This window comes from Linepithema humile, chromosome 3 (assembly GCF_040581485.1).
Source record: "Linepithema humile isolate Giens D197 chromosome 3, Lhum_UNIL_v1.0, whole genome shotgun sequence".
NCBI classification, from domain to species: domain Eukaryota; kingdom Metazoa; phylum Arthropoda; class Insecta; order Hymenoptera; family Formicidae; genus Linepithema; species Linepithema humile.
In genome coordinates, this window is record NC_090130.1 from 12,060,459 (window position 1) to 12,348,816 (window position 288,358).

The window sequence follows — 288,358 nt, forward strand, 5'->3', positions numbered from 1 at the left end:
ATAAATTCCAACCAGCAACAGAACGTGCTTTACTGCCGTTACTGTAAAGAAAAAGGGCACTTACTCGAAAATTGTCAATTACGGATTGCCAGTAATAATCGCAGGCGAGATAATAATAACTCGGGAAACGGGAACGACCCTTCGAAGTCGGGCATACCACAGGGGTCCGGCCAAACTTTACGCCCGCAAACGTCATAAAAACTAAAGCAAAAACATCCTCGTTTGCTTCGCCGGAAATTATTATAATACCACCCAGATCATCATCATTGTTTTACTTAAGAGTAAAAAATCCGGAAATAGATATAGGATACGTACCAAGAATTAAATTAATGCAGGGAGTTTATTCGGAAAACGCGATCGTAGAAAACTTGTCGGGAAAAGCGTTTTTAAAAGTAACAAGTAATCTAGACGAGAAAGTAGAAGTACGAGTACCGACTCTACGCCTCCGACGAAACCGTTAGACGAAATGTTTAATGATAAAAGAATCGAATCAATCGATATAATACAGGAATCTACGGATCTTAAATCCAATGCACTAAATAAATTAAAAAACCTAGAAACCAAAAACGAGAATAATAATTATGATAAGAAAATGGAAATGTTAGAAGAAGGAATAAAAAATAAAATCAAAAAGGAAAGTAAGAATAAAAATAAATTAAATAGTGTTAAAATTAAAAATAAAAATATTTTTGAAATTAAAGAGGGAAGAATTAAAACCCCTCCAAATAATTCAAAAATCTTAGGAAAATCTCCAAACCTCTTCTCTAAATAATCTTTTGAGCAATTCTAAGACCTTTGACCAGGGAAGTTACCGTACTTCTCCACCTAATCCAAAAATCCCTGGAGGGAGAAGTTACCAAACCTCTCCAGAAAATTCAAATCCCGTCGTTTGCGAGGAGGGAAGTAACCAAACCTCACTACGTAACTCGACACAAAATTCAATAGAGAGAAGAAGCATATCCTCCCTAGAAGATATTAAATTTCCAAAGGTCGGAGCACTCATAAAAGATACTGAAGATAAAAAAATAGAAAATTCGTACGTAACGATCAGAGAACTCCTTAACAAGATTCAACATTATAATCCTAATATCATGAATGATAATAAAATTAAAAATAAAAATAAACCATCTTTAAAGGTTATCGCGTTGTCGCAAATAAAAACTCAAGAAACCATTGATAAATTTATGCGTAAACAAAAATCTAAACACAAAGATAAAATTATAGAAAACTTCCAAAATAACGACAAGCCCGAATCAGAAAAACAGGGTAAAAAAATAAAAAACAACCAACTTGAATCCTCAAAGTCACACGAATGTTTAGTGATATCTGAAAAACCCGAAGAAAACCGACTGAGTGAGATTATAGAATTATTACGCTTAGAGCATCTAAACGAAAAGGTAAGGAAGAGTGTCATAAAACTTATAACTGACAGCCAGGATCAGTTTCATATACCTGGAGAGCAATTAACTGTTACCAATGTATTGCAAAATCAGATTATAACAACAGATGATCGTTCGATAAATACGAGGCAATATAGATTTCCACAACTGCATAAAAAAGAAATAAACAAACAAGTTGAAGAATTATTAGAAGGAGGCATAGTCAAACCTTCACAATCACCTTATAATACACCTATATGGATCGTGCCTAAGAAGGAAGATTCTAGGGGCAATAAACGTTGGAGAATGGTTTTGGATTTTCGTGCTTTAAACGAAAAAACGATTGGAGACGCATATCCATTACCTAATATCATCGACATATTGGATCAATTAGGAGGAGCACAGTACTTTTCTGTATGTGACTTAGCCTCCGGATTCCATCAAATAAAAATGAACCCAGCTGACAGTCATAAAACAGCATTCACTACACCCTTCGGACATTATAAATTCGACAGAATGCCTTTTGGACTAAAAAACGCATCTGCCACATTTCAACGATTAATGGATTTAGTATTATCTGGACTACAAGGACAGGAATTATTTGTTTATATGGACGATATTGTTATTTACGCCACCTCCCTGGAGGAACATGAAAGAAAGTATAAATTATTAATAGACAGATTGCAAAAAGCTAACTTAAAACTGCAACCAGACAAATGTGAATTTTTAAAAACAGAAGTTACATATTTAGGACACGTAATTAATAAAAACGGAGTTAAACTTGACCCTAAAAAGCTAGAAGCAGTAAAATTGTTTCCCAGACCAAAAACACCAAAAAACATTAAACAATTTTTAGGACTTGCAGGATATTATAAGAGATTTATACCTAACTTTTCGAAATTAGCAAAACCATTAACAAATCTATTGAAAAACGATACTCGATTCGAATGGACATCCACTCAAGAAGAATCGTTCAAAACGCTGAAACAATTATTGTGCAAAGAACCTGTGTTACAATATCCTGATTTTACAAAATCATTTATTTTAACAACAGACGCTTCTGGAATAGCAGTTAGGCGGAATATTATCACAAGGAGAAATAAATAAGGACCGTCCAATAGCCTACGCATCTCGAACTTTAACAGATAACGAATTGAAATACGATACATACGAAAAGGAAGCATTAGCGATAGTTTACTGCGTTAAACAGTTCCGACCATACTTATACGGACGAAAATTCACGCTAGTAACCGATCACAAGCCTTTAATGTGGTTTAAGAATGCTCAAGATGCAAATATGAGAATATTACGCTGGAGACTAAAATTAGCGGAATACGATTATGAAGTGGAATATAAAGCAGGTAAAATGAATGTAAACGCAGATGCATTATCACGAAATCCTATAAACCTTGAAGAAGTCGATTGTAAACCAGTTAGAAAAGGCAGACGGAAACGAAAAATTTCTAAAGATGCTAAAACAACCTTAAAAACGCAAAGAGAATTTGACGAAGAAAAAGATAATTATAAATTGTATCTCTCCGATTCTTCAGAGGAAGATGATAATTACGAACTACGCCTTTCTGACATTGAAGAAAATGATAATTACAAATCACACCTTCCTGATAGCGAGGAAAAAAATTACGAATTACATTTTTCCGACACTGAAGAAAATGAAAATGTAATTAAAAATAATACAGACTCGATACCGTTTACCCAAGAAGAATTGGATGAACCAAACCAACAAATAATAGAGAGAGCATTAATTTACAATCCACCTACACATGATAGAATACTAACAAGAAGTCGGACAGCACGACGTCAAATTACCGATCAAGACGATTTATTAAAAGAGCAAATAGACGATAACATTATATTGTTAGACGATAGAAATGATCCGCCTGATAAAGAAAACAGTGATGAAGACGAAGAACAAGAAGGTATAGACAATAACTAAGATATCAATATCAAAAACTATAATAAACCCACTATTAATAATCAGCAAATAATGAAAAATAATATAATTAAATCTCGCGATCTATTATTCTTACGTAAAGACAATATAGCATATTTTGTTGATACAAACGGTAGACCTTTAGATTCCGGTTCGCAAAAGTTATTCGAACGAAACAAACTTCCGAATTTAAATAATCTTACGTTAAACCAGCCTAAAACCATTAAAGTAAAAAATTATTATTATCATATAGCACTACCAATAAGCGAAGAACAACAAGAAGGACCGACGTTAACATTAACTCGAATTACAACGGCATTAAATAACCTAAAAGAAATTATTAAAGATTTAAAACTTGTGACCCTCAGTATCGCTAAAACAGATTTTGTTAATGTACCGTGGCACAACATCAAAACTCAGTTGCGACTAATGTTCGATACACCAACTAAATTAATTATTTGTAATGGATCAATAATATCCACCTAGAGATCTTCGACCTATTATAATAGGAGAAAGGCATTGTTTACCTACAGGAGGACATCGCGGAGTAACAAAAACTTACAACAGAATAAAACATAATTATTACTGGGAAAATTTAAGAGTCGATGTCCAACGTTACATTCAACAATGTTTACAATGTCAATTAAAGAAATTAGTTCGTGTTAAAACTAAACAACCTATGTTAATAACCGATACACCCGGATCTTCCTTCGATAAAGTAGCTATGGACATTGTAGGTCCTTTACCTAAAACCGAGCGCGTAAACGAATATATTTTAACATTACAGGATCAACTAACTAAATTTTGCATGGGAATACCGCTGCACAATCAAACCGCTAAGACCATAGCAGAAGCTTTCGTAGATAGATTTATTTGTGTATTAGGAGCACCGAAAGCGATACTAACAGATCAAGGTAAAAATTTCATTAGCGATTTAATGAGAAAAATAGCCAAATTGTTCAGGATTCGTAAATTTCGTACAACCGCGTTTCATCCGCAATTTAATGGTTCGTTAGAAAGATCTCATCACGCGCTAAGTGAATATCTAAAACAATACGCAAATGAACAAAAACAGTGGGATAGATAGATAAGTCTCGCGATGTTTAATTATAACACGAATGTACACGAAGCTACTAAACACACACCTTATGAATTAGTTTTCGGAAAAATAGCACGAATCCCGTCAAACAAACCTCTAGCACTAGACGATAAATTAGCAAGTTATGACGAATATCTTATAAATTTAGTAACCCAATTACATGCAATTCAGAAAAATGCCCGCCACAATGTTGTCGACGCCAAAATCAAATCGAAAAAATACTACGACAAAAAGATTAATCCGCAAACATTCAAACCTGGCGATCATGTATTTTTATTAAAAGGCCCTAAGCCTGGCAAATTCGGAAATCAGTACACAGGCCCTCATGAAATATTAGAGATATTGAATAAAAACAATGTAAGAATAAAGAAAAACAGTCGGGTAGTGCATACTAATAGATTACGAATCTCACACATCCAACCGACTACAAACAAATAAGTAATAAACAAAGATACATGCTGATAAAGAACATGAAATATATTGAGCCGACACAAGCAGTAGAAAAATTCTATACATATTGTATACTAATATCAATCCTAAGTATGAATTTCCAGATGGACGCCAATGCCAGAAGAATAATAATTATAGCCTTGTTAATTTCCTGGCTAAATGACGCAGATGGACTAATAGGGTACAATTGTGGATCGGCCTCAACAAATATAACTACTTTATCACTATTGGACATAGAAGAATGTGACATACCAAAGCCGAAAATAGACTCTCAAAAAACGTATATACAATTACTCCAAATTAACGAATTCTCATCCGCAAGGGTTATCCAGTGCATGGTGGAAATTGACAGGTTAATTAGAAGATGCGGAATGTTCTCGCACTCCATAGATGTTCATAACGGAAAACACGTTTATATAGAAGAAGTGTCGCGAAGCGTGTCAAAAAATGCATAACTATGGAACCTACCAAATAGGCAACACTCACATAGTCGGATTAAAATCCAATCAAACTGCAACACGGCCAGTGACCTTAGCTGGACAAGTAAATCTTGATGGAAGCTGTTCAGGAACCACGTATAGCGATCCATATGGCACGTGGGAAGAGGCCGTAGTTTTGGCTACTATAAGAATCACATTACAAGACTACATAGCTGACGTAAAAATAAACACGAATAAAGTTCTATTAAGATCTGGAGTAGCATGCGCACTAAGCGTAACACATTGCACTGATATCGAAGGAGGAAATACTTATTGGGAATCAGTGCCCGCAGATACTTGCCAATTTGGCACTTACGGAGTATTATACCAAGGATACGCGGATAAATTAACCGACATCACCGGAAAAGAAGCCCAAACCGTTTACTCTATCACCACTGAAGATACAGTATTTGCACTAGCAAAAAGAAAAATTTATACTGTTTGTGGGTATACCGTTGCTTGCACAGAACACCCAAAATTAATAATTTTCAAGACCGAACCAGGCATCGCAATCTTTCGAAAAAAATCCCATGTTTCTAATTTAGACATTTTTACGTACATGAATTCGAAATTTGTATATGTAGAAAAGCATATTCGCACTCAAATGAGCAGTTTATATAGAAATCTCTTACTCCAACAATGCCGACTAGAACAACAAATACTACATAATTCATTGGCCATAGCTACCCAATCACCAGATATTTTTGCTTACCATTTCATGAAAGGACCTGGGTACACGGCTCTACTATTCGGAGAAGTGATTCACATAATAAGATGTGTACCTGTTGAAGTAAAAGTAGCGCAAACCGAAGAGTGTTATGATCAATTGCCTGTAGTACGAAATAACGAAACACAATTTCTAACTCCGCAAATACTATTCCTCCTCACATACTATTAAGACAAGGAACTCAAATTACATGCAATCTATTTGCTCTACCCATGTATCTCTTAGGAGATGCCTGGTACAGACTCACTCCAAAACCAATGCATACCATGCCTCCAATCACCATAAAACCAATGACAAAAATTAACTGGAATTATATTAGTCCTGGGTCGCTTGCCACAAGTGGCATATACAACGAAAACGATTTAAAAGAACTCAGAGACCACATTATGTTCCCCGCAGAGAGACCGGCAGTGTTAAACACACTAGCTAGAGGAATGATGGGGCAATCCACTACAATGCACGGCGGAGGATCTTTCGCCAATTTCCTAGACGAAGCATCTATTGAGAAAATAACCATCTCAGCATGGAAAAAATTCTGGAACAAATTTCTTATATTTGGTAATATAAGCGCAGGTTTCATAGGAATATATCTGGCGGCCAGAACTATAAAATTAATATTGGATACGATCGTGCATGGCTACGCGCTGCACACTGTATACGGATGGTCCGTATACCTACTCGGAGCAATCTGGGATTCCATGACTCAACTTTTACTACACGTGGGGCTCAGAAAACGAGAAGATAAAAATAACAACGCAACCGCACCATTAACTGAAGAAGGAGAAATAAAAGAAGACACTGATCTTCAGGGGATTTACCTCTCGCTCCCACTAAAGGAAACGACCGCATATAAATTTTCTTTAAAATAATTGATTATTTTACATCTCTCTTCTTATAAAATTAAAGGAAGACAAGCCTTTGTTCTACACCAATTTTCCTCTCCTTCTGCCTCATTCTCGTCCTCCAAGCGACCGCCTTCGGTAATTTCAATAAAAGCCACACGCCAGAAGCCCTCAATTTAAAACCTTTTTTTTTTTAGAAAAAATGAGTATCCAATTCATCAACACCAAAAACCTATCCCGCTCCACCATGGGAGTTAGAGTAGTAAAAGCAATATCACATTATTCTGGGTCCACCTCACCCACTGCGATAAGCAGTTTGATGAATTTATGGAAGACCTGAACGAATATATGGACCGAAGAAAAGATAAATTCCTAATCATGCCGAAATATCTAAATGAAGGTGACGTAGTAGCGACCCGCACGAACAAAGGATGGCAAAGAGCCATCCTCATAAAATTTAACAAAGACAACACCGTGCAGTTGATGCTGCAAGACTGGGAAGCGTTTATACGCCACCCAAAATACGACCTATATCGATTGCCGGACCATTTCTTCATCGAAAACTGGCACCCCATACCGTGTGGCCTTGCTTACGCCAAGCCCGCCACCCAAGGATTACTATGGCTCCACAGGGTCAGAACGCTGTTGAAGGACCTAACCAAAAACCGGGAAGGAAGCTTCCAGATTGAAACCGTATGAGCTTTTTTGGACGCGGTATAGCTCGCCGGAATCCGGGTTCGTTCGGGTGGGGGTACGTCAGAAAGAATGCACGTGAAAGTTAAATAATAAATAAGAAAATGTGTTTATTTAAATATTGAGTCTGACTGTGTGTACATTCGATGTATGATTGCGATAAATGTATGTAGCGAGATTTGTATAAATGAGATGTATGATTGCGATGTGAGAAGAATATAAAAGCAACGGCGAAATAAGTACAAAAGTATCGGCGAAATAAGTATAAAAGCAACGGTGAAATAATTATAAAAGCAACGGCGAAATAATTATTAAAGCAGCGTAAAATAAGTATAAAAGCAACAGTGAAATAATTATAAAAGCAACGGCAAAATAATTATAAAAGCAACGGCGAAATGATTATAAAAGCAACGGCGAAATATGATAAAGTTTGACATGAGGCGTTTTAGTGCGATCGGCGGGACGATCGGCGCAAGCGCTATGTAATCGAGTCGTAACAGTTGGCACACGACGGAGCGCCTGTCGGTGAGTGCGTTCGTAGAGTGTCGCGAGTCCGTTCGATAATAGATCGATGCGGACTGCTCGACGGCGCGGATTGGTCGACGCGGTTTTGCCTGCCGGACGGATTATGATTCGAAATCCCGGCGAAGAAACGCGATATATGGATCAGGAAGCCGATTACGCTCGGCGGGAGTACGAGAACGCTCGTACGAAGGCGGAAATAGAACGGCAATCCGGCTTGGTGCACGGGAATGCCCGTTGCACAAAGATCGGTGCCTAGAGAGGCCGAGTGCGCTCGGCGGGAGTACGAGGACGCTCGTACGAAGGTGGAATTAGAACAGCGATCCGGCTAGGTACGCGGGAATGCCCGCTGTACGAAGATCGGTGCCTAGAGGAGCCAAGTACGCTCGGCGGGTATACGAGTACACTCGTATGCTGAGGCAAGAATACCGAGGACGCTCGGCGGTACACGAGAACACTCGTGTGCTGGAAAAGGCATAGAAGCCGAGTACGCTCGGTCGGACTACGAGAACGCTCGTAGAGTGATGTTCGCTGTCTAGCAGCGAACAGGATCTGGTGAAAAGGCATACAGCCGGGCTTCTTTTATACCCGGCTGGCGGTCGACTGACTTCGGATCGGCAAGCATCGGCGGTTTCGGCGGCGGGCCCCCACTAACGGAATTTCGGAACGGTCGGATGTGGAGGTCCGTTTCGGCGATTGACCGCCGTTGTTTTTGATGAAGCTTTATCGGCGCTCGATACGCCCTTGGTGGGCTACGGACGATGAACGGTCCGTAGCCGTAACGATGCAGCTTGTGGGCTGCACCGTTACAACATATTCTTTTACGCTGTGAGATTGCCACTCAATATACATTTTCTTTCTTTCTATAAGTATATAGAAAATTCTTGCAGGAACCTCGAGGACCCAATTAGATAATGTTGGGTTTTTGTTTCTTAGTTTTACCCTAAAATTGATTTTACTATCATATACTTCCTGACTTAGGCCGGTCCTTTTTAAGTTTTTATTCCAAATTTCTTTTCTTATTTCATCTAATGTCATGTCTTTGTTCACATCATAAATTATTATAGATGGACCCACCTTTCTGGGTGTTTCCGTTTTTAGCTCTGCTTTGTCAAGATCCATTTTTTTTATTACTGTAATGTCCTCTCTATCTTTTGTTTCGATTAGTATGCCGTTATCCTGTGTTTTCCTTATATTATTTATTCTAATATCATCTTTTCTGCCTTTTATTATCTCAAAAAATTTACTTTTTATTTCTTTTATTATAACGTTTTCTTTATTTTCTTTAGGTTTTATTATTATTATTCTATCGGCTTTATTTTTATATTTGTTTACGTCCTTATCTTTCTTAGTAAAACTGTTTTTATTTTGAGTTACTTCCGCATACGTTTCCTTATCTCTCTTTGACATTTTTTCTTTATTTAGAACTTCTATTTTTTCGTTCATTTGGTTTTGCTTAGCAATTAAATCGATCATTCTAAATTTCCATTAGCCTCCATTTTTCTAAACCATATTTTATTGCTGGCCGTGTGATCTTGTTAGATTCTAAAAACAGAAACTTTTCTAATTCTTCTCTTTGCTTACTTACATATTCTATTGTTTCCTTTCTCTCATTTTCTTGTGCTATTTCGCGTTCCTCTATATCTCTTATGTCTTCTTCCAATTTTCTTCTTTTTTGACCTTTCTTCCTTCCGTCAAGTTCCGGCTACGTGTTACCTGTACCCGATGAAACCGAGCTTTACCTACTAGTACTTTCAGCTAATTTGTATCTATCTGTGTCATTTTCCATTTCCTGATCTACGATTTCCGACGTTTGACTGTTTTCGTCCTCGTCTCCTCTTGTTTTTTCTTGTGTTTTTAATGCTTGTAATGTTTGTTTTTTGTATAAATTTGGATCATTCATTTTTTTCCCACGAGCATGGTGAGTTCATTATGTCCGTCCAGGCAGAGCCCCCTTACCTAAATAAGGCGACTTAGATACACCTGGAGTTGCGCCAGGTGCCCCAGGGGAACCGTTTGAGACCGTGCATTTTTACGTCCTTACGGCCACGCATCCATCGGCACGGTATCTAACACTTTAAATTAGGACGAGCTCAGGTACCCCGGGTGCGCTAGGCCCGTACTGCAGCTGCCAAGGCAATTGCAGCCCCTGGGGGAAGTAGATAGGGACATACAATGTCAGGGCGCCCCACACGAAGTGTCCCATGCTGCCTGTGCGTGAAAACGCTATACGCAACAAAGATGAACTAAATACGTCCAGTCAAAGGTCCACTACCCGAGAATAGCAAGCAAAAAACCCAGCAACTTTCTGTGGGCCGTATGCACAGGCTGAGTGATTTCGTCGTGACCGGCGCACTACCAACTCTATCAAAGTAATTTGCTGCACCGGCCGCGTCCACGGGGAACCACGGGGAGGCTCACTCAGTGTGTTCCGCCCGAATACAAGTCCTGCCCTTTTGGGAGGAGTGACAAGATCGTGGATTTGTGTACCATAGGAATAAAAAATGAAAGAAAATGCCAGGAGGGATGGGAGAAGGAAGGCTAAGGTAGCCCCCTCGCTCGCCATTACCCTTATAATCATACAAGCATCATATTTGCTTGAGTGGATCATTGCCTTAGGCAAGCTTTCTCTCAATCTAGGATCACCAGCTCACGTTTCTAATCATTAGCCCGTAGGCTTCATTGTTGAGCCCACCTCTCAACATGTTATCTGCTTCAACATTTTGTTTGTTCGCTTATCATCATTATCAGAGGATCGTTTCAGTCATTAGCCATAGGCTTGACTTGGTGTGCTTTTGTCCTTGCGAACGTAACTCTGTTTATGTCTGTGTTATACAGAACATTTAACAACTTCGATTGCCTTAGATCTTTCGACCGAGTGCCCACTTGCCCAATAGGCTTACCACTCAAGCAATAGGTAAATATGGTTCAAATTGGCCCCGCATGCGGGACCTCACCGGCTCGCGAGGGAGCGGGTGCGTTCGCTTCGCCGTTGATTTACCCACCGACTACTGAGCCCCCCCACCTCGCCAAGGTGCACCATTTGGGGGGAAATAGATAGGGACATTCATTGTGAGAGTGTTGAACCGCGAGAGGAACAAAATCCCTGCTGCCTGAGCGTAGAAACGCTAAACACCACAATACTCTCCACTATCCAGCGAAACCCCAAAAGCCGGGCGATAGAAAAATCCAGCAGCGCCTGCGGGTTCACACGCAGGATGAGCAGTTTAGCCGTGACCGGTGCAACCACCCCTTTGCACACCCGGAGAAGCGAACAGGACACGCTACCCACCTGATTTTGATGGACGCGCTCAGCCGCCGCCCGCTGCACCCTAGCCACGCCCACGGGGACCACGGGGAGGCCTACTTATTCGTGTCTCGTACCTGGACACGCGCTCTGACCCTGTTGGGAAAGAATATAATGATGAGGATCATGAAGTTGGGTGGGAAGGACATGACAAACACGTCATTGGATATTAAGGTTGGAAAACCTACCTAACAGAAAACTAATTCCTATACCTAACCATCCGGTAACGCAGTTGACCCAAGATGTTTACGAGGCTGCGTTCCCACGCCCGAGGGCTCCGACGCACCCCGAGTAAATGGCCCAGAATCTATTTACAATTTGCGCGCTACGCTTATTACTATTTTCCGCCTACCTATTGATCGGATTGCTTGATCCACAACGACTCCCTGCAGAAATCGCTGAACAGGAAAAAAGCCTCTGGAGTCTCCACCAAATAAGGTGCTACCTCCGGCCATCTCCAACTGTCAGCCCCTACCATATCGCGCAGAGCGACTCTGCGACTCGAATCTTTCACACTCCAGAAGAAAGTGCGGTGCAGTGTTTTCACCGCCGCCACAGTCACAGGCGCCGCTGTCGGCGAGTCCGAGCGACGCTAGGCGTGCTTGGAAATCGCCATGACCCGTAAGTACCTGCGCGCTCCAACGCTCATGTTAAATCCACAGCGCGCCCATCCTCCCAGAAATGTACCTGAAAAACGAATAAGTGGTACGGCCTTTTGTCGAAGAGCTCCACCTGGCCTGCCACATCCTCCTACTCTCTGCCTTGATGCGTTTCACCGCATTCTCATCCGTCGCTGCGACTCTAGTTTCTCCTATCTCGGTGTTCCTAACTCTTCTAATTTCGTATTTTGCCCTGCCTTCCTGGAGGAGGATTTCGACAGGGGTCGCACCCGCGACGACGTTCTATTCGCGCCTACCACCGGAATAAGCGCTTTGCGCTGTATACTTTGTAATTTCTTAATATTGCGCTCCGTACAGAGGTCTGCCCATCCCGCTGCGGCATACGCCACAGTCGGGGCGAACACTCCCCTGTAAATAGTCGAGAGCGCCCTATACTTCAGACCCCATGTTGATCTAGCTAGCTTACCCAATCTCGCGAATAGTGACTCTACTTTACTTTTCAAATACTCACAATGAGACCCTACTCCCATACCTTTATCAAAATGGACACTGAGATATCTAATGGAATTCTTGAATTTTATACTTTTATTTCCTATCTTTATCGTTGGGGGTCTTCCTGCTAAATCTGCTTTCTTTGTGTTCGTTTTTCGTTTCCTATCCGAGCGGTCTCCTCCCCTCCTACCAATAGGTGCTCTATGTATGTTTTCACTTTTAAAAACTATCGCTTCTGTCTTCTTTTCGGAAATTTCTAACTTCGCGGACTTGCACCAATTTACGATCTTACCGACAATTCTTTGATCTCTCAGTTCTAACTCTCTCCGCAAATTTCCTCTTATGACCGTTATCAAATCCGCGTAAGCTGCGTATTGTCCCGGAATTATTTCTTCTAATTCTCTAAGTAGACCGTCGAACATAACGTTCCAGCAGGTGGGACCGAGAACGGAGCCCTGCGGGCACCCCCTCGTTACCTGCTTGGAAACTTTCCCGTGCCCTAATTCTATCTGCACCCTTCAATCGCTGAAGTAGCTCCGGAGCACTCCGAAAACGTTCTTGGGGCAATTCCTATCTTTAAAGCTATCTAATACTAGGGACCACCAGGCATTGTCGAAAGCACCCAAAATATCAAAGAGCAGGGCGATGGCTTACCTCTCTTCAGAGGCAGAGACCATCCTCCGCAACTCCACAATAGCATCTTCCGTCGACTTTCCGAGCGTGAACCCGATCTGCCGGTCGGAGACCTTATCAGGCGCCATCGACGTGTCCTCTAGGCGAAGCTTAATGAGCTTTTCGAAAAGTTTTCCTACCACAGAAAGGAGACATATGGGCCTATAGGATTTCGGGTCCTTTTCGTCTCTGTCCTCACTCTTTAGAAGAACTCGTAATGAGCCCTCCTTCCAAGTCGAGGGAAAGACGCCCCACTAAAGGCATCCGTTAAATAAACTTTTTTTTTTTTTTAGTTGATTCGAGGGCCAGAAGGGTCCCCCGGAGCGAGGAAATCTTCGACAAGACACCTCCCGTCGTGCAAGGACTGAGGATTGCAAGCCCTCAGCCTGACGGGAGGTAGTGTCGGATTCACAGCCTAACCCAACCTGAGTCAGAAACAGACTGTGCCTACCGACTAAAACCTCGCCCCAGACAAATCCATCGTACGCCGCCATGTCAGACGAGGGCTGGGGATTACGTACGAGCGCATTACTCCCAACCCTAGCCTAAGCGGGTCCTTATTTGGGATCCTAACCCCATCAGCCCGGTGTTCGTCCGAGCTTCCGTACCCCCGCTACCTCCTCAGGGACCTGATGAAGGGCTCGGTTGTGGTGACCTTGGACGGTCGGTCTCAGGGCTTCGCGCCTTTTTGGGTTCCGCCTGGGGTGGACTGGTGGAGTCTTCCCTCGGCCTCTTCGCATCCGCGGTGTTTGGTCCCCCCACCGATTCCGTCTCCATGTCCGGGGACGAGAGGAGCAGTTGTTGGGACCGCGCATCCCCACCACCTTTACTACGCGCGAGCGTGCCACGCACAATTTCCTTCGTGGAAGGGCTAGGGGGGCAAGCCGTGCTACCCGCCCTATGACCCAAAAGTCGCCCATTAAGGGCGCAAATAGGACAGTGCGACCTCTCCCCGCAGCTCCCTGCTGTGTGGCCCTCGCCACCACACCGATAGCAGCAGTGGGCCCGATCCACATTGGAGGGGCACCGCTGCTGCACATGACCTCGACCCAAGCATCGATAGCATTGGGCCGGCCTGCTCGAAAGGAGCTCTACGCGCACCAGGGTCCATCCGATTTCCATCGACCCGGCTTCGACGAGCTTAAGCGCCGCGTCCGCCGGGCATTGGGCCCAGGCCAGGTTAAGACCCCTACGACCCGTGACCCTCCCCAGCCTGATCTCATCCGCTTGACAGCCTCCCTCCCGGGAGATTGCGGCGATGATCTCCCCCCGAGTGTGCGAGTCATCCAGGCCAACGAGTCGGAAATCAATCCTTCTCGAGGGCCTGGAGATCCTAACTTCACCCGGCAGGTCCCGCGTTGCCTCTCTCATCCTGGAGGTCAGGGCGTCTGCCTTCATCCTCGACTTTTCGCCGGGGATCTCCAGGACTCCTCCATTCCTTGCCTTCCTAATCGTCAGGGACTTGATGTCCAGATCCTGCAGACGGATCTTTTCCCTCGCCGTCCTCAAGACGTCCGCATAAGTGCAGGTGGCAGTGTTGATGGAAATCGCCACTGCTGCAGTTCGCGGAAGCCTCTTCCTCATCCTCTTTACGCCAAAGAAACCGCCCCTCGAGGGCTGCGTCCCCTGCGTCCTCCCGTCCTGACTGGTAAGGGGTGGGGGGAGAGAAGGAGGCCCACGAGGCCCATCTCTCCTCCCTCTCCTACCTTCCTTCCCCACTGTGGTCCAATCCGAGGGTGTTCCGCCTCCAAAGAAGGGTGGTCGGGCCACCCACCCGTTGGATCGGCCGTCGGTCTGTCCTTCCTTAAGACAAGCCCCGGAATGGTGGGTTTCCCCTTCTTCTTCTTCCTACCTTTCTTCTTTCCCTCCTGACAAATCGGGGCAGGAGCGGTTTGGCCGCCCACCTCGAGATTCGCGATCCTTTCCTCCATTCTGGCGATGGAGTTCCCCATGGAGGTCAAAGACCTGTTTACCTCCCGGATGAGACTGAATCTCTCCCTTCCAGCACCCAGCTATTGGGAGGTTTCCTCATCTTCTTCCTCCTCCAATTGGATGTGGTCGACCAGAGGAATACTCGTGACCGCAATGCCGCACCCATCCGATCTCCCCATCGAGTCTCTACCGAGGGTAGGAGACCTTAGGTCCCTAATAAGGGGGCCCTCCGGATTAGGAGGGTTGGCCTTGAGAAAACGGACTGCGTTTTCCGCTTTGGCCAGCTTCCTAATAAAGAACTTGTTCTGAGCCCTATAAGCCGTGTTATCCCCCTCGAGGGTATTAACACGTGCACGCCAGTATCCTGGGTCCCCAACCTTATTGGCCCTGTTGGCCAGAGACCTAAGGACCTCTCTGATAAGGTACACGTTTACCTTTATAGCTCCACTCAGAGATCCCTTCATGTTTGAGGATTTAGCACGTGCATCCTCGATTTCATCCAAGCATTTGTCAGCGTGGAGCACCATTTCACTAGACGAGCCACGCTCCATTTGCTTGAGGCGGTGTTCCACCACTCCCCTCTGTCCTCCTGTGAGAGGCGGAGGACGCACCAATAATCTGGAGGTCCCCGCCATCTCCTCATTCTCTTCACCGGGAAGAATGGACTTACCCCTCTTCCGGGACTTCCCCTTCCCCTTATCCTCGGAATCCGCTGAGGTGGACGGGGCCTTAAATGGACCCGAGCCATCTTTACGTGGACGTCCCTGAGCCCTATGCAGCATAGGGAGCCGATAAGGCCCCTCAGGCTGTTCCCCTCCTCCACTGGTTCGGGAGATGGGCCTGGAAGGGCCCGCCTCTTCGGCCGAATCCAAATCCAAATCCCAATCCGGGTCCCCGACTTTGTTTGGTGAACGTGGAGTAGCGTCCTCCTCGGAGGAGGAGTCGACCATCTCCACCACCTCCATGGCGGATTCCGCATCCCCCTCCTCCTTCTTCCCTTTTTCAGGAACCGGCATCCTCATCACACGGACGGTGCAGGGAGCCAGCCTTTCGAGGGACGTCACTCTGGGCCTAGAACCCGAATCCGATAAGTCCGTGTCTTCAACCATTGCCCTAATAGAGGGCACTTTACTACGTCGACTCCCCTCTGAACCAGAGGAGCCAACACCACCCCTAAGACGGATAGGGGTGTGGTCCGCCTTAATCGGAGAATCCCGCACCAATTGTCCGAACACATACGGTCTACCCGCAAGTCGAAGGGAATCAATCGCCCTTCTCACACATTCTTTTTCTTTCAGGTCCCCGCCAAGCAGATCAACGCTCGCCGCCAGGACAACGCACATATTAAGGTAAGTATTCTTAACCTTCTTTTCAGGAGTCAAACTTAGAAGCATATCATCATACTTGGACTATATCCTAATGATGGTATCCGCCATCTCCCTCCTCGTAAAGTGGAGCGTGCTCTTTCCAAACAGCAATTTCTCCACCCATAAAAGGTACCAGGCCTTATCAGGATCACACTTACAGTTCATCCTAGCACACTTAAGTCTATCTGCAAAAAAGCAGAAGATCTTACACAGATCAAACACAAACTCCCGGCGCTTCCCCGGAAACTTTTGTGTCAAGCCAAGAGCCTGTCTATACAGCGCATACACTGAACCGATCACAGTGTTAGCTACCGGGCTCGGTGAACACTTGGCAGTTAGCCCGACGCTGGATGACGACGCAGCAGAGGCCGGGACAGGGCCTCCACTACGCCGGTCCCTGGGGGTCCGAATCCTCTGAGACGGTAAACGCTGTCCATTATTATTCGCCATGTCCATAGATAATAAATTGGTTTGTTGACAGTGTGTCCTTCACCGGATTTATTCTCAGAGTTTTTCCTCTCTTAGGCCGACTGCCTACCCAAGGCTTACGAGCTCGGCCTGCCCGAATCTTTTTACAGAGGTTTTTCCTCCTTCGCAGCCCGTGATAGTGCCACCATACTATCACCGGCCCCCGACCCCACAAAATGGGGTTACGGTATGAGACGCTACGCTCTCCCTTGTGCAATGGGGAGCACGACCGTTATGCCGGAACACCGGCGTGCTAACGAGGCTGATCAGGCCCCGGGTTTATTATCGAGGTTTGCTCCTCTATCCTGAGGGTGTGTTTTCCAAAAACACACCTATCGAGTCCAGGCACCCGGGCGATTAAAGTCAGGGCCGCCAACCCCTACCGGTTAATCGGGACGCATCCCTTGAAGAGTAGCTGGACCCTCGTTTCCTCCTAAGAAGGAACTGTACGCTCTTAGCACCGTAGAAAGACCTTTTCAGGCCATCCCACGGTGAGCCCTCACCACGACAAGGTGACGCACAACGAGAGAGATCCGTTAAATAACCTAACCTAACCTAACCTTGCAGCCGGCATCAACACTGCCCGAGAATCGGACGACCGGGTAACGGGCGCAGACGACCCGGACCCAAGAAAGTAGACATAAGGATATATATATATTGCGACGACTTTTCCGTCGGGCAGAAGTAGACCCGCCGGTAAGCGTATCAAACCTCGTTGCTCTATGCAATGGATGTTAGTGATTACTTCAATATTTAAAGTTGGGCGCCAGGCGCGGATTAACGCGCCGCACGAACAAATTACGTTAAAAACAATGATTTTCTTTAACGAGCAACGGCGATAAGCGCGACTAGCCCACTCTACAAATGGCAGAGGGGCGAGGTTTTTTCGAGACGCGAAATACTGATTTGGAGAGAGAGGTTTGAAATCGGACGGTTATTGAGAACACATAAATTTCATAACAAATAACATTTAATTATATAGATTAGGTTGAATGATATTAAATGAGATTGACGCCGGGTGATAGGCGCCTTAACAATCCTGCGAAGGGGAGACATTCTTTTATCTTCGTGAGAGGCTTTATGATTTGGCTGTTCGACTCGCGGAAATCCGCGTACTCTCGTCTCACACGGTATAATATTCGGCGTGCAAGTTCGATCACTCTCATTAAATACAGCTGTTACTATTAACTCGACTTTAACCTTTCTCCTTAACGGTTAGCCTACAATACGAGTTCTGTCTTAATATTATTCTCACGGTTCGGATAGTAAACGCTCGACAGAAGGCCGAGGCGAGAAATACGCGATAGGCTAACTTTAAGACTTTAACGCTCGGTACAGCAACACATAAACCGACGCGAAATTGTTACTCACAAAAGGACATTATTCCGTATAAAGCGACTGTCGGCTCGGCAGCCCCGAGGGGAAAGAAGGCATGGCGAAATCTTAATTTACAGAAACGGTAGTCAGCGGGGCCCGGCCAAAATCTAACCTCACATGATAGCGCGAGGCATCTCGAGATAAGCTATATTCGTTACGCAAAATATGCGGGTTCTTAATTCCGCGAGGCTCGGGCCGCCTGCTGATACCGCTCTTACCGCGAAGTCGAAGTGGTGGCCTTACAAATCGCTGGTACGCCCGTTGTGGTCCTCGAGGTTCCGCCTAGGTTGCCGACTCGCCGAACAGTGACGACAGCGAGGCTCGCCGGACAGCGGTGACATTCCGCGCATCGTCCTGCGCATGTAGATCCGCGCTATCGATTAGCGCTACTTGATCCTTCGATATATCTAGCGATCTCGATCCTCGCGTCGCTCCTCGATATTTCGGCCCTCGGTGACGCTTTTCCGAGGTGACCCCGGTCCCTCTCTTTTGGCAGCTGCCGTTAACGCCCTTCGTGGCCTTCCCCGTTTCCGGATCCGAACCTTCTTTGAATCGGTCGGGAACTGGCCAGGTTCCGACCGGATTCTTCTTTCCTGGCTCGTTACAACAGCTCCTTGTTCGGGTACTCCACCCCGGGTCTTCGGCGTGTGAGAGCGCGCTTCCCTCTCGGGCGTCATCTCTCTCGGTGCGTTCACCGGTCTCGATATGCTCCGTATCTGAAATCGTAACTGCGGTAGCGACTGTGTCTGGAATCGAATGATATTTGCAAGGGTGTTTTTACTTGCCCTTATCCTGGATCCGTCTGCACGCCGTCCGGGCCTCCATCGTCCTGCCTGCTGAGTCCCTCGCAGGTCCCACGAAGGCTGCTCCACGATAATTCACAATATGGGAGTTTGGTCACTCACCACGACTCGCTTAATTCGCTACAACGCAAAATCTAAAATCTCCAAAAGAGAATTAAGAGGGAGAGGTCGTCGCCCCCCCGCGGTGGGGTCTCCGACCTCAAATTTCCCTCCTCGATTGGGCTTTCTCGCCCTTGTGACGGACGTCAAAAATGTCACGTCACAATATAATGCTTTTATTGTATTATTTGTCTATTGAATTTATTTTTTACACTTTATGATTAACATGTTGACGTACCTTCGGATATCAAATATTTCTTTTGGTTTCATCAACATTTTTCAACACAATCGCAACATTTGCTTCATTTCTATTCGTTACTGTATACTGTTTCATCTTCCGGATGATTTTAAAATATATGTTCCTACTGAATTTCGCACCAATATCGCGTAGCATTTCAAACTTTGTCGTGATGAACACCCAAATTTTAAAATTTTTTTATATTGCTTGTCCATGTTAAGGTCTTTCTATATTAGTCGCAAATCGCAAGTCGCAAACGTTGCGATCCAATCAGCGTTAAGCTAGCTCGACGCTGATTGGATCACACGGTGTTTACGATGTTTGCGACGCTGTGATGCGACCATTGAAATATATACCATACTGGAACGAGCACGCCTTTGTTCTCGACCGGTCAGATGGAGATAGCTGTTCGGACCCGGATCTCTCTATCTAACCAACAGTCTCGGTCACGTGTTCATAGCTACTATTAGTCGAGAGTAGACGAGATAGAAAGAGAAATCTGGTACCGAGTCACTGCCTTGTCTGACCGTTTTGTCGAATGGAGGGGGGTAGCCTGTGCGCCAGTATGGTATATATTTCAATGGATGCAACTAATGTAGAATACATAACTTTTAAATACATAAAATACATAAAATCATGTACAATAATGGCTTCTGCACAGAGGAGGCGATAACGCTTGCCGCGCGACAAGACGCGACGCGGTAACCAATCAATTTTTCGCTCTTATGAAAAAGTTACAAGTTGATTGGTTGCCGCGTCGTCTTTTGCTGCGCGGCAAGCGTCCTGTATGCAGGAGCCAATGTACAGTCGTGCCGACATATTTCCCCGATAACTCTTCCATAATTACACAGTTACACACAATAAATATGCAATAAATTAAACAATATCTATTGAATATTTCTTATCGCGTGGTATCTATCGCAATCGTTTCTTTTTTGTTACATTGTTACATAATGACGCCAGCTTGTAGACGTGGCTCATGTAAATGATTAAGATGAGTAACGTAATTGTCCATTGTGTGCATAGTAAATCTCTCTCTCTCTCTCTCTCTCTCTCTCTCTCTCTCTATATATATATATATATATTCATAGGGCGGTAATGTAAATAAGCATGTAAATACGAATCATTTATCAATTAATTATTTATAAAATACTGCAATATATTAACGCATACATGTGGAATTATAATTGTTAAATATTTATTGCATATATTGTATTATGTATAAAATCTCAGAATCGCAAAATAAAGATAGAAAGTAAATATTTATATAATAACCATGCAAAAACACGATTTGGCTCAGAATACACCATTAGAATTTTAAAAAGGTCCTTATATATCATGTTATATCATACATTTATATCATACATTAGAATAAGTTAGAGAAACTCTCTTAAACTTAAAGGCCTGTGGCTCTCAAAGTTACAGTAGTTACACACAACGGAGTTGAAACAGTTAGGGCCTATCCAAACAAACTTGCATAGTCGCATAAACTTATGCATGAGGAAATTCATTGGTTTATAAGCAAATGCATAAGGAAATAGATCAATCAATTATTTTATGCATATGTTTATGCGATTATGCAAGTTTGTCTGGATAGGCCCTAAGTTTGAGCAATAAAAAATTGCAAAATAAAAACTTTCTACAAAATTAATTGTCTATATAGATATGTACCAAAAACAAAGACTTTATCTTTTAATGAAAGCCAAGTAAGTTTCAAATAAACAATAAAATGCAATACAGTGGGATATTCTGCCGATATCATATCGGTTTCTTTTTTAATCATTTACAATCCTTGCTTGAACGCATTCATTCGAAGATATTCATTGAAGGAATTTCTTTTGGAGCTAAAAATTATTTATCGTTTCTCTTTCATCTATAAGATGCAAATTATTTGAACAAATATTTTTTATAAGACATATTATTTATTAAACGTTTGACATTAGTTTTATGTGATTATGCAACAATAAATAAAAAGTTTTATCAATTTCAATTAAATTTTATTTAAAGAATACAAGTTGGTTTTTACATAACTTTGATAATATTATTCTAATCAATATTACTATCTTGTATTTTTGAAACTTTTTTATGTTTAAAACATATAAATGATTCTTATGTTTAACATTTAATTTGATACTGTTTTTTTTTTTGTTATAGCAACGTACTTTATATAATATAGTCGAAATTTTCTGACATACTTGAAATATATAATAAGACGCGCGCGCGCGCGCGCGCGCGTGTGTGTGTGTGTGTGTGTGTGTGTGTGTGTGTGTGTGTGTGTGATTAATATAAAAATATATAAATATAATATAATAATAATGAATATAATAAAAAATCGCAAGTCCATCATCTGAAACAGAAAAATTCTATTAATAATCTGAAAACATTAAGTATAATACTTATCGAATGTAATACTTACGGTTGCACATTGTCCGTAGAAAGCGTTTCCTGCACCGCCTGCAATACTACCGCGGTGCGCGCCACATCGCTTTCCATCTGCTGGAATTGTGTTGTCAAAATGTCCAACGAGCGGTACACCGATAACAAGTGTCTCCGTATATTCTGCCTACAAGCAAAAATAAAAACAAAATAGTATAGGATGAAGATTAAATCTGTCATACGTATTATCAAATAGCAATACTTACAGCGATGTCAGTATCACCCCGTTTTCACGCCCATGCACATCGTATTCAACTCGAAAATTGTGCAGCACGTGTTGTTGCTGCACAATCCTTGTCACCTCTTCAAAATGATACACCGCACCGTGCAGGACGGCGATCCGGTTCATCACAGCCCTCATCAACTGCTCGATCTCGTTGATTTCAATAGTGTATAACTGAGCCATTTTTTTTTCTAACTCTCGCGAACTGTAGGAGACTTGTGACGGTCCTAGCCTCCGACACATTTTTATAGTACGTCCCTTAGATGTGGTGCAAATCTATGTGACCGCTCTACGGGGGTTATCTTTTCAAACATACTCCAAATTTATAATTTTGAAACATAATTCTTCTCCCGAGTAACCGAATATCAGTCGATAGGTGTTTGATAGATGTAGTTTAAACTACCGCGGCATAAACAAATCGTACAAGAGATATCATAGCGACTTCATATAATGAGTTTGACACCCGTGAATATTTCTCTCACGAGGATGTATTACTATTATTTACAAACTACTGCAGCATAAACAAATCGTACAAGAGATATCATAGCGACTCCATATAATGAGTTTGACACCCGTGAATATTTCTCTCACGAGGTTGTATTACTATTATTTACAAACTACCGCGGCATAAACAAATCGTACAAGAGATATCATAGCGACTGCATATAATGAGTTTGACACCCGTGAATATTTCTCTCACGAGGTTGTTTTACTCTTATTTACAAACTACTGCTGTAAAAACAAAAGATACGTATGACACACGTGAATACTTATCTCACAAGGCTGTTTTACACTCATGAAAAGTAAAAGTTAAAAGATGTATGATAAAGACGTTAAAAGACGTTGCATAGATGTTAAATTAATGTATGATATATGTTTAAAAAATTGTTTCAACTGAGCCTCTAACGCCTTTCACCATTACGAGGGGGGACGGGAGGTGCTTGAGTCCCCCTTGGACGAGGCTCGACCACAGCTATCGGCTTGTGGTACACTCCGCAATCCTTACACTTCTCGTATTCGGAATTTTTTCTATTCTAATCACGCTCCATTTTCTATACTTTTTTTCTCTACCGCGTGCACACTTTGAACTGATAAATTACTCTCTTCCACACACCTTATATACAGCTCGACGCAAAAACGTCAATTTCGCTGTAGTAATAAACGTTAAAATACGTTCGATAGATGTTAAAAGTGGTTTAAGTAATGTTGAAAAGATGTACAAAAGATGTACGTAAGATGTTCAACAATACGTTCAAAGACGTACAATAGACGTACGAGAGACGTTCGATAGACGTTCAAAGACGTATAATAGATGTTCGAAGACGTACAATAGACGTTCAAAGACGTACAATAGACGTACGAGAGACGTTCGATAGACGTTCGATTGACGTTCAAGGACGTACGATAGATGTTTGATAGATGTTGAAAGACGTTCGATATACGTTCAATAAATGTCTGAAAGATGTACGAGATAAGCGATAGGTCATATTACATGGTGGATTATGTGATGGGTAAAAGGTGGAATAAAAGTCATACGAGTGTGATATACATCATTTTATTAGCATAAATCATAGTTGTTTTACACGTTTATTACGCTCAAACCACCACTTGTACAATTTGCAAACATTCCGCATAGCGCAATGTCTCGTGTGATACCCACAACGCAAGGTTCCGATTACATCCAAGTTCGTCAGGCGTGCGATATCTTCGTAATCCACATCGATCGTTTCAATCTCTACATCATCTTCCAAAATCTCGCACAGCCACTTTTTCTTCTCGAGTCCTTTCACGTATATCAGAGGCGGTTCCTTACCAATGGCATTGTTGATAAGACTTTTCATCTGACTGTACGAGACGTGTCCATCTTCCCATCGGAAGCCGTGGTGGTGTAACCGTAACCAACACACCAACGATTTTTCCGATTTTGTTAACAAATACCACGGTACGTGTTCACGAAATACGTAATGAGATAACGTTTCGCCATCGCGAAGTACCGCTACCTCTCTCACAATAAAAATGTTGTTGAACGTGTAACCTTGCAGATCGACGAAAATTGGTACGTCAGACATCATCGTCGACCGTCGGAAAACTGACATGTCCGCGTACGTATCTCCAATTTATAAAAAAAAAAAATCATACGAGTCTGCGCACAATGTTGTTCAGTGGATTATATTCAACCATTCGATCGTGTATAATGAGACAATAGGCGGTGGTGTTGGCCGGTATATTTTCCTTACAATCAAATTCTATTCGCACGTCAACGGTGGCGCTCTTGACAGAGTCGTTTTGTCGCGAACAATCTATGACTACGAACGGACCGGCTTTCGAGAATTCATCGATGTCCAAATACGTATTATCGAATCCGTAATAAGCTTTGCGGAAACGCGCATACATGTTGTACAGTATAGCGTATCGATTTCTGTCGAAATCCAAGTTCATGTCGTCGTACGGATAAAAATCTGAATTCAGATGCAGTCTCACATTGGTGAGTTTACAAGCGTCAAATTGCGTAGCGTTTTCAGACAGTACGTTTTTTCGACCGGTTTGGAGAGCAAAGATTACGTATCGCGGTTTTTCCAATTGCGTCGCGGCTTTGACCGCCAAGAAATACTTCATTGTATTCTGCAGCAGAGGAAATTCGTACAGATCCCACGAACGGAAGCACACGCTCAGATATCTTCCGCTTTCCAAAGTTCGAAGAAGAGACAGCTTGTTGACTTCGCTCAGAGATACGTGCGGCATTCGCCACTGTATCTTGAGTAGTTCGATCGTTGGATTTGTACCGACTCGTCCAACGAGACAATTGTTATCGTTGCGCGATCGTATCAATACAAGTTCGTGACGAGCGTTGATTACAATCCGTTTGTAGTCCTCGCAGAATCCTAAAAGAGTATTGAGCGGAACGCAAAAATTAAAGTTTCCATCGAGCAACGGATTTCCATCCGGATTCCACGATGCGTATTTCAGCGTCTTGCTCTTCTCCGTCGTCAGCGATACATAGTTTTTGATCGTGCTCGTTATTCCAACGTTTCTGTTACGATCGATTTCAACTCCGTCGAGCTCGTATCGCATTTCATCAAACATGAACGCGACACAATTATTTCCCATTATACACACGTTATCTCTATTCTCATCAGCAGGAGTAACGAGTTTTCCTTCAATGTAGAGAAAACTCTCACACGGCAAATCCTGTTGCTGTATAGGTATTCGTATCTCGTCGCTGTGTCCCAACGTCGTGTTAGCGTACAGATTGTACGTGTGCATCTCATATTTCACGATACGCTCAGCGATGTCGAGTATATCCATCTTTTTAATCGTTTCTCACAACGAATCCCAATGATTTTAAAAAGTTTACGTTCGTCGTACTGAGCTTCTTGAATGGCGATGTTTTCTCAATTTTCGTTGTTCTCTCAATCACTCGCTGTTCGTTCAACACGAGCATTTCCTCGCACCACGTCGCCGCAAGTGCAGTCTGATGGTAATCTCCTCTCCGCGAAAATCAATCAATCGTCCGTCTTGATCCACCACACGCAAGGTGATATCGGTAACGCTCCTCGCGATGACCGGAAGGTAAATGATTTGCGCCGGATGATTTCCGAGACTTTATATCCTGGAGGCACGTTCGGTGAAAATTCGTGTATCGTGTGCACCGACCTGTCGTTGGCGTACGCACCCGCGGTAATGCTGCATTCCACTCGAATAATGTTTACGTTGACGATGTTTACCGAGGAGTCTGATTCGTGCAACTTTCTCGGTTCCAGTATACGACCCGTCAAAAATCCAAACAGCGGTCCGATGGTACTCGGTTTGGCGAAATTTATTCGAAAAGCGCACATGATTTCACTCTTCATGGTATTAAGGTTGGGACGAAGTGACAATGGATAATCTTGCTCTTCACTTTTTCCTCGTTTTTGCAGTATCGCGCGTTTCAGATAAGAAGCAATGGCGTCCAATTCGTACGATCCTTCAGGAATTGTAATTTCTTCGTCATTGTCATCGAAATAAAATTTATTGTTTGCTACTGTCACGTTCGGAATCGTGTTGTAAGTCTCCATCGTGGTTAGGCCGAGCTCGTAGTCCCCATCGCTCAAGTCTATCGATGGAAAATAATCCACCGTGAGAACGCTGCTTTTACCGCTTAGAGTGAGCGTCAGCGACATTGCCGAGATTCTATCGACGACTGATGTCGATCGATGGCTGATCGATTTTTATATCTATTTTCTGGAGGAACAGGAGGCACAATTGTCCGCAGATCGTTTGATCGTACGTCTGGTAGGCTGTGCGATTGTACGTTATCGTTGTATCGGTGCCTCTGAGGTAGCGTGTAATCTCCTTCGGCGGTTGCAAATTGCCAAAGCTGTCAAAGTATACGGCGCGATCGCCTCTCTTGGCGTACGCCACCCAATGCGTGCCCGGTTCATCGACATCGTCCAAATTCACGATACCGCTCTCATTTTTATGTATCTTGTCGGGTAAAGCGTTACGCATGTAGACACCTCGGAAATACGGTATTCGCATACGTCTCGCTATTTGTAACAACTGTAGATTGGTGGTGACACCCGCGGGCATCTCTATCGTTTTTTCGACGTTTTTTTTTTTTTTTTTTTTCAATTCTTTGCCCCGCTTGTACGGAGCGAGATAAATCCTCCGTCCTTCCATAGCTTTATTGTGAAGTTTCGTCTCTTCGAGTTGTCGTCGCGCAGCCTTAGAGTCATTCACCGCCTTTGCAACACCCGCCGCTCCATCGGCAAGCGAACCGATGACTCCCAAGAGCGGTAACAACGGTAACATACCACCGCGTTTCGCCGCCGGAAGCGTTCTCCTCTTGGTCTTCTTCTTCTTTCTCTTTGTCGACCCATCCCCAATTTCGTCTTTGCTTTCATAGCAGCCCATACGGCGGTAGCAGCGGCCCTCTCACCGAGAGTCGCGTCCGCAGCGGTGATCCGTACCCGCGCTTTATCGGCGAGAACGCGATCGGCTGCGTGGCGGTCCGCTGATTCGCGGTTTTGCGAGTACGCGATGTCGTGATCTCGGCACGCCGCGTCCAACGGATTGATACCTCAATCCCCTCGCGCGAGTCGTTTCCGCAGACGAGTCCCCGGCCCGCAAAATTAGTAGCCGGGTATATGCAGCTCCAACGGTAGTCGATTTATCACACTGTTTAGTAAACCGGCACCCTTGTATCGTTTCATAGAGCGCGAATTCTAACATATCGCGTGTAAATCATATTTCCAACTGAGGTGTGTTTCGACAGCGCTCACCTATAAATAGGAGGCGCGTATCGATCATTAACTAGTAGAATATCAAAGTTTGTCGGACGACGAAGTACAATGAATAACCGGGATAATAAGAAGGAACGGAAGGAGGTGAATGTCGCAAACGTGTATTGCTAATCGTGTGTTTGAAACAATATTTTTTTTTCAGGATAATGTCCGAATTATGTATGGAAATAGAGATATTTTAGATCTAGCAACAAATATCCGAGCACCGCTCTTTCCAACATCCGATGCTGCGCACTCGTCGCGTAATAACAAGGATGAGAAAGAGTCTGGTAAAAAATGAAATTTGTACAACAACCGTACACGATCCGTGTGAAAAACATGGATGATAAGACGCAAGGGGTTTGTGAGAAGGCGTGCAGACATGGTAAAATGCTGCCAAACACGATACGCGGTATCATTTGCGATCCTTCGAATTGCGGTAAAACCAATGTAATGATTAGTCTGCTGGAAAGTCCGAACGGTGTACGTTTCAAAAACGTGTACGTGTACTCGAAATCGTTGGATCAACCAAAGTATCGATATCTCGAAAGATTGCTCGGATCGATCGATGAAATCGGCTACTTTACATTCTCGGACAACAACATAATTGTACCGCACAGCGAGGCGTTACCGAATTCCGTATTCGTCTTTGACGATATAGCGTGCGACAAGCAGAATGCGATACGCGAGTACTTTGCTATGGGTCGACATTCGAAAGTCGATTGTTTCTTCTATCTGTGTCAAACATATGCAAAAATACCGAAACATCTCGTGCGCGACAACGCGAATTTACTCGTAATATTTAAGCAGGATGGAACAAACCTTAAGCATGTCTACAACGATCATGTGAATACGGACATGACGTACGAAGATTTCAGTACATTGTGTCACGCATGTTGGCAGCACAAGTACGGGTTTTTAGTGATAGACAAGGATAGTACGATTAACGATGGACGATACAGACGTGGTTTTAACGAGTTTGCGGTACCGCGGAATGGTTAGTTGTTCTCGAGACGTTGACGATGACGCTCGACACGAAAGATATCGATGAGAGGGAGAAGATCGCGAAGGAAATCGCTCGTACGAGCGAGTCGATTCGCAAAAAGCATCGGACGTTGAAGACGGGTAGAGTGGAGCAAGAGGTGCAATTGGAGAAACGGTTGAAACTGATCGTAGAGCCGTTGAAACAAATCGTCGAGAACATTAAGGGTGACGATAATCCTATCAAAGAGCCGTCTACACCGGAGTTGAAAAAGAAGAAGAATCGAAAGCGATGGAGCACAGTGCAGCACAGCACCGTGCCAGTGGGTAAACGAATAAAGCCGAATATCACGCTCCAACCGCAAAAATTAGCGTTTGAAAGCCCGATGAGGTCGAATGAAACCGACAGCGCGATCCGTCTCTCGTGCCATCCTTGCGAGAGACGATGCAAACGTTCGAAAACCAGGAAGCTCTGTATGGTCAAATGGGTCCGCTGGGGCAAGAGTACATCGGGGAGCTCTTGAGCGGTGACAAGAAGAGAGGGATCGACAACGTGTACGGCGTATACTTCAACGATGCGGGAACGTTTCTCGGGGACAAGGCCTTTGACATTGATAGAGACAACAATTTGATTGTGGACGGTGTGAAATACGCGGGCACGCCCGGTGTGTTTGAATTAATATTCAAAAGACTTCTCGACCAAACGCTGTATACGGAAGATAACAAACAAAAGTACAAGAGCATACTACTCGCTACTAACGCTCACAGACGCGGTCATAACGCGCATTTACCTATTTTGGGAAACAAAGGATACAAATACAAACATATCATCACACCTCTGATATCTAAGAAAGGTGGAGGTGTTGCACATCTCGACAAGAGAGGTGCGGGTCACACGTTACCCAAGTGTAACATACCACAGACCATGACTGTGACCGACAACGCGGTCGATTACGTGCACTGGGATGATCCGAACGAATTGGTGGATCGCCTTCGATTGCTGGACGCCTCCCGTCAGGCGGGAAACAACGCGCACGACAACGAGTTTCTCTCGATTATCGAGGAACTGCGCGAAGCTGGTCTGATTATAAATTGATCACAGCTTTTCAACTATCGCCAGTATTGCTCGTGCGATGCTACAGGAATGTCTATCAACAAATTCGGATTACAGCTAGGAGGAGGAAGCGACAGGGTGACGAGACAGAGCGGCGGAGTCTCGAAGAATTACGTGCGCGAGAATTGTCTCTGCAAGGATGGTGAGGTTTTCAACGCCAAGTCACGTGTAATCAGACATCTCGCCGACCCTGAAGCGGACACCGACTCCGTCAACAAACTGCATCTGGATCATCACCTCAGCTTATGAGCGATCGTGAAAATCGAGATCGTATGCTCTATGAAAATTTTAAGCGAGAAGTACTTTCGAGACTCAAAGATTCGGAGAATACCGAGCGAACCTGGAAGAGAGACCACGACGATTACATCGAGACCAGATACGTGGCGTTGGAACGACAGATTCACGATCTGAGAGGTCTCCTCGACGAGAGTGTAGCGCGACTCGATGGAAAACTCGTCGATCACGAGCGAGAGACGAAGAGTCTTGTCGAGCGAGAGATTCACAATCTTCGTAGAGCTGTGAAAAAAAATTTCATCGAATATTACGATGAGGCGATGAAGAAGAAGAAGAAGCAAAACGAATCGCAATGAGCAAGAAGGAAGCGGTGAGCCTGGAGAGGAGATCGCTTGTGGACGAGCTCCACGCACCGGCGGGAAGAAACTTTACGCGTAGGCCAGTCGTCGTGAAAGGATACGACGATTTGTGGCAGGCTGACATTGTCGAGATGAGACCGTACTCGCGATCCAACGGCGGCTGCAACTACATTCTAACCGTTATCGATGTGTTGAACAAGTACGCGTGGGCCATGCCCTTAAAGACCAAAGGTGGAATTGAAACGTCCAAAGCATTTTCCACGATATTTAGGGAGAGAATTCCGAAAAATTTGCAGACCGACCATGGAAAAGAATTTTACAACAGAGATTTCCAAAATCTTGTCAAGAAACACGGCATCAATCATTATTCGACATACTCGGTCATGAAGGCTTCGGTGGTGGAACGATTCAATCGCACGTTAAAGAACGAAATGTGGAAGTTTTTTACGCTCACGGGATCGTACAGGTGGATCAACGATTTACCGCGATTGGTCTCGGAATACAACGGTCGTAAACATCGTACGATCGGTATGCGCCCGATCGATGTCACTCCCGAGATCGCAAAGGGACTCTTGAGCACCGTGTACAGTAATATAAAAATTGCCGCGCCTGCGAAATTCAGGGTGGGTGATTCGGTGCGCGTGAGCAAATTCAAAACTGTATTCGAGAAAGGATACACGCCGAATTGGTCGACAAAGGTGTTTAAGATCGCCACGATGCAACGTACCAATCCTGTGACGTATCTGATTAAAGATTATCGCGGAGATCCAGTCGCGGGAGGCTTTTACGAGTACGAACTGCTCAAGACCGCACAACCCGACGTTTATCTCGTGGAGAAGGTGTTGCGCCGAAAGGACGATAAGGTGTTTGTAAAGTTGTTGGGATTCGACAATTCGCATAATTCTTGGATAAATAAAGACGATGTATTGTAATAAACTATGTATATTTTATATTGTATTATAATAAACTATTATACATATATACAATAATGTTCTTTATTACTACAACATGTTACAATATATACATTTAAAACTAACAACGATAATAATACATAAAATATTAAACTATATAAATTACTACACATTATTTACAATTGTATCTTGTGATGTCCCCATGGTAGAGTGTCGGTGGAACCGGATACAACGTGCCGCTTATCGTCGTACGGACTGAGCGCGAGCTTCGACTCCGACACGGTGTACACCTCGTGCATCTTTGAGCGGATGCACGATTGACACCGCGTCAGCTCGATTTCGTCGTTGAGACACCGAGTGTAATCGACGAACGTTATCGTTCTAGCGACTACATTTTTCTTTACGCCTTTCACCTTTTTTGTATCTTTTTGTCTGGTGACTCTCAACGCGTACATCTTCGCTCTCAGTCCGACAAATTCCGATCGCGCCGTTATTCTCATCTTTCATCAGACCGGGTACTTTCTTGTTGGCGCGCGGTATACCGTAAACGTTGTCCTCGGAGTAGTCGCTCGTGTCGAATTTGGATATATCGCGTTTCATATCGTGATATACGTCCTCGCAATGTAGAAAGTATATCAGACTGTCGGTATCGGTATACATAATTTTACACTTGTCGCGGTAGAGACGCCATGTACTCGTAGTGAAACTCGTACAAGCAGGTCTTGGATATGTCGAGGATACACATACCCACGTAGATCGGCTTGTTAAATTTCACTTCAAGTTTTCGCAACTCTACGGCGACTAGATTCTCCGAGAACACGCTTCGACTGTGGAAATTTGGTCTGGCGATCATAGCCTCCGCTCCGTACCGACCCTCCCACTGTGTAACGAGCCGTACATCCGTGTGATTTCGCACATTCTCCATGGTTTTGCCAAAAACCGCGTTGTTCATCAATTTGTATAAATTTTTCTCGAAATCGTTTGTCGCCCGTGTCCAAAACTGCGTATTTAATTTTATGTATCTGCGGAGCCATGGAGATTGCACGAATTGCAGTACGCGGTGAATCTTTGCAATTCGCAGACCATGTAGCACGCATTGCTGTAGATTACGGTAGTGGATGACATAACGCTGCTTATCGTACAGCGTTGCGAGTAACTTGACCTCCCGCTTGCCAGGCGGCTTATCGCGCGTCGGGCAGAACGGTAGGTCAGAGTGCGCGTCGTGAAGATTCACCGGATACTCGAGATCGACTTCCAGCACGTAACCGGTAGCCGAATCGGATGCAACAGACATTACGTCAAAGTATTCGACATTTTCGACCCATCGAAATTTGGCGTAGGGCAACGGTTGACACATTGCCCAGCCGCACAAGTTGTTTACATCAAAGTACATTAAGTACGATGACGGTTCCGATGGATCGTACGATGGCATGTATTTGTTGTTGGCGGCGGCGTATCGGTTGGAGCATTGGCTGAGACCGCCGCGTATACCACGCTCGACAAACAGCACCATATCGATGTCCGTGAGCAACTCGAATTTTACGCGCGTGTACTTCAACATAGCGTCCCACGTGTACCCCGGTAATGTGTAATACTGAGCGGGATCTAAACCGTAACTCTTTATACACGTGTTTCGGAAATTTTCGAAAATATCCGCCAACAAAAGAACGTCTGTTTTCAAATACAAATCGCTGTACTGTCCAAGAGTTTCGATCGAAAAGGTTTGCCAGACGTTTGTCGCATGCGCGTAATCGCTCTCGGATACCGTTTCTCCGGTGAGCAAACTGTAAAACGATTCGCGCGATGGTAGGCTTGTGTCTCGGAGCTTGTCGACGCTGTCGATGTACTCGTAGGGAAACACGTCTTTCCGAGTAAGCAAATTGAAATGTTCCGCGGATAAATGATTGAATTCCGATCGTGAAATTTTTAATTCATCTATAGTTAAATATGATGCCAATTTGTCGAAACTTGTACTGAGAAATCTGAATGAATCGATGAATCGTAATTTTATACACAATTTTGATTTTTTATCCTCGGTTTCTTTAACATTTTTAGTGAATGAAATGTAACGTTCTTTCGTCAGCGGCAGTAAATCAATGTTGCCTTCAAAGGCATTGGCAACGTCTTTAATAATGAAATGCGCGTCGTAACCGGATAAATTGTGAAATATCACCGGGATAACGTGGGAGTCTTTGTAATTTAAATTGCACGACGAGTGCGCGGCACCGCGGTAACGCCCGGTAAGATGACAATGATCGCGCACCCGCGTATCATCCGGTGTAAACGGTTTCTCGCACACGTGGCACGTCGCGGTGCTACGGAATTTTTCCGATTCCTCCCGTGTAAGATTCGCCATGGGGACGACGGTGATGAGGATCGTTTTCACACGGCGCGCCAAATCGTGGAGTTCATTGACGAACTACGCCACGCAATCCTCACCGCGATAAGACTTAAAACTAGATAAAGAATTATCGTACGTACAACTTACATAATATCCTACACTAAACGCCTTGTGATGCTGATAGGCGTATGTGGTGCCGTCTTGTCCATCCTTCTTCTCGAGCGTACATTCGAGATCGGCGTACACTACAAACGGGAGCCGCTCCTTCCGGTTGTAGTTGCTGAATGTCAGCCACTTGTTATCCTCGCTGGGGAGAACGACGGCGCAATCGTTCATTTTGCCGCAATCGACGCTGTGCGCCGATAATTTCTCCTGTGTATAAAAGTAATGTAGACACCTGTAATAATTTGTGTGTATGATTAATAAAGTTTCGAATTATTTTATACGTATATTTTTACTTACCGATCGCAAATGTACTTTTTGCCATTTTGCTTGCTCAATTGCGAGCTCACCAACCGCGACAGATCCTTAATGCACACAAAATGTGCATCGTTGTTTCCGTGCACGTACAACAAATTGACGTGCTTCTCCATCTTGTCGTTGGCGAGGCGCAAAGGGATGATTTTGGAGTCTTCCATAGTGAAAACGTTGACGGAGATGGTGTTCAGTTTCTCAAACTTTGAAATTTGCGGAAGCGTCATGGGGAACTCTATGCCGCACAAGTTGAGCACCGTCGAGTAATGTGGATATTCGATTGTTCTTTCCGGATTTTTTTTTGCAGGATACAAGGCTGCTACCACTGCCCATGCAAAGCACGCATTATCGTTTGATTTCACGTTGACCACCGCCTTTTTTAACATAATTTTCCGCGATAACTCGATGTGGCATCCCGCGCGTAGAGGATTCAACTTGTTAACATTGATTGTTAGGTTCAGGATACGTGACAACGCCCATCCGCTGTTGCGTTCCTGAAACTCCTCCAGAGATGTCTGTATGACGTCAACCACATGCTTCGTGTACCACTCTTGTAAATCAAATGTTGGATGTATCTCTTGATTCTTCGTGATGATGGTCTTCACGGCTGTCTTGTCACCCGCGATAAATTCCCCGTTGAACGCGGTGTTGATTTTAACGTTCCCATGCTCCGCCATGACGCTCTGGATCCGCTCAATAACCGTATTTCTTATATTTTCCAAAAATTCACGAGGATCGATGAAGTCGGAATTGACAACCGCACCCGTCAGCACACGGTTCCTAAACGCCGTCTCGATCTCCTTCCACGTGTAGCCCTTCTTCTCGTATCCGCCGTATCCAGCACCGATGGGCACAAAACGCTCATGCAGGGTGTTCCTCACACCCTCCAGACGCACAATTTGCGCCACCAGAGAGTTGACTATTCCGGTTCGTTGCTTCTTGCAACATTTTTCCCTCAGAGAATCGAGGTACTCGTCGCACTCGTAGTCCCATGGTAAGAACTCTCCCAACGTTTTAATGTTTGCAGCTCGAACGGTGAGATCGCGCTCCATTTTGAACAACTGTGACAATTTGTATTTTCCGCGAGCTTTTTATACCCGCTCGTTGCACATGACACTAATTAAAAATATCGATGATGTCACGCAAATTGAAATCTGGCAACATGGCGCCTAAAAGTGGCTGCCTAAGAGCCTATGATCTAAAAATATCGATGATGTCACACAAATTGAAATCTGGCAACATGGCGCCGCCTAAAACTTGTGTAAACAATCCTTATCACCCCCTCCATTGTATTTTCTAAAAATAGCGATGATGTAATTTCTATAGGCGCTCTACTTTGATGCGTAGATAAAACCTGCACGAACCTGCAAAGGATATAAACAATTCTCGGAACTATGAATCATTTTTGTATAAACAATCCTTATCTCTCTATGACTCATGCTTATATAAACAATCCTTATCTTATCTTTTCCAGGAATTGATGTAATCCGATACCTTCCCCTCTCCCCCTCACCTCCCTCGTCACCCCCTCTACTCCAAAAGTGCTGACGCAGTGTAATCCGATACCCTTTGTATAAACAATCCTTATCTCTATATGACTCATGTTTATATAAACAATCCTTATCTTATCTCTTCCAGGAATTTATGTAATCCGATACTTTCCCCTCTCCCCCGCATCTCCCTCGTCACCCCCTCCACTCCAAAATTATCCCCTCTCCTCCAAAACGGTGACGTCATTACCCCCTCTCCTCCAGAATTACCCCCTCCACCTCAACCTCTTCTCCCTTCACCCGCGCACCCCCTCAGATGCCTGAGTCAGAACTCTCATAGCTATCAAGAGACACGGCAATGTCTCGCGCCAAGTTCACGCGCAGCGCAAGACCGACCGTGTATCTTTACGCGAGACCGAAAGTTGAGACGAGCCGAGATTATCGGATCTCAGTAATGCCTGAGCCGATCGATTTAAAAATAGGCTCAATCGATAGCGCTTACCCAAAATATATAATAAAAGTATGCTTGTTTTTGCTCTATATGCTGTATAAATAAAGATATTAAAGTCTAAAGTCGAAATGTCATGAAAACTATGAAAATTATTTCAGTCGTCTGGGATGTACTTTATAAATTCTTGCCGATAGATGGCTAGTATCTCAGATGTACACATATCGGCATGTATCGCCGGCAACGCATGCGCAAGCCATGTACATGCGAAGCGCGGAGCTCACATGTACAATGTGACTTGCGCATATATGCGGTAATCCTTTCATTCCTGCTGCTGCTGCTGCTGTTTGTGTCTCAAATCTGGCCACACAGCGGTATACGTGTGTGAAATAAAATATGTGTAATACTCCTACATTGCTGATTGTGCTTGAGAGTTTCGAAAAATATTACGGTGCGAATGATATTTGTTTCTCACTTTAGAGCAGACTCTGTGCGTTGTGCGCAAGCGTTGTACCTATACATATATCCCGTACGCAGGCTACAGACGTCGCGCACGTGCAGAACGGCCAAATCGTGGTAATATAATGTAATATCTGCTAGTTTCTATTTTTTATTGTCAGTATAAATTGTGAACATGTTAAAAATAATTATATGTAGTATATTGTTTTTAAATAACTAATCAAATGAATAATACGTACTAACATATTTAATTAATTATCTAACTCATGTACTCAATGTATTTGAATATCGTTTTTGAATGCCACTTATAAATTGCAAATTTAATTTAACTATGTAATACGAGTTTGTAATTCTATTTATACCAACTATAATTAAATTATTTATTAAACTGAAAGAGATGATAATAGGTCAGGGCCTAATAGAGACTAAATGAAATAGATAATTATAAACGTTGTAATATATACAGGGTGTCCCATTTAACTTGAGACAACTAAATATTTCGAAAAATAAGCATTGTACGAAAAAATGTCCCAAATAAACTTTTAATATTATCAAGTGGGACGTCTGCCTGTGTAAAAATTAACCTGCCGCCACCGTTCCTTGGGGGTGGGGCGGGTGGCAACTTTTAAATTTTAAATAGGAACCCCTATTTTTTATTGCAGATTCAAATTTCTTGGAAAAAAATACGTAAGTTTTGTCCGAGACATTTTTTTGAATTGTGATAGATGGCGCTGTAATCAGTGAAAATTAGTTTTTGCCATTTTCTCTCACCATCGGGGTGCTTTATTTCGGTGAGTCCCTTCGCCTCTCACTATTCAATTACAATAAATGCTCGAAATGATGACTTTCCATTTCGATGCATTTATTAACTCGAGCTTGGAATGCTTGTACACATGTAGAAAGTGTATCTGGCGTTATTTGTGCGCAAGCATATCTAATACGTTCCACCATGTTTTCTCGAGTATTTGGTACTTTTGTATACACTTTCTCTTTAAAGTAACATAAAATTATTTCAACTTTCAAAATTATTTTAAAATTATTTCAACTTTCTTCTCTAAAGATAAATAATCCATTATTTATTTGCTGACATAAAGAACGCGTCCGTAAAAAAACAAGTAGCTAGCGTACGTATTACTGAAATTTACTTGACTTGAAATTTAAAGAATCCAGTTATTGAAGAATTGTTCTGACTTAATTTCTTTCATTTATTTTGTTTCTCCTTTTCAGTATTTTCAGTATTTCAGAAATTTACTACATTTGTAGATGCCTCATAGTTTTGGTACGCTAGCTACTTGTTTTTTTACGGACGCGTTCTTTATTTCAGCCATTATTAAATAAATAATGGATTATTTATCTTTAGAGAAGAAAGTTGAAATAATTTTGAAAGTTGAAATAATTTTATGTTACCTTAAAGAAAAAGAGTATACAAAAATACCAAATACTCGAGAAAACATGGTGGAACGTATTAGATATGCTTGCGCACAAATAACGCCAGATACACTTTCTACATGTGTACAAGCATTCCAAGCTCGAGTTAATAAATGCATCAAAATGGAAAGTCATCATTTCGAGCATTTATTGTAATTGAATAGTGAGAGGCGAGGGGACTCACCGAAATAAAGCACCCCGATGGTGAGAGAAAATGGCAAAAACTAATTTTCATTGATTACAGCGCCATCTATCACGATTCGAAAAAATGTCTCGGACAAAACTTACGTATTTTTTTCCAAGGAATCCGAATCTGTAATAAAAAAATGGAGGTTCCTATTTGAAATTTCAAAGTTGCCACCCGCCCCACCCCCAAGGGGCGGTGGGGGCGGGTTAATTTTTATACAGCGAGACGTCCCCCTTGATAATATTAAAAATTTATTTGGGACATTTTTTCGTACAATGCTTATTTTTCGAAATATTTAGTTGTCTCAAGTTAAATGGGACACCCTGCATAGAGAAGAAAATGATTGGATTGAAGCTGATGATGCTTCAATTAGAAAAACACAATGGCCTAGAAACAATATGATACTTACAGAATTTTGTATTTTTGTAACTTATAGGCGTAATGCCTAAGGATTGTGTTCGACTTGGTTGAAAGATTGAGACCAATTTCTTAGAAAAATATAATTTATTTTTCTTCGTCAGAGAAGTAGAGTAAAGTACAAGTTTTGTGTTTGATTTGATTAAGTGCGCCAGAGGCGCTTTCTCGGCAAGAGTGTAAGGCCGAGAATCAAAAGAAAAATTGACGGGCGCGGTAAGGAATTACCGGCCGCGTCTTAGTGTGTTGAACGGGTCCTAAAAAGGACGGTTCAACTGAGTTAGCTCGTTGCAGCCCCTTTCCCGGCGTCGGTGGAACTCCGTTCGGGAAGTGGTCTTCCGTCTGACAACTGCTCTCTGAGCAGGCTCTGAGCGGTGAAGTCTGTACTGCGATGGATCGAGTCTCTGGTGTGCTGGTGGTGGCAACCGTCTCGGCTCTCGGAATTACGGATTGCTCCGTGTACCGAGGAGAGAGAGGTCTCCGAATTCGTATGTCGCCTTGTGTGAGCGTGTCCCTTGGTGGTCGAGTCAACCGGACGCAGAACTCTAGTGGGATTAATTTCCACACTAGAGACTGAGGAGGTGACGGCGAAAGTGGAGTATCCGCGGGCCGCTTGGTTGAAATGTGCGGCCGATGCTGGGACTCTGTTTTCTTTTTACGCGCCTTGCGAGGCAGCGTGAGAAAAACTGCGAGACTATGTGTCTCTGGTTAGCTCCTGCCGAGGCAGAGTACGACTCAGTTCAAGGGCCCTTGAAAGAGCTCGCCTTGAAGCGAGTGAGTGAGTAAAGATCTGCGGAGCAGCTCTTTTATATCTCGTCGATCGAAGCTTGATCGCGAGAAGGCTCTTCACCGCCTGCGCAACCTGGCGGTGGGTCCGCAAGCTTGTAACTGGTAGAAGGCCTGCGGCGCGTAGCGGCGCCGCGATGTATTATACCGCGTCAGTGCAGCGGTGTGGCGGTGAGCCGCCACAGAACCCCCTTGGCAGTTTTTAAGCCTGGAAACGCACGGTTGGTTTACAAGTTCTGCCGCTCCTCGTCTTGTTGGTTGCGGAGGGCTTTGGTTGGTCGGCTGGTGTTGGTTCGATTGGTTGCTCATCGTCGTCCAACGTGTAAGCCGGTTTCAATCGGTCAATCGAGACGTTGATTGGCTTGCCGTTGACCAATAGCCTGTAGACTTTGTCGTTTCTGCTTAAAACGTTAAATGGTCCGTCGTATGGTTGCTGTAACGCTCTGGTCGGGCAATCGTGTCTGACGAAAACTTTTTCCGATGTGGCCAGGTCCTTGTGTACGAAGGTGCTGCGGTGGCCATGGCGTCGCAGGTGTGGACGGAGTTTGTTCATTTTTTCTTGTAAATGACGGACAAACTCGTCCGTTGGCTGCTCGTTACTGGTTTGGTCCAAGAATTGTCCGGGAATCCGAATAGTCTCTCCGAAAACTAATTCTGCTGGTGTGGCTCCGATGTCCTCTTTTACTGCGGCGCGGATGCCTAATAAAATGATTGGAAGAATTTGCGTCCATGCCTCTGTTTCGTGGCTTTTGATAGCCGCTTTGAGTTGCCGGTGTAGTCTCTCTACCATGCCATTGGCTGCCGGGTGATACGCGGTAGTTCGGATGTGTTGCGATCCGGTCAGTCTGGCCAACTGCTTAAATAGTTCCGACTCAAACTGCCGTCCCTGGTCCGTGGTGATTCGTGCCGGCGCTCCGAAACGCGCAATCCAGTTTTCGAATAAGAGGCGAGCCATCGTTTCTGCGGTGATGTCGGACATCGGGTATGCCTCTGGCCATCGTGTGAATCTGTCAATGATTGTGAGGCAGTATTTCTTCCCTCGAGATGGAGGTAAAGGTCCGACGATGTCCATATGTATATGCTGGAACCTGCTGGTAGGCCCCAAGTAATTTCCTGTTGGTGAAACGGTGTGTCGGTGGACCTTTGATTTCTGGCAGGGAACGCAAGCCTGCGCCCATCTGCGGCAATCCTTTTTTATTCCGGTCCACACGAAGCGCTGCGTGATTAATTTGACGGTGGTTTTTATCCCGGTGTGCGCGAGTCCGTGCAAATGCTTAAAGATTTGCTTTCGGAATTGTTGCGTGACGTATGGTCGTGGGATGCCCGTCGATGTATCACAAATCAGTTTGATATCTGTGCCGGGAATTACGGTTTCTTTAAGCTGCAACTTCGTATTCCCTTTGAGTAATGCTTGTATTTCGGCGTCGTCTTTTTGAGATTTTGCGAGCTCTGCAAAGTTTACTGCTTGCTGGACAGCCTGCGTCCTCGATAGTGTGTCTGCTACGATGTTATCCTTTCCCGCTACGTGTCTGATGTCGGTTGAATACTGCCCGATCAGCTCCAAGTGCCGTGTCTGCCGTGGTGAGCTCTGCAAAGGATCTTTTCGAAATGCATACACGAGCGGTTTGTGATCCGTGTAAATGATGAACTCCCTTCCTTCTAACCAGTGCCGGAAATGTTTAATTGCTGCGTATATCGCCAAGAGCTCTCGGTCGTACGGACTGTACTTTTGCTGCGCGGTGGTCAGCTTTTTGCTGAGGAACGCCACCGGTTGCTGTCCGAGTTTTCCATGTTGGTGGATTACTGCTCCGATTGCGAAATCTGAGGCGTCGGTTGTTAAGGAGAGTTCTGCTTTCGGGTCCGGATGTGCCAAGAGCGTTGCCCGTGCAAGGCTTTCTCTGCACGTTTCAAACGCTGCCTCTCGTTCTGCGCTCCATTCGATTGGTGTTTTCCCGAGTCTGTTCCCTTTTAGCGCGTCATTCAAAATTGCCTGGTCTATGGCCGCTCCCGGAATGAATCTCCTGTAAAAATTTAAGGTTCCGAGAAACTGCCGCAGCTGCTTGACGGTGATCGGTTTTGGAAATTTCCGAATGGCCTCGACTTTTTCCGGTAGTGGTTGCGTCCCTTCTGCTGATACTTGGTAGCCCAAAAATGCTACGGTTTCTTTTCCGAACACGCATTTTGCTGGGTTTAGTTGAATTCCGTATTTGCTGAGTCTCTGGAACAAAGCTGTTAAATGTGCTTTATGTTCGTCAACGTTGTGAGATGCTACCAGGATGTCGTCAATGTAGGCGTAGCAGAAATCGAGTCCGCGTATCACCTCATTTATGAATCTCTGGAACGTTTGCGCTGCGTTTCTCAAACCGAAAGGCATTTTGAGAAATTCGAACAGACCGAACGGTGTGGTGATTGCCGTTTTTGGCACGTCTTCAGCGTTTACTGGAATCTGGTTGTAAGCTCTAACCAGATCCAGTGTAGAGAAAATTGTTTTCCCGTGAAGAGCCTGTGTAAAGTCCTCGATATGCGGAATCGGGTATCTGTCCGGCACCGTTCGGTTGTTGAGCTTCCTGTAATCGCCGCATGGTCGCCACGTGCCACCTTTCTTCGGTGCCATATGCAATGGTGAAGCCCATGCGCTCTTGGACGGCGCGATTACTCCTTCTTGCAGTAAAAGATCGAACTGTTGTTTTGCTTCTTTTAGTTTCTCCGGCACCAGTCTCCTCGGCCTGCATGCTTCCGGTGGTCCCGGTGTTGTTTCGATGTAATGCATCGTTGAGTGCGGCGCGGATTCCGTCTTTCCGGTTGGTCTAGTGAGCTGTGGAAATTCAGCCAATAAGGCGTGAAAAGCTGTTTCCTGTAGTAATGTCTTAATTGATGTTTGTCCGGTTCTGCTCTGCAGGCTGTTTGTGGCCAATCCCGTCGTAGCGTCCAAAAGTTTGCCTCTCCTTACATCCGGCAGGAGATGGAAATGCCCGAGGAAATCGGAGCCGATGATTGGCTGTGTGACGTCAGCTACGATGAATTTCCATTGGAAGGCGCGCCTCAATCCGATGTTGAGCTGAAGCGCGATCCGCCCGTAGGTGTGAATGACAGTTCCATTGGCTGCAAACAGGGCTTGCGTTGCTCCGGACATCCGTCCGCGTACCATCGAGCGCGGGTAGACACTTATGTCTGATCCCGTGTCGATGAGGTACCGAACTTTTGTTTGTCGCTCGGTTATTACAACGCGGCAAGGTTTCGGGTCCTGGCCGTCTGCCGCCATTGATTCCGGACCGTCTAGTTTTCCGTTTTGTCCTTCTTCTTCTCCTTGTATGTACATGGCTCTGTACACTTTCTTGCCTTGCTACCGAATCGCCGATGGAAAAAGCAAAACTCGCTGTCTTCTTCCGAATTTGATTTGGTCCGGCTGCGGCTGCGCGATCTGTGGCGCTGTTGTTTGTGGCGGTGCTCCTGCCGGCCCAATCGCGTGTTGAGTGCGGCGACTTGCTTGACCAATGCCTGTATCTGGTCCTCGAGCGAGCCGGTAGGTTTTGATTTCGTCTCCTTAGGCTTGTCCAATACTGCGACTGTTCGGCATGTGACTTCGTAGACGCGGTCGGCCTGTTCCGCCACGTCCTCGAGAAGATCGTCAGCTCGCGTCGCTAGTATAATCTGCATTTGGGCCGGTAAGCGCCCCAACCATAGCGTGCGCAGGAGTTGATCAGGCACGGCATTGCCCGCGAGCGTCCTTAGATGGCGCAGGAACTGCGATGGCTTTCGGTCGCCTAGTTCCTCTCGCTCTAATAATTGGCGGATGCGGTGTTCCTGTGAGTCGCTCAGCCTTTGGATGAGTGCCCTTTTTACGGCTTCGTATTTCCCGCATGTCGGAGGATTCGTTATCACGTCTTTGATTTCCTTGATGTATTTGGTTTCGATTTGCGAGATTGCGTATGCGTATTTGGTTGAATCCGACGTGACGGCGCTCAGCAGGAACTGGCTCTCTAATTGGGCGAACCATAATTCTGGTTCCTCCGGCCAAAAAGGTGGTACTCGCACCGATACTCTGCCGATTTGTGCTGCGTCGGCGCCTGGCATATCGCCGGCCTTCTCTGATTGGCTCATTTGCTTTAACCAGTCGTCGGGGTCACCAGTTTATAGGCGTAATGCCTAAGGATTGTGTTCGACTTGGTTGAAAGATTGAGACCAATTTCTTAGAAAAATATAATTTATTTTTCTTCGTCAGAGAAGTAGAGTAAAGTACAAGTTTTGTGTTTGATTTGATTAAGTGCGCCAGAGGCGCTTTCTCGGCAAGAGTGTAAGGCCGAGAATCAAAAGAAAAATTGACGGGCGCGGTAAGGAATTACCGGCCGCGTCTTAGTGTGTTGAACGGGTCCTAAAAAGGACGGTTCAACTGAGTTAGCTCGTTGCAGCCCCTTTCCCGGCGTCGGTGGAACTCCGTTCGGGAAGTGGTCTTCCGTCTGACAACTGCTCTCTGAGCAGGCTCTGAGCGGTGAAGTCTGTACTGCGATGGATCGAGTCTCTGGTGTGCTGGTGGTGGCAACCGTCTCGGCTCTCGGAATTACGGATTGCTCCGTGTACCGAGGAGAGAGAGGTCTCCGAATTCGTATGTCGCCTTGTGTGAGCGTGTCCCTTGGTGGTCGAGTCAACCGGACGCAGAACTCTAGTGGGATTAATTTCCACACTAGAGACTGAGGAGGTGACGGCGAAAGTGGAGTATCCGCGGGCCGCTTGGTTGAAATGTGCGGCCGATGCTGGGACTCTGTTTTCTTTTTACGCGCCTTGCGAGGCAGCGTGAGAAAAACTGCGAGACTATGTGTCTCTGGTTAGCTCCTGCCGAGGCAGAGTACGACTCAGTTCAAGGGCCCTTGAGAGAGCTCGCCTTGAAGCGAGTGAGTGAGTAAAGATCTGCGGAGCAGCTCTTTTATATCTCGTCGATCGAAGCTTGATAGCGAGAAGGCTCTTCACCGCCTGCGCAACCTGGCGGTGGGTCCGCAAGCTTGTAACTGGTAGAAGGCCTGCGGCGCGTAGCGGCGCCGCGATGTATTATACCGCGTCAGTGCAGCGGTGTGGCGGTGAGCCGCCACAAACTTAATTAATTAAAGAGGACCGTCGTATGCTGTATACTGAAAGTACGACTGGGGTGATAATGGGCCGTCTTTAGCAAAATCTAACTGATATTTCATTATTTTAGCTTTAAAAAACACTGTCGTATATATATCATTAAAAAAAAAATATCTATCAATTACCTTTTTTAAAAAAAAAGGTAAAATAAAGGTGCCAAGTACACGCTCTTGTCACAATCAAAACAAATTACTAAAAAAAAAGAAATAATATCTCAAAAAATAACCTTTTCAAAAAAAAAAGGTAAAGAAAAAGGCGCCAAGTACACGCTCTTGTCACAACCAAAACAAAACAGTATTGTTTTACATTTAAAAAAAATTGCCGTATATATTAAACCTATCAAAAAACCAGTCGTATATATTACCCTTTCAAAAAAAGCTGTCGTACATATTAAAACCTTTCAACAAGTAATGCTGTTGTGTATATTAAAACTATAAAAAAATATATCAGGAAATGACGCCAAGTGGGATTAAAGAACTATGAAAAAAGTTGTACACTATTTCTATAAAACTCTTCTATAAAACTTTTGTGCATAAAGCTGTCGTATATATTAAAAAAAAAATCTAAAAAAATGCTGTCGTACATATATTATTATATTGCATACTATATTTCACCATATTTTACATATACTATACTATATATATTATATATATTATTACATATACTATACGATATATATTATTTATAATATTACATATACTATATATATTAAAACAAATTAAACTCATAAATAAAAAAAATAAAAAAAATATTAAAAAAATAAAAATATTTTAGCAAAAAAAATTTTTAAATATTAAAACAATTTAATTAAAATAAAAAAATATTTATTAAAAAACGCAAAAAAACTTGGCGTTGCTACAGTAAACTACATGTTAACTTACATGATGTCAACTTATTACATTATGTCAATTAATCGTCAATTGTTATATTATTACGAATTTTTTTGCTTTATAATATTTTGAGGTGTAGCACCGCCAAGTTTTTTTGCGTTTTTTAATAAATATTTTTTTATTTTAATTAAATTTTTTTAATATTTAAAAATTTTTTTTGCTAAAATATTTTTATTTTTTTAATATTTTTTTTATTTTTTTTATTTATGAGTTTAATTTGTTATAATATATATAGTATATGTAATATTATAAATAATATATATCGTATAGTATATGTAATAATATATATAATATATATAGTATAGTATATGTAAAATATGGTGAAATATAGTATGCAATATAATAATATATGTACGACAGCATTTTTTTAGATTTTTTTTTTTAATATATACGACAGCTTTATGTACAAAAGTTTTATAGAAGAGTTTTATAGAAATAGTGTACAACTTTTTTCATAGTTCTTTAATCCCACTTGGCGTCATTTCCTGATATCATATTTTTTTATAGTTTTAATATACACAACAGCATTACTTGTTGAAAGGTTTTAATATGTACGACAGCTTTTTTTAAAAGGGTAATATATACAACTGGTTTTTTGATAGGTTTAATATATACGGTAATTTTTTTTAAATGTAAAACAATACTGTTTTGTTTTGGTTGTGACAAGAGCGTGTACTTGGCGCCTTTTTCTTTACCTTTTTTTTTTGAAAAGGTTATTTTTTGAGATACTACTTACCTACAAATAAAAGTACAATTTTCTTTCAAATTATAATAAAATTTATATATATATTATCTTTCTGCCACATCTTTTTTTTTTATACTATACATCATTCATGTTAAATCTGAAATATTACTCACCGAAAACGTACCATCTATATAAATTTCAGTTGCTGTTACTAAGATATTTAGTAGAACGTCACTTGTAAATATAACTGCTTTATAACCCTCATCTGATGTCACCGTGCCCTTAAAGATATGTTGAACTAGTTGATAATTTGATAATATTAAATCAAATTCCGTAATGGTTTGCGGCAATTCCGGCCTTTGACGTAGTTGTTCTCTACTGAGAAGGCTTCTCACAATGGGATAAGATATCTTTGCAGCCGCTACTGAATTTCTATGAAAATAAAAGCAAATGTTAATCATATTATATACACATGTGCCAAAAATTTAATTGTAATATATTGCAAGATTAATATGTTATATAGTTCCTAATATTAATCTATTTCATAAATTTTATTTATTATGTTTTTATTATTATGCACTAAAAAAAAAATACTATTGAATCAATAGCATCAGTGCACTATTATAATCGGAGATCTTATTAATTCAATAATAATATTAACGAATCTTAAATATTCTCATTAAATTAATAAGATTTCCGATTGAATAGTGCCAATTACACACTGATCCTATTAATTCAATAGTATTTTTTTCAGTGTAATAAAATAACAAGGTAACAATGCTAAATTATAAATTGTTCATTCTATGTTTATACATATTCTAAATAATTGTATATGCGTTTAGAAAATGCGTTTATGAAACAAATATATGATATCAGTATTGAGTATCATTTTTTTCCATCGTCACAAAAATAGCTATAAGTACAAAAGATAATTCAAAAGATAACTGAGCAAGCTATATATGTTGTGATTACCTATTATGCTTTATGATTAAAATGTTATATTACCTTCGGCATACAGTATCAAATATTTCTTTTGGCTTCATCAATGTTTTTCGACACATTCGGAACATCTCCTGCTTCATTTCGATTTGCTGCTGTATTGTTTTATTTGCCGGATGATTGTGTGGTGACTTTAAAATATATCTTCCTACTGCATTTAACATCAATATCGCGTAGCATTCCAATCTTTGCCTCGATGAGCACCGATAAATTCTTTTGCTTTGCTTGTCCATGTGATACACATAACCGTCGTGTACAAATACAGTCGTGCCAACACGTTCCCCCGGTAATTCTTTCATAATCATACATTTAACACACTCAATAAATATCCAATAAATTACACAGTGTCTATTGAACACACTTTCTTACCGCACACAATGAACAAGCGCGTTGCTCATCTTTATCATTTGCATTTTGCATGATCCGCGTCTACAAGCTGGCATCATTACATAACAATATAACAAAAAACGATTGCGATGTCTTTCATACCACGCGGTAAGAAAAGTATGTAGGCGCTGAATAGGTATTTTATTATTTATAACCTATTTATTGCATGTATTAATTACGTGATTATGGAAGAGTTACCGGGAAAATATGTCGGCACGACTATATTTGTACACAATGGTTATGTATATCATATTGAAAGGAACTCTTACGAATATCTTTCGATTATCGACTTTTACTAGGAATATTCTTATTTCAAAGAATATTCAAACTATTGCAACGGTTACGTCCTAGACGCGACCCCAGTTATTTTGTTTAATTTATTAGCGATTGTACTTTGATGGAAATGGTAAAACGGCAGGATGGTACTCAAATGATTTAAATAAGATCGACACTGATTTTATGTGATATTTAACAAATAGTCTTTATGTAGAAAATACAACTGTGCGAAAACGACTAAGTTTCGATTTAATAAATTCGGCCCGACTGTCTCTCTATTAATTTCGACTGTTTCGACTGGTTCGGCGATAGAGAGTGAGAACTCGATCTCCGTTCTCTCGCAGGTCGACTTCGTCGAATATTCTCGATCCTTAGATCAGTTATAATTTAACATGAACAAATTATGAGGAGCGGGAATGCGTGCGCGCAGGATCTATTTTATCGAGGCGCTGCTCTCGATCAACCGGCTGCCGTCCGCTGGCGCCGTCTATCGGATGCTATTGCTTGCATCTTACAATATGGATAAGCGATGTAAAGGAATTTATCGGTGTTCATCGCGACGAAGTTTAGAATGCTACGCGACATTGATGCGAGATTCAATAGGAACGTATATTTTAAAATCACCACACAATCATCCAGCAGATGAGACAATACAATAGCAAATCGAAATAAAGCAAGAAATATTGCAGATGTTTCGAGAAACGTCTATGAAGCCAAAAGAAATATTTGATACTGTGTGCCGAAGGTAACACAACATTTTAATCATAAAACATAAAGAATAATTTCAAACAATACAATACAAGCAGTTACAATACAACAGTTTGTATAGTCCTCTTTTGAATTGTACTTATAACTACTTTTATGACAACAGAAAAAGAATGATACTTAACATACTAATAGCATATGTTTGTTTCATATATGTAAAACCATTTGATGGATTCGAAAACGTTTATGAAACAAATATATGTTATTTGGAATATAAATAAACATTGAATGAACAATTTATAATTTAGCATTACTTTGTTATTTTATTATAATAATAAAAACATAATAAAATTTATTTACCTTAGGAAATAGATAAATATTAGAAATTATAACACATTAATCTTGTAATATATTACAATTAAATTTTTGGCACATGTGTATATAATATGATTAACATTTGCTTTTATTTTCACAGAAATCCAGTAGCGGCTGCAAAGATATCTTATCTCGTTGTGAGAAGCCTTCTCAATAGGGAGCAAAAACGTCGAAAGCCGGAATTGCCGTAAATCATTACCGAATTTGATTTAATATTATCAAATTATCAACCAGTTCAACATATCTTTAAGGGCACGGTGACATCAGATGAGGGTTATAAAGCAGTTATATTTACAAGTGACGTTCTACTAAATACCTTAGTAACAGCAACAGAAATTTATATAGATGGTACATTTTCGGTGAGTAATATTTCAGATTTAACATGAATAATGTATAGTATAAAAAGATGTGTCATAAAGATGTTAAATTTTGTTATAATTAACAAAAAATTGTATTTTTATTTGTAGGTAATTTCCAGAGAGCCATCCTTTGCGCAATTATACACCATTCACGCACGCTATATGGACATGGTAAGTTATAAGTGAGAGTATACATATTTTTAAAAATACGAATTTACAGTAACATTTATATATATATAACGTCATTTAATCACTAATTACTATATAACTACTGCAGTAGTACAAAATTATTAAATATATTTTTAAAATTTAAATTCAAAAATAATTAAATAAAAAATATTAAAGAAAAAGATTTTTCTTGATTTATCATTGAAAATTGAATTAGAACATATTAGCCAAAGTTATTCTGTTCTAATCCGTAATTTATAACTCTAACGCATTCATAAGAAATTAATATTGAAATTGAAGATACTAACTTAATATTTCTTCTTTAAATAAAAATTGTGAAGGTTTTGAATTGATTCATGATTGCATAAATTACTGTTTCCCATATTTTTATCTCATGAAATAAAATTGTTAATAACAACTGTCAATTTCTTTACACATAAATAAAATGTTCGCGTGTTATTCTTGACGAAAATGAGATGTGCAAGTATATTTATAGCATTTCACACTTTAAATGTTCTAATGTATTTTTCTTTAATATTTCATAAACTATTTATGAATCCTCATAACTGGCACATTTCAGGTGAAATATGAATTATCAAATATCTCATTTTTATTAGGGATTTCATTTGGTATATCTGTTTATTTCAGGGTATAGCAGTCCTCTTTGTATTGTGCGAAAAACGTACAATGGGTTTGTATAACGCAATTTGGCAAAAAGTGAAGGAGCTGTGTCCAAATGCGTTACAACAAGTAGAATTAGTCATGAGCGATTATGAACGCGCGGCAATGACGATCGCAAAACAGATTTTTCCGGAATCGCGAATAATCGGCTGCTGGTTTCATTTTAATCAGGTAGAATTTTTAACGAAAACGAAATCTTGTAGATTTTTTGCAACTTTTGCTAATTTATATTCAATATTTTTCGTGTAGGCTGTATTAAGGCGTTGGAAAGCTTTAGAATTAACAGCAGCTCCAAGGAAGGTTCTCGGTCTCACTATGGCTTTACCATTATCTCCGATTGATGCATTCGAGGAAGGATTACAAATAATCCAAGAAGAAGCTGATACGTTGTCCACGGAATATCCCGCTGGGTTTGCAATTTACTGAGTATTTAAGACGTACCTGGCTTTCATTAAAAAATAATATTTCTGTGTCTATACAGACAAATAATTTTATGGAAAATTTTCATTTTGAAATCTTTCGCAAATTTGATAAAACTCATACCAATGTTTGGAATTTTCTTCGTAAGTATTACTTATTATTGCTACTCTTTTGTGCATTATTACATAAAATATATTTTTACAATACAACTTTTGCAGACAATTTAAAAGGTTTCATCGCTGTTCAGGAAAAAAAAATTGCAATACTGACAGAAGGCCGTACTGTAAAGAGAACACGGGTTCGGTATGACATGAATCGCGATAAACGCATTACAGAGGCGCAATCTTTATTATCTTCGGGAAGGTAATTTATATTTTGTTTTAGACAATCTTGCTATAAAAATATGACAGTCATATATTTACGATCCACATTCCTTGAGTCATGTGTAACTATGTTAATATTACTGCATGACTATTAAATTATTGCATAAACTTTTATTTTATAAATTTATATATATTTATATTCTATATTGTTATAGATATTCGTTGAAGGAGTTTCTTTTGGCGCTGAGCAATATAGTACAGTTACTTGAAGAGAATATTGGTTTGTTTCGAAATATACACATATTACGTATTTTAACTCTAGTCATAATAATTTATTGATATAATAATATTGATAATTTAATGACATGTCAATAAACATATTGTAAATTTTTTGAATTTAACAAATAGAAAAAATATTCTTTATATATTGCAGATTTACAAAACGATGTGGATAATGATATAGACCAAGAAATAATAGACGGAAATTTTATAAACCACTTTGCGCGCGATGCGGTTATAGGTACATTCCACATTCTTCTATTAATTTAGTGACGTATCAATATATATATATTTTAATTTAACAGAAAAAAAAGATATTTTTTATACGTTGCAGATTCGCAAAACAATATAGATAATGATATAGATCGAGAAATAATAGAAGACAATTTTTTAAATGACTTTGCGGGCGGTTCGATCACAGGTAAATTCTATATTCTTCTAATAATTTAGTGATGTATCAATATATACTGTATATTTTTTGAATTTAACAAAAAAAAAAGATATTTGTTATACATTGCAGATTCACAAAACGATATAGAACGAGAAATAGTAAACGATAATTCTTTAAACGACTTCACGAGCGTTACGGCCACAGGTAAATTCCATTCTTCTAACTAGAAACTCTCCTGATACTTTGTGAGAGAGCGAGAGAGAGAGCGAGAGAGAGAGAAAGAGAGGGGGAGGGGGAGAGAGAATCTTACCTCAAAATTTATGTGCTATGTAATGTGTTTTGTTTTGTAATGTATTCTGTAATGTATTCTTGATTTTATTACATACTTTTTATTTTCAATTTATCTCTCAATTGACAGCATTATTAGAAACGACGGCTGCCGATTCAGTCTTAGTAACGGATAATATTGAAAGAACACCTCTACGTCGTGGAAGACCTCCTCGCATACGTGGTCGCAATCTGAGTAGAGGTAGATGATTTTTTTTCCAATATTCACTTAAAAGTAACTTGTTTTGCGAAAAAATAACTGGTTTCATAGTTCGCATTTGCTTTATGAAAAATATTTGTACGAAATATGAAAATATGAAAAATATTTGAATAATTTGCATCTCAGGTGAAAAAGAAATGATTATAGATAACTTTTGTATTCTAGCTGCTGAAATAACTGCAACGTCGCAGACCCAAGTAACCGATGAAGGTATGTACTTCATATAATTATGAATAAAAAAATATATACGTACATTTGTATTTATTGATCTTTTTGTTATATTTAAGAATTAGGATTTAATATGTTTTGTGACGTGACAATTTTGAGGTCCGTCACAAGGGCGAGAATGCCCGATCGAGGAGGGAAATTTGAGGTCGGAAACCCCACCGCGGGGGGCGACGACCTCTCCCTCCTAATTTTCTTTTTGAGCGTTGTAGCGAATTGCGCGAGTCGTTGTGAGTGGCCAAATTCCCGTTTTGTGATTGAGGTGGAGCAGCCTCCGTGGGACCTGCGAGGGACTCAGCAGACAGGACGACGGAGGCCCGGACGGCGTGTAGACAGATCCGGAACAAGGTCAAGTAAAATATCTTTGAATAAACAACTAGATTCCAGACAAAGTCGCTACCGTAGATACAATTTCAGATTTGGAGCATATCGAGGCCGGTGGACGCACCGAGAGAGATGACGCCCGAGAGGGAAGCGCGCTCTCACACGCCGAAGACCCGGAGTGGAGTACCCGAAAAAGGAGCTGTCGTAACGAGCCAAAGCAGAATCAGGTCGAAACCTGATCAGTTCCCGGCCGATTCAGAGAAGGTTCGGATCCGTAAACGGAAAAGGCCGCGAGGGGCGTTAACGGCAGCTGCCCTAAGAGAGAGACCGGAGTCACCTCGGAAAAGCGTCACCGAGGGCCGATGTATCGAAGAGCGAAGCGAGCATCGAGAGATCTAGGAAACATCGAAAGATCAAGAATCGCTAATCGATAGCGAGGATCTACATGCGCAGGACGATGCGCGAAATGTCACCGCTGTCCGGCGAGCCTCACTGTCGTCACTGTTCGGCGAGTCGGCAACCTGAGCGGAACCTTGAGGCCCACAACAGGCGTACCGACGATTTGTAAGGCCGCCACTTCGACTTCGCGGTAAGAGCGGTATCAGTAGGCGTCTCGAGCCTCGCGGAAATAAGAATCCGCATATTTTGCGTAAAGGGTAAACCTTTCAAAAAAACTTGTATGTATATATTTTAAAAAAAGTTGTATATACCAAATAAAAATTCGCTATATATTCTGCCCATAAAAGAGGTGATATCAGAAAATGACGCCAAGTTTGAATAAAAAACCTTTCAAAAAAACTTGTATGTATATATTTTAAAAAAAGTTGTATATACCAAATAAAAATTCGCTATATATTCTGCCTATAAAAGAGGTGATATCAGAAAATGACGCCAAGTTTGAATAAAAAACCTTTCAAAAAAACTTGTATGTATATATTTTAAAAAAAGTTGTATATACCAAATAAAAATTCGCTATATATTCTGCCTATAAAAGAGGTGATATCATCAGAAAATGACGCCAAGTTTAAATAAAAAAACCTTTCAGAAAAACTTGTATATGTATATATATTACGAAAAAGGATTAATTTATTGCGCTTATTGCGCTTACAGCTTTTTAACCAATAAGCATCGATAAGATTGTATTTAGTTATTTTTGCATCTTTATCTAGTTATTTATTTAAAAATTATATTTATATCTACAATTAGTTAATTTTTTTTTAAGTATACATTTTAAAATAATTGCATCTGTATCTAGTTACTTTTGCTTCTATATCTAGTTATTTAAATTAAAAAATGATATTTGTGTTTATATCTATCTAGTTAATTTTTCTTAAGTATACTTTTTAAAATAATTGCATCTGTATCTAGTTATTTTTTTTATATCTGTATCTAGTTAAATAAAATTTTTATATCTGTATCTAGTTAAATAAAAAAATAATTTTTTAAATAAAAGTATTTAATTCAAAAATAAAAAAATTTTTCAAATTTAATCAAAATAAAAAGATATTACAAAATTTCGCAAAAAACTTGGCGCTGCTGTACTGAACTATTAACTTACATAAGATTCGCATCGCAATACTTTAACATGCTCCTAATCATTCCAACATACTTTAATCTATAGTATATGTGACGTAATACTATAGTTTAGTTTGGAGTATTAGAGCGAGTAGGAGCATGTTAGAGCAAGCGATGCAAACAAATTTCGGCTCAAACAGACTAGAGCGACGAAGCGGCAAGTGGCGATGCTATAGCCAATCAACTTACAATTTTACCGTAAGAACAAGAGTTTAATTGGCTATCGCGTCGCCGTTTGCCGCTCTGGTCAGTTTGAGTCATTGGGCTTGTTCGTTTTAGCTACACTGGGGCTGCTCTGGGTCTGCTCTACACAGGATAATACAGGACAGATAAATAGTTTGTCCTGTATTATCTTGTTTAGAGCAGACCCAGAGCTGCCCCAGTGCAGCTAAAACGAACAAGCCCATTATAACACTTAATCATGTAAATTGTAAAATTATTGCTCATTTTCATTCTCTATAATATTTTAAGATGTATTTAACATGTAGTTCAGTACAGCAGCGCCAAGTTTTTTGCGAAATTTTGTAATATTTTTTTATTTTAATTAAATTTGAAAAATTTTTTTATTTTTGAATTAAATACTTTTATTTAAAAAATTATTTTTTTATTTAACTAGATACAGATATAAAAATTTTATTTAACTAGATACAGATATAAAAAAAATAACTAGATACAAATGCAATTATTTTAAAAAGTATACTTAAGAAAAATTAACTAGATAGATATAAACACAAATATCATTTTTTAATTTAAATAACTAGATATAGAAGCAAAAGTAACTAGATACAGATGCAATTATTTTAAAATGTATACTTAAAAAAAAATTAACTAATTGTAGATATGAATATAATTTTTAAATAAATAACTAGATAAAGATGCAAAACTAACTAAATACAATCTTATCGATGCTTATTGGTTAAAAAGCTGTAAGCGCAATAAGCGCAATAAATTAATCCTTTTTCGTAATATATATACATACAAGTTTTTCTGAAAGGTTTTTTTATTTAAACTTGGCGTCATTTTCTGATGATATCACCTCTTTTATAGGCAGAATATATAGCAAATTTTTATTTGGTATATACAACTTTTTTTAAAATATATACATACAAGTTTTTTTGAAAGGTTTTTTATTTAAACTTGGCGTCATTTTCTGATATCACCTCTTTTATAGGCAGAATATATAGAGAATTTTTATTTGGTATATACAACTTTTTTTAAAATATATACATACAAGTTTTTTTGAAAGGTTTTTTATTTAAACTTGGCGTCATTTTCTGATATCACCTCTTTTATAGGCAGAATATATAGCGAATTTTTATTTGGTATATACAACTTTTTTTTAAATATATACATACAAGTTTTTTTGAAAGGTTTTTTATTTAAACTTGGCGTCATTTTCTGATATCATCTCTTTTATAGGCAGAATATATAGCGAATTTTTATTTGGTATATACAACTTTTTTTAAAATATATACATACAAGTTTTTTTAGAAGGTTTTTTATTTAAACTTGGCGTCATTTTCTGATATCATCTCTTTTATAGGCAGAATATATAGCAAATTTTTATTTGATTATATATACAACAACTTTTTTTGATTTGGTTATATATACAACTTTTTTTGAAAGGTTTGGTATTTGTTAATATATATACATTTTTTTGTGGAAGATAAATTTTTTGGAAGGTTTATATATACAACTTTTTTTGGGAGGTTTGCGTGTATACAACAACTTTTTTTTGGTATACAATAACTTTTTTTGGAAGGTTTGCGTGTGTTACGTCCTGATCAGACTACACGATTCTTTTCTTTTCATTAAATACCAGACCTAGTAAACGCGGAACCAACAAAACTCTTAAGAAATATTATAACGCCAGAGCTGTTTTTCTCATGAGACACCAGGAGCTCGAATCTTCTCACGGAGAAAAATAGCATGGATATTTCAAAATACCTTGGCCGCTCAGCGTGCCTATCGTCGCCAGAAAAACCGTAAAAGTCAAAACTTCGCGGTAGCTGGAGTCCTTAACCGACTCCAGACGGTTAGAGTAAGAGATAAAAAGAAAAAACTGGCACCAACTAGTCATACTCTTGGATTCCACCTACGGGAACTCTAGCTAGTAGATAGGGTTTTACCGAGTAACGATCGGGGAATGACCGCAGTCGCATGCCGAGAAGGCGCGACACCTGATACGGCGCACGTGTTTAGTAGGTCTGGGAAACCGAGATGCATTAGTCGCACTCTCCACGCGACACCAAGGGCACGCGACAGTCGTAAACTGTCAAATTTATTAGATCAGTGACCCAAGGCTTTGCGAACTTATATACCGATTCTTAACGACCCAATCCGAAAGCCGAGAATCGGGGCAAGCACTTCTATAGACCACCCATCATTCCATCGTATGGTCTAAAGACTACGCCCACCCAGATCTTAAGACACTGAGATGCACCCCACCTATACTAATTAACACCAACCGGGTTACGCCACCTCAAAAACCTACCCCCATCATATATGGACCCGAAACGACGCTATTCCTTATTCGTTAGGGCCTCTTTCTTCCTATCTCATTTCAAGTAACCTAATCATCTAAACCCAATCCTATTAGCTAAAAATGACGCCATCCTCCCCCACATTAAAAATTTTCTCGCAAGACTAATTCCTATTCGATCCCCGCTCCAAAAACCTAAGATTTTCCAAAGGAATCTACCCCAAAGAAAAAGTATAAAAACCCGTGTTCTGGTGGCTCCGGACACAATCACACACAGTTTTTCAAGCAGTTTGCGCAGTTATTCCGTTTAGCTCAGTTTCTCGAAACAGTTTTTCGAGTAGTTCGGGGGCGCGAATCAAAGAGTAAAATCAGTTGATACTTTGTCGCGACCATCTCGTGGTGCATCTCAAGTAGAGGGTCCATTACCTTGACGACACCATCCCGCAGTAGGGTGCCCACTCGTTTACAAAAGGGTCCGACGCCTATACAACACCTTCCCTCAACGGGGCGCCTGCTCAGAACCACCGAATATATTCAACGCGATCCGAAACTACTCTGCAACGAGTAAGTCAGTTCATTTCTCTTTATTTTATTATTTCTTCTGTCCTCCCTCCGGAAAAATAAAACACTCACACACACACACACACACACACACACACACTTGTGAAAAATACACTAATAGAAATATAAAACACGTGTGAATAAGAGTTGAGTTTTGTATCGTAATTATAAATTTAATCAAATTAAAATGTTGTCTTTAGTAAATTAAACTTTGTTCTTTTTTTTATTTAACCACACCCTCCTCGTTCGTCACCCCCTCACACCTTCCCTCTCAAATTGCGCACAAAGGTTCCGCCCCGGGTAATAGGGATTCAATTCCTTGACCCAAAAAGGGAACCACGAGCGGTTGACTTGTTGACGGAGTAAAAACGACTCTTCCAGTCGCTGACCCGTCGCAAGTCCTAAACGTGCCGCTCGGCTCGTGCGGTCAGGTCCGTTTACGTCGATCGCCGAGCCCAACGAAAAAAATTCTACATCTATCAGGACGTAACACGTGTATACAACAACTTTTTTTTGGAAGATTTGCGTGCACTTGGCGCCTTTTCTTTACCTTTTTTTAAAAAGGTAATTTGTTGAAACTTTTTTGTAAGGTAAAAAATACACAACAACTTTTTTGTAAGGTTTGCGTGTTTATATATACAACAACTTTTTTTGGGAGGTTTGCGTGTATACAACAACTTTTTTTTGGTATACAATAACTTTTTTTGGAAGGTTTGCGTGTATACAACAATTTTTTTTTGGAAGATTTGCGTGCACTTGGCGCCTTTTCTTTACCTTTTTTTAAAAAGGTATATACAACAACTTTTTTTGGGAGGTTTGCGTGTATACAACAACTTTTTTTTGGTATACAATAACTTTTTTTGGAAGGTTTGCGTGTATACAACAACTTTTTTTTGGAAGATTTGCGTGCACTTGGCGCCTTTTCTTGACCTTTTTTTAAAAAGGTATATACAACAACTTTTTTAGGGAGGTTTGTGTGTATACAACAACTTTTTTTTGGTATACAATAACTTTTTTTGGAGGGTTTGCGTGTATACAACAACTTTTTTTTGGAAGATTTGCGTGCACTTGGCGCCTTCTCTTTACCTTTTTTTAAAAAGGTAATTTGTTGATATAAAATATACAACTTTTTTGTAAGGTTTACGTGTTTTTATATATACAACTTTTTTGGAAGGTTTGTGTGTATACAACAATTGGAAGGTTTGCGTGTACTTGGCGCCTTTTTTTTACCTTTTTTTAAAAAGGTAATTTGTTGATTAATGGATATCATTTCTTTTTTTCAGTAAAAATATTACTAAATATATAAACTTTATATTGATATTTCAAAGTAAAATAACAAAACAATTGTGAAATAATTAATTAGATTTTACTAAAGAGTCCCACCACCACCCCCGTCATATAAAACGGTCCTCTTTGATTAATGTTGTAATAATACAAAGTTATATATAATTATGTAAATATCAAACAAATCGTTTCTAGGCCATTGTATTTGTCTAATTTAAGCGTCATTGGCTTAACTTTCTTTATTTTCTTTTTTTTACATATATTTGATTATCCATAAAGATTTTCGTCATCAGTGAACATATTTTAATAAAATATTTGATTATATATAACAATTCTTTTTACCATTTATTATCAAAAGATATGATCAAATAATACCACCAATTACTTATCAATTTTCTGTAAGAAAATGATACAGATATCTTTAGCGCCTCTAGGTCATTGTCTTTTTCTAATTTGCGCATCGTCAGCTTCAATCCAAGTATTAGACATTTCTTCTCTACATATACTTGTGTAATGACCATTTTCGATACATGATCCATGATGGAATATAGCACTCATAACTTTGTAGAATTGTCCAGCAATATTTATTTTAGTTGTTGGGATAGCACGTAAAGTAAACTTATCTGTTTTTGTTGATATACCGTCTTGAATTGTTATTAAATGCATGACAATTATATCTCCGGTTAATATTAATTCACTTTTACATAATATGTCATTTCCTGTACAATTTTCACATGATTCGTTGTGTAATTGACACCAATGAGAAAATGTTACATTTAATAATTCATTAAGATCAAAACTTTTTTTCTTCCGTTTATTAACAGGAGTTGAAAGAAGGATATTTTTATTAACAATAGTTGTCGTATTATGACAATTTTTACATCGTTTAATGGAAGTGACTTGATGCTCAACTAAATTTTTTATATAATCGTATTTCGTGCAAAGAGCTATAAGAAATTCACATGCATCTCGTTTAACATTTTTGGAGAAAAATTCTCCTAAACTTTGTCGTATTACATATGTATTCAAGTTAGGCAGTTTGTTTTCATATTGATTTATTAAAATACCTAAAATACTTAATTTATCATACTCAAATATTAGTTTTCTAATAACATTTAAATGTAAAAAGCATTGCAATACTGCATTTGCATAACACGAACCCTTATCTATATTTTGAAAACCATGCGTGACCCAAGTAATATTTTTTCGAACTTTTTTATGTGATTCTTGAACAGAACTAATTATTTTGGGTTGTACCCATAAAATATCTTTTATTTTACGATACTTTTCTTTTGAAACAGAAATTATATCTGTTTTGGATTTGTGTATTCGTTTTAATCGATTATATTCAACAATAGCTTCTTCACTAGCTTCTATAGATGAAGGGTCAAAATTGATCAAATCAATCCATCTGAAGATGTTACTCGTGACAATGCAACATAAACTTGGCCGTGACTAAATACAGAATTACCTATGTCCATAATAGCATTCTGCAAACTCAGGCCTTGGCTTTTATGAACAGTAATTCCGTAACTTAGACACAATGGAAATTGTTTTCGAATAACATATGCTTTCTCCATCACCGCAAATTTGACATTTACTCTTTCAATTAAATATTCTAAACCTGATGGTAAAAGAAGCTTAATTTTTTCTATATAACCGTTAGAAATATCTTGTACAACTGAAATGACTTTAGCAATTGTACCATTAACAAGACCCAAACTAGCATCAATATTACGCCTTATCATAACTTTTGCCCCAATTTTTATAACAATTTGTTTCGAAAGCCCAGCTGTTTTAGAATTATCATCATCATTATTTTCCAACACTTTTAATATTTTCTTTTTTATATATGGAATACATTCGATTGTATCTTCAGCAATTAATAATATTTCTTTCGAAGCAATACGACTTAACATTGCAGCATTCAAAACGTCACACATGTGACAAGTGGGCAATAAACAAACGGTATCTGATGGCAAATTGTTAATAAAATCACATAATTCATTTAATCTAGATTCGAAGGAATCTTCTGTAAAAGATATTTTCCTATTTTCCAAAATTTCATAATCAGACTTTGTTAATAAACCAATACGAATTCTTGACAATAATTCACGATAAGACTCATCTTCTTGCTGGCGCATATTAATTGTCAACTCATCGTAATCAAATAATGTAGTCCACAAATTTACAGTCTGTAGGCAACCGATATATTTGTTAACTTTTTCATTTGACAAATCTTTAAAGACAGAATCTTCATGTACAGGAGGCAATTGAAGCAAATCTCCAAACAAAAGAATATGCCTTTTACCAAACCAGCCATCATCACAATCACTTGAATCAAATATTTCAGACAATCGAAGATGTATGTACATTAAAGTCAAATTAGATATCATCGATACTTCATCGATTATAAAAGAATAACATCTTTAAGTTCCGCTCGTAAAAGTTTTAACACATGATCAGACAATCGTCTATATTTAGGAGTATTACCATGTTCAACAGGTAATTGAAGCAATCTATGAACTGTTAAACCATCTATATTAAACGCTGCTATGCCAGTAGGTGCTGCTACAGCAGTATCTTTTTTGAGATTTTGTTTTATCCAGCACTTAACAGTTTTAATTAAATAACTTTTTCCAGTACCACCTTCTCCACTAACATATAATCGCAATATTGATTTATTTGACCCTATAATAGTAATAACTCTATCGAATACTCTTTTTTGATCTATATTTAATTTCGCAATCATTTCTGATACATCAATATCTTTAATATTTTTATCACCGAGATCCTTAAAATCTTGCATCGCTTCACCAGCTTCTATATTTTGAACACCTATTGGATTGTCAGGATCATCTTGCGACTCATGTTTTTGTACTTCATCTAAATGTTGCTGCACTAACTCTTTAGCATTTTCAAATGCTTTTTGCAATTCTTCTAGTTTTTCGTGATATTGTAATGCTTCTGTTAAATGTAGTTTTACCTTGTGAAATGATTCTGCATAAGTATCACATCCATTTCTAAGCTCTTCTAATTCTCTCCACGGTTCAAACAGAAGTAATAACGCAAAGAAATACTTTTCCGGTTGTGTATTAACATTATATCTATAATGATTAATAAGATATCCACGCTGTCGTCGTCTAAGATATCCATTTTTAAATTTATAGAATTCAACAAACTCATTTTGTGGTTTGATTTGTGTAATATCATACCATTTTGCAAACTCATAAAGAGACATACATTCTAATTCTTTTGGTCTCTGTGGATAGTGGTTTCCTATCAAAGATTCACAAAATATATCTGTCGATTGATCAAGTACTTCAATCTCTTTACGAGTTTTCAATTTTCTACATCTTATTCGATTAACATCTAACCAACTTATAGTTGTATTTCGATCAGTTCCACATAAAGCAATCCCCAGTAATGTATCAGTAGCTTCAAGAGCTCCACATTCTCTATTACTCGTGAATCGCAAGGCAATGCTCCAAAGATAACTCGCCAATGACTTATTCGTATTATTTTTAGTATTAATAATAGTATCAGACAACTCACACTTTCCCGCTTTATTCATATATTTAGTAATGTACCAGGTAAGTAATGACTTTTCGCCAATAAATTGTATATCCATATTTCCTTCCTATGCAGTAATATAATAATAATAATATTATAACGGGGGGGCGTTCCTCTTTCGAAGCACCGCCCGCGGCACCCAAACATTGTCCATTGTGCCTCCCCTCATAAGCTTACTCATGAGAGACCTGTTTTTCTCTAAAAGAGAATCAGATCCCTCACCGGCAGCTTCCTGATCTGCTCGGGCCCAAGTAGTGCTGAGCCCAGCATCTTGTGTCTCAACCCTGCCTGTGCAGGACAGTCGCTGAGCACATGAAGGCTCTTGTTTCTTAAAACACTTGTTTCCTCGTCGTCTCCACATGCCCTGCACTTGGATGTATCGCTACGCCCAAGCTTGTACATGTGGTAGTTTAAGGTGCCATGACCCATCACTATGTGTATCGCTGTCCTGGCATCTCTCCTACTCAGAGCCCTTATGCTCCAAGTCAGTTCCCTATTAGGAGTATCTCCCATCAGAGCTCTAGCCTGTCTGCATTTGGACTCAGATTCCACTCTCCAGTGTTTTAGATGTTCTCTGCGGAGCTATTCTTTGATCCTCCCCTTTCCTAAACAAAAGGGGATTCCCAGAGCCGGCCCCGGTCCTACTATCGTTAATTCTGAACCCGCTTTTGCCAGCTGGTCCGCACATTCATTACCCTGGATGCCCGAGTGACCCGGCACCCAAGTAACGGTGACTTCTCTCTCTCTCGCCAGTTCGTTCAGAACGCACCTGCACTCTCGAACCAACCGCGACGTTATTGTCGGAGCCCCCAGCGCCTTGATGGCTGCCTGGCTGTCCGTACAAATCCTGATGTGCCCCCCCGCCTCTACTCTACTCCGCACGGTCTGAGCACAGCTTAGGATAGCCACAATCTCCGCTTGGAATACCGTGGCATAACTGTCGAGAGAAATGCACTCCTTCCATCCCTCTCGACTGCCAAAGAAGCCGGCCCCGGAGCCCGTGTCCGTCTTGGAGCCGTCCGTATACCAGACATCTCCTCCACGCACTCGAGCCCCTAAGTTTCCATCTTCCTTTTCCCACTCCTCCGGCCTCGGTATATGCACTTTAAAGCGCCTATCAGAAGCCCGAAAAATAGGTATTCTGTCCTGTCGCATCTCGAATATCGGATCTAGCAGAACGTCTTCCGGCAGCCTCGTATGCCGGGCTCCTTTCTTCCATTTTAGTTCGCATCTTAGACGGTATGTCGCCACTGCTGCAGCAGCCACCACCACCTGATAAAATGGTTCGATGCCGAACATTACGCCCATCGCCGCCACTGGTGTCGTAACCATAGCACCCAGGGCCCCTCTCAAAATCAGAGCCCTGACATGCTTCAACGCAACTTTGCTGGCCAGGTCTTCCCTATAGGAGTCCCACTTGGTTTTTCTCGGGTTCCTGAATTTGACCTCCTTCCCCCTAGCCTTAGCTATCCTGAAGGTGATCTGCCTATGGTCTGAGAGCGAGGACTCCGTCGAGACCCTCCACTCCACTACCTCCTGTATCAACTGCCTGGAACTGACAGTGATATCGAGCACTTCTCTTCTCGCTATAGTGCAGAAGGTGGGCTCGTCTCCTGTGTTGAGAATCTCCAGATCCGTAGATGCTAGGAACTCCAACACTTTTCTTCTTCTTTCGTTGGTGTCCGAGCTTCCCCACACAGTGGGATGCGCGTTAGCGTCACATCCCATGATAAGGGGAAGCCGTTTCTCCTGGCAGTATTCTGCCAGTTTTATCACCGGTGCAGGCGGCACCGCCTCCCCCCCGTCGTGAGAGAAGTAGGCCGAGCAAATAACCATTTTTCTCCTGTCACCGGAGTCATCAGTGAAATCCACTTCTACAGCCGCAACGTCCCTGGAACACAGGTGAGGTATTAGCTGGGCCTCCATACCCTTGACGGCCACGCAGGCTCTGGGCCGATCCACTGATGGGACTCTAAAGAGCCTACCGCAGGCCGCCAAGCCCCTGATGCAACCCCGGATTACCCAGGGTTCTTGCATCAGTGATATGCATGTTTGCCTCCCAGCTTGTTGCCTGGCCAAAACAGCCGAGGCCCCTTTGCTGTGATGCAGATTAATCTGGGTAAAGGCCACCCCTCTCGATCCCGCCATTTAACTACAAGATCGTTTTAGGGGGCTCCTCCTTATCCCCTCCTTACTCCCCCCCCTGGGCCCCACTTACCCGAAAGGCAATCCTGTCGAGCCCAAAGAAAGGTTTGAAGTCCAGTGTTCTCAATTTGAGGACACTGGACTCCGGGACACCGAGGACCAGGTTCCCATCTTCCCTGGTGGCCCCTACCCCCTCCGCGAACACTTTCCAGCTCCCGGTGACAAGACCTGGGTTCTGCTTCTCCAGTTGCTTCAGGACCGTGGCCGCGCCCTCGGGAGGTCCCGGGACCCAAACCACCGCCCTGTGCTGCTTTTGAAGCGCGTCCATGCCCATCACCTTGAGCTTGGCGCCCTCCCACGGAATGATGCCGCCGATCCGCCCCACGAGCCAACCCAGCGACGCCTCATCCGCGCATCTAACCACCGCCGCACCACTCCTTAGAGAGGTGCTGTGGAATCTGGGCACCGGACCCTCTTGGATCCCGTCGATCTCCTTCGAGACCGCACCCCTCAACAGAATCAACTGCTCTGCAGTAATTTCTGCCTCGGGGTAGCCCTCCGCCACAATCACCCTCGCCAGAGGGTCAGCAGCGTCCGAATAGGCATGGTGCCCATCGTGAGCCCTTTGCCTCTTTAGCGGACGGCCGCCCGATGGAGGGGTTTCATTAGAGCCCTTCCGACGTTTACCATCGGTGTGCCCCTTCACCACCTCCACCGGCGTACAAGGGGGAGCCACGGGAAGAGAGCGAGTCCTTTCCAGAGCCCCTGCTCTTATCCGCTTCGCCCTCCTTCTTTCGGCCCCGCACCGATTTTTCTTTACTGGAGGTGAAGCCTCCTGCCGCGCAGCCGGGCCGGCTTCACTTCCGGAGCCCTTAAGGGTCCCGTCCGTCACCCCCGTTCCAGCTCCTTCCCTCGGAGACCCGTCACGCGAGCCCTCCCGATTTTCCACTTCGTTCTCTAAGTTAATGTTATTTGTCAAATCCATAGTGGTCCCACGAGTAGCTAGGGAATTACACGGTCCGCCTACGCAGAGCCCCGCATGCGTGGGTAAGGCTGGATACTCTGGGGTTTCGCCCGGTTCTCCAGAGGCATCGTTCGCGACACTGCTCCCCCAGTGACATGCAGCCATCGCCACGATGGCTTACAACTTGGCTTGGGGAGTTGGTCCGCGGCAACGGTCTTCCCTTACCCTCCACAGGGTTTTATTTCCGTGGGGCCAGGTTATAACCGCCACTACCCAGCAGCACTGAATCCCCTCAGAGAACTCACACCTACTGGGCGTTCTCCTATCCGCCACCTTGGAGACGCGCCCGGTGGGTAGCTCAACCCCCGGGTTTTTCTAACTAATTATCTAAGTTTTTTTTACATTTATTATAAAACTGCTATATTTGTTTTCGAAAATATATTTTTTCTAAAATAATACTTCTTATGATTATGTAGAGAGCTCTCCAGCACATTTGCGCGTCTTTGTCATTTAGTGGATGAAGCAACATCTGAAATGGACACTGAACTTAAAACTAACAAATACTTTAGGAATATTGGAAAAAGGAGCGACTAAAGTAAAACATGTACGAAATCAAGCCAATTTTTTTAATAAACGAAGTTGACACATTCGACGCAGCTTATCTGAAACCTCTAAATTAAGTAAACAATGTATTTTGTTATCATTAATTAAAAGTGAAAGTGGATATGTCCGCGACTTCCACCGCGACTTCCTCGACGACCGCAACCTCCTCCTCTTCCTCTGTTCCATCGTGGTGCTGTAATAGAACAAAACAAATTTAATAATTTATTTTTGAGGATAAAATATTTAATAAAATATATATAAAATACAATAAAATAACTTACGTAGCACTGGTATGTACTCCTGTCCCCCCTGCTGCCACTGCCATTGTTGTTGTTGCTGTTGCTGCCAATTTTTTATCTCTAAAAAGAAAATTAAAATATTAAATTTATACTTATTTTAAGAGCGGATAATTTTTACCTTTTATAATATGTGGCGGAAGATATGAACAATCAAGAGTCGTGTCTCTTGATTGTTCATATAATGAAGATGATGATGCTGGTGGCGGCGGCGGCTGCGACTGTAGCTGCAACGCTGACAGCGGTGGCTCCGATGGCAACGGTGGCAGTGGCGGTGGCCCCGGTAACGTATCACAGGATGAGTTTAGTGTTAATTTTAATGCTCGCAATTCTTCTTTCAATGCAGCGATTTCAGCAGTAGTCGCTGCATTGAAGGAAGAATTTTCTTTCTCTGCTTCATTCATTTCTGTAAAAAAAAAATATTTTATACTTTCTATCTATCTTTTACAACATTTTACATTTTATGTACTATATATTATTATTATTTTATTACATTTAATTTTATTACATTACATAATATAATAATTTTGTCTTGTACTTACTTTTTTTTGCTCCCTGCAACTGTGGTGTCTTTGCGGCGCCATTTTAGACACGCCTCTTATAGTTTCCATTATTATCCATTTCCATTATAGTGACAAGATGCAAATTTTAGGCCGCTAGTGCTATTGGTGGTGGGGTTAATGTCCATGTTTTTTGTCGCTGCTCGGAAGTTCCAAGGAGACAATTGGTGTATTCAAGGGGTCGATTGTGTAGCATGAAATAAAATAAAAATTACAAAAGTAAACAAATTTACTAAAATATCCATGATTTTATTGGTCAATAACTAGTAAATTTGTTCACTTTTTTATGATACACAATCGACCCCTTGAATACACCATTTGTCTCTTTGGAACTTCCGAGCAGCGACAAAAAACTTGGACATTAACCCCACCACCAATAGCACTAGCGGCGTGACTAAAATTTGCATCTTGTCACTACTATGGCTTAGTTTACATCGATTGTTTAGTACGCGTACCAAGTACTAAATCTGCTTCTCCGATAGATATAAATCGTTTAGGCCCGGTTGCACCAATCTCATTTTGGTTTTAAGCGTAACTTAAAATTTTAAGCTTGTTGCATCAAAGTATAAGTGACACCTAAAGTGTTTTAATTTACGCTTATCTTAAGCCATGATTTCAGTACCGCTTAAGAAACTTTAAGGAACCGAAAGCGTTATAAGTTATAGCAAATTATTAATTATGCTATCATATAATTTACATAAAATATTGGAATTTAACCATAAAAATGGATTTAATAAATGTTGATGTACTAGAAGATGATGAATTAGACGCATTCAATTTAGTTGTTTACGGAATACCACGAAATGTTCATGTGCGTGCTAATTATTTTGAAGAATACGATAAATTAAATTTTTTTAGAAGATTTCGATTGCAGAAATTGTTGTTGTTAACAAGTCAGTGTAGTCGAATGAGGAGATTAAAAGAAGTAATACGTTAATTTGAGAATACTTTTAATTGTATGAGAACGAGTACAAGTATTATGCTGCGCGCACGTTGCTTCTAGCTCTGCTTAGAAGAAAGAAGAAAAAAGGGGGGCGACCTGTTTTTGTTACAGCATAGATAAAATCGATACAACATAGAAGCGAACTGATTATACCAAGATCGATTTACAACACTTTCCCTTGGTCAGGGTATCGATTGTGTAACTAAACTGAAGTGAAAATGTGAAAAGTGAGCAGTTTGCGTGATTTCGTAACTTTTATCGTAGTGAAAATATGAACCATTCCACGTGAGTTTCCTCGACAAGAAATGTCTTGTCGAAAGATGAGTTTAAAGCGTTTCAAGAGATGAGCACATGAGAAGGACAACCTCCAAATGCTCTAAATCCATTACACGAAGCATTAAACGCCAGATGGCAGGAATCGTGATCGCTCTAATATTTCCCGAAGAAAATGAAGAAGAAAATGAAGAGGAAAATGGAGTTATGAGAATTATAAGAAGAAGATTGAGAGATAAATTTGATCCGTTTGCTCTATCTGAATCTCAGTTTCGTTCGCTATATAGGTAAGGTTATACATTAATGAATTATGAAAGAGGTTATGTCGCAACTGTGTACTCCTTTAAATAATTAATTAATTGCAGATTATCCAGAGAAGCATGTCAAGAATTGATTGCTGAATTAACTCCCTTTATGCCTGAAAGAAGAAGAAATACGGGTATAGCTCGTGAATTGCAGGTAAATATTTTGTTAATCATACTCTACACCACTCCAGTTTAAATAAATAGTACACACCATGATGTTTAACAATGAAATTACAGAGAGCTAAAGCTTTTTCTTAATTTAACAAAATTAATCTACTCTGCTAATGCACAATTATCTACGATCGCATAACTGCATTATGTTCAAGATTTTTATTATTTCTAGGTGTTTGCTTCAATCAATTTCCTTGCATCGGGATCATATCAAAGGAGAGTTGGCCAAAACTTCATGATGTGTATGTCACAAACAACGATCAGCAAATATCTTCACGTCACTGTAAATGCCTTAAATCATGTGATGAAAAATTGGATTCGTTTTCCAATTTCCCCTGAAAGAATTGAAAAAATCAAGAATGAGTAAGTATATTTTTTATTGTTTGCTTATGTCATTATGATTACTTGTAATTGGTTTCCATATATATTTGATATTGATCAATTTTTTAAATTGTTGCTGAAAGATTTTTCGAGAGATCTGGTTTTCCTGCAGTAATTGGTGCTATTGACGGCACACATATTGCTATGTTCCCACCTGAAAGGGAAAGGGAGCATTTATTTATAAACCGAAAACATTATCATTCATTAAATGTCTTGGTTGTGAGTATAGATAGAGTATACATATACTTCTTCATAGAGACTGTAAAATGCTGTAAATTTACATCGCCATTACTAATAGATATGATTTCCAGATTTGTGATTATAACGGTGAAATTCTTGCTGTAAATGGCGCACATGGTGGAAGAACACACAATTTGCGTGTATTCCGATCTTCCAGAGTTTTATCTCATTTAGTAGAGAAATATAGAGAGCGTAGGAGGAACTGTTGGCTTCTAGGTGTGTTTATTTATCAATATTAATAAAATAGATGACAGATGAAGGATTTTTTAAACTATTAACATTTCGTGAACATTTTAGGTGATTCCGCATATCCTCTTTCACCTTTCTTATTGACACCATTGTTACACCAACCAGAAGGAACTCCAGGTGCAAGATATACAGAGCATTACATTCAAGCTCGGGTAGCTGTAGAGCGATGCTTTGGTGTTCTAAAAGATCGTTGGCGTTGCCTACGAAAAGAACGAGCACTGCATTATGCACCGGAATTTGCTGGTAATTCTTATTTTTTTTACTTTGATATAAAAGTTGTGTTGATTGCAGAATTTTCAAAAATAAATTTTGTGGCACTTACATATGGATAAATAATATTCGATTATATTTCTTTTACAGCTCTGATCGTCAATGCGTGCTGTGTCCTGCATAATATAGCAATTAAATGGAGATTGCCCGTAGATGACATACATTTTGACGACATAGATATTGCACCACCACTGGAGTACAATGGAGAGCAGATTGAAAATAGACGACAAACGCAGAATCAGATTGTTCAATGGTATTTTCAAAATTAAAAGTGTAAAGACATTTTTTTTATTATGCGGTGTAGCGTTTTAATTCAGTGCTATTCGTACAAATAAATAATGTACCAGAATGTAATTTGTATATTATATCAATTATTACCAAAAACATTGTGTATATAAATTTATATATAGTAGTAGTAGTAGTATTTTATTTCTTCTTGGGGTTCACTCTCATACATTTGCTTACATATAACTTAATTCTATTCTTAAACTTATCCTTAACACTAAATAACTTAAAAATTATCCTTATATTATCTTATATCTACGCTTAACCTAAAATATCCTATCCGAGGGATTTGGGTCCAGGCGGCCAGTCGTCCAACAGGCTATCATCCGGTCTGCGCCCTTCCCCTTCTCCCTTTAGCCCCTACACACACACACCCGCTCTCGCCAAAGGTGATTTCCGTTTCCTCGCGCCTTCAATATTTCCATCTTTCAACCTACTCCCATTCCCACCGTGACTCTCTCTCTCTCTCTTTCTCTCTCTCTTTCTCTCTCTCTCTCTCTCTCTCTCTCTCTCTCTCTCTCTCTCTCTCTCTCTCTCTCTCTCTCTCTCTCTCTCTCTCTCTCTCTCTCTCTCTCTCTCTCTCTCTCTCTCTCTCTCTCTCTCTCTCTCTCTCTCTCTCTCTCTCTCTCTCTCTCTCTCTCTCTCTCTCTCTCTCTCTCTCTCTCTCTCTCTCTCTCTCTCTCTCTCTCACCCCTCTCTCTCCCCCTCCCTCTTCCTCTCTCCCCTCTTTTTCCCTCCTTTCCTTCCCTTCCCACTCTCTTCTCCCCTGTCTTTCCTCCTCTATCTCTCTCATCCACCATTTCCTCTCCCCCTCTTCCCCCAATATTTTTTCCACTTGCTCCTGCCAACTCCCTCCTCCTTCCGTCCATTCTCTACAAATCCCCCACGTATGTTCCCATGTCTCCTCCTCCAATCCGCATAGCCTGCATCTCCTACTCTTTTCCGTCTCCCAATACCTTCCCTTCCTCATTTCACTTCCTAACCTAAATCTCGCCACTCTCCTCCATCTACTTTCCCCCCAACCCTTTTTCAGTATCCCGGAATTCCCTCCTTTTTCACTCTCCCATACCATTTATTATACCTTGACCCCCCTATTTTCTCCTCCCTCTCTTTTTCCTGTATCTTCCTGTCCTTTTTTTCTATCTCTCTATATCCTAGTTCCCCTTTTTCTCTCCTCTCCTCTCCTCTCCTCTATCCCTTCCAAATCCAATCCTTTCCATTCAAAGAACTTCTTCTTCTCTCCCTCCCATTCCGAATTTGCCTTCCCTTTCCCTATTCTTTCCAGCATTTTCCACCTGCATTTCTTCGCCAAATCACTCTTCCCTTCCCTTCCTCCAATCTTCTCTCAAATTTCCACGCCCTTTTCCCTGCCCTTCCCCTCAAGTTTTCCCTCTTCAACTCCTCCTTTACCATATATCCCGATGTCCTTCCGTCCACTCTCAACACCCACTTCAAATACCTCTCCTCCAGCTTCTCCATCATCTCCCTTTCCTTCCATCCCCATATCTCCGCTCCGTACCCCATCACCGTCCATACCAACCTGTCGAAGAGCCATAGCCTTTTTCCCCAGTCCCTCCCGAACCTTCTCTTCCCTATTCCCCATACCTGTCCCATTATAGCCGCTGCTCTTTTCACCCTCTCTCTTACGTGTGCCTCTTGATTCCCGTTCCTTTTTAGCGTATACCCTAGATATTTGTATTCCTTTACTTCCTCTATCACCTTCCCTCTCCACCTCTATACCTTCTTCCCCATCCTTCCCCCCCTTCCTAAACCTTAATATCTTTGTCTTTTTCACATTTAGCTTTAATCTCTTTCTCCCCAAATATCCCTCCAGCCTCTCCAACATACTCCCCATCTCTTTTTCCTTTTCCGCCAACATAACGATATCATCTGCGTAAGCCAGCGTGTACACTCTCCCTTCTCCCAATCTAACTTCTTCCCATTTCACCTTTCCCATCTCCTCCTCCAAATCCGCCGTCACTACGTTGAACAGCAGCGGACTTAGTGGGCACCCCTGTCTTACCCCCCTTGCCGTCCAAAAAGCATTCCCGGTTTCCCCTCCTACCCTCACCCTGCTCCTCGTTTCCCTCAATATCTCCTCCACCCTCACTACTAGTCCTTCCCTTATCCCCCGCTCCCTCATAGCCTCCACCAGAACCCCCCTCTCTACCGAGTCAAAAGCCACCTTCAAATCTACAAAAACCGCCACCATCTTTCACTTTTTCCTTCCTAGTTGTTTATTTACCAAATAATTTAATACATAAATGTTGTCAATCGTCCCCATTCCCTTCCTGAAACCCGTCTAATTATGAGGCATCAATCCTTTTTCCTCTATCTCCTCTCTTAACCTCTCCGCCAGTACTGTTGCATAAATCTTATACAACGTGGGCATCAGCGTGATCCCCCTATACTCCTCCACTTTTTTCCCCTCCCCTTTTTTGACTATCGGCACTACCACCCCCTCCTTCCAATTCTCCGGCCAACCCTCTCCTTTCCACACCCTGTTGCAGAATCCCCATACCCACTCCTCCAAATCCTCTTCCCCATACTTCCCGACTTCCGCTGGTACCTCGTCTATCCCCGCCGTCTTTCCGTCTCTTAGCGCTCTCACCGCTTTCTTAACCTCCTCCTTGTCTGACTCGTCCTCCTCCTCCTCTCCCTCTCCTTGCCCCCTCCTCTCTCCCCCTCTGACCACCCTCCCTTCTACACCCCCTAGTGTCCCCATAAAATGCTCCTTCCATTCCCCCATCTCTATCCTCTCATTCACTCTCCTCTTCCTCCTCCTTTCCCTATTTACAATCTCCCATACTTCCTTTTCTCTTCTCGCTTCTTCCGCTTATTTTTCCCATTTTTGTTTCTCTTCCTCCTTTTTCCTCTCACACATTCTCCCGTATTCCCTCTTCTCTCTTTTGTACTTCTCTCCATCCCCCCCTCTCCTCCTCCACTTCCTTAGTTCCTTCCTTACCCTTTTCTTTTCCTGGACACATTCCTCATCCAACCACTCTCTTCTCCTCTCTTCCGCTCTCCCCAGCTCTTCCTCCGTCTCCTTCAGCGCCTCTTTTATCCTGCTCTCCAGATTATCCCATTCCTCTCCTATCTTTTTCTCTCCTATTTGTATCCGTCCCATTTTTTCCGTAAACCTCTTCCTCCCTTCTCCGTCCCAAATTCCTCTTCTACCCCTGCCCCTTTCCCTCCTCGTCGCTCTCCTCTCCTCTCCTCTTCTCATCCATAACTCCACCGGATGGTGATCCGAGTCCACCCTGTCTCCTATTCTCATCTTCTCTATCTGTCCCTTATCTCCCCCTCCCCTATTACATAATCTATTACTGTGTTTCCCCTCCCCCCTGTGAACGTATACTCTCCCTCTTCGTCTCCTCTTATGCTCCTGTTAAAAATTTCCCACCCTTTTCCTTTTATATACTCCGCTAACTTCTTCCCCTCCCCATTTATCTTCTTGTCCTTTGATCGCCTTTTTCCCATCTCTTCCTTCTCCTCTTTTTTCTCCCTTACCCCTCCCCCTTCCCTTCCTGTTCTAGCATTAAAATCTTCCCCTATTATCTTCCTTATTCCTCTCTCTCCCCAATCCATTCCTCTATTCCCTGCAACGTCCTCTCTACTCCTCCTTCCCCCACGTATACCCCTATTATTTTCCATTTTTCCCGCCCAGTATTTACTCTTCCTACTATCATCCCTTCCCTCTCTACCTCTATCCTGGACCCCTTTTCCCACAGCTCTTTTTTTATCCCCATCACCATTCCCCCTATTCCTCTCCCTTTTTTGCATTTCCTTTTCGCCAACTGCACCCCTCATTCATATCCCTGTGAGAGCCTTTCCCTTATCCTTTTCCACCCCTTCTCATCCATCCACGTCTATAAAAGTATCATTACGTCCCTCCTTTAGGCTCTTCCAAAAGTCTTTATCTTTCTTTCCTATCCCCGCTACATTCCAAAATGCGAACTTCCACCTGTTCCCCTCTCTCCTCCTCTCCTTCTCCCCTTTCCTGCCTTTTCTTCCCCCTCCCTTTCCTACCTCCTTTCCTCCTTCTTTCCTTCTCTATAAATTTATATATATATTTGTATAAAATGTAATGAAACTGGAAAGTAAGTATAAAAAATTTGTGAAATGTAACACAATTTTATTATCAGTCTCTCTTTATTTGTACTTTATTTAAATTACAGTAGTATCACATCTTTGGTTTTAGCTTAGGTTTAGGTTTAGGTTAAACAATATAAAAAAATATATATATAAGTATATAAAGAATTATATAAATATGTAAGAATATATAAGATATATAGATATGTAATATATAAGAATATATAAGTATAATTTATTCGAAATTACTCTAGATATTGAATACCGAAGGTGTCGTTTATCTTATTTTTAAATTCGTCAATGGAAGATTTCAATTCGCCCAAGAATTTCATAAGTTCTTGATGATGTTGTTTTCTCAGAGCTATTTCCTCTTTACATAATTCTAATTTTTTTTCTTTTATTGTCAGAGCTCTAGTTTTGAAATCTTTGGACGTGGAAGTTTTCTTTTCCAATAGCGAAATCATAGTCTGATTTGTTGCTCTTTTTCCTAAAACGGATTTTTTTCTTGGAAGACTTTCCTAACATAATAAAAAGATATATGTATAGATCGCAACTACTTATTCAACATGATGTAACAAAGTTTCTTTGTAATTTTTCTAAAACAAGCAACAAACATTACGCACTTGTGATTGTGCTGGTGTAGCGCTTTGTTGAACTTGCCTCTGTATATGACTAGTTGCAGCCTCAACAATCACTTTCTTTGGTGCAGGATATCCCTGAAGCTTCTGTATATGACTTGTCGCAGCCTCAACAATCACTTTTTTTGGTGCAGGATATCCCAGAAACTTCTGTATATGACTTGTCGCAGCCTCAACAATCACTTTCTTTGGTGCAGGATATCCCTGAATAAACAAAATGTTAAATTATATACGGTTTGCTGCACTCGGAAGTCCAAGAGTGCTGCTACTCATAATTAAAAGAATATAAAATATTTGACTTACGCTCACTTCTAATCCTTTAGTTGAAACATCGCAATAAGATCTTGTCATTGTTTCTTCATTAGCATTATCGGATTCCTATGCATTAGAATATTGTGTGATTAATGCAATTAGTCGATATAATATAAATAATGATTAATCTTTTTAGTAGTACGCATACTTGGGATAGTGAATTGCTCATCCAGTCAATTTCTTCGACTTCATGCCTTGAGCTTATAGCTGGCTGAGTATTTAGACAGGACAATGATGCATTTTCCAATGGCTCGAAGTTATCTCCGAAGCCTCCCTCGGGTATTCCACTTAACCTACTGGCATCTGGAGACATAAATTCTAACAAGTCATCTTCTAGGCGACTAGTTTGCAATTTTTTTGGAGGTCCTCCTCCAGTGCAAGTTGCGTAACTTTTGTAGGTTGCTACTTTTTTTAAAACATTACTCTTCCAATCCCGCCATGTCTAGAACAATAAGTATACAAGTTTAACGTTAAGAAATTTGATCTGAACAATTCTATATTCAATAAACATGATAAAAATTAAGATAGTCAATTTTGTGAAATATTTACTTTTGCCCACTCCTTTGATGTCTTCTGCGGTCCGCAACCTGAAGAATTCACTTTTTCAGCTAACTGTGCCCATAATTGGTCCTTAAAAATAATAAAGTAATATTTAAATCAAATTATGGCGAATTAATGATTTTACTCTATTATTGTACATTCCAAGTAACGTATGTTAAAATAAATTTTATAGGACTTACTAGTTGTTTTTTACTTTCTCCTTTCGATCGTATTCGTCCTCGGCCAAAATCTGGATGTATTTTCATAAATTCTAATAGAGTTTCTTTTTGCTTGTCTGTTACGTTCATAATTTTTATTTATATATGTTACACAGCACCAGAATAACAATCACCCATGTGTTGTACAACTCACCGGTCTAAATAAAAGAATTTGAGTAATACAGACTCAGACAAAACTATATTCCTCACATTTTCATCTATGTGATGTCGTATTTTCACTTAACAGTTACAAAATCGGGCGAATATTGTGAGATGAAAGTGTGAGAAGTGAACCATCTCACCTAAGTTAGACAATCGATGCCCTGGGCGCTTTATTAATAATAGTTTAAATGAAATCAATGTTTGATAAACTAAAGAGTAAGCTAAATGAAATCAATGCTTAATAAATATAAACAAGTTTCGTGTTTAATCCGCGATAATCCTTTTGTGAGTAGATTAGCGGGCATTTCTTCCGTCGCCAGGTATTTAAGTTTGACGTGTTTATTTTTTACAGCCCCGCGAACGAAGTGGTGTCGTATGTCGATGTGTTTAGTCCGTGAGTGGAATATCGGATTTTTAGCCAACAATTGAGCGCCTTGGTTGTCATTGAAGATTAGCACTGGTTCCTTCCCTCGAACTCCGATTTCAGTCAGGAATCTTGAAAGGTAAATAGCCTCCTTCGTCGCCTCCGTCAAAGCCATGTACTCGGATTCGGTAGTTGATAGAGCTACGGTTCGTTGTTTTTTGGATTCTCAAGAAATTGGCCTATTTGCTAACGTAAAGATAAAGCCAGAATATGAACGTCGATCTTCTATACATGATCCCCAGTCGGCATCGACAAAACCTTGCAAGTCAAGATTTTCCTTTTTGAATCGGATGCCTACGTTAATTTCCCTTTAGATAACGCAATATCCTTTTTGCAGCAGTTCTTCGGCGTAGCAATTATTGAATTGACTTAACGAGCTAACAGCAAATGATATATCCGGCCTCGTACAGACTGATAAATACATTAATGATCCAATAAGCTCTTGATATTGATAGCGTTTCGATATTGATACTGATCTCCGTTGCGTTGATCGGTTTGAATAACTTTGTTGACGGATCAAAAGGAGTCGCGACTGGTTTTGCGTTCTCCATTCCAAATCGTTTTAATACTTCTTGAGTATAGCGACTCTGTGACATCGTGATTTCTCCATTACCTTCGATAAACTCAATACCTAGACATTGATTGATTCTTCCCAAGTCTTTCATCTCAAATGTGGACATAAGGTTTCTTTTGAGTTCGAAGATATGATCTTGATTCCTTAAAGCGATGATGATGTCATCAACATATATGGCTACTACGGTCAAGTAGCCGCCTTTCTTGTCAAAGTAAATGCAGGGATCTGCATTCAAACGAATCAACCCTAATTTGCGGATTTCTTTGTCGAACCGCAAATTCCATTGCCTGATTGTCGTAATCCATATAGGGCTTTCTTGAGAAGACAAATCTTGTCTCCTTCTAGAATTTCGCGTAACATTTCTTGAGCTTTTGCTCGTAATTGACTTTCTTCGGGCGTTGCACTCTCAGAGATAATCTGCTTTAGGACTTCTTTTGAAAATTCTGGTAATTCCATGTAAATTTTGTCTTCGATGTCACCATTTAAGTAAGCAGTAGATATATTCAATTGATGCATTTCTAGACCCAGGGATGCGGAAAGTGCAGTTATGATTTTAATCGAACTCTCGAGCTACAGATGCAAAAGTATCAGTAAACTCAATTCCATAATGCTGAGCAAATCCTCGTGCAATTAAACGCGATTTTCGTCTTTTCAGGGTGCCATTCTTATTCATTTTGTTTCGCAAAACGAATCTGCATCCAATAATATTTCCTCCAGAGGGGCGATCTACTATTTTCCAAGTTTTATTTTTAATTAAGGCTTTGAATTCTTCCTTGATGGCTTGCATCCATTTCGTAGCTTCGGATTCTGATAATGCTTCTTTGAGAGAAATGTCGGCTAAATTTGCCTCGTTTTCTGCATCATAGAATTCTTCAACGTCCTCGTGACCATTTTCAACGTCTCTAGTATCCTCTTCAAGATCTTCGCCGTTTGATTCCATATTCATTAGATGATGAACCTTTCGTGGTCTTCCTCTTTGTCCGGTACGAACGATACGGGGCCTGCCAGGGCCTCTTCGTTGTTCAGGAATTTGGGCTTGATTTCTATCTTCATGTTGATCATTCCTATCCTGTCTCATCTCTATGACATTTGGATCTTCTTCAGGGTTTCTATTGTGTCCTTGAGCTACTTCTTCAATGACTTCGAAATTAACTTCTCGAGGTTGAGGTATTTCTGGTACATTTAGGTTTACATTAGTATTTTGCTTAAAAAACTCCTCAAATTTTGTGTTCTCAGAAAATTCCGACAGAAATCTTATGTCTCGCGATATTTCCACCTTTTTCTTCTCAGGTACCCAAATTCGATATGCTTTGGATTCTTGTGAGTATCTTATGAATATGCCTTCCCTTGAACGAGGCTCGAATTTGCCCTTTCCAGGTGTTTTATCGAGAATGTATACTTTACTTCCAAATATCCTGAGATGACAAACGTTTGGACGCTTCTCAATCTTTCAAATGCTGTTTTTCCGTTTAGTGGTCTTGATGGACATCGATTTCGTAGATAGTTTGCGGTAGAAACAGCTTCTGCCCAAAATGAGGGTGGCAGTCCTGATTGTATCAACAAGCATCGGGCCATTTCAATCAATGTGCGATTCCGTCTTTCTGCGACGCCATTTTGCTCAGGAATGTGTGGAACGGTAAGCCTTCTGTTGATTCCGCATTTTTTTAAATATTTGTCGAAGTCTTTATTAATGTATTCTTTATCATTGTCGGATTATACGCACTTAATCCTTTTTCCGATTTGATTTTCCATTAAGTGCTTAATTTCTTGAAAAGCTTTTAGAACTTCGGATTTCTTTTTTAGAAATCTGACCTCGTACCAGCGCGTGTTATCGTCAATAAAGACAGCAAAGTAACGAGATCCTCCTATTGAATCGACGCGCATCGGGTCACATACATCTGTATGTATAATTTCCAATGTTTCAGTGTTTCTTGTAGATTCTTTGTTGAACGGCGTTTGTGTGAGTTTTCCTTTTAAACAAGTTTCACATGATTGCAATTTTTCGTCATTTGCTATTTGGACTCCGATTGCGGCCTCTTTTCGTGTTAGTTCGTGAAGACTTCCGTCGTTGAGATGTCCGAATCTTAGATGCCATTTCATGATATTCGACATCGACTTCAGCCTTTGCGGTGAATTGGTCTTGCTCGCTTACGTAGTACAATCCATTTCGTCGTTCAGCTATCAACTTAGTTTTTCCACTTTTGTCTACTATACATGCTGAATTCTGATCAAATATTACTTGATATCCTTTTGAAATGATTCTTGTTACTGATATCAAATTTGTTCTCAAATCGGGTACATTTAAAACATCCTCTAAACTTACCACCTTGTCGTTGATTCCATTTGACGTAATTAATTTTACAGTACCTTCTCTCTCGACTTTTGTCGATACGTGGCTTGCTAAGTTTACTGATCGGTGTCCCGTTTCTTTTAAATCTTGGAATTTGCGTTGATCATTGCACATGTGCGACGTGCAACCGCTATCAAGGCACCACTTAGCCGTGCGTTCAATTTCCTCGACTTGAAATGCTGAATTCGATCCGTCCAATCTCTCAGTAACGAGAAGGCTGACTTCTTCCTTTTCCTCGACCTTCTTAGCTTTCTCTGGAGATTTTTTCTTGCAGTCCACCGCTTTATGGCCGGTCCTATGACAAAAACATTTAAATTTAAAATTCGTTTTTGTGTTACCTGTTTTCTCATTTTTTGAATTTGGCTTCCTTGAAGTGTTTTTTGAGTTTCTTCGATATTTTCCGCTGGCGATCATTGCATTTTTCGAATGCCCGATTATCTCCTCGTGTGCTTCGCTTTCTTCTAAAATCTTGATTTTAAGAGTGTCGAGATCAGGCAGCTTGTCGCGAGTTTCTATCGCACACCTGAAAACTTCGAACTTGTCGGGCAAGCTATACAGAAGCATGATACTTAACTGTTCCGGATCAAATGTTACGTCCATTTCTTGAAGTTTTTCGACAGTTTCGACGAATGTACTGATATGATCACGGATATTGTCCGTTTTGCGCATTTTTAACAGCGTCAACTTCTTGAATAAGTGAGCTTTCTTAGCAGGACCTTTAGACTGATAAGTTCCTTCTAATTTTTGCCATAATTCGCGCGAAGTAGTACATGTTTTAACTTGTCTTACCTCTGATGGACTTATCGCCAAAATCAACTTTGATATGGCCTTTTGATCCGCCTTATCCCACGTCGCGGCATTCTCGTTTGGTCGCGTTACCGTACCGTTCACGTATTCCCATAAATCGCTTTCTATGAGCAAAGCTTTCGCTTGAATTTTCGAACTATCGTAATTGTCCTTTCCAAGCAGTTCGATTCTGAATGTAGAATTCATAGTGAATATTCTCGCGCGAATGTAGTGAATCCGCCGAGCGCTTTAACCCTCGCTTTTTGCTTTGATTATTTCTCGCTTAATCGTTCGACAATGCGAGCTCTGGGCCCATAACCTGTTGTTGTTAACAAGTCAGTGTAGTCGAATGAGGAGATTAAAAGAAGTAATACGTTAATTTGAGAATACTTTTTAATTGTATGAGAACGAGTACAAGTATTATGCTGCGCGCACGTTGCTTCTAGCTCTGCTTAGAAGAAAGAAGAAAAAAGGGGGGCGACCTGTTTTTGTTACAGCATAGATAAAATCGATACAACATAAAAGCGAACTGATTATACCAAGATCGATTTACAACAGAAACAATCTGTTTTAAATATATTTGAACAGATTAAAGATCATCTACAATATACACATAACAGGTAAGTATCATATTCTTATTAATCCGAAATATATTATTTTTTAATGTTTTTATATTCCATGCACATATTATAATTGTATTATAAGTTACAATATGTAATCCTTACAAATATGTCACACTATGTTATGATCATAGTAAGAAATAAATAATTTTGCAATCTTTTAGAAATAATTCAGTAACAGCAATGCAACAATTGCTTATTACTTTACGTTTCTACGCAACTAATGGAGTTATGATAACAATGGGTGATTATGGTGGAATGGATAAATCTACAGTTTTAAGAATAATCGTTAAAGTATCTGAAGCTCTAGCTTCCTAGGCACACATTTACATAAAATTACCGCAAACACAAGAAGAAATCTTACAAGCTCAAACATTTTTTTTTAAATTGCTGCATTTCCAAGAGTAATTGGTGCTATTGATTATACACACATAAGAATACAATCTCCAGGTATGTTAGGATATTCAGTACGTTTTATCAATATAGAATTTTTTGACACATTTTTAAATATTAATGTATATATGATGTATATATAATGTACAAAATTACAAATAGGTGGTGATGATGCAGAAGTATTTAGAAATAGAAAATCATATTTTTCTTTAAATGTACAAGTTGTAGCAAGTGCAGACAAAAAAATAATTGACATTGTAGCCCGATGGCCTGGCTCAGTTCATGATTCAACAATATTTCAGAACAGTAATTTAAGAATGTTGTTTGAAACACATCATTTCCACAATTGCTTATTATTAGGTATGTAAAGAGAAATATATCAACTATAAAATAATGTATATTTCATTCTATGTTATAACAATTATAACTGTTTCAATTTAAATAATTATCTTCTCGATTCCATTATAGTTAAACTTTCTGTTTTAGGTGATAGTGGATATCCTGCAAAACCTTATTTATTCACACCATTATTAAATCCTCAAAGCCGTGCTCAACATATATATAACAAATCACATTTTAGAACAAGAACTATAGTAGAACACACATTTGGTATCTGGAAACGTAGATTTCCAATATTAGCCTATGAAAGTCGTTTAAAAATCAGAACAGTAATGACAATAATAGTAGCAACAGCAGTATTACATAATATTGCACGAAGTCGAGGAGAAGATATTCCTCCTGTTGATGATGAAGATCGGCTTTTCTTACAAAATATTATCGCTGATTATCATGTAAATCAAAATTATTTTCAAAATAAAGCAAGTAATGCAGGTTTACTAGCACGTAATATATTAATCAATGAATATTTTAACAATTTACATAATTAAGATATTTCCATTAATAAGATATAAGAAAAAGTGCATTTATTATATATATATATATAATTTGTAAATGTATTTTAAAAAATGTTTTACGAAAGTGTTACAACTCAAATTATCAATTTGAGTGTCCTTCCAGCATCAATTTATATAAACCATTGTAAAGCAATTTGTTTCGATTATACAGAGTTTACTCTACTTTGCAGTATTGAACATCTATAACATATAAAAACAATAATTAATATATTATGTTTTGCTAATAAAATTTCAGTAATAAAATGTTTCTTTAATTCTTAATTTGCCTTTTTGTTGATTCTTACCAGGTGTTACGGACATTATCCAATTAATAAATGCTCCTGTACGTGTATGGATAGCAGGTTCTTTTGAAGCACAACCAATACCGGAGGATATAATACCGACTAGTACAAGATTATGTGTGATAGGGTTTGACCATAAAATAGGTCCGCCACTGTCCATCTGTGGTTCCAAAAAGAAGAAAATGCTATAACTATAGAATATTTTATGTACGGTTTTTAAATAATATTATAAAATTTATTTAAATATCAGATAATAAAAAATATACACATTTATTGATACAATAATAAAATAATACTGTTTTCTTACTTGACAAGAATCCTTTTCCGGAGTGTAAGTACATATATTATTATCTATTACATTAGGATAATAATTTTTGCATTTTATAAGAGATATTATATCTAAATTCACTTTTTGCAACGTATTTGATTTCACTCCGCCAAATTCTAATAAACCCCAACCTAATGATTAAATAAACTATAATCAAATAATTGCAGCAATATAATTAACAATATTAATGATGAAAATAATGAAGAAATATAATATATAAACATATACTAACCTAATGCAGTTACAACAGAACCATCAAACGAGTTTTGTTTATGTTGAAATGGTAAACAGACCGGACCAACTTCGGCACTATAGTCTATGATACCCATAATCTTACAAACAGCTATATCATTATGAAAAACATAGTAATTCGGATGCATTTTGCACCAGTTCATACGGTACAACCTTGTTGCTTTGGTCTCCTTACCTATTCGTAAAATAATATATCTTTCAAAAAAATTGTCGTATATATTAAACCTTTCAAAAAAACCTGTTATATATATTAAAACTTAAAAAAAAAACTTGTATATATTAAAATTTTCAAAAAAGCTATTATTTATACTTTCTACAAAAAAATATGATATCAGGAAATGGCACCAAGTGGGACTAAAGAACTATGAAAAAAGTTGTACACTATTTCTATAAAACTCTTCTATAAAACTCTTGTACATAAAGCTGTCGTATATATAATTAACTATATTATATACTATCTTTTATCATATTTTACATATACTATACTATATATACTATATATATTATAAAAAAATAAATACATAAATAAGAAAACAAAAAATTAAAATTAAAAAATTTTTTTAAATATTTAAAAAATAAAAATATTTAATTAAAAAATGAAAAAATATAAAAAATTTAATCAAAATAAAAAGATATTTATTAAAAAACGCAAAAAAACTTGGCGCTGCTACACCACAAAGTATTATAAAGCAATGAAATTAACATGTAGTTTACTGTAGCAGCGCCAAGTTTTTTTGCGTTTTTTAATAAATATCTTTTTATTTTGATTAAATTTTTTATATTTTTTAATTTTTTAATTAAATATTTTTATTTTATAAATATTAAAAAAAATTTTTTAATTTTAATTTTTTGTTTTCTTATTTATGTATTTATTTTTTTATAATATATATAGTATATTATATATAGTATTGTAAGAATTGTAGGATTCGTTCGTTTTCTCGACTCGACGATTGTCTTTTCTATTCCGACGCGATGTATTCTGATGAATAAAGTCTTAAATGATACGTAAACGGCTTATTAATTTGAACGGATTCAATCGTTAAACGACACGATCTTGTTTTTAGCCGTGTGTAAATAGTGTTTTCTTGACTCGGCCCGCAATGACAAAAGGCTCGACAGGATGGAACAAAAAGAAAGTTCAACACTGAATTTAAATCAAAAGTACTTAACAATATAATTTCAACTTGACAATGCTTAATACAAGAAATTCGACTATGTTTTAATACGCTAGTCTTCCGACTCGACTGTCTCTTTATTAATTTCGGCTATTTCGGCTATTTCGGCTGTTCTAAGTGGTTCGGCGATAGAGAGTGATTTTTGCAATCACTCTTCCAATAAAGAAAGCTAGATCGAACTTTCTCGCATTTTCGCGAAAGCTCGATCTTTTCTCGATTATTGCGCAGGATCGCGCTCGCGCAGTGATCGCCTATCGCTCCTGATCGCTGTCCGCCGAATTTGGCAGCCACGAGCTGGCGCCGTCTATCGGACGATCTCAGCGCAATCTTACAATATATAGTATATTATATGTAAAATGTGGTAAAATATAGTATATAATATAGTTAATTATATATACGACAGCTTTATGTACAAGAGTTTTATAGAAGAGTTTTATAGAAATAGTGTACAACTTTTTTTATAGTTCTTTAGTCCCACTTAGTGCCATTTCCTGATATCATATTTTTTGTAGAAAGTATATATAATAGCTTTTTTGAAAATTTTAATATATACAAGTTTTTTTTGAAAGGTTTTAATATATATGACAGGTTTTTTTGAAAGGTTTAATATATACGACAATTTTTTTGAAAAATAAAACAATACGGTTTTGTTTTAGTTGTGACAAGAGCGTGTACTTAGCGCCTTTTTTAAATCTTTTTTTAAAAAAAGTAATTGTTTGATAGATATCATTTCTTTTTTTTGTAATATATATACGATAGCTTTTTTTGATTTAATATATACGACAATTTTTTGAAAGGTAAAACAATACTGTTTTGTTTTGATTCTGATAAAATTGACTGGAAATTATAAATGTTGAAACTAATTTAGGATCTGTCAAAAAAGCACACGTTTCAGAAATTTTGTATAATTTGTCTAAAATAAATAAAATTAAATACCAAAGTTTAATATTTCTGTTCTATGTATCCTAAATTAATTCCAACAATATTTATAATTTCCAGTCAATTTTAATCAGTCAAAAATGCACACGTTTCAAGACTTTAGTATGATTTGCCTAAAATAAATAAAATTAAATGTCAAAGTTTAATATTTCTGTTCTATGTATCCTAAATTAGTTTCACAATATTTATAATTTCCAGTCATTTTTATTTCTGTTCTATGTATCCTAAATTAGTTCCAACAATATTTATAATTTCCAGTCAATTTTATTTTGTGTATTACAAGATTTCTTGTCGAGTTTGTTTATAATTTTTGTTTTTTATTTTCTATGTATATAAAATTGACTGGAAATCATAAATATTAGAACTAATTTAGGATAACTATAAAAAATATCTTATGCTATATTTTTTTTATATATGAAATAAATTTTATATATAAAATATAAAATTGACTGGAAATTATAAATATTGTTGGAACTAATTTAAAATACATAGAACAGAAATATTAAACTTTGAGATATTTAATTTTATTTATTTTGGACAAATCATACACTAAAGTTTCAAATGATGTGCTTTTTTGAATACAGAATGTATTGTAAAATTAATTTATACAATCATACCAATCATCACTATGTCTTATAAGACCATTGTTTAGAAACTTTAGTGTATGATTTGTCTAAAATAAATAAAATTAAATATCAAAGCTTAATATTTCTGTTCTATGTATGTTCAGGATTACTAGTAAGAAAACGAGAATTCGTTCGAAGCTTCGAGAATCGTTGGCCTTTATTTCGCCGCTGTTTGTTTATTCCAAGCGAAGCGGCCTTCAAGCGGTTAGTTTGCGTCCGTATAAGAAATCGCCGAAAAACGAGTAGTTGTATTTTTTCTAACGCCTAATGCGATTGGCAGCTTGTTACCAAGCTCGCGGTGTCGATTGCTGATAGGCAGCTTTTCGGCAACTAGCGTCGACTACGTGCCGGTTGCTGCATGCCCAGCCAGAGTCCGAGACGAGAGAGCGGCGAGCACGGACGTGCAACGCGAATGTAACGCGACAAAATACTTGTAACGCGAGCGCGAATGAATTCGATGTAAAGACTGATCGCCAAGAGTGAATTTTAATAAAGAATTGTAAAACCCACGAGGCGTATCAATCATTTCAAGCGCGAACCGCGTAGCCGCGAATAAGAAATAAGAACAAATAAATATTTTTTTTTTGCTATGGGAGAACGAAGGCTCTCGTACAACTACTATGGCATCTTTAAGATGTTAGGGAACTATTTTATAATTGGGGGTGACCTTAATGCAAAACATATGTATTGGGGTTCAAGATTGACAACAAGCAAAGGTAAAAAACTCTATTTAGCAGGGAAAAAACATAAATATGAATTTTTATCATCTGGTTCACCTACATACTGGCCCTCAGACCCAAGAAAAACTCTAGACCTAATCGATTTCTATATCGTAAAAGGGATTTCGAGAAATCATATGTCAATAGAGAGTAAAGTGGATTTATCCTCGGACCATACCCCTGTCCTCTTATCTATTTTAGAGGAAATGATATCAAGGGAAAGTACACAAAAATTTTACAGTAAGAAAACGGATTGAGATAAGTTCAGTGAAACTCTGGAACAAATGACCAACCTAGAAATCTCAATAGAATCCAAAAATCAGATAAATGCAGAGGTTAGCCAAATCACAGCTAAAGTGCAGCTAGCAGCTAAGATAAGTACATCCCACATCCCAAGTAAAGTTCTTTCTGAAGTAAAATATCCAGCTGAAATAAGGAGACTAATACTGGTAAAAAGGAAAGCTCGCAAGAAGTGGCAGACAACCAGATACAAGGGCGATAAAGTAACATTTAATAAACTAAATAATCTACTCAAAAGAATCAGAGAAAAACGACTTCTTTAAAGAATTTATTAGCAACCTACAGCAGATGAAAGCTACTACTTGTGGAAAGTTACCAAAAGACTAAAGAGGCCCCAGGTACTACATTCTTCCTTGAGATCCCAAGACGGCAAATGGATTAATGATCCCAAGCAGAACTTTTCGCAAAACATTTAGCTGAGGTTTTTAAACCTTTCCCACAAAGTACAATCAAAGAGAACGTTACGCATTATGGGCGTAATGCCTTTAGGATGTGTTCGAACTGGTGAGAAGTGAGATAGAGTCAATTGTGTAGAAATGTGTTTATTTCTTTGTCAGAGAAGTATGTACAGTTGTGTTTGGAGCTTGAGTGCGCCAGTAGCGCATCCGTGGCAAAGTGTAAGGCTGCGAGTTTTAGAACAAAAATTGACGGGCGCGGTAAGATATTACCGGCCACGTCTGCGTGATTTGAATTGGGTCCTAAAAAGGACGATTCTTGCGAGGGTGCATGTTGCATCCCTTTCAGAAGTGTCGGAAATATTCCGTGCGGGAGGTGATTCTCTGCATGGTAGTTGCTCTATGAGCAAGCCCTAGGCGGCAAGGTTTGCGTTGCGATGAAGCGTGTCTCCGTTGTGCCATGCGCTGCGACCGTCCGGCTCTCGGTGGCGCAAGTGGGTCTGCGAGCCGAGGAGAGAGGCCTTCGCATTCGGTTGTCCCCTGATACATGAGTGTCCCGTGGGGGCCGAGTCAACTGTGCACAGAACTCTAAGGGAATTCATTTCCACTGTAGAGTCTGTGGTGGCGACGGCGATGCTGGTGCGTCAGCTGACCGAGATGCACATCCCTCCGTGAGGTGTGCGGTCGGAGCTGGGACTGAGTCTTTCGCTTCCGTGCCTTCCCAGGCACTTTGAAAAGTCGAGAAGACTTGCTGGTTGCGCTCTTTGAAGCAGAGCTGTGACTCCGTTCAAGGGCCCTTTGTAAGAGCTCGCCTTGAAGCAAGTGAGTGAAGAAAAGCTTGTGTCGACGCTCTTTTATACTGCGTTGATCGATTCTCAATCGCAAGAGAGCCTTACACCGCCTGCGCAACCTGGTGGTGTATCTGTAGGCTCAAAACTCGGCTGAGGCCCCCCGCGTAGCGGCGCCGCAGCGTACTAGGTCGCTTCAATGCAGCGGTGTGGCGGTATGCCACGCATATTATAAAGGATGACGAAGAGAATATACCTTTTGTAATTTTAAGAGAACTTAAAAAGTTATGCAGGTACAACCTTAGCAGCAAAAAATTGCCAGGAAATGACCTTATTACGGGACAAATTATAAAACAACTATCGGATCTAGTTCTGCAAAAGTTACAACATATAATAATTGCCTGTTTTAAATTAAGATATGTTCCAAAACCCTGGAAAACTGCAGAAGTAATCGTCATACCAAAACCAGGAAAACCGCCTGCTGAAGTGACATCGTATCGGCCAATATCCTTACTCCCTATTATGTCAAAGATCTTTGAGAAAGTATTATTGAAAAGATTAAATAGCATAATTAAAGAAAGACAATTGCTCCCGAATCACCAATTTGGTTTTAGGACTAACCATTCTACAATTGATCAAGTACATCGCATCACAAATAAGATCGAAAAGGCTTTTGAGGAGAAAAAAGTCTGCACAGTAGTATTCTTAGATGTAGCCCAGGCATTCGATAAAGTCTGGTTAAAGTCTGGTAAAATGAAGGCTTAGAAACTACATAGAGATCTGCCAAGACAAAATTATGAGATCCTTAAGTCTTATCTATCGAATAGGAACTTTAAAGTACGCTATGGCAATCAATACTCAGAATCAAAGCAGATTCTAGTGGGAGTACCGCAGGGCAGCGTACTCGGTCCGGTATTGTACCTCCTCTACACAAGAGACCTGATAATCAACGAACAAGTAATGACAGTGACATTCGCTGATGATACAGCTATTATCACAGTGGACAAACACTTAACGGAAGCTACTAAGAAACTTCAAAACGTAATAAATAAAATAAGTCAATGGACACAAAAATGGCGGATTAAATTAAATGAAACTAAATCTACTCGTATCATCTTTACATACAATAAAGTAAAACCACATTTTTATATTTATTAACAATAGAGTTATCCCCTATGCTAATACAGCAAAATATCTAGAAATGAATCTAGATGTTAAATTAAAATGGAAAGAGCATATAAAAAAGAAAAAAGAAAAATTAAACATAAAATACAGACAACTTTACTGACTGATAGGACGAAACTCAGAACTTTCGATTGAGAATAAAATAAGAATCTATAATCATATCTTAAAACCAATCTGGACCTATGGGATTCAAATTTGGGGATGTAGCAAGAAAATAAATGTCCAACAGATACAAACATTCCAAAATAAAGTACTACGAGGCATTGTCAATGTCCCATGGTACGTTCGAAATAGTGACTTACACTGCGATCTACGCATTGAACCAGTTGCTGAAGCGATTAAAAAATATGCAACTAACCACAATTTGCGGTTGCAAAAACATGAAAACTCCGAGATGAATGCAGTCCTCAACGCAGCAAACATACCCCAACGACTCAAGAGAATTAAACCATACGAACTAATGGTCTAAAATCCAAGAAGAGGCTTATCCTATGTTAAGTGCTTCACCCATGTAAATATTACAAAAATAAAGCATAAGTCGCTAGTCGGTCTACTTTAGGCTGGTCATGATTAAGGTGGTGGTATTTTTTTAATGGGTAAAAATCCCACATTACTTGCTGCTCCAACGTGGGTGTCTTTAGAAGATTTTTTCACCTCCTACTAAAATTAAAAAAAAAAAAAAAAAAAATTATGTACACTACGCGTCAAAATTAAGAGATAGAAAATTTCGGGTCGATTTTTGGGTGTTTTTTGAGCGGTTGTATCTCCGTAAAAAATGGACGAAAAAAATATTTAAAAAAGCGTTTTGAAGTTTGAAACTTCTAGTTTCTGAATTTCGCAGAAAACTCCCGTATCATCATTTTTAACTGAGTTATCCTTTATTGAACGAACCAATCCGGAAATGAAAAAAATTTCCCCAAATTGGGCAACGTGCATGGACTAGAAAAATTTTTTTTTGTCAAAAACCGATTCCACGACGTTAAAGCTCATACAGTTCTCAACAATTTGCTTTTTTAGTGAATTCTGTGCGATTTTTTTTGACCAAGTTATTGGCGGTTAAAGCAAAATTGGAAGAAAGAGATGAAGTGTACATCAACCATCGCAGGAGTCTAGCACGTCTATTCCGAAGATCTGCACGCGCGCGTGCGAAGCGTAAATCCGATCAGCAACCTCCTTGTGGTACGCTTTAAGTAACGCTAATGCCGACGGTAATTTGTCGTGTTATTGTATTGAACATCATATCAGAAATTTGACTTCTTATCGTGGAAATAACCAAGCAAGGATCAATGATCAGATGGAAAATGTTTCGAATTTTTGCGTTATTGGCATTTTTGGGGCGTAATATAGAATTTTTAGTCATTTTCGTACGTTAACGTAATTTACGAGCTTCAGAACACTAGGAAAAAAAAATCCAGCGCTCTCGGGATTTTGCGTGGTTACTGGGCATACCTTTAACTAAAAAAAAACGTGGACACTAAGGGGTTTCAATCATTTTTCACGAATTGCCGCCCAGATGAATGAAAAAAGAGAAAAACGCGATTTTTAACACGTTTTTACAATCAATATATCGAAATTAAAAAATTGTCAGATCGAAATTCTGAAGAGAGCGTCTTATAGGGCAGACTTTGAACTTTCCAAAAAGCTTATGGTGAATGTCGACAATTTGTTCCGGAGTTACGGATGTTTAAAGTTGAAGGTACCAATTTTGCTTTAACCGCCAATAACACGGTAAAAAAAATCGCACAGAATTCACTAAAAAAGCAAATTGTTGAGAATTGTGTGAGCTTTAACGTCGTGGAATCAATTTTTGACCAAAAAAATTTTTCTGGTCCATGCACGTTGCCCAATTTGAGGAAATTTTTTTCTCCGGATTGGTCCGTTCAATGGAGGATAACTCAGTTAAAAATTATGATACGGGAGTTTTCTTAAAAAATTCAGAAACTAGAAGATTCAAGCTTTAAAACGCTTTTTTAAAATATTTTTTTTGTCCATTTTTCGCGGAGATACAGTCAATCAAAAAACATCCAAAAATTGACCCAAAAATTTTCTATCCCTTAATTTTGACGCGTAGTGTATCATTGCCCAAAATATATTATAATATATATAATATGTATACAGGGTGTTCTATTTTGACCATATCTGTTAATTTTATAAGAAATGGTCAGATAAAAAACTATTCTCTACAAAAGTTGTTGGGTTAGAGGGGAACATCCGATGGTGATATTGAACTTTACATAGATGTCCTTGTTCAAGGTCAAATAAAAGTCAACTTCAATTTTTTAAATGGAATGCCCTACTTTTGACGCCGGAAATCGATAGAGGAGGAAATTTTACGTTAAAAACATCAGGTAACATGTGGGGTCCGATTGATCCCAAAGGGTCATATGAAGGTCACGAATGCTTCGTCGAGGCCCAACGCCACGAAGAAACACACGTGTGAGTCATCATTGCATCATCCGTCCAGCCAAAGATCGTCTTATTCGAGGATACCAAAAAGCATCTTCCTATCGCTGGCTAACGGGAGATGCAGCTGCGACAGTCCAGCGCCTCGCTATCTCTCCATCTTCGCCTCGTCTTCCTAGAACTGTCTACTATGTGCGCGACACACGGCTGAAGAAGATTTGGAATCGCGCAGGACCCGTGCATTCCGTTATCTCATTTGTCGGGGCCTGACTTCACGAAGAAGCACATGTGCGAAATCTCATTAATAAATTTCTTTAGTAATTATAACTTGTGTCATTCACTTGCTACGCGTCACCTGCCCGCATCGTTGTCAATCCTATCGCAGGGAGGAGACTCGCGGCGAATTCAATACATACAGAGTTTTTACTAAGTTTTTCTATTGTCCCGTAATTATGGCTAATTACCCGCCAAATGAAATCGTGGATATGATCAGAATTTTAAATAAGGCCAGAATCAAATCGGGGGGGAGGAGAGGGGGACACTTGTGACGGTTTCCTTGTCAGACGAATACGCCGAAAATCGAGCCCTGATGAAGTCACATCATTGACTGCTCTCGGTACCGTTTTTTTAAATCCACAGATATCAACGTGACAAACAGAGAAGGAACGAGGCATACCTAAATCAACAGCCAATCGTGTGCTCAAGACTTACAGTTTCATCCATACCACATCCATCTAACCCAGCAATTGGAAGAGGGAGATTTCCAAGGTCGTTTATTGCCTTTATTAACAAAGCCACATCTTGCCTTTATTGACTGGATAGTGCCCAAACCTTGCCTTTATTGGTTGAGTCATTTCCTAGTCTTGCCTTAGGTGGCTGGATCAGAAACGATCTTGCCTTAAGTGGCTGGATCAGAAATGATCTTGTCTTAAGTGGCTGGATCACCAACGACCTTGCTTTAGATTACTGGATCACCAACGATCTTACCTGTAGTTAACGAGTTATTATTTCGACACAAAGAACATTGTGACCTTCATATGATCATTTGGGATCAATCGGACCCCACATGTTACCTGATGTTTTTAACGTAAAATTTCCTCCTCTATCGATTTCCGGCGTCAAAAGTAAGTCATTCTATTTAAAAAATTAAAGTTGACCTTTATTTGACCTTAAACAATGACATTTACGTGAAGTTCAATGTCATCATCAGATGTCCCCCTCCAAATCCAACAACTTTTGTAGAAAATATTTTTTTATCTGACTATTTCCTGTGAAGTTAACAGGGGTGGTCAATTAAAATGGGACACCCTGTATAAAATATCTTGTAAAACATTCAGTTTTTGAGAATGTTACCTTTATACTTTTATGCACAAAATAATGAGACAAATGAATTGGTACAAAGAAAACACATTAGTTTAAAAAAAAAATATGCAGTTGCATGTTGCAAATTACATATTTTTTCTTAAAAGCAACTGTTTTCTTTATACACCAATTGATTCGTCTTATTATTTTGTGCATAAAACTATTAAGATAAGATTCCCGAAAATTGAATGTTTTACAAGATATTTTGTATTTTAAGTCAAAATGCTGTAACTTTCAAGCCTCATAACTCAAAAAGTACTTTATAAAAAATAACTTCATTATAGTGTTTTGAAAAGCACTTGACACCAGCTATTAGATTCTGGAATCAAAAATAGGATGTTTTATTTAAAACAACAAAGTTGACCTCCATATGACCTTGGCATGTACACCCTAGGTTAAACCAATGTCATCGGATGTCCCCCTCCAAACCCAACAACTTTTGTAGAGAATATTTTTTTATCTGACTATTTCTTGCGAAGTTAACAGAAATGCCCACTTAAAATGGGACACCCTTTATAAGAAATTAGGTATGAAGAACTGACCGCGGTTGTTAACACAAAAGAAATAAATTTCTTAAAATTAATTTTAAATTATTGATGACATAGTATCAACAATGATCTTCTAATGGAGATTATATATATACAATGTGTCCCATTTTATTTGCCCATCTCGAGTATCTTATAAATGACGAATTTTCGTGAAAAATGTTTCAGATAAAAGTTGCAGGGTTCAAAAAGGGTTAATAGATGATCTTATTAGATTTTGGGTCTAGGGTTCATGTTGAGCCTAGTAGGGCCCAAGTCAATTTTGTTAAACGAAAATCTCTATTTTTTTTACTAAAGATTTGAATTCTATGCCTCAAAATAAAACAATTTTATTTTTGGTTATTTTTTGCTAAATCCTCTCCAACAAGCTCAAAACATTGTTCGAAGTTATTATTATTTAATTTATTACAAAATGTCGATTTTTGGGCATACAATCTTAAAAAAGGCATGTTCTAGAAAAAATTATGTACTTTAAGGTTTGGAGGTGGCGTTCTGATGGTTAGATTGAATGTTGAGTCCAAGTCCCAAGTTAAATCCAATAAGGCCCAGATCGATTTTTTAAATAAAACCCACCAATTTCTTATTGCTGATCCAGCTTTCACGTCTTCAATTCAAACAGTTTTGTGTTTTTAAAAGATTGATTAGATTTTGGTTCCTAATTATTAGCGGAATCTTAACGCGAGTCGATCCTTATTAGACCTAACTTTGACTTGGACTCTATTCAATCTAACCATCAGATCGCCACTTCCAAACCTTAAAGTATATAATTTTTTCTAGAACATGTTATTTTTAAGATTGTATGCCCAAAAATCGACGTTTTGTAATGAATTAAATAATAATAACTTTGAATAATATTTTGAGCCTGTTAGAGAGGCAAAAATGATCAAGAACAAAATTATTTTATTTTTAAGCTGTTGCGCGTCTTTCCGATAGCAACCGTAAGTTCGAGATCCGCTTGGGGAACGGGACGTAATGCTTAGAGGTGTGGAATAACTGAACGCAAACCTTGACTCGAACAATTTATTTTATCACTCACAAACTGCCAGGTCGGTGTTAGAGTTTCGTGAGCCGTGTACGGACACGGGGAAACGAGACGGTGTATTCGCGTATCGTAAACTGAATCCGTCGCGGCTTGCGCGCGACTGTATTTATACGAATCGGCAATCAAGAGTTTTGTAATATTACTGATATGTTATTTTTGATATTTCTCGTATTGCTGATTCGTGTCACCTTGGATCCGAGGTTGGTTCTCTGCAGCCTCATCGTTATTCTTTATTTGTTAAATAATTCTTTCTTAGTATTTTATTCTGGTATTTAACTTAATTAATCTTATAGCGACACGTTGTGTGTTACGACACACAACAAAGCATAGAATTCAAATCTGTAGTAAAAATATTTCCATTTTAAAAAATTGACTTGAATCCTACTGGACCAAACACGGACTCCGGATCCAAAATTTAATAAAATCATCAATTGGTTCCCACTAAACCCTCCAACTTTTATATGAAACATTTTTCTTTAAAATGCATTGTTCAAGAGATATTTAAGGTCGTCATTTAAAATTGGACATTTTGTATATATGTATTGTATATACAATACATACGAGGTCTGTCCGGAAAGTATCTGACCTGTGTTTGTAACTTCGCGCAAAGGCGCCCGAGCGCCATCTGCGAGGTATCAGTGTAACGAGTGAAGCCTCACGAGCGTCCTTAGCCAGTTCTGAGGCCATGCGCTCTTTAGTATACAAGCAGCGTGCCTTTATTTGTATACCCCATTATCGTGTTCGTTGCATTTTTCAATCGCTGAAAATGACGGAGCGCGTTAAGCAACAAATTTGCATTAATTTTTGCTTTAAACTAGGACATTCATGTGCGGAAACGATTAATATGATGCATTAAGGCATGTGGAGATGAGTGTATGGGTACCACGACCGAAAAAAGCTCGTCAAAGTCGAAGCAATGTCAAGTCAATGTTGATTGTTTTTTTCGATTATGACGGTGTTGTGCACCATGAATATGCTCCACAAGGTCACTATCAATAATGAATACTAACTTGAAGTTATAAAAAGATTACGTGACGCAGTGAGAAGAAAACGGCCGCATTTTTGGGAGAGCGGTGATTGACTGCTTCATCACGACAATGCCCCTGCACATTTATCGCATTTAGTTCAACAATATTTAACAAAACACCACATTGTACAGGTTCGTCAATCTCCATACAGCCCAGATATAGCTCCATGTGACTTTTGGCTCTTCCCAAAGTTGAAAATACCATTAAAAGGTAAGCGGTTTGATGATGTTGACACCATACAAAAAAATGCGACGAATGTGCTTAAGGATATTCCGAAAGCTGATCTTCAAGGCTGTTTTGAAAAGTGGAAACATCGTTGGAACAGGCTTGTTGAGTCAAATGGGGACTACTTTGAAGGATGTCACTCATCAGAACTGTCAGAATAGCTGCAACGTCTGTACGAGCCAAGGTTGGATACTTTCCGGACAGATCTCGTATGTATATATTATATATTTTATTTTTTATTTATTTCTTTAAAATTCAGCAAAAAATCTTTCCAATTTATGTTATACTTTGATTGTTCTTTATATATTATATATTTATACAGGGTGTCCGGTAATTGCTGAATTACCTTTCGGATGCAGGTAAAGCGGATTAGACCAAATAGAAAAATCCTCTACCGTTTTGCGATTTTCGCAATAATTAATGAGAAATTAATTATTGCGAATTAATTAATAATTGCAGATTTAATTAAAGAAGATCAACCAATTTGCGCGAATGTAAGCGCGCGGCGAGAAGAGACAGTTCACTGTTACGTGGTCGCTAGGATGCAAGGATCTAGCGTTACGCACCGTTTGTATGTTGCCGTTGTCATTTGTAGTGTTCCTTCCAACGCTTCGTCGCACGCCTAGTAACCAAATAACAGTGGACTGTACCGCCATGGTCTTTGTTTTCCTTTCCCATATCATCGTCTATGTCCTGAATCACCTCTAACTTTTCTTGGTTCTTGTAAGAATTTTCGAAACTATCTTTCCCCGCTCCACTGCTACAATCGAAGAAATCTCTCATTAAAATAACCCATTTTTTTTCTTTCTTTTTTCTTACATACACACACACACACACACACACACACACACACATACCCACACGCATGCACGCACGCACGCACAAGGAAATAAATTATAATACTAATGCTACTTATTAAGACAAAACAATTTTCTTTATATTTTAATCCAGCTTTCACGCATTTGTAAAGCGTAAAAACCTAATCAAGACAGTTTTACCTTGTATTTTTATTACTTTTGAAACCGTGTGAGCTTTTTCGGGCGCGGTATAGCTCGCCGGAATCCGGGTTCGTTCGGTTGGGGGTACGTCAAGAAGAACTCACGTTTGAGATAGATGATATTTAATTAATGTGTTTATTGAAATAATAAGCTTAATGACTGTGTGTACATGCGATGTATGATTTGTATAAATGTAGTGTGCGAAGTGCGTAATTGCGATGTGAAATTTGTATAAATGTAGTGTGCAAAGTGTGTAACTGCGATGTGAAATTTATATAAATGTACTCGGTGTGATTTAGACAAATGCGTGAGTGAATAAAGGCGACGTATGATTCGTATAACTGCTTGAATAGATCACGGCGATGTGTGATGCGTATAATTGCTTGAATATATAACGGCGAGATACGATTCGTATACGTGTGACGTGAAGCGTCTTGGTGCGATCGGCGGAACGATTAGCGCAAGCGCGTACGATCGAGTCGTAGCGGTTGGCACGACGGAGCGCCTGTCGGTGGGTGCATTCGTAAAAGTGTCGCGAGTCCGTTCGATAGTTGATTGATACGGGTCGCTCGGCGGCGCGGATTAGTCGACGCGGTTTTGCCTGCCGGATGGATTTTAGCTTCAAATCCCGGTGCACGGAAACGCGATATTTGGATCGGGAAGCCGAGTACGCTCGGCGGGAGTACGAGAACGCTCGTATGCAGAAAAAAGAATACCGAGAACGCTCGGCGGTACACGAGAACGCTCGTGTGTCTGGAAAAAGGCATAGAAGCCGAGTACGCTCGACGGACTACAAGAACGCTCGTAGAGAGATGTTCGCTGTCTAGCAGCGAACAGGATCTGGTGGAATAGACGTACAGCCAGACCTCTTTTATACCCGGCTGGCGGCCGACTGACTTCGGATCGGCAAGCATCGGCGGCAGTGATGCGATCTTTCCCACAACGGTCCCGGCTCGGCTGCCTCACACAACCTTACAGAAGCGCTACGTCACGTATCCGTGTGAGCTCGACTGTTCAACCAATGGAAGAGAGCGAACGTCTCCCTTCCACCGAGCCGACACACAGACGATAAATGCATGCTACTTGCATGTTAAAAGCAAGCGTTTCTGATTCAGAAAAGAAATTCTGAGGCGAGTGGCTGAAATATTAGAGATCACCTGTTCGAGACCTGCTTCGTGCAACTTTCTTTTCTTTTTCCCGCATTTGTTTCTAACATAGTAAATCATTAGATAATATTTTTTTTTGCCCAAAAAAATATTTTTTATTTATTATTAACATTCGTATATGTTAAACTAACAATTTTAGAAATAATACAGATCTGCTATTGTCAATAGAAAAATGAAAAGTTATTTTACAATGTTGCAACAAAGTGCTAATTTAACATATGCAAATATTTTTAATAAAGATAAAATAATTTCTTTTAGTCAAAAACATTATCTAATAATTTACTTAAAATAAATATCGAAAAAGGAAAAAAAGTTACAAAATCACAGTTTTCAAATACGAGATTTTTAATATTCTTGCCATTCGCCTTACTCGTTTAGTCATGCTTGCTATTTTACATTTATCAACATGAAAGATTACACACCTGCAAAGCTTTTAATTATTTATTTTAAACTACTGCATATTAGCAAGAGTTACTGCAGTAACTACATATACATGTACCGTGGAGGAACAGATTAGTGGAGGAACACAGTAACATATTAAAAATGCAGTCAAATAGTTGTAAGATTAGTAATTTTATTAGTACTATTAATAAGTAGTGGTCTTCCGCACCACTTTTGAAGTTCCACTTATGGCGCGTTCGATTTTTTTTTAAGTGGATCGTCGCCTGGAGCCCTATTGTACCACTTTTTTACACCTGTTATTTACAGGTTAAAATAATTTACAGTAGTTGACTGTATTTTTGTATCTATATTATACTTACTGTACTTGTACTTTTGCGCGTTGCGCGTATATTGGCGAGTTGGGAAAATTACTTACTTTATAATTTTCTATAAATACAAAATATATTTTGTATTTATTATGCCTGTAATGCTATCAAGAGTAATGAGAAATACAAGGTGTCCCATTTTAAACGATCGACTTAAATATCTCAGAAACACCGAGTTAAATAAAAAAATTTTTCAAATAAAAGTTGTAGAGTTCGGAGAGGAAAAAAATATAGGGATATTAGTTTGACCTTGGATGGAGGTGCTTCTGAGATTTAAAGGTCATCTTTATTTTTTCAAATGGAAGGACATTAATTTTTTTATATAAATCGATTTCTTGTAATATTTGTCGTAAAAAGTTATAAGACTAGGATGGCCAAAAATTGAATGGTTTACACGATATTTAGCGAATATTTTACGAAGCATATTTAGCAGATATGATATATACTTTCTTCTTAAATATATATACTTTTTTCTTAAAGTCAACTATGTATTTTTTTTACACCAATTGATTCCTTTCATTATTTTGTGCATAAAAGTGTTGAAGTAAAATAATTGAAAAATGAATATTTAACGAGATATTTCATAGTTTATGTAAAATTATGTCAAATTAAAATATAAAATATCTTGTAAACCATTCAATTTTTGGCCATCCTAGTCTTATAACTTTTTACGAAAAATATTACAAAAAATTGATTTATATAAAAAAATTAATGTCTTATTTGAAAAAATAAAGATGACCTTTAAATCTCAGAAGCACCTCCATCCAAGGTCAAACTAATATCCCTATATTTTTTTCCGCTCCAAACCCTACAACTTTTATTTGAAAAATTTTTTTATTTAACTCGGTGTTTCTGAGATATTTAAGTGGATCGTTTAAAATGGGACACCTTGTATTTCTCATTACTCTTGATAGCATTACAGGCATAATAAATACAAAATATATTTTGTATTTATAGAAAATTATAAAGTAATTTTCCCAACTCGCCAATATACGCGCAACGCGCAAAAGTACAAGTACAGTGAGTATACATAGTACAGTAAGTATAATATAGATACAAAAATACAGTGTCAACTACTGTAAATTATTTTAACCTGTAAATAACAGGTGTAAAAAAGTGGTACAATAGGGCTCCAGGCAACGATCCACTTAAAAAAAAATCGAACGCGCCATAAGTGGAACCTCAAAAGTGGTGCGAAAGACCACTACTTATTAATAATACTAATAAAATTACTAATCTTACATCTATTTGACTGCATTTTTAATATGTTACTGTGTTCCTCCACTAATCTTCACAGTACATGTATATGTAGTTACTGCAGTAACTCTTGCTAATATGCAGTAGTTTAAAATAAATAATTAAAAGCTTTGCAGGTGTGTAATCTTTCATGTTGATAAATGTAAAATAGCAAGCATGGCTAAACGAGTAAGGCGAATGGCAAGAATATTAAAAATCTCGTATTTGAAAACTGTGATTTTGTAACTTTTTTTCCTTTTTCGATATTTATTTTAAGTAAATTATTAGATAATGTTTTTGGCTAAAATAAATTATTTTATCTTTATTAAAAATATTTGCATATGTTAAATTAGCACTTTGTTGCAACATTGTAAAATAACTTTTCATTTTTCTATTGACAATAGCAGATCTGTGTTATTTCTAAAATTGTTAGTTTAACATATGCGAATGTTAATAATAAATAAAAAATATTTTTTTGGGCAAAAAAAAGTATTATCTAATGATTTACTATGTTAGAAACAAATGCGGAAAAAAGAAAAGAAAGTTGCACGAAGCAGGTCTCGAACAGGTAATCTCTAATATTTCAGCCACTCGCCTCAGAATTTCTTTTCTGAATCAGAAACGCTTGCTTTTAACATGCAAGTAGCATGCATTTATCGTCTGTATATCGGCTCGGTGGAAGGGAGACGTTCGCTCTCTTCCATTGGTTGAACAGCCGAGCTCACACGGATACGTGACGTAGCGCTTCTGTAAGGTTGTGTGAGGCAGCCGAGCCGGGACCACTGTGGGAAAGATCGCATCACTGATCGGCGGTTTCGGCGGCGGGCCCCCACTAAACGGAATTTCGGAACGGTCGGATGTGGGGGTCCGTTCGGCGATTGACCGCCGTTGTTTATTACAAAGTCTTATCGGCGCTCGATGCGCCCTTGGTGGGCTACGGACGATGCGTCCGTACGGTCCGTAGCCGTAACGATGCAGCTTGCGGGCTACACTGTTACACTTTTACTGTATTTCATACAGCTGCAAACAATTTTATAAAGACGGAATTATGTATCTTAGTTTCTCCAATTTAGAATTAAATAGTTATTATATTTAAATGCCCTCTAATCATTTAATTCAACAAGACCTCGCCTATTCGACTCCTATTCCTTAAAGATCGCACACGGTTCCGTCCGAGGTAAGTGAGATCGCTATCTCAGACCTAAAAGGAAACCAACGAACGGTATTTCCGCAAACTGGAGTAAAATCGACTTTCCAGTTGTTCCCGTTTTGTAGAAACAAATAAACCGTTCGGTTCACAGAGTCAGAGCTTTAAATTCTGATCTGTGAGTTATTCACCTTGCAGTTACGGTCCGACCGCCTTTCTCCAGGTAAAACATAACAAAACCAATTTTTAATTTTGTAAAATAAACTTACAATATTTTTTATTTGTTACAAGTCATTTTGCATTTAATATAATAGTGTACGTGTAAACGTACATATATTGTCATTTACGTGTGGAAAGTACAGTCAAGTGAAACAAAAATTGTTTTATCTGCTATTCTTTTACAATATTTTGTTTATACATTCAATCCAATTTACTCTCTATATTTTTGGTAGCGATGGTATTGTTGGAACCACATTAATATGAATTAAATTATACTATATCATTACAAATGATGCGATTATCTTATTGAGGATTCCATTTTTATCTTATTCATGCCCGCCAGAGTGTAGTGCTTTCAGTTGATATTGCAACATTCTATTAACCTACAGAGATTAGCTATTATTTTATATTGATACTCATGTTATTTATATTGTTACGTCCCGATCAGACTCCACCATTCTTTTTTTTTTTGAATAAAATATAACGTTAAATATCAGACCTAGTAAACGCGGGACCAACAAAAACTTTTAAAGAATATTATAACGCCAGAGCTGTTTTTCTCAAGAGACACCACGAGCTCGAGCCTTCTCACAAAAAAAAAATAGCAAGGGGGATAGATATTTCAAAATACCTTGGCCGCTCAGCGTGCCTATCGTCGCCAAAAAAATTGTAAAAATCTAAACTTTGCGGTAGCTGGAGTCTTTAGTTGACTCTAGACGTTTAGAGTAAGAGATAAAAAGAAAAACTGGCACCAGCTAGCCATATTCTTGAATTCCACCTACGAGAACCCTAGCTAATAGATAGGGTTTTACCGAGTAACGATCGGGCAATGACCGCAGTCGCACGCCGAGAAGGCGCGACACCTGATACGGCGCACGTATTCAGTAGGTCTGGGAAACCAAGATGCATTAGTCGCACTCTCCACGCGACTCCAAGGGCACGCGACAGTCGTAAACTGTCAAATTTATTAGATCAGTGACCCAAGGCCTTGGAAACTTATATACCGATTCTCAACTCTCCAATCCGAAAGCCGGGAATCGGGGCAAGCACCTCTATAGACCATCCATCGTATGGTCTAAAGACTACGCCCACCCAGATCTTAAGACACTGAGATGCATCCCACCTATGCTAATTAACACCAACTGGGTTATGCCATCTCAAAAACCTACCCCCATTGTATATAAACCCGAAACGACGCTACTCCTTATTCATTAGGGCCCCTTTCTTCCTACCCCCATTTCAAGTAACCTAATTTCCTAAACCTAATCCTATTAGCTAAAAATGACGCCATCCTCCCCCGCATTAAAAATCTTCTTGCAAGACTAATTCCTATTCGATCCCCGCCTCAAAAACCTAAGATTTTCCAAATGGATCCACCCCAAGAAAAGGGTAAAAACCCATATTCTGGTGGCTCCAGACACAGTTTTTCACACAGTTTTTTTGCTCAGTTTCTTGAACAGTTTTTCGAGTAGTTTGGGCCGCGAATTAAAAAGGTAAAACTAGTCGCGAGTAGTGTCACCAATCGATACTTTGCCGTGACCAAGTGGTGTATCTCAAAAGGAGGGTCCATCGCCTGTACAACACTATCTCGCAGCAGGGTGCCCACACATTTACCAAAAAGGGGTCCGACGCCTATACAGCACCATCCCTCAGCAGGGCGCCCACTTAGAATGATCCGAAATCCGAACCTACTCAGCACTAATCCGAGGCTACTCTGCAACGAGTAAGTCAGTTCATTCCTCTTTATTTTATTATTTCCTCTGTCCTCTCTCTGGAAAAATGAAACACACACACACACACACACACACACACACACACACACACACACACACACACACACACACACACACACACACTATTGTAGGAAAAACACAGAAATTATAAATACACACATGCGATTAAGAGTTAAGTTTTTGGTATCAAAATTAAATATCCAATTAAATTAAAATGTTAAGCCATTAGCAAATTAAAATTTCGTTCTTATTCATTTAATCACACCTCCTCGTTCGTCACCCCCTCACCCCTCCCCTCTCAAATTGTGCACGAAGGTTCCGTCCCGGGTAAAAGGGATTCAGTTCCCAAAAGGGAACCAGCGAGCGGTTGACCTGTCGACAAAGTAAAAACGACTCTTCCAGTCGCTGACCTGTCGCTAGTCCTAAACGCTACCGCTCGGCTCGTGCGGTCAGGCCCGCTTATATTGATCGCCGAGTCCAACAAAAAATAAACTTCTATCAGGACGTAACAATAATATTCAAAATTTTTATTTAATGGTGTTTGTTTGTAGCAATTATTCTAAACAATTTGATAACCACCAGTTGACCACCATGATTCATCTCCTATTCCTTAAAGATCGCACACGGTTCCGTCCCAGGTAAGTGAGATCGCTATCTCAGACCTAAAAGGGAACCAACGAACGGAACAACCACCATGAATCATCAGTGACCATCATGATAATCATCAGTTCACCACATTCACATCAATCACCACTAGGGTACAACTGAAAAGACAAACATTGGTCATAGATGACCACCATACAATCAATGTATTAATTAAAAATTAAAAAATTAAAAAAAAGATGAACAAGAAAAAACATCCGGGCGCAAATGATTAAACCATGAGTCAAACCCAGGTCTTCCGTATTTATCGAATGAATATTCTTACCTACTCAGGTCCAACATTCCGATATCTTTATTTGCTAAAATGAACGCTATATAAACAGCGAAATTTTAAAATCGAAGTAAATAATGATTTTCTAAGATTCTCAATGTTTACTGATCCTATATATCAGCGCTCGGAATTAGTTGCACATTTCGGGCCGATTCCCGAGACGACGCCTCCTGTTACCCCACTATCGCCCGGCCGCTGGCGGCCGAGCCGCCGATAGCTCTGGCGCAGGAGCGTTTTATATAAGAAATAGGCTGGGTTTTGTTGAGGCATCTCTCAGAAAATAGTAATATTTTCTTTGCTATATAAATAATGTTTATTTTTATTAATAATTAAATATATATATATTATGTATTAATAAAAAGAAACATTATTTATGTAGTAAAGAAAATATTACGATTTCCTGAAAGATGCCTAAACAATCCAGCCTATTTCTAATATAAAACGCTCCTGAGCCAGAACTATCGGCGGCTCGGCCGCCAGCGGCCGGGCGGTAGTGAGGGAACAGGAGGTGTCGTCTCGGCCCGAAATGTGCAACTAATTCCGAGCGCTGCTATATATAGACTATAACAATTCATAATTGTTCGCGAAAGAGCTTGTACGTGCGCTGCGATTTTGAAAAAAAAGGGAAGGGCTGATATCACTCAGAGAGAGCGTAGGAGATTTTGTGGAGAACGAAGCGTGACAAAGAGCGACGAGGAATAGCGAGAAGAAATGAGAAATATTGCCGTCGTCTACGAAGCGAGACTGACTTCGATAAGAGCGAGTGAGAGGAGCGAATGAAAAAGAGCAAGAGAGATTGAGCGTGTGCGAAAGGAAAGACCATGTATCATACAATTAAATAATCATTCACTTTTAATTCACCAGATCCGATTTATTTTCTTCGTTAAAATTAAATTAAGAGTTCGAATGACAATTAAATTTTGAAGAATATACAGATAGAAACGAAATAATAATGTGTCTCGAAATTATAATAGTTAACGCAGAGAAATACCAAGCAAATTTTAGACCACACACTAATTTTAGACCACCACATAACTAAAGCGGCTTGCCGAGCAAGGACGATCTTGTTTTTCTCATTTTTAGCTTCGTGTATCGGTGATTCACAACGATAACACTCGGTACGATACTTGTATTTAATATGTCTCTAACAAAGTTTATGAACTCACACTTTTTGCGATGCACGAGCGTATGTCCCAGAAATATTATAAATCTCAAGACTCTCGTTGAATTGATTCGCACGATAGTTCTCAGAAGAGAGGATAACGATCAAAAAATCGAGTCACTTTCCGAAAACCTGGTATCGAGGAAGGGGGAAAGGAGGGGGGTTCTTGAACTGCGCGAAAATTTATTTTACAATTTTTCGGTATACTGGCCGTGCTTAGAGTGGGGCATAGAACGTTGACACAACGCTTCAAGAATATTCAAAGTCGGGTATGGACAGAACTTGAAGTTATTTGCCTTATCAACTAAAGAAAGTAAACTTAATGAATTAACTAAATTAAACAGAGAAAAGTAAAATAAAAAAAATAAAGAAAAATAAAGAACACTTTCAGATGATCTTTAACAATGATTGATTTTAAGAAATTTATTTCTTCCGCATTAACAACCGCAATTAATTCTTTACGTCTAATTTTTCCTATATACATATTTAATTTTGGAATCTTAGAAAACCATTATTTATTTCAATTTTAAAATTACACAGCATTGTATGGCGTTTATGTTCTACTCTACAAGAGGGAATACTAGAGTGTAGGACCTGAATAGTTTAATATAGTGAAAACATTTACTCTGTAAATGGAAAACACTTCGAGGTTTTGACTTCTAGCTTATTGTTAGTCACTCTCACCCTGATATTTTTTCTTGTTTATTATTTTTTTATTTTTTATTAATATAAAATCTCTCATTGAGAGATTATTGTTTGTTGGTACTATGTAGATCAATAATTTATAATTAATTTTTAAAAATTTATTTCTTAAGCATTAACAATCGGAGTCGATTCTTTATGCTTAAAAATTCTTAATTTTAGATAAATATATATTTTAACAACATTACCTGTGAGTACATCATGTTCACCAATGATAACGCCAATTTGATTAATATTTTTACCCTCCACGCAATGAGCTGCCGTCACTATGTATTGTCCAGATATTATAGTACAACCACAATATAAAATTTTGTTAATGCTATCGACGAGTCCGCACATCATAGGATATTCATTTATTGCAGTTTCCTTTCCACCTACTATATATTTATTAGGCTAAATAAACAATTCAAGTAATGTAAAGATATTTCATATTTTTAACATTTAAAATAATATTATATAATTGGATATTTTTAATTATATTTTTTAAATTAGATTTTTAAATAAATTGTTTGTATAAAATTTTTTGCAAATTTAACTTTTTTATAAAAGCTGATCTTTGTTTGTAAATAAACTGTTGAAATTAAGGTTAAAAACTGCTAGCCTTTTTGTTACATGCTTGTCATATTTTAAGTTTACTCTAAAAAAATAAACCATTTTTTAAAAAACGGACATAATTTTCAATTTATTTCAATTATTCTAAAAGATTCTGTTCAATTTATTCAAATTTTTTATTCTCCAAATAAGTATGCTAAAAACGGATTATCTGTTAAAATTAATAAAAACTTTTTAATCGATAAAAACAACTCAAGACTTTAATTGAAGCAATTTGCTTCAAACCTTTGTTTCTCTAAAAAGTGATAAGTTTAACACATTAAGAGGCACATTGTGCTTCGCGTCAAGTTTACATATCATGTCTAGTGCAGTCGATCACCCAAACTGCCAAAATTATAAAAAACAGATTTGTAAAGTGTCTATCACAAATCTTGTCACTAAAAAAAGAAACAGATTTAATATAGAATTTGAAATATCCGATAAAATAAACAAAATATTGGCAAAATTATAACTGGGTCTGCTATTATAAATTGACAGCAGTTTGACAATAGAAACTACGCAATCTGCTAACATAACCTTTTAGCAGACTAGCAGACATCGAGCAACGCAGTATAATCTTATGACAAAGTAAGACAGGAAGTTAAGTTACTGAAAAAATAACTGCAACTGTAATGCCATTACAAATAACGAGTTACTTTCCTATTCTAATTAAATCAATTTTGTGGTGATCAAGTACGCCTTATGAGTAAACTGTTACTCCTGTAACACACACAGTTTCTATACTCATTGTCAGTTCAATGAGAGAAGGATCCGCGGTTTACGCATAGGAGAAGTATAGCGGCCAAAGTGGGGAGAGCGTTGATATTGGCAACGCAGCATTGTACTGCACAAGCAGTTACAGTTCTGTGGAATGGGGGAGTGGTGGCTTTCTAAGTGTCCCGTGAGGGGAGACCTGCGTGAAACGGACGAGTTTTCACCCTATCCGTGGATCCTTTTCTCATTGAATTGATTGTGGGTATATATTGTACATTAGACCGATAACTTGTTCTTTTAACGTGTACTCGAAATGTATGCATTAAAATCTCGCGCATGCGTATTGCGAGGTCCCAAAAGGAATACAGCATATAAAGAAATATAATCGTCTGATACTAAAATTTACAATAACTAAAGAAATATTTTATTACTTATATCATTTTTTATGCAAAAAAGTTTTGTATATAAAAGAAAAAGGATAAAGTTCCGATTAGCGGAACCCTCCGATTTTTTTGAAACTACACTATTTTTTGTATTTTTGCACGTTGATTACAAATATGACAATGAAAATCGCCGACAAGGTCATTTTCAAGGTCAAAACATTAAAAAACTGAAAAAATATCACTTTTTTAACATTATTTTAATAAATATTGACGTAACAAACAAATGTTTAAAATAAAAGTTGTAGTTCTTGTAAAAATACATTATTTATGTTCTATACATTTTTTGCGTAGGACTAAGAGTTTTCGAAAAAAATAAAATAAGAGGAATGACCTTCCCCTGCACCCATATGTAAAGCAGTGTACAGTAGAATCCCGATATAGCAAACCTATCCCTTACACGCGCACGAAGTTCGTTGGCCTTAGCTTGCATGCGCATGCCGTTCAAGAATGTAGCGGCGTGTGCGTATACAATTTATGTATATTTATGCGTAAACAATTTATGTATATTTATTAAATCTGCCTTGCTAAAAATCTAATGAGTCTACAATATACTAAAAATACTAGATACTGAAAAGATTAGCAAGACCCCAACGCAAGGTGTGTGCGCGCAGAAAGTTTATATGAATTAAATCTTCGCCTTACTAAAAGTATGATGAGTCTACAATATACTAAAAATATTAAATACAGGAAAGATTAGCAAGACCCCAACGCAAGGTGTGTGCGCGCAGAAAGTTTATATGAATAGAATCGTCGCCTTACTAAAAATATGAGTCTACAATATACTAAAAATATTATATACTGAAAAGATTAGCAAGACCCCTACGCAAGGTGAAGAGCATATTGTGTTTGAAAGTTATTTTAAACTTCTATAATAGTGACTAGCCATGTAATAGGCGGGGAGAGGGGCTCTGCCCCTCCTCCTTGCACTCCCCTCCCCGCCTGCGCCCTCTACCCCCTCGGGGGGGGGGCTTCGCCCCCCCGAACCCCCCTTTTTTTGTCCCCCTGAACCCCCCCGTTTTTCGTCCTACCTGTTTACCAAAGTTGAAACCGTGTGAGCTTCGGCGGACGCGGAGTAGCTCGCCGGAATCCAGGTTCGGTCGGTTGGGGGTATGTCAATAAAATAAATGCTCGTTTATAACAAAGTAAAGAAACACAACGTTTATTAATTAAGATGTTGAAATGACTTGCTTCAAATGATCTGCTTCAATGTTCGTGTGTACATGCGAAGCGTGTGCGAAGCGAATTCGAAAGAATATACAAGTAGCGTAAAATAGAAAAGTATCGGTGCGATCGATATAATAACAACGGTGAAATAATTAGTTAAAGTGGCGTGGAATAATCGTAAAAGTATCGGTGAGATTAATATAAGCGACGGTGAAACAATTATTAAGCAATAGCGAAATAGTTATTAAAGCGGCGTGAAATAAATACAAAGCAGCGTGAAATAAATCCGAAGTATCGGCAACGGTGAGACAATTATTTAGGCGAACGGTGAAATAATTATTTAAAGCGACGTGAAATAAATACAAAAACGACGGTGAAATAAATATGAAGGCGACGGTGAAATAATTATTTAGGCAAACGGCGAAATAATTATTTAAAGCAACGGTGACTGAATTATTAAAGTTCGATGTGAGGCGTCTTGGTGCGAGCAGCGAGAGCGCAAGCGCGGATGATCGTGTCGTGGCGGTTGGTACAACGCAACGCTCGTCGGTGAGTACGTTCGTGACGGTACCGCGAGTCCGTTCGATCGTAGATCGTGACGGGTTGCTCGACGGCGCGGATTGGTCGACGTAGTTTGCCCGCCGGATAAATTCTGCGGATGAATCCCGGTGCGCGGTAACGCGAGATTAGGAACAGGTCGTCGAGTACGCTCGACGGGAGTACGAGGACGCTCGCACTAGAGGCTTTGAGGCCGAATCTGGTCGGCGGACGTACGAGAACGCTCATACGAAGGCGGATTTAGAGCGGCGACTCGACTAAGTATAAGGGAATGCCCTGTATACGAAGATCGATGCCCGGAGGAGCCGAGTACGCTCGACGGGTATACGAGAACGCTCGTATCGGAGATAGAAACGGTATCGAGGACGCTCGTGTACCTGAAATAAGGCATAGAATCCGAGTACTCTCGGCGGACTACGAGAACGCTCGCAGCAGGATTGTTCGCTGTCTAGCAGCGAACAGGATCTGATGAGAAGACGTACAGCCGGGCCTCTTTTATACCCGGCTGGCAGCCGACTGGCTTCGAATCGGCAAGCATCGGCGGTTTCGGCGGCGAGCCCCCCACAAAACGGAAATTCGGAACGGTCGGGTGTGGGGGGTTTTTTGGCGATTGACCGCCGTTGTTATGATAAGAAGTTTATCGGCACTCGATGCGCCCTTGGTGGGCTACGGACGATGGTCGGTCCGTAGCCGTAACGATGCAGCTTGCGGGCAGCACCGTTACAAAGTTTTTAATCTTTAACGTCAATTTTCTCGAAAATTATCAGTTTTACACAAAAAATGCATAAAACATAAATAATGTATTTTTACAAAAACTACAACTTTTCTTTGAAATATTTTTTTGTTACATCAATATTTCTCGAAATAATCTCAAAAAAGTGATATCTTTTCACTTTTTCTGACCTTGTTTTGACCTTGAAAATGACCTAGTCGGCGATTTTCATTATCATATTTGTAATCAGCGCGCCAAACTACATAAAATAGTGGAGTTTCAAAAAAATCGGAGGGTTCCGCTAATCGGAACTCCACCCAAAAAAAATAATAAATAATTGCAGTGTATATATAATAAGTAACAAATAAAATAAATAAAATAAAATATAAAATAATGACTATATGTATAAAATATATAATTTTATTATACATAATTAAAATTTAACATTAATATGTAACATTATAATATTTTTAAATTACATATTGTCTATTTATTTATTCAAATAATATTGATTTGTGTTCAAAAGTATTGAGCCACATTCTTGTTGCGATCTTACAAGTGCGGTTTATAAGAAACATAAACATACTACATTTGCTTTACCTATATTTCAGTCTATTGCCTACCGTGATGCCGAAACACAAACCTTCAGTTACGCGAAGTCGTAATTAATCTTTCTCAACAAGGAAAGGTTTCTCGCGAAATTGCTAATTCCTTATTGATAGATAAAAGTACAGTGAATAGAATTATTACTAAATATAAGTTGACGAACTCTCTAGCTGATAAATCACGAAGCGGTAGACCTCGTAAAACTACAAAGCGCGTCGATAAAATGATGAAAAGAAAGTCGATAGCAGATATTAGAAAAACTGCTATGGATATTTCTCAAGAACTACGAGAAGAAAATCTTGCTGATGTTAGTCGGAGTACAGTATCTCAACGTCTGAAGGAAGTGGGACTTATAGGATGAGCTGGTGTTAAAAAACCATTAATTAGTACAAAAAATAAAAAGGCTCGATTAGATTTTGCAAGAAAATATGAACATTGGACTGAAGTTAATTGGCGAAAAGTACTTTTTTCTGACGAGTCAAAGTTTCAGTTATTCGGAAGTGACGGTAGAAAGTATGTACGACGTCCGACAAGCACAAGATACAACTCAAGATATCAAATTCCTACCGTAAAATATGGTGGAGGTAACGTGATGGTTTGGGGAACATGTTCTTATGATGGAGTTGGTCCATTGGTCAAGATCAAGGGTACTATGGACGCTATAATGTATCGAGATATATTGACACAACATATGCTGTCATATGCAACTCAAAAAATGTCACGTGGTTGGATTTTCCAACAAGATAATGACCCCAAACACTCTTCAAAACTAATAAAAGAATTTCTTATCGCTAAGAAAGTCCGAGTTCTTGACTGGCCATCACAATCACCGGACTTGAATCCTATCGAGCATTTATGGCAAGAACTCAAATTACGCACAGGAAATAAAAAACACTCAAATAAGACAAAATTGTGGCAAGATTTGCAAAATGAATGGCAAAATTTATCACAAGATCGCATTTCTAACTTAATTGCATCGATGCTTCGCCGTTGTGCTGCAGTGATTGCTTCTAAAGGCATGGCAACAAAGTATTAATTAAATAAAAGTTTACAACATTTTCTGTTACTTTTCTAAAGTATATTTTCTTCATTACGCATAATAAAAGTATTTGGTGCGATACTTTTGCACTGTTTGTGATACAACATTATGCAAAAGTAACTAAAATTGTTAAAGTTTGTAAAGTTTATATATGTAATTAAAGTACAAATAAGTACATTTTATATATATGTGTATATGTGAATTTTTTTTAGCGATTATCACTTAATAAATATGTAATATAAATTGTTTGGCTCAAAACTTTTACACGCCACTGTATATATATATACACATACATGCATACATACATACATACACGCATACACGCATACATACATACATACATGCATACATACAGGATGAGTCATTTTAATGTCCTATTCCAAATATCTCTTTCTCTACGCCTTTTACAAAAAAATGTTTTGTACAAAAGTTGTTTGAAATCATAGGGGAAACAAAATAGTGATATCAATTCGTTTGCAGATGGCGCCACTTTCGAGAAATTCACTAATTATTACTTTTCTCAAATAAAAATCGATTTTTTTCTCCTAATAAAAATTGTAGTTTTCGTCGAGACAAATCCAATCGTATGTATTTGTTTAGGGTTTTCTTGATTTTTCCATGGCTTACACAACTTTTTAATTTTGAAAATAAGTGTTTCACAAACATGTGGAGAGGTGCTTATAAAACAGATGTGAGGTCTTCCTAGATGCATTTTAATAGGTTGTTTTCTACCCTCGCGCAAATTTATATTTATATTTATATTTATATTATTATTTATATTTATATTATTTATATTATTATTTATATTTATATTTGTCTTTGTAAAATTTAATCAGTTAACTACAAAACTAATGTCAAATATGACATTTTCCTAATTTCTCTGAAGTTGGTGTTTTAGATTTATGAATTCTAATTGTTTTTTTGGTAATTATCCAGAATAGCTGCCTCACCTCCGATTTTGATAAAAATAGACTCATTCGACGCGTTTTGGTCTAAAACGAAAGAGTCTGGCAAAAAAAACGTCGCTCTTCCCTGCGAAGCGAGATATTAATTGTTAAAGTTGACGACTTTTCAGGTTACGAAACCTGTCATTCCGACTGAGCGTAGCGACATGGGCATGCAATTAATATCTCGCTTCGCAGGGTAGAGCGACGTTTTTTTCTGCCAGACTCTTTCGTTTTAGACCAAAACACGTCGAATAAGTCTATTTTTATCAAAATCGGAGGTGAGGCAGCTATTCTGGATAATTACCGTTTTTTTTTTTTTTTACTATCCACGTGGAGTTGAGATGTTTTTTTAAAGGGAACTTTGAAAAAGTTACACGCGTCTAGCCTGACATGTCAGGCATATCGGACATGCGTGTTCCACTTCTCAGTATTCGTGCATTATGACTGTAGATATTCGAAAAACGGCAACGTCGTCTCAGAGTGGGAAAATGTAATTAACAGTTCATAGTTTGACGTATCCGTGTTCGACACATGTAAAAGTGCACAATAACTGTAGTATCACTAGTATCACAGAATTAAAACGTATAGGTAAGTGAAAATTAATTACATTTTAACATATGGCAATATAAAACTAAAATAAATTTAATCACACAAAACTGTTATTATTTAGAAAAACTGCTCCATGCTAAAAAAGCTACTGCATATTAATTTTCAATAATCTTACCGTCATACTTTTATGCACAGAATAATGAGGCAAATCAATTGGTGAAAAGAAAACGTATAGTTGACTTTAAGAAAAAGTACGCAGCTGCACATTGCAAATTGCATACTTTTTCTTAAAGACAACTATGCGTTTTCCTTGCACCAATTGATTTGTTAATTACTTTTATTAATTAATTGATTTAATTAATGTAATTTATTCATAATTTTTTATTAACTATGAATTTCTATGGACACAGATTTATCTAATTCAGAAAAATGTGAACAAATAGGAAAATGTATAATTATTTAATGATTAAACGAACTTACCTGTAAGTGAAGTTCTATCATAATTGTATGAAGCGCCTCTTCCGAAAAGATCATATTGTAGTGCCTCTACGATGCACCGATGTCGCCACAATATTTACAGTTGAAAACTTTTACTTCCGTTCCTGTTCCATCCGTTCCGGTGAGTTTCTCATGTTTTCAAAGTGCCGCCGTAAAACTTATAGGGGTTTATTTTTTTTTTTTTTGTAAAAAAAAAGAGGAAAAAAGGGTTGTTAACCGGGTGGGACTGATCTTTTCGGAAGAGGCGCTTCATACAATTATGATAGAACTTCACTTACAAGTAAGTTCGTTTAATCATTAAATTGTATTGCGCGCCTCTTCCTCAAGATCATATTGTAGATGTTTAAAGCTTTTTACGGCGGAAAATTAGTGTTTCAGAAATTCTATGAACTAGTTTATTATTATTTTAATTAAGTTTATTATTATATTATTATATTAGTTTATTATTATATTAATTAAACTTGACATGTAACAACATATATATATAGATATATATAGATTTACTTAAGTGTTTTACTTAGTATAGTTTTCGCGAATGTCGCTTTTTCTTTGGCAATATTGCGATCATAGAATCTCGCGAAGGTGTCTGACTTTTTTGACCAACCTGCTGCTCTCATAATTGCATCAATATTGACACCTCCTCTTTTTGCCGCTGACACCGAAGCATGACGAGTACTATACGCATCAAATATATTTGTGTTAATACCACTATCGTGGAGCGTAGATTTAATCCAGCGACTTAGAGTCTGACTAGATACACCTTTATGGGGTTTTTTGAGGGCTATGAATAGCCGGTTCTCTGACCCACGTAACTCCTTGGTCCTATTTATGTATGTTTCCAGAGTTAGAGCCGCGCAGACAGCTGGGTTTTTTGTATAATAAGGAATTATTAATGTTGGCTGTGTCTTATTTATCCTGGAGGTTTTGATTCTGTCTGGTATCTTGATTTCGATGAGTTCCGTTGTCCTTTCTACATTTCTAACATCAATTAGAGCCAGAGTTTGCATACGCTGTGCTGTGATTAAAGCCAAAAGCGTGACCAATTTGAAGGTGAGGTGTTCTAAAGAAATTATATCATTTGAACCCCACTGAACAATGTGTTCCAAAACGGGATGTGGATCCCATGTTGAATCATATTTTGGTTTTCCTGGGCGTAGTTTATAAATACCTTTAAATAGGCGTTTGATCCTAGGATCTTCACCCACTTCTGTCCCATGTAAAAGAGCAATTGCTGACCGACAACTGTTGAGAGTACCATGAGATGCTCCTTTACCATATTCCTCCGTAAGAAATCGTATTACTTGCGAGATGTCCATTTTTTGGGGATCGATATTCTTTTGTTGACCAAAACTCCACCATTTCTTTAAACAAGTGTCATATTGTTTAATAGATGATTCCGATAAGGAAGATAACATGATGTCAATTGCTTCTTCCGGTACACTTCTTCTTGTCAACGCCTCCCGGACAGCATTCCTGCAACCAGGGTAATCCTCTTCCAAAGTGGGTGTGGCTGTCTATTCAGAGAACGTAATAATTTAATATTAGGCTTGAAATAAATTGGTTCGGCCTCCATCATAGCAGTGAAGACCGGAAACCAAGCCTGAGCTGGCCAATGTGGCACCACGACTATACCTCTCGCGCTATCATGTTTAATCTTTTGTAATACACGTAAAATAGTCGCGAAAGGTGGAAAAGCATAAAAGAAATATTGATTCCAGTTTATAGTAAATGCATCAACTGCTATTGAACCCGGATCACGTCCCCAGGAAACATAGCGCTGACATTTCGTATTTGTTCGTGTTGCGAATAGATCTATTTCAGGTTCCCCAAACCGTTCCACTAAAACTCCGAAGGCAGACTGTGATAGGGAGTATTCTGTCTCTGGTTCTAGACGACGTGATTCGAAATCGGCTTCAAAATTATCTTTAGAGCTCACATAAGATGCAAAAATCCAAATATTTCTTTGTTCACACCATGTCCAAATTTGCTTTGTTAGAGAATTCAATTTTGGGAATTGTATACTGCCCATCTTATTAATATACGCGATCGCAGTTGTATTGTCCACTCTCATTAGTATGTCACAATCTTGGAGGCCTTCAGCAAAACATTTCAGGCTAAAAAAGGCTGATAACAGCTCTAAGTAGTTGATGTGATGCGCCTGTTCCTCCTCATTCCAATGACCATGCGATCTACGGTCCTCACAATACGCACCCCAGCCTGAACAAGACGCGTCTGAAAAAATCTCGGTAACTGGCCTGAATTGTCTAATCGAACATACTGTCTGGCTAATGTGAGATTTCCACCACTCAAAATCATCTTGCAATTGTTTGGACAGTACCATATGCGCTTCATAATCTCCACGATTGGCTTTGAGCGCCAGGAATTTTTCCCTCTCAAAATCTTTCATATGGGCCCAGCCATATTTTAAGGTTACACAACATGATCCTAGCGTACCTATTAATGCGGCGAAATCTCTAATTACGCATCTATTCATTCTACTAAATTTTCGAATTTGTTGTTCAGTTCTTTGCCTTTTATCCTCCGGAAGTTCAATCGTCATTTTTTCAGAATCATAAATAAACCCTAGGAATTTACATCTTGTCGAGGGAACTAATTCACTCTTTTGTCTGTTAATAATAAACCCTAAGCTTTCTAATAATTGGCAGGTCGCTTGGACATTCTCTTAAAACATTCGTTATATGATTTTCCTAATAGCAAAATGTCATCTAAATAGATTACCGACAAATATCCACGTTCCCTTAGATATGTAACTACTGGTTTCATTAACTTAGTGAACGTATATGGAGCTTGATTGAGCCCAAAAGGCAAGCAGGTAAATTGATATAATTTATCTTGGAAAAGAAACCGCAGGAATACTCTATCCGATTTTTTGACATTAATCAAATAATATGCATCTTTTAAATCGATAGATGTCATAAAGTAACCACGGGCTAACAACCGTCTTACTGTTTTTCCATCTTCTAGTTTGAAATGATTTGTTTCCACGAACTCATTTAGTTGTTTTAAGTTTAATATGACTCTATGCGTCCCGTCCGGCTTTGGCACGAGAAATATTTTAGAAACAAATTGATCTGACTTAGGTTGACACGTTTCTATTGCCCTTTTATCTAATAAAATGTTAATTTGATTCTGAATTAACCGTCTTTCGCGTGCGGACCAACTAGATTCACCAGGTGGTAGCGATTGTATTACCTTATACGTGAAAGGTATAGTGTATCCCGAAATCCAGCTCAGAATTGTCGTATCCGAAGTTAGCTTTTTCCAGTTGTTCTTAAAATGAACCAACCTTCCTGCAAGGTTACTTACGTTTATTTGCTCTTTTTCAAGCCTGTCTGGCTTGGGATCTCTTTCTTGGGATAATGACTTCTGCTGCGATAGGCTGGTTTCTGAGTCCGCGAGTAAGTCGTCCTGTGCCCACCCCCCCTTGAATTGTAATTCGTCCTGAACTGATTTCGACGAGGCGGGCCTCTGGAGTTTTTTGAGCCTTTATCTTGTTCCATCTGTGATTTTGTCACTGGCTTCAAATCCTTTGATGACTGTTGCAATGTCTTGGCATCCTTAATTTGGTCAATTAAGTTCTTTCCAAATAACCACTCGTCCGATGGCAAGTCCTTTAGAGTATCTCTAAATTCTTGTTTGATATTCATCAAGATTAAGTTTCTGCGAATATATGTTTCATCATGCTGCAAATCGGCGAGTATTCTTGCAACTCTATTCAGCAATTCTAAATGTTGCTTCTTTTCTGGAGGATCTAATTTCAAGATCAACTCAATGATTTCTGCTACCCCGGCGAGTGACGCTGCCACCTTTTCTTGTTTCTCAATGATTCTGTCATCTCTTTTTATTATATTATTATCTAAGACCTTTTTAACTGCCGGATTCAGCTTTGGTGGGTCCATAAATATACAATTCTCTGGCGGGGGCAATTTCTTTAGAAGATTTTTTCTCTCTTCCGTTGGCAAACCTTTTTTAATAATATCACCCCAAATGACGGCGAAATGTTTATGCACCGCCGGTGCTAGAACTCGATCAGGCAAGAGACGGTCTCCAAAGATCTCCAAGATTTCTGTCTCTAATACGGATTCTGGTTTTGCTATATCCTGATCCTGTTCTGGTACCGCTGGGCTGTCTGTCAACTCCTTAGCTGTATTCAGCTGAATTTCTGTCAAAACTTGCAAAGCGTGAGCATCTTCGCCCTTGTCATTCTCCTGTAACGACTCCCTTGAATGAGAGCGTGTAATATTTTGTTCAGGAGAATTACTAAGGGAAGAATGACTATTTCTCCGTATAGAGACATTGTTATGCATAGAACGTCTGTTCCTGTCACGGGAATATTGAGATCCATCGTTCCTCACCTCTTTATAGTATCTGGTAGGATAATAGTCGTCTTGATCGTAGTCATATCTTCTAAAATCTCTACTACGAGAACGACTCCTGGTTTCGCAAGATGATGATCTTCCCGAACAATGTCTGCTCTTACCTGTGATAAGAATGAAGTTTATACTTCTTGGTTCGTTGGTAGCCTCTTTTGATTGTATTATCATAATTCGGTTGGACCGAATTAAGAAGCGATTATTGTTGTCTAGCCGGGTATCTTATGACTCACGCCCGTTGGACGGTTGTGAGTTACGAGGCTGACATGTTGGTAATTAATTGGTTGGACCATTTTACCCTTTTTGTCAGGATTCTGAGCTCTCATAAATCGGTTGGACCGAAATATGAGGCGTCCATTTTTGTCTGCTTGACATCTTAAACTCACGCCCGTTGGACGGTTGCGAGTTGCGAGGCTGACAGCGAAAGAGGTTATGTACACAGACGATGTTGAACATCGCTGAGACATATCAGTGATTAATTGGTTGGACCAATTAATCCCGTATCTTTCACCTAATAATATATATCCATCTAACCGCTGTTACGAATAGATACTTACTACGTCTGTACTTGTCGCATTCTTTCTGTCTTAGAAGTTGAGATTCCAACCACTCAACTCTCTTCTTAAGATCATTTTCTTTATCCTCGCTGCTGTGTGATCGATCTTTTTTGCTTCTTTTTCCCATTTTTGGAATTTCTGAAAACCGCGTGTGACTATATCGGCACAAAGAAGAAGAATGAGAAACTCACCGGAACGGATGGAACAGGAACGGAAGTAAAAGTTTTCAACTGTAAATATTGTGGCGACATCGGTGCATCGTAGAGGCACTACAATATGATCTTGAGGAAGAGGCGCGCAATACAATTATATTATATTATATATATAATTATTTATATATAATTATTTATATATAATTATTATTTATATATAATTATTTATTATATTAAATTTAATAAAACAATATTATATATAATAAAACATTTATTAACACAATTTTAATACAAATAAAACATTTTAAGTACAACAATATTTTATCTTTTGAACAACTTATTTACATTATATATACATTATATATACATATCTTTATATTTTTTTATTAGGTAGGCAGGCAGGATAATTGGATTACATCATATCAGTATAATAGAAGAGAAATTACGCGCAATACACACATTATAGGAGCCATTAGTTGCATTATGGATATGAAAATATGAAGAAGGAGAGGTAAATAATTTAGAAAATCATCGAAAGAACAACACGAGTCCGCATAGAACAACACCGGAACAAGATCAAGAAATTGTTAGAAGAATAGATGAAAATCCGTTTGATGCAGCAGCTACAGTGCTACGCAATGGAGGTATAAATATTTCTGCGAGAACAGTAAGACACCGTTAAAACGCTGCACATATTCGCTCACATCCTGCAGCAAAAAAAATTGAATTAAAACCAGAACATAGAATGCGTAGGATGCAATTTGCCAGAGAATATATGGTCACAACTCAAGAAGAATGGAATGCTGTCGTATGGATGGATGAGAAAGTTTTTTCATCTGCAGAAGATGGGCGATATCGCGTCTGGCGTCCAGATGGAGAACGTTTGAATCCTAAATACGTTCTTACATCAGGATATAGCGGAAGAAGATCAATAGGGTTTTGGGGAAGTATGACGTCTACTGGATTACTGGATCTTTTAGAAATAACACCAAGAATGAATGCCGAAGAATATGTAGAAATATTAGAAGAAATATTAAAATCCGGTATCAGACGCGTCTACCCAGAAAAACAGTACCCGATAATAAAAATAGTACAAGACAATACCCTAACAGCACATGACATCCTGCGTATCATCCCATTTTCATACTTTTCTACTGTGATCATCCAGTAAAAATTGAGATCATCTCTGTAAGATCTCTGTAGTATGATTCGGTTTTTTTTTCGCACGCGTTAATTCTCAGAATTTACTCAACGTACGCAAATAATACATATACGCTTTTCTATCGCATGCATATATTATCGGAATTTACTCAACTTACGCAAATGATATGTACGCACCTTTATCGTGCGAGTATAATCTCAGGTTTGACCGCTATGATACCAGCGCCAACTACGTCATTTCCATACGTACTACTTCCGGTCTTTTCCCGCTTGCCCGATCACCGAGAATTGTGTGCGTGAACGAGGAAAATTGAATTCCATCGATATCGAAGGTAATCCTATTTATTTCCTTACATTTATTTGACAAAAGTAGTAAATATAAAGTCAGAGATAGTTGTATTACATTTTTGTAACATTTCTAATTAATTTTTATATATTTGTCTGATCATTGTGTTTTTAGGTTAAGAAATACTTTAAGATTATATTGTTAGCTTTTATTATTAATTGTCTAATCTCTCTGATTTTTTAATCTGTTTTCAGCTTGCAATTGCAGGATTGAAGTCTTTTGTGCATTAAATTTTATTGGCATTCTTCTATTTGGCTGTATTCTCTGCATTCCACATTGTACGTAAGTCCTTTTCTATACTTTATATTTCACATTTTAAATGTTGGTTAACATTACAATTTTTCACTTATATTTACTTGCATAATAATTGTTTCTTATCTTTTTGATCTGTTTCAGCTTGCAGTTGAAAGCTTCGAGTCTTGCGTGAACAATTCTATTGGCATTCTTCTTTTTGACTGCTCTTTCTGCATTCCAATTTCTACAAAACGTAAGTATTTTTCTATACTTTATATTTCACATTTTAAATGCTTGTTAATATTAAAATTTCTCACTTATATCTACTTGCATAATAATTGTTTCTTAGCTTTCTGCTTTTTGGTCTGTTTCAGCTTGCAGTTGAAGGTTTAGAGTTTTGTACGCTCAATTCAATTGGCATTCTTCTTTTTGACTGCTCTTTCTGCATTCCAATTTCTACGAAACGTAAGTATTTTTCTATACTTTATATTTCACATTTTAAATGCTTGTTAATATTAAAATTTCTCACTTATATCTACTTGCATAATAATTGTTTCTTAGCTTTCTGCTTTTTGGTCTGTTTCAGCTTGCAGTTGAAGGTTTCGAGTCTTGTGCGTACAATTCTATTGGCATTTTTCTTTTTGGATACTTTGTTATTGAATATCAAGAATATTAATTAATTGTTATTATTTAGATATGCTATCGCAATGAGTGACAGAGTACATAATGAAAACGACTCTTCATGCTGAAACAAAAGTTATTACTTTTCTACCAGGAACAAAGGTATGCATTTGTATTTATTTTATGTTATAAACTCATGTATAATTCTACACAAAGTTTTATTAATTTCTTATAATGTTATATTTCTAGGTCAAATATTGGTGTGTGGGACGAAAGGAATGCCATCAAAGATTTAAGGAGAGCTGCTGAGATTGATCTTTCTTTACACAATTCCGTTGAGAAGAAATTGCAGATATTTGTAGCAGCCATTAAAGAAAAAAAGACTGTAAAAATTTTATTACTTTAATCTATTTTTTCCATATTTTTTAGTAACAAAAAATGAAAGAGATTAGTTTTTTATAGGTCGTTTTTTTTAACATCTTATTGATAATTTTTTTTTAAATATAAGGAATTAAATTTGGAAGAAAAATCTTGCTTTAGTATTTATGTAATTTGTACTATGCTAATGTTGAAAGGTCAAAAATGATATGTATCGATATTTATATATGACTTAAAAGAATAATTTATTAGTCTGTTTATAAATGGACTCTAAAAATAATTGTTACGCGATGGTGATTTAATATTAAATTAATAATATATTTGCATTTAAAGGACAAGTGTCATGTTTGATATATGGCATAATTTATTGTGCAATACTTTGAGTAAAAGTAAAACATAAAATGGATAATGTTTTTAAAAATATAATTGTGCAATAAAATAAAATGTAGATAGATATATATTTATATTAAATTTAATCTACAAAAATTTTATTTTATAACAATAAATTTATATTATGCTTTATCAGAATATAATTTGGAAATAAAAATAACATTTAATAAAAATTATATTTCATTACTTAATAACCTAACCTAACCTAAGCGTAAAATGAAGCGCGCGCTTGAGCGCTTGGTTGTGTAAATGTGTGCGTGTATGTATGTCCTACTATACAATTCCCATTTTCATCCCATCTTCACACTATTCTTCTACTATAGACATAAATGCGACTAACTGTAGACGTTAGTGCGACATTCTATGGGACGTTTTACCCCGGACATACGATGATTTCTAGAACGTACTACGTAGTATTGCAGTATCTGTGAGACTGTTCTGAGAATATCACAATTATACTGTTGCGATATTCTCATGATGGTCTCAGTATCTCCGTGTGCTGTTAGGGTAGTGCCGTCCATACCTCCAGATTAGTCCAAGCATGGTTTGATGCAAATCCGGATATCCAGCAGATTCCATGGCCAGCAAAATCTCCGGATTTAAATCCGATAGAAAATGTTTGGGCCCAAATGAAGAAAAAGTGGATAGCTGGCCAATTACAAAATAGAGAAGCGTTAAGGAATCATGTGCAGCAAGTGTGGAACGAACTATCTTTGCAGCCGGACTATGCGCAAAATTTAATAAGCTCAATGCGAAGACGATTAGAATTAGTCATCACAAGTGATGGATACTGGATACCATATCAGTAAGTATATCAGTATAAAATTAATCAAAGAGAAATGTAAATAAATACATGTTTTAATAATTTTAATTCTTATTTTGTATTTCAGAAACACTATTTGCTGATTAAAATAGGTTCTAAGGTCTTGATCAGTGAACGTGTATCAACATGTTGATGAAATATTGAATATAGTAAGTGTTAGTATATAAATGAAAATAAGAGAAAAAGAAAGTGTAAATATTAAGTACATTTTAATAATATTGATTATTCTGTTTCAGGAAAGTCTGGCTACGAAGATAATTGGTTCCTTTGTGCACATTTCTTAAGACTTCTCTAGTTATTAACCAGCTATCTACGAGACTTTATCTGGCCCCAAACATTTTCTATCGAGTTTAAATTCGAAGATTTTGCTGGACATCGAATCTTCTGTATTGTCTTGTACTATTTTTATTATCAGGTACTGTTCTTTTGGGGAGACGCGTCTGACGCCGGATTTTAATACTTGAAACGGTACGTTTGTATACGCGGAATAACTCGCCGGAGTCAGGAGTTTGGTCGGTTGGGGGCACGTAAAAAGAATGCTCGGTGTTGTAATAATAAAATAAAATAATGTTTATTTCGTAAGTGCTAAGATTAAATATCTACAGCCGTGTGGATACGGAACGTTTTAGTATGTTGGTTCGTACGCGTATTATAAAGTATAGCGGCGAATTAATTATTAATTAATTTAACGCAAATAAATTTCTTTATATTAACAGATTAATACAACATATATATATATGTATTTTTATTATTATAGATACTTATAAAAATTTTATTATTATACTTATATACTTATTATATTTATTATACTTAATTTTTATTATAGATACTTATAAAATTTTATAATCACAATGTTGCCACATATTTAATGATCCCTAATATATATCCCATCATATTTGTTTTAAAGAATTATTTTAAGATTTCAACAGAAACATTTCAATAATATTTTATTAGCAAATATTTGAAAATTGTTAACACTTTGTAAATTTTATCATATAAATATTCAGATTTGCAATGTTGAAACATATATTACAATTTCATTATTTAAGTTTGTATCATAATAAATTTGTGTATGATGCTTTTTATATTATCCTAGAATTGTACTTACATTTATGAATTTCAGTTACAATTTTTTGACAATTTTTGAGGTTTTCACAATTAAATATAAAAAATAAATTTCTTTATAGTATTTCTTTTGTAAATAATGCATATAAACAGTAAATATTATTTTAAAAATAATTTTTAAATATGTACTATTTTTTCTTTTATTTTACTACTTTACAAATGATGTTTTTTGTGTATATCCCCAAATTATATTTTATTTTCATTGATATTACAGTCTAAATACGAGTACAAAGCAATTTGTATTACAAATGCATCTATTGCAGCGATTTTTAACATTATAAACGTTAAATATCTAGCACTATAATTTGCAATATATGTAATTTATAGCGCCTTTCTAATTTACTTTTCAATTTTTATTACGCAATTTCCAGTGCTATCAATATTTTACAAAATAAAAGTATTTTTTCGATAAAAACTCAAAGCATTTCTATATTAAAGGAGCGAGAGAGAAAACACTAAAGCGTGCGAGAGAGACAACTACTGTTTGACGATGAGATCATTATTGCCCCTCTTGCCGCTCGCCCCACTCAGCATTTGCCCCTCTTGCCGCTCGCCCCGCACAGCATTAGCCCCTCTTGCCCCTCGTCCCTCTTTGCGCATGAGGTAACCTTCTCTCTATAGATCTTGATCTCGGACCGAGTTCTAGTATCGTGGACACAAGGCTTAACGGCGGTCGTACAGTGACGTGAACGCGTCAGCGCAAGCGCGGGCGCCGCAGTTGTCTCTAGACGACTGCGAGCGCGTGGATCGATACGTGCGAGCGGTGTCGATGATCGATCGACTGATCGATAGCTCGGGCGCGTGCGCGGTGACTTGATGATCGCTGTCGATTCGATTGTTCGCGATTGCCTGCCGGATATAAGGACCCGATTTGAAGGGATGAAGACGGGAGCAAGGACGCGCGTATTGCCCGCACCCTGCAATGACCTGCGGACGTGGAGCCGAGTATTCCCGGCGGTATACGGGTATGTCCGTATATAAGAACAAAGCCGAGTGCGCTCGGTAATATACGAGTATGCTCGTATTTAGGAAACAAAACCGAGTATGCTCGGTAATATACAAGTACGCTCGTATGCGAGGATCGAGGCCGAGTACTCTCGGTAACGTGCGAGTATGCTCGCACGGAGGAACGGAGGACGGTTCCTGGTGGTCGAGTATGCTCGGCAGGAATACGAGTATTCTCATATCGAGATCTAGATCCGAGTATGCTCGGCGGGAATACGGGTGTTCCCGTAACGTGTGGAAGCGGTTCCTGGAGCCGAGTATGCTCGGTCGGTGCACGAGTATGCTCGTGCTCGTGGGGCTACTGGTCATAGACTTCGAGTATTCTCGAAGGATTACGAGTGCTCTCGCAATAGGATGTTCACTGGCGAGCAGTGAACAGGATCTGGTAAGAAGCAGTGATGCGCTGTCGTGGGATTTTTTCCCGTATGGAACCTCCGTGCGCATGCGTAAGCTGACGTCACAGCTAGACGTCGGCTGCTACCACAGATGTATCTAGGTGTACTATAGGGGATATGATAGTTTTCCCGCGTTTTTAGTGACACACGACATATTATAGTGCATTATAATCAATTACAATTGAAATCAGCTGATATTGTGAAAGAAGAGGGTGAATTACTGAGGGTTCAAAGCGTTTGCTTAGTGCGCAGACGCAACTTTATTCCCACGACAGCGCATCACTGGTAAGAAGGCGTACAGCCGGGCCTCTTTTATACCCGGCTGTCGCCCGACTGGCGAAGGATCGGCAAGCATCGGCGGTTTAGCCAGCGGACCCCCACCTGGTAAGTTTCGAAACGGTCGGGTGTGGGGGACCGTCCGGCGATTGACCGTCGGTGTTTACATGATTAATTTATCGGCGCTCGATGCGCCCTTTTTGGCTACAGACAATATTCGGTCCGTAGCCGTGACGATGCATGCTGCATCGTTACATACTTCTTCTAATATTTCTACGTATTCTTTGGCATTCATTCTTATTTCTGCAAGATGTAGTTATCCAGTAGAAGTCATACTTTCCCAAAATCCTATTGATATTCTTCCGCTATATCCTGATGGAAGAACGTATTTAGGATTCAAACGTTCTCCATCTGGACGCGAGACGCGATATCGCCCATCTTCTGTAGATGAAAAAACTTTCTCATCCATCCATACGACAGCATTCCATGCTTCTTGAGTTGTGTTTAAATATTCTCTGGCAAATTGTGTCCTTTGTATTCTATTGTATGTTCCGGTTTTAATTCAATTTTTTTTTGCTGCAGGATGTGAGTAAATATGTGCAGCGTTTTAACGGCGTCTTACTGTTCTCGCAGAAATATTTATACCTCCATTGCGTAGCACTGTAGCTGCTGCATCAAACGGATTTTCATCTATTCTTCTAACAATTTCTTGATCTTGTTCCGGTGTTGTTCTATGCGGACTCGTGTTGTTCTTTCGATGATTTTCTAAATTATTTACCTCTCCTTCTTCATATTTTCATATCCATAATGCAACTAATGGCTCCTATAATGTGTGTATTGCGCGTAATTTCTCTTCTATTATACTGATATGATGTAATCCAATTATCCTGCCTGCCTACCTAATAAAAAAATATAAAGACATGTATATATAATGTATATATAATGTAAATAAGTTGTTCAAAAGATAAAATATTGTTGTACTTAAAATGTTTTATTTGTATTAAAATTGTGTTAATAAATGTTTTATTATATATAATATTGTTTTATTAAATTTAATATAATAAATAATTATATATAAATAATAATTATATATAAATAATTATATATAAATAATTATATATATAATATAATATAATAATTATACATTTTCCTATTTGTCCACATTTTTCTGAATTAGATAAATCTGTGTCCATAGAAATTCATAGTTAATAAAAAATTATGAATAAATTACATTAATTAAATCAATTAATTAATAAAAGTAATTAACAAATCAATTGGTGCAAGGAAAACGCATAGTTGTCTTTAAGAAAAAGTATGCAATTTGCAATGTGCAGCTGCGTACTTTTTCTTAAAGTCAACTATACGTTTTCTTTTCACCAATTGATTTGTCTCATTATTCTGTGCATAAAAGTATGACGGTAAGATTATTGAAAATTAATATGCAGTAGCTTTTTTAGCATGGAGCAGTTTTTCTAAATAATAACAGTTTTGTGTGATTAAATTTATTTTAGTTTTATATTGCCATATGTTAAAATGTAATTAATTTTCACTTACCTATACGTTTTAATTCTGTGATACTAGTGATACTACAGTTATTGTGCACTTTAACATGTGTCGAACACGGATACGTCAAACTATGAACTGTCAATTACATTTTCCCGCTCTGAGACGACGTTACCGTTTTTCGAATATCTACAGTCATAATGCATGAATATTGAGAGGTGAAGCACGCATGTCCGGTATGCCTGACATGTCAGGCTAGACGCGTGTAACTTCATGTGAGAAGGCATTCCTGTCCACGTGTGTACATACAGGGTGTTTTGGGTTTAAGTGTTCTAACTTAAAATATAAATTTAAGACTTCAAAACAAGAAAAAATTTTCCTCTTGTGGTATGCCCATAAATGTTTTGTTTAAGAGATATTGACATCTAAATATTTTCAATATGAAACCGTGTGAGCTTTCGTTGCGCGGTATAGCTCGCCGGGATCCGGGTTCGGTCGGTTGGGGGCACGTCAATAAAACTCGCGTGTTGGTGGTAGTTAAAGATAATTTGTTTATTCAAATAAATAAAGAGTGTTAAATGACATCGTGTATGTTCAGTTTGTATGTTTCGAGATGTGATGTACGATTGGTATAAATGTGGTGTACGACTTGTATAAATGTGATGTATGATCGGTATAAATGTTGTATACGATTTGTATAAATGCAATGTATGGTTCGTATAAATGTGACGAGCGTGTAAGAGTGACGTGAAGCGTCTTGTGCGAGCGGTGAAGTGTTAGCGCAAACGCGGAAGAACGAATCGTAGTTATCGGTACGATGGAGCGCCTGTCAGCGGGTGCGTTCGTAGATGCGTCGCGAGTCAGTTCGATAATCGATCGATATTGGTAACGCTCGGTGGCGCAGATTGGTCAACGCGATTTTGCCTGCCGGGTGGTGTTTAATTCGAATGACGGTGTGCGGAGATAAAAGAATACGCGGGTTTTTATGATATTGAAATCGGTGGCCGAGTACGCTCGGTGGGTACACGAGAACGCTCGTGATAACAAGATCTGGAGCCGAAGACGCTCGGCGAGAATACGAGAACTCTCGTATTGGACGGGTGTGTTCGTCGGGTGCGCGGGAATGCCTGTGCACGGAGATTCGGTATCTGGGGCCGAGTACGCTCGGCGGGTATACGAGAACGCTCGTATAAGAAGGCTCGGAGCCGAGTACTCTCGGCGGACTACGAGAACGCTCGTAGAAAATCGGATGTTTGCTGTCTAGCAGCAAACAGGATCTGGTCGCTAAGGCGTACAGCTGGGTACATCAGTGCTGCCAGAAACGAGCGGCAGCATCACACAAATACAACCGAGAACCGATGACGTCACCCTATTCGTGTGAGCTCGACCCGGTCGACCAATGGAAGAGAACGCACGTCTCCCTTCCACCGAGCCGACGAAACAGACGATAAATGCTAAGAAGTAAGTGTTTCTAAGGCAAGTGGCTGGAATATGAAAAATCCCGTGTTCGAGATTTGCTTTTCGTAACTTTCTTTTCTTTTTTCCGCATTTGTTTCTAACAGTGTAAATTATCAAATAATCTTTTTTTTTTGCTTAAAAAATAATAGTTTATATTTATTAATAATATTCGCATATGTTAAAATTAACAATTTTTGAAATAATTCAGATTTGCTATTGTCAATAGAAAAATGAAGTTATTTTTATTTAATATTGTAACAAAGTGTAAATTTAACATATGCTATGTTCTTGCCACTCGCCTTATCCGTTTAGTCATGTTTGCTTTGACATTTATGTCTATCGACTCGAAAGATTTTACATACCTGTAAAACTTTTAATTATTTCCCAACTTACAATTACTCACTCGCGTTCTGATATTTTTTCTCCCGTTCAATAATTTTCTATTCGTACATTCGGAGAATCCGAATAGTGAGATCAATAATGTACTTAATTTTCGTACACTCTAGTATCTCAATCTGAGATCGGTGTACATTTTAACGTCTCAAATGTAGACAAATTATTTCTATATGAAAAATAATTAAAATTTTCACACCAACAATCTATGATATATCCTCCATATGCCATATTATATTTTATTCCATTTTTAATCATTTATTTTAAACTACTGCATATTAGCAAGAGTTACTGTACTATGGAGATTAGTGGAGGAAACGGTAACATATATTATAAATGCAGTCAGATTTATTGTACTCTTGTTAGTATTGTTAAAATATTGTAAAAATAATGTATTATTAGTTTATTAGTAATTATAATAGTATTATTAATAGTGGTCTTCCGCACCACCTTCGAGGTTCCACTAACGGCGCATTTAGGTTTTTTTAGTGGACCTTCGCCAGGAGCCCTATTATCCCACATTTCATTATTCTTTCTATATTTTTTTTATACATATGTGATGTCATTTGCAGACAAAATACTCTTTTTATTCTTGTCATTTACAAGTGTGGTGTCATTTGCAGACAAGATACTCTTTTTACTCTTGTCATTTACAAGTGTGGTGTCATTTGCAGACAAGATATTCTTTTTACGCTTGTCATTTACAAGTGATGTCATTTGCAGACAAATAACTTATTACACCTCTGTAATAAAATTAGCAGTTACTTTTTTGTGTTATATAAAAAATACTATTTATTTGTAACATTATTATTGCGTATCATTAGATGTTGAGGGACCAGCTATATCATCAACGTCTGCAGCATGTAGATTAAGACAACTTTTATGTTTTTTAGGACATGTAGAATATAATTTGTTCGATGACATGAGAGACAAATGTTTTTCATTAATCTCCATCTTTAAAATAGATTTCTTTAAAATAGATTTAAAATAGATTCTTTTCTTGCGTTCAAAGCTGATTTTAAAACGCAAATGGCATTTACAGAGACGGATGAAAGACTATTTTGTTTTTTCGTTTTTATGTATGATAAAATTGAAAATATTCTTTCTGGATCGGCATTAGAATTTGGAAGTAATCTAATAGAATTTATGAGGGATTTAAGAGATTTGGATATTTCACAAGATCTCTGGAGCTTTTACTTTGTAAAATCTGTTTCCACATTATTAGAGTTACGCAGGTAACGGGGCGGATGGATTGATTAACGCTAGGCGAACCGATAGTGCGGTGATCAAACGTATTGTTCCTTGACGGGCTACGGGTGCGAAGACTTCGCCAAAATGTAATCCAGGTTGCTGGCTGAATCCCTGCGCAACTAGGCGGGCCTTGCGTCTGTAAAGAGAACCGTCTGAATTAAATTTGTTTGTTAGAACGATGCGACTTCCAACGGTAGTGGAGTTTCTTGGACGGTCCACAAGTCGCCATGTTCCGTTTTGGATTATAGATTTAATTTCGGACATCATGGCGTTGTGCCATTCCTCAGCTTCCGGGCTCGTCAGAGCCTGTTTCATTGGTATCTCGGATACTAAAGCGATTTCTTCTTCAGCGTATCGGACATGGTTATTGGCGGATGAATAGACTTTGCGAGGTCTTCCTCTTTGTCCTGTTCTCAAGACTTTTGGTCTTCCTCTCCCGCGATGAAGACTGCGGTAATTCGGGTGCGATTTCATCAACGTGGCCGTCTTCATCGGATTGTTCTTCGACGGGTTGTTCCTCAGCGGGTTCCTCGATGTGGGGGAACAATTCTACGTCGATGGATTTAGACTCCGTGTTTGTTGTTGGTCTCTCTTCGGGATCGCCTTCTGGCGAGAGGTCGAGATCCTGAGGGAGTGATTTATCATCCTCAATGAATTTGACGTCACGTGATATGGTAACCTTGTTTTCATCAGGCAGCCATATTCTGAATCCTTTGGACTCAGTGGGATAACCTAGGAAGATGCCTTCTTTGCAGCGTCGGTCCAGCTTTCCTCGGCCTGGTTCTGTGTTCAAACAGTGGACTCGACATCCGAATTCCCTGAAGTACTTGACGTTGGGAAAGTTTCCGGTCCACAGCTGGTATGGCGTTAAGCCATCAAGACTTTTAGACGGGCATCGATTCCGGATATAGTTGGCGGTGTTGACCGCTTCGGCCCAAAATTTGGATGGCAGGCCCGACTGTGCGAGCAAGCATCTGGCCATATCCAGAAGAGTGCGGTTTCGTCGTTTCGCGATCCCGTTCTGCTCAGGGTTGTACGGAACGGTAAGTCGTCTGGTAATGCCGTTGTTTTTTAGTAGCTTGTCGAAATCTTTACCTGTAAATTCCAAGCCATTATCGGACTGAAATGATTTTATCTTTTTACCTGTTTGTCTCTCAGCGAGTGCGATGAAATCTCTGGTCGCCTGAAGGGCCTCATTCTTGTGACGCAAAAAACGAACTTCGCTCTATCTTGAATGGTCGTCAATGAACTCGATGAAGTATTTTGCTTTCCCTATTGATTCGACCCGCATGGGGCCGCAAACATCCGAGTGAATTAGGTCGAGAAGCTTCGAAACTCTACTGGATTTCTTGGGGAATGGTGTGCGAGTCATCTTTCCTTCAAGGCAGATTTTGCATATGAAATCCTTGGCGATAGTTTTGAACTTTACACCGTTGATGGTTCCTTGTTGCTGTGCCTTGACGAGGTCTCTGACGTTCAAGTGGCCAAGTCTGCGATGCCACAGCTCGACGGTTGAAGGTTTTTCTGACGACGATAACGCGCAGCTAGGTTTAGAATTATTCTGGCCTGATTCGCGCACGAAATATAAGCCGCCGACTCTGTCCGCGGTCAACTTGATATTTCCGTCTCTGTCGATTATTGTTGCGTTTTCCTTCGTAAAATTTACATTGAAACCGTTGTCCGTTATTTTGCTTACCGACATCAAGTTGGTGCGTAAATCCGGAACGTGCAACGTCTTGCTCAGAGATACGACTTTGCTGTCGCCGTCTACGTCGGCTGTGAACTTCACTTTGCCTTCGGCAGTCGTTTCGGTCGAAGCGCTGTTCGTCAGATTTAGTTTTCCGGATCGAGAAAGATTAACTTCGTGGAAAGTGTCTAAATCGCTGCACAGATGAGCGGTCGCGCCGCTGTCCAGACACCAGGCTCGGCGCGATTTGATTTCGTCGGACTGTAACGCAACGTCAACGCGTAATGACACTTCTTCTTCTGCACTTTTGGCTGATTGACTTTTGATGGTCTTCGAACGACACTCCTCGGCTCTGTGACCTATTTTATTGCACTTGTTACAGCGAGGCTTACTTGTCTTTCGATCGTCACCTTGTGTATTGTCTCTAGGTTCGGACGCTTTGTTTCTGCGTGTTCGGTTTCTATTTTTATTTACGTACATTGCCTTAGCGCCAGAGCTGTGAGTCTCGCTCTTTCGCGCCTCGTTCTCTTCCACGATTTTTATACGTAAAGTGTCCGGTGTAGGCAATTCGTCGCGAGATTCGATTGCGCATCGAAAATTGTCAAAACTCGACGGTAGACTGTATAAAAGCATCGTTGCTAAGACGTCGGGATGTATATCTACCTGCATGTCCTGCAATTTGTCGACTGCGTCGTAGAATTTGTTTATATGCTCGCGAACGTCGCTACCTTCCTCCATGCGATGGAGCATTAATTGCTTAAGTAGCGTTGCTTTCCTGGCGGGTCCTCGTGATTGGTATGTCGTCTCTAATTTTAGCCAAACATCACGTGCGGTGGTACAGCCTTTGACTTGTTTCAATTCAGAACTGCCGATCGCCAGGATGATATCGGACTTTGCCTTTGCGTCGCCTCTTTCCCACGCTTTCCGCGCGGCTTCCGATACGGGATCGCCGGCCACGACTTCGGGCTTGGCGGACTCGCCGTTTACATACGACCACGCGTCGTTCTTGATGAGGAGAGCTTCCATGTGAAGCTTCCACGTATCATAATTGTCCTTTCCTAGGCTCTCAATTCGCGTCACGCCACCGATATTCATGGTCGAAGAGGTTATGCTTCGCTGAATCCGATAATTTTATTGTTTTAATCACGGTGCACCTGGGCCCATAACCTATTAGAGTTACGCAGGTAACGGGGCGGATGGATTGATTAACGCTAGGCGATTATGAGTAGCAACACGTTTTAATTATGTACTCAATACATGTGCAAGCACGTTAGGCGGGAACCGACTAGAACTGGGAGGGAACCGCGCGACAGAAGAAGTAAGTAAAGAAAAGGAAGGTGCGCAGCCGTGCTCGTCAAGGAACAATACGTTTGATCACCGCACTATCGGTTCGCCTAGGCATGAAAATGCATCACTTTGACATAACGACCGCCTATTTAAAAGGCGAGTTGGATGAACAGATTTTCATGGAACCTCCTAAGCAACTAGCCGGAATTCTAAGGACTATTTTGAAGGAGGAAGATGACCGTAATCTGGCAAACAAAGCCAACAAAATGCTCCAAGACCTACAAAACGGAGACAAGGTATGCCTCTTAAAAAAATCGCTGTATGGTCTCCGCCAGGCCGGAAGAAATTGGCACACCAAGTTGGACAGCACACTCAAGAAGTTCGGCGCCATTCCCTCCGACGCTGATCCCTGCCTCTACACACGTGGAAAAGGAGAAGACTTCATCGCCATCGTGGTTTACGTCGACGATATCTTAGTCGCTTCTCGTAACCCCAAGATTATCGCGAAATTTCGCGACATGATCACCGAACACTTCGATGTAAGGGATCTCGGCGAAGTGGGCTACTGTCTCAACATAGAATTCAACGTTACTCAAAACGAGGCTACCATGCATCAACGAGGTTACATCGACGACATACTCAAACGATTTGGAATGACCGACTGTAACCCTATCAGCACACCGATGGACACTAATGTTAAACTCACCAAAAAGAAGAAATTGGATGCTGACGAAGAAGAAACGAATCTTCCTTATCGGGAGCTCGTAGGCGCTCTAACCTACCTGGCAGTAACCACACGTCCCGATATAAGCTACGCTGTTAGCTATCTAGGACAGTTTAATAATTGCTATGGCAACGAGCACTGGACTGCTGCGAAACGGGTCCTCCGATACCTCAAAGGATCCAGGGACATTGGACTAGTCTACCGAAGAGACTCTAAGCCCATCGAAGGATTTGTGGACGCCGACTGGGGTAGCTGCTCCGAAGATCGACGATCTTATAACGGCTATTTGTTCAAGCTGTCTGGCAGCCCAATATCCTGGGATTCCAGGAAACAACCCACGGTCGCCCTCTCATCCACCGAAGCGGAGTACATGGGTCTAACCGAATGCGCCAAAAAGGCCATTTACTTACGAAAATTTCTAGGACGACTCGGATTCTCTGAAATTGGCAATATCACCGTGTTCAACGACAATATGGGGGCATTGAAACTGGCTCAAAACCCTGTCTTTTACTCACGGAGCAAGCATATTGATATGCGCCACCATTTTATCCGCGAGACCCTGAACCAAGGACTATTGAAGGTGGCCCACGTTTCTACCAGCGACATGCCAGCCGACATGTTGACCAAGGGTCTTCCTAGACCCAAACATATGAGGTGTACGGAGATTTCCGGACTTCAGCGAGTTCCCACGGAGCATCACTGATCGTGGATCGAGCGGAGGTGTTAGCGCAATTCTGTTCGTTGATCGTACAGAATTGCGCTAACACCTCCGCTCGATCCACGATCAGTGATGCTCCGTGGGAACTCGCTGAAGTCCGAAAATCTCCGTACACCTCATATGTTTGGGTCTAGGAAGACCCTTGGTCAACATGTCGGCTGGCATGTCGCTGGTAGAAACGTGGGCCACCTTCAAAAGTCCTTGGTTCAGGGTCTCGCGGAGCATCACTGATCGTGGATCGAGCAGAGGTGTTAGCGCAATTCTGTACGATCAACGAACAGAATTGCGCTAACACACATGTTATCAAAACTTAATTTTTTAAGATTTGTTTTTTCTGTTTCTGTAAAATTGAGATGTACAATAAACTATTCTTTTTTTAAACCATTTTCGTCAAAACCACCGAGAGTTTGAACGATAAAAGAAACGTCATTGAATGATGTTTCTCTGTGAAAATCAAATAAAACAACGTCTGAATCAAAAACTTTATATTTTGACAAAAATTTGTCATTAATTGGTAATCTTTTACTAATTTCCTCGGCAGCTGTCACATAAAATTGTAAACAATTTTCTCGAACATTCGCAACTATGTCTAAGTATCCGTTCTTTGTCAGTTCGTCGAGGTATCCTTCGCATTCTAATCCTAAATTTATTTCATTTAAAGATTTTTGATTATTTTTGTCAGAAAATTGAATATTATTGCATACGTTTTTTAAAAACTTAGGTTTTAGAAAGTGTTTACAAACTGTGGTTAGAAACTCTACTGATTTATAAATACAAATAGCAAAATACAAATAAAAACATAGAAAGCATCCAACAAGAGCAGCAGCAGCCGGAGGAACAAACAAGTGGTAAATTATTTTTTCTTTTATTTTTTGTAACTAAATGATTAATTTATATGCATGATTGTTTTATTTAATATAGTACTTATCTGTAAATGTGCTTATTTTTTAGAAAAAAGAAGAGGAGGCGGAAAGTCTCGCGCTCGCTGGTATCACCAGCGAGGTGGAAGAAATGAATGGGGAGGCAGAGGTGGATGGAAAGGCAGAGGTGGATGGGGTGGCAGAGGTGGATGGGGACAGAGAGGTGGCCAGGGTGGAAGAGGCCCTATTATAATAAAAAAATATTATATAAATAAATAAGATATTAAATAGATATACAAATAATTTTATATATTAATTTAATATTAATATTAATTTTATTTTTTTAACAATGAAACTTATTTTTTAATATCTTTTTTCTATTTTTTATTTATATTTTTATTATTTTTTAACTATATTTTTATTATTTTTTAATTTTTTATTTATATTTTTATTTTAAATTTTTTATTATTGATTTATTATTATTATTAATAATAATTTTTTTAATCTAATTTATGTGATAACATTGTAATAATATATTGACTAGTTATATTGTGATAATTTTATATTAAGATTTATTCTACATATATATTAAATAAAATTTAAAATAAAATCAATTATCTCGTGCTAACTCTCTATCCCGTCACATATTTATAGATAAATAAAATGTTACTAACATGTCTGCAAATGACATCACATATGTATAAAAGAAATATAGAAAGAATAATGAAATGTGGTATAATAGGGCTCCTGACGAAGGTTCACTAAAAAAACCTGACGCGCCGTTAGTGGAACCTCGAAGGTGGTGCGGAAGACCACTATTAATAATACTATTATAATTACTAATAAACTAATAATACATTATTTTTACAATATTTTAACAATACTAACAAGAGTACAATAAATCTGACTGCATTTATAATATATGTTACCGTCTCCTCCACTAATCTCCATAGTACAGTAACTCTTGCTAATATGCAGTAGTTTAAAATAAATGATTAAAAATGGAATAAAATATAATATGGCATATGGAGAATATATCATAGATTGTTGGTGTGAAAATTTTAATTATTTTTTATATAGAAATAATTCGTCTACATTTGAGACGTTAAAATGTACACCGATCTCAGATTGAGATACTAGAGTGTACGAAAATTAAGTACATTATTGATCTCACTATTCGGATTCTCTGAATGTACGAATAGAAAATTATTGAACGGGAGAAAAAATATCAGGACGCGAGTGAGTAATTGTAAGTTGGGAAATAATTAAAAGTTTTACGGATATATAAAATCTTTCGAGTCGATAGACATAAATGTCAAAGCAAACATGGCTAAACGAATAAGGCGAGTGGCAAGAACATAGCATATGTTAAATTTACACTTTGTTACAATATTGCAAAATAACTTCATTTTTCTATTGACAATAGCAAATCTGAATTATTTCAAAAATTGTTAATTTTAACATATGCGAATATTATTAATAAATATAAACTATTATTTTTTAAGCAAAAAAAAGATTATTTGATAATTTACACTGTTAGAAACAAATGCGGAAAAAAGAAAAGAAAGTTACGAGAAGCAAATCTCGAACACGGGATTTTTCATATTCCAGCCACTTACCTTAGAAACACTTACTTCTTAGCATTTATCGTCTGTTTCGTCGGCTCGGTGGAAGGGAGACGTGCGTTCTCTTCCATTGGTCGACCGGGTCGAGCTCACACGGATAGGGTGATGTCATCGGTTCTCGGTTGTATTTGTGTGATGCTGCCGCTCGTTTCTGGCAGCACTGATCGGCGGTTTAGCCGGCGGGTCCCCCACTTGGCGAAATTTGGAACGGTCGGATGTGGGGGACCGTTCGGCGATTGACCGCCGGTGTTTATGAGAGAAGTTTATCGGCGCTCGATGCGCTCTTGGCTACGGACGATGGACGGTCCTTAGCCGTAACGATGCATGCTGCATCGTTACAAATATAAAATTTTATGAAATTATTATCAGGTTATAATAAATAAATTAATAGAGTGTGTTTCAACTACTTTATTACTAGAAAATTTAAAAATTTTAACATAATTATAAATTTTGTTCAAAGTGGTCTTGAACATTGAGACGGGCTTGGCATCTTTTTGTTACGATAGCAGTGGCAGAGCGGCACTAGACAGCTGTAATTGTTTCACACGCTTGAATAATTTTTGTGTGTAAAAAATTAATGTCATTAATCGGACTTTTGTAAACTTTTTGTTTTTAGTAGCACCTGAAGCAAAAAAATGTAATGGCGTCAAATCTGGAGAGCGTGCAGGCTAAGTCACAGGTTCTGCACGACCAATCTATCGATCGGAATAATGAATATTTAGCCATTGTCTTGGACTTCTGGCGTAATGTGCAGGACAACCATCTAATTGAAATCATAATCATAATTCTTATGTCTAGCGAAACATCTTCAAAAAGATTATGAAAATCATTATTTAGAAATTGCAGAAATGTTTGCAATTCACATTGAGCCGAGGTGGTAAGAAGTGGAGACCTATTACAATATCTATTATTCCTAATCACACATTGCATTGAAAGTCATGTTGAAAATGCTGCTCATGATTTGCATGAGGATTTTCGAGCAACCAGAGATGACTATTTCTCTGATTCAAGATATTTTTTTTTTTGTAAAAATAGCTTTATCCGTCTACAGAATTTTTCGTAAAAATTGTTACGATCAACTTGATTTAAATACTAATAAAAAAAAGTCTTCTTTACCGAAAATTTTGAAGTAATAAATATTGTACTCGTTGAAAATGATATAAATAACGTTCATCTGCTGTGAGAGTTCTTCATACTGTCGGCGTAATATTGTATTTAATTCTACTGCAGCTTTACGTACACTGCAAGACGGATTACGATCAAAATGCTCTAATATGGCCGTACTCCTTCGTTTACTTCGTAAAGGGTTAAGAACTCTACAAGTACGTGGCAATAAAGTTGATGAGCCTGTTTCTCTAAGTCGTTGAAATGTGGACCTGAAGACAGTTTTGTGTGGTAATCTTCGATTTGGAAATCGCACGGAATATTAAAGAGAAATCGGAGCAACGGTTGTCAGAGCAAAAAAAATTGTTTTACATCTGAAGGAGATGTTTGCAGATCTTTTGTGATTTCTCCGCCCTGACTTTTTGTTTATGCTCGACCGCACATTGCGAGAAGAGTGCTTGATTTCTGCGGTAAAGTTGGCATAAATCGACTCGAATGGCCAGCAATGAGTCCAGATTTAAATCCCATTAAACACCTATGGGACAATCTTGGCAGGAAAGTACGAGATCATGTACCTGCTCCTCAGTCATTGCCAGAACTTCGAAGAGTTCTTGAAATGGAGTGGAATAACATTAGCAGTCTGAAATTAAAACATTAATAAGGAGTATGCCTCGTCGCATGAATGAGGTAATACGCGCACGAGGAGGTCATACTTATTATTAATATACGCGCACGCACACGCAATTGTACACGCACCACCGGGAGGGTTTGGAGTCGTTAAATATCGTGGACCTGACGAGCCATAAGGTCCTTATCCCAGTGGTGCACGCACACACACACACACACGCACACACACACACACACGCACGCGGGATCAGATTTCTGCCACGTCCACGCCGTTGATCCTGGGTAACGCTAAGAGCAGAATTGACACTTACAACCGTAAGAAGAGTTTGGAATTTTAAAATACCGCGGAGCTGATGACCACGGAATTCTTATTCTTGCAATTCGGTCTGGTTCAAAATTGAATATCTCGGCACGTAATACAGCTAGCAGGATTTTTTAAAAACCATTTTAAAAGTTTGGATGTCTAGTGTTCGAAAATTCATAACGCAATAATGTGCGACAATTTTCTCCAAAATGGCGGATGACAAAGCAAAAGCATGCAAAATTAAAAAATAATGGTTTGAGTTTGCGACGATGCACGACGTAAACGAAAAAATTGTAGCTTATTGGGATCAAAAGCGTATGAAAGTACAGAGTCTCCTCTTTAAAATGCTTTTTTATGCATCTCGATACGATAATTTTTCGCTGAGAGATTCGCATTTGAAGTAAGAACCTGCCTTTTTCTTCAAATGCGAATCTCTCGGTGAAAAATCATCGTATCGAGATGCATAAAAAAGCATTTTAAAGAGGAGATTCTGTACTTTCATACGCTTTTGATCCCAATAAGCTACAATTTTTTGTTTATACCGTGCACCGTCGCAAACTCAAACCATTATTTTTCAATTTTGCATGCTCTCGCTTTGTCATCCGCCATTTTCAATAAATTTATCTTGCAACATTGAAATAAATCGATTCTTAAAGTAGAGATTCTAAGCTTTATTTTCATATTTTATAGAACTTTCTATCTTTATTATTTACGAAGTTATCGTCAGTTGAAATTTGATGAATTTTTCCCACATTTTTAGTGTACCGCTTTTTTTCGGGTGAGTGTATACAGGATGTCCGGTAATTGCTGAATCACCTTTCGGGGGCAGGTAGAGCGGGTTAAACCGAGTAGAAAAGTCCTCTACCTTTTGCGATTTTCGCAATAATTAATGAGAAATTAATTAAAGAAGATCGGCTAATTTGCGCGAATCTAAGCGCGCGGCGAGAAGAGAGAGCCCACTGTTACGTGGTCGTTAGGACGCAAGGATCTAGCCTTTTGCACCGCTCGTATGTTGCCGTAGACATTTGTGGAAATCTCCTCCCAACGCTTTATCGCGCGCCTAGTAACAAAATAACAGTGGACTGTATCGCCACGGGTCTCTTCTCGCCGCGCGCCTTAACTCGCGCAAATTGGTAGATATTTTTTAACTAATTCCTTATTAATTATTGTGAAAATTGCAAAATGGTAGAGAACTCTTCTACTCGGTTTAACCCGCTCTACCTACCTACACCCGAGAGGTGATTCAGCAATTACCGGACACCCTGTATATACAGGGTGAGGCAAAAGTATGGAAACCCCCGAATAAGTTTTGAGGAAGGCATTTTACGAAAAAATGTTAAATACAAAAGTTTTAGGAAATTTCTCTGGCTTTTCAATGGTGACCTTGGATTTGACCTTGACCGTGACCTTGAAGGTCATTTGAAGGTTAGAGTAATTTTTTTAAATGGAAACCCCTATTTTTTATTCTAAAATCTAATAGCTGGTGTCAAGAGCTTTTCAAAACACTATAATGAAGTTATTTTTTATTAAGTACTTTTCGAGTTATGAGGCTTATAAATTACAGTATTTTGACATAAAATACAAAATATCTTGTAAAACATTCAATTTTTGGGAATTTTACCTTAATACTTTTATGCATAAAATAATGAGACGAATCAATTGGTATAAAGAAAACACATTGGTTTTAAAAAAAAGTATGCAGTTGCATGTTGCAAACTACATATTTTTTCTTGAAAGCAACTATGTGTTTTCTTTATACCAATTGATTCGTCTCATTATTTTATGCATAAAAGTATTAAGGTAAGATTCCCAAAAATTGAATGTTTTACAAGATATTTTGTATTTTATGTCAAAATACTGTAATTTACAAGCCTCATAACTCGAAAAGTACTTAATGAAAAATAACTTCATTATAGTGTTTTGAAAAGCTCTTGACACCAGCTATTAGATTTTGGAATAAAAAATAGGGGTTTCCATTTAAAAAGATTACTCTGACCTTCAAATAACCTTCAAGGTCACGGTCAAGGTCAAATCCGAGGTCACCATTAAAAAGCCAGAAAAATTTCCTAAAACTTTTGTATTTAACATTTTTTCGTAAAATGCCTTCCTCAAAACTTATTCGGGGGTTTCCATACTTTTGCCTCACCCTGTATATACATAGTATATACAGTACATTTTTTTCACATTATGGATATTTCATGTATATACATAAGATATCGAATGTTTACTGGGTTTCTAAAATCAAATTTTGATCAGTTTTATTTATACATTTTATGTATATTTTATGTATGTTTATTTTGAATTTGCACCTTGAATAATATATCAGTTACTTTTCATGTTGGTAATATATTAAAAATTCAGATAATTATTAAAATATAAACATATTGGAGTGTCTTTTTTGGAACTTGGCCAGACCTTATCATTTATGAATTTTTGCTATACAGTTTATTCAGTGAAGTCATCAAAAGTTATTTAACGTCTTTAAGGTTAGGAAAACTGTTATGGAGTATGTATCCGATTGCAATCACCGTATGTTTGTTTCCGAGTGAGTTCCGATTGCGCACACTGCCTCGGACACGAGGAATTTTTCCGATCGGACACAGCCCAATCGAACACAGTAGAAAATGGATACACGGTAATTGCAATCAGACACAAATGCAAACCCATGTGGAATCGAAAAATTATAAACCTTGTTTCGCATCTTAAGCGCCGGATGATGTAAAGTTACGTTTTTAAAAGGATGCTGGAGTGCCTGACGAACTCCGACGCGAAAGCGCCATCATTTCGATGGAACTAAAAATGAGAGTGATATTAACGGCATAAGTCATAATCTAAGTATGAATGTATTGTGTATGCGTTGTGTGGTGCGTGTATATATTTGCATATTATTGTATAGCGCCTCTCTGATATTATCCTGGAACTAATCTTTTGTTATTTTTTCATCTGTTTTACCGATATTGGACGCACACGTATGTAAAAATAGTCGGACAAGAATATTTTTTACATTAGACTTTTCAGCCCAATTTTAATGGTTCCATAACATTTTATTCTGCAGTCCGCAATTCGGGCTGCTCTTATTCAGCGTCTTAAAACTGTTAAACTTTTATAAAAACGAAAATAAATAGCTCTATACAATATGTTATCCTAAGAGCAGAATAGAAATTAATGAATAGAAACAAATTTTGTTATTAATTCTTTTTTTTCCAAATAAAGTCGAGCAGCCCGAATTCCGTTTTTGTGTACACTTTACTCCTGCAAAAGGATTTACAATTCTATGCAATTAATAAAAAGATATTCTTGTTCGAAAAAATATAATGTCCGGCCGGTAACTCCAGCACCCCCTTAAGAGGATGCTGAATTTACACTTTCTTACCGATCGAGTTTCAATTTTGTAATTAACACGGCATTTTTTATTGCTTCAATAGAATTACAAATTCTTTTATGTGGTTAAAGTACACACTCTAATACATCGGCAAGCACTAGTTTTAAAACGAAAAAAAGAAAAAAATTTGGAAATTTTACCGACAAGCTGTCGATGCATATAAATATTTATTTTTTATAAAAATTATAGTTTGTACATGCAAAACGAGTGTGCTAACCGAAAAAGAGTATATCAAAGATTAACAGGAAACCTTTCAAATTGAGTTCAGAGATGTAATTTTAAAATGCGTCGCTAATTACAATTATGCAAAGGATGCGAGCAATATAGACGATAATAAGGTTAAAAAGAGCAGCAGATTAGTTCCCGGATTTTGGCATAGAGGCGCTATACAGTTCTCAGTGCTATCTGTCATATACATCAGAATCTTTAAGATTAGTTATGTGTGTGTTAGTTATGTGTGTGTTAGTCGTGTGTGTGCGTTATGTGCTAGGAAACCCGGCTGAAGAAAATGGGTTGAAGGCACTTTGAAGGATAAAAAAAGTGTATGTATTATACATAAATTTTGCAACATTTTTGCAAACATTTACATTATTTAGTTACATACATTCATATTCTAATTTCTGTAAAATACTTCTATTCATCTGCTTCATGTGTATATATTATGTATATTATATGCTCCATATTATATATATATTTACATCAAAGTATCTATGTAAAAAGTTAATATCGTTTTGTATATTGTATATATTTTTATAATAAATGTATATGTCATATAACTTATTTATAAAGCATAAAATATAAAGGTATTTTTAGTTTCTTGTATGTATCATTTGTAAAAAAATCTTTATAAAGAAAAACATTAATTTTTTGACTTGCAATAATTTATTTCAATATATACTTTTTTTAAATACTTACAATTAGCCTTATTTTATGCGTTTACCTTGGTATCTAAAATACGCATCAAAATATAAAATTAATTTCTAATTCAGTAAAAAAAAACATTGTAGTCTTACACCATAGAAGAATGGTAAAATATCATGTATATGCAATAACAAATAAATCACTTTTCCATTGACATTATGCACAACTTTGCAGAAATAAAATTATTCTCTGATTTTTGAATGTGTAGTGCAGTTTAAAACACACAGTCAAAATATGTCTATATTTTTAAAATAATAGTTCTGATTTTTCATAAATTACAGTGGTTTTATAAAATGTTCAATTTTAACAGTTTTTATTGGACTGTACTTTAGACAATATTATATTTTGCCATTTCTCTGTGTTGTAAGACAAGAATGTTTCTTTTCTACTGTAATAGAAATACATTTTCGATTTTGATACGTATTTTAAATACCAAGTTAATCACGTAAAATAAGGCTAATTGTAAGTATTTAAAAGAAGCATTGTGACGTGACATTTTTTACGTCCGTCACAAGGGCGAGAAAGCCCGATCGAGGAGGGAAATTTGAGGTCGGAGACCCCACCGCGGGGGGCGACGACCTCTCCCTCTTAATTCTCTTTTGGAGATTTTAGATTTTGCGTTGTAGCGAATTAAGCGAGTCGTGGTGAGTGGCCAAACTCCCATATTGTGAATTACCGTGGAGCAGCCTTCGTGGGACCTGCGAGGGACTCAGCAGGCAGGACGACGGAGGCCCGGACGGCGTGCAGACGGATCCAGGATAAGGGCAAGTAAAAACACCCTTGCAAATATCATTCGATTCCAGACACAGTCGCTACCGCAGTTACGATTTCAGATACGGAGCATATCGAGGCCGGTGAACGCACCGAGAGAGATGACGCCCGAGAGGGAAGCGCGCTCTCACACGCCGAAGACCCGGGGTGGAGTACCCGAACAAGGAGCTGTTGTAACGAGCCGGGAAAGAAGAATCCGGTCGGAACCTGGCCAGTTCCCGACCGATTCAAAGAAGGTTCGGATCCGGAAACGGAGAAGGCCACGAAGGGCGTTAACGGCAGCTGCCAAAAGAGAGAGACCGGGGTCACCTCGGAAAAGCGTCACCGAGGGCCGAAATATCGAGGAGCGACGCGAGGATCGAGATCGCTAGATATATCGAAGGATCAAGTAGCGCTAATCGATAGCGCGGATCTACATGCGCAGGACGATGCGCGGAATGTCACCGCTGTCCGGCGAGCCTCGCTGTCGTCACTGTTCGGCGAGTCGGCAACCTGAGAGGAACCTCAAGGACCACAACGGGCGTACCGACGTTTTGTAAGGCCACCACTTCGACTTCGCGGTAAGAGCGGTATCAGTAGGCGGCCCGAGCCTCGCGGAAATAAGAACCCGCCTGGTTTACGTGAAAGAGTATCGAAATGTCTCGCGATATGGTGCGAGGTTAGATTTAGGCCGGGCCCCGCTGACTACCGCTTCTATAGAATAAGATTCCACCATGCTATTCCCCTCGGGGCTGCCGAGCCGACGGTCGTTTTGTATAGTATAATGTCGTTTGTATAAGTAATAATTTCGCGTCAATTCTCGTAATGGTGTACCGAGCGTAAGGACTTATTGAAGTTAGCCTGTCGTGTATTTCTCATCTCGACCTTCTGTTGAGCGTTAATACTAAGAACAATTAAGAATCGCGTAAGGAAAGAATTGCGTTGTACGCTGACTATTATCAAGAGAGATTAACGTAGAGTGAATAGCAACAACCGTACCCAATGAGAAGTATAGAACTGGTACGTCGAAAATATTATACCGCGTGAGACGGAAGTACACGGATCTCCGCGAGTCGAATATCCAAAATCATAGAGCCTCTCTCCGAGGTAATTTATGTCTCCGCTCCACGGAATTGTTAAGGCGCCGATCACCCGGCGTCAAACTCACTTGATTACCCAATGATCTATATCAAATCATTACTGGAAATACATGTTATTTGTTACTGATTAGTGTGTTCTTAATAACCGTCTATTTCAGACTCCTCTCTCCAAACCGGGTTAGCATCTCTAAAGAACCTCGCCCCTCTGCCATTTGTAGAGTGGGCTAGTCGCGCTTATTGCCGTTGCTCTTGGAAGAAAAATATTGACTCTAACGTAATTTGTTCGTGTGGCGCGTTAATCCGCGCCTGGCGCCCAACTATAAGTTTTGCAATAATTATTAAGATCTATAAAATAGAGCAACGAGGTTTGACACGCTTACCGGCGGGTGTACTTCTGCCCGACGGAAAAGTCGTCGCAGCATATATTGAAACAGATTATTGCAAGTCGCAAAATTAATGTTGTTTCTTTTATCAAGATTTTTTTACAAATGATAGGCACAAGAAATTAAAAATATCTTTATATTTCATGCTTTAGAAGTAAAAAATATGGCATATATCATATACATTTATTGTAAAAAGAGTATACAAAATAATGTCATTTTAAAAAGATATTTTGATATGAATATAGATAATATAGCACATAATATACATTATATATATAAAGCATATGACGTAATAAAAATATCTTACAATAAAGAATAAGACAAGCCAGAGGCGGTTTTCTCGTGGACTGACAATATAGAATAAGACAAGCCAGAGGCGGTTTTCTCGTGGACTGGCAATATAGAATAAGACAAGCCAGAGGCGGTTTTCTCGTGGACTGGCAATACAGAATAAGACAAGCCAGAGGCGGTTTTCTCGCGGATCGGCAATTTAGAATTACAAAAGCCAGAGACGATCTAACGTCAGCTAACAATTTTTAATAAATGTAGTCAGAGGCAATCTAACGTCAGCTGACAGTTTAGAAAAAAGAGAGCTAAAGACGATTTATTCGTGAACTGGCAGATTTTGAGAAATACGTATTTCTTTTAGTTAGTAATTTACTACGTGTAGTCTGTTTATGTTTTATTGGATAATTTATAAAATCATTTAACCTTTTTTCTCACAATTGAAATTCTATTGTACGGCTGTATGATGTACATACGAGACGAAATAGACTTATACGAGGTGTCTAATAGATATAAATTAGATATGATAAAATATTTGATTTGAAAAATTTATGTATAATATTATATATCTAATTGGAAAAATATGTTATATGCTTTCCCTATTTTTATTCTTACGTAATTAATACAAAATAAATAAATAAGTTAATTAATTATTCAATACATACATATACATATTAAATATAGTTATCTTTATTTTGTATTTATGTAACTAAAATTATATATACTCTCATTATTTCAGTCATTATCACATAAAATACAAAATAAAGATAACTATTTATTCAATATATGTATATATATATAATATATATATATATATATATATATATATATATATATATGGGGCATTCTTTCTCAACTTTACACCCATGCTGCCCATTTTCTATTTGATCTAAAAATTTTTGAAAAAATCTTAAAATTTACAGAAAAATGTAAGCTTTCCAATGGCGCGTGGCAAAATTATCAAATTCAATTGGATCATACTAAAAATTTCAAAAAACCGAAAAAAAATAATAAAAACGGTAATTATTCAAGTGTAGCGATTATTCATTCGACGTTTTTCTCTTCCAATTAACACTTTCGAGTACTCTGTTTATCTGTGCACTGTCACATGAGTCTAAACTAAAATGGCGGATTCAATATGGCCGCCAAAAATTTAAAAAATTTAAGAAATTAACTGATTTTTATAAAACTTGGTATCAAAGGTTTTTTCGGGTTACTGTATACGAGTCTAAAGTTATCTTTTAAAAATACAAAATGGCGGATCTAGTATGGCCACCAAAACATTTAAAAAATTTTTAGAAATTAACGAATTTTTATAATACTTGGTATCAGAAACTTTTTCGGGTTGCTAATAACGAATCTGAAGCCGCATTTCGAAAATTCAAAATGGCGGATCTAATATGGCAACTAAAAATTTGAAAAATTTTTTAAAGTAAGGGAGTTTTATAAAATTTGAACAGAGAGTTTTACGGCCAGCTAAATACAAATTAAGTCGGATTTCGAAAACTGAAAATGTCAGATCTAATATGAAGACCAAAAATATTGAAAATTTAGGAAATTGACAGATTTTTATAAAACTTGATACTAGAGATACCTCTGATTCTGATGTCGCCTGAGCTCTTACCCCCTACTTTTTGAAATCTTGATATGAAAAAGTCGAACTATTACCAGCATTGGAATATCTCTTAATCACCATTTCTTTGTTGATTGGGACGAAACAGTGATTTCTCAGAATCTCTGGAACTGGTGGAGCTACATCAAATCATTTTTTCAAAAATCTTTTTTTCTTTTGGTGCTCTTTGTCGTTATATGACAGTATACTAATGGGGCATTCTTTCTCAACTTTACACCCATGCTGTTTCGTCCCAATCAACAAAGAAATGGTGATTAAGAGATATTCCAATGCTGGTAATAGTTCGACTTTTTCATATCAAGATTTCAAAAAGTAGGGGGTAAGAGCTCAGGCGACATCAAAATCAGAGGTATCTCTAGTATCAAGTTTTATAAAAATCTGTCAATTTCCTAAATTTTCAATATTTTTGGTCTTTATATTAGATCTGACATTTTCAGTTTTCGAAATCCGACTTAAGATTTGTATTTAGCTGGTAAAACTCTCTGTTAATACAAAAAATTGTATTAGCTGTAAAACTCTGTTCAAATTTTATAAAACTCCCTTACTTTTAAAAATTTTTCAAATTTTTAGTTGCCAGATCCGCCATTTTGAATTTTTGAAATGCGACTTCAGATTCGTTATTAGCAACCCGAAAAAGTTTCTGATACCAAGTATTATAAAAATTCGTTAATTTCTAAAAATTTTCAAAATGTTTTGGTGGCCATATTGAATCCGCCATTTTGTATTTTCGAAAGATTAGACTCGTATACAGTAACCCGAAAAACCCCTTGATACCAAGTTTTATAAAAATCAGTTAATTTCTTAAATTTTTTAAATTTTTGGCGGCCATATTGGATCCGCCATTTTAGTTTAGATTCATGTGACAATGCACAGATAAACAGAGTACTCGAAAGTGTTAATTAGAAGAGAAAAACGTCGAATGAATAATCGCTACACTTGAATAATTACCGTTTTTATTATTTTTTTTCGGTTTTCTGAAATTTTTAGTATGATCCAATTGAATTTGATAATTTTGCCACGCGTCATTGGAAAGCTTACATTTTTCTGTAAATTTTAAGATTTTTTCAAAAATTTTTAGATCAAATAGAAAATGGGCAGCATGGGTGTAAAGTTGAGAAAGAATGCCCCCTATATGTATTAATTAATTGATTAATTAGTTATTTTGTATTTATTACATAAGGATAAAAATAAGGAAAGTATATATGACATTTTTCTTCAGTGATATATATTGTTGCGCCTACTTCGGTAGCGGTAGGCGCTGTGTAAAGATTCGGGATTCGCCGTGCTGGTCAAGGGGGCTTTGGCTCGGAGAGTTTAGAATAATTATGCACTTTAAATAGATTGAATAACTTTTATTTGGTATCTTCTTATTACACTTGTCACCTCACTCACTCGGCGAATGTACTACCGTGGTTACACGTGTACGCTACGTGTCGTGCTTCGTCCGGAACCTTGCTGATTAATAACCCGCGGCGCCTTGTGTGCCGCCTTAATTTATACGGATCTGTATTTGGAACACAATGAGACTTGAACTATATCGATCCATTGTGTTACCAAAATGCTGATCTGTTTAACCTACTTTAGACGCAAGTGACACTCGGGCTTCTAAGAACGAGTGCTCACGTCAGCGCCTAATTGTTTAATAATTAAATAACTTTTGTCACAGGATTCTCGAGAAGTGGCCTTGATTAATGGCCTTCTAAATGTTTATTATTGTTATTGCCTAATTAACCTATAATTATTACGTTGTGGTCTTTCGACACACAACAATATAGTATTATATGTATATTTTTCATTTATTATTTTGTCATATTTAGTTCATATTTATTTGACACCTTGTATACGCCTATGTCTTCTCGGACATTATATTGTAGCCTTGCGACGAAATTTCAGTCGAGAAAACAAGCACAAGCATTGTTTGTTTACAAACTATCTGCTCACACGTACACAGACCACACGTCAGTGTAGTAAGTTACCACTACAAACAAATGCGTACACACGGACCTACGCGGCGTAGGCTATGCCGATAATGTCATTTCATTTTTAGTACCATCAAAATGATGGCGCTTTTGCGTCGGAGTTCGGCTGCCACTCCAGCATCCTCTTAAGGTTAAGAAAACTGTCACAGAGCATGTGTCCGATTGTAATCACCGTGTTTTTGTTTCCTACTGTGTCCGATTGGCACTGTGTCCGATCGGGAAAATTCCTCGTGTCCGATAGGCAGTGTGCGCAATCGGGACGATCTCTGTTTCCTACTGTATCCGATTTATTCAATCTGCTGTGTCCCATTTATTCTGTGCGCAACTGGAATATGTAATTTGATCACCTTGATATTATAAATCAGATCAGAAGTGTTTTCCTTGTTTAAATATACGCATAATTTTTCCGTCGCCTCGCTGCTTCGATCCCGCAAATGTTATAAATGTTTATATAACAAACTATACATAGAATCCGCCATTTTGAAATTGTATCGATTTCTTTTCATATAGCCTTTATGTTGATCTTCAAAACCCAGAAGCAATTCACTATCTTAATTTTTGTGGAAGATATGTATATGTATATTTCACTTTTACCCATTTTACGAATATTTGACGAAATATGCAAATCAAGGGATGAAATTCACAAGGGTGTTGATTTTTTTATGAAGAGTCCTATCTTTTATCTTTAACTCTAGATCACTAATCTGGGTATTTGGATAACGTGGTTACTAACCTTTCGTCTGTCAGACTACGACATAAAATGCATATTTTTTGTAATCAAAACTTTATTTATCTATACAAGTCTTACAAGATATGTTATGTTGAACTTTAAGGAGATATTTTAAAATAAAACTAAATATTACATCCAATCAGTACAGTCACTACAAACTGAAACTGTGTGCTCACCACAAATAGCCTTATGTTGAGTTTACAGAAGTATTTGGTCACATCCTACACCGCTTTGATGGACAAAATGCACAAATTGACATGAGGCGAGGTGCCGTCGTCTGACAGTTAGTGATGCAGGGTTAAAATAAGCCCAGAAAAAAATCGCTATAATTTTGTAGAAGATATGAATTTTTGAAGGACCAGAACATATAAGTCCCACCATGCACTAAAGGATTAAAACGCGTTTTAAACGTTTGAAACATTTACATAAAATATTTAAACATTTACATTTATGTAAATTACATAAAACTTACATAAAACATTTAAACATTTACATAAATGTTTAATTAATACATAAATGTCTAATTACATGAAACATTTTAACATTAACATTTAAATGTTTTATGTATATAAATGTAAATGTTTAAAACATAACAATCCTGTTAAAAATTAGTTAAAAAATAGATTAAAACAAATGTATACTTAAACTTACTTGTTTTTTCCAGCCGCATTGACAATTGTATTCATTGAATGACTTTTCTGTTCGTATTTCACATAAAAATTGACCTCCTTGTGAGTAATATGGTGTATCTAATCTCATAGTCGCATTTATTCCTTCAAGAACAAATGTGCCAAAACCACAATATCTACGTATACTGCCTCCAGCAAATTGTACAGAAATACTATCTCGAACACAATCGTAACTCTAAAATGATTAATTATTTATTCTTTTCATTCTATTTTTAGTAATTCTAATAATTATTAATGTAAACATTGAGCTTAAAACATATTGTTAAATTATCCTTAAAAATATCCAATTAACAATAAAATCAACAAATTTCAAATAAAATATATATAACGATATAATTTATATAATGAACTTACTTCTGGTACATTAACAGTACAATTTATTTTGATAAAATAGGGACTCATTATTTGCCAGATGCAATGGTTTTCACTTTTGTACTGATTGGGAAATCCAGGATTATATACATAATATGTTCGTCCGGTTTCCAAATTTTGAAAATAGTTGCAATCAGATTTAACTTCATTTAGCATCAAAAACAGTAGCAATATGCTGAATAAAATCACCTTGACTAAAATTATTACAATTATTAATTACATTATTTGATAAAATTTTACATTGTCTGATAGAAAATTTCATGATACTTTGATCAAAATAAAAAAAAAACAAAACCCTTGAAGAAAATTTCTCATATAAATTATCAGTTAAAATTCTGAGTTATGGAAAAAAGAATAAGTCACAATTCTACAAAATTGTTAAAAATTTTGGTAATTATACATTATAGAGGATGCAGTTCTAATGACTTTAATCTTACATATGTTGTCAAAGTTACAACCCTGAGTGAAAACTGAAAGGTTTTAACCGGTGCTCATTATTTATTAAAGAGTTATTTACAAAATAATTTTAATGAATAGAATGTAAATTTCTGATATTATGCACATTTAATAAAACGTACTTTTAGTAAATATATTCATTTTAAACTTATCACATTTTAATAAATATAAATACAGTGTGAAAATATTCTGAACAACGAAGTCTTTATAAATTCATCAATAAGTGGTACAGAATTAGTTAATAGATACAAAGAAATCATTATTTTGAAAAACAACATGGTACAAATATGCAATAGAAACTGTGTACCAGATATAATACTTTTATAACATAAGTAAAAGGAAAACATTTGCTACAACAATATAACGACCTTTCTTCAAAATTTCTACACAGAAAAAATAAGAGAAATATTTATTTCAATTGCTAATTTTAATTGTTAATAACTTTTTAATAAACATGGAGTAACGGCTAAAACCCACGCATTTAATTAACCACATTTAAAAATAAAAAATCTGTAAAAAGTACATTATAATAAATATACATGGTGTCCGAAAATTACGTTCTATTTTGTAAATTATTTTAGTTAATGACTTTTTAATAAACAACGAGTGCCAATCGAAACCTTTTGATACCCAATAAACATTAGGACATTCTATGTACGTCCTATGTATATACATGTATGTATATTGTATATTCTATGTATATACAAAGAATGTGAAAAGTATATAAAGCGCATATCCTATGTATGTGAAATAATTACCACATGTATGTACATAGGATGTTCATAGTACATACATACGTATGTATATTCCAAAGATATGCAGTGTACATTCGTGGTATATACATGGGGTATATTCCGAGGATGTGCAGTGCACGTTCGCTGTATGTACATAAGATATATTCCGAGGATGTGCAATACAAATTCGTGGCATGTACATGAGGTACATTCTATGTATGTACATAGTATATATAGTACGTTTTTAAATAATAAACAATTTTCATTTATTCGGATATTTATCTACCCAATTTTTGAACAATCAGTTTATCTAAATTCCCTGTGTTGGGATTAAGATATTAAACTGATAGAAAAAGTTTTTACATCTTTAAATTGAAGACTTCAATATTATTACCCGCCTTTTGCAAGTTTTATATATATAGTTTTCATGATTAAAACTTAAATACGAGATAGATAGCGCATAATGCGTCACATGGCAAGCGAACGAACTAATAACTGATTCTATGTATATCCATACAATATCTTATGTATATCCATAAATGTACCTACATCAGCGTATATCGTATGTATGTACGTTACATGTATTATATACACATGGAATGTACACGAGGTATATTCTATGTATGTACAGGCAGCGATCTCGTTCAAATATACATTCTATGTATATCCCTAAATGTACCTACATCAGCGTATATCGTATATATGTATGTTACATGCAGGGTTGGGAAGTAACGCGTTACTTGTAACGCCGTTACCGTTACAATTACTTTTTTTCGGTAATTGTAACGGTAACGGCGTTACAAATTTTTTTTGTAACGAAAAAAGTAACTTTGTTACATTTTTTGGTAACGAGTAACAAATTTAACAGTTATTTTTATTGTTACATTTCTCAAATTTATTCTATATATCTACGAATTTATAGAAAAACTAACAATAAGAAAACTTTTTAATTTATATTTACAGCATTTAAAAATTTTTAAGAAAGCTGGTTTACAACTTATTTTAAAAATTTTTCTTATTTAAAATATCTTATTATCAAAATTATTACTTTTATTATATAGTATTAAAATTATTACACTTTATATCAATAGCGATATCATGATTAAAATTATATCATTTTTGTTACTTTAATGAAAAATAATGTTCAAAAATTTTTAATGTTTACTGTAAATTTGTAGTGTTTAATCTTGTATTAGAAAAATTGTGCATAAAATTTGTATTATACATAAAAAAGTAACGGAAATTGTAACAATTCGTTACTTTTTGAGTGACGGCAACGGTAACGAGTTCCTTTTTAAAATTGGTAACGAGTAACGATAACGAGTTACTTTTTAGAAAAAAGAACGGTAACGGTAACGAGTTACTTTTATAAAGTAACTTTCCCAACCTTGGTTACATGTATATACATGGAATGTACACGAGGTATATTCTATGTATATACAGGCAGCGATCTTGTTCGAATATACATTGTATGTATATCCATACAATATCCTATGTATATCCATAAATGTATCTACCTCAGCGTATATCGTATGTATATACGTTTGATGTATATACATGAAATGTACACGAGGTATATTCTATGTATATACAGGCAGCGATCTCGTTCGAATATACATTCTATGTATATCTATAAGATATCTTATGTATATCCACAAATGTATCCACATCAGCGTATATCATATGTATGTACATAGTATATACAGTACATTTTTTTCACATTATGGATATTTCATGTATATATAATACATAAGATATCAAATGTTTACTGGGTAGTTATTCAGAGTTGTGACTTTGGAAAATATGGACATACAGAACAAGATCATCTGAGCCGCACCTCCCCTATAATATATAATTACCGATTTTCTATATATAATTATAACAGTACTGTAATATAACATATTATATAATTAATAATAAGTAGAAAATTGTAACTAACTGATAACTTGCATGTAACATAATCGTAATACTATTTGTTGCATTCAGTTATATTGCAGCATTGTAACATCAATATAACTATGTTTACTGAGGGGTTAGTTGTAAATAGAAAAGAAAAGAGTTTTTCTAATCTTGTATACTTCTATATCTTATTATTAATTTTTTATATTTTGTCTGTTTACAGTTTACAGTTAATTAAATAAACATGTATTTCTTGATTTTGCGTTTAATGTATTAGCAAAGTAATTTTACGCCATTGCTTTATACATAAATTGTTTATAATTGTGCGAATATTGATAGGGGAGGATGGGGTAAAACGAACCACTAAATCAAGAATAATCATATTTTTTTTTAATAACAAAAAATAGCTAAAACTTAACATAAGAAAACTTAAGAATGTTTATTATATGATTATAATGTTAAATTTTCAAAACTTGCAAATGTTTAATTATTATTAAAATTTTTGTAAAACTTATAATTTTAGTCCGAAGGTGGAGTAAAATGGACTATTCCGTGGCGTAAAATGGACTATATAAACTGGGGTAATAAAAAAATCGTTTTTCCATATTTAAGATATAATTTACTAATTCTTTTTATTGCTTATTTAAAAAACAAACTTTCTACTGCCTAATTTTGGTGTGAGATTTACTTCTGGCTGGGTTTTTAAAAAGCTTTAAATCTGTGATAAAGAGTTGTAGCGTAAGCAGAGAATCTTTTCGCAGCTTCTTTTTTATGTTTCTTTCTATCCGTATCAATTTTCCTCATTTTATTTACATTGATTCGATTTTTTAAAATAATTTTTAGGTATCTTTAGCAACTAGAAAGATGTTGAAAAAACAAGAAATTTTTAAAAAGGAAAAAAGATGTTCTAATTTTGCTTTATAAAGATAAAAAGTAACAGATTGGTGTAATAAAATGGAATCGTTTTTTTCCTTTTTAGTAATTATATATCCACGGTGATTATTTTCTTATTGTTAATTACTCAAAATGCAATACTAAGAAATTAGATCACGACATCTTGCTTGCAAAATTTGATATTTCTTTATAAATAACTCACAATAGTCTTATGGTATAATTATGTAACTTTTTAACAGTTGAAAAGCATTAAAAAGGAACCTAATTTTATACTCATCCAGCAAATGAGATACTTACTAACAAGAGCTAACAAATGGACCATTTTATTCCGCGGTCCGATTTACTCAATTTTTCCCTATACAAGATGTCCCTAAAATTTTGACAAAGCGCTTGTGTGCAGATAGAACGGACTAAACTGAATCGAAGAGTCCTGTATTTTGCAATTTTCGCAACAATTAACGAGTTATTAATTACTAAAGATCGCCGAATAAGCGCATATCCGCCCAGCCTACCGCCGAATGCAAGCGCGCGGCGAGATACAACCGTCCAGCGATCATGGTCGCTAGGCGTGCGATAAGTTATTTACTACAAGCGGCAAAGCCCGCTCTGATATATGATGGTCTCCCGTTTTTTTATTGTATCTAACAAGTAACACTACCCAAATGTAAATCACCGATTTTGATAATTTTTGAATATGTTGTAGTAGACGTAAAAATAAGACATACGTATTTTTTTTTATCGGCGGAAAACCATATTTACACCCCTTTACACCCCTTTAAATTTATGGGTATCGATTTAATTGTTTTGTATATAAGGATTTAGTATTTTTGGCCCGAACCAAATAAAATAGTTGCATCATCAAGAGATATGAAAAATGGAAAATTTTCGACTCGGTTCGATCATTTTTAGGGGGTAAACCACCCCCTGTATTTGAAACAAAAATTTTAAAAATGCCCAGATAATTGCAAATTTTATTCAAAAATTTTGAAAAAAATATATGTTACACTCGCATCCAAAACAAAAGTGAGACTGTTTGAGGATTTAAGGGTGACCACCCTTTTATCGAATTTCTTACGTAACATTTAAATTTATTCCGAAATAATGGTAAACAGTTTCATTTATCGTCAAATTAATTAATATTTACAAATTATAGTCTGATCAACCCTTCAATTCTATAAGGGGTGAGGAAAAACCTACCCTTAATAAGAGTAAGAAACCAGGATCGCGGCTCTTAGCATTACCCAGGATCACGACGGGGACGTGGCCGCGTGGATCCCATTTTATTTTATTTTTTTGGTTTTTTGTTTTTTTTATTTGTTTATTGTTTTGTAATTTTTTTGTGTTTTTATTTGTATGTTGTTTTTTAATTTTTATATTTGTATTTTAACAATTAAAAAAAATTAAATTAATTAAACGTTACATTATAACTAACTTTAGTAATATTAATTAATGGCTATTCTTTATAGTCTTTACAATAATGAGGGACGCTTTGATTGCTGGGATCAAAAAAATGAGTAAAACATATATAATGTGTACACCAAGCGCACCTAATTAAAGCATTATCTTCACAATACTTGCAAGATGTATCACAATTTTCAAAACAGTATCGGACAGGAGTCTTGCATTTAGGTGGTTTTTCTTGAATATACCCACTTTTATACCATGCATATTTAAACATGTTTACAAACCTGGCTGAAGAAAACTGATTATGAATCAGCGACTGAAGTTTTAATACATTGTTTCTTGCATGTAAATTGACATCAAAGCCATACAAAATTACCAGATCTGAAAAATGTTTTAAAAAATTTTTCCATGGTCTGAATCCATAAACATCTAGGGGTTGAATCATACCAGTTGTCCCAGCAGGAATTGTAAAAATATTGACATCTTTGCCTTCTAGACAAACGTTGTCAAAATTTTTCTTTGTTTGTCCTGTCCACGAATCTAAACATAAAACCGATTGTTTATCAACCACAGATAAGTAAATATCTTTGTACCATTGAACTGCCAGGTCAGATGATAATTTCCCAGATTTTGAAGGTACTACGACAATATTTTCTGCTTTATATATGTTCATTTCAACAACAGGTCCAAACTGCCCACCCGTTTCTTGTAAAACAATAAATAAAGGCGACTTGAGTAATCCACTAGCTGATACAATCGGTTGTATGGTATAGCTATGTGTTAATGAATTCTTCGATTGTGTTAAACATTCAACTTGTGCTGTTCCTTTGAAAGATAATGTTCGTCCTGCATGTGATTCATAATTAAAACCAGACTGATCTGAATTATAAACATTGTCAGCTCCTAATAATGAGATTTGCTCCCTAATTTTGGATACAAATTGATTTGCTTCTTGTACTAAATCATCTTTCTTTGATAAGAGCGTTTGGGTAGTGAATTTATTAATTTTTCTGGATACGATTCCGTGTTTTATTTTAAAATTGTGAATCCACTTTGATGAAGCCGAGAAACTTTCTTCTTTGAAATATGAATGCCTCCGTCGCCAGGCGAGCGCTCCTCACTCCTTAGCTCGCGGCTTTTGTTTACATGAGATGCTCCGGGGCCCATTTCTCACATTCACATTCACATCCTGCAGTCCATATTTCAAAGAAGAAAGTTTCTCGGACAATCGCGTTGATCGTTAAGGGTTTCAACGGTGTTCTAATCTCGATTAAATTAATTTAAAAATCAGTAAACACCTTAAGCTCACCAATTACGTATTTTTATACCGAATACGTATACAAAAAAATGACGATGAATGTAAGAAACATTTTAAAATTGTTACAAGAAGCTTTTAATTATCCACAATATAATATTGATTCAGCTATTAATGATGATGAGAGAGCTTTTGCGTCACAATTGGAGAATATAATTAAAGACTCCATTGATTTTGCCTTGATATTTGAAAGTTATACTACTTTATGTTACGAAGATAATACTGCGCTTCCTGAAATCCATGCAATTGAAGAAGATTTCCAAGATGATTATAACGCTATTATTAATGATAATAAAAAAGTTAAAAACATGATAGATTTCGAATATAAAGAAAAAGCTGTTCAATATTGGCATTCTGGTACAAAAAAAAATTTAAAATTTGAATGTGTACAAAGTAAATTTAAAAAAGTTCAAAATATTACAATGTTATATAGATGGGAAAAGCAAGTAAAAGAAGGTGGCACAAGAAACGAGAAATTATTGGAAATTAGCAAATATGTCATGAAACAGTTTCAAAATGCACATTTGAAGTCAATACCAATTCATGATATTGATATTAAAAGATGGGCTTTAAATGCAAGAAATGAAGTACAACTACCTCGAGAATTTTTCACGGCTTCATCAAAGTGGATTCACAATTTTAAAATAAAACACGGAATCGTATCCAGAAAAATTAATAAATTCACTACCCAAACGCTCTTATCAAAGAAAGATGATTTAGTACAAGAAGCAAATCAATTTGTATCCAAAATTAGGGAGCAAATCTCATTATTAGGAGCTGACAATGTTTATAATTCAGATCAGTCTGGTTTTAATTATGAATCACATGCAGGACGAACATTATCTTTCAAAGGAACAGCACAAGTTGAATGTTTAACACAATCGAAGAATTCATTAACACATAGCTATACCATACAACCGATTGTATCAGCTAGTGGATTACTCAAGTCGCCTTTATTTATTGTTTTACAAGAAACGGGTGGGCAGTTTGGACCTGTTGTTGAAATGAACATATATAAAGCAGAAAATATTGTCGTAGTACCTTCAAAATCTGGGAAATTATCATCTGACCTGGCAGTTCAATGGTACAAAGATATTTACTTATCTGTGGCTGATAAACAATCGGTTTTATGTTTAGATTCGTGGACAGGACAAACAAAGAAAAATTTTGACAACGTTTGTCTAGAAGGCAAAGATGTCAATATTTTTACAATTCCTGCTGGGACAACTGGTATGATTCAACCCCTAGATGTTTATGGATTCAGACCATGGAAAAATTTTTTAAAACATTTTTCAGATCTGGTAATTTTGTATGGCTTTGATGTCAATTTACATGCAAGAAACAATGTATTAAAACTTCAGTCGCTGATTCATAATCAGTTTTCTTCAGCCAGGTTTGTAAACATGTTTAAATATGCATGGTATAAAAGTGGGTATATTCAAGAAAAACCACCTAAATGCAAGACTCCTGTCCGATACTGTTTTGAAAATTGTGATACATCTTGCAAGTATTGTGAAGATAATGCTTTAATTAGGTGCGCTTGGTGTACACATTATATATGTTTTACTCATTTTTTTGATCCCAGCAATCAAAGCGTCCCTCATTATTGTAAAGACTATAAAGAATAGCCATTAATTAATATTACTAAAGTTAGTTATAATGTAACGTTTAATTAATTTAATTTTTTTTAATTGTTAAAATACAAATATAAAAATTAAAAAACAACATACAAATAAAAACACAAAAAAATTACAAAACAATAAACAAATAAAAAAAACAAAAAACCAAAAAAATAAAATAAAATGGGATCCACGCGGCCACGTCCCCGTCGTGATCCTGGGTAATGCTAAGAGCCGCGATCCTGGTTTCTTACTCTTATTAAGGGTAGGTTTTTCCTCACCCCTTATAGAATTGAAGGGTTGATCAGACTATAATTTGTAAATATTAATTAATTTGACGATAAATGAAACTGTTTACCATTATTTCGGAATAAATTTAAATGTTACGTAAGAAATTCGATAAAAGGGTGGTCACCCTTAAATCCTCAAACAGTCTCACTTTTGTTTTGGATGCGAGTGTAACATATATTTTTTTCAAAATTTTTGAATAAAATTTGCAATTATCTGGGCATTTTTAAAATTTTTGTTTCAAATACAGGGGGTGGTTTACCCCCTAAAAATGATCGAACCGAGTCGAAAATTTTCCATTTTTCATATCTCTTGATGATGCAACTATTTTATTTGGTTCGGGCCAAAAATACTAAATCCTTATATACAAAACAATTAAATCGATACCCATAAATTTAAAGGGGTGTAAAGGGGTGTAAATATGGTTTTCCGCCGATAAAAAAAAATACGTATGTCTTATTTTTACGTCTACTACAACATATTTAAAAATTATCAAAATCGGTGATTTACATTTGGGTAGTGTTACTTGTAAGTGTATCTAGTGTTTTTTTCGGCTCGGGAGCCGGGAGCCCGGTAACATTACATCACTGGTATACATATATTTCATTAAAAAAAAAAAAACATCACGTGATCATAAAACTTTTCAGATGTAAGGCTGATGGCAGAGACCGAGACGTAAGAACTTATGTATGTCGTAGTCGTTTCCACACGTATCCACACAATAACCTTTCATGACTTACGTTTTTCTCTGCCTTACCATACGTCCACGACAGACGTCTACGACAGACATAAGTGCTTACTTCTCGTTCTCTGCCATCGGCCTAACTAATATTCCGTAATGGATTCCACGACGCGACGTAAAACTTTAGCGAGCTCAGTTGAGACTGTTCCGACTGCTTAGCGCCATTGCTTCGCGAAAGATCTAGTGCGCGCGATACACGCCGCGAGTAGCGAGGGCGCAGTAGCAGTGTAACAAATGAATGCGGCGAACAGTTGATCAACCGTTTAGTGAGTGATGACGAAATTGTTGCAGAGCGTTGCGATTTATGTAAATATAACAAGAAGTTTTGTAGATCTAACAAGAAAACACTTATTCAAATCCTTATAGTAAAATTAACCAAACGGTGTTGATATAAGGTGTAAAATTTTGTGACGATAACCAGAAATTCTGTTTCGTTTGACTAAAATACGGTCAACCAGAAGAATTTTGTTAACATAATAAAACCATTTTTCTCAGTGTGCAATGCTATCAAGAGTAATGAGAAATACAAGGTGTCCCATTTTAAACGATCCACTCAAATATCTCAGAAACACCGAGTTAAATAAAAAAATTTTTCAAATAAAAGTTGTAGGGTTTGGAGAGGGAAAAAATATAGGGATATTAGTTTGACCTTGGATGGAGGCGCTTCTGAGATTTAAAGGTCATCTTTATTTTTTCAATTGGAAGGACACTAATTTTTTTATATAAATCGATTTCTTGTAATATTTGTCGTAAAAAATTACAAGACTAGGATGGCCAAAAATTGAATGGTTTACAAGATATTTTATATTTTAATTTGACATAATTTTACATAAATTATGAAATATCTCGTTAAATATTCATTTTTCAATTATCTTACTTCAACATTTTTATGCACAAAATAATGAGAGGAATCAATTGGTATAAAAAAATACATAGCTTCGGGAGTTTACAAAGGAATAAACAAACTCGGCTGTAAATGTCACATGTGCAAATAGCGGGCTTCATGTAACGTTTGGGCGAGATCACAACTCCAGTGGAAAAATAGTTATAGTCCACTTGTGGCTCGGGAAAATGTAAACAAGATCATTATATAAATTTTTCAGACAAACTTGTGCGTATATTTGGCTTTGACACTCAGATAGATCGCATCCGAATCTTATAAGAAAATCTCTCTTTCCTCTCGAGGATATCTCTTCCGAATGGTACAAAGAAAACTTTCCTACTTTCCTATTTTATCATATTGATCACGCGGTACCGCTCGTGTCTAATCTTCCCAGCTTGTCTCGTGGTATCCCCGACAAGCTCTTCGTTTATTGCGACGTTTGTGAACCATATATAACAGGCAATTACAAACACCTCTTCTTCGAATAGTACCAGTCGTCTCGAGTGATCACGATTACGGATCCTATCAAGTGGTTCATTTTTCACCCGGACATTATATTCCATTGCGACGGATCAATTTCGAGACAATTGAAATCGATGTAAGAGATCAACTGGGAAAAGGTATTCCATTCGAAGTCGGGACGTTGACGATAACGTTGCATTTTAGACGATATGATTAGCCGAAATACAAAGCTCCGTGGGAGGGGGTGAGGAGGCTAAAGCTGGCTACAAAATGGCGGAATATTATGAAGCGCTGAATGATAGCGTGCGAGACAGAGGAAACGTTTCCATCGGATCGCTTTATCAATGAGGACACGGTAGTGTCCTCATCGGTAGTTTTCTCGGGAGGATGTTTAGACGCGTGCTTCCGTATTTAGTTAAAAGAGCGCGGGCGGTTGGTAAAGAAGTTTTACGCGCAGGAGTAAATATAATCGAAGATATCGAAAATAATAATACATCGTTAAAAGATGCGTTTAAAAACCGTGTCGTCGAATCACGTGAGAATCTGAAAAGAAAAGCCAAAAAAAAGGTAGTCTCTTTGATAAGGCTTTGTCAGTTTCCTTTTAACACGCTTAGCACGGACATCGCCAACTCATCGTCGCGCAAACAAGGTTGTGGTAAGAAGAAGAAAAAGTCATTTAAAAACCACTGTACGGAGAACGAGTAAGACAAAGAAAGTCGGTAAAGAAAAAAATCAGTTCGGATGGTGAAAAAAAAACGCAAGTCTGTGAAACGTTGTAAGATCGGGAGAAAAAATCGTACTGTATCCGACATATTTTTCTAACAACTTCAAAAATTACCGTGAACAGTGATTACTCGCGATAATCATGGCCTTTCTCCACACACTTCAGCGAATGTTTAAAGAGCGAGCTCGATCTTTTTTCTTTATCACCCACGCAGACCAGTATCGAAAACTCGCAATGGATTCAATACAAGCCTGTATCCACGCTCACGGACGATACTTCCATAGAATTTGTCGTGCCGGGTCATGGGGAGGAATATTTAGACCTTGCTCATACTATGATGTGCGTAAACGTGAGCACAATAGGTATCAATGGAAATGGCGCTACACCTGAAGAAAAACGTAAGATTGGCGTTGTAAATCATTTACTGCACTCCACGTTCAATCAGGTGGATGTACACTTTAATCAAAAACTTGTGTCGCCTCCGAATAATGCATACGCATATCGCGTACATCGAGGCTTTATTAAATTACTCTTCGCGCGCGAAAACTACTTATCTTACCGCATGTCTGTGGGATACAGATACGCCGGGAATTATGGAAAGTTTGATAGAAACGCGACTGGGTAATAACGGATTCATAAGACGATTCGCTTCTCTCCGCGACGGAAAAATGTTAGATCTCATGAGACATCTTCATTGCGACGTCTTTAATCAAGACAAATTTTTAATCAACGAGGTAGAAATGCGAATACGACTCGTTCGTTCAAAAAATTCTTGCTGCCTTATAGAACGCGACGCCACAGTTTCAAAATTACGCATTTGTGATGCCACGCTGCTTGTGAGAAGAGTAAAAATGAGCTCCGGTATGCTATTCGCACACGCAAAAATGTTAAGTAAAACCATCGCTAAATATCCACTCACAAGAGTCAAGGTTAAAACATTTACAATTCACAGCGGAGTCATGACAGAATCGATAGATAATGTAATACTCGGACAATTACCAAAACGCATAATAGTGGGGTTTGTAGATAATGTGGCGTTCAACGAACATAAAAAATTTAATCCCTTTAACTTTCAACATTATAAAATAAATTTCTTTTCTTTCAATCAAGATGGGATGCAAATCCCGAGTAGACCGTTATAACCTCGTTTCTCGGAAAAACCGCTTTATGTTGAAGCTTATCAAACTCTTTTTTCGGGTACGGGCATACATTTTCTAAACGAAGGAAACGCCATTAGTAGAGATGATTACGCTCGCGGATACACGATTTTCGCCTTTGATCTCACATCCGATCTTTCCGCCAATTGCGTCGAACATTGGAATCTCGTGAAACACGGGAGTTTACGTGTGGAAATAGGATTCGAGAAAGCCCTCACTAAGACTATCAACGCAATTGTTTATGCGGAATTTGATAATATGATAACAATTGACTCTTCGTGTCAAGTCATAGTCGATTTTGCTGGTTAGGTCCTTCATTTCTATCATTTTCACCCCACTTTCTCTCGTTTCCCTCTCTCTTCTCTTATCTATCCGTGAAAAAAAGTCGGTGTTGCGTAGCAAGAGAAAAATTCAGTCAGTCGCACGTTAGACTTTGCTTCGTTCACACTTGAAGAATCCAACTCCTCAAGTTTTACACCATGGATATAATCATCGTAATGCAAGGTTTTCGCGACGTATACGGAAAGTTTTTACTAAAAGAAGCTGCCGTTGTCGCGATTAATAATTCAATAGTTATTGGATTATGTCACCACCGCATTCGTTCGATAAATTGCCAGAAATATCAAAACGAGAGAACGTCTGGCTTTCGCATAACTATCACGGAATCGAATGGTTCGACGGAGAACCCAACCTGAAATACTTTGTTACATCTGCGAGAAATCTTAAGATACGTTCGTCACATCTATACCAGAGGTAACAAAAAAGCGCGCTACCTTCAGAAGCTTCTATCCAGAAACATATATAATCTAGAGGACATTTCCGGATTCATTCAATAAACTTCCGGAAGAAGGAGAAATTTGTAGCTACCACGGAATTCGAAAATCCGTCAATTATCGTTGCGCACTACGTAATTCTCACAAACTACAGCGCTGGATATTGTTGACAAAATCTTGCGTTGACAGTGGGTATTCTCAATTTTCTTGGGAAAATTGTGAATCGAATAACTACGAATCCGTGGCCGTAACTAACGCTGAAATTTACTCACACGAAAGAGAAAATAATTTCGACACATTTAATCTCTCATGGGTGGATGAAGCAAAGCGGACAATCCCTGGTGAAAAAAAAAGAAGAAGAACGTTCAAATATCGAATCGAAGACGATGAACGACTTAGGTAACGCTACAGTTACTCGCCCAGTCACATCTGATGACAAGCTAACAAAAGAGATAATACCAGACTTTTTTTTACAGTAACAATACAACGTATTCGAGCAACTCGAGAAAAAAAACTCGATTGAAATTTTACAAATGCTGAAACATATCAACATCAACCATGTTGGTGTTTATGCAGCAGACAGACTCCCGAGGGTGTGGACGAGGTCGGCAGCCAATACCGTCGCTAATACAGACGAGTATGATCGTCCCGGCAAACATTGGATCGCCTTTTATATCGACGAACACGGCAGTGGAACATATTTCGACAGCTACGGAATACCGCCACACTCAGATCGGCGATTTCTCGTACGACTTTGACGAAACTCCAACATATATTGTTATAACACCGAACAACTACAAGGATTCTTTTCGCAAACATGTGGTCAATATTATTGCGTTTTTCTTTATTATTTTTCTTTTGGTTACGACCTTGAGCAATTTCTTCGTCTTTTCTCCGATGATTATAATCAAAACGATAGATTGATTGTGCGTTTATAGCGCAAAATTTTTCCCCACAAAAAGAATAAGCGAGCGAAACATTGTACTATTCATTGTAACGTTCAATCATGTACTTTTAAGAAAAATTGCTGCAAATAAACATATCATTCTTGTATTCTAATCCAAGTGTTCGATTCTTCTTGCTTTCTTTCCCTCTCACAACCCATACATGTAATCTGCGAAACCGACTCACTTCGTCTGTGACGTCAGACGAAGCGAGCTGCCAGTGCGTTCGGGGGGCCCCGTGAATACGGCCCTAAGCCTTCTCTACAGAATAGAAATTTTCGTGACACATAACCCGTAAGTGTATACGGTCCCATGAATACGTTCCTTCCCTGCAGACTAGAGGCGTCTGTGACGTCATTTGTTTTGATGCTCCATACCTGCCAGGCTTCAGCCATAAATACGACCCTACGCCTTACTTCACTAAATCTATAGGTAGCTCAGCAGACTAGGACCAGGACTAGAAATCCAGCGATCCAGGTTCGATCCTTTTGGTCAATTTTCTCAATTCGAAAAAAAAAAATTTACGTCATCTTGTGTCCGTCATCTTGCCGACACCCGCCATCTTGTGTTCGCCGACCTAGTGACACTTCCACCATCTTTTTCCCCATCCCCACCAGTCTCTGACGTCATTTGTTTTCACGCCTCATCCCCACCATTACCACCCTGTGACGTCATTTGTTTTGACGTCCCATACCTGCCATATACTACTAACATATTATATATGAACAACTGCTCATAGATGTTTTAGAATAAGCACTAGAAATCGATACATAGAAATAAGGCTTGAGTAATATAAGTACACTAAATAAGCATAATATAGTTATCAAATAAACATACAATTAATTCAAGTAAACATAACTTTTCATATTTATTTGATGCCACACATCCGCAAAACACTTATTTCGTTTTTTTCTTTTGTGAATATATTTAAAGCGGTCGAATATAAAAAAAAAAATATATATATATATTTTTTAGAAATTGATGCCAATGATGAATCCACTGAGGTTCATGATGCTTTACTGTGGCTAATGAACAGTTCTCAACCTTGGTCGAAAGTGCTTGAATATTGGCAAGTGACTTCAAGTCTGCGGTGGTTAGAATTAGTGAGAGGAAACCTGTCTGTAGGAGAGTATCCAGCTCTGGATAATGAAAAAGGGTACTTACTGATAAGCAAACACTGCATCAGATTTGCTAACATTCTGTTAACACTTTTTTCTGTTAACACTTTGGTTTGCAATACCTAGAACATAAGTATAAAAGTTATAAGAATTTTTATTTTTCGGGAAGTTTTGCCCCAATTCCAATACCAAGTGAACTTAGGAACTTGGTATTAGAATTTGATATTGAGATCATTATCATTATTTTTTTGTAGATCTTTTCTATATTTAAATTTTTTGTGTAGCTTAAGTTTGATTTTGAGAGAGGATATACTGACAAATTTATGAAATTGTTTGTAAACTAGCCGAAACTGTCAGATTTCTTATTTGGAAAACTATCTCCAAAATTAAAGGATTTCTGCAATGATGAAGTTTCTGATGGTAAAAAAAATTGTCAGAAATTAATTTAAAAATGTTCCTCTCAAGACACTATTTACTTTTTTTCGGACCTTAAGGCACTTCAAATGTTGAATGGACTTTCTAATTTGTTTGCTTCTATTCATGCGAGGAAATAAACAAAACAAATAAAAGAGTGGCGTCCGTCTAACAATAAGTGTAGATGAACTTCATGATCTAAGAGAAGGCCTTTGTAATATTGTTATGATCCATGTTATCACTAATCTTATAAATAGCAAGTATTTTAGTTTGAAAAATTTGAATAACAGGTTGCTGATGTTTGATTACGGTTCAAAACATTCCATAAATAAACCTCCTTGTATAACAACTAATAGCAGTGATGGGCGATTTTCAAAAATAACTCGATGTTTTAAATATAGAAAAAGAAGAAAACGAGTAAAAGAAAAAAAATCATAAAAGTGTCGATTATATTACTAAAAAGAAATCGAAAAATCGATTAATCGTTTTATTTTCCTTTTAATTCTGTTCGGAAGCGCGACGAAAGTAAGGTGCACGGAAGAACAAAAAAAGAAGACGACGTGATTTCTACGAACTAGGTTCTTTATTAATCTAAATTACGGCGTGTACCCAGGGCCGCGCCAAGGGTATTTGCCGCCCGGGTGCGAATTCTACACTGCCGCCCTTTTTTATTATATATTTGTCATATTAAATATCAAATTAATGAGCGATTACTATATAATCTATTAAAGTTACAGGTAAATCATATGCAAAACAAGAGGAAAAAAAATTCGAAATATAAATATTATGATAATATTTTTCATCTATCCAGGTAAGTATTAAAATGACTTTTAGATTTTCCTGTAACTTTTACAGATTGCATAAAATTCTAGCATAAAGATGTATATACAGAATCGCGCCAACCCGAGTGGCATAATGAAGGGAGTATAAATTTGTAAAATAAATTGCCAAATTAAAAACAAATATTAAAATATATATTAATATATATTTAGTTTATCTTATTTATGAATTCTATATTAAAAATGCTTACGTCGTAATACACTATGCCGCAATCGCGCTCAATTTCTTCGATACGGCAATAAGCAAGATATGAACGTTTTGAATTTTTAATAACCATTTAGTGTTAACATATAATCTATATAAATTTAACTTTACGTGCTTTTTTTGTTGCGAATTCATTTATTATATTACTTATATCTAGTTCAGTTGCTGTCTTATTTTCAATACTAATAATACTTAAATTGGACAATCTTTCCTGTGTCATAGTCGATCTTAAATGATTTTTTATTATTTTTAGTTTAGAGAAAGATCTTTCTCCCGTAGCCACTGTTACAGGTATTGTTAAAAATATGCGCAAAGCTACTGCAAGATTTGGAAATATACTAATAAGATCATTAGCAAAAATATATTCTAAAACAGCTAATGGATTCATCTGAGGTTTTAAATAAATCAAAATATTTTCTATTTCTTGACACAATTCAAGTGCATCTATGTCAGCTTCTTTTCGTAAATCATCTGATAATTTAATTTGCAAGTCTATGCAATATTTTAATTTCATCTCTTTACTCATTGATTTTAATAGATAAATATCGTTCAAAAACTGAAAAGTATTATTATGGTCATTTAAAAGTTCAAAACGCTCATCTATTTTGCTTATTGTTATATCTAAGATAACAAAATAAAAATTAATCTTAAACGAATTTTCCGGAGAGTCAATTATTTCATCCATAGCTTCGTACATAAAAAGTTTTTTTTTCTTACGTGGTCTAATTACACTAGAAACAAGAAATTCATTTTCACACTCCATGTCTTGTGCAATTTGTTTTGCATTTTCTAATATATCTTTGAAACCGTCATCAGATCTACATTGTTTTAAATAACTGTTAAGTTCTTTCAGCATTTGTATTATTGTTGGTAGCACTACATCAGACTTTTGCATCAAATTACTAACAACATTAATTTTGGACAAAATTTGATACCAAATTACCACAGAACATATAAATTTATACGACTTTATTCTTGTTAGTAAAGATTTGGCGAGATTTCTGCTGTTACTATCTCGGGATTGATCATTATACAAATTAAATAAAGCATCATATATTGAATCTAAATTATATCTGAATACCTTAACAGCATCGATTCTACTTTCCCACCTTGTTTCGCTAACTCGTTTCACAGTTAAAGTGGGACATTCGTCTTTTAAAATTTTCCAACGATATATCGATGTCGAAAAAAATACGTATATTTCTTGAATAATGTTGAAAAAATTTTCTATTTCTAGAGAAGCCTTCGCGGCATCGTTAACTACCAAATTTAAGCTATGCGCGGCGCACGGTACATAAAATGCTCTTGGATTAATATCCAAAATTCTTTTTTGAAGGCCGTTGTGTTTCCCTTTCATGTTTGCCCCATTATTGTAAGCCTGACCACGTATGTCGTAAATATTAATATTTTCCCGATTTAAAAAATCAATAAGAAAATTTGTTAATCCTTTACCTGTTGTATCTGAAATAGAACAAAAGCCTAAAAATTGTTCCTTTATTTCAATTTTTTTGTTCTCATTATTTAAATGCACATATCGTACAACGATAGTTACTTGTTCTTCATGAGATACGTCCGGAGTAGAGTCTATTATAACTGCATAATATTTGTTTAATTTTAACATCTCTATAATTTGATTTTTTACATTTTCACCTATTATAGATATTAATTCGTTCTGAATCCGATCACCCAAATAATGAGGCATTTTATTATTATCATTTTGTATACGATTTATATGTTCTAACATGACATTATCAAATTGAGCAATCATTTCAATTAATTTCAAAAAATTTCCATTTCCTTCTTTATACAATTTATTATTGGTACCTCTTAACGCCAAATTTTGTACTGCCAAATATTGAATTACATGTATAATTCTTTCAAGTACTAATTTCCATCGATTTTTTTCTAGTTTAATGATATTTTCATTAATTGTATCAACCGTTCTATCATATTTTAATGACTTATTGAGATCAACCCACGATTTAAAACTTTTAACATGTCTTTCACTTTTTTCGTGTCGTTCTAAAGTTCTAGATAGATGTTGCCAATCCTTAAAACCATCTTCATTATTAAAAACGTTAATTTTATCATTAAAAAGTTTACAACAAAAACAATACGCGGCGTCTTTTAATTTTGAATATAATAACCAATTTCTGTGAACTTTTTCGTTATTACTTAAATGTTTATAATAATATTCTGAAGAAAATGATCTTTTTTTACTATCTACGGGAAAGTTAAAGTTTTGAATTTGTCTTGGTCCAATATCAACTAAAGTCATTTTAACACTGTCTGTTAAAATTTTAGGCCACAATCCTGGATCATGAAAATCATCAATATTGTAGGAGCTTTCATCTGTAGTGCACGTTCTTTCAGATGTACTGCTGACAGTTTCGTTTATACAAGAGGCACTTACATTTGTAACTGATACGCTTTTAGTATTGGAGACGCCTTCGATTATGTTGCACGGACTATTAAACGAATCCTTTGTAGATGTGAAATCTTGATTCTCTTCTGTAAAAACGTTTTCTTTTGGAGGTTCTGTATATTTTACATTTTTTGAAAATGTGGGCTCAAAAAATTTTGAAATATTAGTTGTATTTTTACTAATATTTTTTTCTTTTTCTAATTTCCGCTTTCGATATTCAGCTCCTGAAAGCCTTTTTCTTCCATCTGACATCTATAGATAATCAATTAACTTTTTAGCATGTTGAGAAAAAATCAATTATTTTTATAAAAAAAAGTCAAGCTACAACACTAACAATATTAACATAACATAAATTGACATAAAATTGTATAATTTTTAGTTTTAATTAACAAAATAATTAAAGTCAATGAATACGTATTATAGATAGTAAGTAAACATAGTTATGTTATAAATTTTAAACTAGAAGAATATATATTTATTAACGGTTTAATATTATATTAAATATATACATTATAAAAAAGTAATTTACCTTTGCTTATATGTATTTTTCTGAAACACTGACCAACAAAAACTAATAAGTTCAAAACGTATTCGTTAAATGTAATCAATACGATCAAAACTTTGAGTAATGGGCATCTAATTCCGAGCACTGACAGCGGTCTACGGCTTCCGAGTCCACACAAACAACAAACGAGAATCGCTATTAACAATATCGCATCATTACCACAGCCATACTTTTGTTTTTTTAATTATGTGTCACATATGTATAACGTCGGATTAACAAAACAGAATCGGCACAAAAAATATAAAATCTATAACAGAACCTTAAAAAAAAAATAGAAAAGAATCAAAATTCCATATCTGTGAAAGATTTTTCGAATAATTCACGCAATAACTGGGATTCATAAATAAAACAAATTGAATTTGCCGCCCCCTTCATTGTGCCGCCCGGGTGCAATGCACCCTTTGCACCCTCGGGTTGGCGCGGCCCTGCGTGTACCCTTCCTTAGGGAGGCAAATAAATATAAAGAGAGAACAGTTAACAGATTGGCTCGTTTCACAAACTCAAACTACGATATTGCGGTGTAAATTGCTGTGATACGTAATGTCTGCGAATTGTGGAATCTCAGCGGATTAGTTGCGGCGCGCGTACTGGCGATTGCTCAGAACTTCGAGGAAACGACTGACTGTCGTCCTGGTGCAGGGCGGTTTTATAGCTCAAAAATCCGGAGTTACTTTGAAATTCGCCAATGAGATTGCATGGATTTTGATTCTCAAGATGACCCTTACGAGATGTCTATGATTGGTACTTGGTGGTGTGACTCGTGCGTGCGAGAAAATTGCCGTCTGGTATTGGTTGAGATTTGCGTGACGCTTACGTTCGTGTGTGCGTATGTTGTTGAAATTAGTAACTGTCATTGCTTGTTTATTCAGTTGTTTGTTGTTTTGGCTCCCTTTGATTAAAGAAAAAACCGAGTGCGGGTACAGTTGAGTTAACAATTTGACTGGTTGAATTTTCTTTCGTTATTACAGCTACTTTGCTATTATAATACATTGATTATCGATCTTGAACAAATTCCTTTTAATTTATTTTTTAAAGAAATCTTAAACAATATTTATTCTGCAATTTATATATTAATTTTATTTTAATTTTAAATTTACATACAGTTTCTTAATAAATCCGTAGAAAAATATCCATTGCTAAATACAGCTGAAAAAAAAGTTTTATTAATTTTATTAATTAAAATAAAAGTTTTCATATGAATTTCTTATTATGCACTTTGCTGGAACAGATAACACTTAGTTCTTGTATGTAATACGAGTACATACAAATTGTTACCTAATCTTTTGCCTCTAACCTAACTGATAGCTCGCGCAAAATACAGCGTAAAGACAATATTTATAACTTAACTTTATCCTTTTATGGCTTCTGGGGGTCGACTCTGTATTATACAATATAGTGAAAATGACAAAAGTGAGCAAATTTACTATCTATGATCTTATTGGTCAACACCTAGTAAATTTGCTAACTTTTGTCATTTTTGCTACATTGATACAGAATCAGTTTGGCGATGTTAAGTGAAAAGAATCAAATATCGATTACTCGAAAGAAAAATTAATCGGTTGAAAATCTCGATTAATTGAAAAAAACTATCGGTTATTTCGATTAATTGAGAAATATTGCTCATCCCTAACTGATAGTCTCTTTAAAAAAACAAAAATTGAAAATGACTGGATCCGAAATTTTTTGTTTTGTCAGACTGTTTGGAGTAATTGTGGGTAATCTTGTTGAAGATGAAAACCAATTCTGGCAATTATATTTATTACTGTGTCAAGTAATGGATATTGTATTGGCAAAGAGGTTGTATGAAGGGGCCGCTTTTCAGTTAAAAGCTCTCATAGAAGAGCATCACAGATTATTCGTCTCTTTAACTGCAGAATGTTTAACTCCTAAAATGTATATTTTTATACATTATCCTAGAGTTATTACAGAAAGTGGCCCTACGTCTCACTTATCTACTATTCGAAAAGAAGCAAAGCACAGAGACCTCACTCAGTCTGCGAGATCTAACATGTCTCGCGTAAATATTGCACATTCTCTGTGAAACATCAAATAGGCATATGCTATCACTTTATGTCCAAAGAAGGCATTATTCCGGACACACAAATCGGTTCAGGCCAAATTCTATTTGAATGAAATATTACCTTTCTTTGAAAACCTTCCAATTGATCTTAGAGGAACAGAGTGTATGAATTCAAACTGGAATATAAGGGAATTACCTATAAGATAGGAATGGTTGTAGCGACAGGTGCTCATGATTTGTGCCCAAATTTTGGAAAAATAAAACTAATTCTTAATTCTAGTTATTATGTGTGCCCTATTCTTGTTTGTAATGTCCTTCTTATTGGTTTGTACAAACATGTTTTAGGATATGAAGTAGAAGAGACTGATGACTGGTTGTGTATTAAGTTAAGTGATTTACTTGATTATAATCCCCTATATGCGCATACAATGGCTACTGGAAAAAAAATTGTTGTGCTTTATTACAATACTTAGAAACTGATTAAGAAAAATCAAATTAAATGTACACATTATGAAGTAGTTGTACAAAAATAAATTGTCTGAATAATTCACGCCATTGCTTTTTTCATTAAAAATTCAATAATCTGAGTATAGAGCAGAACAGCGATCACACGATTACTTTTTTCCTAAGGTGGAAAGGTGAAAAGCGAAAAATTTTGCCATTGAAAGTAATGTAAAAAGTTACGCGTGATCGCTGCCCTTAACTCACATTTGCACAAATAACTGCTGATTTGCTAGAATCTTTCATGAAACCTCTACTAATGATCAGTAATCATAGCATATTAAATGTTTTACAACAAATAAAACGGCATAGTGGTTTGACATGATCGCTTGCTACAAATGATTTGCTGAAGAAATGAAGACTGTTATATTTATGGCGGCAGTTGCTGCCACAGTAAATAAAAAGTAACAAACCAAATTTGTTCCTCACACTGCTATGTTTGTTGTCACTATAGTTACAAATCAAATTTGTTGCAGGTACTTCTCTTTTGTTATTTTAACAAAAGTATTTTTCTCAGTGCGGCCGTTGTATTATGTGTTAATATAACTTGTTTTTGTGAAATGTTTTACTTGGGTATAATTTTAATTTTTAAATCACAAGATGAGTACCAGTGAAATATTAGATTGGTGCAAATAAAATGGCCGTTTTTTGTATTTTAAACTTTCCGTCTTTGTATTTCATTTTTCTTTATTCAGATAGCGCTGTATGTATACCATTTGAAAAATATATGTCTTAAGTGTGAAATTGTATACATAACTTTACTTATTTACTACAGTATTAATTATTAAAGTTCGCATTAAAGGCAACATGAAAAATAAAGAAATTCGTTTAATTTATTTATATGAGTTAAAACTCGGTCATAGTGCGGCCGAAGCAACGCGAAACATTAATACTGTTTTTGGCGAAGGTTCTGCCAGTGAAAGGACGACGAGGCGTTGGTTCAAAAAGTTTTGGTCTGCAGACACAAATCTTGACACTTTACCTCGCGGGCATGCACCCACTGTCATTCACTGTCATTCGGCAACAACGCCGTTTTAATGAATACGATTGAAGCAAATCCGAGAACAACGGTTCGAGAAATTGCAGGAAGACTCAGTATCCATCATTCAACTGTCGTTCGACATTTAAAAACCATGGAAAAAGTAAAAAAGTTGGATAAATGGGTTCCCCATAAACTGACAGAAAAGGATAAGATGAAACGTTTAGAAATCTGCACTTCTTTGCTTTCTCGACAAAATAAGGAATATTGCACAGAATAGTGACGTGTGATGAAAAGTGGATGCTTTACAACAACCGTCGACGTTCTGCACAGTGGTTAGATGCGAATGAGCCTCCGAAACACATGCCAAAACCGAACCTTCATCTAAAGAAGATTATGGTGTCTGTGTGATGGTCAAGTAAAGGCATCGTACATTATTCGTTTTTTAAACAAGGTGAGGCTATAAATGCTGATAAATACTGCCAAGAAATTGACATCATGTATCAAAAACTGCGCGCTCAACAGCCGGCATTAGTCAATAGACACGGTGCGTTGTTGCTTCACAATAATGCTAGACTACACATTGCGAAAAAAACCGTAAAAAAACTAGAAGAATTGAAGTTCGAAATTCTTCCCCATCCTCCTTATTCTCCAGACATTTCACCAACAGATTACCATCTATTTAAGCATCTGGATGGGTTTTTAACTGGGAAAATTTTTCAAGAAGAAAGACTTATACAAAATGCATTCCACGAATTCATCGACTCTCGTTCTTCAGATTTCTTTAAGAATGGCATTGATGCACTTCTACCACGTTGGCAAAAGTGCATTGAAATAGATGGAGACTATTTCGATTAATAAAACAAGTTTTAAGTTTATCAAATAAAAGTCTAAAGTTTAAATTAAAAAATAGTCATTTTATTTGCATCAACCTGATATATAATATAATATAATATGACCTATATACATACATATACAGGGTAAACCATTTTATTCAATACACGCGAATATCTTGAAAAGGAGAAGTTTTTTCAAAAAAATGTTTCAGATAAAAGTTTATAGAGTTTTAAGTGGCGCATTAGACAGAAATGTCGGTGTGATCTTGGCTAGTGTTATTAAGGTCACGCAAAAATTACTTTGAAATTTTCAAACGGAAACCTTTATTTTCTATTGCATTTTCTTGTAGTCGATCTCGAAAGCTTTTCCAAACAATATAATAAAGTTATTTTTCATTAAGTACTTTTCGAGTTATAATGAAAGTTACAGTAAAATGAGAAAGAAAGAAACGCGTTGAGAGCGTGAGCGCTTTGCCTCATTCTCTTTCTCCCTCACTCTATATATATAGGTATAAAATCGTGATAATAATTTCAAAAATTGGTGACTAGATTAAATTAGTAACAATTTTATAACGCACAATATATTTTCCAAAAATGTTCAATAGCATATTTTATTAAATCGAGAAAAGTATTATCGATTATATACTACGTATTATACATTATGGGTTTATATTTATATGATGTATATGCATTTTATTCTTATATAATTTATCAGACATATAATCATTTCAAAGCACTTATCTATTTTCCTTTGTTAATATTAATATTAATATTAATAATAATTTTGAATACCTGCTTGCATCGTATGTCTGCTAAAATATTCTGGACTTCGCGCCTTAAGAAGTTTTACTGCTCTGACAAATAATCAGGCGTTATCTGATGGAAACGTCTGTTTTTATCCAAACATTCAGGTAAAGTAAACTCCAAGCTGATAATATCACACGTCTTATCTTACGGTTACAACTTGCGATGTGTTACCTTAAAATAAAAAGAATCTGTTATACATTTAGCCAATAAAAAATATAATATCAAAAAATGGCGCCAAGCGGAAATAAAAAATTATATTTACATCATTACTACAAAAAAAATTATTTTATATTTCCTACGAAATATACATATATACATACATACATATATATACAGGGTGTCCGACAATTGCTGAATCACCTCTCGGGTGCAGGTAGAGCGGGTTAAACCGAGTAGAAAAGTTCTCTATCGTTTTGCGAGTTTCGCAATAATTAATTTTAAATTAATTATATAAGATCGGCCAATTCGCGCGAGTCTAAGCGCGCGGCGAGAAGAGACCCGTGGCGGTACAGCCCACTGTTATTTGGTTACTAGGCGTACAAAGCGGTGAGAGGAACGCTTTAAACATAGCAACGTACAAGCGGCGCATAGCGCTGAAACTGTCCCGCATCCTTTTCGTTATCGAAAGAAATAAAATAATTAATGATAATTAATTAATAATTAATAATAAGAAATAATAATAAATAAATAATAAGTAATTAATAATGATAAATAAATAATAAATAAATAAAAATAAATCTTATAGCAAATATTATTATGCTATCATTTCCATACCACCTTGCGGTAGATAAAACGGCGCATTTTTTTTAAAGTGGTATCCCCAATAGGTCTAATCCACTTTCATAATTTAATGTAAAAATTGTTCGAAGTGCCTTCCTCGTTTTCGTAAACAGAGTTCGGCCCTTCGAGTAATATTGCGTGTCGCGCGATATGCCATTTCCGGAGTGATGGTATTGAAAGCTGGAAAAATTGCTTCTCATACTTCAGCTTCTGTACCATCACGTCTGTACTCGACTAAATGTTTAATATGTCCCCAAACGAAATAATCGAGTACATTAAGATCTGGCGATCGCGCCGGCCAAATGATTGAGCCACCTCGACCCATCCATCTGTCCGGATAATGCGCGTTTAAAAATTCACGTACCTGACGCGAGAAATGCGCAGGAGCTCCGTCGTGTTGAAAAATGAGCTCTGCTCGTACGCGGAGAGGAACATTCACGAGGAGCATCGGTAACTTATTTTGGAGAAAATTTGCGTAAATTTCTCCATTCAGACGCGGCGGGAGAAAAAAGGGGCCAATCTGAAAATCACCAAAAGAGAATGATTTGTTAAAGTTGCGAAAGAAAATTCCTTAACTTTTACTAACAATAAATAAATTTATTATACTTACGATTTGGTCCGCTATTATTCCTGCCCATACATTTATCGACCAGCGATATTGAAATGCGCACTGCCGAACGGCGTGCGGATTTTCTTCTTGCCATAACAAGAAGTTATGACTGTTAAATATGCCGTTCGGTGTGAAAGTGGCTTCGTCCGACCACAGGATGCGGTCGGGGAAAAAATCGTTCCGCCGACATCGTAATAGTATAACCAGTATTTTGAAAATATAGACATATTTCATTGTGTTTTACACTGCACACTTTTAAATTGAACAATATAAATTATATATAGAGAACTTATATGGATACATATTTGATATATATATAATTTAATATTATTCAATGTTATTTTACAAATGTCATTGTAGTGAATGAATAATTTATTTTTTGTATATAGAATAAATATGTTGAGATTTTAATGTAGAGATATGATTCAATTAAATATTGTGTAAGGTACAGTGAAAGGAAAACTGTACTAATTGAACACATTATAAAACCATTCCTATTCGTAAAAATAGGACTACTATTTATAAAATTTTTACATATTATGACTGTATGTTTTACATTGAACATTTCAAAATTATAGAATAATTTACACAATATTTAATTTAACCATATCTGTACATTAAAATCTCTACATATTTATTTTATATACAAGAAATGCATGACTCATTGACATTTATACAATGACATTTGTAAAATAACATTGACTAACACATTAAAAAACTTTAAAACGAGTTTATAGAATTTTTATAGGAATTTATGGGGGTTTATAGGATAGTAAGATACAACAATTTTTCAGAAATGGAATTGTTTTATTTTAACAAAATAAAATTACCATTATACTTACATACACATATACATATAAAAAATATTTTTACAATACATTTCTTTCATACAAATAAAAGTAGTCCAATTAATAAAGTTATACATATAATAAATAAAATAAAATATATGGCACATGTATCGCACATTTGAACAAAAAATACAAAACTATATAATGCTTATCGTCTCAGTTTTTTTCTTCAAAACATTGCATGTTTTCATAAAAATATTAATTACACGTCAAATCTCTTTTTAATAGCATCACATTTTGCGTTGTGTCTAATATATCTTCTGTTTGCTGCGAATAAACTAAAATAATACAGAAATAGCGCAAAAAATAATTATATTACAATGAACCAATATTGTAATTAATGATAATTGACCAAAATTTACAACACAAAATGTGATGTAAAATGACGAAATTACGAATACAAAAGTATTAAATTACCAATAATACGATCCATATGGATTGTACGCCGAAGGCTGGTGGTATGGTGAACCGTACGATGGTGGGCCCGGCGGTGGATACCGTGGTGGGCACGGAGGAAGACATGGCGGAGCAAACGCAATACCGTACGCTGGAACGTGTGCAAAGTATGTCGTAACATACGGCGGAGCGCACGAAATATGCCATTGAGGTGGTAGTGGTGCTGCTGGTGGTGTTCTGCCTTGCTGTGTCCTTTTCTGCACCGTGCGCAATTTTTTCCTTATAATGTTGTAAATTTGCTGCAAACAGAAGAAATATTAAATTAAACATTTTATATAATTAATTGTGCATGCGTGCGCCTCTCCCTCATTCTCTCTCTCTCTCCCTCTCTCCCTCTCTCTCTCCCTCTCTCTCTCTCTCTCTCTCTCTCTCAATATATTTATCGCACGCATATTTATTTGCACCGCAGCTTTTACACTGCACGAATACGCATGCACGCACATGCACTCACGAATACACATGCATGCACATGCACGCACATACACTAGTAAATACGGGCTGCACGGGCTGTAGCACGTGGTTCGGTACATTCGTCAGTATCGGACCACGTGCCGGCGATGGCACTTGGCCTTCACTTCTAACTGAAAATAAAAAATATATTAATAATTTTATACTTATTGTAATATAAATGTCTACATTATATATATAAGAATATTTACATCTGCGAGTTCGTTTCTCCATCTCGTCGGTCGGCGTCGTCAGAAAGAACTGAGCGGGAAGACCGCGGTAGGGGAGGCACGCTTAGAACATATATACCTGGAAGGGGAATTGCTATGTTCTTCATGGTAAAAATCTGTGTTTAAGTTGGGTACGAGAGAGAAAGATAGCTTTTAACCTATGCTCGCAATGCGCAAGCGCGGATGACGCCACACGTCACGCTCCACGCTCACCGCGCCATTTGAAACTGTAAATGTAATTTTTAATTGAGATACAATTGACAATGATTGAATAAATGATAAGTAATGTCGGACAGTGTACATACAGTGATAAATAATTATAAACTTTATTTTTTACAAACAAAATAACAAAATAACATTCAAGATATATATATGTATATATTATTGGTGTTTAAAGTGTATTAATTTTGAATATTTTTGTCTAATAAAATCTTTTTGCTTAATATCAGTCGCACTTTTTCCTTCGTGAAACAAACGCAAATTTATATAAATTTTAATAATACTTTGTATTAATTCAGTCTTATGATTATTGAAAATATCTTGTTGCATAATATGTTCCGTCATTTTATTATCATTAAAAACTAAATGACAAACAGTTTGAAATGATTTCATGACCAACACATTTTTAATATTTTTAGTTTTAAAAATAATATGGCTGTTTTCTCGAATAATAGTTTCGCATACTTTTGCTATTTTTATCACATCTTCTGATGGAAAAATCAATTTTCCTCTACTTTTTAAAGTTATTAATATTGAATCAGTAGATTTAGCAGTTAAAAAAATAGAGCATGTATCACAAATATTACTTTGTAAAAGCTTTCTAATTACGAATCCACTGATGTATTTGACCACATCTTCGATATAAGAACTTAATGACCATAAGGTAGACAAGTAATCATGATCAAATACATTAGTACATATCGTATCATTGGCTTCCGTGAATATACCATCGCTTATTATATTTGATTTATTTGCTGATGATGCATATAAAATTTGCACATCATCTATTAGACAATTCCCTCTTTCAGAAGCTTCAATTTTATGTCTAACAAGCAGGCGCTTATAACTGCTTTCGAATTGTTTGGCATTAGGGTTGTTGTTGAAACCTCCTCTGCTACGTAGGGCACTAAAAAATGTTTCCAAGTGATCTTGGTTTATTTTGTACGTAAGTAAATATTTTAGACCTTTTTCTTTTAATATATCAAATAAATCAAATATATTTGTTAAGCAAATGATAAAACCCAAAAAGCCAGTCTTTTGATTACTCTTCAAAATCGAATCGTTTGGAGAATATTGCAATTGTTTTATATATTCTATAATAATCCCTGCGTAATTCTTAAGTTCATTATAATTTTCATTGGTAAGAGGCATATTGCACTTTTTTTTCTTACAGAATTTTGATCTTACATTTTATATGTCGAAGGCATCATTAAATATAGAACAAAATAAAGCAGTTTTTTTTGCATTTTTAAACTGATTAGGAAAGTATTGATTGCAAAATTTCAAAGCTGTACTAACACTATCACTGAGTGTTTGGGCAGCCAATTTTACGTTCATTTTCGAATTCTTATACAAGATGTGCCTTTTTGTTAGCTTTGTACCAGCTTTTAAACCTTCAGTTTCCTGTAATTTTTGTAAGGACACAATATTTTGCCAATCAATAATTTTGCCTTTATAATATAATACTGATTTATCACCTAGAGTGTTTCGCACTAATTTGAGCATGTGGCATGGATCGAAGAAGCAGAAAATTTTTTCTTTTGTTATATTGTGAACAATATACGGCTTAAAATTGTTTCCCAATTCAAAATTTGCACCTAAAGCAGTGCACATGCTCAAATTAACGATTGCACCATCAAATGTTACCGAATGCAATATTACTCCAGTTTCATAAATAAATTCGAAACATTTTTCTAACAAACTGGCTCTTTCTTTACCATTTAGAGCATCGATCAAAAAATATCCAACGGGAACTTTCCAGTAGTCATTCAATGCGACTACCATAAATACTAATGCATTTGTTGAGGAACATCTGTATCGTTACTCATATGTATACCTAAATCTACAAGTCCGTAATACCGTTTACCATCATATACTATGCCCTGTCGAATCGCAACTTCGTCTACTACTAAATTACAGAAAATCGGTGTTTTTGACTTAGAAACTTTACATTTTAATGCTTCAAATACTTCGTGAGTGAATCCAGGTCGACCATCTAATACCGAATACCACTTACGGATTGTTGAAAGGTCTGGAAGAAAATTTTTGAAGGTTTTACGTATATATTTGTACGCTTTGGGCGAGTAGAAGTTCAGCGTAAGGGCAAAAGCTCTTAGTTCTGCAGGGTATTTCTTTCTCGAACCTTTTTTTCGTTTCAAAATCTCATTTAATACTGTTGGAGCTTCAACCTAAATGTACAAATAAAAAAAGAAAAAAGATCGTGATGTATAAAAATAAAATCTTTATTCACATTAATCACTCTAAATATACAATTAAAAGTAAAAATTGTATTATAAAAATCGGAGCTTATATGTACATTAATTACTTAATTTAAATATACGAATAAAAAACAAAAAAGTCATGATATATAAAAATCGGAGCTTTTTACAAATTGATTAATTTTTGTACAATTCAAACATTAATTATTACAAATTTTCTACAAGCTAATCAATAGAGCGATACTTTTTACAATTTATTAATTTTAAACAAATTCAATTAATTAAAATTAAGTTAAATTAAGTTAATTATTATTAATTATTATCATAGCCAAGAGTTACCATTAAATTTTCAGCTGTTGTTTCGGATAATAGATCTTTCTGCTTTAAATGTTTGATTAGTCCTTTTATCGTTGTTATGCGACTAACTAATCTGATTTTGGCTTGCTGCAACGTTTTGATTTTCCTTCGCTGTTTTTCGATTGTTCGTTTCGCTACTTCCAAAGCTCTTCGAGCTTTCCTTGGCGTGGCAAGATGTGGCGTTCTAATGGCACCAACAAAACGAGGGTCATGTAAATTTTTGACAGGTGTTTGGAAACAATTACTTCTTTCAGAGTTTGGAGGTGTAGATGGACGATTCACAGTTAGGCAAGTATCAGAATTTAGTGTCTCGGTTTCATTAATAATGATTCCATCATCATGATGGATTCCCATATGAACAGTTTCATCGGTGATGATGTCATTAACACAATGGATTGTCTTGTCAACAATTTCATCACTGATTCCACCATTGCTGACGATTCCATTGTCCACAGTCATATCAATAATTTCATTGTCTATAGTCTCATCAATAATTCTATCATCCACAGTTATATGGGCAGTTCCATTGGTAATAACTCCATCATTAATGACAATTCCATCGTTGACAGTCATGTTAAAGGCAGTTCCATTATTATGATGAATTTTATCATTGATAGTTCCATTGCTGACTATTTCCTCACTGATGTTATCATTGACAGTTCCATTGTTGACTATTTCCTCACTGATATTTTTCGAATTTTTTGATTTGTTCAGACTGCTATCTAAACATTGGTGTTTCTTCCTCTTTTTACTCGTAATAGTTGGCAGAGCATTGGACTTGAGAAACGTATTCTTAGATTTGTGGATTAATTTGTCTTCTTCAAAATGATTTGAACACAGTTTAGTAGCTGTGCTTAAAACATTTTCATCAATGCCACAAAAATCCAGCCACTTCTTACGAGATTCGTCGTTTCTCGGAAATCTATTGAGAAAGAATGAAATTAATATTAAATTTTTATTATCAACAAGAATCGTACTGAGAGAGAGAGAGTTATATTTAATCCCATAATTTACTGTTTATACAAAAATTACAGTATTACTTACCCATGATAAGATACCGATTTATCACGTTTACCGCATAAGACACAATATGGGCCTGGCATTTTTTCTTATGAAATATAACTTTTTAGGTGACACCGTCATTTCCTAACCCTAACCTCTCTTACAAACAATAAAACGCGCTAACGCTGTGCGCCGTTTCGCTAATTCGCGCTTGCGCATTGCGGACGGAGGTAACAATCTATCCTTCTCTTTCTTTAAAACGTGGTTCTCTCTCGCACCCAACTTGGACACAGGCTCGATCCTTCATTCCCCTTCCAGGTATATATGTTCTAAGGAGGCACGCAACAAGCGAGAATCGCTTATGTCACGCGTCCGTGTGCGCTCGGCCGATCGGTGTGTAGAAGCGAGCATCTGTCTCGCTTCCACCGAAGCTTCTAAACACGAGCCGACAACAGCGTACGATAAATGCTAAAAAGCAAGCGTTTCAAAGGTGGGTGGGCCGAGTAGCTAGAATATTAGAGATTCCGTCCGAGACCTGCTTCTTGCTACATTTTTTTCGCATTAGTTTCTAATAGTTCTAACTATTACTAATAAATAATGTCATAATTTTTTGACTAAAAAATATTCTTTTATATTTATTAAAAATATTTGCATATGTAATAGTAACTGTAAACATATTGATTAGCTATTGTTAATAGAAAAATAATTAAACAATTTTGCAACAAAATACTAGTTTAACATATGCGAATATCATAAATAAATATATTTTATAGCTAAAAAAACTTTCATAATTTTTTTCATTGTACTTGTTTGTATATATTTCTTTGATTTTGAACTGTTATAAACAAATGCGAAAAAAAGTTGCAAAGAGCACGTTTCGGACACGGAATCTCTAATATTGTACCTATTCGGCCCACTTACCTTAGAAACGCTTGCTTCTTCCCTAACAGCACATGTAGATTCTGAGAATATTCGGAGAACATCGCAAAAGTATATTGCGTACGTTCTCAGAATATTTGATATACGTACTATGACTTACTGAGTATGTACTAAGCATGTTCTAATGTCCGTCTATTTTACTTCGTAGTATATACTGACAAGATCTTATGATATATACCAAGGATATCTATAGTACGTCAACAGTATATTTTCAGCATGTTACTTGTATATCATGCATATATATTGATTAGGTTAGGTTTATTAAATTAGGATTAGGTTTATTTAATTTGTACTCTATATTTTATAAATCGATATTTATTAAGATTTGTATTATATATATATACATATAGTTTCTAATGTATTTATATATATATATATAAATTAAGATCAATAATAAGTATATATATATATATATATATATATATATATATATATAATATATAATGTAAATATACATAAGACAACTGTGTGTGTGTGTGTGTGTGTATATATATATATCAATGAGATACATATAAATGAGAAATATACAAACATTTGACAAATCTAGAAGTATACAGTTTTTATAATCTTATATCTACTATCACATTAATAAACATTTGGAACATCAGAACATTAAACATAAACATTTGAAATGTTTAGAACGTTAAACATAAAATATATAGAAGTATATATACAGGTATAAACTGAGCAATCCTGTATATATAAGCAGAGTGTTTGATGATTCCTAAAAGACCTCTCGTGTGCAGGTAGACAGTTAAAATAATTATGAAGAAATTAATAAAGAAAGATCGACCAATTCACGCGAGTATAAATGTGCGACGAAAATAAGAGGCAGTACGCCAATCTTTTTATTACGAAACTGCGCGAGGATGCAACAAGAATGCTGCGACCCGACGTTCTTTGCGTCGCATTTCATATAGCTTTCGCGAAAAATTTGCGCGGTCAACGTATAAATAACCTTAGAAACGTAACCTTATAATCGTAACATTACTGTGTACTTTCTTTTTACATCGTTAAATAAAAGAAACTATAGTAATTATTTGTAAAATATACAAGTATCTATCTTTCAATTATAAGAAATCATTTTATTAATATAAAATGATTATATTTAATTTATTTCACTTACACATAATTATCTTACAAATTTGCAGCTGCGTAAGAAAACAAACAAAAATATATTTCTATATCCGTCGTATTGACGGTCTCTCTCAGATTTTAAACTTAATGGAATTACGCATAACAATTTAATGGCGTGCTCCTTTTTGTCGCTATGATTTATTCCTTACTCTTATTTGTCGACGTGTCCCTTTCGCGCTTAACTAGACTAAAAATAACCGTTAGAGTAAAATCATTCGAAAACAAAAAAAAAATAGTACGAGTTCTCAGTCGCTCAACCAACGTGAACGAGAAACGCGCGGAAACAAGTAACTGGGTCCCTGATCGCATGTCGCTAAATTCTAGAAACGACACCCAGGCTTAACCACCAGGATTGGCCACTGCTACGTAGTTGCTATGACACAAGGATCTAATGCCGTCAGTTTCCATTCATTCCTGATCTGTTGCGTTTTGCTCCTTTTCCGCTCTCCCCATACGTTCTTTTGCATGGGCTAACCAAATTTTGATTGGAGCGGAAATCTCTTCATCGGTTGCATTTTGATGCACTTTTCTTATTACGTCTGAAAAATGTAATATATTTTTAGAAATTGTTCATAAGTAGTATGTTGGCAGGTATGGGCCGTCACAACAAACCCCCACCACCTACCCCGTCTAGGCCCCCCGCGGTGGGTCTGGCGCCAAAACATTCCCCCACTCCTCTCTGACGGGATGGGAAAAAAAGATGGCGGCTACGGGTAAACAAGATGGCGAATGTTGACAAGATGGCGGAAATTTTTATTTTTCCGAATTGAGAAAATTCAAACGGGGTTCGAACCTGGATCGCTGGATTTCTAGTCCTGGTCCTAGTCTGCTGGGCTACCTATAGATCTAATGAAATAAGTCTAAGGGTCGTATTTATGGCAGGCGCGGGATGACGTAAACTTTTTATTTTTTTCCGAATTGAGAAAATCCAAACCGGGTTTGAACCTGGATCGCTGGGTTTCTAGTCCTGGTCCTAGTCCGCATGGCTACCTATAGATCAAATGAAATAAGTCGTAGGGTTGTATTTATAGCTATGGGGCCTGGCAGGTATGGGACCTGGCAGGTATGGGGCATCAAAACAAACGACGTCACACAGTCGCCTCTAGTCCGTGAAGGGAAGGGACGTATTTATGGTGGAGCCGCGTCTACATGAGGTACCCCGGACTCTCTGGCAGGTATGGGACGTCAAAACAAACGACGTCACACAGTCGCCTCGCGAAGGGTCGTATTTATGGTGGGGCCGCGTCTACATGAGGTACCCCGTACTCTCTGGCAGGTATGGGGCGTCAAAACAAACGACGTCACACAGTCGCCTCGTGAAGGAGCGTATTTATGGTGGGGCCGCGTCTATATGAGGTACCCCGGACTCTCTGGCAGGTATGGGAAATGTAAACAAACATCGCCAAGGTGTCGAGCGGGGGATGATAGAACTACGACCTGTGAGCGGGCAAGTATGGGAGAACAAAAGAACGACGGAGTCAAACGGTGGATTCTGCTAGACCGATATTCGACGAGATGACGGCTAAGGGGGTGCAAACGGTATAGAGCGTGCGCCGGTATAGCGAACAAAAGAACGCAGCGACGAATGATCGGACGACTTTTAGTCTGATATTCGGCATGCTGGTTAAGGTGGCAGCGATATCTCGTGAACGGAATGAGCCACCCCGCGGATTGAGCGCGCTGTAAGGATTGTCGAGTGCAGGAACATGCGAAAAGAGGAAGGAAACAAACACGAGAAATGGAATACAAAATCGTTTATTTGGAATTTTTTCTTAAGAATACATAATTGAACTGACAAAATAAAGTTTATACATTTTATGATTTTCAATAGAATCAAATTTAATTATAAATGATAAAAGTATACATTAATGTATGAATTACAATTTTCGTTGAAATCTAATTATATGTACAATTTGATCGAAGTAAAGAGCAATTAATTCTAAAAATACAATTTCAAATTGATCGTCGAGAAATGTTAAATCTTTTAGTTGCGTACGTACATTAGTTTGTATTTCGCGACAATTAGATTTGAACGCGAGTTTTATAATATCGTTTTCGATATAACCCACGATAGGTAGTCTTATTTGTATTTCATTAATAAGATATTTAGCGCAATCATTGGCACTAGTGGTGATTATATTCAGTCGATTCAAATTAGCGTTTACACATTCGAGTATATTTTCTAGTCCCAGAAAACTAGCTCTCTGCATTGCTATAGCGAGCGAATAAGTCCGGCGTTTCTTTGGAGCATGAATTTCTTCTTTAGTCGTGGTATTTTCCAAAGGTTGAACTTCTTGTCCGTTTTCTCGATATGTCAATAACAAAGCTCTTGCTCCATAAGCAGTGGTGAAATTTATAATTATCTTGTTGATAATAATCGAGTTTGCCGTAATACTATTTCCATTTAAGTAATCCGACATTTGCTTCATATTTTCTTGAAATTTTTGCCATTCCGCCATGTTGAAGCAAATACCGTCGGCTCCCTTGGATGAAAATTTAACGAAAGGTTGAAAATCAAACTCGTCGCTGTTGATTGAAGTTTGCAGCCCAACATGAATTTTCTTCGTATAAGAAAAATTCAATCCATATGTTGTAGATAATAGCATGCAATTCTGCACAATTTTTTCGGTGATGTCGCATCTTGCTTCGGAAGTGTCGCTGCACTTTGTCGGTTTTTCGGATTTCACAATTTCCCGGCGTTTATCCATGACACTGATTTTTATACGCAGACGCAAAACGAAAACACGAAAACTGAAACTTGTTCGCTGTTGATCTTGCAGGTTCGAATGCTAGGAGACGAATGAGAAAAATGTTACAATTTTCCGCGTAATAGAAAATCGGAAAAACGGTGGGGGAAATTTGAACACATAAACTTTTAAGCACTATGATTGGTCGCAAAGGCGAAGTATTGACAAATATTACTTTTCCGAATTCCCACGAAAATTCTACTAGATAAAAGAAAGTTTCGATTTTCATGTCACGACATGTTACGGAATAAATTTTCATGATTTTACAACGGAAAAATTTTTGCACTCTATTGTGGTTTTTACTACGTGATTGTTATATAGAGGATTATTCTTATTCAAACAACAGAATTTCCACCCGTTGCGTATTTCTTAACAAGTAGTATTTCTTAACAAGTTAAGCGTCGTCGGAATTTTTACTACGTGTTCAATACTATAGGATTATTCTTATCCCGATTCGATTATTTGTTATTTTTATTTTTTCCGAGGCGCCTCGCTCTCCTATCTTGAAGTACCGTTCGTTGAATAATAGGATTATCGTGAAAAGCACGTGCGAAACGTTGTACGACGAAAGGACCTGGACCGTTGTCCGGTTTCAAAGGAAGTGTAATAAAAATATTTGAAAACAAACAATGCTTTTTTCCCTAAATTTTCTCAAGGTGGGGAAAAACTGGTATAAAACGGGAAGACGCTAAAAAATCGCGCAGTTTCACATTTTCTCGCGCATTCGGGATCATAGCGATCTGTATTTCCGTCTTCGTGTGATTTCACCGCGTATCGAAGCCACGTTGAATTAAAAATGTCTAGTTTGCGGGAAATTATCGAATCGTGTTTGCGATTGACGCGTAGTTTAAACGGGCTCTGCATCGATAATTATTTATCGTCGTTATCCGACAACGACGATAATAATTATGTCGTATTCGCAAAGTTTGCGGGTGCGTGCCCTACCGCGGTGCTCGCGGTTTTATTCCGTTTGGGGCATTTCTCGATTTACCTCCAGCTTTTGATTATTGCCGGCGAAATAATCGAGATGAGACGTGTGTTTAACGACAACGAAGAAGAGGATGCGGGAGGCTATATCGCCGGCCTGCTGAATTACTATCGTGGTGCGGTAAAAAATGGTAAGTTTCTATTTTTTATTATGAATATTTAAAACAAAATTTAAAAAAATTAAAATCATTATTTTTTAGGAACGCTACAATGTCACGAGCCGAAAAAAGTCATGGTGGTGGAGGGTGTGGTGCGTAGCGAGCGTCAAAATTATGTCGAAGAGCGAGCTACTCAACGCCGCGGGGTAAGACGACGACGAGACGATACCTCGCCTGAGGCTGGACCTTCGTGTAAGTAATAGACCTTCGTAAAAGTAATTTATATGAAATAACAGCATTGATTTAATATTAGGAAATTTTTCAAAAAATTTAATGTTTTAGCTCGCGCGCGAATTATTCTTACGCCGGAGCTTGTCGATCTTGTGAGCAACGAATCGACGAGTCAGTCGGCTCCTCGCGAAGTGAGCTCGTTCGATGAGGAGGAAATATTCAGTCCTTTGTACAGTAAGTGATAAAAAAAGTTATCTTAGCAGAAGCATAAAATAACTAAAAAATTTGAAAAATTAATAACGTAAATTTTTAGATAACGACCGTCAACAGAGTGTAATATTACCCGAGGCTGACGACGAAGAGGAAGAGCAGGAGGAAGAGCAGGAGGAGGAGGAGGAAGAGGAAGAGCAGGAAGACGAAGAAGAAGAGCAGGAGGAGGAAGAGCAGGAAGAGGAATTACAGGAGAGGAATTATGAAGGAGAGGATGAACAAAGCCACGACGGATGGGGAATGGGTGACAGAAGTAAGAAAGATTGCAAATTTTTACAGTTGCTTTTATGCTCGAATTTTATTTTTTAAACATTAAAATTAAACATTAAAATTTTCACAGGATACAGTCCCCCTGTGATTTCTTACTCTCCCGATTACAATTATCAAACGAGGGTGTAAAATAAAAAAGAAGAAAATCTAGAGGTGAGCTGATTTAACACTTTTTCGATTTTTATTGCAAATAAAATTCGAGCATGAAGATATAAAATATAATATTTTATCAAATTTTTAATTAATTCGCTAATTTTTTAATTTTGACTTTTGCAGTTCAAACAGATGACGGTAGAGAAGAAGAAGAGTCGGAGGAAACTCGGTCGGGCGTGGAATCGACTGGCGAAACCGACGAAAGAGCGCCGCAGGAAGAGGAAAGAACGGAGGAGGAGGAAACGAGGCGTGCGGAGGATATCGATGCAGCATCGGCGGCGGAAAGGAATAATAATCAGGTCGGCGATAATTTTAATTATATAGAATTAGTATCGGAAAACACGCGTAGATTTAGAAATTTCGGGATAGAGGGTAGAGAAGCTAGATTCCGTATACTTCCGTTTCCCGAGGGAGGAGGGGAGGTTTACACGCGATTGGAAAACGCGTTTCGCGAAATTCACTCTTACGCGATATTTTCACGCGTACCGGGAGATTATGTTGGATTGTCTTTCGACTCTCCGGCTCTTTCTCACGGCCCCGCTGGAATATCGTTCCGTCCGGCGAACGATTTGACTCCCGAGAACATTTGGAATCTCGTGAGTTTATTAGCTCAAAGTTCAGGGGGGTTAAACGTAGCGCAAGAGTTTAATATTCGCGTTTTTCGTATTACCCCTCCCACGGGACGTGGATATAACGCTCTAGATATTGTTGGTAAACGTTCGATTTTAACAATAAACAACAACGATAATCTGTGTTTTCCTCGCGCGCTCGTGACGGCACAGATTTATAACGAGCGTGGAAATGTGCGTACGGGCGAGTTGCATGCGAGATGGAACGCGGTGAGAAAACGAAATTCGTCGTTGCAACGCGAACTCGCCGTCGAGTTGACGAAAAAAGTCGGTATCGCGATTCCGGAAGTCGGCTGCGGAATTAGGGAAATTGAACATTTCCAACAATATTTAGCCGCGGAAAATGTCGCGATAATAGTTTACAATTCCGACACTTTTGGTCGCGGGGGTAAACCGTTATTCGACGGAACAGCGGTGCTAGCCTCTCTACATCGAGAACCTATATCTCGATTAAATATTTTATTTGTCGCCGAATCGCGTCATTATAGCGTGATTTTAAATTTAAGAGCCGCTGCTGGAAGTAGAGGGTATTGCATTCCGTGCAACGTAGCTTATCGCAGTGACGCGAAAGGGCATCGATGCTCTAATAAATGCCCGCGTTGTAACATGGTTCCAACTTGCGAGAGATTCGAACATGAGCGAATACGCTGCACGGAATGTAATCGCGAATTTTTTAATCGCGCGTGCCTCGAGCGTCATCGCGCGCAAAAATCGTACGACGGGCATTCGCTTCAAAGCGTTTGTAGCGTTATACGATTTTGCGGCGAGTGCGGTCGTGTAATCGAACGAAAGAAACAGCACGAATGCGGCGCGGCTTTCTGTTTCACGTGTCGTTCTCACCAACCGCTAAATCATTATTGCTGCATGATGCCGATCAATCGAGCTTCGAGTAGCATCGTGGGTCGCTCTTCGGAAGAGCATTTCGAAGATCAAAATGAGGATGAACACGAGTCGAAAACAGAAAACCGCTCCGCATTCGTGTTTTACGATTTCGAAACACGACAGGATGAAACGCTTCGAGGTACCGCTAATGTAAAAATTCACGTGCCCACTCTCTGCGTCGCGCAGCAGATTTGCGAATCGTGCGCGGAAATAGAAGATATGTCGGTGCGGTGTCGTTGGTGCGGTATCCGCGAATTTACATTTCGTCACGATCCTGTTAAAGAATTTGTAAATTTCGCGACGCGTCCGACGACATATTTTAAAAAAATAATTTGTATTGCTCATAACGCAAAATCGTTCGACGCGCAATTTATCCTCCGATATTTAGTAGAAAGCGGTATTTCGACAGAACCTCGTGTAATTTTGAGCGGTACTAAAATCATAGTACTAACGGTAGGAAATACGAAATTTATCGACAGTGTTAATTATATGCCGATGCGGTTATCCGAATTACCAAAGGCTTTCGGGCTGGCGAATACTTTGGATAAAGGCGTCTTTCCGCATTTATTTAACACGCTCGATAATCAATTCTATGTAGGACCGTTGCCGGGCGTCGAGTATTACTCTCCGGAAACTATGAATACGAAAGAACGCGAACAGTTTTTAGCATGGCACGACGAGTTAACCCGGGCGAATTATATTTTTGATTTTCAACTCGAGATATCGCGCTATTGTCGCAACGACGTGGATATTCTTAGACGAGCGTGCATGGCTTTTAGGAAAATTTTCCTGAGGCGCGGAAAAGTGTGCCCGTTCGAGGAATGTACAACAATCGCTTCCACGTGTATGAGGGTTTTTAGAAAAAACTTTCTGCGTGAAAGCGAGATTGGTATAATTCCACCGGGTGGGTACAGACACGCGAATACGCAATCGCGCAAAGCACTGCGTTGGCTGGTGTGGATGGAGCGAGAGCTCGGACATCCTATTATTCACGCAGGGCGTACCCGCGAATATCGCGTACTCGACGGCACACTCGTCGACGGATATTACGAATCGTTAGAAAACGGCGTAACGCGACATCACGTGTTTCAATTTCACGGATGTTTTTGGCACGGTTGCCCGTCGTGCTTTAGAATCAACCGCGACAGTAACCTCTCCGTAAACAGTGAACGTAGGGATACGATCGATTTGCGTTATGAGCATACAGTCGCAACGACATATCGTCTTAGAAAACGCGGATACACGGTGACGGAGAAATGGGAGTGCGATTTCGATCGTGCGATGGCTGTAAATAGCGTAATGCGGGAATATTTACAGCACCATCGAATGGTTGAAAACGAACCGCTCAATCCGCGCGATGCGTTTTACGGCGGCCGTACGGGGAATGTCGCGACTCGATATGAAATTACGGGTACAGAGAAGATACGATACATCGATGTATGTTCTCTGTATCCGTATGTTTTAAAAACGGGTACTTTTCCGATCGGACATCCCACGGTGTATGTCGGGGAGGAATGTTCGGTGCTAATCGGAGAAGGCCCGAATTACAATTTCGACTCCGTCGAAGGCCTCGTACGTTGCAAAGTACTCGCACCGCGCGATCTCTTTCACCCCGTGTTACCGTATCGCGTACGCGGAAAATTGTTATTCGCGTTGTGCCGCAGTTGCTGCGAAACATTTTCACGCGAAGATTGTACACACAGGCCTTCCGAACGTGAATTTACGGGTACATGGGTATCGTGCGAATTGCGCAAAGCGCTTGAAAAAGGTTATTTCGTGTCGGAGGTTAGCGAGATTTGGCAGTACAACGCAACACGCTACGATCACGGTACGCGGCAGGGTGGGTTATTCGCCGAATATATTAATACATTTTTAAAATTAAAACAAGAAGCCAGCGGGTGGCCGAGTGAATGTACCGATGACGAGGCTAAAGAACGATATCTTCGCGATTACGAGGAAACCGAAGGTATCGTTCTCGAAAGTAACAATATCGCGAAAAATTCGGGATTACGTTCGGTCGCGAAGTTGTGTTTAAATTCTTTTTGGGGGAAATTCGGCCAACGACCCAACCTAACGAATACCGAAATCGTAAAAACTCAGCAACGATTAGCGAGTTTGCTCACAAGCCCCAAACATGAAATAACCGAAATACTGCCGGTAAACGAAGATGCGATGTATGTTTCATGGCGACTGCGGGAAGAGGCCGACGTTCCCTCGCCTCTTACCAACGTCGTTTTAGCGGCGTACACGACGGCACTAGCGCGATTAGTGTTGTATAAATATTTAGAACGCTTAGATCGACGCGTTTTATATTACGATACCGATTCTTGCATTTATGTAAGCAGCGATGATCCTTCCGAATACGAGCCGCGTACGGGTAATTTTTTGGGCGATATGACGAACGAACTCGAAAGCTATGGGTCCGGTAGTTACATCGAGGCGTTTGTATCCGGTGGTCCGAAATTTTATGCTTACGTTGTTCGCACACCGGAAGGACTCACGCACGAAGTTTGCAAAGTAAAGGGTATAACCCTAAACTTTGCAAACTCATGCTTAGTCAATTTTAATAGTATAAGAGAATTAATATTGCAAAAAGAGCGAGAGGGACGAGAAGAGGAAAGTGAAGAAGAAGAAGAAGAAGAAGGAAAGTCGCATAGAACATCGATAAATCTACGTTTCAGAGCAATTCGGCGTACGGCTTTTCACGAGTTAATAACTCGCGACGAAGTGAAAGCTTGTACTCCCGTGCTATTGAAACGTAGATTTATCAATAGTCGTTGTTCCGTTCCTTACGGTTACGCGATTCGATAATTTTTACAGAATTGTTCTTTCGCTGTCGACGGTTAGCGTGTGTTTTCCGACTTTATATAAATAGCTTTAAGTAGATTTATAAATTTTTGTAAAAGTATAAATAAAAAATTTTTTTTATTTAATTTAAGAAAATATTGCTAGTTTTAAAATGTAAAATGTATAATTGTATAAAAACCATGTAAAAACTATGAAAAATTTAAGAAATAAAAACGAATATTTTTATTTTTCTCAAATCATGTACTTTTATTCGTAAAAATAAATGTTTTCTCGCATAATTTTTCTTAAAGATTTTTCTTCCTCCTAACTTACTTTCCCGTATAAAACCCTCATTTTTTCCGAGAAAAAAAAGCGTTTCATCGCGCGAAGTAGCGTTTCCACTCTTGGACGCTGGCGCGAGCAATTTCGGTGGTTGCGCTTGTCCAGCGTCTCCGCGGACCGAATCAGCTTGTTCGAGTCCGCGAGTTGTACGCTAGCGCGGTTGCGCTTGTCCAGCGTCTCCGCGGACCGAATCAGCTTGTTCGAGTCCGCGAGTTGTACGCTAGCGCGAGCAAGCGGTCGCCGCCGCCGCCGCCGCCGCCGCTGCCGTCAGTGGGCAGTAAGCTTATCGCGTCATAGTGTTTCGCTGATTTTTTTCGTTTATGAAGGCGCGAGCGAACGGCGAAGAGTTCATTTCGCAAGATGGACATACGCTGGAAACATCCTTGGACGTCTATCGTCAGCGGTCCCACTGGATGCGGCAAAACGGTCTTTGTAAAAACTTTTCTCAAATATCTATCCGAAATGGCCGATGTTTCTTTCCAAAGAGTTTTATTTTATTACGCCGAATGGCAGGATGCTTATCGACAACTTCAATACGCGTTTGAGAAAAAAGAAAGGAACGCTGCGGGAAAAATAAAGAAAAATGCAATCGAGTTTCGCGAGGGGTTGCCACAAGCGCATGATTATTCCCACGATCCTCTCACACCAAAGTTGGTGATAATCGACGATCTTATGAGAGAATCATCCTCGTGCGACGTCATCGTGGATCTTTTTACAAAGGGTAGTCACCATAAGAATCTCAGCGTTATACTTATCACGCAAAATCTATTTCACCAGGGACGCTGTCAGCGCGACATATCGCTTAATACCAATTACATCGTCGTCTTCAAGAACCCGCGCGATCGCGCTCAAATTCGTCATCTCGCGCGACAGGTGTACCCCGATGACCCAAAGTTTCTAGAAGAAGCATACTTTGACGCAACCTCGCGCCCCCACGGATATTTATTACTCGATCTGAAACAATCGACTCCGGACAAATATCGATTTCGGACAAGCATCTTTCCCGACGATGCGTTGCGTTACGTCTACGTACCGCGCAGATCCAGCGTATAAAAAGTATGCACCATCGCTCGCGAGACGACAGTTGCGAGTGACTTTCTCACGATGAAAGTAGCGGCGTCGGACGCTGCAACGAAAACCGCTAGACGTTCGATCGGAAAGAGAAACGTTTGTCTTCTAGAGGCGCTGTGTCATCTGAACAAAAATCAACGCAGCTCCTTCCTGCGAACCGCGGACGAAAAATTTATTCGCTGTATTTGCGAATGCGTTTTCAACACGCTCAATGGTAACGTTGCGCTCGAACGACGCGAAAAAAATCGTCTGAGCAAATACAAAACGACGCTACGTCGTATCGCGTCAAAGCGCGGAAATTGGAAGAATAAAAGAAAGCTATTGGTACAACGAGGTGGATTCTTATCCTATATTATCGTTCCTCTATTAGAGGCCTTATTTTCGCGAATCATAGACAAGGTGACGGCTTAAAACACAAGAGAGAAAATAATATCGAGTGTTATGAAAAGGGCGAAAAAAATGGTTTTAATTTCTACGGAAAATCTCGAGAGAATGCAGCGTCAATTGCATCAACCGACTACCGACTACGGCGCACCGCTCGTGGAAAACACACCGGACGAAAGCGTTAATAATAATAATAATAATAATTATAATTCCGTACGAACACCCGGAACCGCTCTATCCAGACTCGATGCGGAGATGAGTCGAATTCTTAATTCGCCCTATCCGAACGACGAAGCCGAGAGATGGAAGATGTACAAAGAGGCTCTTTGGCGATATCTTCACTTTGTACGAGTAGCACACGGACGACGAAATCAAGACGCGCGTAACGCCGAGGAAGAAGAAGAGGAAGAAGACGCGATGGACACTCGCGAAGAAGAAGTACCGCCGAGCGATCTCTCATTCGCTCCGGGCTCTAGTCGTGCGAGAAGCCTCCCGAAAGAACACGACGCGAGTCTCGGGGTGATGAAAAGCGTCGAAAGAATAGTGGAAAGCGTACCGAAATCTTACCGTGCCGAAGCTCGCTTACTGACGAAACGCTTGCTCGATAAAGCATCGTCGACTAGAATTAACTGGGACGAGTACGGAGTCGTGACCATAGACGGTAACGTCGTAAAAGATTCAAATATCTCAGACCTGATAAACGAGGCGATGCGCGATAGAAAAACCGTGAAAGCCGCGGGAAGAGTTCAGTTCGCGCGATTACTTCACGACTTGAACATTCCCTCCGCACTAGTGAGAAATAAAAAATTATTAACAGCCGGTTCTTCGCAAAATATCGCGAAACTTACCGGTCCTGCGGCGAGTTCCACTCCTCAGAGAAACACGGATTCTCCACCAGCGAGACGCCTGTTCGAATGGAGTAAATTGGAATGATGGCTCTTGAAAAATTGTACTACGATCCCGCGCATTATGCCGGCTATTCGGCTGTCGATAATCTGTTTCGCGCGGCGAATTTGCCCCGTAACAATGTCGAGCGATGGCTCGAAGCGCAAGACGCCTACACGCTGCATCGTCCATTGCGACGGAAATTTCCGCGAATGCATTACAACGTAACGAATATCGACGATCTGTGGGAGGCAGATTTGATCGAACTCCGAAATCTCAAAAGTTACAACGAGGGATATTCGTATTTACTCGTGATTATCGATGTACTTAGTAAATACGTCTGGGTAGAACCATTGCGCGACAAAACGAGTAATTCCGTAATGAGAGCTTTTCAGAACGTGCTCTCGAGAAGTAACGGACGCGCGCCCGTATACCTACAAACGGACAAGGGTAAAGAATTTGTCGGGCGATCGCTACAAAAGTTTTTGGAAGAAAATGACATTCGTTTTCGCGTAGCCCGCAATCCGGATGTCAAAGCAGCCATCGTCGAGCGCTTCAACAGAACGTTGAAAGAACGAATGTGGCGTTATTTTACGCATAAAAATACACGACGCTACATCGATGTTTTGCAGAATATCGTAAACGCCTATAATCACACCCGTCATTCGAGCACCAGAATGCAACCGTATGCTGTTACGAGAGAAAATGCGCGTATCGCGTGTGAAAATATAACGCGCCGATGGAGGAGCAACGGCGAAGCGAACGAAAAACGCCGAAAGGCTAAATACCACGTCGGTGATCACGTTCGTATCAGTAGAGCAAAGGTCGTCTTCGAGAAAAGATACGAGGCGCGGTGGAGTGAGGAGATATTTCGAATTCATCGCATACTCGATTGGCGAAAACCACGTGTGTACGAGCTGAGCGATTTAGCGGGAGAAGTCATAGACGGTATTTTTTACGAACAAGAATTGGCTCGGGTTGAGAAAAACTTGCAGGAGGAGGAGTTTATCGTCGACCGTGTGATAAGAAGCCGGGGTCGCGGTAATAATAAGCAGGTGCTGGTTAGCTGGCGTGGTTATCCCAGTAAGTTTGATTCTTGGATCCCTGCTTCGAGTTTAACCCCGCTTGTTCAAAATGAGGACGGATCAATTTCTCTTGATTCTTCCCAGCAATAGCAGTATGCGTTATTTTCCGCACAATGCAACCACTTCCTTCACCACGGAATTACCTCAACCTATACACTTACACGGCGAATAGGAAGTCGCGCTTAACGAGATCCAATTTCCCACTACTTTTTTACACATAAACCACGTTGAAAATGTCATTAGATTCGTCGATATTGAAAATGGACACGAGACGAGGAAAAACGGGGCGCCGTTAACGTCGACGGAAGGCGTAATACCGAATGGTATTTACAAAAATATCGAGGAACTTATCTCCGCTATTAATTCGTCTTGCAAAGATGCGAATTCGCATATTAACTTGAAACTAGAAGACGCTAGCGGCGGTAAAATCTTGTTCAACATTACATGCGATGAAAATAAATGCAATCTGATTCATCATATGAACGTTTCCGATAATCTACTACGAATACTCGGCTGCGGCGGGGCCATACCAACGCCTAACAATCGCCTACAAACCACACATTATACCACGCTCACTGCGACTAAACCTAATTTCAAAGATATTTTTACAGCGCCTTTTATTAAACTCGGGTTTAAAACGGAACAAGGAGTGCGCGCTGGAAGTTTCTATACCGTCGAACCGCACGGATTGCTGCGCGGTATTCCCGATAAACTCTTTGTTTATTGCGATATTTGCGAACCTTATATAACCGGCGATGTGCAAACTCCACTTCTTCGAATAGTACCGGTCGAGCTGCAACATTACGGACATTATTACGCGTACGGCGCGAATCAAGTGAAACATTTCTCCGTCCCGCATTATATCCCATTACGACAAACGTATTTCCGCAGGATTGAAATAGATATAAAAGATCAATTCGGAAAAAGAATACCATTCCAATCGGGAACGCTAACGGTGACGTTGCACTTTAGACGTTTCCAGTAAGAAAAAATCAGTCGGAAAAGCTGCTCGCTATGGCTAGACCGGAGGACCACGAATATTACGATAGCGGAGGTAGGAGCGGAGGAATCACGAGGGTTTTCGTCGGAGCACCCTATCAACGAGGACACGGAATCGGTAGTTTTCTCGGAGGATTATTCAGGAGGGTGCTTCCTTATCTGAGTAAAGGTGTACGAGCGGTTGGTAAAGAAGCTTTACGAGCCGGCGTTAACGTGATGGAGGATGTCGAAAATAATACGCCGTTCAAGGAGGCGGTCAAATCTCGTCTCAAGGAATCGAGCGGAAATCTCAAAAGAAAAGCCAAAGAAAAAATAACTAGCTTGATGAAGGGAACAGGTTATAAAGTATCCGCGAAAACAGCTGCGCTTCAGTTTCCTTTTTTCAGTCACGTAAGACGCAACGCTGCTTCTAAGCGCCGTCGTCGTCAGACGAACAAAAAGAAATCGTCGAAGAATAGCAACGCGCGAAGAAAAATCACGAACAAAAAAAGGGCAACGAAGAAAATACGCACGGCAGGTAGAAAGACCAACAACAAAAAAAAGCCATCCACAGGACGCTGCCGTCGAGTCAAGAAACGCAGTGTAGCCGACATATTCTCTTAATCGACGTGTGAATTAGGAATTTACGGAGCATGTCCTTTCTTCATACACATTCAAACGAGTGCTTAAAGAGTGAACTCGATCTCTTTTCTTTACCGCCTACACAAACCAGCATCGAGAGATCGCAATGGATTTATTACAAACCCGTAACGTCGCTCGCGGACGACGCGCCTATAGAATTCGTCATACCCGGCCATGGGGAAGATTATCTAGATCTCACACACACCATGTTGAGTCTTCGAGTACGCGTAGAATCTTCCCCCCTAGCAGGAGGCGGTACCGCCGCTGGCACCCCCGAGTTCAAAGTAGGCCCTGTAAATCATTTACTGCATTCCATGTTCAACCAAATCGACATATATTTCAATCAAAAACTCGTGTCACCCCCAAACAACGCTTACGCGTATCGGGCTTACATCGAGGCGTTATTAAATTATTCTTCACCCGCAAAAAACTCCCATCTGACCTCCTGCTTGTGGGACGCGGATACCCCGGGCTTAATGGACGCTCTCCTAGAGTCGCAAGCCACGAATCAGGCACTCGTGAGACGCTCGCGTTACATTCGAGACGGACAGGCGTTAGATCTCATAGGGCATCTTCACTGCGACGTTTTCAATCAGGATAAATTCCTAATCAACGGGGTGGAAGTTAGAATGAGGCTCGTTCGCTCGAAAGATTCGTTTTGCCTCATGGAATCTAATTCGGTGTCAAAAATACGTCTTCTAGACGCTAGTCTGCTCGTTAGAAGAGCAAAGATAAGCCCCGGTGTGTTACTCTCGCACGCGAGAATGTTGAGTAAAACCACCGCCAAATATCCTCTCACAAAAGTCGAGGTTAAAACATTTACGATTCACGCCGGACTCGTAGGAGAATCGATAGATAATGTAATACTCGGACAACTGCCGAAACGTGTAATAGTCGGCTTTGTCGATAACAGAGCGTTTAATGGCGATAGAAAATTGAATCCGTTTAATTTCAAAAACTACGGTATAAATTTCTTTTCTCTGTATGCCGATGGTATGCAAATTCCCAGTAGGCCGTTACAACCGAACTTCTCGAAAGACGAAAACCTTTACGTCGAAGCCTACCACACGCTCTTCTCGGGAACCGGCATTCACTTTTTGAACGAGGGAAATTCTATAAGTAGAGAGGATTATGCCCAGGGCTACACTCTTTTCGCTTTTGATCTTACCCCCGACTTGTCCGCTCATTGCGCCGGACATTGGAATCTCGCGAAACATGGTAGTTTGCGATTAGAAGTGAAATTTGATAAGGCGCTTACCACGACCGTTAATTGTATCGTTTATGCTGAGTTCGACAATATTCTAGAAATAGACTCCTCTCGACAAGTTATCGTCGATTTTGGCGGTTAGGTTTTTATAACGTCAAACCCCCCACCTCTACTACTACTACTACGTACATTTTTCCCTAACGTCTGTTTTCTTAAATGACGTGTAAAGCAACGGAAAGAGATTCAGTTTTGTTCGAGACGCGAACGGCGTCGCTTCGTTTGAAAAGAAAAAGCGAGTACTTGGACATAACCATGGATATAGTCATCGATATACAGGGTTTCCGCGATGCCGACGAGAAGTTTATTCCGAAAGAAGTGGCTGTTGTCGCGCTTAACTCCGCAATCATCGGACACTGGATTATGACGCCTCCCTATCCCTTTGACGATTTACCTGAAAAATCGAGACGAGAAAACAACTGACTTTCGCGAAATTATCACGGAATCGAGTGGTTCGATGGCGAAACCGATCTTAAATGTTTCGTAATACAGCTGCGAGAAATAACACGTCGAGTGCGCTACATCTATAGCAGGGGGCAAGAAAAGGCCCGCTATCTGAGGCGTCTACTTTCCAGAAACGTATATAATTTAGAAGGAATTTCTCCGGCGTTTAAAAATTTGCCGGAAGACAAAGAGAGCGGACATCGGTGCTCTCACCACGGTTTTCGATTTTGCTCTACAGACAAATTTCTTTGCGCGTTACGCAACGCCGGCAAATTGAAACGTTGGATAGGCGCTCAAAACACCAGCAGTGAGTGTAGCATCGTTTCGAGCTGCGATGATCTTTCTCGTGAAAATTGGAGCATAAGCGAAAAAGCTGACAGCGGCGTTTTTATGAAAAAGAATAAAAATCTCGATATAATTCGCAATATCGAGGCGTGGCGTACGGAAAAAAAAGAAGAAGAAGAAGACAAGAATCAATCACGTAATTACATTGCAAAAGATATATCGTGTGTGAAGAAAGAAGAATATCCTACCGATAGCAACGCTCAACAAACCATCTCCGCACAATCATTCGAGAACGTCTACTCTACGCGTAAGGAGATAAACCCCTGCGACTCTACTATACAAATAATTCCTCGCGCACGAGCACCGTCTTGTTACGCGACAAATGAACTCGTTGGAAATCTTACACGCGTTGCGTCGTCTCAATGTCAGATATGTGGGAGTCTATCCTGCCGACAGACTACCGAGGGTGTGGACGAGGTCGACAGCCATTGTCGCTAATACAGACGAGCATGATCGCCCCGGAAGACACTGGGTCGCCTTCTACATCGACGAGCACGGTACCGGCACATATTTCGATAGTTACGGAATCCCGCCACACTCGGATCAACGATTTCATCTGCGACTTCGACGAAATTCCACCATGTATCGATGGAACACCGTGCAGCTACAAGGATTTTTTTCGCAAACATGCGGCCAATATTGTTGCGTGTTTCTTTACTATTTGTCTCTTGGTTACAACCTTGAGCAATTTCTTCGTCTTTTCACCGATGATTATAACCAAAACGACAGACTGATAGTATGCTTATATCGCAAAATTTTTCATTGTAAAAAAAATGAGCAAACGAAAGTACGTACAAGTACTTGTTGTAATATTCAACGATGTATTTTTAAAAATTTCAAATAAAACATTTTATTTTATATATTTAACATTTCTCGATGCATGCTTTGAAATAATATTTGTAATTCATACATTAATGTATACTTTTATCATTTATAATTAAATTTGATTCTATTGAAAATCATAAAATGTATAAACTTTATTTTGTCAGTTCAATTATGTATTCTTAAGAAAAAATTCCAAATAAACGATTTTGTATTCCATTTCTCGTGTTTGTTTCCTTCCTCTTTTCGCATGTTCCTGCACTCGACAATCCTTACAGCGCGCTCAATCCGCGGGGTGGCTCATTCCGTTCACGAGATATCGCTGCCACCTTAACCAGCATGCCGAATATCAGACTAAAAGTCGTCCGATCATTCGTCGCTGCGTTCTTTTGTTCGCTATACCGGCGCACGCTCTATACCGTTTGCACCCCCTTAGCCGTCATCTCGTCGAATATCGGTCTAGCAGAATCCACCGTTTGACTCCGTCGTTCTTTTGTTCTCCCATACTTGCCCGCTCACAGGTCGTAGTTCTATCATCCCCCGCTCGACACCTTGGCGATGTTTGTTTACATTTCCCATACCTGCCAGAGAGTCCGGGGTACCTCATATAGACGCGGCCCCACCATAAATACGCTCCTTCACGAGGCGACTGTGTGACGTCGTTTGTTTTGACGCCCCATACCTGCCAGAGAGTACGGGGTACCTCATGTAGACGCGGCCCCACCATAAATACGACCCTTCGCGAGGCGACTGTGTGACGTCGTTTGTTTTGACGTCCCATACCTGCCAGAGAGTCCGGGGTACCTCATGTAGACGCGGCTCCACCATAAATACGTCCCTTCCCTTCACGGACTAGAGGCGACTGTGTGACGTCGTTTGTTTTGATGTCCCATACCTGCCTGAGAGTCCGGGGTACCTCATGTAGACGCGGCTTTACCATAAATACGCCCCTTCCCTTCACGGACTAGAGGCGACTGTGTGACGTCGTTTGTTTTGATACCCCATACCTGACAGGTCCCATACCTGCCAGGCCCCATAGCTATAAATACAACCCTACGACTTATTTCATTTGATCTATAGGTAGCCATGCGGACTAGGACCAGGACTAGAAACCCAGCGATCCAGGTTCAAACCCGGTTTGGATTTTCTCAATTCGGAAAAAAATAAAAAGTTTACGTCATCCCGCGCCTGCCATAAATACGACCCTTAGACTTATTTCATTAGATCTATAGGTAGCCCAGCAGACTAGGACCAGGACTAGAAATCCAACGATCCAGGTTCGAACCCCGTTTGAATTTTCTCAATTCGGAAAAATAAAAATTTCCGCCATCTTGTCAACATCCGCCATCTTGTTTACCCGTAGCCGCCATCTTTTTTTCCCATCCCGTCAGAGAGGAGTGGGGGAATGTTTTGGCGCCAGACCCACCGCGGGGGGCCTAGACGGGGTAGGTGGTGGGGGTTTGTTGTGACGGCCCATACCTGCCAACATACTACTTTCATATTTAATAATTTTAAAACAAATTTCTTAAATCTAATCTAGAGACTAAAAAATGTTTGTATATTGATTTTCATTATATAAAAAGGAATGTTTAATAATCGTAACATTACTGTGTACTTTCTTTTTACATCGTTAAATAAAAGAAACTATAGTAATTATTTGTAAAATATACAAGTATCTATCTTTCAATTATAAGAAATCATTTTATTAATATAAAATGATTATATTTAATTTATTTCACTTACACATAATTATCTTACAAATTTGCAGCTGCGAAAAATTCTCCTTTTTTTTTGCTCCATACCAGCTGTAATTAACAGCTACATTATTGGAAAATATTTTCCTCATTAATTGTATACATGACGTTTTTAAATCTTTGCATGTAACACGAACCAATTGTTTCACCTAAATTATAAAAAATTGCGTTATAAGATATTGCGTATTTCTCTATGAATTATTTTTAAAACGTATTTAGCCAAAACTATACAATTTTTATATTATTATTATATTTATTGTGTTATATTATGTTATATTTTATTTTATTATATTATATATTTTATTTTTTAGGAAATTATTTTTTATATAAAGCATCCCTAAATAAAGATATCAGTTTTAAATTGGAAAACAATATTTAAAAAAAGTCAATTTATATTATATTTGTAAAACTTTATTTTATAAATAAGTAATTGAAAAAGTTTGAAGGTTAATATGTATATACATGTCTATTCTATTCTTTAGAAACTTATGTACATTAAGTTAATGGATTAAGTCAAATATATATAGCAAATATAATAAATCTAATGACTATTGTAATTACAATTTACATAACATTTAAAAAGTGTGATGACACAAAATTTCAACTAAATGTTAATAGTGTTTCCGACTGAAGCAGATTAATCCAAACTAAGTTTAATGGTGATTAAAATTATTTTAGGTTCACTGCTCTAGTCAAAAACGCTAGAAGACTTTGATTAAAAATTGTATTTTCTATATATATATATATATATCATTCTATTATCTTAAAACATATTATTTTAAAAATTATAAAATTGTTCTACCTTCAAAGATAATTTCTGTTGGATTAAAATAATAATGAACTTACCATTTGACTTTGGTAAACTTTATCATTCATTATTTTTGTTTCCATTGCTTGGACATCATTTTGATTTTTCAACGGCAAATCTTGAAAAATGTCTATACTTTCTTCTTTTCTTTCTTCTCTAATGTTAGTAATAGGAAGTTTTTCTGCGATGAGTTTTAGAAGCCTTCCATTGGAATTTATTTTTAGTTCTAAATCTATCAACTTTCCAATAACAAACCATTGAAAGTTGTCTCTTTCTATATAAAGATTTAAAAAATAATATTAGAAAAATATTAAAGAGAATACTTTTGAGTATACCCAGATAACCAAATGCTTGTAAAATTGCCGTCATGTTGCTGACAACCGTTGAAGGAACTGCTTTCAAAAACATCGGTGTTATGTGTTTCCGCAATATGTAAGTTACGTTGTGCTCACATTTTTCAACAGGAAACAATAGCAAGTAGACGGCAACTTGTTGACATTGGTTTGCTGTCCCTGATGATTTAATTTCTGAGTAACATGATAGCAACTTGTTGCCATTAAGTTGCCATTTGCGATTTCACAGCAACATGGAGCATTTTGTTATCATCAACTGTCGTTCATAACGAACAGCAAGTGAACAGCAATATGACGGTAATTTATGATTAAATATGGATGATGTACATATGATAACAACATAAAGCTTCGTAACAGGTTTTTATTGCTGCAGAAAATTTTTTTATACGGAAAAGTAGCATAAGACTATATAATTTAGTATTAGCCATTTTAGTACTTGTAGATACTAACTTACAGGTACTACATTGGTTAATACTAAATTATATGGTCCTAAATATACTATTTTTCCATAAGTTTGAATATTATAAAAAAGATTAGGTTCAGTAAAAAGTTATATTAGACACCATTACATATATGTATATATATAAATGACAAAAGTATCACATTTTATTGTTTAATCTTTGTATATAATAAAATATATAATAATACTTTAAAATACGCGACAGTACATATTCGGTGCCCATTTTTTCTTTTTTTTAAATTTAATTTTCTTCGTCAATAGTTGCGTACTCATCATCATTTTGATTGTCATTCTCATCATTTTCATCGCCATTCTTATCGTCATTTTCATTGTCAATCTCATCGTTGTTTTCATCGTCATTCACATCTTTCTGTGCAGCGAGTTCTTCATTCTGATTTCGAAGCAGATTTTGTTGTGCCTTCGTTCGTTGCTTTTTACGATGCCCCATTTGTGCTGCGTTCCCGCGTCTCGTAGTTGCAATTCGGAGCCGCGACTTGCTCGTTCTCACCGCTTCTCCTACTTCGCGAAAAAATATATCTTGTGTTGGGGCAGCAAAGTTTGGGTTTAACGCCACTGCATCTGAAATTAAAGATTACACACACACACACACACAATATATTCATTAAGTCCACATTTTATGGAAAGATCAAATAATTTATTATAACTATTTAATTTCAAAATTTATTTTTAAACTGCTTCAAATTAATTGTAATTATAATAATGGTATAACTAACAATATTTAAAAATATGTACGTGGAGGCCCAGTTCGTTAAAATCACAATTCATTTGGAGCAATTTAAATCCATAAATTGATAAATTTATAAATTAATATCATTTGTGAATTTGCACATTGTTTCACATTGTTTTAGAAAATATATGTAGCAAATTTTTAAAATTGAAATTATAACTTACCATATATTACTTTAATCAATCTGGTATCGAATAATGGAAGATTCCCACGCTCTCCCCATACAGAATAAAGTTGAATAGTTTCGTCCGATATTGCTTCCTTCATGCAAAATCTCACGGCATCATGTACACTGAAACCTCCTAAGAATTTCAAATATTCGACCTGTAAAAAGAATAACATCAATTTATAATTCTTACAATATTCTTTTAATAATATTTATTACTGCCAATCCTCATATTAACATTATTGTCAATCTTTTATATAGATATTTTTACAGTATGGGTATAAAGACTATAATTTCATGTATTCAACTACAAAACCAACAAACTAAAGAACGTACAATATATTAAAGATTATTTTGCAAGTAATGAATATTAATACTCAATTTTAAATTGTGATTCAAACACGTAAAGACAAAATTGTATGTTATATGGACAGTGTCAAAAATGAGTAAAATGTCTTATTTTTGTTTTACCGTTTTTCTATCCTAACATTCTTATTTCTTCAAAATTAAAAAACTTACAGCAATCTCGTATTCCTCTTCCGAGATGTTATTAAAATCGATTACATCTTGTATTGATCGAAGTGGAAATGAACACGGCTTTGGAGGCATAATGTTCACTCGCTTTCGCAGCAACCTGTTCAACTTACGGTTTATCACTCTAAAAAGAAACAAGAAGTTCAATTTTTTTACATACTTATCAAATCTTATCGAAAAGTTTTTTATGTTATCAAAAAGTTTATTAATGTAAACAAAAAACTTTGCATGTACATATATTTTTATCAGTTTATTTAGATACACATATTTAATAGAAGCCAGTTCTCAACAAAAAAATAATTGAAAATTTGGCCAAAAAGTTTCTGAATTTTTTCTTACAAATATTACAATTTAAAAAAAAAACACTTTTACTGTAAAATAAACAAAAAAAATAGGGCAATTCCACTTGTAAATTATCAATTACCTGGATAAAAGTCTGTAAATATGTAAATATCAAAAGATACGGTAGTATCTCGTTGAGAATATATCCAAACATATATGTATGGATGAACATTGAAACAAAAATAAATTATAGTAAAAAAATTACATGCTTAAAGATAGGGTTTTTTAGTACTATACATATACTATAAAATTAAATTCAATAAACTAATTTTGAAAATGCTTTCGACAGTTACTTTCGAAACAACTGTAATGTGAAAGAAAAAAAATGCTTTCAAAGTTTCTTCTTATTAATTATCTCCTAACTTTCAAAAATATTGATTCTTTTCACAGCTTTTAACTGCAATTCCAGTTTTTTCCATATTTTTTTCAAAAATTGATTTTTGAAAAATTCTGCACTTACTCGTAATCTTCTTTTGTGGGTAACTTGCTAACTGTTTCGCAAAGGCGCCTGAAATTAAAATTGTACCACTTATTTATCTATATACCGAAATATATACTCTCTCTGTATCGATTTTTTAAAACGTTAAGAACGAAGTTAGAGCGGAGACATATTGTAGGCGTGTATGCAAATTTAACGTGTACATTAGACATTTACAATTATTTTTCTAATACAATATATATTATTATTGATAGGAAAAATTTCCTACGAAAAAGAATTTAACTTACATGAGGCTGGTCCTTACATCATCAGTCTGCAGTAAATGTCTGAAAGCATAATTTTAAATAACACAATTTTGTTTTGTGAAAGCATACATCAACTTATATGGTTAGAACCAATGTAACTGCGAATACGTACTGCATATCATTATTTTTTGATTCATCATTTCGATTACCGCGACTCACATTCAGAGTATTGATACTGTTAGAATCATAATTAGATATTGGTCTAGAGGGTATCGTTGGAGTAGCATATTGGCGTGAGACTGCCTGTACGTAACAAGGTGCAGTTGACGTAAAGATATTGCTTGCATTCTCATACGTCGTTGTGGTGTACTCAGGACCGTGTACATAATTCGAAGCCACCCGAGAAAAACTGTCCGGAAGTTGCGGTGTTAACAAATTTGACCCATTACGTGTTACATTAGTCAGTTCGGCATAAGGTGCATTAAGCAGCTCAGTATCAAGAGACACGGTAGTGTCTCGCGCCAAGTTCACGCGCAGCGCAAGACCGACCGTGTATCTTTACGCGAGCACATGAGCTGATAGGAGTCGAGATTTTCATATCTCAATAATGCGTGGACCGATCGAATTTATAATAGGCTCAATCGATAGAGCACATGCGATATACATGATAAAAGTATCTTTACTTTTTTTGTACATGCTTTCTAAAAAAATATATTAATTGCCAAAGTTTGCCAAAGTCGAAATATGCCGAAATCTATGTAAGTCTTGGTCGTCGTCGTCGTCGTCGTCGTCGTCGTCGTCGTCGTCGTCGTCGTCGTCGTCGTCGTCGTCGTCGTCGTCGTCGTCGTCGTCGTCGTCGTCGTCGTCGTCGTCGTCGTCGTCGTCGTCGTCGTCGTCGTCGTCGTCGTCGTCGTCGTCGTCGTCGTCGTCGTCGTCGTCGTCGTCGTCGTCGTCGTCGTCGTCGTCGTCGTCGTCGTCGTCGTCGTCGTCGTCGTCGTCGTCGTCGTCGTCGTCGTCGTCGTCGTCGTCGTCGTCGTCGTCGTCGTCGTCGTCGTCGTCGTCGTCGTCGTCGTCGTCGTCGTCGTCGTCGTCGTCGTCGTCGTCGTCGTCGTCGTCGTCGTCGTCGTCGTCGTCGTCGTCGTCGTCGTCGTCGTCGTCGTCGTCGTCGTCGTCGTCGTCGTCGTCGTCGTCGTCGTCGTCGTCGTCGTCGTCGTCGTCGTCGTCGTCGTCGTCGTCGTCGTCGTCGTCGTCGTCGTCGTCGTCGTCGTCGTCGTCGTCGTCGTCGTCGTCGTCGTCGTCGTCGTCGTCGTCGTCGTCGTCGTCGTCGTCGTCGTCGTCGTCGTCGTCGTCGTCGTCGTCGTCGTCGTCGTCGTCGTCGTCGTCGTCGTCGTCGTCGTCGTCGTCGTCGTCGTCGTCGTCGTCGTCGTCGTCGTCGTCGTCGTCGTCGTCGTCGTCGTCGTCGTCGTCGTCGTCGTCGTCGTCGTCGTCGTCGTCGTCGTCGTCGTCGTCGTCGTCTGTTCGTCATCCTTCTCTAATATATCTAATATATAAGTTTGTCCTTTGTCAACTAGAAGCATCAAAATGCGACATGGTTATCCTTTTCTACAGCCCGTGAAATGTCGATTCCCGCATAAGAGCGTCTTTTTTCTTTCCTTTCTTTTTCTAAAAGACGTCTGTCCTTTTCCAACATGGCGGCGCTCAGACCTGTCAGCTCGCAGCTTTGATGATACTAATCACATTGATATAATTAATATCGGTCGTAAAATGTATACATAACGTGTTGTGGAGACGAATAGAGATAGTGTATATCATCAATAATAGTATTCTTCATAAAAAAAATTTTTTTCGATCTTAAAGTGCAGAAGTGTACACTCTCAGTATTCTGTAGTTAGTTAATTAGTGGACAGAAAGTATACTTTGTGCAGATGGTGGAATCTGCAAGTTTCTGACGTTAGGTGCGCTGATGGCGCTGAGAAGCCGCGCGGCGCGCACTTACATTTGTTTGACATTTACATAACCTTTCAATTCAGAAAGTGTTAAAATAAAAAAATAATTATAGTGAATTCGGTCTAACAAATTTGGCCATTTGCACTATGCATACTTAAGAGTACTTATCCAGAGCAGTGTAGTGCGAGTGACTAAATTTGTTAGAAATTCGTATTAAGTGAAATAAGTATATAAGTGTATATATATATATATATATATTTTTTTATTTTAACACTTTCTGAATTGAAAGGTTATGTAAATGTCAAACAAATGTAAGTGCGCGCCGCGCGGCTTCTCAGCGCCATCAGCGCATATATATATATATATGTGTTGATTTTATACAGATCGAGGTGTGATTTTATTTCTTTAATTGGGTTTTCATTGATCAACGAGATTGTCCTTTTATGGTAAGAAGCAAAAAATTATAATTTTTATTTTGCTTTATATGTTATATAATACTTTTATATACTGTTTAGCGGCGCTCAAACAGAAGCGGTAACTTTCTTGGGCAATCATGAGAGCAGTCGCAGTTTGTACGCTATTCCAGAATTAGATTATGTTGCTCATGATAATATAAAGAAACAGAGAATGTCTGCGTTATATTACTGTTATATATATATAATTTTTACCATTTACATGGGTTTTCAATATATATAAAGAAACAGAGAATGTCTGCGTTATATTACTGTTATATATATATAATTTTTACCATTTACATGGGTTTTCAATATAGTAGTCATGTGAGTTTGCAAGCTCCTAGTGGTTATATGTGGTATGATTATCTAATTCTTATCAATATATATTGTTTTTTTAATTTATTTATTTTTTAACTCTAGGGAAACATTTAGGATGGAAAGAGAAAACGGATATTCATTTAATTTTGTAGAATACCACCTTTTTCTTTGTAATCAAAGGAAGAAGAGTCTGCACCTAAAGTAGAAATTTGATTTCAAAGGATGGAATGATATCAATAAGCAATGACTAGCCAGCTTAAATATACAAATTTGGTAATAATTGTAAGTAAAAATCTGTTTAAAATACTTCTGTATGCTGTAATATTCATAAAATAATCTTTTAATATTTATCTATGTTTAGCTGAGGAATTAACCGACAGAATCATACTGAATATTAGTGAGAAATTTCTAGAAATGTTGAAATCATCGTATAAAATACTTAATTTTTCATTAAATGAAATAGGAAAATTCCCCAAAAAAGAAAACAAGATATTTACAACACTAGAAAGCAAAATACTTAAGATGATTAAACCAATGACCAACAAAACAGATATAGAATTTGATAATACTGTAGCTTTTGCATTAACTTTATTAAATTTTGGTATAATATACATGGAAATAGAAAAAGAAATAGAACAAAATACATACAGTCTATATACAAAAGCAGAGAATTTCTTCCTAGTTAAAACAGCTATCAATAGAATATGTCCGTAATCCAGACAAACATGAATTTGTTATCTGTATGCATAATTTACTGAACAATCTAATAAAGGAAGAGTCTATACGTCAATATTATAAGGATTGGGCTATGACTGCAGCTGAGTTATCTCGATATTTTATACATCACAATCGCTTTACTGAAGCTAGAAGTTATCTTGATATTGTTGCTGCATACTATACGTTGTATAGAAGTAGTGCGAAAAAATTAAGAACCAAGCTGACAATGATGACAGAGTCAACGATAAATGACAGAGATTCAAATTTACTCTTGAACACAATGCATACAGAGTGTCAATATGAATATGCGAAAATTGCTAAATTATGCGGACAATATGGAGTTCAGCTTTTGCATGCGTCAAAAGAAAAGTTATTATCAAATAAAAAAAAATCAATCTTGTGAAGTTGATAACTTAGAATGTTCCAATTCTACAAAATCTGAAGAAAAATCAGCAGAATGTTTATTATTTACTAATTTGGAAGAAGAGCTAAATGATGAGATTTCATTTATTCAGATTTATTTATTCAGATCTCTGATAAATATTTGTCAAATTTAAATGATATTAAAATAGTTTTTAAAAAGGTTTTGGAATGGTTCAATTCAGCAAAGAAATATTTTACTATGGAGAAGGATGTGAAAATTCATGGGAAAATTATATTATATATATCCATAGCATACAAATATGTTGCAGGCTTTGAACAACAGAAAGATAAACGGGTGAAAATATATGATAAGCAAATAGCACTTTTATTTGATACAGTTAAAACACGAAACATTTTTAAATAATATTATAAGATGTATGTGGCTTGAATTGGGTATTAGTCATTTAGCACTTGTAGACATATTGGGTGGTATAACGGAATCTGGTGTAACAACAGATCGGCAACTGTTATTGCATTGCAAATGAAAACCTGTATAAGCAATAGCATGGATTGTTTCAAATCATATTTAGAAATGTCCTAAGATTCATGTTCTCTATGTGTAACTTTATTTGTATATTATGTTTTATATTTGAGCACAAGTATAATGTAAATGAAAATTTTTATTAATTTATATAAAACGAGTATCTTCCAATGTAATGTTTATATATATAGTATTCATATAAAACTTAACGGAACTTTATTTTTCATAAAATGTATACTCAATATAGATAGAATATAAATTGGAGATGTTTTAATAAATAAATATTTTAATGAGATGCATTAATTGGAATTTTTTTATAAAAAAAACGTTGAATTAATGTCTATGGTATTGTAATTGTTTGTATAATAAAAATTTATTTAATGTTTTATATAAAATAAAAAAAGTACATTGTTTTAAAATTTCGAAGATCTTTAAATAATTTTTGAATAGTCAATACATTTTCAAATGTCAGTAACAAATGCTTATATTTTTTTTCTATAAAGTTTTAATATTTTTCTATGTAATATCTAACTATTAGTACATAGTTTGATTTTATTTCAACATGTTTTTTTATGTGAAATGATTTCTCGATAAAAAATGTGCCGATTCATATAAATACTATTATTTTAACTAAACATTAGTAGTTACATAAAATATTATGAAACGACAAATCAGAACATAATAAATAAAACTAAACATTAGTAGTTACATAAAATATTATGAAACGACATAAAAAAAACGTTGAATTAATGTCTATGGTATTGTAATTGTTTGTATAATAAAAATTTATTTAATGTTTTATATAAAATAAAAGAAGTACATTGTTTTAAAATTTCGAAGATCTTTAAATAATTTTTGAATAGTCAATACATTTTCAAATATTAGTAACAAATGCTTATATTTTTTTTCTATAAAGTTTTAATATTTTTCTATGTAATATCTAACTATTAGTACATAGTTTGATTTTATTTCAACATGTTTTTTTATGTGAAATGATTTCTCGATAAAAGATGTGCCGATTCATATAAATACTATTATTAACTAAACATTAGTAGTTACATAAAATATTATGAAACGACAAATCAGAACATAATAAATAAAACTAAACATTAGTAGTTACATAAAAACGACAAATCAGAACATAATAAATAATGCAAAAAATATTATGAAACGACAAATCAGAACATAATAAATAATGCAAAAAAAAATCATTGGAAAATTATACGAATGTTCTTTTTCTATCTGTTTCTACTTTTTTTTAGAGAAGAAAAGAAATAAACTTTTTTTACTGTAATATAATATAACTGTTTTAAAAATGGAAGTGGACCGGCCGGTGTCCACCTCCACCGCGATTTCCACCGCGACCTCCTCGGTGACCGCGATTTCCTCCTCCTCTTCCTCTACTCCACCGTGGTGCTGTAACAACAAAAAACATATAAAAATATAATTCTTTAGTTTTCAGAGGTAAAAAATAAAAAATAAAACTTACGTAGAACTGGCATGTGATTTTGTCCCCACTGCTGCCACTGCCATTGTTGCTGCTGTTGCTGCTGCCATTGTTGCTGCTGCTGCCGCTGCCAATTCTTGATTTCTGAAAAGAATATTAAAATATTAGTTATATTTTTTTAATTTATATAAAAATTTGTGGTAATTGTATACTATCACTGCCTCACCTCCGATTTTGATCTAATTAGGCTCTTTCGACGCGTTTTTTTTTTTTAAAAAAACTTTTTCCTCTCGCAAAATTGTCGCTCTCCTCCGCGAGACGAGATATTAGCGTCAAAGTTGACGACTTTCCAGGTTAAGAAACCTGTCACTTCGACGAATTGCAGTAGTATAATTATGAACCTTGCTTTGCGTAGACACAGGGTATTCCGCCCCCCCCCTCCGGGGGGGCGGACCCCCTGTGTAAAATAAGAATAATAAAACTTTCGTGAGTATTCCAGAGCGGCATAGATTGCTTGATCTATCAAACTAGCTTTAGCATTATATATTTTTGTACAATCTAAAGCTACTTCAATGCTAAAGCTAGTTTAGATTGCACAAAAATATATAATGTTAAAGCTAGTTTGATAGATCAAGCAATCTATGCCGCTCTGGAATACGCACGAAAGTTTTATTATTCTTATTTTACACAGGGGGTCCGCCCCCCCCCCGGAGGGGGGGCGGAATACCCTGTGTCTACGCAAAGCAATTCGTCGAAGTGACAGGTTTCTTAACCTGGAAAGTCGTCAACTTTGACGCTAAATATCTCGTCTCGCGGAGGAGAGCGACAATTTTGCGAGAGGAAAAAGTTTAAAAAAAAAAAAAAAACGCGTCGAAAGAGCCTAATGGATCAAAATCGGAGGTGAGGCAGTGATAGTATACAATTATCAAAATTTGTTAATTACCTTTCACGATATATGGTGGTAGATACGATGTATCTACCACTGGTGAAGGTGAGGCTGATGCTGGTGGCAGCGGCGGCGGCGGCGGTGGTAGCGGCTGCTGCAACAATGTTGGCAACTGTAAAACCGCTTGCGGCGGTGGCCCCGATGACGGCGGTGGCCCTGGTGGCGGCGGTGGCCCCGATGACGGCGGTGACCCCGATAATGACAGTGGTTCTAATTCCAATGATGATGGCGGCGGTGACGGCGGCGGTGACCCCGGTGGCAGGGATGGCATTTTTTCTCCTTGGCTATCGCCATATTTTTCTTTTAGTTTTCTCAATTCTTCCTTCAATGCAGCGATTTCTGCATTTTCAGTAGAAGTCGCTGCATTGGGGGAAGTATTTTTCTTTTTCTCGCTCATTTCTGTAAAAATTTATATATTTTACCATATTATACTAAATAATTATTATACTAAATAATTTTTTTCTCGTACTTACTTTTTTTTTTCTCTCTGCGTATTCTATTCACATGCTGCGGCGACATATTGGTTCACATGCTGCGGCGACATATTGGTTTCACTTGTTAGCCATGCCCTCTTATGGCGTTTTGGTTTCACTTAATTGTTGTTAACCACGCCCTCTTATGGCGTTTATCATTGTCAGTAGTGACAAAATGCAAGTTTTAGGTCGCTAGCGCCATTGGAGGTAGAGGTTGTGTCCACTAGCGCCATTGGTGGTGGGGGTCATGACCATGTTTCTCGCCGCTGCTCGAAAGTTCGAATAAGATAATTGATGTATTCAAGGGGTCGATTGTGTAGCATGAAATAAAGTGAAAATTACAAAAGTGAGCAAATTTACTAAAATATTCATGATCTTATTGGTCAATAACTAGTAAGTTTGTTCACTTTTGTAATTTTCATTGCGATCCCCACCATTAAGAGCACCGATTGCTAGCGGCCTAAGATTTGCATCACTGTCATAGTAAGAAATGGAAATGCTGCATTGCGATTTGTCAACTGCCATTATAAACGAGATTGGTTTACGGAAAACACCAATCCTTTGGAGGCGTAACACAGTTTGTAAGTCATTTATAAATGTGACTATGGCTGTCGACTGACAGTTGATATAAAATGTCTGCCGTATTATTTTGTATTTACGGTGAAGGAGTGGATTTTTGCGGTTTTATAGAAAGAAGAAGAAAAAAAACTGCATCAGTATATTACCTAAGGTATGTTTTAGTTGTTTATTTGTAATTTAAGTTTATTATTCTTGGTTAACATATGTTTCGGTTCTTCATATTTGGTCATCTTCAGTATACAGTTTAGTTGTTCAATTCAGTCATAATATTGCTTTACATATTAGAATATGATCATGATAGTGACGATATGGTCTAATATGTGAAGCAATATAATATATGAAGCAACATCATGACTGAATTGAACAACTAAACTGTACATTAAAGATGGTCTAACATGAAGAGTTCAAACGTATGTTACCTAATTTCCTGCCTTTTTTAAGATTTAAAAATTTATTGTATTGTATTAAATACAATATATGTTCATTTTACTATTTGTGGCTTAAATTAATTTTTATTACAGATACTGATTATTGAAGAAAGAGAGAGAGAGAAAGAGAAAAAAAGCGAGGGAGAAAGATTGAGAGAGAGCCAGACACAGGAGAAGAGGACGAACAAAAGGAAAAAGAAATAGAACTTTTAATTATTATTAAGGTATTTAAAATTTAAAAAATAGAAAATAGTTCAATTTATTAATTTTTTTTCAGTTTTTTAGATTTCCAGATCAGAACGTTCCAGAGGAGGAGTTTAGGTTTAAGTAGGTATATTTCTTTTTATATATAAGAGTTGCTGTGCACTTATAAAAAAGAAAGGTTGCTGTGCACCTTTCTTTTGAGTTGCTGTGCACCTTCATATGAGTTGCTGTGCACTTATAAAAAAGAAAGGTTGCTGTGCACCTTCAAGAAAGACTGCTGTGCGTCTTTAAACACTTGATATAAAAAGAAGGGTTGCTGTGCACCTTCAAGAGTGACTGCAGTGCGTCTTTAAACACTTGATATAAAAAGAAGGGTTGCTGTGCACCTGTAAAAAACAATTGCTGTGCTCTTGCAAATAATAATATAATATTTTATTATAAGGCAAAAATACCTATAAAAATGGAAAAACAAATAGCGCTGTCATTTGATCAGAAACGTATTATTGCTCAAGGCGAATGGTTAAATGATATACATATGGAGCATTTTGCACATCTTTTAAGAACTTGTTCAGATTATAGACCCGTGCAAACACAAAAATTGTATTCTCTAAATACAATACAATGTGCACCAGAATATAAGAAACATATACAGATATTATTTAGCTCGTCAGGTTTAAACGCATTAGATGGACATTGGATATGTAGCTATTACGACAGTAAAAATTTATTTATTTATGATTCGCTAAATAATAAAAAGTTGCACGGAGATTATGAACAATTTTTAAGACGATTATTTCCAACTTATCCTTTTGAAAAACGACCTATCAAATTTCCAACTGTGCAATGTCAACCGAATAGTAACGATTGCGGTGTTTTCGCAATAGCTTTTGCAATTTCCTTACTATTCAATATTAAACCAGAAAAAGTTAAGTACGACCATAGCTTAATGCGTTCACATTTGATAAAAATTTTTGAATCTAATGTAATCGAACATTTTCCTCAAGATCCAAAATATGGTGTTCAAAAAGTACTTTCATTGGCATTAATAAAAGCAAAAGAAGCTGAAACAACTCGTAAGCGTATGATACATCAAAATAAAACAAATGAAAAGAAATTAAATCAATTGGAACAGTATAATCGTCCTTGTAAATTAAAGAAATTAAATAATGGCCGGTATTCATAGTCCGTTCTTATATTTAAGATTGTCTTAAGTATTGTCTTAAAATGCTACGAACCAATCAAAAAGCCATATTAGTATCTTAAGACGACGATGACGACGACTTAAGACGATCTTAAATATAAGAAATGACTATGAATACCGGCCAATGATTTGTTAAAAATGCAAAAAAACATAGCAGATTTAGACAAAATTGCAGATCTAACATTAATTAATAATAATCGTATTGATCAAGTTTATAAAAAAGATTATAAAGAGAATGAAGGACGTATACAGGTGTACTTAGAAAATGATATGCAAAATGAAAGATATCGAGATCAAATGATTATAATAAAAACTGAGACAAAAATAGTTTTGTCATCCGAACAAAAAAATATTATTGTTCAAGGTGAATGGCTAACAGATTTGCATATAAAACATTTTAATCATCTTTTAGAAAGATGTTCTAATTATAGACCTGTCGAAACATTGCTATTACAATGTCTTGATGAAATACAACCTATACCTGACAATAATGAACATATACAGATATTATATAGTTCGTCAGGTCCTGGCGCATTAGATGGACATTGGGTATGCAGTTATTATGATGCACAAAACTTATTTATTTATGATTCATTAAATAAAAAGAAGTTGCATAAAAATCATGAACAATTTTTAAGACGATTATTTCCGACTTATTCTTTTGATCAACGGCCTGTCCGATTTCCTACTGTGCAGCAACAACCAAACGGTAATGATTGTGGTGTTTTTTCAATAGCTTTTGCAACTTCATTACTATTTAATATCAAGCCTGATACAGTAAAGTATGATCATAGCTTAATGCGTTCACATTTAGTAAAAATTTTGGAATCTAATGTAATAGAGCATTTTCCTCAAGATTTAATATATGGAGTTATTCAAAAAGTATCTCCGTTAGCAATAATAAAACCAAAAAAAGTAGCTCCTTTACGTACAATAGGACAAAATAAAATAGAACAAAAATCAAATACATTAAAGAACAATTTTGTTGATCAAATTAATAACAAGGATAACCAAGAGATAATAAATATAGATGATAATATTACATTGACTAACAATTTTGTTGATAACAAAGAAAGTTGCAAAAAGGAAAATCAAGATATATGTGATTACTTAAAAAATCATGCGCATTACGAACGACATCGATATAAACAAAATTTAGAATATAATCGTGCTAAAAAGATACAGAAATATAAGGAAAATTTAGAAGATAATCGCGTTAAAAAAAAGCGCACATATAAAAAAAAATTAGAAGATAATCGTGCTAAAAAGAAGCGCAGATATGAAGAAAATGTAGAAGATAATCGTGCTAAAAAGAAGCGCAGATATGAAGAAAATGTAGAAGATAATCGTGCTAAAAAGAAGCGCAGATATGAAGAAAATGTAGAAGATAATCGTGCTAAAAAGAAGCGCAGATATGAAGAAAATGTAGAAGATAATCGTGCTAAAAAGAAGCGCAGATATGAAGAAAATGTAGAAGATAATCGTGCTAAAAAGAAGCGCAGATATGAAGAAAATGTAGAAGATAATCGTGCTAAAAAGAAGCGCAGATATAAAGAAAATGTAGAAGATAATCGTGCTAAAAAGAAGCGCAGATATAAAGAAAATGTAGAAGATAATTGTGCTAAAAAGAAGCGCAGATATAAAGAAAATTTAGATTATAATCGCGCTAAAAAGCGGCAACAATATGATAAAAATTTTGCAATGCGATGCACGCAAGAGCGCATACGTTATTCTAAATTGATGCAAAAGGAAGAAAGTAGACAAAAAATATTAGAACGTAAATGGAATTATAACAAACAATATTATAAGAAAAAGAAAGAAGAAAGAGAAAAAAAGAATGAAACATTGAAATATAAACATAACATAAAAAATTGCAATGTTACTAATAACATCACTAAAAAATATAGAAATGTTCGGTGCAAAAATTCTATAAAATTAAAAAATGGTTCTTTGATAACATTCATTAAAAATATTTCGAAAAAATTAAATATTGAATGTAATATCGAAAAACAATTAGAAGCTGAGAAAATAGTACGTTGGTGTAATAATGTTAGAAATAATTATATTGACGACATGAATAAAATATTATATAGACTTAAAAAGAAAGCAGAAGTATGTTTGACTCTTGTTGTTGAATGTCATACAATTGATGAACAATTGAATGCTTTGTGTGGAGTATCTAGACATACAGCTTCATCCGAAAATTATTTTGCAGATTCTATGTATTGTAAAGCAACTTTACAAGAATCTTTAGCAATGAATATGGAAGGTCAAGTTATAAATGTGTTACCTTTGACAACAGCACGAGCGAAAAAGTCATGGTCGTGTTGTCCCACTTTATGTAAAATTGACAATCCAGCTTTGATTAAACGTTATCAAAAATTTCTTGAAATTGTTGATACATGTGCTTTAAAAAATATACCTACATTGGTAGAAGATATGTATAAATGTACAGTAAAAACTTCAGATTTAAAATTGGGTCACGCGCAAAGTTGTTACATCGATTTAACTCTTTGTAAAGCGATGTTTCTACCAGTTGTATTGCTATCGCCTCACTTTCCAAAAGTAAGAAATATTAAACGTTTGATTTATCAACTCACAAGTGTTTGTGGACAAATGTTTAAGTTAGATAAAGCATTAAATTGTGCTGATTTAGATGTATTAAATGAAATTGTGACTGCAGCACAAGAAATAACAGATATGTACAAACGTAAGCAAAGCGATGCAATTGCAAATGAGGATGATATATTTTCTAAATATAAGAATGCATTTAAGATATTGAAAAAACGCTTAATGGATACACCGCGTCATGCTTGTGTATCATGTGAAAGACTTTGTTATAGAAGAAACGTTTCTGAGATCACAAGTCTTAGAATAAAAATGGATACTCCAATTTGGAAAGATTTAATGGAACATGTAAAAAAGCAACAAATTAATTCGCAGTACATATGTATTTATTGTAAAGGAAAATTTCGTGAAGGTTTGATGCCTGCATATTGCATCTTGAATAATCTTCGTACAAATCATGTGCCGGATGTGATATCATCTCTTAACACATTCGAAAAGATTCTTATACAGAGAGCTAAAGCGTTTCAAACTGTTGTTAAAATGGGAACTGTTATGAATAAAAAATTACCTGGAAGACAAATGATACAAAAAGTTAAAGGTAGAACCTTTCATTTACCACTTCCAATACAAGAGACATTAAACAAATTATGTTCTGAAACTAATGCGATAAATATTAATCATGAATTATATATCTTAGTTAGAGGTATTCCCACAAAATCTAAAGTTATCTGGGAAGAGATGGTAAATGTTACAAAAGTAATTGATGCATTGATGTGGTTGAAGAACAACAATCCTTTATATTCTGGAATAATAATACCGAATTCACACGATGATTTAATTTTGCAATTGAATAATATGGAATTCCAAATGCAAGAGGATGAAAATGTTGAACAAGATATATTTGATGAGGAACATGAATTATTAAATAATTCAAAATCCAAAATGCAGGAAATGGAAAACGTTGAAGATCAGGCATTGAGTCGACATGAGGCATTACTAACTCAGATTATTAATGATAATGATAACTATGAGCAATATTCTATATATCCATTATATGAAAAAAGGGAAAATAAAACTGCAACGGCTTTATATCAAATGTTAAAAATTCAGGATATACCTATGGATAATCGTGAAAAATGTTTGGATTTGTTATGTTTTCCTGATTTATATCCTTACGGTATTAATGGAGAGCATGCAGATAGGGGGGTCAAACTTCATGACCATGAATTCATTAAATGTCGCTTAATGTCCAAACATCCGCAGTATAGATTAAATCAACAATATCTATTTTATTTGTTAAACGGTACCAATATACGTCAGTTAAAACGTGGAATTTATCATAAAATGTATACTACTAATCAACGAGCTCGTTATACGGCTAAGGAATATTTAGAGGCAATGTCCAAAGATTTATTAGAATCTGATTTGAGCACAATATTTGCGTCGCTAAGGAATACGGAACAATTTTGGCGTAGACCGAGAAGTGATTTAAATTGTATGACACACCATTATGGACCCGCAACATGGTTTCTAACATTAAGTCCTGGTGAATGGTTGTGGGAAGAATTAGGTGAATACATTCGTGAAGTAAATGGATGGTGTGATACATCGTTAAGCACCAGTGCACTTATCGCTAAAGATCCTGTGTCAACATCGAGATTTCTCGATAACATGTTTTGGGCAATGCTTGATTTTATTTGTTCGGAAGATAATCCAATTGGAGAGGTAATGCATTATTTCTGGCGACGAGAATATCAAGGTAGAGGAATACAACATTTTCATTTATTAATTTGGATTAAAGATGCCCCAATTATTGGTGAATCTAGTATGGAAAAAGTTTCCAAATTTATTTTACAACATGTTAGCTGTAAAATTCCAAATAAAAATATCTCACCACTATTGCACAGGCGTGTTAATACACATCAACGACACAAACATAACGACTATTGTCTTCGTTCTAAAAAAGTAGGACGTAAAGTTGTTCGAGTATGTCGTTTTGGATTTCCTCGTTCTGTTACTGAGTCTTTAAAAATAATTGAGGTCAAAACTGCAATAGCAGGTAGAAAACAATTGAAACATAAAAGTAGGCTTTACAATATTCCTCGAACAGAAGAAGAAATCAATATAAATGATTATAATCCTGTCCTATTAACTGCTTGGGAAGGAAATATGGATATACAATTTATTGGCGAAAAATCGACATTGCTTACCTGGTACATTACCAAATATATGAATAAAGCGGCAAAATGTGAGTTGTCTGATATTATTCTTGATGCTAAAAATAATACAAATAAATCATTGGCCAGCCGTCTTTGGAATATTGCTTTACGATTTACGAGTAACAGAGAATGTGGAGCTCTTGAAGCTGCTGATACATTACTGGGTATCGCTTTATATGGAACCGATTCAGATACAACTATTAGATGGTTAGATGTTAATCGAATTAGATCACGAAAATTAAAAACTCGTAAAGAGATTGAGGCACTTGCTAGTCAATCGACAGATTTATTTCATGAATCGTTGATAGATGATCACTATCCACAGAGACCAGAAGAACTGGAATTTATGTCTCTTTACGAGTTCGCAAAATGGTATGATATCAGAAAAGCCAAACCACGAAATAACAAAGGTGAATTTTATAAAATGGGCAATGGTTACTATCTTATACGACGACAGCGAGGATATCTTATCAATCATTATAAATATAATATTAAGATACAACCGGAAAATTATTTCTTTTCATTATTACTTATGTTTCAACCGTGGAACAAATTAGAAGATCTTAAAAATGAATGTGATACTTATGCAGAATCATTTCACAAAGTAAAACTACATTTAACGGAAGCATTAAAATATCACGAAAAGCTAGAAGAATTGCAAGAAGCATTTGAAGCTGCTAAACAGTTGGTTCAAGAATGTTTAGATAAAGCGCAAAAACGTGAATCACAGGATGATCCTGATAATCCGATAGGTGTTGAAAATATAGAAGCGGGTGAAGCGATGCAAGACTTTAAAGATCTCGGTGATAAGAATAATATTCAAGAAATCGATGTCTCTGAAATGATAGGACAATTAAACATGGATCAGAAAAGAGTATTTGACAGAATCATTACCACTATACAGTCAGATACTTCAATATTGCGACTGTATGTTAGCGGAGAAGGTGGTACTGGAAAAAGCTTTTTAATCAAAACTGTTACATGTTGGATCAAACAAAATCTCGAAAAAGATACTGCTGTATCAGCACCTACTGATATAGCAGCGTTTAATACAGACGGCTTGACAGTTCATAGATTGCTTCAATTACCTGTTGAACATGGTCATACTCCTAAATATAGAAAATTGTCTGACCATGTGTTACCAATTCTGCGAACGGAGCTAAAGGATGTTATTCTTTTTATAATTGATGAAGTATCAATGATATCTAATTTGACTTTTATGTACATACATCTTCGATTGTGTGAAATATTTGACACAAGCGATTGCGACGATGGTTGGTTTGGAAAAAAGCATATTCTTTTGCTTGGAGATTTACTTCAATTACCTCCTGTACGTGAAGATTTTATCTTTGCAAACTTCTCAAAGGAAAAGATAGATAAATATTTCGGTTGCTTAGGAGTTGCAAATTTGTGGACAACATTATTTAATTATGATGAATTAACAATTAATATGCGTCAGAAAGGAGATGGATCTTACCGTGAATTGTTATCGAGAGTTCGTATTGGTTTACTAACAAAATCCGATTCTGACATTCTACAAAAGAGAAAGATATCTTTTGAGGGAGATTCCTTCGAGTCTAGATTAAACGAATTGTGTAATTTTATTAATAATATGACATCAGATACTGTTTGTTTGCTGCCTACTTGTCACATGTGTGATGTTTTAAACGCTGCAATGTTAAGTCGTATTCCTTCGAAAGAAATAGTATTAGTTGCTGAAGATACGGTCAAGTGTAGTCCATATGTAAAAAAGAAAGTGTTAAAGGTATTGGAAAATAATGATGAGGACAACTCTAAAACAGCTGGGCTTTCGAAACGTATTACTATAAAAATTGGAGCAAAAGTTATGATAAGACGTAACATAGATGCTACTTTAGGTCTCGTAAATGGCACGATTGCTCAAGTGATTTCAATTGTACAAGATATATCTACCGATCGCGTAGAAAGCATTAAACTTCTTTTACCATCAGGTTCGGAATATTTAATTCAAAGAGTAAGTGTTAAATTTGAGGTAATGGATAGAGTGTATGTTATTAGAGAACAATTTCCATTGTCTCTGAGTTATGGAATTACTATTCATAAAAGCCAAGGATTGAGTTTGCAGAATGCTATTATGGATATAGGTAATTCTGTATTTAGTCATGGTCAAATTTACGTTGCTTTGTCACGACTAACATCTTTAGATGGGTTACATTTGATTAATTTTGATCCTTCATCTATAACAGCTAGTGAAGAAGCTATTATTGAATATAATCGATTAAAACGATTAAACAATACAGAAACAAAAACTATTTCTCTTGTAAAAGAGCGATATCGTAGAATAAAAGATGTTTTATGGGCAGTGCCAAAAATAGTTAATTCTATTCAAGAGTCACATGAGAAGGTGCGAAAAAATATTACTTGGAACATGTATGGTTTCCAAAATGTAGATGAAGTTTCATGTTATGCAAATGCAGTATTACAATGTTTGTTACATTTAAATTCTATTAGAAAACAAATAGCCGATTATGATAAACTAAACGATTTAAATGTATTAATGTGTCATTATGAAAATAAAGTGCACAACTTGAATACATACGTTATACGGCAATCTTTAGGAGAGTATTTTTCCAAAAGTGTTAAACGAGATGCATGTGAATTCTTTACAGCTCTATGTACAAAATACGATAGTATAAAAAGTTTAATAGAGCATCAAGTTACTACCATTAAACAATGCAAAAGTTGTAATTATACAAAAACTATTGTTAATAATAATATTTTTATTTCAATTCCAATAAATAAATGCAAGAAACAAACTTATGATCTTAATGAGTTATTAAACTTAACATTTTCCCATTGGTGTCAATTGAACAACGAATCATGCAAAAATTGTACCAAAAATGAAATATTAGTTAAAAGTGAATTTACATTAAGCAGAGATATCATTGTTATTCATTTAATACCCATTCAAGACGGTAAATCAGTAAAAACAGATAAGTTTACTTTGCGTGCTGTTCCAACAACTAAAGTAATAATTGTTGGGCAATTGTACAAAGTAATGAGTGCTATACTTTATCATGGACCATCTATCGAAAAAGGTCATTACACAAGTATATGTAGAGAAGAAATGTCTAACATTTGGATTGAAGCTGACGATGCGTTAATTAAAAAAAGACAATGGCCTAGAGGTGCTAAAGATGTTTTTGTTATTTTCTTACAGAAAATTGATCAGTAAAAGTAATCTGCTTTTATATATATATATAAAAAATGCAATAATTTAGAAATGCAAATATTATGATCATAAATAATTTTCTTTATAAAACATGTTGTGAAGTATAAAAAAATTATTAGATTTGTTAAGTTAAAAAGAGGACCGTCGTATTGAAAAAATATGACGGGGGTGGTGGTGGGACCTCATTGGTAAAGTTTATTATTACCATTATTTTTACTAAAAAAAAGAAATGATATCTCACAAAAATAAACCTTTTTTTTTTAAAAAAAGGTAAAAAAAGGGCGCCAAGTACACGCCTTGTTGTATTAAAAAAGTTTTTATCATAAAAAATCTTTCAAAAAAATTGTCTTCTCAAAAAAAGTTTTTCTCATAAAAAACCTTTCAAAAAATCTTTTTCTCATAAAAAAAGCCTTTCAAAAAAATTTTTCTTATTAAAAAAAACCTTTCCAAAAAATTGTTTTCAGAAAAAGTTTTCCTCATAAAAAAACCTTTCAAAAACAGTTTTCCTCATTAAAAAAACCTTTTAAAAAAATTGTCTTTTCAAAAAAAGTTTTTCTCATAAAAAAACCTTTCAAAAAATAGTCTTTTTAAAAAAAGTTCTCATAAAAAAACCTTTTCAAAAAAATATTTCCTCATAAAAAACTTTTCCAAAAAATTGTACTTTTAAAAAAAGTTCTATATACTAAACAAATTAAAATTTGCTATATATTCTGTCTATAAAAGAGGTGATATCAGAAAATGACGCCAAGTTTAAATAAAACCTTTCAAAAAAAGTTGTATTTATATATATTTAACCAAGCATCGATAAGACTGTATTTTAAAATGATATTTGTGCTTATATCTTATTACATAGTTGATTTTTATTAAGTATACTTTCTAAAATAATTGCATTTGTATCTAGTTATTTTTTTTATATCTGTACCTAGTTAAATAAAAAAATTTTTCAAACTTAATCAAAATAAAAAAATATTACAAAATTTCGCAAAAAACTTGGCGCTGCTATAAAATAGCCTTAAAATTTCGGCTAACTAGAAACGGAGCGGCGAGCGGCGACGTTATAAATCATTTCGGCTCATAGAGCAACGGAGCGGCGAGCGGCGACGTCGTAAGAACAAGAGTTTAATTGGCTATCGCGTCGCCGTTTGCCGCTCTGGTCACTTTGAGTCATTATAATACTTATGCCTGATTCGACCAACGTAGATCAACTTTAATCTCGGTTCAACTTACTCTTCACCTTTTTTTAATTCTTAGAACTAGAAAAAGATGAAGAGTAAGTTGAACCGAGATTAAAGTTAATCTACGTTGGTGGAATTGGGCATTAATCATGTAAATTTAATAATAATATTTTAAGGCTATTTTATAGCAGCGCCAAGTTTTTTGCGAAATTTTGTAATATTTTTTTATTTTGATTAAGTTTGAAAAATTTTTTTATTTAACTAGGTACAGATATAAAAAAAATAACTAGATACAAATGCAATTATTTTAGAAAGTATACTTAATAAAAATCAACTATGTAATAAGATATAAGCACAAATATCATTTTAAAATACAGTCTTATCGATGCTTGGTTAAATATATATAAATACAACTTTTTTTGAAAGGTTTTATTTAAACTTGGCGTCATTTTCTGATATCACCTCTTTTATAGACAGAATATATAGCAAATTTTAATTTGTTTAGTATATAGAACTTTTTTTAAAAGTACAATTTTTTGGAAAAGTTTTTTATGAGGAAATATTTTTTTGAAAAGGTTTTTTTATGAGAACTTTTTTTAAAAAGACTATTTTTTGAAAGGTTTTTTTATGAGAAAAATTTTTTTTGAAAAGACAATTTTTTTAAAAGGTTTTTTTAATGAGGAAAACTGTTTTTGAAAGGTTTTTTTATGAGGAAAACTTTTTCTGAAAACAATTTTTTGGAAAGGTTTTTTTTAATAAGAAAAATTTTTTTGAAAGTATGTAAGACCACAATTGTTCCACTGACCCGAAGTATTCTGGGCAAAAGCTTGCTGACCAACATACGTAGAATGCTCCAGCGATGTGAGAGAATGTAATGATTCCACTGGTCGATCTTTTGTTATCAGAGACACTTGATTGGATGTGTTTACATTTTCAGTCGAGTTGTTTTCTATTGTATCTGTATAATGTGTAATGGCATTTCTGATGGCGGTTATATCATCGTTAATGTTCTCGTTGGACTGCACATCGTTAGTACCCTTTTGCTTTTTTTTAGGTACATTCTCTTTATCCGAAGATGAGGTCGTAAGGAATCTTTTAGGCGTTTTTATTCCGCGTGAAGGATGTCCCAAGCTAGAAGTCCAAACAAATGATTTAATTATTTCGTATAGCTAAACAATTAAAAGTACTTTTTCATGCTGATGCGCAACGCTTAATTTCAGCGTCAGAAGACATCATGTGATTAAAAATAACGAATTATTGCAGTGGTTTTCAATTGAAAATAAGTAAGTCTATAATTAGTTCTGTACGTTAATATACTATAAATATAATAAATGCTATAGATATATCTATCATGATAAATAAAACTTAAAACGAAGGAAGAGAGAGAGAGAGAGAGAGAGAGAGAGAGAGAGAGAGAAGTATAGATTTTAGATAAACTTACCGATTAGATTGAGATCGCAATGCTCGATATTTAGCAATACTCTTAGCATTTACATCTCGTCGCTTTTGATTCTTTTGACTTATCTTAATTGCAATACCTTTCTTCCCGCAAGAAGCCATGCTTATCACTGATCATGCAACTCACAATAGTATATAATTAGATTATATATAATTTTATACATTTTGGCGTAAAAAAATAATACAAATAACAAAAAGAGTAGAGCAGTAAAATGTTCAGCACAAAAACCAGATACCATAATATTTATTTTCATTTTAATGATTAATACTTTTAATGAAGCAAAAAATAAATGGACAGAACTAATTACATACAATCTCATTTTTATTAAACAATCTATGAAAAACTGTTTCGTTAAATAAATTTTATATTAATTCGTAAAAATACATGAAAAAAGATTGTAAGTTACATATTTGCATACATGTTAATTTATTTATATTTAACAAACAAATAATTTTAATAATAATTGTATGTTAATTAATAATAATAATTATATAATGCAAAAATTATTTTAAAACTCAACATTTTATCAAAAAATAATCTGCGACAAGAAAGAGCAATAAAAAGAGTTATCGCCTATGCATAATTATGAAAATCTATTAAAGCTTTCAAACATTTTTTCCATACATTCTAATGTTACTTTTGTATTTTATTTTTTAAAAAAGTTTCCCTTCAGAGTCACAGCGATGTTTCTACATGTAAAAGAACCGAAACAATGTATTTTCCAATCATGGGTTTATCACCTTCAATAATACTACTACAATCTGAGTCCTCGTCATTGTTAATTTTCCAACATGGCATTATATAGCACTTACTCTTCACTTCATGCAAAGGTATAACATTGAAATCTTTAGATAATGCGGAACATGTAAAAATACCAATCAAAGAAGATGAAATTCCAACATTATAATAATCATCGGCAATCTCAAATTTATTTAACACTAAATAATATAAATTATCAATTTCGAGAATATTGCGTACTATGCACACAGATGAGTCGTGCAAAATGCAGCACCTATCGCCTAAAGAATCAATATTTATAAACATGCTGTTACAATTAATCCGAATTTTCTTGTACTGAATTACACATGACAGCGCCTGAGGTACAGGACCTTTATCATGCCTTCCAAATACTTTTATCGCTACATAAGTTGGAGGTCTCAATTCTTCTCTTTTTTCTCTTTCAGCTAGCCTGAAGGCAAATTGTTGCAAAGGACGGTGAGGTTTTCTGTACAACTTCCTAAAGAATGATATATTATTTTCATATCGAAAAGCTGAGAAAGCGTCAAGAGGTCCAAGGCGTTCAACATCTTGTACTAAATGTAGCAACGCATGAACGTTGTAAGATAGAAAAGTATATTCATAAAAATGGGGACATTTTTCTACAAACTTTTCTAGCGCTAATTTTGCAAAATATAATACACTCACCCGAAAAAAAAGCGGTACACTGAAAATGTGGGAAAAATTCATCAAATTTCAACTGACGATAACTTCGTAAATAATAAAGATAGAAAGTTCTATAAAATATGGAAATGAAGCTAAAAATCTCTACTTTAAGAATCAATTTATTTCAATGTTGCAAAATAAATTTATTGAAAATGGCGGATGACAAAGCGCGAGCATGCAAAATTGAAAAATAATGGTTCGAGTTTGCGACGGTGCACGGTATAAACAAAAAATTGTAGCTTATTGGGATCAAAAGCGTACGAAAGTACAGAGTCTCCTCTTTAAAATGCTTTTTTATGCATCTCGATACGATGATTTTTCGCCGAGAGATTCGCATTTGAAGAAAAAGGCAGATTCTTACTTCAAATGCGAATCTCTCAGCGAAAAATCATCGTATCGAGATGCATAAAAAAGCATTTTAAAGAGGAGACTCTGTACTTTCGTACGCTTTTGATCCCAATAAGCTACAATTTTTTGTTTATACCGTGCACCGTCGCAAACTCGAACCATTATTTTTCAATTTTGCATGCTCGCGCTTTGTCATCCGCCATTTTCAATAAATTTATTTTGCAACATTGAAATAAATTGATTCTTAAAGTAGAGATTTTTAGCTTCATTTTCATATTTTATAGAACTTTCTATCTTTATTATTTACGAAGTTATCGTCAGTTGAAATTTGATGAATTTTTCCCACATTTTCAGTGTACCGCTTTTTTTTCGGGTGAGTGTAGTATTGATGAAGTTTTTGAATGGCACAGTGCGCGTATCGCCGCATGAAAAAGCAAGAAATGCTTATAGCCTTGCATTTCCATAATGCCTTCAACAGCAACTGGACCAGTATATAAGATAAATTGTCGGCCTTCAGTTGCTTTGAAGTCTTTATGTTCAGCCAGTGGCCTCGGCTTTCTAGACATTTCTCGCGGGCAATAGTCTGCAATGCATTCCAATCTTTTCGAAATCAGTTCTTGGTTTTGACCTGACAATTTCATTTTTTTTCCGTACTTTCCCGTGATCCATGCAATTAAGAGCTTTTTAGCTACACCAATGCAAACCAAGTGCATATATTCGACGGGCACTTGCGTTACCATTCCCATTGGCAAACGTGATAATGGAGTAGGTCCTTTATGATGATCTTCGTCAACAAGGCGAGAATATTCATCGTCGGTTCTAAGGCGAGCATCAGTGCTAATGAAAACTATTTGGCGATTGCATCTAATACCGACAATTTTACACTTGGAACATGGATTGCTCGAAGTATGCCCACAGTGATTAAGAATCCATGAACGTGCAGGAGCATCTGCGATAAAAGCTCTCAATCTAACTCAGATTTTTTTTTCACGAAATTGAATACTTTTATCAATGACATCAAGCGCGTCTTCAATAAACTCATTAAGGAATTCATCAATGCTATGTGGTTTTTTTAATCCTTTATAGACCCCTATAACTTCCGGTGTAGAATTTGCAATATTAACAATGGAACACTGAATTGGCCAGATTTGCGCGTAACCCGATTTATTCAATCTGGCACCGTCAGTGCTCCAATCAACCTCGATCACATCCGGAATCAAATGCTCAGGTGTTTTTTTTAGAATTCTCATTAAAGCTTTTTCAAAACCTATATGGAGATATTCTCCAGGATTAACTTTCCGCACGTTACAACTTACTCGCGGAGTACTTAATAACGTTCGCGTATCTTGTGGAAGATATGACAAATATGGAATCGATTTTAATGCTTTTAAAATTAGATTACCTTGGATATGCGTCAGATTCCCTTCAACAAACGCCAATGCAAGAGTTTCTTTAAATGCATGCACAGAATTTACCTCTGCATCCCCACCAATCAACTTCCGAAATAATATTTTTAGCATATACTACACTATCTAAACTGACACTCTCAACATCCATTGCATTAACAAATGAACTAACTGAAATTTCAGTACACTGCTCATTAGTGAGAGACATGTCGTCATCAAAAGAATGATGACTGTATGATGATGGTAAAGTTAGATCGACACTGAGTTCATTTGCAGCACTTGTCATACTAGGACTTTCTGATACAACATGATTAAATTGATCGTTCTGTTGCAGTAAGCGTAATACATTCCTACGCTGGCGTGACGATAACATTAAACCCGGTTTACGACTTCGTACTTTTTTGAATGTTCGACTTTTAAAAGAATTCATTGTATCGACTTTATATTATTAAATAATTGATAATATATAATAAAGGATATCAATAATTGATGAAATATAATCAACAAAAATAGTGATCAGACAGGCAATAACTCTAAGATTTAAAATTATTATGACGCAAACAGATAGAAAAAAAATTTTACTATAAAGTGAAAGTTATTATAACTGTATTAAAAACTTGTTAATCTTCACTACAAACTCGCGTTTACTACATTAATATGTATTTAGGCCAAAGAACACACAAATCTAGTAATATATAATTAAAATAAAGTACAATAAATATACAATTACTAGCTAACACACACACACACACACATTAACAAATAATTAAAATTATATACTAACCTATTTTCGTTATTTTCGTTAAATTTTGTGTATTGTTAACCAATTATCACTTCAATTTCATCCGGCCGGAATTAATCACCTCTACGGTATACTGCGAAATCATACATAAAATCAGTATTATATTACGGCAAGAATTATTCATTCCATAAAAAATACTTTATCTTCGCCTCAGTTTAATAACTGTTCTCTAAAATTAGAATAATAAAATTGCCTAAATTACAGCACAAATGACACAATGCATTTTCTACATACCTTAATTTTCTGTATCAAAATGATCCTTTCACAAAATGAGAGCACTTAAGCACTGATGAGCACTTCCACGTATGTCTTGTATGTACACTAGTCTCCAATAATTCGTTCCTACACGCCCTCAGCGGGACAAGGAGAAGTAGGAGTATAGCCAATGGCGCAATGGCCGCGTTCAGCAGACTCAACAGTTGTAGATTTTCCGCTGAATCTCGACTGTTAATTTGTTGGTTCTGAAAGTAAGAACCAATCACGTTCGATTGCTACTAAGCGGTTTGTTCTGCTGAATGCGGCCATTGGAGGCTAGCGTATATGCATTGCTACGTTAAGATCATGACATACAAAAATTTTAGTCGTAACCGTAAAGCCATAAGCAAATCGATCTTATTGTAAAATGGTCCTTACGGGCGTGATAGACGCAAAGCGCCCAGTTTTGGCGGGCAATACACACAATATCATATTATTGCGATTGAATTCTGTCTTGTTGTTGGCAAATTGTCGTAAACATTTATTAATTACACGTTGTTCTCACGTTGTTGACAACGAGAATTCATTCCAAAACTTCAACAATTCAGGATATGGAACACCCAAATAAAGGAAAACATTATATATTTGATGTTGCTGTCATGTTGCCATTAAAATGCTATTGGCGCAATGGCATATCATTAGTTATTATCAGGTTGCCGTCAGGTTGCTGGTAACCTATTATACAACTATTATTGACCACTTGTTTTTACATTTTTTTAAACTGATTACTTAGATTACTACTCATGTTGTTCAATTTGATAGCAGACTATTAATAATGACGGCAATCAAACATCAACTATTCAGCAACACAAGCAGTGCATTAGTTTGCTCGATATGATTAATCACGCTTGGTTATCTGGGTACAGTATATTATGTGTTATCCTTTAAATTTTATAATAATTAATCATAATTAAAATTTAAAAAAAGAATACACAGTTAATACATTACCTGGTTTATTATCCAAATTTGAAGACATTGTTTGTACGGATTGGCATCTTTGTCGAATTGAAATGCTTGTATCTTGTGTTTCATTAAATTCATTAATGGAATCTAAATCCGTAGTAGATGACTGTTCTGTATGTGAACACATATAGTGTGCTACAAACACATTAAGCAAATCTTCATTAAAAATTTTTATGGGAAAACATTTTATTCTAATTTATATAACAAATAAAATAAAAAAGAATATAGATAACCTATTACCTGATTTGGTATTCAAATTTGACATAGTGTTCTTTGTCTGTTGACTTGGCATGCTTGCTTGTGTCTCAACAACTTTATTAAGTAAATTTTCATCGTCACTTTGCTCACCTAAAAGAATAATTTTTTTATTACACTGTAATATTCAATGTAGTATGTTTAATATCACATCAAATTTTTATTAGCAATAATGTATGTACAATCACAATTTTTAATTATTTTTAACACTAATTTTTAATATCAGATCTAATATGCAATATCACAACAAATATCAAAACACACTTATAATATAAATAAAATTTCTATACTAAATCATAGACCATAAAATATTAAATTCAAATATAAAATATTAAACCTTATATATTAAAGTACATTATATTTCTGTTGCTTTATTAAAGTTTCAATATTGTTATATTAAATTGTAGTTATTATAGTTATAATTATTATACAGTTATAGTTACTATAATGTGTGTTAACACATCTTCATATTTTTAATTATATTTACGAAATATTTAATTTGTATAAAATTATAAATATGCAATAAAATATAGAATTCTTAAAAATGAGATAAAATGTATATGATAAGTGTATTTTTACTATTTAAATAAATTTTTCAAATTATATAATTGCAATCAATTGTATACATGACCCAATATGTTGATTTTTGTTTATTTGTGAAACAAATGATAGAATAGCTCCTGCACACAGGACGCGGAAACGCTTGCCGCGCGGCAAAAGGTGACGCGGCTAATCAACTTACATCTTTTTCGTAAGAGTGAAATATTGGCTATGGCATGGCTTTTTGCTGCGCGACGTTCCCGCGTTCTGTACAGAAACCATAATATTCTTATTGTTAGTTTTATTATACGAGTAATTTCACTATAAATTGCAAAATATGTGTATGTGTATCTCTCAATATCCAGAGATTGTTTATAATTGGTTATAATTATATATATAATACGATTGGTTAGAAAAATAATACATTTTATATTTTTCAAAAAAGAGACCAAAATTGTCCTGCGATTTTTGTTGAATCCATGATTTTGTATTATTTAACTTTTGTCTTTTAGTAGATATTCCTTTAGGACTGTTTAAATTACGATCTGCAATTCATGAAAAAATCAGTATTTTATTATTATAATAAAATTTAATTTTTTTGTTTTAAAGTTCATTTTTTAAATATTCTTTTATTATATGCTTTTACCTGTTTGAGAAACTTTTCCATTTTTTGTCTTCATTATTGCATGTTTTTCAGGAACTTTTGGAAGATCCAAAATAAGTGAAGTATCTGATTGTTCATCATTACTCGTATTATCCTCGTCCACCGATTTAGCGGCTCTAATTTTTCTGGATTTTTTTAAAAATTCATCTCTATCAGTATTAGAAGTTAGATCTGATAATTTTTCAGCATCTTTTAATTTTTTTCTCGCCAATGTATAGTTCGCTGAAAATGTTTTTTATTAGATACATTACTTTTCTATTAATAAATATGTATACATACATACATACACATACACATATTGCCATTATGCACAAATTATAATTAAAAATATGAAAAAAATACTTACAATACGTTACATATATTTTAGAAATGGGATGTTTCAACCATGTAGATTGTGGTTCTTCCATTACTTTAACAGCCTTGTCATATCGTTTATTATTTGTAAAATTTGGCCATGCAGCCTTTTTTAAATCAATACTTAACCAATTATTTGGAACTATTTGTATTCCATCTTCAAATTCTACAATTGCATAAAATTTTCCTTGCTGCGTAGAAGACTTTCCTTCCATTATTCTGCGTCAGTGGAAAAATTTTTTATATGTATGAGTGGAAAAACTGCATATTTATTTTCTCCACAAGGTAATTGTACATATTTACGAACTACATTTTTTAACGGCCAAGATCTTAAGTCAGAACGTGAGTACACAGAATAAATGCCGAGCATTGAAGATGAACAAGGAGTATTAAATAAGTCATTTTTTTCCAAAAATTCATATCCGATAAGTATAGGAACGTTTCGTTGTGTACAATAGGCTATATTTTGAATGTAAATAATCGCACCACAATTTAATCCACAGCAACTGTCTGCAAACGTCCCAGCTTTTAGTGTGAATTCATTATATTTGACACTTTTATATTGTGGATTGCGACAATTCAATGTAAGTGGACCGTCATAATGCAACGATTTCAAATTTATATATATCTGAGCAGAATCTGATACAGCAGGTGATATACATAAAATTTCTTTTTCAGCGTATCTTCTAGCAATTTGTTGCAAAGGTTTTTCTGCTTTTCTTAAATATTTTTTTAATATCTGCATGTAGTTTTCATATTTAAAGGCGCTGAAATTATCAACAGGTCCATATTTCTTGACATCATCCACAAGATGAATTAAGTTGTGAACATTATGTGATACGTTTTGAGTTCCATATATTTTGATAAATTTTTCAATAAAAAACTTAATCAGATCTTGTGCGTAGGTCAAATAATTATGTAAGTCTTCTGATGATAATATTCTCATAATCACATGTAACGTCATAAAATGTAGATACACATTTTTTTTTAATACAGATTTAAACGCCAACGGACCCGTATATAATAATATTAATCTGTACTCAGTTGCTTTCCACAATTTGAGGCAATCTAGTTTTCGTGGTTTACGTGCAAATTCTATGGGTATCGATTGTTTTAATTGAGTTACTAAGCGTGTCGAAATTTCGTTAACGGCTCTATATGGTAATCGATAAGATAGTGAACCAGCAAGCCATAAATTTAATAATTTGCGCATAACTCCCAAACATATTAAATGCATATAGTCTAACGGAACGTTGGTTACAGGGTTGAAATAAGGTATATTTAATAAATTGCAGGTTGTGTCTGGTTTATGATAATTTTCATCAATTTTTTGTATGAAATCATTATCTGTTCTGAGCGGTGCATCTATTTGTGGAAAACATAATCGGTTTTCTATATATTCGCCTTCCGTGATACATTTCGTGCAACTATGGTATCCAGAATGTCCTTTTATACTTAAAACAAATGATTTGGCTGGCGCATCACAAATTAAAGCCTCAAATCTGCATGGTACATTCCGACCACTTATATTAATTCCATTTGCACATATTTCTTCAGCCTCATTAACGAAATCTTGTAAAAATTCATTAACATTCGCTGGTTTTTCATATCCATGATAAATACCAATTATGAAAACATTGTCATATGGAAGAACAGAGCCTAATATGGGCCAAAATTGTTGCTGGGATGATTTGGATAATGGTAGGCCATCAATGTTCACAGCTATTCTAATGTAATTAATATCCTTTATAAATGTTAATATTTTTTTAATAGAATTTGATAGTCCAAAATGATAATATGACCCTGGCGCAACTGTGCGTATTTCTTGATGTCTAGGTGTTTTCAAAAGCGATCGTGCATCCAATGATAAAGTTGAGAAACAAGAATGTTTCTTTAATCTACATAACAGTGCTCCTAAAGCAATATGCGTAATTTGATGTTCTACAGCCCAAATTGCAAGATCATGTTGTAAGCTGTTGTCTCTTTTATTTCTACTTTCAAATGTTACATCACTTGATGATTCATTAAGTGAAATATTAACAAATTGTTGTGAATCTGATGTATTATTGTGTTTATCCGATGTATTATTGTGTTCATCCGATGTATTATTATGTTCATCCGATTGTTGGAATGCATTATCATTTTCATATTCAAATATTTCATTATTTTCATTCCATTCTGTATTATGTTCGATATTTATTATTTTAGAATTCATCGGACAATCATTGTTTAAATCTGTTGCACATTCATTGTTCGTATTATATGACGAGCTTTCATGCATCAAAACGCTAGAAACAATTTCAGATTCTTGTGCAGCCACTCTCTTTAAGTGTCTCCTTGATACGTATGGCGTATCGTTTCTTTTACGTTTTTCATGTACTTCCATTTTTAAACAAATGTTATATCTGTATAAGATATAATATTTATGATTATAAATGCAAACCAGATTAGTATATTAGTCAAATAGTAGAAAATTATGTATTTTATATATTTTTTATATTATATATATATGCTTATATATATATATTTATTATTTATATATTTATATATTTATTATATACGTGTATTATATTTATTTATATATGTATTTATTATGTTATATATATTTACAATTATATATATTCAGTAAGAGTGTAAAGCTATAAGCCCTATCAGGCTACGCATTGAAGATTGAAGATTAAATATTAAATTTTGGCCAATAAAAACAAAAGGAGATAAATTTTTGTGCTGATTGGTCAAATTTCAATATTTAATCTTTAATCTCAATCTTCAATGCGTAGTCTGATACGGGCTTACGAGTGAATCATTTTAATATTAACAGGCAATTATTTCGGAAAAGAAGCATTTATAAAAAAAATTTTTAAGATAACAATTATTTCAAGAAATTATAAAATGAATTGAACGAAATTCTCCTAGATAAAAAGGTTTCGGAGTTTAAAAGTCAACTCAATTTTTTTAAATGAAACTATCTTAATTGTTTTATATATAAATCAATTTCTTGTAACATCTGCATAAAAAGTTATAAAGATAAAATAGCAAAAAATTGATTATTTACTTTTCGATCATTTTACTATATCTTTATACACAGACTAATGATAAATCTATTAGTCCAAAGAAAACGCATAGTTATTTTTCAGAAAAAGTATGTAGCTGCATGTTACAAATTGTATAATGTTGTAATTACTGTATTATGTTACAATCCTATGACTTTTATCTGAAATTTTTTTCTTTTACTTCTTTTCCAACATAATTATCTGTTAGATTAAAATTACTGTATATAAAAAAATTAAAACACAAAACAAGCTTATCAGAACAAAATTAAAAAGGTAATTATAAGCCAGCACAGTAATATTAGTTTAAAATATTATTTAATAAATTCCGGAACATTTCGATCTATTTTTGAACCATCTTTAGCCGAAATATAATAGTTTGCAAAAGTCAAAATAATTTGAAAAAATTTTAAAAAAGAAAGGATACAAACCATCAAAAATTGATATTTTGAAACTGATATTTTGTAGCTTATGAGACTTATTGATCAAAAGTCTCCAAGCATAATTATAAAAAATAGAAAGATTTTGCTCTAGCACTATTTAAAAGTTGCTATTTTAGGTGTAATTGGATCTTTACGTACAGTACACATATTGATCTTTTAACTGTATAGACATTCACACAGGGTATACGGAAATTCGCCCGCACTACTTCTTGAAGTGATTCGGAACTCACAAAGAAGGAAAGAAAGCTATATAAACATAGATCTGGAAATTAGTTGTTTCTGAGTTATAGATCTGAGTTATAGTTACTTTTGTCATTTAAAACATCTTATTTAATTCTATTTAAATACCTAGTTATGTTTATCTTTAATTTTGAAAATAATTAATTATTGTGTTTACAAATACCGGAAAATTAAAAAAAATTAAAAATTGGAAAAAAATTAATTTTAAAAAATGTAAAAAAATTTTTTTAAGAGGGATGCTAAGCGGACTGTACCTCTACGTGGTGCATCCTGGGTAATGGCCGGAGCACAGACTTTTGCATAAAGCATAACGCATAAGCATAAGGAAATTGATTGGTCCATTTCCTTATGCATTTGCTTATGCTTATATATAGACCAATCAATTTCCTTATGCTTATGCGTTATGCTTTATGTAAAAGTCTGTGCTCCGGCCTTAACGCTAAAATAGTCCAAAATAAAGCTCTTTATATTAAAAGACTATAAAATAAATTATGATTATTATAATTATAAAAATTAATTTTTTTGACATAAAAGTGGCTATAATTTGGAAACAACTCATTTCGGGACCTATGTTTATAGCTTTTTTCCCTTCTTTTTGAGTTCCGAATCACTTCAAGAAGTGTAAGAGAGTTTCCAAACGCCCTATAACTACATGTCCATTATTGAGCAGATGTACTATTAGTGTGTGTATGCTGAGGGAGTAGATAAGGATGATGTGAGTGTATGTATGTATTTGTGTTTGGCTATTTCATTGGTATGTCTGATATTATTTTATTTCCATTTATATTATTCTATTAGTATGTCTAAATAGTATGTGTGTATATGTGTATATCTGTATATCCGAGTAGATAGCAACTGGCCTGATTGTACATTCTTTCTGTCTGTAGTTGAACACACACACACACACATACACACTCATTCACTCACATACTTTTTGAACATAATAATATTAAACATATTAATTGGAATAACTATGGGCACAAATACACATACAGATACATATACCCTCTATCTGTTCCTCCTATACACACATTAACATAAATCTACTCAATAATGAACACACATATAATTTGTACATAAATGCTTATACAATTAAACAATCAATCTGTGTACTGTACGTAAAAAGTACTGTACCAAAACACACAAGCAACATTATGTACTTACTTTGTGTCCCACTAGCTGTGATGAAACTGATGCGTATGTATACAGATATGTATAGGTATACCTCTATGTTCCAGCAGATTCCAGCAATATATTCCTTTTTAAAAGTGAAAGCCAATATTTCCTTTTGGCAATGTTTTCTTTTAGCAGTTTCCTTTTGGCAACGTTTCCTTGTGGCAACGCTATAACAAAATATTAATTTCAAGTAAGAATATGAACAAATACATATCTTTGATATATATCAATAGGGTGGCACCCAATTGACCACATTGCAATTGATCACAGCTATCAGTGCCTGGAATTTTTCCACTAGATGGTTGCTGTGAATGGCCTATGGTCAATCGAGAGTACCACCTTTGCGAAAAGCTATATAGAGGTAAAGCTATATAGAGGTAAATATACATGTAGAGATACATACGCTAGTGCATATCAGACAATTTTGTCACAGCTAGTGGGACACAAAATAACGAGCAAGTATAATTGGACAACAATTTATATTAAGTTTTTTTAATTTACTTTGATTTTTGCTTGTTCGAAATATACTTTGATAAATTATTCTTTTATATTTGCATTACGTTGATATATGCAATGTGATCAATCGGATGCCATCCATATCAATGTAATGCAACTATAAAAAAATAATTAATCAAAGGTTTCAAACAAGCAAAAATCAAATTAAATTAAAAAGACTTAATATAAATTGTTGCCTAATTATACTTACTCCTTATTTTGTGTCCCATTAGCGTGTGTACTTCGATAGTCTATGCGTTCAAAAAACAGACGTACTTTATAGAAGATAATTTACGGCTTTTCTTTGGCAACGCTTCAATAAAAACTTCAAATACAAATACAAATAAATTTTACATCAAATATATTAGATCACGATAAAATAAATCACAAGTTTAACCGATAACCAATTTGAAGGTTAACTTGCGCTTGTGATTTATCTTATTGTGAAATAGAAAGAATATTATGAAAAATATCTTTCATGTGTGTAAATATATTTTATATAAATTTATTCTCATGTGTTTTAACAAAGGAGGAAAAAAGGATTACTTGCGATTATACAATTATATGCATACTTACGTCGACATGTGGCAAGAGACCGCAGAGATCGCAGGAAAGAGACATGTGCCGGCAATTACATATCCAAGATGGCATTGCTATTCATATCCGCTAATAAGTCAATTCGCGCGTATTTCAAAAGTATATTCTGAAAATATACGAAAATATACGAAAAATAATATATTATAAGAGATATTAAAAGTATATCCTGAGAATATACGAAAATGTACGAAAATTAATATACTATAGGAGATAATAAAAGTATATCCTGAGAATATACGAAAATGTACGAGAAATAATATATACTGTGATAGATATTATAGGGATATTTTCAGTATTTTACATATATTACGTATATTCACAGTATGAGTACAGAATATTCGAATGATGTCATGTGCTGTTAGGGTTAGCATTTATCGTACGCTGTTGTCGGCTCGTGTTTAAAAGCTTCAATGGAAACGAGACAGATGTATGCTCGCTTCTACACACTGGTCAGCCGAGCGCACACGGACGCGTGACGTAAACGATTCTCGCCTGTGTGCGTGCCTTTCCTACCGCAAGCGGTACTCTTGATGCTCTCGATGCAGAACTTGGCATCACTGCACTGATTCAGATGATTGCATTATTGTTACATACACACGACTTCAATAAATGTCTGTGTATTAATTAATTTCACAAATTCACAACACTGACGTTGTAACGCGTAGGTAATGTTTTATTTTTAATAAATTGGAAATAATATATAATAATTGTACTTTATATCGTATATTGCTAATTGCAAGTACTTCGTAGAAGCGAATTAATTTGAATAGCTTAGCAAAAGTTTATTTTCTGTATTACAATCAGGCAAAAATGAGATTAAAAAATAATGTACATAACATTTTTTTAGCGTGATTATCTGCTCAGTCCTATTTGCAACATTCTTTTATAATTTTTTACTCGCTCGCTCTTATTCTTTTGCCTTTCGCATGTTTACTCTTTTGCACGTTTAGTAAATCATTCTTATTCAATATTATTTGTATTTTTAAATCATTCTTGTTCTTTCGCTTCTTTGCATTATTTAACCCGACGTTTAGATAAATACTTGCCATAGTAATATAAGAGAAAGAACGGGAGCGAACAAGTAAAAAAATGTAAAAGATGTGTGGATAGAGCAAAGGAGATGACCACGCAAAAGAAATGTTAGGTACATAATTTTTTCAACTCACCATTTATTTATTTAAACAAAACAATTTAATAATGAATATTGCAAAGCTATTAAAAAAATATTGCTATTAAAAGAATATTGCAAAGCTATTAAAAAAAGATGTGTGGATAGAGCAAAGGAGATGACCACGCAAAAGAAATGTTAGGTACATAATTTTTTCAACTCACCATTTATTTATTTAAACAAAACAATTTAATAATAAATATTGCAAAGCTATTAAAAAAATTTGTATTAACAGAAGTACTTGCAATCAATTAGCAACTAATTTACAATATTTCGTATAATTATTTTATATTATTATAAAATTTGTAGCGTTTTTGAAACAAATTAAATGACAATGTTTTCTTGCGTAAAAATATGAGAGCAAGTAACATTCGAGTCGCGTTTCTATTTTTGGAGCATCGCACAATATCCTGTAAGCACAAAAATTCATAAATGATAAGGTTTGGCCAAGTTCCAAAAAAGACACTCCAATATGTTTGTATTTTGATAATTATTTAAATTTTTAATATATCACCAACATGAAAAGTAACTGATATATTATTCAAGGTGCAAATTTAAAATAAACATACATAAAATATACATAAAATGTATAAATAAAACTGATCAAAATTTGATTTAAAAAAATTTAATTAAAATAACAAAATATTTATTAAAAAATACAAAAAACTTGGCGCTGCCACACCAAACAACATGTTAACTTACATAATGTCAATTAATTACATAATGTCAATTAATCATTCTAATTATTACATTATTACTTATTTTCATTGTTTCATAATACTTTAAGGTGTAAAGAGGGTTGGAGGGGCGGAGGAGCCCCTCGACGGGGGTGAAGGGGGATGTTGCGAAGGGTTGCGCTGAGGAAGGAGGCGATTAAAGGGGAGGGGCGAAACCCGTTAGCAGCGCCAAGTTTTTTTGTATTTTTTAATAAATATTTTGTTATTTTAATTAAATTTTTTTCAATCAAATTATGATCAGTTTTATTTATACATTTTATGTATATTTTATGTATGTTTATTTTAAATTTGCACCTTGAATAATATATCAGTTACTTTTCATGTTGGTGATATATTAAAAATTTAGATAATTATCAAAATATAAACATATTGGAGTGTCTTTTTTGGAACTTGGCTAGACCTTATCATTTATGAATTTTTGTGCTATATCACCTACTTTTTTATAAATGTACAAAATTAATTATGACAGAATTAAAATTATTTTTCAATTATTTTTGCACATTTTGAATGTAACATTTATATTAAGTCAGTTATATATTAACTAAATTATTTTACATTCTAACACAAGTATTTTGTTTTTTTCATATTACACTTACATTCTATGAAACAGATGTTTTATTTCAAATATTCAAACTAAACTATTTTTAGTTGTAACATGTCTTTGATTTAACTGCCCCATTGATATGAAGTTATGGATAGCTGATATGAAATATCTTTGCTTCATATCACGGTTATGTTAAATTTTATATAAAATATGCGAAAAAAACTATGATATGATATCAAAGATATGTTAAACATAAAATAATTTAGTTAGAACATTCGAAATGACACTTATTATGTTTCACCTAGCGTAATTGTGATTGTTTTATCTTTTAAAAAAATTGTATATATTAAACCTTTCAAAAAAACCTGTCATAGATATTAAAACCTTTCAAAAAAAAGTTGTATATAGTAAAATTTTTAAAAAAGCTATTAGGTATATATACTTTCTACAAAAAAATATGATATCAGGAAATGGCACCAAGTGGGACTAAAGAACTATGAAAAAAGTTGTACACTATTTCTATAAAACTCTTCTATAAAACTCTTGTACATAAAGCTGTCGTATATATAATTAACTATATTATATACTATATATATTATAAAAAAATAAATACATAAATAAAAAAACAAAAAATTAAAATTAAAAAATTTTTTGAAAATATTTAATTAAAAAATAAAAAAATATAAAAAATTTAATCAAAATAAAAAGATATTTATTAAAAAACGCAAAAAAACTTGGCGCTGCTACAGTAAACTACATGTTAATTTCATTGCTTTATAATACTTTGTGGTGTAGCAGCGTCAAGTTTTTTTGCGTTTTTTAATAAATATTTTTTTATTTTGATTAAATTTTTTATATTTTTTTATTTTTTAATTAAATATTTTCAAAAAATTTTTTAATTTTAATTTTTTGTTTTCTTATTTATGTATTTATTTTTTTATAATATATATAGTATATAATATAGTTAATTATATATACGACAGCTTTATGTACAAGGGCGAACGCCAACATTGCCACACACATGGTCGTGCGTGCCATCGAGGAGATCGGTCTGCGGGTGTCTCCCCAGAAGACAGAGGCCCTCTTTTTCCACGATGGGTCTCTGGGGGGGCCACCGCAGGCCGACGTAACGGTGGGGACAGTCCGCGTCAGGGTGGGGCAGCAGATGAAGTATCTGGGCCTCACCCTGGATGGCTCTTGGGGGTTTGAGCAGCACTTCGCGGCTCTAGCCCCCAAGGTCGGCAGGATAGCGGAAGCTCTTTCCCGACTCCTGCCGAACATTGGCGGCCCTGGCGTGAAGACACGCCGTCTTTACGCCAACACCGTCCTGTCGGTGGCCCTTTACGGGTCACCGGTGTGGGCGGGTGAGATGGCGGCTAGCGCCCGCATACAAGCCAGTATGCATCGGGCGTTGCAGCTGGCCGCCATCAGAGTCATCCGCTCGTACAGGACGGTGTCGTATACGGCGTCAACCGTGCTGGCGGGGATCCCCCCGGTAGAGTTCCTCGCGGAGCAATACCGGGAGGCCTATAATGGCCTTAGGGATCTCCGCAGGGAGGGAAGCTTCCCTCCCGGCGCGGTCGACCGTATGAGACGGCAGGCCCGGGCTCGGACCATTTGCTCGTGGGAGCAATTCCTCAGGCGGGTGGCCCGGGTAGAATATCTCTCGGGCCGTAGGGTCGCCACGGCCATCCACCCCCGTCTCCGGCAGTGGCTGGGGCGGAGGGGACGCGGGCTGTTCTTTAGAACGACGCAGGTACTCACCGGACATGGTTGTTTCGGTGAGTACCTGCACAACATTGGGCGGGAACGCACGACCAAGTGCCACCACTGTGCGGCCGGGCGGGACACGGCGCAGCACACTCTTGAAGTGTGTCCGGCGTGGGATGCCGAGCGCCGGGTTCTGCTCGCAGTGGTGGGCTGTGACCTTTCCCTCCCCACTCTCGTTGAGAGAATGCTGGAGGGAGAGGAAAACTGGAGGGCGGTCTCCACCTTCTGCGAGAATGTTATCTCCCAGAAGGAGGAGGCCGAGAGGATCAGACGGGGAGAAGCCCACCCCCCGGATGATCCTCACGCGGACGGCGCGGGTGCTCCCCGTCGTCGACGGCTGGTTGGCCGTCGGCGGCGACCACCCGCGCATCTACGGGGGGGGCGGTTTCCTCCGCACCCTCCCTAACGGGTTCCGGCCGGGGGTCGAGTGGGGATGGGGGTCTTCTTCTGAGGACATCATCCCTCCCGCTTTTCCCGCCGGCCGGGCGTCCGGGGGGGCCGGTGTATGGCGCGGGGGCCCTAACACCGACTCCACCCCCCGCATTACGCAAGATGGTGCTGGGAGGGGGTAGTAGTCCTCCCAGCAGGTCCTAACTCTCTCTTGGGAGGGTTAGGACGAGGAGCGATGCTCTTAATAGAGCGTCAGGCAGCGGGGGCCCGGGACGTTATACCCTCGGGCAGTTCCCCGGGTCCCTGCATCATGCCGGTGTAGGCCACTCGCAGGGTTTTAGTGGGTAGGCCCCGGTCGGCTGGCCGGGGAGAGTCCCACATAACCTGCAGTTCCTCCCCTGAGGGCTGCGGGTATCCGTAATGGATTTCCCTGCGTTAAAAAAAAAAAAAAAAAGCTTTATGTGTGTGTGTACAAGAGTTTTATAGAAATAGTGTACAACTTTTTTCAAAGTTCTTTAGTCCCACTTGGTGCCATTTCCTGATATCATATTTTTTTGTAGAAAGTATATATAATAGCTTTTTTAAAAATTTTACTATATACAACTTTTTTTTGAAAGGTTTTAATATCTATGACAGGTTTTTTTGAAAGGTTTAATATATACGACAATTTTTTTAAAAGATAAAACAATATGGTTTTGTTTTAGTTGTGACAAGAGCGTGTACTTGGTGCCTTTTTTTACCTTTTTTTAAAAAAAGTAATTTTTTTATAGATATTATTTCTTTTTTTGTAATATATATACGACAGCTTTTTTTGATTTAATATATAGGTACGACAATTTTTTGAAAGGTAAAACAATACTGTTTTGTTTTGATTCTGATAAAATTGACTGAAAATTATAAATGTTGAAACTAATTTAGGATCTGTCAAAAAAGCACACGTTTCAGAAATTTTGTATGATTTGTCTAAAATAAATAAAATTAAATACCAAAGTTTAATATTTCTGTTCTATGTATCCTAAATTAATTCCAACAATATTTATAATTTCCAGTCAATTTTAATCAGTCAAGAAAGCACACGTTTCAAGATTTTAGTATGATTTATCTGAAATAAATAAAATTAAATGTCAAAGTTTAATATTTCTGTTCTATGTATCCTAAATTAGTTCCAACAATATTTATAATTTTCAGTCAATTTTATTTTGTGTATTACAAGATTTCTTGTCGAATTTGTTTATAATCGAGTTTGTTTATAATTTTTGTTTTTTATTTTCTATGGACATAAAATTGACTGGAAATCATAAATATTAGAACTAATTTAGGATAACTACACAAAAAGTACCTTATGCTATATTTTTTTTATATATAAAATAAATTTTATATATAAAATATAAAATTGACTGGAAATTATAAATATTGTTGGAACTAATTTAAAATACATAGAACAGAAATATTAAACTTTGAGATATTTAATTTTATTTATTTTGGACAAATCATACACTAAAGTCTCGAATGATGTGCTTTTTTGACAGAATGTATTGTAAAATTAATTTATACAATTATACGAATTATCACTATGTTTTATAAGACCATTGTTTAGAAACTTTAGTGTATGATTTGTCTAAAATAAATAAAATTAAATATCAAAGCTTAATATTTCTGTTCTATGTATCCTAAATTATTTCCAACAATATTTATAATTTCTGGTCAATTTTAATTTTAATTTTAATTACAAGATTTCTTGTCGAGTTTATGTTTATAATTTTTGTTTCCAATTTTCTATGGATATAAAATTGACTGGAAATTATAAATATTGGAACTAATTTAGGATAATCACAAAAAGTGACTTATGCTATATTTTTTTATATATAAAATTGACTAGAAATTATAAATATTGTTGGAACTAATTTAAGATACGTAGAATTAAAATATTAAACTTTGAGATATTTAATTTTATTTATTTTAAACAGATCATACACTAAAGCTTTTTGACAGAATGTATGGTAAAATTAAAACACAATACTTATAACCTATATACATATACACTTATTTTACTTAATACATTTATATTGAATTTGATCACTCGCACTACACTGCACTACACTACTCTGATGAACACGAATAAAAAACTGGTGAACATTAAGCAGCCTTGACAGTGCAATGTAGTGCGAGTGGCCGAATTCAATATTATTCTTTTGACACATCTTCTGTAAGTAATTATTTGGTATGCGCGGCTATTTCCTATAGCGCCACCAACACAAACCCAACTACTAACATCACTATAGCCATCTAGTGTAAAAAATGTTGACTGTACATCCTAGAAATTGAGATAATTTTTTTGACATTTCGACTTTGGACTTTTATATATTTATTTATAAAGCACGTAGAGCAAAAACAAGCATTACTTACTTTTATTATATATTTTGGGTGTGCGCTATTGATTGAGACCATTATCAACTCGATCGGCCCAGGCATTATTGAGTTCCGATAATCTCGGCTCTCTGGGCTCTTCGGGCTCGCGTAAAGATACACATTCGGTTTTGCGCTGCGCGTGAACTTGGCGCGAGACACTACCGTGTCTCTTGATTTCAACTCTAACTGTAAGATATGAATGTATCCGTGTGCACATATACGCTATCTCATTTGTCCGATTTTATAGTGTACAAGACAATATTAAATTTTATATATTCAAGTAGCAGCATATTTTACATTGTGTTATGATTTACTGCGCCTAGCGCAGAATGCAGGTAGAATGGAGCGTATATTTTATTTGTATGTTATAAACTGCGCTTAGCGCAGAATACATTTCGACAATAACTGCGCTTAGCGCAGAATGCATTTCGACAATAATAACTGCGCTTAGCGCAGAATGCATTTCGACAATAATCACTGCGTCTAGCGCAGAATGCATTTCGACAATAATCACTGCGTCTAACGCAGAATGCATTTTACATTGTTCAACATTATTAATTTTGCAAAGCGCAAAATTTTTTCATTTTCTAATCCAAATTTGTTTTTCCATTACTTCAATGTGTTTCAATACTTATCTTCTATTATTTTCATTTACATTTATTTATCCGTCTTTTCTTTTTCTGCAACTTTTTGTCTCTTTGCTTCAATGATATATTCAGGATCACGAATTGGCATGTTTCTCTCCCGTCTGGGATCAAGTAATTCCGGTAGTACGCAATCTTCATAAAATTGAATCAATTTGGAAAGCATATTTTCTTTCTAGAAAGTATCAACACGTATAATCTTTTCTATTTTTAATCCTAATGGTGTCCAAAGTGCGAAGATGCAGTATTGTCTTTGCGTGATATGTAATTGCCTTTGTATTTGGTAATAATATATGTGACTGCGTTTCATTTCCTCATCTTTTTTATTCTTATATAATGATCGCAGATTTGAAACATTTGCTGCAATTGCATCTTCTGGTGTTAATAATCGTGCTGCGAAAGAACACTTAATCTCCACTATTCCATCGTCTCCTATTAATCCATCTGGCAAAGCGCCTAAAAATGGTATTTCTGAATCTATAAATAATCCACAACAATTAATATTAATATTTAGTGCCTTCTCAATGCTTTTGCGTGCAACATCCTCACATTTTGTTCCATATTGCACTGATTCCACATTTAATTCGTATGGATATATTATTGACGTAACTCTTGATGCACAAGAAGTACTCTTTCTCATTTTACATATGTGACCAAAATGAGAGGCGGTGATTATTTTTGTACGATAATATCGCCAAATACCGCTAGCTGCTTGTTCCTTAGTTTCTTTTTCTATTGCTATTCGCTCTATTTGCCAATTTTGCAGCATATTCATGTGTTGCACTTTTCTTAATTTCATTTCATCTGATGTAGCATCAGGTTTATCAGCCTGTGGACCATAATCTCTGTCTGTCACTGCACGTTTAACATTTCGTTTCGTCGATTGTTTTTTCGTGTAAGGTTTACTTATTTCTCTCCCAGTTTCAAATTCTACAGCTACTTCCCCTGGTTGTGCTCCTAAAGTATAGCTTAGATAACTTATAGGCTTGCCAGTATTAAATGAAACTACTGCAGCATTACAACGCGCTTCGTATGATCCTCTTAGACTAAAATTTACTCTTTTTCCACCAATACATTTTGATATAACAGAGTTAAAAGTTTCAACTCTGTTACTGTCTTTATCTTTCAATAAGCTTTTGGCATTCCAACTAATATATTTCATTGCATTCTGCAGTTTTTCATACAATCCATATTTTTTTAATTGTGGAATATAATTCTCTTCGTTTTCTTTCTGTGATCCATCGCAGAAATATCCAATTCTGGCGCATTCATTATGCTCGCCAAAAACGTGACTTATAATATTATTGAAATCCATTTTTAGAGATAAAATCTTTTGCTCCATTGTACTTTGCTCTTCTAAACGGTGCTGCACAGCTTTTGACACAGCTGTTCTAATTCGAAGGACACGATTGCCAATAACATTTCTTAACTGTCCAAAACGTCCTTTTGTTTTTGCGATTTCTTTTATTTTTGTCGCCAAATTGCGCAATAAATGATTCCGACATTCTATTTTCTCTATAAAAACATTGGGATATGGATTTGCCTGTATAATTTTCTTATATACGCTGCTATATATGTAGAATAAATTAATTGGCGTTTTTCTATGCTTGTCTTAAATCCTTCCACGATTGCATCTGCTTCCATGCTTGTTGAACTGCAATCTCTGCCCCAATTTTTATAACATTTATGTTTTGTGGGTTCTTTTTCAAGTTTCTCTGCTTTTACACAAACTGCACAATATTTATTTCTTACAGACATGTGCAGCACTTTGCCTGTTCGTACACCACATATTGTGCCAACACCTGATAAGGAATCATACCGTCCTGTTCTATATGATCTTTTCATCCAGCTTCCATCACCTGTTACCGCTATATATATGCGGTATTCCATTTATTACTTCATTATGTTGTAATGCTAATTCACGTTCTTCATTCGCAGCAGCATTCATGCTTTCATCTGCAGCTTTTGCGAATGCCTCAGCAGCAGTTTCGTGTGCTTTTTCATACGTTTTTCTTCCCATGCATTTAATATTCATAGCTGCGCAACTTTCTTGTAATTGTGTAAATCCTACACCAGTTAATAAAGCGCCAGTCACTGCGCCTATATTTACATCTAAATTTTCTTCAGAAGAAGGCTTACTCCAAACAAATTCTTCAAAATTGCACATTCGGCATTTAAAAAATAATTTATTTTTCAATCCATATGCACGAGCTCCAATAAATATTAAATCGCGAAACAAACATTCTATTCCGCGAGAATGATTGTCAAATTTTTCGTGCAGTTGTTGGAAAAGAAATACAAAATCAACGATACATTTTCCTGGCATACTGCCGCTATTAACACGAAATGCATCAATATTGCTATCTATTCCTAAAGTGTCCATTTCTTCATTTTCTATGTCATCCTCTAATATTTCTTCTAATTCTTTATTACTTGAAATGCATGTTGCATTTTCCTCGTAATTATTAGTTTCAATACCCATTGCAGCTAATTTGTCATGCACAACATCCTGAAGAACTCCATCTTTATCTACCTGCATTGTGCTTTTATGTATATCTGCATTTATATTTTCTCTCGTGTCATTGTTATTAATTGTTTCATTATTTAAAATATTAATTTCTTTTAATTTCTGTTTTCTATAAATAAATGTTAATACGTACAACATATTTACATACATAAGTACAGTTCAAAAATTACATTATACACTACATATATGAAATGTTTTTATTTTCAAATATTTTGTTTTCATTCTTAAAATTTTCTAATACTTTTACAGAATGGTATGTGTTTCCGAAACAGTTTTCGCAACTTTTTTTTCATACTAGACAAGCGAGATTATCATAAATTACTGACAATTCTTTGTAACATTACAAGAACACTTTTCAATAAGGTCTAACAAAATGTTTAAAATTGATTTTTCAGTTGATGTTTTACATTCAAAAAAAGGATACTAATATATCAAACAAAAAATGGAAAAGAGATATAAAGCTGCGAAAATTATATTGAAAATAGATCACATACCGTTTTGGAAAAGTATTGGACCAAAAAAAAAAAAAAAATAACAAATATGTATTCTATAAATTCAGAAATATTTCCACGAATAAGAAAAAAGAAAATAAATTCATTAAAGCAGAAGATATATAATTTAAAAGTGAAGAATTGAAACGTACAACTTTGAAAAAAAGTATTAAAAATTATTAATTTTCATATAATACATAAAAGATAATCTCTTTAAACACAAGTAATTAATTTTAAATTATAATTCATATGGATTATGTACTTGAATTTAAAAATATATAAACTTTGAGCATAATAACAAATTGCGAACAAGCTGTCGCTAGTCAATTAAAACCTCGATGTATGAATTTATTTTACAAATTTTTGTATGCAAAAGTGACGTTTCACGAATACTAATTTAAATATACCTTTTACATTTAAAAATATACAGTAATCAGAGATCGTGCATCATTTTTTCATACAAAAATTTTGAACATAAATAACAAAATTGAGGCCAAGTAGTGTGCTAAATTAGCGCTCGGAATTAGTTGCACATTTCGGGCCGATTTCCGAGACAACGCCTCCTGTTCTCTCACTACCGCTCGGCCGCTGGCGGCCGAGCCGCCGAGTTCTGGCTCAGGAGCGTTTTATATTAGAAATAGACTGGATTATTTAGGCATCTTTCGGGAAATCGTAACATTTTCTTCACTACATAAATAATGTTTATTTTTATTAATACATAATATATATATATATATTTAATTATTAATGAAAATAAACATTATTTATGTAGCAAAGAAAATATTACTATTTTCTGAGAGGTGCCTCAACAACCCAACCTATTTCTTATATAAAACGCTCCTGCGCCAGAGCTATCGGCGGATCGGCCGCCAGCGGCCGAGCGGTAGTGGGGGAATAGGAAGCGTCGTCTCGGGAATCGGCCCGAAATGTGCAACTAATTCCGAGCGCTGTGCTAAATAGATAGCCACGCGTTTAAGATATTTTCAATAATTATTTACTACAAAACAACATTTTTCCAATATGGAGATATTCTTTATGAGTTGCATTGTAATGTAATATTTCTATTATTTTATTTATAAAATTTTTTTCGAAAAATTGTAATGAAGTTTTAATTCCACTTCTTACTTATAAATGAAAATTTTTCAATACATATAAAAACATTATAAAAAGAAAAAAATTTATCGATTTCTATCTGCAATAAATATTTGTACAACTTTGTGCACTTTAATAATATAACTAGTAAAATTGCTATCTTTTTCATGCTCTCTCCCAAAAAACATTATGCCCATAAATATCTAGCAACTCACGTACAAAAATGGCTCATACTGCGCACACGAAACCTTATCCCAGTGCGTTGTCATAGCGGTAGCAAAATGCTAGCACACTTGCAAAACGCTTGCACTTTGCGGGCAATACACGACTTATACACGACTAAACATATCCCACGAGCAAAATTTAGGCAAACTGCTACACAGATTATTTGCATAAGACGCGCAAACTTTGCGCGTAAGAATTGTTATTTGGGCTATGATCGCTTTTCGATCAGAGTTAAAATTTTTGAAAAAATAAAGAGAATTGAAAGAAAATTCGATAAGTGGCAATAAATGATATCTTTTCCTATAAGAGCAAAGGATTCATATGTAGATATAGCAATTTTATAAAGTTTAATATGTGATGTTACCTCAGATTTATCCGCCATTTTCGCCTACTTAGTCGTTTACACGAAGTTTGATATTTTTTCATGTTGCGACTTCTTCCGTACATTCTTCCATATTCATCGTACTTCTCCATTTTCACAAGAATTAAAATTCAAGAAAAAGTAGATAACACTATGAATATAACACTCAAAAAGTATATAATACTGATCTGTGAATTGTATTTCCTTGATCGCTTTTCTATACAGCGTAGTAATAATAAAACACAACCGCGCAAGGAAAGGCGATGCGTGACAAACAAACTATGTGTGTGTGTGTGTGTGTGTGCGTGCGTGCGTGCGTGCGTGCGTGCGTGCGTGCGTGCGTGCGTGCGTGCGTGCGTGCGTGCGTGCGTGCGTGCGTGCGTGCGTGCGTGCGTGCGTGCGTGCGTGCGTGCGTGCGTGCGTGCGTGCGTGCGTGCGTGCGTGCGTGCGTGCGTGCGTGCGTGCGTGCGTGCGTGCGTGCGTGCGTGCGTGCGTGCGTGCGTGCGTGCGTGCGTGCGTGCGTGCGTGCGTGCGTGCGTGCGTGCGTGCGTGCGTGCGTGCGTGCGTGCGTGCGTGCGTGCGTGCGTGCGTGCGTGCGTGCGTGCGTGCGTGCGTGCGTGCGTGCGTGCGTGCGTGCGTGCGTGCGTGTGTGTGTGTGTGTGTGTGTGTACTGTTTACTCTTTTGAAAACATTTGACGACTGACGCGTAGCACAAGAAACCAGTCGATGTTGCACTGCCGTAATGAACATGTGAGTATAATTTTAAGATTATTATTCTGTTTGCACATTACTTTTATATCAAATTTCCAGTACAAGTGATAATAACTGATATTACTTAGTGTTTACTGATATAAGTGACACCTTGGAAAAAGGACACATAGGCCTATGTATATATGTAGGCTTATGTGCCCTTTTTCCATAAAGCCTCAATTATAATTCTTTTACAATAATAATAAAAATAATAACGTGCGATCTAATTACACAATATCTATCTTATGTTATAGGTCAAACAAAGATAGAGAACAAAGCAAAGAAAGAAAGCAGAGGATGACAGGTAGAGACAAAAAAAAAGAGGAAGATGAGAAAAGAATGGAAGGAAGAAAGAAAGAGGAAGAGAGAAAAGGAGAAAGAAAGAAGGAAAAAAAGGAAAAAGAAGCAAAAAAAGAAAGGTTAGTACATTTTTATTTTATTTTTAGATTTCTTATAAAATTGCATAAATAATTGCTAAAAATATGCACAACAATAATTCATATATATGTATATATATAAGTAATTTTTTGTTATTGGTTCATTATAAAAATATATATTTTAGAAGATTGGAGAGAGAAGAACGAAAACGGCAGGAGAAAAAAAAAGAAGAAACAAAAGTTATGAGTTTTGAAGAGGAAGAGTTCGAGGAGGAAGAAAAAGAAAGAAAAAAAAGAGGAGGACAAAACTTAAAAGCAAGAAATAAAAGGTATTGTTTCATTTGTACAATTATAAAATTAATTCGTATTTTATTAAATAATTTCTTTCATTTTAACGTTTTTTGTAGTTACTATTTATCAAGAGCGCGGAGAGAAAGAGATTGGCGAGGAGGAGAATGGAGAGGAGGAGAATGGAGAGGAGGAGGATGGAGAGGAGGAGGATGGAGAGGAGGAGGATGGAGAGGAGGAGGATGGAGAGGAGGAGGATGGAGAGGAGGAGGATGGAGAGGAAGATAGAGAGGAGGATGGAGAGGAAGATCGAGACGTGGCTGGGATATGGGGCGCACTAGGCCCGGATCGGGTTCTGTTTTTATTTTTAATTATTAATTTTTAATATAATATAATTTTTAATATAATATAATTTTTAATATAATATATAAAAGAAGTTAAAATAATAAAAAATAAATGTATTTAAAAAATATATCTATGTAACATTTTATTTTCTTTTACTATATTAATAGTATATTTATTATGCGCAATAATTAATATGTGCAATAAACGCGATTAAGACAGAATATATATATAGCTTTGTACCGTTACCGACATTTTACCGACGTGTTACCGACATGTCAATATGACAGAAATTCTTATGCAGCGTCTTAGGTGGAGAATCGATGAACTATTAGGCGTGAAAAAATGACATGTTGACTACCCAATTTATTCTTGCGTGCCATTTCGTTAATATTCGTTAAATGTTAGTGATGTGATATGTGACGTGTTCATGAAACCTGTAAAATTGTCCGAAAACTAAGATAGCAGGGAAAGCCCAACGTAGAAGGAGTATTTTCTACTCATACAGACAGCTGTCAACCGTGTGTTTCCTCGCATAATTAGGCTTCGTTTCACGGTTGATTTAACGATTGTTTTAACCTGTCAAGGAAAAAGCATAGTTTTCGGACAATTTTACAGGTGTCTTAAAGCGATCCAGAGTGTTACTTTGTTAAATTATCATTTTATTTAGAAATGGCACGCAAGAATTCTCGGCGTGTCATTTCTCGTTTTTGACGTCACGAATCTAATATGGCTTCGGTGACTACCCAGGAGCCTTAACAATAATATAGAAAGTGAACTAGCGAGTACTTCTTGTGCTCCTAATGTTGAGATTCCTGAAGTACGGAGACCTCAGAGTTCAGCGGAGATGCCCGCTGAAAAAATGGATTATGTTGAGCTAGATTTATAATGTTTACTATCCTGCAATGTAATATCAATCACTCAAAACAGGCACAAGACAACATACAGGCTGCGTTCCCATTTTGTCTCACTCAGTGCAGTATCCAGTGGCCGCCATTTTACTGGATACTGCACTGGAGAAGCGTTCCCAAATTACTGGACTGGCTAGTGACAATCGTACCTCGTTCAGAATAATCACAACACGTTAATAAAAAAAATCAATGTGTACTGAAAAAATAAAATTATGTACAATAATTATATACAATAAACATTATATATAATAATTTATTGTTTTTAAATGTGAAGTTATACAAACAAATAATCGGTATAATCGTCGTTATAATATTTAAAAATAACGCTAACACTTATTAATACATTGCTAATTGAAATATTTACTTATCAATATAATAATCTTTACTGGCAATAATTGCTTCAACACTATTTACATATTAACTAACAATTTTATTTAGGTTATGAGCTAATACGTGTGCGAAACTGTCACTAGCCACTAGCCAGTCCAGTAATTTGGGAACGCTTCTCCAGTGCAGTATCCAGCAAAATGGCGGCCACTGGATACTGCACTGAGTGAGACGAAATGGGAACGCAGCCACAGCAGTTGATGTACGAGAAGCGGGCCGGATTGGCTGTCATCGCGGAGCCTCACCCTGGAATACTTGAAGATAACAGGTGAGTGCACTCTACCGATAATCCTCCACTGTCCGCCATCTGGTGGCGTAGAATTGAGGGAGCGTTTCTTCCATTCCGAGTTCTTGAACGGAGTAGAGGCATTTGCGCTGTTGACTGGAACTCTTTCGTAGTTGTTAGTTGTTATGCCTCGCGGAACACCTTGGATCGCGAATTTAACGCCTTTTTAGATGATCTGCATTTGATTTTAATAAAATATAAAGATCGATCGATCCTCATTTTGGGGACTTTAACGCGCGTCATAGAGAATGGGATCCGAGATGCACCAATAGGCGCGGCCTTCTGCTTAAAGATTGGCTAGAAATGTCAGAATTATATGTGCTAAATACCAATTTTATAAATACATGTGTTAGATGGCAAGGTGAGTCGGTGGTCGATTTGTCCCTAGGTAATTCCAACGCTAGAGAGTTTGTTAAGAGTTGCACAGTAGATAAGAGAGCGATCATCCTCTCCGACTACAGGTTGATTCGGGTGATCCTCAGATCTGAACGGGCCAGGGAAAGATTCTCCTTTATTAATTCCAAATTCCCTAGATGGAATTTTAAAAAACTAGATACTGATATGTTGCTAGCCGCGTCCATTAAGCCTTGTGTCCACGATACTAGAACTCGGTCCGAGACACAGACTTCTATATATTACTAGACTGCTAACTCCTTATGTATAAGGCGTCTTCATTTCTTATGTACGAAACGATACATAAAGTATTCCTTTCTGCGCATGCGCTTTGTGATGTATGTCCCTACATGCTACACATTCACATATAAACACACATACATAATACAATTAACTAATATCTCGTCCAAAAAACAGAAATCTATTAAAAAAATAATAATATTATTAAATAATATTATTAAGCTAAGTTAATTTAAATGAATCAAGCTTTATAAAATGTGTAGTATGCAAAACATTTTATATAAAAATACTAATGTATAACACTAAAATTGTATATAAGAAATATTATTTTTAATGTTTAATGTTTTTGTATATAAAATATATTATTTTTAATATTTTTATTAAATGATATTATAAAATGATTGATATATGTATATAAAATATTTTAAGGATAAATAAAAAATACACACATTTTACATTTATATTTTATTTTTATATTATTTTAATTAATTACATATAAAAATATAAAATTATTACAAAATAAATCAAAATAAAATTCATATATTAAATAATTTTCTGATTTTTATATAATATATATTATAATTTATTATTTTTGTACCTAGCTGTATCGTATTGTATGTTGTATCAGCAGTATCATATTGTGCAGTAATATCTGTTTCACTTAAAGTTTGGACATCCAAATTCTCGCTATTACATTCATTTGAATCTAGATAAATCAAAATAAAATTCATATATTAAATAATTTTCTGATTTTTATATGTGCAATTGTTGATATACTTACTTGAATCTTTATCAGAACTTTGATCATATAAATTTTGAGTGGGTATAATATCTGCTTTTAATCTTCTCACTTTTGATGTATTTGCAAAATCACTATCAGTAAAATGAAATTGGCAAATACGGCTTGATGATGTTGGTATCCAATTTGTTCTATTAATTGCTATTATCCATTGTTCCAATAAATAAGTTATACTTATAGGAAATCTAAATTATTTAACAATTTATTAACATTGATACTAAATATATTTAAAATTTCTTTTAATGATCAAAAAACAGCAGTGTCACGACAATATAATTCTACCACATATTTTTATTAAATAATACTTACTTAAAGAAAGAGATTTTGTCATTTTTCTTTCTGTATGCTGCTGTGCTTTTGCAATTTAAAACAGCACATTTAAATGGCATTGTTGACTTCTTTTTATGACGTTTTTATCACGTATCGCGGATCACTTTTCTCATGTAAAAAGATTAGAATTATAGGTTAGAAGAACCGTATTATGGAGAATATATTGACTATATATATCTTTTTGCTTCTGCGCATGTGCACAATGAGACACTTTAACACATGCTTTTTGGGGCCATAGCACATAAGCGAAATTTGGGGAGTTAGCAGTCTAGTAATATATAGAAGTCTGTGGTCCGAGATCTCGGACTGAGGGAAAGTTACTAGAACTCGGATCATGTACACACTGAATTTGGATGCAAAACTCGAATAAGAAGCTCAAACGAAAAAATGCGTTGCGTCCCATTTTTCGGTACGAGTTATTGCAAGTTATTAGATTTTACTAGTTTCTTTTACTATCTGTCAAGACAAAATATAAGATACTTATAGCGATACGAGATACTGTGAACAATATAAATAATATTTTAGTAAGTAATTATAGAATTGAAAAAATAAAAGAAATATAATTCTTAAATAAAATAAATTAATAAGATTAATAATTAATAAGATTTACATAAGTAGTTATTATTAGTTTTAATACAGATTAAATTAGACATTAAAAATATATTATAACCTATACATACATATTATTTTTCAAGAAAAGTATAATAATATATAAAATTGATTTTCAGTAAAAACTTCTTTTATAATAAAAAATGGATAATAAGGAAAATGTTAAAATTTTATTAATGTTATATCAACAACATCCTTGTTTATATTACAAAAAGTGTTGATTATCATAATCGTATAAAACGAGATCAAGCTTTACAGATAATCTGTAATCAGTACAAAGAATTAACAGGACAACCACTAACAACTAAAATTGCAAAAAAAAAATTAATAATTTAAGATCACAATATCTGGACCATCTAAATAAAATAAAACATTCGAAATCAAGCGGTGCATCACTTGATGATATCTATAAACCAACTTGGTGGTTGTTTGAAGATATGAGTTTTCTATAACATAGATCAGAAAATCATCGTAAAGAATCAACTCGATTACAACGCTAACTATATTCAGCCAAGTATAAATATTATTGTTCGAGGACTCGGACCGAGATCTCGGATCGAGTTCTAGCATCGTGGACACAAGGCTTTAGTAAAGCCTGGTCTGAGGATCACTTGGAAGATATATCTGCGAACTCGACAGCGGATTGGCTGGATACTGCGCTTAAAGAGATTTCGGACATCTCTATGCCGCGGAATAGTGGATACACTAGAAATTCGTGTTATTGGTGGTGTGACGAGGTATCCAAGATCTATAGAGAGAAGGTTACCTCAGGCAAACCGGTTGTGGGCGAGGGACGATGAAGTAAGGGGGGAGCTAGAAACAGCTTGTAGGCGAGGGGCGACGAAGGAAGGGGAGAGCATGATGATCTCATCGGCTAACAGTAGCTGTCTCTCTCGCACGCTTTAGTGTTTTCTCTCTCGCTCCTTTAATATAGAAATGTTTTGGCCCGTATTCTGAGCTCACATTTATCGCTAAATGTACCTCTAAATGTTTCATAGATGAAGCGATAAATGTGACGGTATTCTCAGTGCACATTTAGAGGCACTTTTAGAGACGGTCAGCCATTTTTAGATACGATCAGTCTTAAAGAGGCCTTTTTAAGTCAAAATTCTATTCTGAACCACATTTATCGCACATTTATACGTATTCGATAAATGTGCCGCTGAATGTGCACCTAGGCACATTTAGCGGCACTGTTACACGTAATGGCGGCGCCCAGCGTTTGACAGGCACGGGCTGCTTCGCAACTATTGATGATGTCAATTGATATTATGCGATTGATTTTATGAATAAAATTAATATATTTCGCATTTCTATAACTGATAGAGATAATACATATCAATAATAATGATATGTGTCCTATTTAAAAATTTTTTCGATCTTAAAGTGCGGAAGGTACTGAAAGTGCAATAAGTGCAACAAGTTTAATAGAGCCGGTCTTACGTAGCGCGTGAATTGGCACGAATACGAACGTGTCTCTTGACATTTTATTAAATTTTATTATTAATCATGGATGTGTTAGACGAGATCGAACATGTGGCTGACGTTCGAGAAGTAAATGCAATACGTAATCGTGATCCGCGAGTGTTTCGAAATAAAATGGACGCTTTTAAAATTTATAATGATCGCGAGTTTCGACAACGATATAGATTAACGAAAGAATGTGCGCGTTACGTGATTTCCTTGGTAGAAGAAAGGTTATCACCCCTTTCTGGTAGGAGAAATGTTGTTACACCAACTCTCCAAATTCTCATCGCTCTGCGATATTACGCTAAGGGTTGTTATCAAATTGAATTGGGTAAGTTAAATTTTTTTAAGTTTTAATCTTTAATAATTATTATAAATTATTTATTGTATTATGTTAGTGAAAAAAAACTGTTATAAAACTAAAAATTTCTTATTACAGGAGATTTGCATGGTGTATCGCAGCCAACAGTGTCTAAGATCGTCGCTTCAGTATCGCGAGTTTTGGCAAATTTACTGCCACAATTTATAAAATTTCCACCGCGAATAGAAACACTTCAGCAGGAATTTTATAACGTAGCTTGTTTTTCTATGGTTGTGGGTTGTATTGATTGTACTCATGTACCAATAAAATGCCCCAACCAGGAACAAGCTGCGTTATATATAAACCGGAAGGGTTTCTATTCGTTAAACATCCAGGTGGTTTGTGATGCTGAACGACGTATACTGGACATTGTTGCTCGATGGAGAGGCAGTGCCCATGATGCGCGTATAGGGGATTCATGTTCTCTCAAGGACGAATTCGAGGTAATAATTTTGTTAAGTATAATTATATATATTTAGATATAGAGAAGGAGATTGTTTCATCCATAAAATACATTTTAATATTTATGCTGTGATTGATTATATAAAGCTATGATAATTATTTTAAGTTGTCCAAAATTATTTATTCTGTGATTTCAATTATAGCATTAATATTAAAAAGTGATAAATGTATTTCACATTAAAACCACTTTTTTCATTTATAAGTAATTAATATAATTATTATATTTACATATACATTTATATATAATATAATATATGCTGATAAATTTACAGGCAGGTAGAATACGAGGTATTTTGCTTGGGGATTCCGGGTACCCTTGTAAGCCATACCTCTTAACACCAATTTTAAATCCTCGTAATCCTTGTGAAGAACGTTACAACGCATCTCATATACGGACCCGGACCATCGTGGAGCGCTGCTTTGGTGAATGGAAGGGCATGTTTCGCGCCTTGCGAAATGGAATGCAGATCTCCCTTCGTACAGCAAAGACAGCCATCATAGCGATGGCTGTCTTACATAACATCAGGAAAAATTTTCATGATAACAATCCGTATGGTATGTTATATGTTATATATATATATATATATATATATATATATATATATATGCTTTAGTAATAATTATGTGATAAGAATGATGATATTAAAATATATGAATTATTTTATTTTTTAGACGCGGAGTCAGATGAGGATATGGAAGATGAAAAAGATGATCCTGTTGTACTGAATTCCAAAGAATCAGTACAATCTGGTCACAATCTTTTTCGCCAAGAGTTCGTGCAACAATATTTCTCCTAATTGGAAAAGAGCTTTTCTTCTATTAAGGAAAGCATTCTATTAGAATTTTGTATATTTGTGCTCTTGCGAAATGTTTAATGTTTATTAGTGTTAATTATAGTTTATATAGTTATATAGTTTATATAGTGTTAATTATAATAATGTTATAGTTTTCATATAGTTTATAGTTAGCTGTTTATAGTTTATAGTTTCTAATTATATTTTTTCGCAAATTATATCGTTGTTGAAACTCCGAATTGTAAATTTTAAAAGCCTATTTTATATCTAAACATTTGCTGATCACGATATGTATCGCATTTACTTCAAATATAACATATCCATGATGATATATGTTTATACATGTTTTAATTTAATTTCCTATCCTGTATTTATTTTTTATTTTTAATATTATATATTTAATTTTATTAATTTATTAAGTTTTATACAAAATTTATTAAGTTTTATACAAAATAATTAATAAATTACTAAAACGGTAAAATATTATTTTTTTTTTAATTTATTAAAAATGTAATAGTTTTTAAGAGGATGCTGGAGTGCCTGACGAACTCCGACGCGAAAGCGCCATCATTTCGATGGAACTAAAAATGAGAGTGATATTATCGGCATAAGTCATAATCTAAGTATGAATGTATTGTGTATGCGTATGTGTGGTGCGTGTATATATTCGCATATTATTGTATAGCGCCTCTCTGATATTATCCTGGAACTAATCTTTTGTTATTTTTTCATCTGTTATACCGATATTGGACGCACACGTATGTAAAAATAGTCGGACAAAAATATTTTTTACATTAGACTTTTCAGCCCAATTTTAATGGTTCCATAACATTCTATTCTGCAGTCCGCAATTCGCGCTGCTCTTATTCGGTGTATTAAAATCGTTAAACTTTTATAAAAAGCTAAAATTGATAGCTCTAAAAGACATGTTATCCTAAGAGTATGTCAATAAAAATTAATGTTATAAATAACTTTATTTTTCCGACTTTTTTCGACCAACGCGAATTCCCTTTTTGTGTGCTCTTTAATCCTGCAAAAGGATTTTTAATTCTATGCAGGCAGAAAAAAGCTGTATTTGTTAGAAAAAAGTCAGGAAAAATACAGCATTCATGTGGTAAAACAGAACTCCAGCATCCTCTTAAATACATACTATATATTTATCAAAATATATGTAATGTTATACTTACATATATATATATATATATATATATATATATATATATAATACATATAAATAATTAAGGATGTTAAAATATATAAATAATTTTTTAAACACAAATTTTTATAATAAAATAATATTTAATAAATTATTTTTTAATATATAAACAATTTTTATACACATATAAATTTTTAAATTATTATTTGTAAAATATTTATAATAAAACTTTAATTATAATTTAAAAAAATACTAACATAATAAATATTTAACTTATCGCAGGAACAAAAGGATACATAATACAAATCAGTTATACAATAATGAAAGACAATTAGAAACAGAAATAGAAAATTAACGAAACAAATGAAAGTTTCCGGGAAGAAAGTGACAACGAAAAATATCTTTGAAGAGGGAATTAACAAATTGATCATGAAGCATTAGATTTAGAATATTTACATATAATAAATTTTGAGGTTCTAAAATAATTATTCTATTATTTTTATTTTAATTGCATAAATTACAAATGGAAAAATTAAAATTACTCATCAGATCATACTACTCATATTTTCTGATACGTAATGCTAATTCCTTCATTTGTAATTCATGCAATTCTTGTTTCTGTTTTTGTTCTGCCAAAATTGCTTTTATCTTTGCTTCATGTTCAATTTGCATTAACTCCATGGTCTTCTGGTGTTTTTCCTTCTGGAGTTCGAGCAAAGCCTCTTCATAAGCACTCATTTCTTTCTTCCTCCTCTTTGGTGCAGGCTCATTTAATTTTTTTGAATCACTATGTAACCTGACCAAAGAAGAGGAACTTGGTTGTGCTGTTGTGCTAGTGTTATATTTGTCTTGCTCTTTGCTGAGGTCTTCTTTCTCCAGAAGCATGAACATTCTAAAACAAATAAGATTTATTTTCTTAATAATTAACACTAATATTGATAATTATTGATTATATTGATTAAAAAAAATATATTTTAAATAAATCTTACTCAGTGGTAGGATCCAACAATAATTCATCGTCTTCGCATTCTAAATAGATGCTTTCTTCTTGAACCCTACGTCTCTGTAACAAATAAATAAATAAATATACATTTATTAGAAATTTGATTTGTCAAAATTTTCAGAGTATGCTATAAAAATTATTTTAAAGTAAAATGTATCTAAATCTAGATATTTCATTAATATTACAAAATATTGCAAATATTATATTAATATTACAAATTACTAATATTACAAAACTTACTTGACCATCACTGTCGTGGATGTTTTCGTCTATTTCAAAATCCTCGGGACAGATTTTAACAATATTGAAATCTGTCTCCGAGGGCATAGAAGTAGACGGTCCACCACCAGTGCTCTTCAAATGTTTTTTATATGCTGTTATGTTTTTCTTCGCTGTCACCTTCCAGCGTTGATAAGCTGCCCGCAATTCTTCCCACTTTCTTTGAGATCCCGTAGCTTTCATCTGTTCCGCTAATTCCTTCCATTTCTATTTCTTGAATACTTGCAGTTTTGCGCTTGCACTCTTGTCTTCCATTATTGCAGAATTATGCCTTATAAATTCTACAATAGTATCCTTTTCTTCCTGCGAAAAGTTTTCTCTCCTTTTCAGTTTATCAGCCATCTAATACAAAGTATAACAAGTCATAATTAACCTTTATTCTTATATTGCAGTTTTTAATGCAAATATTATAATTTTGCATACTTACTTTTATCTTTCAATCTGACAGCGTCAAAAGATAAATCAAACTGAAGATTGCACATTTCACTTACAACGCGAAGTTTGTACTCGGCCGCGTGACCATCACTTACGCGCAAGCGCGCTAGTGCCACGAGCGTCTAGTAACACGCGATGTTCGTAAATGCGCCTCTAAGTTAGAGGCGCTCTAAATGTGCGGTGAGAATACGCTAACTTTAGAGGCATTTCTCTAAAGTTGGTTCGCGTCTTTAAAGTTGGTCGGATAAATGTATTCATAAATGTGAGCTCAGAATACGGGCCTTTGAGTTTTTATCGAAAAAATACTTTTATTTTGTAAAATATTGATAGCACTGGAAATTGCGTAATAAAAATTGAAAAGTAAATTAGAAAGGCGCTATAAATTACATATATTGCAAATTATAGCGCTAGATATTTAACGTTTATAATGTTAAATATCGCTGCAACAGATGCATTTATGATACAAATTGCTTTGTACTCGTATTTAGACTGTAATATCAATGAAAATAAAATATAATTTGGGGATATACACAAAAAACATCATTTGTAAAGTAGTAAAATAAAAGAAAAAATAGTACATATTTAAAAATTATTTTTAAAATAATATTTACTGTTTATATGCATTATTTACAAAAGAAATACTATAAAGAAATTTATTTTTTATATTTAATTGTGAAAACCTCAAAAATTGTCAAGAAATTGTAACTGAAATTCATAAATGTAAGTACAATTCTAGGATAATATAAAAAGCATCATACACAAATTTATTATGATACAAACTTAAATAATGAAATTGTAATATATGTTTCAATATTGCAAATGTGAATATATTTATATGATAAAATTTACAAAGTGTTAACAATTTTCAAATATTTGCTAATAAAATATTATTGAAATGTTTCTGTTGAAATCTTAAAATAATTCTTTAAAACAAATATGATGGGGTATATATTAGGGATCATTAAATATGCGACAACATTGTGATTATAAAATTTTATAAGTATCTATAATAAAAATTAAGTATAATAAATATAATAAGTATATAAGTATAATAATAAAATTTTTATAAGTATCTATAATAATAAAAATACATATATATATATGTTGTATTAATCTGTTAATATAAAAAATTTATTAATTAATTTAACGCAAATAAATTTCTTACTTAAATACGAGTACAAAGCAATTTGTATTACAAATGCATCTGTTGCAGCGATATTTAACATTATAAACGTTAAATATCTAGCGCTATAATTTGCAATATATGTAATTTATAGCGCCTTTCTAATTTACTTTTCAATTTTTATTACGCAATTTCCAGTGCTATCAATATTTTACAAAATAAAAGTATTTTTTCGATAAAAACTCAAAGCATTTCTATATTAAAGGAGCGAGAGAGAAAACACTAAAGCGTGCGAGAGAGACAGCTACTGTTAGCCGATGAGATCATTATTGCCCCTCTTGCCGCTCACCCCGCTCAGCATGTGCCCCTCTTGCCGCGCGTCCCTCTTTGCGCGTGAGGTAACCTTCTCTCTATAGATCTTGCGAGGTATCGGCTTTTCGTGGGGCTGTGATTAGAGACCATGGACTAAGGAATAGAGGGATGGAGCACAAACTGTACCGGGGAGCACGTTTGCGGCGGGGGGGGGGGGGCGCCATATTCGTTTAGTAATCACCACACATAGAACTCACTATTTGCGTATGTGTGAGAAATGAAAGTCAGATCCTGCGCACAATAAACAAAATAGGAAATAGAAATAGGAATAATTATTAAATATTAGAAATAAGAAATTGGAATTATTTATTTTAAAAATAAAAAGAATAGGAAAAATTAATGCATGAATTAAGAAATAAGAATTGGAACTAATTAATATATTTTATTCTCTTGTTAGATGTAAAATAATTTCTCTTTTTAATATTAAATGTTTATTGCTATTTCTAATATTTTGTCTACTGTATGCAGAGCCTCAGAGTAATAAAAGTTAATTATTATTATTATTATTGTAACGGGGGGGCGTTCCTCTTTCGAGGCACCGCCCGCGGCACCCAGACATTGTCCATTGTGCCTCCCCTCATAAACTTACTTATGAGAGACCTGTTTTTCTCCAAAAGAGAATCAGATCCCTCACCGGCAGTTTCCTGATCTGCTCGGGCCCAAGTAGTGCTGAGCCCAGCATCTTGTGTCTCAACCCTGCCTGTGCAGGACAGTCGCTGAGCACATGTAGGCTTGTTTCCTCGTCGTCTCCACATGCCCTGCACTTGGATATATCGCTGCGCCCAAGCTTGTACATGTGGTAGTTTAAGGTGCCATGACCCGTCAGTATGTGTACCGCTGTCCTGGCATCTTTCCTACTCAGAACCCTTATGCTCCAAGTCAGTTCTCTATTAGGAGTATCTCCCATCAGAGCTCTAGCCTGTCTGCATTTGGACTCAGATTCCACTCTCCAGTGTTTTAGATGTTCTCTGCGGAGCCATTCTTTGATCCTCCCCTTTCCTAAACAAAAGGGGATTCCCAGGGCCGGCCCCGATCCTACCATCGTTAATTCTGAACCCGCCTTTGCCAGCTGGTCCGCACATTCATTACCCTGGATTCCCGAGTGACCCGGCACCCAGGTAACGGTAACTTCTCTCTCTCTCGCCAGTTCGTTCAGAACGCACCTGCACTCCCGAACCAACCGCGACGTTATTGTCGGAGCCCCCAGCGCCTTGATGGCTGCCTGGCTGTCCGTACAAATTCTGATGTGCTCTCCCGCTTCTACCCTACTCCGTACGGTCTGAGCACAGCTTAGGATAGCCACAATCTCCGCTTGGAATACCGTGGCATAACTGTCGAGAGAGATGCTCTCCTTCCATCCCTTTCGACTGCCAAAGAAGCCGGCCCCGGAGCCCGTGTCCGTCTTGGAGCCGTCCGTATACCAGACATTTCCTCCACGCACTCGAGCCCCTAAGTTTCCATTTTCCTTTTCCCACTCCTCCGGCCTCGGTATATGCACTTTGAAGCGCCTATCAGAAGCCCGAATAGTAGGTATTCTGTCCTGTCGCATCTCGAATATCGGATCCAGCAGAACGTCTTCCGGCAGCCTTGTATGCCGGGCTCCCTTCTTCCATTTTAGTTTGCATCTCAGACGGTATGCCGCCGTTGCTGCAGCAGCCACCACCACCTGATGAAATGGTTTGATGCCGAACATTACGCCCATCGCCGCCACTGGTGTCGTAACCATAGCACCCAGGGCCCCTCTCAAAATCAGAGCCCTGACATGTTCCAGCGCAACTATGGCTGTTTTCTTTTGCACCCTAGTCCACCATACTACGGCTGCGTATGTGAGTCTGGGGCGAAGTATGGCTGTGTAGATCCAGTGTATCATGCTCGGTTTCAAGCCCCAAGTCTGGCCAAAGGTCCTTCTACACGTCCAAAAATACTAGCACAAGCTTTTGCACCGATTACGAAGGTGCTCCTCCCAAAGCAGTTTCTTATCCAGGATAACTCCCAAATATTTCACCGATTCGGTCGGAACTAACCTTACTCCTCCAAGAGTGGGTCCCACAATGATGCCCACCTTGTATTTGCGAGTGAAGACAGTAAGACCGGTTTTCAGTGGATTCACCGCTAACCCTGTCCTCTGACACCACTCTTCTACAACTTCCAGTGCCCCCTGCATGAGCTCTAGAAGCGTCTCTAGGAACGGGCCTCGCACAAGTATTGCCACGTCATCCGCGTAGCCTTGTGCAGTGAAGCCTCTATCGTCCAGTGCCCTTAATAAACCGTCTGCTACCAGGCACCATAAAAGTGGGGAAAGTACTCCGCCCTGTGGGCAGCCTCTTCCCACCCACTCCCCCCCGCACGCTTGAATTACCATCCCCTCTCGCCTAAACTAGGACTTTAGACTCGGTCCCTCTATTCCTTAGTCCGTGTTAGAGACACTTTAATAAGAGTCTGGCCATCAGAAATATGGTTTTGATTGGTCCGCCATTTTTTTCTCTAATCTAAGTGGGGATAACTTCAGCGTAAGCGTATGATCACGAAAATCGAGACATCACTAACCTCAGAAACACGGATGAAACATCGATTTGAATAATATTTGAATATTAATCGTGCAAATTTCATTTTTAACTGCATTTTTATATTTTTATTAATAAAATTATTTTTTAATGTGTAATGTGTACGATGTATAACATGTAAATGAGTAACGAAAGACAAATGCAAAGTAAAAATTTAACCATTCGATGATGAAGGAGAAAATTAAGTAAATAAAATTTAACAATTTGTTTTATTTTGTTATACTGTGCATCGCCATTGACTTACTGTCATAATTCTTACGTTTAACAGTTTTTTTTGCATTCGCTATTTTCATTCTATAAACGGCATATCTATTTGCTATTTTTATATGTAAATTATGACATGATAAAATATGACTATTACTTAAAATATTCAAAAACTTATTAACTAAAAGCTTTTTATAAGCGGGATTGTTATTGCACGTAGATTTTTGATGCTGTCTAAATATATGCTCCATTTTTTTAAATAATTCAAATGTTTCACTGTTTACATAAAACAAGGTATTGTTTTTATAACTTTGCAGTCGTATTAATCTTGCATATTGTGAAAAATTTTGATGTGTGGAACCTAAATTTTGAATACAATGCTCACAAATTTTTGTATTTTTTTTAATGCTTGTTATAATATATCCAGCGATACTATATATAAAATGTTACTTTCTGTAGAATTTAATTCATTTGCTTCCTCAGTTACAAGCTCGCATGGCAAATTAGCATTTAACTCACAACAAAATTCGGATTTGTTTTTGGTAATTATATCTAAAAAATCTGTTACATATTCCGCATTATCTTTTTCGTAATTACCTCGAGAAACTGGACGCATATATAAAGAAGTGGTAATTAATTTAAGATTATTTTTAAGTTGTAGAGCATTTAGTATTACATTTTTGCTTCGAAGAACAGAAAAAAGATTTTCTACACATTTTCTTGCGTAAGTCTACTTGTCAGTAAAAATTGAAACTTCCTTTCACGAAAAAGATAATCTGCTAGGTCTAAAATAGATTTAATTGATATAATTACTCCCTTCTGAACAGGTTTAAAATCCCCTTTATTACCAATATAAAGATGACAAAGTATCTCCATAAATTCATTCAAAAAAGAAACAGTATCTTTATATTTTGTCATTTCTTTCATACTCAGAGAAATGCTGCAATGTCTTGAAGTCATAACTGTATACCATTTGACTATTATTTTTACAAAAAATGCTGTAGTATTGTATTCTGGTTTTGAATTTTTATCGGCTAAAAATTCTAAAGCAGTGCTTACTTCATGACTCAATAAATTTTTTGCTTTATTAACACGCATTTTTTCAAAATTGTTATTTGTATCAACATCGCTTATACTTATTTTTAATGTTAATAAAAATTGAAATTCTTTTTGCGCTAAAATTAATTCCTCAAAGTGTTTTGCTCGTATCATATTTGTTGACAAATTATATTTGCGTACAATATTTTCAGGTAGCAGGAGAAACTTATTATTTAAAATGCACATTTTTATATTTTTCAATAAGTGAGGTATATCAGCGATAACATACAAATTACAATTAGGATCACATGGATGTTTGATATAATTTACAATTCTGTTATATCTACCAGCTGTAATTCCAAACGCTTTCCATAGAGCTTGATTACCGGGTCCCATATTAGAAGTAAGAAGAATTTACGGTAAGATTATTAAAATTATATAAAAAATATCATCCTAATAAAAATATTCCAAGTGATGCCCGGGTATTTCTAAATACACCGAGAGAATGTGTCACTAAAACATGTGGTGTTGGAGAATTTCTTTATTATGGTCTTCAAAAAGCTATATTCGAACATTTTAAACGAAAAATGACTGATTTTATCAATAATTTTATAACGATAGACATAAACATTGATGGACTACCAATTTCTAAAAGTACAAGTAGGCAATTATGGCCAATTCAAGGCAAATTCATCAATACAGACGAACCTTTTATTATTGGAATTTACCATGGCATGTCAAAACCTTCCTCTGTTGACGAATTTTTAAATGAATTTATTAATGAATACTGTATTTTACGAGACAAAGGTTTCCATTGGAATGATAAACATTATTTTCTTCGACTTAGAGCTGTAATCTGTGACGCTCCAGCTCGTTCATTTCTTAAATGCATTAAATATTCTACTGGTTATAATGGATGTGAACGTTGTACAATAAGAGGGGAATATGACGATAAACTAGTATTTTTAGATTATAACTGTGAACGAAGATCTGACGATAGTTTTCAGAATAAACTTGATCCTTATCATCATACTAAAATTTCTCCAGTAGAAAGACTTGGAATCGGAATGGTTAGTGCTTTTCCACTCGATTATATGCACTTAGTCTTGCTTGGTGTAATGAAAAGATTATTATTATTGTGGACAAGGAAAAGGTATCAAAGAATGTCGCATTAACAGCCATAATTATAAAGTATTGAACGAGCGATTATGTTTAAATCAAAATGTACCTTTTGAAATATCAAGGAAACCGAGATCAAATTTAAATGAATGTAACAGATGGAAAGCCACGGAATTTCGTTTTTTTCTTTTATATTTGGCTCCTTTCATTTTGTATAATGTTTTACCGGATAATTATATTCAACATTTCTCTGCTCTTCATTGTTCTATCAGAATTTTATGCGATCCCTTAAATTGTATACAGAACAAAAACTATGCAGAAAAATTATTATTATGGTTTGTGCAGAATTTTAAACGCTTGTATGGTACTAAAAATGTTGTATATAGCATACATAATTTGATACATCTTGCTGATGACGTAGGTACATTTGGAATGCCATTGGATGATTTTAGTTGTTTACCATTTGAAAACAAAATGAAAAAAATAAAGAGGTACCTACGCAAACACGATAAACCATTAGCACAAATATTCAAAAGAATATCGGAGGAAACTGCACTTTCAAATATCAAGAATTTTGAAAAGAAAACATATCCATTATTAATAAAAAAAAATAAGGTTAAATTGACCATTCCGTTCCATTATAATTGTTCTTACGAAGAATTAGTTTTCGAAAAGTTTACTTTACGTACAACAACGCCAAACAATATATGCTATTTAAAAGACAACAGTATATATATTATAAAATATATCGTAACGCACACATTAAATTCGGAAATCTTCTGTATAGGATATAAATTGACAGTTTCTGATGTAACCTTTTATCCAATAGAATCAAACAAATTTGGTGTATATTTAATTAAAAATGAAGATATAATATTACAAAGATTTACAGTTGACAATATTAAAGGGAAAGGTATAAGAATAATGTTAGAAAATTCTGTTTTTGTATTACCACTTATACATTCCTGTTCACTTTGATTTCTTAAATGGACAAACATTATATAATATTCTGGATAAAAAAATCTTTAAACGTATATATACTATATTATTTATCACTATATTATTTTTTATCATTTGCTCTTCTTATATTGAAAAATATGTATATTTGTCTCCTATACATAGATATGTATCTCTTATTTTACACAATATGTTCTTATATTATGAGAAGAAAAAAAATATGAATCTATAGTGAGATGTTGATGAAAGAGATAAAAGAGTTGAAAATTCATTAATTACACATGTGATATTGTACATTTACATATACATAATACACATATACAATAATCAGAGTTAAGGAAAGGTTATTCTATAAAAATAATGTGCTACTGTTACCGTTCTTTTGTTTAAAAAGCAATTTGTTATCGTTACTTGAAGGTAACAATTAAAATTTCTTATATTTCCTTATATATAATCTCTTTTTAATACTACAATAAGATTAAATTAAATATAAGAAATATTTATATCTTTTCTAGTACCATAGTAATAAAGTAATTAGTAATTAACTATTATATAAAAAATCTGAAATTTTTTTTATATTATTCTGTATATTATTTATATATATTTATTCTGTCAATATGCAAGTATAAGAATGGTATATTAAAATTAACAAATGATTGCAGATGTTTTATGTTGTTCATGTTGAAAATTGGTTTCAAACCATCCCAGAAAATTGGGTGGATAAAGAAAAAAAAATTATCCATTGGCCTACTGAAAAAAATTCAATACTCACAATGTGGATAAAAAAACAAATACCATATAAATCAGATTGGAAAGAATACAATTACGATTGTTTGTTTGGACCATTCGGTAAATAAGAATCTAAAAATTTTACAATTCAATTTTATAATAACCAGCATAGCCACAGCAAATTATTTTTGTCAAAAAAATACTTTATTAATAATAATATCAAACGTTTTGATCTGATAACAGACTATTTTCAGTGACATCAAATAAATTCATATTGCGTTAAGAGACGTTCCACTGCAAATTTATTTATATGTTGTATGTTATATCACTGAAGATGGTCTGTTATCAGACTGAAACATTTGATATTATGGTTAATAAAGTATTTTTTTGGCAAAAGCAACTTATTGTGGCTCTATATCCTTTTGTTCTTAAATAAATTCGAGCCTCTTATATTAACTTATAATATGTGCACTCTTCTATAATTTTTTATAAATTTTTCTATCATTATTTTTATAATTTTTTGCAGAAGATTATCAGAATTGCAAGAATTTCGAAAAACAATGTACAGGATATTCTTCCCAGGACGAAGTATTATATGAACAATACACAAATAACGAGCTGTCCCAAAAACGATCACGAAAAAAAAATCCAAAATACGATGACACTGATACTGAACAATTCTCAGAATCTGAAGGTAATGTTATGCATGTGAGCTTTCTGTGGATGTGAATGTGTGTGTATGTGTGCGTGTTGACGCTATAATTTTTAATAACAAATATTTCAATTGGACGAGATTGAATTGAATTGAATGAGATTTTAAAAACTTTAATATCAACATAAAATATTATAATATCTATATAATTGATGTGTTAGTACATGAATAATTATTTAATATATATAAATTACTTTTATACTTTTGTAAAATTTTATTTCTGTATACTCTTAAATGTTTTTACTAGGTTTTATTTTAATAAAATTAAATTTGTTTGATTAAATATTTTTAATAAATTGATTGAAAAATATTAATTAAGTTGAGTACAATTGTATTTTTTCTCAATATGTATGTAAGTATTTAAATGTTGCTATTTCTTCACTTTTTAACATATATATTTGGAGAATATACACATTTTATACAATTTTATTTCAATATTTAAAATTATATAATAAATCATAAATTAGATTTAATGATATAATAGATTAGATTTAGATTTAGTGACATTATCTATCTATAACAGCACAGTTTATTGAATATCTAGAAAATTGAGTGAATGTCCCAGTGTCCATTAACTTTTCTCGACATTCAGTAAACTGTATGAACTGTAAGTACAATAAAACGGTATATATTGTTAGGGATTATTGGAATATGTTTTTTTTATTTTACAGTTATTTTTATGTATGCTTAATTTACAGATGATAATCCACCAAAAATGAAGGCTAAATGCATTAATACATCCAAATCTAAATTATTAGAACCATTGCCATCAACATCGAATTTTGTATTTATTGGTAAAAAGAACATTACTTTCGATTTTTAAATGTATTTATAAAAAAATTTTTATTTAAATTATATTTTGCAGATTCGTTATCGGATGCAATTTCCAATAACGTATCAAGATCAAAACAATTAACAACGTTTGAAAATGTCATTAATAACAACACTTCGGAATGTATTACTCTTGTCACAAAGAAAACTTGTGACAAAAATAACACAATGCATAAAGGTAAATACATGCAATAGTGTAAAGGATCCCGCACAAAAGGAAAAGTGGTTTTGATTAAATTAGCTGGTTTTTATATGTTGTAGTTTCTAGATCGTACATTAACATAGATCAAAAGTTTCAATGAGCACAAGGTAAAAAAATGATCAGTTTAAGCGCTACATTTTTTTTAATTTTTGAAAATTATCTTTAAAAAATGTAGCGCTTAAATTGTTCATTTTTTTACCTTATGCTGATTGAAACTTTTGATCTATGTTAATCCATGATCTAGAATCTACAACATATAAAAAAACATCCAACTAATTTAACCAAAAAACCACTTTTCCATATATTTTGTGCCGGGACCCTTTAATATCTTCAATTTTTTTCTTAAAATATTTATAGTAAAAAATGTTTTCCAAAGTTTTATCAAAAGAGCGTCATGATATGATTTGATTTCATTAACTGAAACCACAATTTGTCTTATATACATTGCAAACATCATTATGATGTGTAGACACATAACATATGTATAGTCGAGAAATTCGATTGTATATGTAGTACATATGTATGTATATACGTACATATACCTTTGATAGAGTCAAAGATACATATATGTTCCATCATTTGTTTAAGGGGGAACACCAGGGTGACGGCCGAAAAAAAAGGCTATTTTCGTGAATTTTTTTTTCATTATCTAATAGTTTGTTTAATTTATAAACTATATATGTTAAAAGTACATACTTATATTATGTTACAAAAAAATTTCATAAAATAATATTCATATTTATAATAACTATGGTGATTGATGTGCACCTCGTCTGAAAAAACATGGGTGCACGGGCGCTCGTGCTGCATCTGAACGGGAGCTCTGAAATAAATTTTTTAAATTGTGATTTAAAGTATATGAATGTAGTTTTAGTTGCACGTACGGATTTTTTGATAAAATAATTTTTGACAAAATGGCACTGTTTAAAAAAAAAGTTTTCGATTTTTCAACAAAAATTCGTTACTTCTTTAACTGTTTTTCAAAAACTAATAATCCGATTGAAAAATCCGTACGTGCAACTGAAGATAATTTTGTTGTGAACATTCTGACCTATGAACACTAATGCGCCGATAGTAATTTCACTTAATGATCAAGGTGAGACAATTGTTCCATTGTAATTTAGGCATAAGCATATTATTAATATATTGCAAGATAAATACTTCAGACTTTCAAAACAGTTAATATTAATAATTATGAAATATATAATTCCAGTTCAATTTGCACATATAAGTTTCTAGAAATCAACTTTCATTCTAAATCTATAAAATATTTTAATGCAATTAGTCTAAGATATTAAATGTATAATTGAAATTTGTATTTTCATGTGATATTAATGATATGTTTATGTCTGAATGACAATATAACATTCTGAAGAATATATTTATTTTATTATATTTATTTGTGAGTTTAAAAGAGAAATATAATGTAAGAAACATTCTACCTTTCTAATTTTAAATGACTTAAATGCTGCATACGTAAATGAAGAAAATAATATGGAAAGTTACGTGGATGAAGAAAATAACATTAACATTCCCAACATTAACGTTCCTAAAGGTAATACAAAAATTATTTTAAATATAAATACAAATGGAAAAAAATTATGTTTAATGAAATATCTGAACAATTAATAATGATACTTTCATAATAGAAAGTGATAGATTAAAATTATCTCATTTTTATACATTTATTATCCAACGTCATCACTCTTATATTATCATAATCAATTATATCATCATATCATAATTTTTGATCTTGTATCAATCAATAATAATTATATGTTAACAACTGCATTTCTAAAAAAAAAAAATTATGTCTTCTCCAAAATTTTGTATAAATTTTTTGTTTCAAATTAAATTAATTATTAATAATAATATAATATTATTATTTATAAAGGAACATTTGCAAAAACAGTTGTAAAAACATCAAAGATAAAAAAAAATATTGTCAACAACGAATCTAACATAGAATGCACGAATTGTTGTCCTTGCATAGGTATATATTTAATAAAAATTCATACAGATATTATTTCAAATGACACTATTTTTAAAATATTGTAGTAATTTTAATGTTAATTTCCAAGAGAAGATAATAATTTTTGGTAACTTTTTAGAAAAGATAAATAGGAAACTGAAAATGATCATACACATCTTGCAATCAAAAATAAATGAAACTGATAATATTAGTATACAGGAAAATGTTGAATTTTTACAACTGCAGACAAAAGAAGAATTGAACGAATTTGAAAAATTACTTTCAGAGGATGCAAAAAAACGAAAACAATTTGTAAGTATAAATTACATTTCTCATATATATTACATTTCTCATTTAATTATTTCTTTATAAAAGCACAGACAAATTTTTTAATTATATAGGAAACCGTTATAAAACAAGAAAGTGAAAAAGATTTTAAAGAACATATAAGAAGAGCAATGAAGAGAATAATGACGGACAATTTAGCTCTTCAATATTCTTGGAGTGGGCAAAAAAATACTATTCGGTTTAAAGATTGTCTTATTTCAAAACTTATTTTGAGTAAGTGTAGATAAAATAAGAATATATATATATATATATATATATATATATATATATATATATATATAACATTTATACAGTTGAATAGTTAATATATATTTTTTGAAAATTTTGTGTACATGTGTGTGTGTCTTCTAAAATGAAAATTTTGTTATTTTTTCATGCTTCTTCTTCTACATATTTAAACGGTTTATATTCTATGTAAAGTAATATTCGATTTGTTACAGATTCTGTTGCATCTTTAAATACATCGATAAATATAAAAATAATGGAAGATTCTATACAATCTTGGTTAAATCATGCATCAGATCGGAAAAAGAAAAGAGAGAAAGAGCGTGAGTTATTAATAATTGATTTTAATTTGTTGATTGATTTTATGATAATTCGATATGCGTCTCTAATTGATGTTTATTTGATGTTTATTTGAACATTACTGCAAGTGGAATTGTATATCGCAATTATTGTAAATTTGAAAAAATTAAAATAAATACAACGGAGAATACAGAGAAAATTATATTTTTACAGAAGCACGACCTGATATATTATAGCAGAGTAAAAATAAAATATAATATTTTGGACAAATTTTTTATTTTATTAAAAAATGTTTATTTTATTAGAAAATTTTTTATTTCAAATTTTATGTCATATTAAATATATATTACAATTTATATGTATTATATTATAAATAGATAATTATGTTTATATTATTTTTATACGTATATGTGTGTTTATCATTATATGTTTGTTTTTTAAATAACATGCATATTACTTATATGTATTTTTTTTTAAGTATATAAATAAAGTAATTTTTTTAAAGCAATAATCTTATATTTACTTTTCCCTATCTTTCAAATTCTTTCAAAAAAGTAATCCTTTTGCAATTCTAAAACTATTTCTTTTGAATTCATAAAGTAATCCTTTATCTATTCTAAAACTGTTCTTTTTGAATTTATAAAGCATAAATCTGTTGGTATAGAAGAATACTACATGAATACTCTAAGAAATTTTCAAGAATTCCAATCATGGTGCATGTAACTTCTTAAACCATTCTTATAGTATTCTTCTATGAATTCCTAAAGAATTACAATTCAGAAAAGAAGAAAACTTGAAGAATACTTTGCGAATTCACTGTGCTATCTGGGTTGTACCAATAGAACAGAAAAAAGCGCTCGATTATTTTTGTTTCTTACGGATGATGTTTGTCGACAGCAATGGATACGTAATCTCCGCAGAGAGTCTTAGACACCAACCAAATCATCGTGCCTCTGTGAAGTAAGTTTATTTTCTTAAATTTCCAATTTACGTAGCTTTTTCTGTTTGTTTAGAATCATGGATCGTTTTTTTAAGTGTAGTTTAGATTTGTCACCGTTTGAAATTACATAAATGTGAATAACTGTAATCAATAAGGACATTTATCTTATAAGCAGTTTTTTTATTTCAGAAACATTTTGAAGAATCACAGTTTGAGACTGGTCGAGCAATAATCGAAAATTAAAACCAAACGCTATACCAACACTTTTCGATATACCTGATCCACCTGCAATGAATAAAAATAAAACAGATGAACCAAATACAAATGCCACTTATGCATTGCCAATACTGAAAAGCTATAAGATATGTGACATGATATGAACTATAAATTTCCAGCACTGGCAGCAATGAATTTCGGAACGCAGCGTATGTGTAATCCTTCTCGGCAGCTTCGTGATGTGTGTGCAAGCACGTGCATTTATAATCTCATATATCTTTGATTTTTGCAAGTGATTGCAGGAAGAACTTTATTGAGTGAAAAATTATAACATTGATGTTATGTTACTTTGTATTTACTAAGAATATGAAATAAATAATAAAATATTAATATTGTGTCAATGTTGATATAATGATAAAATAAGGTTAAAAGTAAGTTTAAATTTAATCATTTATTTAATGTTATATGAAAAACATTATATTAAAATTATAAAAAACATTTGCACAACATTATTCGTAATATTAAGACACTCCCATTTCAACGTTATTGAAACCTTAAAATCAGTGTCAAAGTATGTTTATAATGACGTCGATTAGAACGTTAAAACCTACATATTTAACAATGTTACATATTACCAAATATCGTTAAAATAACGTTATATCAATGATTTCTTGCTTACTGGGTTAATACCAAAGAGTTTTTCTGTATGCTGTATACAAATCTCAAATCGGATTTTGAAAATTCAAAATGGCGGATCTAATACGACCACCAAAAATATTTAAAAATTTAAGAAGTTAACGGATTTTTATAAAACTTGGTATCAGGAGTATATTTAGGACGCAGATTTTAAAATTTCATCATTAAATTCGTATTTATCGACCTATTTGGTCTAAAGATTATCGAAAAACTATTAAAATTTATAACAAAATTCAAGTCCTCCATGGGCGCGTGGCAAAATTATCAAATTTAATTGGATCATTATTTTTTTTTCTGAGCCTAGTCAAAAAAGTTTCATAAAATCAGATCGTGAAATCCATTTTGTACACATTCGAGAGAGTTTCTCTACCGCAATATTATCGCCATTCATTACAACATTTTAACGTTAAAAAACGTTTCATTGTGATTCCGTTTCTAAACGCTTTAATATTTGGATTTGTATATCCGACTCCCATGGTTCTGGGCTTTTTTGTGCTTTGAGCGTTTCTTTGAGGTTTTCTTCGAACAGTTCTTTTTAGAGCTACTTTTAACCGTTCTTTTAGGACTGCTCTCAGAACAATACTACAGAAAATTCTATTATCTGTACTATTTTTGATCGTGAATCTTAGAATTTGATTTTGAATATGTCCAGTATACACGGTGATAGATGTTGCAATCCCTACAATGTGGAAGATCACAGAGGGAAAGATCTTCGACGCATTTCGAGTGTCATCAAACGATTATTCCCAAAATTTCTAGATAATGCTAAAATTTGTGCAGCATGTAGAAAAATGAAATATCCTCGCACGAATGAAGATACGCACGTCTCATCGAGTCTTGATAAAACGTTTGATAATTGTACTCATGATACTGAACAGAATATTTCTGTATCTTCCGGTGCATCTTCATTATCTTTCAGTGGAATTGAATGCAACATAAAATCACAAAGAGAGATTGAGTTGGAAAATATGTTGAGTGGATTGAAAGAAAAATTTTCCACTCTTGAAATTAATGATCCTTTGAGATTGACGATTTTGACTGTAGTACCAGATGCATGGAGTCTAAGTCAAATTTCTCGGAAATTCAACTGTTCTAGGTATTTTGCAAAAAAAGCTAGAGAATTGAAAGCATCTAAGGGCGTTTTAGCAGAAACAACTGCTAAGAATGGTAAACCATTGCCGGAAAGTACTGTTACACGAATTAAAGATTTTTACAATAGTGACGAAAATAGCAGAATCATGCCAGGTATGAAAGATATGGTTTCAGTAAAAAATAACGAGGGCAGAGATTTGATTCAGAAACGTCTTCTCCTTTCAGACTTAAGAGGTCTTTATGATATTTATAGTAAATGCCATCCTGACTGTCATGTTAGTTTTAGTAAATTTGCCCAACTCCGACCAAAACATTGTATACTTGCTGGTACGCATTCGGTCTGTGTCTGTACGATACATCAAAATTGCAAATTGATGATTGACTCTGTCAATTTAAATAATCTTACTAAAGATTCCAATGTGATTTTACATGATTATAAAGATTGCTTACGCCAAATCGTGTGCAAAAATCCTGATGAAAATTGTTATATTGGTGAATGCAGTAAATGTCCTGGTATTATTGAACTAAAAAAACATTTGAAAGAACTCTTATAGATGAGAAAGGTATTCACCACATACAGTTCAGTGTCTGGACAACAACTGACAGATCAACTCTTCAGACGCAAATTCTTCCGTCGTCGGAATTTGTCAATGAATTTTGTGACAAATTTATCATTCTAAAACCTCATTCTTTCATTGCAAAAGAACAATCTCGATTCTATCAGGAAAGAAAAGAAAATTTAAAAAAAGGTGAAGTTCTTGCAGTATTAGATTTTTCTGAGAATTACAAGTATGTTGTGCAAGATGCATCGCAGGCGTTCCATTTTAATAATTCACAATGTACTGTCTTTCCTGTCGTGTGTTACTATAAAAAAGAGTTAGAACTTGAACACAAAAGTTTTATTTTTTCGGATAGTACACTTCATGACACAGCTGCTGTATATACTGTACAAAAGATGCTGATTCCTGAATTGAAAATAATAATTCCTGAGCTAAGAAGAGTAATCTACTTTAGCGATGGGGCAAAACAGCATTTTAAAAATAAATATCAGATGATGAATCTAATGCATTACGAAGAGGATTTTGGTGTTGCAGCGGAATGGAACTATCATGCCACTGAACATGGTAAAGGTGCTTCAGACGGTGTAGGTGCTGTGTTCAAAAGGGAAGCTATACGAGCTAGCCTCCTTAGTAAACCGAACGATGCCATTCTTTCATTTAAGAAACTTGTTGACTGGGCTCAAAAAAATTCTAAAAGTATTAGTATACTGTCATATAATGACAAAGAGCACCAAAAGACAAAAAGATTTTTGAAAAAACGATTTGATGTAGCTCCACCAGTTCCAGAGATTCTGAGAAATCACTGTTTCGTCCCAATCAACAAAGAAATGGTGATTAAGAGATATTCCAATGCTGGTAATAGTTCGACTTTTTCATATCAAGATTTCAAAAAGTAGGCGGTAAGAGCTCAGGCGACATCAGAATCAGAGGTATCTCTAGTATCAAGTTTTATAAAAATCTCAATTTCCTAAATTTTCAATATTTTTGGCCTTTATATTAAATCTGATATTTTCAGTTTTCAAAATCCGATTTAAGATTTGTATTTGCTGGCCGTAAAACTCTCTGTTCAAATTTTATAAAACTCCCTTACTTTTAAAAATTTTTTTAATTTTTAGTTGCCATATTAGATCCGCCATTTCGAATTTTCGAAATGTGACTTCAGATTCGTTATTAGCAACCCGAAAAAGTCCCTGATACCAAGTATTATAAAAATTCGTTAATTTCTAAAAATTTTTAAAATGTTTTGGTGGCCATATTGGATCCGCCATTTTATATTTTCGAAAGATAACTTTAGACTCGTATACAGTAACCCGAAAAACCCCTTGATACCAAGTTTTTTAAAAATCAGTTAATTTCTTAAATTTTTTAAATTTTTGGCGGCCATATTGGATCTGCCATTTTAGTTTAGACTCATGTGACAGTGCATAGATAAACAGAGTACTCGAAAGTGTTAATTGGAAGAGAAAAACGTCGAATGAATAATTGCTACACTTGAATAATTACCGTTTTTATTATTTTTTTTCTAGACTTGTCTTATATATGTATATGGATGTGTATATATAAATTTTGGATAGTTTTTTAGATGTATGAATATGTAATTGCATAGTTTATGTTCTACAATTACAATTTCTTTTTATGCATCACACTGTTGTCCCGTTCAAAATTGTATTGAGTTTTAGGTTAAGTCGGAGGAGAGACGGAGTTATGCTCCTGATAGTAAGCCCGTCTCTCTTTGTTTACCGGCCATCGTAGGGCCTGAGGTGAGTTTTTAGCTGGTAGGCGATCGAGATGGTCATCGGGGTCCGATGGACCGGGTGGTTCTGCACACTCCCTCCTCCTTTTTCTGGGTATCTGGCGTATCCCTTGACCCGCGTGGGATGTCAGATCCTGGTCAGGACGTGGGATGCAATCCCTCCTTCGGGCGGGTTCTCCTCGATGCGAGTCTCGGTCGAATCCAGCACTACTCTGGTACGGGCCAGGGTGTCTTTGGAAGATTTTCTTATCTCTAAAACAAAAAAAACAAAAAAAAAGAGAGGGGGTGGCTAGAAGGGGATGGGTGAAGCCCGTTGGCAGCGCCAAGTGTTTTTGTATTTTGTAATAAATATTTTATTTTAATTAAATTTTTTAAAATTTTGTATGTGCACTAAGAATAACAAATCACTTATTTTCTAGAATCAAATTTTGATCAGTTTTATTTATACATTTTATGTATATTTTATGTATGTTTATTTTATGTATGTTATTTTATGTATGTTTATTTTGAATTTGCACTTTGAATAATATATCAGTTACTTTTCATGTTGGTAATATATTAAAAATTTAGATAATTATTAAAATATAAACATTTTAGTGTCTTTTTTGGAACTTGGCCAGACCTTATCATTTATGAATTTTTGTGCTATATCACCTACTTTTTAGATTAGTTATTTTCTAATATTACCAATAACACATCTGTTTTACAGAACATAAGTGTGATATGAAACAAAATACTTGTGTTATAATGTGGAATATTTTAGTTAATATGTAATTAAGTTAATATAAATGTACCAAATTAATTATGTGACAAAATTTAAATTACTTTTAAATTATTTTTGCACATTTCGGATGTAACATTTGTATTAACTCAATTATATATTAACTAAATTATTTTACATTCTAACAGAAGTATTTTGTTTCAAATTACACTTATATTTTGTGAAACAGATGTTTTATTTTGAATATTCAAACTAAACTATTTTTTGTTGAAACATATCTTTGGTTTGACTGTCCCATTGATATGAAGTCATGGATAGCTGATATAAAATATCATTGGTTTGATATCACGGTTATGTTAAAATTTTTACAAAATATGCAAAAAAACTATGATATCAAATCAAAGACATATTAAACATAAAATAATTTGGTTGAAACATTCGAAATGACACTTATTATGTTTCACATAGCGTAATTGTGATATCCAACGCATTACTTATGTTAGTTATTTTCTAATATTACCAATAAAACATCTGTTTCACAGAATATAAGTGTGACATAAAATAAAATACTTGTATGTAAATCCGTTTGTGTAAATCCTTTATATGTGTTAGATTGTTTTAAAATACTTGTGTTATAATGTAAAATATTTTAGTTAATATGTAACTAAGTTAATATAAATGTACAAAATTAATTGTGACAGAATTGAAATCATTTTCCAATTTTTTTTGCACATTTTGGATGTAACATTTATATTAAGTCAGTTATATATTAACTAAATTATTTTACATTCTAACAGAAGTATTTTGTTTCATATCACACTTACATTCTGTGAAACAAATGTTTTATTTCGAATATTTAAACTAAACTATTTTTAGTTGTAACATGTCTTTGGTTTCACTGCCCTATTGATATGAAGCCATGGATAGCTGATATAAAATATCTTTGGCTTCATATCACGGTTTTGTTAAAATTTTTATAAAATATGCGAAAAAAACTATATCAAATCAGAGACATGTTAAACATAAAATAATTTAGTTAAAACATTCGAAATGACACTTATTATGTTTCACATAATGTAACTATGATATCAAACGCAAGACTTATGTAATTAGTTATTTTCCAATATTACCAATAAAACATCTATTTCACATGACGTAAATGCAATATATAACACAAGATGTATTATAATGTAAAATAATTTAGTTAATATGTAATTAAGTTAATATAAAAATGTACAGAATTATTGAAATATTCAATTATTTAATTAAAAAATTGTTTGAAATTTCCGTAGTGCAACTTGGGGAAGTCGAATTCGATAACCCTTGGCACCTGGTGCGAGAAATTCACGTAGCGCAACTCGGGGTAGTCGAATTCGTCGACTCTTGGCACCTGGTGCGAAAAATTCCCATAGCGCGACTCTCGAAAGTTGAATTCGTCGACCTTTGGCACCTGGTGCGCGGAATTCCCGTAGCGCAACTCGGAGAAATCGATTTCGTCGACCCTTGGCACCTGGTGCGAAAAATTCCCGTAGCGCAACTCGCGAAAGTCAAATTCGTCGACCCTTGGCACCTGGTGCGAAGAATTCCCGTAGCGCAACTCGGGGAAGTCGAAATCGTCGACTCTTGGCACCTGGTGCGAGAAATTCCCGTAAATTTTAATGATAATGATAATACCCTGGACCCCGTAAATTCTTCATTCGCCCTTGCGGACAGAGGAGAAGAAAGAGACGACGTTTCTTAATTAAATAAATATGAAAAACATCATTTTTTGACCGCATGTATCTCCGGAACGGCTGAACCGATTTTAATTTTTTTCGGCTTAAATTACTCATGCCATCTTTTAGGATATACTATGTGTTTTTATAAAATTTTTTATATTTTAGTTGCTATTAGGTGCGCAACTAAGTTCCCGCTGTTTGTCAATAGATGGCTCCAGCAGTAAGTGCTGGATTCGATTTTGACATATCCAAAACGTCACGAGCCAAGCTTAGACATATGGTAAACAAACCGCTTTGACACGTTAGTGATTTTGTTTTGGCGTCATATACTTTTGGTTGTGTGAAAATGTCTGATTTTGTATCAAATAATCGTCATTTGCGGGAAGTGTTAATTTTCTTATTTCATTCGAAAAAAACAGCGGCTGAAACGCATCGAGAGCTCCAAAAAGATTACGGAGATGCTGCTCTAAGTAAAACAACGTGCCGTGATTGGTTCCGTCGCTTCAAAGACAGTGATTTCGATGTTGACGACCGTCCGCGTGAAGGAAGGCCAAAAACCTTCGAAGACGTTGAATTGGAGACATTGCTCGATGAGGAGCCAAACGCAAGAACAGCTTGCTTCAGCATTAGGAGTTACCCGCCAAGCCATTTCCAAGCGATTGCATGCGTTGGGAATGATTCAAAAGCAAGGAACTTGGGTTCCTTATGATTTGAAGCCAAGGGACGTTGAGCGTCGTTTTTTCGCCTGTAAACAACTGCTCCAGCGGCAAAAAAGGAAGGGTTTTCTTCATCGCATCGTGACGGGTGATGAAAAATAGATTCATTACAACAACCCAAAGAAAAGAAAGTCATGGGGACTGCCCGGTCATGCTTCTACGTCGTCGGCTCGGCCGAATATTCACGCTGCGAAGGTTATGCTGTGTATTTGGTGGGACCAGGTCGGTGTTATTTATTATGAGCTGTTGAAACTGAACGAAACCATCACTGGGGAACGGTATCGAATTCAATTGATGCGACTGAGCCGAGCACTGCGCGAAAAACGGCCACAATACGAGCAGAGGCACGAAAAAGTGCTACTGCATGACAACGCTCGGCCTCATGTTGCCAAACCCGTTAAAACCTATGTGGAAACGCTCAAATGAAAAGTTCTACCCCACCCGCCATATTCCCCAGATATTGCGCCGTCCGATTATTACTTGTTCCGTTCGATGGCATATGGTCTGGCTGATCAGCAGTTCCGCTCATATGAAGACATCAAAAAAAGGCTTGATTCGTGGATAGCCTCAAAAGACAAACACTTTTACCGTAACGGTATTCGAGCTCTGCCAGAAAGATGGGAAAAAGTTGTAGCTAGCAATGGGCAATACTTTGAATAATTCATTTGTAACCATTTTTTCACAATAAAGTTGCATTTTCATAAAAAAAAACAGCGAGAACTTAGTTGCGCACCTAATACAAGCCCCCGAAAAGTCGACTTTGTGCGCGCAGAATAAGAGACTTAGTAGTCATTTTCTGAACTTTGCCAGAGACTCTTTTCCTGACTTAGTAGTGTCGTTTTTTGAACTTGGCCGAAGACACTACCGCGTATGCTGATAATGTTTTTGGCTAAAAAAAATTATTTTATCTTTATTAAAAATATTTGCATATATTAAATTAACACTTTGTTACAACATTGTAAAATAACTTTTCATTTTTCTATTAACAATAGCAGATCTGTATTGTTTCTAAAATTGTTAGTTTAACATATGCGAATATTATTAATAAATAAAAAATATTATTTTTTTGGGCAAAAAAATATTATTTGATGATTTACTATGTTAGAAACAAATGCGGAAAAAAGAAAAGAAAGTTGCACGAAGCAGGTTTCAAACAGGTGATCTCTAATATTCCAGCCACTTGCCTCAGAATTTCTTTTCTAAATCAGAAACGCTTGCTTTTAACATGCAAGTAGCATGCATTTATCGTCTGTTGTGTCGGCTCGGTGGAAGCCCAGTCAGAAATATATAGTTGATACAACGTTAAATTAACGTCGAGAACCATATGTTGAAATTCTGGTCGAATCGACATCGAAGTTGGAACAAAATGTTGACGAATTTTCGACTATCACTTCGACGTAATTTCAACGTTGAATCAACCAATTAATTATATTTAAATGCTTTGCAAATTAAATGTTATTTCACATAATCTTGTGTAGATTATAATTGAAGACTAAATTAAAAAGAATAGAATTCCAATTTTATTAAATAAAAATATATATCACACTTTATTTAGTGAACAGGCAGCTGGGGAAAAAGAAGGGAAAAATGACGGCGCTGTTTATAGATCTAAAGACAGCATTCGACTCGGTGGATAGGGGAATATTAGTGGGGGCAATGAGTAAGAGAGGGGTAAGGAAAGGGTTGGTGGAAAGAGTGGAGGAGGTGTTGAAAGAGATGAAAAGTAAAGTAAGGGTAGGAGGGGAGGAGGGGAAGAACTTTTGGAGAGAGGCGAGAACGGCGAGAGGAGTGAGGCAGGGGTGCCCATTAAGCCCACTAATCTTTAATATAATGTTAGCAGATATAGAGGAGGAAATGGGAAAGGTGAAATGCGGAGGAGTAAAGTTAGGAGGGCGCAAGGTATACTCCTTAGCATATGCAGACGATATAGTTTTGATGGCAGAGGAGGAGGAGGAGATGAAGGGCATGATGGAAAGGTTGGAGAGATATCTGGACAGGAAGAATTTAGAGCTGAACACCGAAAAGACG

General features: G+C 36.2%; 18 protein-coding genes, 3 long non-coding RNA genes and 1 pseudogene across 31 annotated transcripts; 8 read left to right on the plus strand and 14 right to left on the minus strand.

The window, feature by feature from the left end:
• Positions 1–31,060: 31,060 nt before the first annotated feature.
• On the minus strand, positions 31,061–32,757 carry LOC136996877 (uncharacterized). The gene has a single exon (XM_067351391.1). The coding sequence runs from the start codon at positions 32,595–32,597 to the stop codon at positions 31,701–31,703; it is 897 nt and encodes a 298-aa protein (XP_067207492.1). The 5' UTR covers positions 32,598–32,757; the 3' UTR covers positions 31,061–31,700.
• Positions 32,758–32,872: 115 nt separating this feature from the next.
• On the minus strand, positions 32,873–34,903 carry LOC105678640 (uncharacterized). The gene is made up of 2 exons (XM_067352325.1): positions 33,840–34,903; positions 32,873–33,774 (listed from the first exon to the last, which is right to left on the minus strand). Exons 1-2 carry the CDS (start codon positions 34,901–34,903, stop codon positions 33,456–33,458), a joined length of 1,383 nt encoding a protein of 460 aa, XP_067208426.1. The 3' UTR covers positions 32,873–33,455.
• Positions 34,904–42,339: 7,436 nt separating this feature from the next.
• On the minus strand, positions 42,340–43,164 carry LOC136998939 (uncharacterized). The gene has a single exon (XM_067352326.1). It carries the CDS (start codon positions 43,162–43,164, stop codon positions 42,340–42,342), a length of 825 nt encoding a protein of 274 aa, XP_067208427.1.
• A 6,967-nt stretch (positions 43,165–50,131) lies between these two features.
• Positions 50,132–67,417, plus strand: LOC105667871 (uncharacterized). 3 transcript variants are annotated; one of them, XM_067352267.1, is made up of 9 exons: positions 50,132–50,272; positions 50,348–50,492; positions 50,668–50,732; positions 50,886–50,972; positions 51,066–51,152; positions 51,252–51,326; positions 51,541–51,651; positions 51,835–51,879; positions 67,316–67,417. In XM_067352267.1, exons 1-9 carry the CDS (start codon positions 50,203–50,205, stop codon positions 67,318–67,320), a joined length of 690 nt encoding a protein of 229 aa, XP_067208368.1. In that variant the 5' UTR covers positions 50,132–50,202; the 3' UTR covers positions 67,321–67,417. The 3 variants fall into 3 exon arrangements, with proteins under 3 accessions (XP_067208368.1, XP_067208366.1, XP_067208367.1); XM_067352265.1 differs by having other exon boundaries at positions 67,265–67,390; XM_067352266.1 differs by having other exon boundaries at positions 51,270–51,326; positions 67,265–67,390.
• On the minus strand, positions 59,367–62,765 carry LOC136998898 (ATP-dependent DNA helicase pif1-like; annotated as a pseudogene).
• Positions 65,159–67,343, minus strand: LOC105670920 (uncharacterized). Its single transcript, XM_067352268.1, has 3 exons — positions 65,823–67,343; positions 65,687–65,764; positions 65,159–65,598 (listed from the first exon to the last, which is right to left on the minus strand). Exons 1-3 carry the CDS (start codon positions 66,103–66,105, stop codon positions 65,510–65,512), a joined length of 450 nt encoding a protein of 149 aa, XP_067208369.1. The 5' UTR covers positions 66,106–67,343; the 3' UTR covers positions 65,159–65,509.
• Positions 67,418–67,555: 138 nt separating the features above from the next.
• LOC105670919 (putative nuclease HARBI1) lies at positions 67,556–69,496 on the plus strand. The gene is made up of 7 exons (XM_012364666.2): positions 67,556–67,764; positions 67,843–67,936; positions 68,126–68,316; positions 68,418–68,553; positions 68,646–68,790; positions 68,872–69,066; positions 69,184–69,496. Exons 1-7 carry the CDS (start codon positions 67,556–67,558, stop codon positions 69,360–69,362), a joined length of 1,149 nt encoding a protein of 382 aa, XP_012220089.1. The 3' UTR covers positions 69,363–69,496.
• Positions 69,497–73,468: 3,972 nt separating this feature from the next.
• Positions 73,469–75,962, minus strand: LOC105670918 (uncharacterized). The gene is made up of 6 exons (XM_067352264.1): positions 75,161–75,962; positions 74,970–75,050; positions 74,569–74,862; positions 74,412–74,486; positions 74,094–74,312; positions 73,469–73,988 (listed from the first exon to the last, which is right to left on the minus strand). Exons 1-6 carry the CDS (start codon positions 75,266–75,268, stop codon positions 73,716–73,718), a joined length of 1,050 nt encoding a protein of 349 aa, XP_067208365.1. The 5' UTR covers positions 75,269–75,962; the 3' UTR covers positions 73,469–73,715.
• A 5,411-nt stretch (positions 75,963–81,373) lies between these two features.
• On the minus strand, positions 81,374–175,832 carry LOC105670916 (venom serine protease 34-like). 2 transcript variants are annotated; one of them, XM_067352263.1, is made up of 9 exons: positions 175,490–175,832; positions 165,960–166,035; positions 150,484–150,695; positions 150,092–150,304; positions 105,247–105,451; positions 82,243–82,437; positions 81,990–82,141; positions 81,686–81,842; positions 81,374–81,581 (listed from the first exon to the last, which is right to left on the minus strand). In XM_067352263.1, exons 2-9 carry the CDS (start codon positions 165,991–165,993, stop codon positions 81,556–81,558), a joined length of 1,194 nt encoding a protein of 397 aa, XP_067208364.1. In that variant the 5' UTR covers positions 165,994–166,035; positions 175,490–175,832; the 3' UTR covers positions 81,374–81,555. The 2 variants fall into 2 exon arrangements, with proteins under 2 accessions (XP_067208364.1, XP_067208363.1); XM_067352262.1 differs by lacking the exon at positions 175,490–175,832 and adding an exon at positions 169,785–170,733.
• LOC136998772 (uncharacterized) lies at positions 114,311–117,209 on the minus strand. The gene is made up of 2 exons (XM_067351961.1): positions 116,207–117,209; positions 114,311–114,393 (listed from the first exon to the last, which is right to left on the minus strand). The coding sequence occupies exon 1, from the start codon at positions 117,205–117,207 to the stop codon at positions 116,209–116,211; it is 999 nt and encodes a 332-aa protein (XP_067208062.1). The 5' UTR covers positions 117,208–117,209; the 3' UTR covers positions 114,311–114,393; positions 116,207–116,208.
• LOC136998635 (uncharacterized) lies at positions 119,318–121,285 on the plus strand. 5 transcript variants are annotated; one of them, XR_010889217.1, is made up of 7 exons: positions 119,374–119,475; positions 119,684–119,767; positions 119,886–119,976; positions 120,098–120,188; positions 120,310–120,334; positions 120,418–120,506; positions 120,594–121,285. It is a non-coding gene; the product is annotated as an uncharacterized lncRNA (long non-coding RNA). The 5 variants fall into 5 exon arrangements; XR_010889219.1 differs by having other exon boundaries at positions 119,318–119,475; positions 119,684–119,771; positions 120,310–120,506; XR_010889216.1 differs by having other exon boundaries at positions 120,310–120,506.
• A 5,509-nt stretch (positions 175,833–181,341) lies between the features above and the next one.
• On the minus strand, positions 181,342–183,002 carry LOC105667995 (THAP domain-containing protein 5-like). The gene is made up of 2 exons (XM_012360166.2): positions 182,715–183,002; positions 181,342–182,592 (listed from the first exon to the last, which is right to left on the minus strand). The coding sequence occupies exons 1-2, from the start codon at positions 182,771–182,773 to the stop codon at positions 181,626–181,628; spliced, it is 1,026 nt and encodes a 341-aa protein (XP_012215589.1). The 5' UTR covers positions 182,774–183,002; the 3' UTR covers positions 181,342–181,625.
• A 5,423-nt stretch (positions 183,003–188,425) lies between these two features.
• Positions 188,426–195,651, plus strand: LOC136999056 (uncharacterized). Of its 2 annotated transcripts, none has more exons than XM_067352461.1 (2): positions 188,426–189,045; positions 189,125–195,651. In XM_067352461.1, exon 2 carries the CDS (start codon positions 190,740–190,742, stop codon positions 193,824–193,826), a length of 3,087 nt encoding a protein of 1,028 aa, XP_067208562.1. In that variant the 5' UTR covers positions 188,426–189,045; positions 189,125–190,739; the 3' UTR covers positions 193,827–195,651. The 2 variants fall into 2 exon arrangements, with proteins under 2 accessions (XP_067208562.1, XP_067208561.1); XM_067352460.1 differs by having other exon boundaries at positions 188,426–188,832; positions 188,923–195,651.
• A 7,686-nt stretch (positions 195,652–203,337) lies between these two features.
• On the minus strand, positions 203,338–240,230 carry LOC136999057 (uncharacterized). Of its 2 annotated transcripts, XM_067352462.1 has the most exons (8): positions 240,092–240,230; positions 235,187–237,599; positions 234,823–235,062; positions 234,626–234,721; positions 233,622–233,729; positions 233,367–233,516; positions 204,665–204,900; positions 203,340–203,967 (listed from the first exon to the last, which is right to left on the minus strand). In XM_067352462.1, exons 2-8 carry the CDS (start codon positions 235,407–235,409, stop codon positions 203,800–203,802), a joined length of 1,221 nt encoding a protein of 406 aa, XP_067208563.1. In that variant the 5' UTR covers positions 235,410–237,599; positions 240,092–240,230; the 3' UTR covers positions 203,340–203,799. The 2 variants fall into 2 exon arrangements, with proteins under 2 accessions (XP_067208564.1, XP_067208563.1); XM_067352463.1 differs by lacking the exon at positions 234,626–234,721 and having other exon boundaries at positions 203,338–203,967.
• On the minus strand, positions 205,327–208,774 carry LOC105670692 (uncharacterized). Of its 2 annotated transcripts, XM_067352464.1 has the most exons (6): positions 208,086–208,774; positions 207,956–207,994; positions 207,690–207,737; positions 206,873–207,011; positions 206,352–206,511; positions 205,327–206,018 (listed from the first exon to the last, which is right to left on the minus strand). In XM_067352464.1, exons 1-6 carry the CDS (start codon positions 208,088–208,090, stop codon positions 205,681–205,683), a joined length of 729 nt encoding a protein of 242 aa, XP_067208565.1. In that variant the 5' UTR covers positions 208,091–208,774; the 3' UTR covers positions 205,327–205,680. The 2 variants fall into 2 exon arrangements, with proteins under 2 accessions (XP_067208565.1, XP_067208566.1); XM_067352465.1 differs by lacking the exon at positions 208,086–208,774 and having other exon boundaries at positions 206,873–207,009; positions 207,956–207,989.
• LOC105668102 (uncharacterized) lies at positions 209,381–211,723 on the plus strand. Its single transcript, XR_010889467.1, has 3 exons — positions 209,381–210,306; positions 210,376–210,915; positions 210,995–211,723. It is a non-coding gene; the product is annotated as an uncharacterized lncRNA (long non-coding RNA).
• Positions 212,076–215,249, minus strand: LOC136999058 (protein diaphanous homolog 2-like). Its single transcript, XM_067352466.1, has 4 exons — positions 215,121–215,249; positions 214,645–215,046; positions 213,744–213,845; positions 212,076–213,670 (listed from the first exon to the last, which is right to left on the minus strand). The coding sequence occupies exons 1-4, from the start codon at positions 215,164–215,166 to the stop codon at positions 213,564–213,566; spliced, it is 657 nt and encodes a 218-aa protein (XP_067208567.1). The 5' UTR covers positions 215,167–215,249; the 3' UTR covers positions 212,076–213,563.
• Positions 223,663–225,533, plus strand: LOC136998661 (uncharacterized). Its single transcript, XM_067351738.1, has one exon. It carries the CDS (start codon positions 223,770–223,772, stop codon positions 225,531–225,533), a length of 1,764 nt encoding a protein of 587 aa, XP_067207839.1. The 5' UTR covers positions 223,663–223,769.
• Positions 240,231–254,295: 14,065 nt separating the features above from the next.
• LOC136998940 (prothymosin alpha-like) lies at positions 254,296–256,778 on the plus strand. The gene is made up of 4 exons (XM_067352327.1): positions 254,296–254,303; positions 254,558–254,607; positions 255,088–255,320; positions 256,695–256,778. The coding sequence occupies exons 1-4, from the start codon at positions 254,296–254,298 to the stop codon at positions 256,776–256,778; spliced, it is 375 nt and encodes a 124-aa protein (XP_067208428.1).
• Positions 256,779–257,977: 1,199 nt separating this feature from the next.
• On the minus strand, positions 257,978–258,891 carry LOC136998598 (uncharacterized). Its single transcript, XR_010889186.1, has 3 exons — positions 258,636–258,891; positions 258,309–258,511; positions 257,978–258,233 (listed from the first exon to the last, which is right to left on the minus strand). It is a non-coding gene; the product is annotated as an uncharacterized lncRNA (long non-coding RNA).
• Positions 258,892–260,774: 1,883 nt separating this feature from the next.
• On the plus strand, positions 260,775–262,352 carry LOC136998941 (putative nuclease HARBI1). The gene is made up of 4 exons (XM_067352328.1): positions 260,775–261,063; positions 261,172–261,536; positions 261,828–262,110; positions 262,228–262,352. The coding sequence occupies exons 1-4, from the start codon at positions 260,775–260,777 to the stop codon at positions 262,350–262,352; spliced, it is 1,062 nt and encodes a 353-aa protein (XP_067208429.1).
• A 4,954-nt stretch (positions 262,353–267,306) lies between these two features.
• LOC136998942 (uncharacterized) lies at positions 267,307–269,079 on the minus strand. Its single transcript, XM_067352329.1, has 2 exons — positions 268,742–269,079; positions 267,307–268,624 (listed from the first exon to the last, which is right to left on the minus strand). The coding sequence occupies exons 1-2, from the start codon at positions 269,077–269,079 to the stop codon at positions 267,307–267,309; spliced, it is 1,656 nt and encodes a 551-aa protein (XP_067208430.1).
• Positions 269,080–288,358: the final 19,279 nt, after the last annotated feature.

Excerpts from the sequence above, each read along its gene's own strand:
- LOC136998940 (XM_067352327.1), top strand. Across the intron at positions 254,608-255,087 it reads AAGAAAGCAGAGGATGACAG|TTACTATTTATCAAGAGCGC; the intron begins GTAGAGACAAAA and ends CGTTTTTTGTAG. Across the intron at positions 255,321-256,694 it reads GCGCACTAGGCCCGGATCGG|CCACTAGCCAGTCCAGTAAT; the intron begins GTTCTGTTTTTA and ends AACTGTCACTAG.
- LOC136998939 (XM_067352326.1), bottom strand. The coding sequence starts at position 43,164 with ATGAGCCAATCAGAGAAGGCCGGCGATATGCCAGGCGCCGACGCAGCA.
- LOC136999057 (XM_067352462.1), bottom strand. The coding sequence starts at position 235,409 with ATGGAAGGAAAGTCTTCTACGCAGCAAGGAAAATTTTATGCAATTGTA. Across the intron at positions 234,722-234,822 it reads TGGAAAAGTTTCTCAAACAG|ATCGTAATTTAAACAGTCCT; the intron begins GTAAAAGCATAT and ends CATGAATTGCAG. Across the intron at positions 203,968-204,664 it reads AAGTTTACCAAAGTCAAATG|GTGAAACAATTGGTTCGTGT; the intron begins GTAAGTTCATTA and ends TTTATAATTTAG.
- LOC105670916 (XM_067352262.1), bottom strand. The coding sequence starts at position 170,048 with ATGTCAGATGGAAGAAAAAGGCTTTCAGGAGCTGAATATCGAAAGCGG. Across the intron at positions 105,452-150,091 it reads AATGCGGCTGGAAAAAACAA|CCTAATAAATATATAGTAGG; the intron begins GTAAGTTTAAGT and ends TTGTTTATTTAG. Across the intron at positions 82,438-105,246 it reads TGAACATGATGTACTCACAG|GTAAGGAGACCAAAGCAACA; the intron begins GTAATGTTGTTA and ends TTTTACGAATAG.
- LOC105670919 (XM_012364666.2), top strand. The coding sequence starts at position 67,556 with ATGAGAAGGACAACCTCCAAATGCTCTAAATCCATTACACGAAGCATT. Across the intron at positions 68,554-68,645 it reads ATTCATTAAATGTCTTGGTT|ATTTGTGATTATAACGGTGA; the intron begins GTGAGTATAGAT and ends TATGATTTCCAG. Across the intron at positions 68,791-68,871 it reads GAGGAACTGTTGGCTTCTAG|GTGATTCCGCATATCCTCTT; the intron begins GTGTGTTTATTT and ends TGAACATTTTAG.
- LOC105670920 (XM_067352268.1), bottom strand. The coding sequence starts at position 66,105 with ATGAATGAAGCAGAGAAAGAAAATTCTTCCTTCAATGCAGCGACTACT. Across the intron at positions 65,765-65,822 it reads TCCGCCACATATTATAAAAG|AGATAAAAAATTGGCAGCAA; the intron begins GTAAAAATTATC and ends TTTTCTTTTTAG. Across the intron at positions 65,599-65,686 it reads GGAGTACATACCAGTGCTAC|CACCACGATGGAACAGAGGA; the intron begins GTAAGTTATTTT and ends GTTCTATTACAG.
- LOC105667871 (XM_067352265.1), top strand. The coding sequence starts at position 50,203 with ATGGAAAATTTTCATTTTGAAATCTTTCGCAAATTTGATAAAACTCAT. Across the intron at positions 50,733-50,885 it reads GTTACTTGAAGAGAATATTG|ATTTACAAAACGATGTGGAT; the intron begins GTTTGTTTCGAA and ends TATATATTGCAG. Across the intron at positions 51,880-67,264 it reads GACCCAAGTAACCGATGAAG|CTCTGCTTAGAAGAAAGAAG; the intron begins GTATGTACTTCA and ends CGTTGCTTCTAG.
- LOC105678640 (XM_067352325.1), bottom strand. The coding sequence starts at position 34,903 with ATGGAGCGCGATCTCACCGTTCGAGCTGCAAACATTAAAACGTTGGGA. Across the intron at positions 33,775-33,839 it reads AAAAAGTACATTTGCGATCG|GTGTCTACATTACTTTTATA; the intron begins GTAAGTAAAAAT and ends AAATTATTACAG.
- LOC136998772 (XM_067351961.1), bottom strand. The coding sequence starts at position 117,207 with ATGCATAACAATGTCTCTATACGGAGAAATAGTCATTCTTCCCTTAGT.
- LOC136998661 (XM_067351738.1), top strand. The coding sequence starts at position 223,770 with ATGCGTCAGAAAGGAGATGGATCTTACCGTGAATTGTTATCGAGAGTT.
- LOC136998942 (XM_067352329.1), bottom strand. The coding sequence starts at position 269,079 with ATGGTAATTCAAGCGTGCGGGGGGGAGTGGGTGGGAAGAGGCTGCCCA. Across the intron at positions 268,625-268,741 it reads CCCACTCTTGGAGGAGTAAG|AAGGACCTTTGGCCAGACTT; the intron begins GTTAGTTCCGAC and ends TTGGACGTGTAG.
- LOC136999058 (XM_067352466.1), bottom strand. The coding sequence starts at position 215,166 with ATGTCGCCGCAGCATGTGAATAGAATACGCAGAGAGAAAAAAAAAA. Across the intron at positions 215,047-215,120 it reads ACGCAGAGAGAAAAAAAAAA|AAATGAGCGAGAAAAAGAAA; the intron begins GTAAGTACGAGA and ends AAATTTTTACAG. Across the intron at positions 213,846-214,644 it reads ACCACCATATATCGTGAAAG|AAATCAAGAATTGGCAGCGG; the intron begins GTAATTAACAAA and ends TATTCTTTTCAG.
- LOC136998941 (XM_067352328.1), top strand. The coding sequence starts at position 260,775 with ATGGATGTGTTAGACGAGATCGAACATGTGGCTGACGTTCGAGAAGTA. Across the intron at positions 261,064-261,171 it reads TTGTTATCAAATTGAATTGG|GAGATTTGCATGGTGTATCG; the intron begins GTAAGTTAAATT and ends TTCTTATTACAG. Across the intron at positions 261,537-261,827 it reads CTCTCAAGGACGAATTCGAG|GCAGGTAGAATACGAGGTAT; the intron begins GTAATAATTTTG and ends ATAAATTTACAG.
- LOC105667995 (XM_012360166.2), bottom strand. The coding sequence starts at position 182,773 with ATGCCAGGCCCATATTGTGTCTTATGCGGTAAACGTGATAAATCGGTA. Across the intron at positions 182,593-182,714 it reads AAATCGGTATCTTATCATGG|ATTTCCGAGAAACGACGAAT; the intron begins GTAAGTAATACT and ends CTTTCTCAATAG.
- LOC136996877 (XM_067351391.1), bottom strand. The coding sequence starts at position 32,597 with ATGTTGAAGTACACGCGCGTAAAATTCGAGTTGCTCACGGACATCGAT.
- LOC136999056 (XM_067352461.1), top strand. The coding sequence starts at position 190,740 with ATGGTTCCAACTTGCGAGAGATTCGAACATGAGCGAATACGCTGCACG.
- LOC105670918 (XM_067352264.1), bottom strand. The coding sequence starts at position 75,268 with ATGAACGTAACAGACAAGCAAAAAGAAACTCTATTAGAATTTATGAAA. Across the intron at positions 75,051-75,160 it reads GAGAAAGTAAAAAACAACTA|GACCAATTATGGGCACAGTT; the intron begins GTAAGTCCTATA and ends ATTATTTTTAAG. Across the intron at positions 74,313-74,411 it reads CTAAAGGATTAGAAGTGAGC|GGATATCCTGCACCAAAGAA; the intron begins GTAAGTCAAATA and ends TTGTTTATTCAG.
- LOC105670692 (XM_067352464.1), bottom strand. Across the intron at positions 207,738-207,955 it reads GATGTAAGGACCAGCCTCAT|GCGCCTTTGCGAAACAGTTA; the intron begins GTAAGTTAAATT and ends TTTTAATTTCAG. Across the intron at positions 206,512-206,872 it reads AAGAGGAATACGAGATTGCT|GTCGAATATTTGAAATTCTT; the intron begins GTAAGTTTTTTA and ends TTCTTTTTACAG.